The sequence below is a fragment of the Ochotona curzoniae genome, unplaced genomic scaffold (genome assembly GCF_017591425.1).
Source record: "Ochotona curzoniae isolate NIBS_2020 unplaced genomic scaffold, NIBS_Ocur_1.0 contig_1014, whole genome shotgun sequence".
NCBI classification, from domain to species: Eukaryota; Metazoa; Chordata; class Mammalia; order Lagomorpha; family Ochotonidae; genus Ochotona; species Ochotona curzoniae.
Window position 1 is genome coordinate 36,693,159 of NW_024464920.1, and position 268,012 is coordinate 36,961,170.

Sequence of the window (268,012 nt, forward strand, 5' to 3'; positions counted from 1 at the left end):
GCATGTTTATTCTGACACAATGAAAACCAGTTAAGCCCAGGCATGAGAGCTTTATAACTTGCAAAAGCAGTCCAAAGAGCAGAGAGGTGGAGTCAAGAAGGCAAATAATAACAACAATCAAAATTCTAGAAAGACTGGTCAGGTACTAATCAGAGCCCATGCAATTGAACCAGGGCTGGCCAGCCAACCAGATCATCTGTTTCCTCACTGCTCTGCTGTTATAGCAGGTCCACACTCTGGTGCCACCCCAGCCTGCCTCTGTGTGTCCCCTGAAAAGCCATGTGGGGCTGCCTGGTGGCCCTCGTGGGCCTGTTCTTCCTGGTGCGCTGGTACCGCGAGAGGCAGGTGGTGAGCCAGCTGACAGACAAGTATGTCTTCATCACGGGCTGCGACTCGGGCTTTGGGAACCTGCTGGCCAGGCAGCTGGACATGAGGGGCCTGAGGGTGCTGGCCGCATGTCTGACAGAGAAGGGGGCTGAACAGCTGAGGCGGCAGACATCGGACAGGGTGGAGACGGTAATCCTGGATGTCACACAGACGGAGAGCATCACTGCGGCTGCCCAGTGGGTGAAGGAGCACGTGGGGGACAGAGGTACCACCTGGCACCTGCTCACGCATGCCTCTTCCCTCTGTGTGCTGGAGTTTTCTCTTGTCTGCCTCTGCCAGATGCCCCAAGGGTTTTCAGGACTTGAGGTCATGTTGGCTTTCTTCCCTCTCCCATCCTGCCAGCCTGAGCCCCTTCTCTTTCCCATTCCCCCTCTCCTACCCCAGGGACCCCCTGTCCTGATGAGAATTTGCTCCCCTGAGTCCTCCTAGCTCCATGGTCTTCTTCCTAAGCACAAGTTCTCCCTTGCTCCACTCAGAGGTCCTGGCGTGCAGACAGGAAGACTTTCCAGTGGGCAAGGGGAGCGTCTCTGGGCTATGGGTTTGCAGTGATGGCTGGGGAACTGTGCTGGAACCAGACTCAACTTCTTAACCCTTGAACTTGTTCTATACCAGCAACCAACAGCCTCCACTGAGAGGTAATATCACAGTAAAGGACCAATTTAGTAGACCCAGGTTAGTAATTGGTCACCTTTTCTGCCTTTCCTTTGTCTACACTGTTTTGCCTTACTGTAAAAAGAAGAAAAGAATGTTCCTTACACATTTATAAATGCAGAACATACTGACTGTGGAGAATACTTAAAACATAAACATTAAAGCAAAGTTTTCCTTCATCTACTCCTCTGAGATAATTGCTGTAATACGTGACATCTAAGGGATTCTATTTTCTAGTTTGATTCATATCCTTTTATCTTAAGATAAGCAATTCTGGGCCCAGCGCAATAGTGTAGTGGTTAAAGTCCTCGCCTTGCACACGCTCAGATCCCATATGGTCGCCAGTTCTAATCTTGGCGGCCCTGCTTCCCATCCAGCTCCCTGCTTATGACCTGGGAAAGCAGTTGAGGAGAACCCAAAGCCTTGGGACCCTGCACCCTCGTGAGAGACCTGGAAGGGCTCCTGGCTCCTGGCTTCAGATTGGCGCAGTACCCACCGTTGCAGTCACTTGGGGAGTGAACCATCAGACAGAAGATCTTCCTCTCTGTCTCTCCTCCTCTCTGTATATCTGCCTTTCCAATAAAAATAAATTTTTAAAAAAGATAAGCAATTCTACAATAGAAGAAAAATTTCCTCAAGATGCTGTCCACAGTGCATTAGAACATCCTTAGGTCCAGCCTCACTTATGCAAAGCTGTCTGAGTTTGCAAGTGTTTCTCACATGTAATTGTCCTAAGAGACGTCTTGGTCCTCCCTAAAGCCTGCCCGTTGGGTGCTTTGCACTTTTTAGATAAATAAATAAAGAAATAAAGCTTAAAAGAAAAAAAAAACTTGAAAAGCTGAGTGACAGTGAGAGAGGGAGAGATAGAAGGAGCAAGAGATGGTCCATTTGATGGTTCACTCCCCCAGTGGCTTCCTCGGATGGGGCTCTGCCAGACCAATGCCACAAGCAAGAACACCACCTAGGGCTCCCACATGGGTGGCAGGGCTCCCACTTGGGTGACAAGGCCCCAAGGATTCTGGCAGTCTTCCGTGATTTCCCTGGTGCCTTGGCAAGGAGCTAAATCAGAAGCAAGGCGGCTGGGCCTGAAACCACAATCTGATACTAGATGCTGGTGTCCCAAGCAAAGGCATAATGAGCTTGCTTGGTGCCAGACCCTGCCGAGGGGCTTCCCAGCACTTCCTGGGGGAGTACTTTTCAGTCCAGCGTGTTTCAAAGTGAGCCCACAGGCATCCAACACATGACTCTTCCCCATCTTGCAACTTCATGTTTCTCTATCTCAACAAACCTTCCGCACCTTGCCATGTCTTATATCTGCTTGATTCCCATCTTGCTTCTCCCTGTGGCCTAGCTTTCCCCATGGTATATGGAAAGCATTTGATACCAGCTGTCTGGGAAAGCCAAACATGGAGGGGAACCATACAGTGACTGCTAGGATGACATTATGTATGATGTCAGATGTCAGTTCCATGTCTCTAGTTGGTGGGGGCTGCAGGATTCTCCGACATCACTTGCTGCTGTCATGTAACATGGTGCAGCTGCCCATTGTCCACTGTGCACCCAGCTGCACCAGGAAGAGTAGAAGGAGGAAGAAGGCTGGTTGTTGCCTGCCAGCAGCTTCCAGGACAGGCAGCCCCAACTTGAGCAAATACCGTGTGGTCGTCTGTCCTACCCCACTCCCCCAGGCAATACCTGTCACAGCATTGCCCATCTAATAGGCATGAATTGGAACCCCAGCAAGGTGGGCACTGCACAGACTCAACCTAGATCTGCTCACTGTCTATCCTTCTCTCTACTGTTCCCAGGGCTCTGGGGCCTGGTGAACAATGCTGGCATCTCTGTGCCCTCGGCCCCCAACGAGTGGCTAGTCAAACAGGACTTTGTGAACATGCTCAACGTGAACCTTCTGGGGCTGATCGAGGTGACTCTGAACCTGCTTCCCTTGGTGAGGAAGGCCCGGGGCCGCGTGGTCAACGTCTCCAGTGTCATGGGCCGCTTGTCCCTGTTTGGTGGAGCCTACAGCATCTCCAAGTATGGCGTGGAGGCCTTCTCAGATGCGCTCAGGTACTTGAGTGCTCTGTCAGGGAAGAACCCAGGTCTGGCAGGAGGGAAGCTAGACACAGTGGGCTTAGGGCAAGTCCATGGGCCCTGGGCAGGTGTTGTACTTCCTGCTGCTTGTAGTGATATTCCACAGATGGGACTAAGTTATGATAATCCACATCTAGTTGCCTGCTGGCTGCAGTGGAAGATGATTCTGAGTGTGGGGGCCAAGACTCAAAACAGAGGAAGACCCCAGAGAATAGTCCAACAATGGACCTGCCACGAGATGGCCAGGGAGCTTACTGTATTGGCCAAGGGGAAGGAGGGAATGGACAGAGGGGAGGATGAAGCCTGGTGGTCTATGGGGATGTGAGGAGAATGGGAAGGGGCAGCCTTACTCTAGGTGAGGTTTAGGGCTAGTACTTTCCAACATTGCTAGGCAATGTCATCATAATGTGAACTAGGTGTTGCTGAATGTCACACTGATTTGACTCACCTCAATCCCATGTTGCAGCTGTGTTTTATCTTGTATATATTTTGCCTTCTAAGACCATGGAAGTCCTTCCTCTACCATCTCTCATAGGAGGGAACTGTCCTACTTTGGGGTGAAGGTTGCCATCATCGAACCCGGCTACTTCAAGACCAAGGTGACCAGTAGTGAGATATTCATGCGGAGCTTTGGAGAACTATGGGACCGGGCCAGCTCAGAGGTCAAAGACTTGTATGGCAAGAAGTTTCTGGAAACCTGTGAGTGAGTTGTGGATACCAGAAAGAGAATGACTTCCTAAACTGGAAGCTTGGTCGCCATGAGTCTTTGTAGCAGGACTAGGATTTGCCTGTCTGGGCCTTGGCTTCCTCCAGAGTGGGGGGATGTATAAAGCCCCATTTCTCATGTGCTGTGTGGTCAGCCCATCACCAAAGCAAGTATGTAGGCTAATGAGAATGTAGAGCCACTGTTTCATCTGAACTCTGATGATTCCAAGGGCCTGTGTGAAGCCTGCAAGGGAAAGCATACCTGGACATGACCAGCTGGCATTAGAGACTGCTGCTCCTCACAGGCTTAGAGAGCATGTTCAATTCGTGCCATCCTGGGATTCCTCAGTAAGAGTGGCAGATGTGGCCTCCCCTGTTAAGACAGTGGCACTTCCAGGATTAGATATCAGGGATGGCTTATGGGGATGAGTGGCATGAAATCTGAAGAAAAAGTCCCTCCCTAAATTGACCCCAAAGCAGGAACCATGGAGGTGGGACGATACCTGAGTTTCTTCTTATTTTCCTACAGATATAAAATCAACTAAATCCATGGAACAAAAGTGCACAGAGGACCTATCCCTGGTGACAGACTGCATGGAGCACGCACTGACCTCACACCACCCCCGCACCCGCTACTCCCCTGGCTGGGACGCCAAACTCTTATACCTGCCGTTGAGCTACATGCCCACCTGTTTGGTGGACACTTTGGTCTACTGGCTTTATCCAAGGCCAGCGCAAGCCTTGTGAAACCATAACCAGGATACAGAGCTGGATACTGTGTAAGTGAGGGGGTCTCTCAGGGGAAGAAAGTGGACAGGGGTGCTGTCCTGCCACCAGGGCTTGCCTCATCCTCACCTTTACCCTCTTCTCTGGAGCTGTTAGGAAGAAAGTCCTGAGAACTTGGCTGTAGAACAGAGAGTTCCATCGACCTGGGCAGCAGCTGAAGTCTCACAGTCAACAGCAAAGAACCCATACATCCAGAGGCTTCAGTAGGCTCCACCCACATCTGTTCTGCATCCTACCCACCTGATCAGGGTGTACCTTGGCCCTGGCCAATCTGTACCTTCCAACAGGATAGAAATTGCATATCAGGCTGGGTTTAGGACCCAGACACCAATTTCTTATTTATCAGAATCATGCTTGCTTGTTTGTAAAAATTGTAAGACTCACATATGCCAATGATTTTAGCCTTGACCTGGGGAGACATGGGGTTGTGGGTCATCATTGTGGAAAATGTTGAAAAAAAATGTTAAAAATAAACACAAATCTAACCTGGAGACCAGTGCAGTGGCTCAAAAGACTTATCTTTTACCTGCAAGCAGCAGTATCCTATATGAGGGCTGGTTTGTGTCCCAGTTGCGTCGTACCAGTCCCCAGCTTATGGCCTGGGAAAGCATCAGAGGATAACTCAAGTCATTAGGCTCCTGTATCCACATGGGAAACTTGGAAGAAGCTCCTGGTTCCTGGCTTCAGTTTGGCTCAGCTCTGGCCATTGTAGCCATTTGGGAATGAAGTGGCAGATAGAAGACCTTTCTCCTCTCTGTAAATCTGTTTTTTCAATAAAAAATAAATAAATCTTTTAAAAATCTAGCCTTACCTTACTCTCCTGAGACACATATTATTAACATCTATGCCTATGAAAGTGTACTTTTAAAATTTTATTTGTAATATTGTCTACATAGTGGGAGAAGCAAACTGTTCCTTTCTTTGTAATTTGGAGGTAGGTGAGTGAGAGTAGAGAGAGAACTGCAGAATTAATTCCTCCCCAGGAAGTCCAGAGTCAATCCCTTCCCCAGATCCCCGGACCTCAACATCAAGTCCTGACTCCCACGACCAAGGCTTGGCTCCCTTCCCAGGGATATTCTTAGATGCTTTTGAAAAACAAACTTGACTCAGTGTTTAGGCAGTCTCTCCAACACTTTTGAAAGGCATTTCCTGAAAACTCAGTTCTCCTTCTCTCTCCCTGGTTTCTCTTTAGCCAAGGAGGCTGGCATTCTTAAACAGGCCAAGGGCTGAGGTCAAAGGCAATCCCAGCTTTCACAAAGCATCCCGCATATTCTGGGCGCCCAGGATCCTGGAAGGAGAGATGCAGAGATCAGGGCATCTCCAACCTCCATCCCTGCTCCCTGCTTAAATGCTTCTCAAGGCCTGGGTTATGACAATGGCACTTCCCCAGGCCCATGGAGAGGAGAAGGCCAGGAGGTGGAAGCATACATGTTGGATGCCTGTCCATCCCTTGCCTGTGTCCCTGGGATGCCTTGGGTTGGGGGCTTATGAGATTAGAACAAGAATGTTGTTTGGGGTCATGGGAAGAGATGGGTGTCTGCAGATGGAGTCGGGGCACCAGGATATGGCAGGAGGCCCCAGCCCTCTCTGCTTGGCGACATGGCATCCCTCCTGAGCCAGCACTGAATGCCCAGGCAGAGAGGCTGCACATGCCTTCCCTGGGTCTACAGCCAGGCCCTATGGCCTAGGCAGGCCTGTCCTCTCACATTCCCTCAGGCTCTCCTATGTATCTCTCCTGACTGTAAATAGATACTCATCACCCCCTAGCTTCGCCCCACCCCAGCTTCCCTTCCTTTCCTCCCTTAGCTTGCTCTCTCTCTCTCTCTCTCACCTCATTCCTATCCTCCATCTTTCCTCCCAGGAGACTCCTGCTGAGCTCTCACCCTGGTTTCTCAAACCATGTCCATGTGCTTCCTGAAGGTGGCTTCCAGCTGCATGCTTCTGGCAAAGAAAACAGAGGCTGACAACTGGACACGGGTTGTCTCCTGTGACCACTGCTTCTTCTTTACTTACTCCCTCCTCTTCTTCACTGTCTGTATTGTTGTGTTCTCCATCAGTGCATCCCATTGTAAAATGATTTGAACCACAGCAGGGTGGGCGCTGCACAGGTTCAATGTTGACATGCTCCCTCCTCCACTGTGCCCAGACTCTGGGGCCTGGTGAACACTGCTGGCATTATCTTGCCTTCAGCTCCCAACCAGTGGTTGACCAAACAGGACTTTGTGGATGTGCTCAATGTGAACCTGCTAGGGATGATTGAGATGACTCTGAGCCTGTTACCCTTGTAAGGAAGGCACGGGACTGTGTGGTCAACATCTCCAGTTTTCTGGGCCGCTTGTCCATAATGGGTGGCGGCTACTGCATTTCCAAGTACAGTGTGGTGGTCTTCTCAGACTCACTCAGGTATTGTGTGCTCCTGGGGAAAGGGTAAGGCCAGCCCTTGCAGGAGGGAGGTTGGACGGGAGAGTACAGGTGGGACTTGAGCACCCTGGTTCCATAGCATGCCTTTCCTTTTGCTGACAGTGGAGTTTTGTGGAATAGCTGGGTCAGGGGAGACACTCTGTGCACCCAGCATCTTGTTGCCCACTGGTCAGGAACAATGATGGCACTGAGTGCCAAGACCAAGCCAGTGGCAAAGAAGGCTCCATTGAGAATATGGCAGTGGGGCAGCAGTGAGCTGAGCAGGGAGCCAATTGGGAAGGAGAGGGTAGGAGTGGGTGGATGGAGGAGCATGGAGGAGGGGCGTGGCCAAGACCTGAAGATACAGGGGCAGGGAGGGGCCCAGAGGGTACAGGACTGAGAACCTGACTAGCAGAAGAATGATTTACCTAGAAACCTACACACGTGTGTGGGTCAGACACTGGGCCTCAGCCGTGGCAGTGCTGGGGTGTCTATGCCTGCTTTCTTGTGCTACCCTACCTGTCATGGTGCATTGTAGGGGTTTGCTGTGTGGTGTGGGGGCTGGTCCCAGTGAGTACTGAGTCCTTAACCACCCTGTCTGTGGCCTGCAGGAGGGAGCTCTCCCCCTTTGGGGTGAAAGTGGCCATCATTGAGCCTGGTTCCTCCCAGACCAATATAGCAAGCGTGGAGAGCTTTCTGAAATCCTTACAAGCCTCATGGGACCAGGCTTGTAAGAATACCTGCTGGAAAGAATATAAAATTTTTTATGTTTACTTATTTTTATTGTGAAGTCAGATTTACAGAGAGAAGGAGAGACAGAGAAGGATCTTCCGTTCACTGGTTCACTCTCTGAATAATGCAATGGCCTATCCAAAGACAGGAGCCAGGAGCTGCTTCTGGTCTCCCCCACACTGATGCATGGTCCCAAGCTGTGGGTCATCCTCGACTGCTTTCCCAGGTTACAAGCAGGGAGCTGGAAGGGAAGTGGAACAGCAGGGGTACAAACTGGCGCCCATATGGGATCCCGGCACATGCAAGGCAAGGACTTTAGCCACTAAGTTAACATGCCTGACACTCAGATTATTAATGATTTATTTGAATGACGCAGTGAGGGGTGGGGATTCCATCAGCTGGTTTATTCCCTTTACTGCTGCAATGCTGAGGGCTGTGGTCTATTGTAGCCAGCAATTCATCTGAATCTGTCATGTAGTGGGGAGGACAGGTGACTCCTGGGCCTTTGCTACTTCTTTTCCAGGAACCTTAGCAGGAAGGTAGGTTGAAAGTGGAGTAGCCAGGAACTGACCCAGCCCCATAGTGGATGCAAACATTACACATGGCTTAACCTCTGTGTGCCAATGTCAGCCCCCTCCTTATTCTTTTTGAAGAGAGTGCTAAAGCCAGAGAGGGGAGAGACCATGGTCTTCTGGGCAGCTGGGTTTAGAGAAAGTCTGCTTTCCTGTGCTTGGACTATTAGCAGAGACCTTGAGTGTGTGGTCTGGAATGTTCCTGGGTGGGAGGTGGAGGCAGCACTGGGCTAAGCCTGCATGCTCCCTGGCAGGTGTGGCTAAATTAGACGTGAGGCATATGCTCAGTGGGTCAGGGAGTCTTAGAAACTCTCTTCCTAATTAAGAGCTGTAAATGCAAGAGGAGGGATGGGCAAGTCCAGAAGGATTTTTCTCATCCTGGACAGACACCAAAATGTATGAAAATGCCTTGAAAAAATGCAAGTCAGACCTGTCGTTGGTGACTGCATGGAGCAAGCACTGACCCCAAGCCACCCCTGCACCCGCCACTCTCCAGGTTGGGACGCCAAGTTCTTCTACATCCCTCTGAGCTACATGCCCACCTGTCTGGTGGATGCCATGGTCTCCTGGATCAGCCCAAAGCCAGCACAAGTTCTGTGAAGCCACAATGAGGTATGCACAGCTGGGTTTTTGCTGGGGTACTGAGAGTGGCAATGTGTTGGGGGTGGAAAATGGGACGGTGGCGGTACAATCCCTCAAGTTCCCAGGGTCCTTTAGCTCATCCTATCCTCATCCCAGCTACAGGTTTTTCCTGGGGCAGTCGTTGCTGGAGCTCTGGGCGTTTTAGGGCAAATTAACTACCTTCTATAATCAAACTACAGAGATCCTCCTGCACGCATTGTGGCAATGCCATGAGCAGCTGTGTGAGGCTAAACAAGGTGATGTGGAGATTTATTAATTGTGAAGATCTGTCCCCTGAACCAACCACCAAATGTCCAAGGGACCCCAAATCTTCAACGTTCTTGGCAGACAGAATTTTGCAGAAGGCAGACTTTCTGCCGCAATTTCAGGTCACTTTGTTGACAAAGCTTGCCTGGGGAAGTGTGAGACGTCTTCATCATCACCTTCCTCTTCCTTTAGTGACTGTGGCATGATCGTATCTGAGTATAAAGTTCTATTAGATTCCGTTTCTAGTTAGATCTGTTTGTTTACCAGGGCTGATTCCTGTAACTCGTATTTGTTCATACAGTGACTGGGAGCCTGGTGATTATTCCCCTAATCCCTGTGACCTATCATCCTAAACTGCTTGTACGCCGTTGTTTAGTTACTTGAAACATTACCTAGCCCGCTTGTTTTGCAAAAATTTGGTATAACGTCCCCCAGAAAAATTCAATAAAGTATGCACTGGTTCATCTCATCTCTGCATCCCATGTGTCCCAAAATTCTCAGCACAGATGTCACCTCAAGTCCCAGTCCTCACTAGAGGAACCCCTGAGAAAGTGTTCATGAGGGAGAGGGATGTCAGGTCTTATTTGCTCCGCCTCCTGTCCACCAGATCAGCAGGTGCTTTGGAAGCAGCTTGTGTGTGTTGACAGTTCCTCTTCTCTCTGCATGCAGGATGAGGGTGAGGACAATTCCCAGACAGACCCAGTGTCTGAGATGGCACACCTGTTGGAGGTGTTCACAGCCACCTGCCCTGTGTGTGGTTGTCACACCCTCTTCTATACACAACAGTCAGCAAGGAGACCGGGAACTGGCTAAGGGAGGCCCAAGCTTGAAACAGGGCAGTTCTGAGTCGTTCTTCTCCAGGCTTAAAGCAAACACCTTAGTCTCCCCCATGTCCTCCAGATCTGGGGTGGCCAGCTCTTAAGTAACATCAGCTGACTTCTCCCAACAAACATGGAGCAGGTGAGGTCAGCCTTGCACCCTTCCCATCTCCACCATCTATGGGATGAGTTCAATTTGGAACCACCTGAGTCCTTGATACAGGACAGCCGATCCCCACTGGGTGTTCCTGAACCTTACTTGATCTGATTCTGTCTTTGGCTGGACCTGGTACAGTGGCACATGGAGAAGCATCCTTTGTCCCTTCACTCCAGACAACCTGGCAGCCCCATCTCTGCATCAGACCTTCCAAACAGGAAGGTGATGTGTTGGCTGGGGACCAGGTGTGGGGTGATGAGACCAGAGAGATTCACTCAGTGAACAATTTTGATTCCAGCCTCATTTTGTGCCCACATCTTTTGTAATGTTGGGCATGGCCTTGACACTGACCTCCCATCTCTTTGTACCTGTAATTCTACCTGCCTTTGACCTCCATATCTTTGAATCACTTTGATTCCCTTCTTTCCTTCCCCCTACATTACCCATGAGCCATCAAGTCCACCAACCTCTTAGCCCCTTCTTCCTCCAAGTTCCCCCTCAGGCTCTTCAGCTCATTGGATTACCTAGAACATTCCTGGTGCTGAGGATGGACTTGAGGGAATAAGGGGTGCTTTTCTGGGAAAGCTCTCAGTCTTTAGTTTCCCCTATTGGCTTGGCCACCAGGCACTGGAGGTCACCAGGACCTGCTTGGAGTGTAGTGGGGGCTCCTCCTAGATCCCAGCTATTCCTCCAAGGAGCCAGACCACAGTCCCAGGGGTCTCTCTGCTTTTTCCCCTCCCCCTCAAGAACGCCCACTGCCTCGTGTCTCATTCTGATGTCTCAGGCTGATGCAGGCACACCCAGCAGGAAGGGAAACCCTGGTTTTCATCATCCCTCACGACGGAGACAGCTAAGATTCCCGAGTAGCTGGTGCCCTGTGTGTCATGTGTCATTTCTCCTCCCGTGTGGAGGACACCAAACGAACTTCTGTGAATGAACCTGTTTACTTCTTCCCCACATCCAAGCCTAAAATTTTTTAAAAATTAAAATTAAACTGCACAACTGCACTCAAGGCCACATGATCGCGATTCTGATCCCTGGTCTGGGGATGGGGTGGAGTTGGGCTGGATAGGAGATTTCTGATGGGCAGGGAGGAGTTTCTAAGTTGTATTCCCCTTTCTGAAATACCTCCCTCACATCATCCTAGAGAGACCCCCTCCCTGGCCTTTTGTTTGGTGGGGTAGGAGGGTACTTGCCCATCCCAGGGCAGGGGCAGAGAGGGAGGAGGCCAGAGAGCTGTCAGAAGTGACAAGGCTTCAGGTTGAACTTGAATTTCTTGTATCTGGCCTAATTAGTGTGACACATCCAACTATACAAATTACAGAGTGGCTCACCCAGGGCCCGGCATCTGTGCAAGGGGTGGAAGGCAAGACACTGTCCTCCGTGGGCTCCAGGTCCAGCCTCTCCTGCTGTCCTCGGGTCTCCATCCTTCTTGCCCATCTCCTTGCCACTGCCCCATGGCGGCTTTCACCGACCTCTCCCTGTACCGCTGGCTCAAGAACTGCAATCTGGTTCGTGACCTCTCAGAGAAGTACGTCTTCATCACAGGCTGTGACTCTGGCTTCGGGAACCTGCTGGCCAGGAAGCTGGTGGACCGGGGCATGCGCGTGCTGGCTGCTTGCCTCACAGAGGAGGGGGCCCAGAAACTTCAGCGGGATGCATCCTATCAGCTGCACACTATAATCCTGGATGTCACCAAGACTGAGAGCATCCGGGCAGCGGCCCAGTGGGTGAGGGACCATGTGGGCGAGCAAGGTGGGGCAAACGGCTTTCTTTGGCTTTCTGTTTAGCCCTCCCATTCCTTTGTGTGTCCCACCGCATCTGTTAGTTCCAGGGACCCTGGTGTCCAGAGGGGGTGGGACTAGAGAAGCAAGGAGCAGTGGAGCTCTGGCTCAGTTGCAATGGGCACCAATGCATGGCTTGACCTGGCCTAAGGAAACAGTGAATTTCCAAGAAAATGCAGGGTAGAGTGGCAATGGGAGGGAGGAAAGGAAGATGAGCTCTGTTTGTCTGAACCCTAAAGCCAGAAGCGCCTTCTCCTCCATGGTCTTCAGTCTAATACCTGAGGAACACACATGTGGCTCTGGCCAGGATCTCCAATAGAAGGCTAGGTTACCCACCTGGGGAGGTAAGTAAGAAGACCATTTTTCAAAAATTTATTTTTTTTATTAAAGTCAGATTTACAGAGGAGAAGGAGAGATAGAGAAAAAGATCTTCAATTTGCCGGTTCACTCCCTAAGGGGCCACAACAGCCAGAGCTGAGCTGATATGAATTCAAGAGCCAGGAGCTTCTTTGAGTTTCCCACACAGGTTCAGGGTCCCACAGATTTGGGCCCTTCCTCCAGTGCTTTCCCAGGCCACAGGAAGGGGAGCTGGAAGAGAAGTAAGGCAGCCGGGACACAGGCCGGCACCCATATGGGATCCCAGCACAAGCAAGGCAAGAACTTTAGGCACTAGGCTACCATGCCAGGCCCAGGAGATATTTATTTGTTTGTTTGTTTGTTTGTTTGTTTGTTTAAAAGGCAGAATTACAGAATTACAGGGAGGGAGAAAGAAAATCTTCTGTGCACTGGTTCATTCCCCAAATGGTCTCAATGGCCAGGTGAGAGCCAGGCTGAAGCCAGGAGCTTCATCTAGTTCTAGCACATGAATGGCAGGGGCCCAAGTTGTCTGGCCATCCTCTACTGTTTTTTCTGGGTCATCAGCAGAGAGGGTGCTAGACAGGAAGTGCAGCAGCCGGGACTCTAATCCAACTCTAACCCAGTGCCCATATGGGATACTGGTTTATCAGGCAACAGCTTAACCCACAGTGCCACAGTGCAGGGGGACCCCCTCTCCTGACCCCAGCAGAAGATGTTTTCTCTTCTTATATCAGGGTGGCTGTTGGTTGGACTGAAGGCAGGTGTTTGCAGCAACTGCTCCTAATTGGAAAAAAAAAAAAAGGCTGGATCCCCTTGGGGATTTGTCCAGTGAACTTCTGACACACAGGTGTAGACATAGGAACAGGAGGAACATGAGTTGTGGGGAAGGGGTCGTCACTCTTGAAAGGGTTCAAGTGCAGGTGTGGGCAGCAGAGCCCTAGAACATGAGAAGAGACAGAGGCCACCCTCCCCTGGCTTTTGTCCTTAGCCTCCTTTGTCCCTGTTGCCTATAGAGCACATTTTGTTTAATTTCCTAATTTATCATCTATTTTCTCCGCTCAGGATGGGGCAGGGTTTTTGTCTCTTTCTTACTTGTTTACTATCCTTAGTAGCTACAGTGAGTCTGGCACCTGTTAAGGTGTGCAGTAAATATTTGTGAGGTGAACTACCTAATGAATAATGCTGGAGGCACATGCCTCTTTCCTCAATAGGCTGCCCAGCAGCTCCGGCAGCTCTCCCTGGAGCCATGAGTGGATGTGCCTCGTCTGGTGCCCTAGTCTGCTGTGACACCAAGTGTACCTGTTTCAGGTACCGAACTGTCAGGCACATTGTGGTTTAAAGTCACCCAGATTTGTGATCTTGAAGTTCTAGGAGACAGAAGCCCAAAATAGATCTTCCTGGGGCAACCCACAGGCTCTTGGGTATCCCTTCTGTTGCCTTTTTCGAGTCATCTACAACTCCTGGCTCCTGGCTGCATCCTCCAAGCCAACAAGGTTGAGCTAGGGCCTCCTCTCTGGTTCTTTGGCCAGGATAAGGGAAGGTGATGGTGAGCCTGGGTGAGGAGGGGGCTGCCTGGGTCTCTGGTCCTTTTTTTTCCCCTCATTTTTCCTTTTACTAGACTAGAGTTCTCCAGCTGGGAAAGTTCTAAACATGGCCAACTTGCTGGAGCCTCTGTAACTGGAAGAAGACAGGAAAGATGAAGACCTGGCTTGGGTAGGGCCCCCAGATCGTGGGAGTGGGGTAGCCCAGGATTTCTGCTTGCACCCAGACCAACCTGGGAATAGAATGGGACATATTGAGATTTGCAAAGTATCCCAGGAGCCAGGAGCTTCTTCTGGGTCTTCCACATGGGTTCAAGGTCCCAAGGACTTGGGTCATTCTCCACTGCTTTCCCAGGCCATAAGCAGGGAGTGGGGTGGGAAGTAGAGCAGCCAGGACTTGAAATAGTACCCGTATGGGATGCTACCACCTCCAGGTGTAGATTTAGCCAATTGAACCATTGCACTGACACATTTCCATTCCATCCCCCTTTGGAAAAAAAAAAAAAGATCTATTTTATTTACTTGAAAGGCAGAGTTACAAAAAAAGAGGGAGAGGCAGAAAGAGATCTTCCATCTACTGATTCACTTCCCAAATGGCCACAACAGCTGGAGCTGGGCCAATCCAAAGCCAGAAGCTTTTTCCAGGTCTCTGGCATAGGGGTCCAATGACTTGAGCCATCCTCCACTGCTTTCCCAGTGCATTAGTAAGAAGCTGGATTGGAAGTGGAGCAGCCAGAACTCAAACCAGTGATCATATGGGATGCCAGTGTAACAAACAGTATGCTACACCACCACCACCACCACCCCGACTTTTTAAAGCCTCATAAATATGATGTTTTAAAAAGTCTGAAAAATAGAAGGGATGCCTCCAGTGACTGCCAGGGCAGCATTACATGTGAACACCAAGACAGGGACCCAAGGACTTGAGTCATCCTCCACTGTTTTTCCCAGGCCCCTGGAAGATCAGAAATGAATCAAAAGTGGAGCAGCCAGGACTTGAACTGGCACCCATTCGGGATGCCAGCCCTGCAGGCAGGGCTTAACCTGCAGGGCCACGGCACCCGCACCCCACCCCACTTCCAGTTTCTTTTGCATCACCTTCCCTGCAGTAGAATTGGCTTAGAAGTTCAGTATATAAAGTAAAGGAAGGGAGAGCTGTCTCCACATTTCTCTCCAGCTGGTTAGCACAGGCCAGACACAACCATTCTCAACCAGTTTGATGAAGAACCCAAGACCCATGGAGGAGTTCAAGGCTGGAGGGAGATCTGGGACTAGGACATGAGCCTCTTGAGCCCTTGGGTCACCATAAAGTCGAACAACATTCCTGAGTTTCTCTCCTCTTTATACCAACCCAACTTAAATCTCAAAGATAATCCTTCTCAGATTTTCCCATAAGCATTGCATTTGAGTAGGTTGTATATTTATTTGCCAATAATCTTTCCCTCTGTGGTGTGTGAATCCCTTGAAGGATATTTCCTTGGTCCTGAGAGAATTGTCAAAGAGAATGAATTCATAGAAGAATGGGTGGACAACTGTGAGAACAAATGAATGAATGCAGAGACTGATTTTAGTAATGCATGAGGTGAAGTACATTTCTGGTGCTCTGGTGACTACAGAAGGAGGAAGAAGTCACAATTCAATTCACTCAGATGTTAATGATACTGCTTGTCCCAGACTCATCACTTGATCCTCTTAGCTGAATCTGGGATGGTAGCTGTGACAGAGCCCCAGCTGACCTGCAGCCCTCATGTGAACGCTCCTTCAGGAAAAACTAATAAAGGACTGACAGCGCCCCACCCCATGTCCCAAGCCAGGTTATTCTGTGTCTTTTTATTATTATTTGCTTATTTATTTGAAAAGCAGAGTTATGGAGAGGAAGAGAGAAATCTTCCACTTACTAGTTCACTCCCCAAATGGCAACAATGCCAGGGGCTAGGTCATGCCAAAGCCATGAACCTGAAACTTCATGCAAGTCTTCCGTGTGGGTGGCAGGGACCTAGGCACTTGGACCATGTTCTACTGCTTTCCCAGGTCATGAGCATGGAGCTGGACTCTAACCAGCACCCATATGGGATGCTGGCTTTGCAGGCAGTGGCTTGACCTACTATGCCACAATGCTGCTCCCTTCCTTGCGTCTTAGGCTCCTGTGTCACCTTTCTTGGAACTTGAGCTGGCAGGTAGTAGAACCTGGGGTTGCCTCAAAAGCACTGCTGACTTTCTGTGTGGCATACAGTTCTCCGTCCTTTCATCTCCTCCCCAGGCCTCTGGGCCCTGGTGAACAACGCGGGTGTGGCCCTGCCCAGCGGGCCCAATGAGTGGCTGACTAAGGAGGACTTCGTAAAGGTCATCAATGTGAACCTGGTGGGACTGATTGACGTGACCCTCCACATGCTGCCCATGATCAAGATGGCCCGAGGCCGAGTGGTGAACATGTCTAGCTCTGGCGGACGGGTGGCTGTCATCGGTGGTGGCTACTGCGTCTCCAAGTTTGGTGTCGAGGCCTTCTCCGACAGCATCAGGTGACTGAAATCCTAGCATAACCCTACTGGGGGTGGGGCTCTTGGTAGGGGTGATGGTGTAATAGTATGTGGGTAGAGAGGAAGACAAAACCTCCCTGGGCCAAGTGAAGAAGGGGTGACAAGAGTGGGTGATTTAAAGACCTGTCAGACAGGTCTTCTCCAGAACTGACCCAGAATGAGCAGAACCCTGTTTGGGCCTGCAGGCATAGCCCAGAAAGAGATCTGGAGGCAGCCATCTCACCCCATGGGCCACGTGGGAGGTATTGGGCAGGAAGCTGAGAGTGGGAGGTACTGGTTAGTGGATGTCAAGGTCATAGCCTTGATTCACTATTGATTTCTTTCTGGGCCTGCCAGGTTTTCCCAGCACTCCTTGCTCAGCCCCCAGTGGACCACCTTGGGAGGGGGCCAAACCCTATGGAATACCTGAGCCAGGAAGGGAACTGCATTCCCAGTCCCTGAGGAGGAATGGATGTCCCCCTGGGGGACTGAGTGCAGCACTTTGACTTCCCGACTTCCCACCCCACCCTCTCTCCCCCAGGCGTGAGCTCCACTACTTTGGCGTGAAGGTCAGCATCATCGAACCGGGGAACTACCGGACCTCCATCCTAGGCAAGGAGGGTGTGGAGGCGCGCATGCGCAAGCTGTGGAACAAGCTGCCTCAGCAGACCCGCGACAGCTACGGCGAGGAGTACTTCCGCATTTGTGAGCTGCGGGGAAGCGAGAGGGCCAGGGATGTCCATTGGGGGAAAAGAGGTTGCTGACAGGCAGGCATTTAAGTTGGCTGTCCTCTGGGTTCAGAGTCCAGGCCACACAGCTAGTGGCCACACTGGGGTGCCAGAATGGGGACAAGTGCTGGCACCATAGCTGCTGGGTTTTGGGGAATCCCACGGCAGGACCATCACACAGGTGAGTCCCACGCAAGTGTGTTAAGTATGGAGGGGCAACTGAAGAAGCAATGGTTACTGGAGCCAGACTTCCCAGGTTTCAGGTCTGAGCCCTGCCACTTCCCAGCTGGGAGAAGTAAGCAGAGGACATTCTGTAAAGTACTCGACTCCCAGAATTTTAAGATATCCAAAACCGGAAGATTACTTCCTTTAGGGAGTCCTCTAAAGGTCTGCGGCCACCACCCCTGCCCCACCCTATGTTTTCTCTAAACCGATGAATGAGTGAATGAATGAATGATGCCTCCAGCACCAGCTCTCTTGCTCTGTGGTTTGCATTCATTCTTGATGGCTCCTCTTCCTTACTGCAACAACAGCAGCTCTCTAACACACACACACACAAACAGGGCACACAGGTCCTTCCCTCAGGCTACCCACCCTGGAAGGTGGCAGCCCTGGCACAGCCCTTCCCAAGCATGGGGCAGTAGCATGCTTGGGTCTCAGGGTGCTTTGAGGCCGGGCTATATCCCATACCTCTTTGGTCATCTCCACCCCTCACTGCACCCACCTGCAAGTTTGTTTTTTCAACTTCAAAAACACTTCACTTTCGCAGAGACAGCCTGTGAAAACATGTCCCTGTCATCCTCCTTCCAGTTCCCCAGCACAACCCAGCTCCCAGAAGCCCTCTCCCACACCACATTTGAATGAGCATCCTTTTTGTGCTTATCCTTAATGACTAGGAGTCACATGGGTCATGGAACCTGTTTTTCCCTAAGCTCTGGTGCTGAGACTCTGTCCTAAGCCAGTGGCAGGAAGGGGTCAGCAGCTTCCGGCTGCTCTGTCTGCTCTCTCAGTACCTGGCAGGCAGGACCTCACCATTAACTCTGTTCTAGGTACAGACCCAGCCATCCTGGTTTGATGTCTCAGCTTTGAACTCTGATGAGACATGAAGTCCAGGAGGACATGTTGCTAAATTGTCCCCCTTGCCACGGATTTGGTTGAGTAATTACACTTATCTTTGTTTCTGGATGGACCTCAAGAATTCCTCACTTTGGCCTGCAGATAATTCTAATGTCCAGAGCTCTCTTTGCAAGAATTTACAGCATGTAGGGAACAGCATTTCAAGAAGAAAAGCCTCACTCCATCCAAGCCAAGATGATACCCACCACCAGTTTCCTGGGCCCCCAAACCTAAGGATGCAGCAGTCATCTGACTCATGCCTAGTAGAGTGACAGGCAGACAGGAACTTCTATCACCATCCGCTTCGTGCCCAGCAGGTGCCCAAGCACAGGAGCCCATCAGCATCTGAAAGTGCTGTGTAAGCCTGTGCCCCACCCTGCTGTCCACATGTGCAATGCCTTCTGTCACCTGTGGAATCCTCTGCACCTTTCAGGGCCCGGTGCTCCCCTCTCCCCACTAGCTGTGTCCCTGAGTGGTGCATGGAGCCCCGAATACCCAGGCAAACCCTCTCACAGAGGTCCCCCACCACTCGGCCTTGCTAGGGTAGACTCCATGCAAGCCAAGGGTGGGAAGACAGAGTGTTGGAGGACATTGACGTTTGACAAGTAGTGTGTATTGCGTGTGCTTGACTCCTTAGGGGACCTGCAGTGGACAGCCTTGAATCTTCTGCATACAAGTTTTCTTCCCCGGAAGCAGGAATGAAGATGCTATGTGGCCTGTCTCCTATTTGTGCTGGGAGCCTGGGCAGGCTGGTCCCACTCAGAAACCCTGTTGCAGTCCCATGCCTGTGTACCCAGGGTGCTCAGAATAGACCCTCCTGACTCTAACACCTTCCAAGACACCTGCCCGTACCTTAGGTCATTTGACTCCACCATGGCCAAACTGAGTTGGGAGTAGCATTTCTTCGTTTTTAATCTAATTTTATTTATTTTTTTAAAAGTTGTTTTGCTTTATGGAGTAGAGTGTGATATTGCAACACATTTGTATGGTATAAGGCACTCCAGCTTGCTATTCCCTTATCTTCTATAAATATCTGGAGCCTGGCAGTTCCTCTTTGCAGCAACATATCAAGGTACAATCCATTAATGTGAACTATGATCTGTGCCACAGAGCACTTGAACTTGTTACTTCTATCCAGCTGGGTTTTGGTGCCTATTTTCTATCCTCCAGTATTTCTATTTCTTAATCCCATTTTTCAAAATTTTATACTTAGAAATGTAGAAAAATGTAGAAATTCAGGAAAGTACAGAGAAGGAAAGCAAACAACTCTACAATATCTTCCACTCCTTTCTGATTTCTCTAGGCACACAGGGACACGTTTGCTATCCTGTCCTCTCACATTGCTTACCTTGATTCTAGTCATCCAAGTTTTCTGGACCCCCCTTCTACAGATTATGACCTTTAAAGTCAAGGTCATGTAAGTGCCACTGTTATAGGAAGAACTGGGCACGCGGTTCTCATCACTGGTCTAATGCAACAGCAAAATCTTGATGTACATTGACCACACACAGGAAGTGGTTTGATATAATCTGACAAGTTGCTTAGAAAAAAGACAAGTCCCAGGGGTGGGGGAGAGGGAGAGAAAGGATCACCTGTAACATTGACACAGGATCTGAAGGAAAGCAAGCTGAGACAGTATTCGAAAGAAGTCACCTGCCATGAAGAATAAACAGATCTTTTTAATGTCCCTCCCCCTCCCCACCTATCCTCAAACAGATACTAAGAAGTTGAAAAACTTGATGCGGTCAGCAGAGCCAAGAATCACGGACGTCACCAACAGCATGGAACATGCCATCGTCTCCCGGAACCCCCGTACCCGCTACAACCCTGGTCTGGATGTCAAATTCCTCTACATCCCCCTGGCCAAGCTGCCTACCCCCATAACAGATTTCATCCTTAGCCGATACCTCCCGAGGCCAGCAGACAGTGTCTGAGTCAGTTGGTGGAGTGTCGAGAAGGGGAGAGAGAAAGGAAGTCTCTCACCCAGATGGGTTAGGGCTCTCTCTGGACTCGGAAAAGTCAACAAATGAGAAATCAGCTCGTGCTGGATCATGACCCATTGCCACCATCGTGGAGACATCGTGGGAGAATCCAGCCATCGGAGACTCTCAGCCACCTTCCTCCTGGGTCCTGAATCATGCACTAACCTCATTCATATGACCTTTTCCTGCAGTGCCCAGCAGCGCAGCTGGGAGTGAGAGAGTGCACCAGACAATAGTTTAAAGTCTGCTTTCTCTTGCTAAAGATTTCTCTGTCTGTAGTTAATTGGGATCCACGTGAAATAGCATTCATGTTTTTGCTCACCATTGCCGAAATAATCAAATATTTATTTAGTGCCTACTACCTTGGAGGCACAGTGTAGGTGCTGGATGAGTGGATGAAGAGAGTGTAAAGTTGAATTCATGTTTTTTTTAATTGTTGATTTTGTGCTTTGTTTCAACATAAGTCTTGTGGGTAGAATAAACAGATATAGAAAAAACAGGAATCAGAAAGTAAATGTTTATAGGGATTGGGATATCATCACCCAGTAGTTTTCAGCATCATTTGATTTGGAGGGGCTCCCAGTGTCAGCACAATCGGATTCAGTAAGCCAAGAAAGAAAGAGAGAGAGAGAGAGAGAGAAAGAGAGAAAGGAAGGAAAGAAAGGAAGAGAGAAAGAGAGAACGAGAGAGAGAAAAAGAAAGAAAGGAAGAAAAGAAAAGAAAAGAAAAGGAAAGAAAAGAAAAGAAAAGAAAAGAAAAGAAAAGAAAAGAAAAGAAAAGAAAAGAAAAGAAAAGAAAAGAAAAGAAAAGAAAAGAAAAGAAAAGAAAAGAAAATGGCTGTCTCCCCGTCAGGGATGGGGGTAGGCCCAAGGCATGTCTAGATTGTGAAGGACTGGAGCTGAGCTAGGTTTCAGATGCAGCCAAGAGGAGGGTCTAGGGTGGGGTGCCAAAGGGCTGTAAAGGACTTAAGGTTTGGTAAGGGTCTGCCCTGTCCTCCCCGCCCTACCACCTCCACTCACCAGGCAGATACGTTGGGTGGCAGGCGGCAATGGCACGCCTGGTGGTGGCAGTAACACTTGCAGGGACAAGAGTTGAGCACCTGGAAAGGCAGCCAGTGGCGTACAGAGGTGTTGCTGGCTGGCCCTGACAGTGGAGCCTGCCACCGTTGTTCACTCCTGGGACCGTCGCCAGGCGTGCCATCTTCGTCCAGAAATATGTGCTTGCAGAATGCACCTAGATGATTCTGAAGACTTAAGGCACTTGGGAGCCACTGAGAATTTCACAGAAGTAACCCTCAGAGAACAAGGGGTCCACCCAAGGCCCAACAGCTCTTGGGCCAGGAGAAGGGCACAGAACTCATGAGTTCAGATCCCCAGACCTGAGATTCTTTTTTTTTTTTTAATTGTTGGAGAATCAATTTCTTAAATTAGTGACATCATCAAATAAGTACCAGAACTAAGCTTAAGGCAAAGTCTTAAACTCTTGGCTCAAGTTTTTTTTTTGAAAGGACTTTTTTGATCTTGATGAATGATCATGCCATGAAGATCACATGTGAATTATTTTAATTAAAATATCTTTCACTCGTGTGTCTTGAACATCTGGTTGAACTGGAAAGTAACAAAATGAGTCTTAATGATATCTATAGCTAAGACTTTTTCTCCATGTAAGATAATGTTCACAGGATCCAGAAACTGGCTCAAGTTGGCTTGGGTTAGTCTACTCCTGAATCACAAAGGGAGTCTGTGGCCATGAATTACTTAATGATGGGATGGAATGAGAGCATTGGAGACTCACAGTGCCTACTGCCTTGGAAAATTCCCAAGTCAGACTTGCGCACTTCTGAGAAGGTGACATAGACCAAAGATTAATTTTCTTAGTTGAAGATACAGAACCTTCACTAGGAGGATATCATTCCTGGGTCATATTTGAGATAGTGATTTTTTATATGTGTCCATTATTCTGTATTTTTCTGTTAAGTGTCCATATATCTCAGAGAAGCAGTGCCTTTCCCCCCAAAGACAAGGAGATTCATTCTGGTTGATACGGAAAAAGGGCAAGTCTTAAGGGTTGGGGAGTGAGGGTTCCCAGGGCAGCAGAGATCAGGACTCACTCTCTGGCACCTTTGGAATGTGGCAGAGCACAAGGGGATCCCAGCATGATGAAGCATCTGGGCAGAGCCCAGAGTGGTGTGGAGGGGGTCTCTCTATCCTCCCGTGCTCCGCTATGGCGGGAAGGTGGTAAAACCTGCGTAAGCATAAAAGCCATGTCATCTGGGACAGAGCTATGGAAGTGGTAGCCTGTACAGTTAGTTGGGAACATGAATTTGGAATCATCACTAAGAGTTGAGGGTTGGGGGGCAGTGCAATGGTGTAACTCTGCGATCCAGCTCCCCCTACGGCCTGGGAAAGCAGTGGAAAGGGTAGCTCAAGCCCTTGGGCCTTTGCATCCACATGGAAGACCTAGAAGAAAGCTCCTGGCTCCTGGTTCCTGATCAGCTCAGCTCCGGCCATTGAAATTATTTGGGGAGTGAACCAGCAGATGGAAGATCTTTCTGTCTCTTTCTCTCTGTATTTGCCTTCCCAATTAAATAAATTCATCTATGGAACAGCGGCATAAAATAATAATAGTAATGTGTAATAAAAAAGAAAAATGTAAAAATATATAATATAGGGCCTGGCGCGGTGGCGCAAGTGGTTAAAGGTCCTCGCCTAGCACGCCCGGGATCCCATATGGGCGCCAGTTCTAATCCCAGCAGCCCCGCTTCCCTTCCAGCTCCCTGCCTGTGGCCTGGGAAAGCAGTCAGGACGTCCTAAAGCTTTGGGAACCTGCACCCTGTGGGAGACCCGGAAGAGGCTCCTGGCTTCGGATCGGCATAGTATCGGCCCGTTGCGCTCACTTGGGGAGTGAATCATCGGACGGAAGATCTTCCTCTCTGTCTCTCCTCTCTGTGTATCCGCCTTTCCAATGAAAAAATAATAAAAATAAATCTTAAAATATATATATATATAATATATTCATATGTCTTTTTTTTAAAGTTGAGGATGGTGTAAGATTGGCTACTTTTGTTTCTAAGAATGGTCTGGTTTCACCAATCTTCTAATCTGTCTTGCTTGGCCCCATTTCTGACTCTTTCCATGCCGAGACAGTGATCACCTGCCTTCCAGGCCTCCTATTCTACTGTGGGACACACCTGCCTTCCCTCTAGGTCACAGCAAATTCACCCACTTCCAGTGAATCTACCAAAATGAGGGGAGGTGGGAGGAACTTGAAGGCAGTAGAACTACAACTGGCACAAGACATTCTTGAACAACAACAGCACACGTTGCTTCTGCATTTGCACAAACACATACCAAGAAGGTTAAAACCAAACCTGGAATGATAACAAAATGTTCCTTCCAGTTTCTGACACAGAGCCAGAAAGATAATGAAGGAAAAACATTGTGTTAGTAAAAAAAAAAAAAAAAAAAATCTTGGGCCTGGCACGGTAGCATAGTGGCTGAAGTCCTCACCTTGCATAAGCCAGGTTCTCACATGGGCACCATTTTTTATCCTGGCACCCTGCTTCCCATTTAGCTCCCTGCTTGTGGCCTGGGAAAGCAGTCAAGCATGACCCAAAGTCTTGGGACCCTGCACCCACGTGGGAGACCTGGAAGGGGCTCCTAGCTCCTGGCTTTGGATCAGCTCAGCTCTAGCCATTACAGTCAGTTGGAGTGTGAATCAGAGGATGAAGATCTTCTCTATCTCTCCTCTTCTCTGTATATCTGACTTTCCAATAAAATAAATAAATAAATCTTAAAAAAAAGAAAAAATTTCATGGTCTGGGATATGTTCCAATCAGAAGGCAAAAATGAAGTAATGCCAGCAAAAGATTTTTGAAGGCAAACTAGGAGATATCATGGAAGGGGAAAGAGAAAGACAGCAACTCATTTAAGGTCCCCAGGAAGGGGAGCTACGGGAAACCCCTGAGCTGCTTCCAGGTGGGGGCCACATCTGAGACAGGTTCATCTTCATCATGGGCTGTGGCTCAGGCTTTGAGTAGCTGCTGGCCAGATAACTGACCTTTGTGGACGGTGCTGGCTGTATGTCTGATGGAGAGAGGGACCAAGCAGCCAAGGATCCAGACACGGGACCAGGTGTACACAGTGAATTTGAATGTCACCAAGTCACAGGTCATCATGGCAGCCACCCAACGGAAGACAAAGATGTGACTTCTGTGTACCTCTCATCCTCTGCATGTCAGCTCACTCCAGGTACTAATCCCTGCAGAAGACGACACCAGCTTTCCAAATGAAGATTTTGTTCTCATCATTTTCTCTGTCTCTTCCTCTTCTCTAACTCATCTTTTAAAATTATTTATGACAGAGATAGAAGCAGAGACAAAGAGAACTTCCATCCACTGATTCACTCTCCAAATGACCACAATGACCAGGACTAGGACAGGCCAAACCAGGAGCTTTTTCCAGGTCTCCCATACTGATGCAAGGACCCAAGCACTTGAGGCATCCTCTGCTGCTTTCAGGCACCGGTTCTAATCCCAGCAGCTCCTCTTCCCTTCCAGCTACCTGTTTGTGGCCTGAGAAAGCAGTCGAGGACGGCCCAAAGCCTTGGGACCCTGTACCTGTGTGGGAGACCTGGAGGAGGTTCCTGGCTCCTGACTTTCGGCTCAGCAGTGGCTTTGTGATCACTTGGGGAGTGAATCATTGAACGAAAGGTCTTCCTCTTTGTCTCTCCTCCTCTCTGTAATCTGACTTTGTAATAAAAATAAATAAATCCTTTTTAAAAAAGATTTATTTATTTATTACTTGAAAATCAGAGCTATACAGAGAGAAGAAAAGACAGAGAGATCTTCCATCTGCTGGTTCACTTCCCAAATGGCTGCAAAGGCCAGAGTTGATTTAGTACAAAACTGGAAGTCAAGAGCTTCTGCCAGGTCTCCCACACAGGTGCAGGGGATTAGGCACTTGGGCAATTCTCTGCTGCACTCCCAGGCATATAAGCAGACAGCTGAACTGGAAGTAGAACAACTGGGACATAAACCCATGCCCATAAGAGATGCTGATGCCATAGGCAGAGGATTAGCATACTAGGCCATCACACCAGACCTTCAACTCTTCCTTATCCTTACTAATTTTCCATCTAATTATTTTATCAATACTCAGAGAGGAAGACTGACCTTCCCAACTGTAAAATTATTGATTTTTCCTTGCAACTGTGTTCATTTTGCCTTATGTATTTTGGGGGTTCTTTTGTAGAATGCACATGCATCATATTTTTATACCTTCCCAATATAGTCACACATTAATCACTATAAAATGCTCCAGTTTGTCTCCAGTAGTATTTCTTTCCTTAAAGGCAATTAAAGCCTTTGAAGCTTGCTTACAATTCCTGTGTACATATTTGCTTTTTTAATCCTTTTACTTTGGTTCCATTTATGTCTTTGGATCTAAAGTAAATCTCTTTAAAAAAAAAAAAACTTTATTATTTCTTTGAGAAGCACAGAGAGAGAGGGAAGATACAGAAAGAGAGAGTCTTCCTTCTGAATAGCTGTAATGGTTGGGTTGAGTTGAAACCAGAAGCCCTGGGTTCCACCTAAGTCTCCCACATGGATGGCAGGGGTCCAGGTACTGGGACCATGCACCTCACCCCCAACTCCCAAGTCCCACAAGAAATCATCTGGGAATATCTAGAGCCATTTTTGGTTGTGTTGGCCCAGGAATGCTTTCCCATCTCAGCTGGTTCTCTGATCAGCATTGGCTTTTGACTCTGGCTCTGCTCTCATATTGCACTGAATCATTTCCCAGGCACCTGGCTGTGCTTGGAGAGCACAGTGAAAACTTTCAGTGGCTCACTACCTACATTTCTGGCTGATCTTCAGCTTGCCCCAACCAGGCCCACAAGTTCAGCTAGCGAAGCTATGTTTCCCATTTTTTCTGTTCATTTTCTGCCACATTTGCTACTTTTGCTGGTAAGGCTCTGGTGTGCTGTTACTTCTGCCTGGAATTGAGCCTGCTCTGTGGGACAGCAAAGCTACTGGTTTCATGGCCAACTCTGCACTGGCAGCACTGCCATCTTGCCTGGCAAGTGGGAATGCAGTCAAAGAGAATGGCTTCAGATGCAGTGGCCAGCTTCCTGCTGACCTCACCTGAAGGTTTAGCAGTATTCCATGAATAACTCCTTGAACCATAAGTTCAAGTGTGCATGTAAAACACAGCAACTTTGGAACTGCCATTCTCACCCCAAAAAAGGAAAGTGGCATTGTTAATGGAGTCTGGAACATGTTTCTCTGAAAAGCAAAGAGAATACCAGGTAGGAGTTGTTTCAAGACTATTGACAGGCTGTCTTCTATGCACAGACAGCTCTCTTTGACTTTTGGTTAAGAGCATCTAGCCATGAGTCCCACACAGGGCTCTGATCCATGGGGGACAAGTCCCTTAGCACTCCCCATTTTCCTAACTTTCCCATTACATTGCTCAAACTCATGAACACACAGCTGATTGAGCAATTTGCTTTCTAAAACAATCAAATTCTGGCTCTATGAGGTAAGTGAAGACCCAGGGAAATTCCTATTGTAGATAGGTTCTTCCATATGCCCCAAGTTGGGCCATCCTTTATTTATTCATTCAGGGGACTTGGGAGCTGAGGCACCCCCAAGAGCCAATTCTATCCTGAGGGCTGGGGATGCAGTGGTGAAATGTTACTGTGCGTATCTTGGAGCAACTTGCAGTTCCAAGCAGTAGGAGGAGGAAATAAGCACTTACCATAAAGGGTGGTAAGCATCAAGGTAAGAGGTGAACGATCTGGTATAGGAACTGATGTGAGACAGGGTAATCTATCCCACTAAAAAAGGATCAAAGAAGGAAGAAGTGAGGTCTGAACTGATACGAGCTAGGCAGGAGTGGGCTGGTGAACACTCTGAGATACTCCCTAGTGTCTAAAACTGGGCAAGCTTACCTCCCCCTATCCGCCATCATCTGGGTTACCTCCTTCTCTTTGCTTCCCGGCCTCACCCTGTCCACATATTGTTACATGATCTTCCAGGAATGCCAGCTCAGGACATAGGCATTTGAACCAGCTAGATGCAGATAGATGAACTATGTAAGCCATAAAAATCATTGCTGCCTTGATGACAGATATCAAATCCTAAAACTCCCAACTGCATTGGAGCAGGATACTAACAAACCAGTTGATGGGGTTTCCTCCAAAGAGTCATGCACTGGCAGGGGCTGGACCCTAGACAACCCTGAAATTCCAGTCCTGGGTCAACCACTGGGTCACTGTGATGCAAGATGAATTTCCCAACCCCTCTGGTCTCTGTCATCACTTGCTAGAGGGCAAGGATGTCTCTAGCTCATAGATTCTAAGTTCCTGTTTGCTGTGTGAGAGAAGAATTCAAAGCAAATACTCAAATAAAATGTAAGAATGGGAGCAGGGTTTACCTGACAGAAGAGACCCTAAACTTATTGTGGTAAAACAAAGGGCCCGGACTAGCCAAAACAATCTAGAAAACGATGGATTGGAAGAGCAGTGTCAAGAGCCACAAAGCTACAGTAATCAATGCAGGAACACTACTGATATAAGGATAGACATAGCGATCAATCGAAAAGATTATGAGTTTAGAAGTCAACACTTAACACTTACCTTACAATCAACTTATTTCTTTTCTAGGTGCAAAGGCAATTTGAAGGGGGCAACGGTGACCTTTTCAACAAATTGTACTTGGACTGGACATCTCAATGCAAAAATATGTATATAGACTCCCTATCAGATAATGCATACAAAAATTACTCAAAATTGACCACAGACTTTAATGTAAGATCTAACTTTTGGAAGAAAAGACAAGGTTGAATTTTCCTGACTTTGAATCAGGCATTAGCTTCTTAGGTATATCAACAAAAATACAATGATAAGAGAAAAAAATGTCATCCTGGACTTAATAATAATTAAACATTTCATGTCTCAAATAATAGCATCAAAAATGTGAACAGAAGCCAGTGCTGTAGCAAACTAATCTCCACCTGTGGCAGTGGCATCCTGTGGGAACTAATTTGAGTTCTGGCTGCTCCACATCTAATCCAGTTCCCTGCTAATGGCCCAAGAAAGCAGAAAAGCATGGCTCAGCTCTTTGGAGCCCTTGCACCTGTGGGGTCTCCCCCACAGATTCCTCTAGTACCCCGTTGCCAGAGGGGGTGAACCTGCTGCCCGCCATCCAGCTTCCCAGTGTATGAGAGACACATAGATGTGACAGGGGTTCCACCTAAGCAGTTCCAATTTATTTGGGAAGTACAAATTCTTATATAGAGTAGCGAACAGCCTCAGGCCAGGAATTACAGGAGGGGAGAACTAGGAGCTTATTGTCATCAGCAGGACTGCAGAAGCCACCTCCCGTAGGCCAGGGGAAGGTGAATGAAATGTCTTTCTTTGAAACAACTTGACCCCCACCCTGGTTCACACCCAAGGCTCTGTCCTTGGCTGCCATGTTTCTCACCACATGTAACCCAGTGACCTTGACTGTTAGTTGCCATCTTGTTGACTTAGTGACCTCTTCGTCCCTGAGCCCAACAGCACCCTTACAAGAGACCTGGGTGAAGATCCTGGCTTTGGCCTGGCTCAGCCCTAGTAATTGTGGTAACATGAGGAGTAAACCATTGAATGGAAAACATCTCTCAGTCTCTCCCTTTCTCTCTGTAACACTGACGTTCAAATAAATAAATAAAGCATGACAGAAAGAGAGAGAGAGCGCGAAAGCATACATTCAGAGGTGAAATGCAAGCAGTCCCAGGAGAATCACTCCCCATCTTGACTCAGAGTTCTCCTTTACTGAGTAGAGGCTGAACCCTAGCTGAATAGACAAATAGGGTGGAGTTTGGGCTAGGGTGTGGGTGATCTCTGGGAAGGTTTTATGGTATCTCTGTTGGGATTTCAGCACATAGGTGTTTATCATGGAGGTGTCTTCATGGTGGAGGAGCCTCAAGTGCATCATGAGAAAAAGGGTGCTGGAAGGAGGAGTGGAGCTGGGATGCAAGGCTGTGAGGTAGAGCTGGGGTGCAAGGCTATGATGCAGAGGTGGGGTGCAGGGCTGGGAGGTAGAGCTGGGGTGCAAGGCTGTGAGGCAGGGCTGGGGTGCAAGGCTGTGATGCAGAGCTGGGATGCAGGGCTGGGAGGTAGAGCTGGGGTGCAAGGCCGGGAGGCAGGGCTGGGGTGCAAGGCCGGGATGCAGATGCCCAGCTCCTTGGTTCCTCACTAACCCTCTGCTTGGCCCACCTCATTGTAGTGGAGGTGATACTAAGAGAAGTGTGAGTTGTAGGGACTCAAATATCTCAGTCATCCATCATCTGTTCCTTGGGTTTCTCTTTGGAGAAGGACAGTAAATACTAGAGCACAGCAGGAGAAGCCTGCCCTGCCCTGATGGGCTTGTCCAGACAGCCACTGGATGAGTTCAGTTGTTGACACCTTGTTAGCATGCCCACCTCCCACACTGGAGGACTGGGTTCAGGTCCTAGTTCCATTCCCAATTCCAGCTTCCTGCTAATACACACCTTGTGGGGGATGCGACAATGGCTCAAGGGATGGGATTACTGCCATTTGCATGAAGTGCCAATTTTGAAAAAATCAATGCATGGCAGTATTTTGGTTAATAGAGTAGCAATTAACAAACACCCAATACTGGGGCCAGGGTCAAAGGCAGGAGCTGGGAACTCAATTCAGATCTCCCACTCAAGCCAACTACTTGAGATTGCTTGAGCTGCTGCCTCCCGTGGTGAGTGAAGGCAGGAAGCTGGAATCAGAAGTGGGGCGGGAACTTGAACCAAGGCACCCATATGGTATGTCTGTGTTCTAAGTAGCAATTTAACTGCTACACTAAATGCCTGCTCCTTAAGAGTTTTTCTTTCTTTTAAATCACTTCATGCCTCTGTTTGTTTATTTAGACTAAAGTTACCCACCAAGTAACTCAAAACCCAAGCCAGCAAGCCTTGCACACAAAATTAACCCAAAGAGGTGCCCAGATATACCTGTCCCAGCATGCTAAAGAAAGCATGGGTTCCTGGCCCTTGGGTCCCTTCCAGGTCCAGACACTTGTACTGAAAACAGAGCAAAGCATGCAAGACACTTGCATAATATGAAAAAAAAAAAGTCATTCTTGTTTTTCTTGGTATTGGTTTAATCACTGGGAAGATGACATTTATTCTATGTTTATTGCTATGTTTCTTTTTTTGTACAGTAAGCACTCCACTCTTGCAGAATTTTCCATGGAGTCTTTTTTCATTTTTCAATGAGTCAAGAAAGGCAGAAAGTCATCACAAAATTGCCACTTTGTTAGCCATAATGCTATTGCGAATCTATTATTTCCAACTCAGCACTTCATGGAGCTTCACTAACAAAATTTATGATTAACATTTCACGTGACAATTCACTCACTGTCCATTGGGCCTTGAGAAATCATATATTGGATGCGTACCAGGGCCAGCATGAAAGTGCAGGAGGCAAAGTAATTTTTAACCAAATATTTACGTAGCTCAATTCTGCCATTATAAAATGAAGCCCTTACTTTACATCTTTTTGTATATTGTATTTCTTTTTTTAAGAAAATCTATCTGTTTATTATTTGAAAGGCTGAGTTACAGAGAAAGAGAGACAGACAAAAAGATTTTCCATCCACTGGTTCACTCCCCAAGTGGCCGTAATTGCCAGAGCTGAGCAATCCAAAGCCAGGAGCCTGGAGCCTCCTCCAGGTCCCCCAGGCAGGTGCAGTGTCCCAAGGCCTTGGACCATCCTCTACTGCTTTCTCAAGCCATAAGCATGGAGCTGAAAGGGAAGTGGAGCAACTGCGACACAAATCAGTGGCCACATGGAATGCTGTTGCTGGCATGTGAAGTATTAGCCAAGTGATCCAACACATTGTTTGCTGTTTGTTTGTTTGTTTGAAAAGCAGAGTTAGAGAGAGATCATTAATCCACTGGGTCACTCTCCTAAATGTCCAGAACGGCTGGAGTTGGGTCAGACAGAAGCCAGGAGCCAAGAATCCTATAAGGTCTCCCTCATGGGTGGCAGGGGCCAAACATTCAGGGCATCTTCTACTGCTGGATGCAACTGGCATCTTTTAACATACCTGTGCCACCACCCCCACATTGAAGTGTATAACCCTAATTCTTGCCTCTAACTGAAACTTTCAATTCCCATCCAGGTGTCTCAACAACTGCCTGCATCCAGGAGATCTTCCCAATTGCACTCTAAGCTGAATTCTTCTCCTATCCTTTCCATGGGTAATGCCAAGACTCTTCCATTCAAATGCAATCTGTTTGGATCCAGTTAAGCCTATATCTGATTCTAGGGTCATAATTATTTTTCCTTAATATCATTCTTTTAAAGATGTAGACAGAAGTGTTGTGGGCTGAGTTGATTAGTGCTCATTAGCCTGGGTAGGAATAGGAACTGGGCTTGTGACTAAAAACACCTGGACTAATTGGACTCATCTGTAGCCAATATCCTGCTAAATTAGGATGTGGGTGGGGGGAAGAGTGTAAAGGAGAGGTGAGGGAGCAATAAAGGGAGTCTTCGCAGAGACTTCCACCATCACTGGTCTCGTCTTGGTGCTTCATCCCCAGACCCTCTCCGTGTCCACGTTACTGGCTCTGCTGGCCGGAGCACATAAGCAGCCAGAGAGCTCCTATCCATTAGACTTATTCCCCAACTGCCCCTAACAGCCAGGGCTGGGCCAGGCCAAAGCCAGAAACCAGGAATTTAATCCAAGTTTTCCAAGTGGGCAGCAGGAAGTGCTAAGTTGGTCCTTAACAGCTTGGTGCTAACATTGTCATGCCCAGTCTGCAGAGGAGGAGCCCTGTGAGTGAGAGCAGAGTTGGGGTGCAAGCTGGATGGTCAGCCCCAGAGACATGCCTTGAGTACCGGTCCATGTTATGGATTTTCCATGCAGGGGCAGGGTGCAAAGGCTTTAGGCCATCTGCTACTGCTCTCCCAGGCCACAAGCAAGAAGCTAGAAGGGGAGTGGAGCATCTAGGACATAAACCAGCACCCATATGGGATCCCAGGATTTTGCAAGGTGAGGGTTTAGCCAGTAGGCTATTACACCAGGCCCTTTATTTTAATATTTTTAAGATTTTGGTTTGTTTGAAAAACAGAGTAACACAGAGAAGGAGACAACAGGGAGAGAGATAGATCTTCCATCTGCTAGTTCACTCCCCACATCACTGCAATGGCCAGAGCTGAGTCGGTCTGAAACCAGGAGCCACTAGCTTTTTTCTAAGTATCCCCCAGGGTGTAGGGGTCCAAGGACTTACACTATCTTCCTCTGCTTTTCCTCAGTGCACTAGCAGGGAACCAGATAGGAAGGGGAGCTGGCAAGACTCAAACTAGAGCCAATATGGGATGCAGCATTGTGGGCAGCAGCTTAACTCACTGCTTATTGGGATTTTAAACCTGAAAAAATATTTTAAAAGCCGCTTGGAGTCACCAGGCAGTGATAAGGCCCCAGCCTTTGTAACTGAAGCCGCCCTAGATAACAAGGTCACTCTCAGCCAGTCAGCCAAAGTCAAGGCTGTCACAGAGAGCACACAACAAAGAACAGAATTGGGTAACTTAGCCTGCTGTGTATTCATTTCAAAAGCCTACATTGATCTTGGCACAATTTCTCCTCTTTCTGGAATTTGTGAGGCTGTAAGCATCAAGCGCAATTAAACACAACGTTAGTTTACGAGTCAGAAAGGAGGGAGAGTTCTTCAATCAAGCCACATGCTGCTTATACTTCTGCCCCGGTAAACCCAGCCCAAAGCAGAATGAAAGGAGGGCTTGCGTCTTGCCTCCAACTGGGAGGAGCTATTCTGAAATCTTCACGGCAATTGTCCTTGGACGGTGAGAGGCTATGGCTTTAATTTTCTTCCTTATGCTCCTAATAATTGCTCCCAATCACAGCTGTAGCTGTTTGCAACAGAAGCCTGCTTGCAGAAATAAAGACACCCTTCTCTCCATCTCATTCTTTAAATTGTGGGATTTTTTTTTTAATAGTGGAGGCAGACACACCCATGTAGAAATGAGGGGATGGTGTTCCCATGCACTGTTCACTGCAAGGATATCGGTAAAGGCTGGGTCAGAGCTGAGCCAAAGCCAGGAGCCAGGAGCTTTTTTGAGTCTCCCACATAGGATTCAGGGTCCCACGACTTTGGGCCGTCCTCAACTGCCCTCCCAGGCCACAGACAGGGAGCTGGATGAGAAGAGGGGCCACCGGGACACGAACCGGTACCTGTATGGGATCCTGGTGCATGCAAGGTGAGGGTTTTAGCCACAAGACTACCATGCCAGGCCCCAAAAATGTGATTTTTAAATATTATTATTAAACAGAATAATGCCAAGAAAATCGAACTCCACAAATCTTTGTGATTTTATGAAACTCGGCTCATAGGGTACATCTAATAAAGTTAACTGCACCAAGCAGTACAGCTGCTTTGTAAAACAAGAGGACAGGGCCCCAAAATATTAAGCGCAGCATTCTCACATGACTCAGCAATTCTGCTTCTGGGCATATTTTCCTGAGAACTCAGATGATCACACAAAGACTTGCACACAGATGTAGCCCTGTGTATAGTAGCCAAAAAGTAGAAATGACCCAAATGACCTTCAAGTGATGCACGGATAAGCAAAATGTGATCTGTCTTATAGTACTACACATCCGTTGAACAGAAAACGGATTAACCCTGAGCTACCGATAGGTACCACATCTGGACGGATGTTGAAAATATGCTAATGGAAAGTCACACACAAAAGTATTATTCCATGTATAGGAAATTTCCAGAATCACCAGATCCAAAGGCAGAAATAGAAGGTCCCATGACTGCCTAGGGTGGGAGGAGGAAATGAAAAGCAATTGCCGATGGGGCCAGGGTTCCTTTCTTAGTGATTGGTGGTGATTGCACAGTCTTGTAAAGAGGCTGAAAATCACCACACTGTGCACTTTCAGAGTGCGGATTCTATAGTTTTTATGTGAAGCAAATGTCACTCTCCAAAGAAAACAAAAAGCTCATTTCACTAAATAGCTGCCTGAGAAAATTTAAACACCACGGAAAAAAGGAAAACAGAAAAATAATGGTCAAAGAATTGAAACCAACACCGGCATGATAAGACAATTGCCAAAATTGTGGAGGGATGAGGAAGAAGTTTCAAGTGTGTGCTGTACTCATAAATTTACTAATCAGAGTACACATACCTAGCTGGCCAGTATTTGGCAGTTCCACAGCGAGAGAACAGCTTGTATTTCAAAGCCAAACACACACGTGCCAATTTATACATACTGAGGCAACAGTTTAGACATAAGCAGTCCAGAGGCGCTAACCTGTGTTTGCATCTTCCTGCCCAAGTTGCTAATCCCATCAACAGAATGGGAACATGGGTAAAAGGAGGACCCACCTCTGTCTTTTAGAGCAGTAAATTATGCATTGCATGATCGCTTTTGTTAACACATTATTCACCAGAATTTTATCACAAAGCCACATCCAGAGTGAACCAAAAGCTGGAAAATGACTTCTTTCCCTAAATAGTGATATGTGCAATGCTAAAAAGATCTTTGTATTCTAGAAAAAGGAGAAAGTATGGGGGTAACACTGTGGTGCAGTGAGTTGAACCATCACTTGCAGTGCCGACTCCACATATGGGAGCACTGGTTCCAGTCTTAGCCGTTCCACTTCTGATCCAAACTCCCTAATAATGTTCCTTGGAAAAGCAGCAGAAGATGCCCCAAGTCCTTGGGCTCCTGTACCATGTGGAAGACCCAGGAGAAGCTTCTGGCTTTAGCCTGGCCTAGCTCCATCTGATTGGAAGACTTAATCAAGCTCTTTCTCTCTGCCTGTCAAGTAAATAAGTTTTTGTGTAAACAGAGAAATCAATATTAACATCTGCCTGCTATACAGTAATTGGTTCAGGAACAGGCTATGACCATGCCAGACCAAAGAGAGTGAACCCTGCAGTTCTCGCTGGACAATCAGAAAACTCAAAACACTCATAGAAGGTAGACCTAACTCCTGGCCATCCCAATGTCAGATGGGAAGGACTCAACCCAGAACAGTATCCAGCACAGAGAAATTGGAACCAGGGATGTGGAGGGGCAGTGTCCTGGTGACCCAGGCTGAGATCCTGGGACTGTCTTCCCCTTAGAACTGAACACTATGTGTTGAGATGTGGAAAGTTTAAAATGGTTCTGTATTCCAATGGCACTGGCATAACCCTGGGGACAGCACTAAAAACTCCAGCTTTCATGGCCAAGCATGCACTGCAGCAAAACAGAACCTGCCCTGAGGATTCTGGCTGGGTCTTGAAGAACCTCCCCTTGGGATTTTCTGATCACTTCCCCCACTCCCCATGGGACAGCAGCATCATGCCAGGAGGTAACTCATGCCACCTCTGCAGCTTGTCACCCCCGCAGCAATGGGCAGAACTGTGCTGTCTGCCAACCTACATGTACTCTATGTCCAAATTGTTTCTACACGCTCCCTAAACTTTGCACTTCCCAGCTATATGAGCCAATACATCCCATGTGTTGCACAAGCCACTTTGAATTTCTGGCATCTGCAACAGAAAATCTCTTGATCATTACTCCAGCCAAGTCCAGATCAAGGAATGGGGGAAAGTAGATGAGACAACTGTCTCTAATCTCCTTTTTGCTTTCGGTATCTGGAGAAAGTGGAGAAAGAAGGGAAGAAGGCCACTCTCAGCAACCCAACCACATCAGTACCCAGGAATGGGGGAAGGCCACTTGATGTCATCCTAGGGTCCCCAGTGTGGAGCATGTCCCAAGAATACTGCTTAAGAGGTTTGATAGTTCTGAGAAGCAGTTGATGTCGTTGCTCAGAGGCTGAGGAGATCCTTCCTAGGTCCAATGGCTGACGTAGTCTATCTTAGAGTTTCGATTCACCCAGATACTTGCCCAGGAGAACAGTCCAATTTGTTCTGCCCTCCATGGTACTACATGTCCCTTGCAGGCCTCAATGAAATGGCCATCATGTCCCCTATGAGCATCTGTGCTTGCTGTCCACCACACAGGCCTCAACAACCATGGAGACCCAGTTCTGACACATGCACTCCATAGTCAGACTACATATCCTGGGATTTTCACCATGGTTGGAATTCTGAGTCCAGTGATCCAGCTAGGGGGTGGCATCCCCAAAGAAACCTCACCAGAGGTGATGCTGGGTGTGAATTTTACACTGGGGTCCTATACACATGAGATCTACTGAGGAGAATGAAACTGGAGCTCCCACTAACAAGGAAGCAAACGTGGGAAGGAAGGAAACTTGAATGACCCTGGGATGCTAGCTTGGGATTGAAAGCTATGAGAAATTGTGGCTTCAGACTTGGAGACATGGCTGGCTTCAAGGATGACATAGGTTGCTGTGCCAGAGAGCACAGGAGTTGTCCCAGAGAAGGCTGGGACATGACAGTTGGGCATATGAGCACAATATGAAAGGGGTTCCCCTGGCTAAAAGGGTGACAACTTTAGCTACCAAGGAACAATTGGAACTGATCTATAATAACCAATTGAATCAGACACAAAGCTTTGAATCTATTTTAAGTGCTATGAACTGAATTGTTGTATCCCCCTACAAATTCATATCTTAAAACATTAAACCCCAAGGTATTTGGAAATAGGGACTTTATGAGGAAGCCAGAATTGTGTGGCACAGCAAGCTAAGCCTCTGTCTGCAATGCTGGCATCCCATCTGGGCTTCTCTACTTTCGATTCTGGTAATGTGCCTGGGAAAGTAATGGTGGATGAGCCAAGCCCTTGGGTCCCTGCACACATCTGAGAGACTTGAATGGAGTTCCTGGCTTCAATGAGGCCCATCCCTGGCCATTGGAGCCATTTGGAAAGTGAACCAATGAATGGTTCTCTCTTTCTCCATCTGTGTGTGTGTGTGTGTGTGTGTGTGTGTGTGTGTGTGTGTGTGTATCTCTTTATATATTCTACTTTTCAAATAAATACATCATTTTAAAAGGATTTATTTTATTTTATTGGAAAGGCAAATGTACAGAGAGGAGGAGAGATAGAGAGGAAGATATTCCAGAGAATAATTTATTCCTCCCAAGTGAGCACAACGGCCAGAGCTGCGCCAATCCAAAGCTAAGAGCCAGGAACCAGGAACCAGGAACTTCCTCTGGGTATCCCACACAGGTGCAGAGTCCCAAAACTTTGGGCCGTCCTCGACTGCTTTCCCAGGCCACAAACAGGGAGCTGGATGGGAAACAGGGCTGCCAGGATTGGAACCGGCGCCCACATGGAATCCTGGCAAGTTCAAGACAAGGACTTTAGCCACTAGGCCACTGTGCCGGGCCCTCAAATAAATAAATCATTTTTTAAATTAAATGATGCCATGTGGGTGCATTCCAATCCAGTAGGATTGGTAGCTAAGAAGTGGAAGATCCTCCCCCATTCACTACATGAGAACACAATGACAACACCATCTACAAGCAAGGAAGAGCTCTCCCCAGACACCAAGTCATGTTGCCTGCACTAAGTCTGCAGCCTCCAGAACCAACAGGCTATTTTGACCACCATGTGTATGGTATCTGATTATGGCAGCCCTAGCAGAACAATACATTAATGTTAATTAGTTAACGTGTAGCAGAATATTTACACAGCTTCATAATTACTTCCCCTCAAAACACTAGTTACCAAAAGAAACACAGTAAAGTAACTTGGGGGAGGCAGCCTGGCGGATACCACTCAGACCAAGTAGTAAACAGTAATGAAACAAGTTGGACCCACACTCCCCCTAGAGGATGCAATGAGAACACAGCCTCTCTTGGGGGAACAGTCCTGCCAAGGATGCTAAATCCAAATCCCAGGAATGTTCTAATAAACTCAGAGTGAGGGAGGTTCCACAGCTCAGCTGGCCTGTGATCTCAAAACCATCTGGGTCATGAAAGGAAATACAGAAAAACTGTTTGAGACTGAAAGAGATGCTATGATTCCGACTAGTGAGCTCTGTCTGACCAAGAGCAAAGTTGCCTACTGGGTCAGTGTCACTCAGAACAGCTGGGGCCCCAACACCGCTCCATATCTGCAGTCAGCTCCCATGTGTTCATCCAAACACCGCGATCATCCACTCCCGCCACCCTGCCTTGTCTACTGAAGAAGACCTTGCTTCCCAGAGCAATCACTTGAAGCCTGGTGACTCAGGCAGGCTCCAGCTGGGACACCTCTGTCCCACTTCACCGACTCTGACTTCTTGCTAACCAGGAGATGGTTCCAGTACTTGGGTCCCTGACCCCACATTGGGAGACCTGGATTCAATTCCTGGCTCTCAGCTTAGGGCTGCCCCAGCTCCCACTGAATGTAAACCTTTGAGTGGGCAGTGAACCAGTAACAAGAGCTCTTCGTGTCTTACCAGGGCCTCAAAGGAGACTGGAAAACACGTTACTACAAGTACACACTGAGGTGATCAGCTGGGCAGGATCAATCAAGGCACATGCTGGCTATGCATTGCCCTCCCAGGAAAGCCTGGTGCCATTCCAACCAGAAATGTCATGTCCACATGGCAGGGGGAGGGCAAGAACACACTGGGAAAGCTGCTTTCCCTGGAGCCAGCCACTTGGCAGGCGCTAGAAGGCCCCATTACACAGTCTAGGTGTGGCACACATGAGGTCTGTTTTAGACACTGTTCAAATCCACACATGTGTTGCAGGTGAAAGAGGCCCAATCCTGGTCCCTTCCATGGTCCTCCTCTTCCCCCCTCATCTACCCATAACTCAGAAGCTAACTTCACAACCAAGCATATCCAGCTGCTCAGGGGACATTCTCAGTTTGTGAAAGCAAAGGCAATGATGAAAAAATGGGGCACCTACCCCAGCCAGTCTCCTCCCAACCCTTGAGCTTTAGGGTGAGCAAGACCTGCGTCAGGAGTTCATGGATGGCCTGGCACTGGCTGCAGCTCTCAGTAGCCCACACTAAGACAGGGCCAGAAGGCACAGCTTCCTGGTACCCAGCTGAAATCCGAAAGTTCCAGCTTCTAATGCAATCAGACACCCCACCTTCCAGTTTCCAATTCCAGTCCTCTGACAATGCTGGTTCAGCCTGTTGCGACTTCTCATTCACCTGTGCTTCCCTCTGCCACCCACCCCAACCTTCATTTCCTTCTTCTACAGGATGGAGTTCCGGGGGCACCACTTCAGCCTCATCCCATTGCCTCATCCCAAATGCCTCCATCTCATTCCTCATTCATTATTTCTGTCCAGAAAACTCCTCTCTGCCTCTTTCAGACATGCTCTCTAGAAAGTGGCTGAGCCATCTTGTATAAAAATCATACAACTGGGTGTCCTGGTGCCACCATGAACTCATGGTCATCATCTAATGGTCAGCTCCAACACTGCCGGGAATTCATGTATCCTTTATTTTACATATGTATGTGTATTTTATATCTTTTATATTTGATGTTCTGTATTTTGCATGTGTATATATTATGTCATATATTTGTGCATAATAAATGCATTTGTATGTAAATATACAATTTATTTTATGTAGCCTATATGAATAATATTTTTATACGTAAATATAGTATAGACATATATATGTGAATTGAGGAAGTGACTAGTTCGTGCCACACATTCCTTTAAGCATCTGGGACACATCAACAAGAGAAACAGGCAAAGCTCCTTGCCTCATATGGCTTGCATCACCAAGCCTCACACGCAATCAACTTCCTCTTCCATCACACTGAAAACTATTTGAAACCTTCACCCCTATCTTCAATCTTTCGCTCTCCTCCTCATCCAGATCACCATTTCACAGAGATACTGCTGTGCCTTAGGGTTTCATTATCTCTCTTCCTGAGGTCAGGAACCCTTGTCAATTTGCTCTCGGTGCTCTACCCAGTAACTGGTCTTCATGTGTACATGGTATATAATAATCTGGGAGAGTGTCCTCCAGGAACCATGCTTGAGGGCAGAAGCTATGTTAACCCTTTTCTATTATTAGAATGAAATTCCTGAGACAGGCTCCTTAATAAAGAGCATGGGTCTACTTATCTCATCTTCTGGGCATGGCTCTGGTATCAGCTCAACTCTAGTACAGACCTGCTTGGCCACATCATCCAGTGGATGGTGTCATAGTGTGAGTGCCTACAAAATGGAGCCAGAGAGAAGGGAGGGGCCCCACATTGGTGGCTGTAATAATCCTCCTTTGTGCAACTCATCGGGGTCCCAGGAGACCTCTTTAATGCCTTCCAAGGTGATGTCCCAACCACTTTATATTAGGTTCTGCCTCCTAAAGAACCCACCAATTCAACAAAACCTGACCAAGGACCAAGTCTCCAGCAGGTGAACTTTCCAAGCACAAATCACACCCAAGCCAGAGCAGAAGCCAGGCCCTTGGCAGCACTCCCTGAGGGATTCCTGGAGGCAGCCTCTCCTGATTTCCTATCTGAAAGTCCCACAGACTCCATGACAGGAAGCAGCCTGGCGGATGAGGTTCTATCAGAATGTTCTGGTCCCTTGTCTTTCTACCTCACTTGTCTGAAGGACTTGGAGGGCAAGGTAGTTCCTTACAGGACTCCTCAGAAAACCTACCCACAACCTGAAGTTCCAAATTGGGCTGAATGTCCCTTTATTCCTTCCTTATCACGTCTGTCTGTTCACACACACCAGCTGTGCTGAAAGCAACCAAGTGTGGGACTCTGCAATAGAACTCATTTGACTCTAAGTGACAGAAATCCAACCCAAAACAACAAAGACTGGCAGTTTCTTAAGTCACCTCCAATATCATGTCATAGGGATCACTTTAACAGATGTTACAATAACCACACTTAATAATTGGAACGTATATCATATGACACTAAATTGTAGGCACCTGAAAACTGGGCCTTGAGTACTTGGCAAATCCACCCCACTAGATAAATCTAGATTTTTCCTTCTTTCTGAGGCAGGATATCACTGTGTTGTGCTTCCACCTGGTGGCGCTCAAGGACCTCTATGACGTCCTATGCGGGTACCAGGAGAGGCAGGTGGTGAGCCACCTGCAAGACAAATCTGCCACATGCAGCGACAAGGGCTAAGGGTGCTAGCCCTATGTCTGTCAAAAGGGTCAGGCATCAGACAAGCTGATGAGAGTGACCCTGAGTTGTCACCAAGATAAAGATCATTGCTGCAGCCAAGCAGAGGCAGGGGACGTAGGAAAGAGTCTATGGGGAACCACATTTGGTTGAGGAGAAGGGCACAGGACTCAGTGGATTAGACAAACTGCTTTGCCCTTGGTATCTTGGGATAATCAGAAAATGGTCCAGATGTAACATTTAGGTGCTAAGTTGAACATACGTTGGGGATGTGTTTTCACTACTGGCAAACACAACACATACTGAAAAATACAGGCATTTTTATAAGAATCGCGAATGGAGTCAAGATTGCTCTGGAATTTTCATATCTGGGTTGGAGAGAATGGATAAGGAGGTATACACAGCAGAGAAACAGAAACAGGCAACTGAACAAGAGAGGGCAAATTCTGCAGGACCGCAGACCTGCTCCAGGGCATCAGAACGCTTAGGCATTGTGGAGCCAAATGAGACCATCCAAGCCCACTAAAATCTTGGCCATACCTTCAAGTCGATGACACAAAATTGCCCAGCCATTTCCTAACTGGTTAAGAGAGCAGAAAGAACCCACCAAGGTTTTCTGGTAACACCAAATCTTTCCCATTATTCTGCTGGGTCCTTAGGCTTGCCTGCGAGGTGGGTGCTGGGTGTCTTAGCCCCAGAGTGGGGGAGGCAGCGGCGTGGGGGAGGAGTCCAACAGGGACCAGGTCGCCTGGCCTGGGTCCTTTGGTCCACTGTGTGGTGGGTAGTCAGTCTATGAGCCTCAGGGATTGGGGGTCCAATGGGGCTCGGATTGAGCAGCCCAGGGTACCCATGATGCTGGGACAAAGCCCATTGACCACCCAGCAGTGCATTTATTGGCTGGAGGAGTGCTTGCAGGGGGTCTGGGGAATAGTACAGGTGGAGACATGTGGGGACATGGGAGCTCACATCCAGGATTGGTAGTCTGACTGTAGAGTGCATTTGTCAGAACTGGGCCTCCTCGGTGGAAAATGTAGGGCAGTGGACAGCATGGCCAGATGCACGCGGAGGATATGACAACCCATTGGGCCTGCAGAAGATATCTAGTACCATAGCAGAGGAAGGAGGGCAGAACAAATTGGTCAGCTACCCCAACCAAGTGATGACAGCAAATTTCTGAGCACATGGAGACTCTAATGTTGACTATGTCAGCCAATGGACATTGGAAGAATTTTCTTATCCTTGGATCAGCAAGATTGACAGCATTTCAGAGCTATCAAAACCACGTAAGCAGAATCCTTAGAACATGCTCCACACTGGGGACCCTGGGTTGATATAGGGTAGCCATTCCTCATCCCCAGGTACTGGGGTGGCTGGAAGGCTGGGTGTGGCTTCTCCCCTTATCTCCCCTGTTCTCTCAGATACAGGAAGAAGAGAAAGAAAATTTGGAAACAATGAAACAATGTTCACACTGTTTCCTGTAATCCTCAATCCCGAGATGGCCTTACCATAATCCTCAATCCCATAATAGTTTCACCCAGTTTCCCATAATACTCAATCCTTCTGTTGTAGGACTTTTTGACACAAGATATGGCAGCAACCTTAATTCTTGTCTCGCAGGAAAGAATTTTCTTGTGCACAAAGTTTGGTTTTAAAGCAAGATCTATTTGAACAAAGGAGGAAAGTAGCTCCTGTCCTAGTGATTGGAAGGGCTTCAGGAGGAAGGGAGAAAAACCCAGACCTCCTGCCATAGTAGCAGGAGGAAAGAAAAACCCAAGTTAATGGTGGAGATAGATGTGTTTTAAAACTTCATTTCAAAGGAATTTCTCCAAAAACAAAGGCAAATTCCTGGTTCCATTGTACCTGATTTTGGGACAAAAGGCCCAAAAAGGTGTTACTGGTTAACTTCCTCAGTCCCTTTCTAATAATAAACTGAACATTCAGACACTGCCTCCACGGCAAGCAATGGCCCGGTGGGCAGGCACTTTAGGTGGGGAACTGATACATTAATCTTGCCCTTGTCTCTTCGGGAAAACATGTTCTGGTGAATTTAAGACATGGAGGAGAAAAATGCCATTTTTATATTTGAGAAAAAATGATTCAAGGCCCCAGAAAACCCTAACTGCCCACTATACCGTCTGACTCCTCACACAAAGATATATGCCCCAGCTTCCCCAGCAATGTAAGTTAGCCTAAGAGACACGCAGCAAATAACCTGGACACACTTATAAACATTGACCTTTTCCTGACTTCTCTGTCCATATTCCATCACTGCTAGGTCTCACTTCTCCTGGAACTCTTGATTAGAAATTAGAAATACAAAGCATCTTAGCATTGTACTTTCACTGATTGTCCCAAGCAATGAACACAGGATGAGGAATACAGACACACAGGAACCATGCATGTTCTAGGGACTACCTCTGTCCTCAGAATCTGTCCACAGGAAGCCAGAGAGTGAACAGGTACCGGGGAGGCCGAGTCGGAGTGCAAGAGTGACAAAAGCATGTGACCAAGAGAGCCAGCCCTCTCTACCATGGGCCTTTATGGGGATGGTGAGGAGAGTAGTTACGCCACAATGCAATAATGCAATATCGCCCTCTCTCAGGTTCCCAGTGATGATAGGGGAGCATCACAGGTGGGCAAAAAGGACCACATGGGTGTGTTGGGGTGAGAGTGGGGATTGCTTCCAAGCTCATGACCCTGAACTAGCTGCCGAAGACCACAACAAATTCCTTTTGGTGAAGGACAGGCAAGGACACCTTAGGTTAAAGGAAACAGACCAAAGGTTGAGTCTGTTATGAGTTGCAGCCAGTGATAGCCAACACCCCTTGACAGTGGGCAAATGGAATGTGAATGTGTCCCTCACCCTCTGCCCTGAAGGTGGGGGCCTAACAGCAATGGAATGTTAATTCCATCCTTAGGAAGCCCTCAGCCACTCCCCCCACCACCTAGGTGTTTGCTCCTGCCCACCTGTGACTCTCACCTATCGCCTGAGAGGGGGCAGTATTGCATTGTTGCATAACCACTCCCCTCAAAAGCCCCTTTAAAGAATCATGATGAGGAGGGGCTCGCTATCTTCATCTGGCCCTATGCCTCCGTTTCTCTGGCCTCTGGTCTCTGGCCTCCCCAGGACAGGTAATCCCCTGAGCATGGTCCCTGTGTACTGCTTAGATGGGACAATGAAGATAGCAATGTTATTTCTGGTTTGTGTGTTGTCCAGGAGTTCCAGGAGAGGGGTGAATGTCCACAGCTTTGTGTGTCCAGGTTATTTGTTGCACATCTCTTAGGATAACTTAACATTGTTGGGTAAGCTGGGACATAGGTGTTCAGCTTAACTGGTGGACTTAAGAGTAATGGCCATTTGTTCCCCTTTGGATTATGATTGGTTGGATTGCCATATGGACTTGTGATTTGCTATTTCTAGTATGCTCTTTTATTACCAAGCTTGGTCAATAAACCTTAAACCTTAGACGTGTCTGGTGTAATCTTGGTCATACCCCATAACAAATCCTGCTTTTACATTATGGGGGTTCAGTTTCAGTGGTTCCCTGGAATAAAGGCCATCTAAATTCTATATGCGGCTGATGTGTTCGTTCCCTCATAGCTGGCAAATCTAACACCTTGTTTGAGATCGGTAATTTGGTGATACCCCAAATGAACAAACCTACTGAATCCACTAAGCACTTCAGGTGTGGCCTGCAAAATGGATCCAGTCCCTGTTTCCTTAGCAAGTCCAGGGAAGATTGACAGGAGTATTTTTTTTCTGGCAGCTGCTTCTCTGCAGCTCCCCACCTCCGTTACCTCTCAGGGCTGCTTCGTTGTCACCCATGTCATGACAACCCAGAAGCTGAAGAGGGACATTCAGCCTGTGTGGGAAATGCTTATTTTTGAGATCCTAACATTTTAATTTTCAGTCAAAAGCTTAGTGCACCACTCAATACAGAATTCACAGAAAGCAAAAAAGACCATAATGACTGGTAGATTGTTAAGCACTCAAGTTCTTGATGCTCTATGCTATTAGAAGACTCAGCAGTCATTCAAAGAGATGAGGGAGCATTGGTTGCTTTCAAAGTTACTGTGTGTCCTCTGGGAAAACCTTGGGCCAGGCAGGAATTTCCTTGGAACATTCCTGAGTTCATATCTATGTCCTCAGGGACCAGGACAGGCCTAGAGGGTGAAGGGTTCCTGAGCAGCCAGAAGCACAAGAATTTGGTTAAGCCTCTGCTTTCATTCTAAATCACTCTGCACTGATGCTGGCTTTGCTTCAGGCCACAGATTCCTCTCTTCCCAGTTTTGAAAAGCAAATGAGGAATTGATATTCTCCTGGCCTCCCAGTCACCCGTTCCCAAGGGTCTCAGTTCCAGAGGACTACAGGAAGTGAATATTTTAGCCCCAGGGCTATTTCTGTTGGAGGAATTGCAAAATAGCTTCCCTTTGCAATAGGTTGAACAAAGCCCTTTCACAGCTCTTGACAAAAACACAGTTAAACCTCCTGACAAGGGTACCATTTAATTTGTTTCTCTTAGGTTCTTGATTTACTTCACAGGAAATGGAGGCCAGAAGGGATGGGGTGGTGGGAGGAATGGGGCAAGCAGCAAACAGAGTCTGTGCTTTTCTAATTACAGCCTGACTTACTACTCACACTGATCAAATACCTGAAATGGGGCTGCTATTCGGCACAGCAGTTGAGATATCACCCAGGACACCTGTCACCCGTATCCCATGTCACAGGGTCTTGTGTCCAGTCCCGATTCCGATCCAGATTCTAACTTCCTGCTAAGGCACACCTTGAGGAGCAGTAGGTGAAGGCTTAAGTACTTGAGTTCCTGTCACACTTGGAAGTGGATTGGGTTTTTGGCATTTGGCAAGGGTAATTGTCTCTCTCTCTCTCTCTCTCTCTCTCTCTCTCCCTCCTTCTCTGCCTCTCTCCCTCTCTCCCTCTCCCTTATTCTCCCACCCCATCCCCAAATTCTTACAGGCCATCTTTGAAGGAGTTAGCACTGCACAGAGCTCTAGACATTGGGAATTCTGTCCAACTCAATTTCTTGGCTCCATGCTACTCCCTAGTGTTTACCTTGACATTCTGAATATTAACTCATTCCTGCTCTTGAGGAAGTGACCCCTAAGTGTCTGTATTCCTCACCCTCTGTTCATTGTTTGGGTGGGACAATGAAGATAGCAAAATTAAAATGCTTTGTATTTTTTTAAGATTTATTTTTATCATAAAATCAGATTTATACAGAAGGAGAGACAGAGAAGATCTTCCATCTGATGATTCACTCCCCAAGTAACGGCAACAGACCAGAGCTAAGCCAATACAAAGCCAGGAGCCAGGAGCTTCTTCCAGGTCTCCAGTTTTGGTGCAGGATCCCAAGGCTTTGGGCCATCCTCGACTGCTTTCCCAGGCCACAAGCAGAGAGCTGGATAGGATGTGGGGCTGCCAGGATTAGAACCAGCACCCATTTTGAATCCTTGCTCATTCAAGGTAAGGACTTTAGCCACTAGGCCACCATGCCAGGCCCGTTTGTATTTCTAGTTGGTATACTATCAGGAGTCTCAAGAGAGGTGAGGCCTAGCAGTAGTGAAATGTAGGCAGAGAAGCCAGGGGAAGGTGAATATCTGCAGCTTTGTAAGTGTGTCCAGGTTATTCATTGCATGTCTCAGGATAACTTACATTGTTGGGGAAGCTGGGACATACGTCTTCAGCATAATGGATGGACTTCAGGGTAATGACCATTTGTTCCTCTTGGGGTTCCAATTAGTTGGATTGCCATATGGACTTGTAATTTGCTATTTCTAGTGGGCCCTGTTATCATCAAGCTTGATTAATAAAGACTCCTTAATAAACCCTAGGGCGTGATCTTGCTTGCACCCTGCAACAATCCTAGTGGCTAAATCCTTGCTTCGCACAGATCGGAATACAAATGGGTGCTGATTTGTGTCAAGGTTGCTCCACTTTCCATCCAGCTCCCTGCTTGTAGCCTGGGAAAGCAGTCAAGGATGGCCCAAAGCCTTGGGATCCTGCACCAAAACTGGAGACCCAGATAGAAGTTCCTGGCTCCTGGCTTTGGATCAGAGCAGCACCGGCCATTGTGGCCACTTGGGGAGTGAATCATCGGATGGAAGATCTTCCTCTCTTCCTCTCCTCCTCTCTGTACATCTGCCTTTCCAATAAAATAAATACATCTTTTTTTAAAAAAAAATCAGTTTCTTGGGCCTGGCTAATAGCTAGATCCCATATGGCTACCAGTTTTGATCCCTGGTGGCCCCAATACCCATCCAGCTCCCTGCTTGTGGCCTGGGAAAGCATTGGAGGATGGCCCAAAGCCTTGGAACCCTGCACCCACACTGGAGACCCTGAAGACGCTCCTGGCTTTAGATCAGCTCAGCTCTGGCCATTGTGGCCTCTTGGGAAGTGAATCAATGGACAGAAGATCTTCCTCTCTGTCTCTCCTCCTCTCTGTATATCTGACTTGCAATAAAAATAAATAACTCTTAAAAAAAAAAACTTTGTAAAATGCTTAGAAAAAAATACAGGGAGAAAGACTCAAAGTTTGAGGTCTAGCCATAATGTTGAGCATGACACCAAAAGCATAAAGCAACCAAAGTGGACACATCAAAACTAAAATTTTGTGCATTCCTGACTCTTTGATGTTATCTTTTTGCTGCCAAAGCAAAGGGCTTGGGGTTTCCTCTGATGAATGGGTGCACGTTGGCAGTTTCTATATCCATCAAATCATGTGCTCTTCTCTGCAGAGTAATTATGCAACTGATTACACACAGGTGGTATGAACTGCTTCCTCTACATCTCGGATTTACATTTTTCATTTACTTAATAAAGCAACATTATACTTGATGCTTGAGGGATCAACTGCAGTATTGTTTTGTCCCAATCAAACCCTGCTAGAGCCACTCTCCAAATGACACAGTAGGGCATTTCCTACAAGGGAGTGCTCTAAACCCCTTGAGACAGAGGCAGTTGGAATTCCTAAGAAGCCAGAGTGACCAGCCCACTTGGGAGACCAATTTCCAGGGAGCACCTGGAAATTCCCTGCTTGTGAAGCACAAGAAGGAAAAAGAGACTTTCTACCTAGATGTGTCCTCTAAAAGGCAGTGCTGCTGTGGAGGTTTTACGAGGGTTTGATGAACTCAGTTCAAAAAGGGACCTGTTTCTTTCAGTGTTTTGAGCAACAACCTAAACACTTTCATCAGTGACTGGAAATGTTCAAAGTTCCAGCTTGAATTCAAGCTGACAGAGAAACATGTGCAGTTAGCCCTGTCAGAGAAGGGTCAAACTATTCTATTTCTCCATCAAGACAGAGAAGAAGGTGGGAAAATGAGAAATCTCAGATGTATCAGCCAAATGGCCTTTGACCAGAAGCATTAATGTCAGTAGATGAGAGGCCAACATTGTGGTGCAGTGGGTTAAACTACCACATGTAACATGAGCATCCCATATAAGTGCCTATTCAAATCCTGGTTGTTCTTCTGATCTAGTGCCCTACTAATGCACCTGGGAAAGAAAGGGATGACAGTTCAAATGATCTTACCCACACAAGAGGGCAGGAAGGAGCTCAGGCTCTTGAGCCAGCCATAGCCACTGCAGCCACTGAGGAAGTCCATCAGATAGAAACTCTGTGTGTGTCTATGTGTCTCTCTTCATTACTCTGCCTTCTAAATAAAATAATAAATAATTTTTTAAATATGGAGGTAATGGACCAAAGCTTTCATGTGGAAAATCACTGCTTTCTCTAGAGCTTATCCAATGTTCCAGATAAAACTATTTCCCAGCAGGTAATCAACTTCAAAGATGCAGTCAAAATGTTGATGATTGAAGTTGTTCCTAATGTGTCATGTTCTAATTCTACATCTCTGCCTCCTTTCAGTATCCTCTCATCCAACCAGCCTCCCCCGTTTCATGTAAACAAGAAAAAGATGGCAGCTTCGTATTTATTATCTATGTTTGGCACAACGTTCCTTGAGTTCCCATCAGGTTTTGATTTTATCTAAGAAGCCTAATCCCAGTTCTCTCAAAACCTTGTCTCAAGTTGTCACTCCTCTACCTCTGAATTTATTGACTAATCAGGAATCTCAAGGGTTAACCAGTCCCAGATTGTCCAAGGCATCCTTATTTATAGTTCATGAAAAGTCACATTGTTCTGCTTCTGCATTGGTGTAACCTGGACCCAGGCTCCACTGAAGGTCAAGGTTGGCACAACAGGCTGGCCCTGAAAGATGTAGGAGAGTAGTGGGGAAACCAGATAGCCTTTTGGAAGTAGAGTGATGCCTAACTCAGCCAGTCTTTCCTATCTGTTAGCTTGGAGCAGGCCAGTCAATAGATCAAAAGGAAATGTGTCTGTACTACAGTACAACCAACCCCTCCAAAGGAGCTCTTCTATCCCACCCCCTTTCAGTTTCCACCTCAAAGCTTCAAACAGAATTTGATGTTTAGGGGCCGAGTGTGGTGCCTTAACCTGCTAATCCTTCACCTGCAAGTGCCAACATCCCATATGGGAACTGGTTCTTGTCCAGGCTGCTCTTCTTCCCATCCAACTCTCTGTTTATGGCCTGGGAAAACAGTGGAGGACGGTCCAAAGTCTTGGGCCCCTGCACCCACATGGGAGACCTGGAGGCTCCAGGCTCCTGGCTCCAGATTGTCTCAACTCTGGCCTTTGCAGCTGTTTGAGGAATGAATCAGCAGATGGAAGATCTTGCTCTCTGTCCTTCCTTCTCCCTGTAAATCTGCCTTTCCAATAAAAATAAAATTTAAAAAAAAAAAAACGGAATTTGAGGTTTAACCAGATGAAACAACTCAACCACCACATGAATTAAGAACCAACAGAACACCTGCACTGGCGTGGCCTCACCTAAAGGTTTACCTGACCAAGAAAGCACAGCCTGAGTCTCCTGAAGACACTCCCCCGCCATCCCCTGGGCCAGGGCTGGGTTAGCGAAATTGGGGATGGACTGAACAGATGGCTTGGGGCTTCTGAGACACATCAGTCTCACATAGCGAAAACCTAAAACTCCCCACGATAACCTGCCGGCTCAGTGCACTCACACTTTAGTCTCTGTAATTCAGACTCTGCCCAGTGATATCTCTGGGTGGGACAAGAGGGAGCCAACCAGATCCAAACCACATCCAACGGCATCTGAGAAGGTTCATGAGTGGAGGGAGAGGCAGGGAAGCAAGCACAGGCCTGGAGGAGACACAGCTGAGATATGTGAGTGCCACAGGCAGCATGGACCAGAAGTGCAGAGAGGGTGAGCAAGAACTATGCCCCATCCCACCCCACATTCCCAGAGCTGTCCAGCAGCCACCACACCCCACCAGCTGGTGGGCAACACTCCCTAAACAGTTTGGCCTGCAGAGGCACAGAGTAAACTACCAGTCAATCAGCTCCACCCTAATCCCCAAGAAGCAGCTGAGGGGCCCCACCTGTGTCTCATCCTAATACCATCTGTGGAAATCAGTGGGCGTCCCACTCTGGCAGTTGGGTTCATCCTGCATACAGCCACCCAAGAACCTGCCCCATCCAAGGAGGCTTATCCCAACCAGCCACATAACTCCATGATCCCTGAAGTCCAAGCCACTGAGACACCTACATAGCACCAACACTGATTACGGTTGAAGAAGCAGTGGGGACACTACTAAGTTACCAGTGATACAGCATGTCCAAGCAACATCACAGGACACATCCTCCTGATTCCAACTTCCAGCCAGTGTGTACCTACGAAGGCAGAGGTGATGGCTCCAACAGTCTCTGCTACCCACGTGCAAGGTTTGGATGTAGTCTCCTGGCTTCCAGTTGACCCAGTCCCAGATGTTACAGGCATTTGGAAATGAATCAGCAGATGGAAACACATTTCTCTCTCTCTTTACACACACACACACACACACACACACACACACACACACACACACACATACACTTTCTCTCTCTCTTTAAGGTAAATAAAATATTTCCTAAAACAATGAAACACTTTTAGGCAAGCAAACATTTGTGTTATGACTGTTTCAGAAGAAGAAGAGGTAAGTATAGGAAATCTATTCCATGAAATAATTGATTTGAACTTTCCAGATTTGGAAAAAGATTCAGATGTCCAGGTCCAAGAGCCCAAAAGGATCTCTACTAAATTCAGAGATCCTTTACTGCCAAAAAAAACATTAAAGAGAATTCTTGAAACAGCAGTGGGCATTGTGGTATAGCTAGTTAAACCACCACATGCAATGCTGGCATCCAAAATGGGCAGAGGTTCAAGCCCTGGCCACTCCACTTCTGATCCACTTCTCTGCTCATGTGCCTGGGAAAACTGCAGAAGTGTCTGGCCCGCTGCACCCACATGAGCAACCAAAGAAAGTCCTACATCCTGCCTTTGGCCTGGCCCAACCACCTGGCCCATTTTTACAGCCTTTTGGGACATAAACTAGCAAATAGAAGGTCTCTGTCTCTCATTTTATCTCTACCTCTCCCTCCTTCCACAGAACTCTGACTTTCCAGTGCATACATCTTCAAACAATAAGTCTTTAACACCAAGAGGAAAGCATCAGTCAGCTAAAAGGGAATGCCTATTCATCAATGGCAAACTTTCCCTGAGGCCTTACAGTCAGGAGAGGATGGAGTGAAACATTCAAAATTCTGAAAGAAAAACAAAAATAATAATGCTATACCATCCAATAATGCTATACCCAGAAAGCTATCCTTCAGAGATAAAAGAGAAAAAATAATTTTTCACAGCAAGTAAAAATGGAAGGCATACATCACCAACGGACCCGCCCTACCAGAAATGCCTCAGGGAGTCCTATGTTAGAGGCTGGAGGATGGCAACCTCCATTAATAGAAACACACAAAAAGATAAACAGATACACAAAGAAACAAAAAAGGTAATGATGCATATTTTCATTCCTCTGGATTTGATTTGCCACATACTTCCTGACAATTTTTTTTTCACCTGTGTGAGTTAGAATTGTAGTTCTGTAATTCTATTCTTTTGCACTGATTAGGTTTTGATATCCAGGTTATGTTGTTCTCTTAAAATGGAAAGCATTTGGCCCATCCCCATTTTCTGAAAGAATATACTCTTAGTTTATTAGTTCTTTTTTAGATGTCTAGAGGAATTCAGCAGTGAAACTGCTTAGGCCTTCATGTTATCTTTGGAGGAAGATTTTAAAAATGAATTTAATTTCCTAAATGTACACAATGCTACCCAGATTGTTTTTCTTCCCGTGCCAGTTTTCTGATTTTGTGTTTTTGGAAGATCTATGTGTAGTTGGCATAAGCTGCCAAAATTGTTAGCATAAAATTGTTTAACATGCTTTTTAAAAAAAATAAAAATAGAGCTGCTCTTCAGTGCAACAACCCCACTTCTGGGTTCCATTAGCTAACGGAAATGAAATTAGCCAGCCAAAGAAACACCTGCATACGATGTTATTTTCTATTTTAATTTTTAATTTTATTTGAAAGGCAGAGATACACACACACACACACACACACACACACACACACACAGGGAGAAAGATCTTCCATCCACTTGTTCATTCCCCTAATGCTTACCACAACCCGTGCTGGAGAAGACCACAGCTAGAAGACTTGAAGCCCATATGGGTCGCCCATGGGAGTGACAAGGACTCGAGCCATACCTGCCTCCCAGGGTGTGCATTAGCTCATGGCTGGAGTCAGAAGTGGAGCTGAGACTCTAACCCAGGCGCTCTGATATGAATGTGGGTCTCCCGGGAGACTGTGGGGGAGGCATATCCACCACTGAACCGAGTGCCCAACTTACACCTGTCTCATTGCAGCACTATTTACAATACCCAGAACAGGTGCCATCCCAAGCAGTCATCAACAGTGAACAGATACAGCCAAGGTTTTATATATATGTATAAATCCATGGACTATCCCTCAGTCACAAAAAGGGTTTAAGTCCTATCATTTGCAACAATGTGGATAAGCCCAGAAGCCATGGTGGCAGTTGAAGTAAACCACACACAAAAAAGCAAATGCTGGACCCGGTACAGTAGCCTAGCTGCTAAAGTCCTCTCCTTGCACACCCAGGATCCCATAAGAGTGCTGGTTCTAAGCCCAGCAAATCCACTTCCCGTCCCGCTCCCTGCTTGTGGCCTGGGAAAGCAGTTAAGGATGGCCCAAAACCCTGGGATGCTGTACCTGCATGGGAGACCCGGAAGAGGCTCCTGGCTCAGCTCCAGTTATTGTGGCCACTTGGGGAGTAAATCATCAGATAGTAAATCATCATCTGTCTCTCCTCCTCTCTGTATATCTGACTTTCCAATAAAAATAAATAAATCTTTTTTTAAAAATTCTTCAGATGATAAATATGCTAATTGCTCTTACTTTAACATTATATAATGTATAAACATATCAAAATCTTACAATGGAGGCCAACTTATGGAACAAAGGGTTAAAGGCCCTAACTTGAAACACAAGCATCCCAAGTCAGAATCTCAACTGTTCTATTTCCAATTCAGCTTCCTGTTAATGTGCCCAGGAAAGCAACGAAGAAGGACGCAAGCACGGGGGCCTCTGTCATCCACATGGACTTACTGGCTGGAATAGCAGACTCTTCAGCTTTGGTCTGGCCAGTTCTGACTGTCGTGGCCATTTGGGGAGTGAAGCAGCAAATAAAAGATCTTTCTTTGGCTTGCCCTATCTTTCTCTCTGTGTATCTCTACATTAATACATACATCTTTTAAATATATATATAATATATTATCATTATATTATATAAGTTATGAAGATATATGAGAAATTTGATTTTAAACATTTATTTTTGTACAAAAACTTTTTTTGGAATCCATCCACACAAGGATCTTCAAAAAGCTCACTGAGGATTCACAAAGCAGAAAAGCTCTGTATGGATTTTTCACAAGGTTTTTGCACCAAGATAAGCATTTATTTCCTTAGAAACACGATAGGTGAAAAGGAGAGAGGCAGAGCTCTCCCATCAACTGATTCATTCTCCAAATATCCACAATAGCTGGGGCTGGATCAGAGCCAGGAGCTGGAAATGCTCGGCAGGTGACCCCACCTGGGTGGCAGGAGCCCTGTCACTGAAGCCATCCCCACTGCCTCCCTAGGCCAACATTCACAGCAAGCTGAGATCAGGAGTAAGAAGCAGGGTTCAAACCCAGGTTCTCTGATATGAAACAACAACACATATGTGCATACACACATGCATGCCCAGACACACACACACACACACACACACACACACACAGTTACTGTGGCAGAAATTTTTGCTTCACTTCCAAGGCCTTACTCACCTACTACATTCCTTAAAAAAAAAAAAAAAAAAACCTTCCTTTGCCTTCTCTGCTTCCCTCCTGCGCTCCCAGTCCGGCTCCTTCTCTGAGCCCATAGTCCCAGCCCAGCCCCAGAGGGTTGTGATTGAAACTGACTCCTGTCTCCCAGTAGTTCACTTGCATTCAATAGTTGCCATCTTGAAAATTAAAAGCCAAAGGACTTGGAGAAAGTTTGAGGGGACATCAGATTTCCATGGGGCTGGACTGAAGAGATTTCAACACTGGGGAACTTCATTACATAATGTCTCATCAGTTCTCCACGGCACCATTTTCCAGCCTGGGCCCAGCATGTGCTACTGAAAACAACGTTTTATTACCACTGCCGCCCACGCCACAAACCCAGCACACATCTCAATAAGCAAACCTTCCTAGTGCACAAATCTGAGGTGCGTGGTCGTCCAATGAATATTTATTACACAAGTCTTACAATTTCAGGGAACAGTCTCTTTTGGCAACCCCCTTGAGACCCGCTACGAAGCAAAATGAAGGCGTTACTACACGCGGACAGCCAGACACGAAGTACCTAGACGCTATGTCCCGACAGCGGACGGTGTGTTCAGCTCTTCCTGTACACCTTGTGAATTTAAATCATTTCATCCTGTCCCGGGTTTCCCTGTGCCTTTTAAACTTTTATGACTTAGGTTGTCAGCATGATGCAAGCCACGGAGACACAGCTTTTAAAATAAGGTTCTGAAGGTCTGGGGAAATTTGGTTGTTTGTGATTGTTCCTGAAGTGTACGGTACGTGAGAAACAGAATGTGTCTTCGCATCCTTAGAACTGAAGGCCCTGTCTTCCGTCAGGGCACGCATCCATTTTCCTTCCTTGCCTTGACGTAGGAGTTCAGCTTCAACCTTGATCGAGGAGTTTACAAAAGTAGGTTCTGTGTAGAGCAAAGGGCTGAGCTGAGTCGGGGAGGGGAGGCCTGGGGAAGCCACAGAGGAGCACCTGGCGTTGTGGGTGAGAACAGAGTGGGCAATTGGCAGGTGCCAAAGCGGCGCCGGCAGAGCTGAAGGCCACAGTCCAGGCTGCGGTCCGAGAAAATGCCAGTCCCCAAATGCTTGGAAAACTCCCACGACTTTACTCTTTGGTGCTGTGGCAGGAGAGGCAGCACAGACAATATCCCCCCACCCCAACCCCCAGATATAACTTGTCTGCGGGAGCAATTAGGAACGGTTCTGCCGGAATTTGAAAAGCGCTTTAGGAAGTAAGTCTGTGACACCAAGGAATTCGGAAAGGATTGTAATGTGGTTTATCTCTTAATTGCATCTGATGTGTTCCCTCTCGAGCAGTGGCTTTTACAACATATGAACTTATGAAGCAGTTTTTGAACCTCAATTAAAAATAACTACCGTTTCTTTTCTTTAGGAAAAAAAAAGGGGGGGCTGATACAGTGGCATAACAGGCTAATTCTAATTCTCTGTCTGAGGCATCAGTACCCCATATGGGTGTCAGTTCAAATTCCAGTTCCTCCTCTTCCTAATCCAGCTCCCTGCTTATGGCTTGGGAAAGCAGCAGAAGATGGCCCAAAGCCTGCGCCCCTTCACCCACAGGGGAAACCTGGAAGAATCTCCTGTTTTGCTTCAGACTGGCTCAGCTCTGACTGTTGTAATCATTTAGAGCAGTAAAGCAGCAGGTGCAAGGTTTCTCTCTCTTTCCCTCCCTCCCTCTCTCCTCTTTCTCTAGTTCTGACTTATTTTTTAAATAAATAAATCTTTTTAAAAAAAAATAGCTGTGGGGCCCGGCGCGGTGGCGCAAGTGGTTAAGTCCTCGCCTTGCACGCCCGGGATCCCATATGGGCGCCGGTTCTAATCCCGGCAGCCCTGCTTCCCTTCCAGCTCCCTGCCTGTGGCCCGGGAAGGCAGTCGAGGACGGCCCAAGGCTTTGGGACCCTGCACCCGCGTGGGAGACCCGGAAGAGGCTCCTGGCTTCGGATCGGCATAGTATCGGCCCGTTGCGCTCACTTGGGGAGTGAATCATCGGATGGAAGATCTTCCTCTCTGTCTCTCCTCTCTGTATATCCGCCTTTCCAATGAAAAATAATAAAAATAAATCTTTAAAAAAAAATAAAAAAAAATAGCTGTGGTTTTTTTTTTCACTTAATAAACTCTCTGGAAGAGAAAAATAAAGAATCTATGTTTCTATAGAAAGTAACTGGTGACTTTAACTTACCCAAAAATACTTGCTGAAACCTAGGAGCCATAGTGACACCACTGAGGCATCCCACGAAAGCTGAAGAGACAGCTGCATCTGCTCAGAAGTCAGTCGCTGGAACTGGCGTTGTAACACAGCAACTTAAGCTACTGTCTGCAATAGCAGCATCCTTTAAAATCCAAGCATGGGTGCAAATCTCAGCTGTTCCACTTCAAAACCTGCCGATGAACCAGAGAAAACAGTTAAAGACAGGCCAAGCACTTGAGTCCCTTCCACTCACACGGGAGACCTCGGAGATGCTGGCTCTGGACTTTAGCCTGGCCCAGCCCTGGAGGCTGTGACTGTTTGGGAGGTGACCCTGGGAATGACAGATCTTTCTCCCTTCTTCCTTCTGTCCTTTCTCTTTCGGTCTGCCTTCCAAATAAATATATATTTTTCTTTTTTTTTTTTAAGATGTATTTGTTTTTATTGAAAAGTCAGATTTACAGAGAGAAGTAGAGACAGAGAAAGATCTTCCGTCTGCTGCTGATTCACTTCCCAAGTGGTCACAACAGCCAGAGCTGAGCTGGTGCAAAACTAGGAGCCAGGAGCTTCTCCAGGTCTCCCATGTGGGTGCAAGGTTCCAAGGCTTTAGGCTGTCTTCTACTGCTTTTTCAGGCCACAAGCAAGGAGCTGGATGAGAAGTGGGGTGGCTGGGATACAAACCGGCACCCACATGGGATCCCAGCACATGCAAAGCGAGGACTTTAGCCACTAGGCCACCATGTCAGGTCTAAATCTTTTTTTTTTTTTTAAAGAAGTTAGTTACTATTTTAAGAACACATATGTGAAACACAGGGGGTGATGGAGATGGCCCCAGTGAGGGAGCTGGGCCACTATTCTCACTGGTGAGCAGGAGAGCTGGGAGGGGGCAAATCAGGCCGGACAAGGCCACATATGATGACCTACATGTGGGCTGGATCAGGGAAAAGCCAGGCTGGGCTGACTGTACCTTCTGGTACAGGCATAAGCCAGGATTGGTGTGGATTGGTTGGACTTTGCTGTAGCATCAGCTGGCAGATACTGGCACAGGGGCCAAATTCTATCAGGCACAGGCATGGCCTAGACAGATGGTGGCACTTGCTGACACCAGTGTGGATTGGATAGTGGGATTGGTTGGGACAAACTGGGCTTCAATAACCATCAGCATGTATGAGAGCTGAATGGGATGTGGGACAGACCAGACCAGTCTGCTGTGCACACTGACAAGCACAAGGACCAGGGCAGGGGTGGGCCTGGTCAGGGTTTTTGTGGGTCACTCCACAAAACCAGGCTGCAGCTCCCACTGGTTTATGTAAAGGCCGAGTATGGGGTGGGCAGGATTGGGCTGGACTCCAACACCCATCAGGTTTCATAAAACACGAGGCTGGAGATAGAACTGACCCAGCAACTGCAACTACCAGTGAGTGCGTAGGCTGATTTGGGTGCCAGATGGTGCCAGACCCTATATTTGCAAACACATACAATAATCAGGTCTGGAATGGCCTCAGGTTTCTTGGGCAATTCCCTACCAACTGAAGAGCTGGACTCAGAACCCTAACCATGGAAAGAATTGCAGGTTCCATGGGCTGACTGTGGGAGTGGATGTGTCAGAGTTGGGCCTCCTCAGTGGCTCAGACGGAGCAAAGGACAGCATATCATCGGAGCCTCCAGAGGACACCTGGTACCATAGCAGAGGACAGAGGATGGAACAAATTGATCAACTACCCCAGGCAATCACTGGCAGTGAAGATTTGGGCAGACAGAGACACTAAAGTGAACCAGAGCAACCAGTGGATTCAGGAGAGATTTTATCGTGATTGGAGTGTTAGGATCACCAGCAATTCAGGACTGTTGAACTATCAAAACCTCTTGAGACATTCACGGTGTTGTAAATTTCTATTTTTCTTTCTGTTGTTGATTTTGTATTGTGGCTTTTCATTTAAGAGGGATGTGTGGTGACTGTGTAATGGAAACTATCATGTCTAGATGTGGAAAAAAAATAAATTATTATTTTAAGGATATTTTACCCAAAAACAAGGACTGAACTATCTACATGTAATTCTGTGAAGAATTACTTTTCATTCTATGTAAACAGATGTTTTGCATCCGAGTTTTCTCATGCACATTGGAAAAATGGAGTCAAGGAACATACATTTAGAGCAATGGCTAAGGCACTGCTTGGGATGCCCAAACCCGTGTTGAGCAGTGTGGGTACAAACTCTGGTTCTGCTCCAGATCGCAGCTTCCTGTTGGAGCCCATTGGGAAGAAGCCAATGGCGGCTCAAGTTCATTCAGGGGGAGGCCTAAACTGAGTTTCTGAGCAGTAGGCATTTGGACAATGAGTTAATGATTGTGAGTGCTGTCTTTTGCAAATAAGAACATAAATAAATTTCTTTCTTTCTTTCTTTCTTTTTTAATTTGAAAAGCAGAGTTTCAGAGAGAGAGGGAGAGACAGAGAGATCTGGCTCACTCTCCAAATGGCCACAGCAGCTAGGGCAGGGCAAAGAGCTTCTTGTGGGTCTGCCACATGGGTGCAGGAGTCATCCTCCACTGCTTCCTCAGGCACATTAGCAGAGAGTGGCATCAAAAGTAGAGTAGCCAAGATAGGAACTGGAATTGGCATCACCAGCACCATGGGCAGAGGCCTAGCCTATTGTACCATGGCACCCGTTCCAATTTTTAAATTCAAGTATTCAAATATAAGTAAAACTTTCAGAAATTAATCCTATTAAAGGTGAAAAATGTGTGACATTATGAATGTTACTATAATTTCAGCTTTAAAAGCCCAACATTAAAAATAAAGGCATTTGGGCTGGGTACAATAGCGTAGTGGTTAAAGTCCTCGCCTTGCATGCCCAGGATCCCATATGGGCACCGATTCTAATCCCAGCAGCCCTGCTTCCCATCCAGCTCCCTGCTTGTGGCCTGGGAAAGCAGTCGAGGATGACACAAAGCTTTGGGACCCTGTACCCATATGGGAGACCCGGGAGAATTTCCTGGCTCCTGGCTCCTGCCTTCAGATTGGCTCAGCTCCAGCCGTTGAGGCCACTTGGGGAGTGAATCATCGGATGGAAGATTTTCCCCTCTCTCTCTCTCTCTCTCCTCCTCTCTATATATCTGGTTTTCCAATAAAAATAAATAAAATCGGGCCCGGTGCGGTGGTGCAGTGGTTAAGCTCCTCGCCTTGCACGCCTGGGATCCCATATGGGTGCCGGTTCTGATCCTGGCAGCCCCTCTTCCCTTCCAGCTCCCTGCCTGTGGCCCGGGAAAGCAGTCGAGGACGGCCCAAAGCCTTGGGACCCTGCACCCACGTGGGAGACCCTGAAGAGGCTCCTGGCTTCGGATTGGCATAGCATCGGCCGTTACGCTCACTTGGGGAGTGAATCATCGGATGGAAGATCTTTCTCTCTGTCTCTCCTCTCTGTATATCCACCTTTCCAATAAAAAAATAATAAAAATAAATCTTTAAAATAAATAAATAAATAAATAAAATCTTTTAAAAAAAAGAAAAAGAAAGGCATTTACTGTTGGCAGTAATAGTTACAGATACAAAGATTGATAAGCAATGTTCTCTTGAAGCTGCAAATCTATAGAAAAGCAATGTTCTCAGATTCAGGAATTAACTTTCAAGCAAGTTTGATCTTCCAACCAAATTAGAAGCTGTATCTATCAAAATGTACAAAATTTTACATTGATATTTATATGCAGAATCGCTGAACTATAAAATCACGGCAAAGCTAAAATTACAAAACAAAAGCAGGGAGACAACATGGTGACATACAGGCCCTGCCTGTAAGCACCTGCGTCCCATCTGGGCTGCTCCATTTCTGATCCAGCTCCCTGCTTATGGTTTAAGCAACAGAGAATGATCTAAGGTATTGGATCCCTGCAACCACATGGGAAGCCTGGATAAAGCTCCTGGCTTAGGCCTGACCCCAGACTCAGCTGTTGTGGCCAATTTACGGGGTGAACCAACAGGTGAAAGAGCTTTCTCTTTGTCTCTTCTTCTCTCTCTTTGTTACTCTTTCTTTGAAAGAAATACATCTTGAAAACAGATGCTGCCGCTCAGGACAACCACATCCCATATCAGATTGTCAATCTAAGTCCTTGCTACTCTGTGCTTCCAATACCACTTCCTGATAATATCGTCTAAAGCCAGGAACATCTTGTGAGTCTCCCACGCAGGTGCAGGGTTCCAAGAACTTGGGCCGTCTTCCACTGCTTTCTCAGGTCACAAAGAGCTGGGTCAGAAGTGGAACAGCTGGGACACTATCCTGCATCCATATGGCATGCCAGGGCCACAGGGTGAAGGATCAGACTGCTGTGTCCCACACTGGCCACACCATGTATCTATTTTTATTTAATTATTTTATTTTTATAATCTTCACATAATTGATTAGGGCACAAAGGGTCAAGGGCTACAGTAAAGTGGGTAAGACCATTGTTTCTACATTCTTTTTTTCTCCTCTATCTGGGGTAAGGGGTGAGATAAAGGAAGAAACCCCACCCAGTCTCCCACCCATCCCAGGGTCTCCAACATGGAGCATGCTCCGAGGGCACTGCTCAAGTGGTTTAGATAGTTCAACAGTTCTGAATTGCTGCCAATCTCACCATTCCAAGCATGATAAAATCTCTTCAGAATCTACTGGCTGACTTAGTCCACCTTAGAGTCTCCGTTTGCCAGATTTTCACTGCCAACACATGGTTGGAGTAGATGATCGATTTGTTCTGATCTCCATGCTCCAATGTACTGCCATATCCTCCGTGTGCACCTGGATACGTTGTCACTGCTCCATCTGAACTTCTGAAGAGGCTCAGCTTTGACACTCGCACAGCATACTCAGACCATGGAACCTACACTTCTCTTCATGGCTAGGGTTCTGAAATCAGTAGTTCAATTGAAGGGATCCCAAAGAAACTTTGTCTGAGGTGATTCCAGACCTGATTCTTGTGTGTACATGGCAGTACAGGGTCCGGCAAAGTCCATTATCCCAATCAGTTTATGCATATGCTGGTGGTTGCAATTGCTGGATCAGTTCTGTTTCCAGCCATCTTCTACCCAAACAAATGGGTGTTGGAGCCCATCCCAATCTGCAGAGTGAATGGTGCCTGACAGATGCTTAGTACACAAATGCATTAAGGAATCCTCAGTGAAACTACCGGAAAGGAGAAGTAAGTAATAGTGAGAGAGGGAACCAGAAAAGGGGATGGGAAGCTGGAGACCCAGTGTACCAGGGCAATGCAGTGGGTATGAGGGTGCTGAAGAAAGATGGCTGGGAAGCAGAGGACACAGGAGCACAGGAGGACAGATGGGGAACCACTTACTTGGGTTTTTTGTTGTTTTTGTTTTTCTTCTAAAGCCTGTTCTGGGAAGCAGAGGAGAGAAAGCAGCAGCCAGCCTGAGGCCAGTGCAGAGTGAAGGAGGACCAAAGGAAGCAGCTAGAAGTTGGGGGAATCGTTGGTGGAGGACATCTAATGTGCCCTTCCCTCCCGCTCCTTCTTTCTCCCTTCCCCATCCCCTTCCTCTCTCTCCCTTTTCTCTCCACTTCCTCTTTCCTCCCCCTTCTTTTCCCATCCCCTTCCTCCTCCCTCCCCCACCTCACTTCCCCTTTGGAGCACTCTCCAGGCTGACCAGTTGTGTGTGCCCTGGCCAGTGGCCTCTGTTCTGCCCACCTGGTGTTCTCTGGTGCACCGCAGCATACAGGAAGGTTTCGTCTTGCCTCTTTATCTCCCGATGCCAATCAGAGAGGACAACCCACTTCCTCCCTGGGTTTTCCTAATCAACTGGTAGCAGCCTAGCTGTGGGAAGATTACACCTGCAGAACAGGTGGGCCAGGGAGAATCCCAAAAGCCAGATCAAGCATGGATCAAACACCTGCTTCAAGCATCAACCTCACACAGCTCGCTTGTCTTCAGATCTCACTCAGCTGCCAAAGGCACACAGCCACTTAAGTTTCGGCATCTGAACCCAGACAGTTCCACACTCAGTGTGGCTCCTGTCAAAACTAATCAGGGTCACACATTCTCAATGGACTTCTTGCCATAGTAGATGAGCCTTGAACTTGTTCACAGCACACTTCAGATGCTTTCTTCTCTGCAAGTGTGCCAGCGTGGAGCCAGCTGGTTTATTTTCTTTAATCAGTTTTAAAGGTGAACTCAGAAAACATCTTCACAATCACAATGCTTATGGTCAGACTCATTCCAGTTTACTCCTGGCCTGATCCCCTCAAGGTCTTTTTGTGGCTTGAAGCTGCTGGCCCACAGAGATCTTGAAAAGGTACATGGCAGGCAGCTGGCACAAGAATGAAGTCAGCCCACGTGGGATGCCCACACTCCATGTTAGAATGCTGAGTTCATGTCTGGCATCTTTGCTTCTGGTCCAGTCTCCCTGGGACATAGCAGATGATGACTTAAGCAGATGGGTCCCCTACCACCAATATGCAAAAACAATGGCCCAATTACTAATCCCCCCTGCTCTTCAAGTGTGGTCATCCCAAATGAGTGTGGGTTCATGTCCCAGAGGCTCCACTTCCCATTCAGCTCCCTGCTTATGGCCTGGGAAGGTTGGCTCAGCTCCAACCATTGTGACCCTTTGAGGAGTGAACCAGCAAATGGAAGATCTTTCTCTGTCTTTCCTCTTTCTATAAATGTGGCTCCAATAAAAATGGGTAAATCTTGAAGAAAACCAAGAAAGGTCTGGATTGAGTTCTAGGCTCTGACTTCGGCCTAGTCAGCCCCTTTAGGGAATGAATAAGCAGACAGAAGATCTCTCTTTCTTTCTCTCTCACTCTCTCAGCCTCATGCTCTCTTTCAATAGACATAAAATTAATAAATAAGCATAAAACAAGAGAAAAAGAGAAGCTGGCCTCTCTGACCAGAGCCATATCTTACGTCTTGCCTCCACCTGACTCTTTCCAACCTCTGAATCTTCATTTTTCTCAGCTACTGGCTGTCAGTGCAATCCACTCATTGGTTCATTTACTTCCTCATTCATCCAAGATCCGTGGCTAGCTTCTTTCGGGGGTCTTCATTAGCACCCCAAAACTTTTGCCGTTCATGTGTTCTAGTTGCCAGCAGTCAAGTGGTATTAAACAAAGGCCAGAAAACAAGTGATTTATTTCTCTATAAAGTCAGTGCCTCTGGGTCTCAGCCAGACCCTAGAGGATACCAGGCAAATCTTAGGCTTGTCGATGTTTGATGCCTCCACTATGGCTTTCTGACAGCTGTTTCCAATCGTCCTCAACCTTCTCATTTCTCAGCCTTGTGCCTGTTTAGTTTGCCTCCCACAGACAAGCACGCACCTTGTTCCCCTGCCAAAGTCCAGATCAGCCCAGCCTATTCCCTCCTAACTTAAAAACCAATGGCCTGGATGCTCATTCACACTCACATTTTGCCTACAGTTTCAGGGGGATCCAGGACCCACTGGTTCCACTATTCTGAAATTTTCATGTTGTGGCCATGTGGCATAATGGGCTAAAACTGCCCCTTGCAGCACCAAGCATCCCATATTGGAATGTTGGTTTGAGATCCACACACTCCATTTTCAATCCAGCTTCCTGCTAATGATCCCGAGAAGACAAGAAAGTATGGCCCAGTCCTTGGCTCCCTGTCATCCATGTGGGAGAGACCCAGCTAAAGCTCCTGGCTATCAGAGCTCTGTCCGTGGTCTGTCCCTCAGCCCCACTTCTCACTGTGCCTCCCTGAGTCAGAACACTGAGTGGCTCTGTTGACAGTTTCCCGAAAGCACCATGCCACTTAGTGCACCCATGCTCCCCATACCAAACTTTTTTTTAAAAAGATTTTTATTTATTTATTTATTTTTAAAGATGGGGGGGTGTGGTAGCCTAGTGGCTAAAGTCCTCGCCTTGCATGTACCAGGATCTCACATGGACACCAGATCTTGTCCCGGCTACTCTACCTCCCATCCAGCTCCCTGCTTGTGGCCTGGGAAAGTAGTAGAGAATGGCCCAAATGGTTGCAAAGGCCGGAGCTGAGTTGATCTGGAGCTTTCTTTGGGTTTCCCACATGGATGCAGGCTCTAAGACTTTGGGCTATCTTCAGCTGCTTTCCCAGTTCGTAAGCAGAAAACTGGATAGAAAGTGGAACACCTGGGACACGAACCAATGTCTGTATGAAATCCCAGAACTTGCAAGGTGAGGATTTAGTCATTGGACCATCACATGAGCCCTCTTATCCAGGTCTTAAGGACTATGCTGATGCCAGTGTGCAGCTAGGCTAAGAATGCATCAACAAGGGGGCTTAACAAAGCTCATGGAAATGGAGTTAGAGAATAAACGGCTTGGTACAAACATTTTGGATATCTGTATATAGACTGCTTTCAAAGCATGCACTGTCCACAGATCTTTTGAACACCTCTTACATAACACTGTATGATTTTATTCATGTCTTTTGACCCCAAAAATTCAACTTCCTTGATGCTATTCATTAATCTTTTTCTAATTAGTGCCCAGCACATACAATATTGGTCAGGATTCCTATATATATGTAATATATTCATGTATGAATAATTTATTCTCCATATATATGGAAAGAGAACTTCATAAAAAGTTGAGAAATCCCACATAAGTACATTTTTCATGAATTACAACAGTCTCAGATGCATAGGTTTCAAAATGTTTTTGCATAATGGTTAAAGTCCTTGCCTTGAACACGCCAAGATCCCATATGGGCGCCAGTTCTAATCCCAGCAGCCCCACTTCCCATCCAGCTCCCTGCTTGTGGCCTGAGAAAGCAGTCAAGAATGGCCCAAAGCCTTGGGACCCTGCATCCACATGAGAGACCCAGAAAAAAGTTCCTGGCTCCTGGCTTCGGATCGGAGCAGCACCAGCCGTTGCACTCACTTGGGGAGTGAATCATCGGATGGAAGATCTTTCTCTCTGCCTCTCCTCCTCTCTGTACATCTGCCTTTCCAATAAAATAAATAAATCTAAAAATAAATGTTTTTGCAGCAAACTCGGTTTACCTTTTAATCCATTTTTCTACAGCTTTGTTGAAGTAGTCTCATGTGGCTATAGATTTAGATATATGAGAGGGGGACTAATTGGGGGCATGTGTCACCTGATGTCCAGGGCCTCAGCAGAGCCACGGCCAGGCTGCTTGTGCTGTGGCTCAGTCCAAGTCCAAGGGCCTCAGGACCAGGGACGCTGCAGGCCGGGCAGCCTGGAGTTCTGCCATCCAGTGTCCCCGCTGCTGAGGAAACCATCCCTTTTCCTTCACTGCATTTGTTCCATCCAGGTCCCGGTGGCTTGGAGGGGCCCAATCTGCAGTGAGGTTAAATCTTCCCCTGCTTAGTCCGTTGATTCCTGTGCCAATCTCCTGACAAACACACTCGTTTTTGCAGGATCGATTTATTTATTTAGAATGGGAGAGGTGTTGAAACAGAGAAAGGGAGACAGATTTTTCCATTTATTGATACACTCCCCAGAGGGCCTGAGCAGCCACCAACAGGCCAGGCAGGAGCTAAGAGCCACGAGCTTCTTCCAGAGCTCCCACTCAGGGAAGAGGGACCCAAATACTTGGGTCATCCTTTGTAGCTTTTTCTTAACACACCAGCAGGGAATTGAATCAAAAGTGGGCCAGCTGGGACACAAACCAGCACCCATATGGGATGGCAGGGTTGCCAGGGTCCTCACAGGCAATGGCTGAACCTGCACACCACCATGCTGGTCCCCAAACACACCCAGACATAATATCATACACCTGTTCTCTAAGTGTTCCTAGTCTAATTGATTCATAAAATGAAGCATCATACATACTATGTTCATTTACTGTTTGTGGAATAAGTGAAAGAATTAAAAATGACTGAATGAACCACCCTCACAGAATCGATGATCCTTTTAGATGCCGAAACATCCAGAATACCAATGGACGCTGAACTGGAAGGATAGGCCACAAGGTATTTTTTCTCCAGGATGAGAGATCCAAGGCTGAGATCAAGTCCATAAAAGGGCAAAGAGGGTGGGTTAGCCAGGGGGTGAGATATTGAAGCAAAGAGAGGTTTTGTTAAGGCTTGATTTGTTCTTTAAGATACATTTACTTATTTGAAAGAGTTTCAAAGAGAGAGAGAGAAAGACAGCAGAAAAGGGGTTTCTGCATCATCGCTGTGAATGAAAGCAGAAAGCGAAACTATCTGAAAAGCAACACCGCCCCCTAGTGGCACTTGGAATAAAGGTTTCTATACCCGAGTCCCGGTAGGGACTGTCCTTGGAAGCTGCGGGCTGCTGCACTGTGGTCAAGATTCCTCACTTTATATGATTTAACCTTCCCAACCACCCCTTACAGAAAGATACAGCATACAGCCGAGGGTTTCAGTAATGGACTCTGGCAGCCTGGCTACCTCATTCTCTGCTTATTGTCTCTCCCACTTCCCATCTCCGCAATTCAGACAGCTTACTGAAGCCCTCCGCACTACAGGGCCCTTGCAAAAGTTCACAGAAAATGAAAGTAGGAGTGGGCGCTGTGGCACGGCACATTGAACTGCCGTTTGCAACCTCCACGTCCCACATCGGAGTGTGAGCTCAAGTCTCAGCTCCTTGACTTGCAATCCAGCTCCCTGATAGCGATCCTGGGAAAGTGGTAAAGGATGGCCCGGTGTGAAACCCAGAGGAATCTCCTGGCTCCCGGTTTCAGACCAGCCCAGCTCTGGCCATTGCAGCCATTTGGATGGAAGATCTTTCTGCCTTTTTTTCTCTCTGTAAATCTGATTTGCCTTTCCAATAAAAATAATAACATAAATCTTTTTAAAAAAATCTCTCCCTCTAAATCTACTTTTCAAATGAATTTTTAAATAAATAAATAAATTTCTTGCTCAGCTTTAAAGATATTTTTTTAAATCTGTCCATCTGAAGCATGTCTAAAATATTCATGGAAGATGCATATTATAAAATGACTATGCATAGGGGCCCGACGTGATAGCCTAGCAGCTAAAATCCTCAACTTGCACACACCAGGACCCTATAGGGGCACCAGATCATGTCCCAGCAGCTCCCGTCCAGCTCCCTGCTTGTGGCTTGGGAAAGTAGTTGAGGATAGTTCAAAACCTTGGGACCCTGCACCTGCACAGTACAGAAGAAGCTCCTGACTCCTATCTGACTTTCTAATGAAAATCAATAAATAAATCTTTAAAAATTAAAAATAACTATGTATAGGACTAAAAAATATAAACTTCTAATCTAATTTTTCTATGAATTTTTTTGGAACATTTGTATATTCTCATCTGCAAAAGAGGGATAATACTAACACCCTAATTCCAATCCATGAGGTGGAATAATCTATAATAACCGTGTAATAACTTACCCACATGGCCAAGACTTTGCTAAGAACTCACAGCTTCCCTAATTTTGTCTCTACTTCCAACTTAGATCCAACTAGAGAAAACTCAATTTGCACCTGTCACCAATCATATACGGCACATGACAATTCTAGTCAGCTGCCCACCCACTTCAATCGCTGCACCCCTAAACCTTAACTTGTATTCCTATCATCAAGCTTCCCCCCTCCTCTGCACTCCGTAAGTCTATCAAATGCTGGTGATAGTGGCTGATTCCCACACTACAGTAAGTTCCTATTTAAAAGCCTTCGATTTTTCTCTTGTTGGTCTTCATTGACTTCCACAGCTCTGACTCAGTCGGCCGGTTCCCACAACCCAAGCCAACCCTAAGCAGGAACTACAATTCCCGGCGGCCCCAGCGTCGACGGGGCGTGCTGCGACGCGCCTGCGCAGGGTGGGCTCTCGGGCTGCTCTGTTCCCGCCAATTCCTGTGATATTCCTGCCTGGGTCTGTTTCCGAGCTCATGGAGTCGTTTGACCCAGCCGAACTCCCCGAGCTGCTTAAGCTTTATTACCGAAGGCTCTTTCCCTATTCTCAGTATTACCGCTGGCTCAACTATGGCGGAGGTGACGGAGGCGGGCGGCGGGCGGGAACCGGGTTGGAAGCGGGGCTCGGAGGAGTCTTGGAGAATGACGTGCCGTCTGCCCCGCGGGCATCTTGCTGGCGCTTTCCTACCGCTGTGCAGCCTGCTGCCCCGACCCCAGCGTGGTCAGGCTCCCTGTGGCTGCCCGTTCACCTGCCGCGGTGCCAGCGTGGGTGCCAGGTCGCCACAGGGAGACCCAGAGGCATGATCGGCCTGGGGAAAAGGGTATTATCGCTGCCGAGTTTAAGCATGCCCATGGAGGCCAGAGAAGTAACATTTCTTGTTTTAAATATTTCTGATTCTATTTCCTCATTTCCATTTTTCCCTAGCAGATGTGGGATAATAAATTTCAAATTAGGAACTAGGTGCTCGCTTCGGCAGCACATATGCTGAAATTGGAATGATACAAAAAAGATTAGCATGGCCCCTGCACAAGGATAATGCAAATTCGTGAAGCGTTCTATATTTTTTGTAATAAAATGGGGAAAATCTGTCGGGAGGTGGAAGTTTGAGGGGAATCCCAGTCTATACGAAATTGTATCATAGGGCTCAGGGCAGTGGCCTAGCAACTGAAGTCCTCGCCTTGAATGCTGGGATCCTGTATAGCCACCAGTTCTAGTTCCGGCAGCTCCACTTCCCATCCAGCTCCCTGCTTGTGGCCTGGGAAAGCAGTCGAGGATGACCCAAAGTCTTGGGACCCTGTACCTTTGTGGGAGACCTGGAGGAAGTTCCTGGCTCCCGATGGGCACTGCACCAGCCATTGCACTCACTTGAGGAGTGAATCATCAGACGGAAGATCTTCCTCTCTGTATATCTGACTTTGTAATATAAATAAATAAATCTTAAAAATAAATTGTACCATATAATTCAAAATCAAAATATCTTTATTAAAAAAAACTTGGGGACTAGGTTGTTCTCCTGCAACTCCTTTTTTTAGCAACACCGTGGGGCATCTTTTGATGGATTAATGTCCTGATACCCAAGAGCTAAATAAAACAGCGAGTTAACTAAACCTGCACCCTTCCTTTGCAGTGGTGAAGAACTACTTTCAGCACCGGGAATTCTCATTCACCTTGAAAGATGATATTTACATCCGCTACCAGTCCTTCAACAACCAGAATGAACTGGAAAAGGAGATGCAGAAAATGAACCCCTACAAGATTGACATAGGCGCAGTGTACTCCCACAGAGTAAGAGATCTTGATATGTTTTTCTTGCTTTGTTTACATAGTTGAGAGGGATGCATGCCCATGTAGGCCTCTGATTGGGGTGGGAAGGGTCAGATATGGAGCAAGGTGGGTGGAACTACATTTCAGTCTTTTTTTTTTTCCTGCTGTGTCCAGAAGGGGAGAGGGACACTTCTTACATCAGCACAGTGTTTTTGGAGGGACAGTCCTTTGATCATGTCTAGAGACCCCAATGTGGAGAAGAGTGTTCTGAGGGTGTTGAGTGGTTTCGATAAACCTGAGCTGTTGATTTTATTGCTCCAGGGTTGAGAATCTTTCCAAGGTGTGCTAGTTGACAAAGTCCACCTTAGTACATCCATAGATGCAGGAACATACTGCAAAGCAGTTGAGCCATTCTCTACTGCTTTCCCAGGCATGTTAGCAGGATGCTAGATTGGAAGAGGAGCCATCAAGATTCAAACCAGCACTGATATGGGATACTGGCATTGCAGGAGGCATATTAACTTGCTATGCCACAGCACCACCCCACAGTCCACTCCTGCTTAATGGCACCTATTGTCCTCTCAGCCTGGAGACTTTGTTTAATGCCATCTGGGTAATAATTCAGGTGTCTTCTGCCAGAGACACAGAGGAGCAGTTACCAGGCTCTGCAGGATAAACTAGGGATCTTACAGAGCCTCCTGCTTCTTCTATAGGATTTGAATCCCCACTCAGATGCTTAGAGGAGACACCTGGTATTGCCCCCACTGAGCCTTTTGGGGTTCAAAGATCTAAACTGGGTGCTTCTTTACAGTTCAACTTGTATGACTCCTACCTTTCTCTCCTGTTTTACAAAATTATCGGTTTTTAAAACATTCTGGTGGTGTTGCTTCCTGTTTGAGATATATTTATTTTTATTACAAAGTCAGATATACAGAGAGGAAGAGACAGAGAATCATCTGTCTGATGATTCACTCCTCAGGTGAGTGCAATGGCCGGTGCTGTGCTGATCCAAAGCCAGGAGCCAGGAACTTCCTCCAGGTCTCCCATGTGGGTGCAGGGTCCCAAGATTTTGGACCGTCCTTGACTGTTTTCCCAGGCCACTGTTCAAGGCAAAGACTAGCTAGTAGGCCACAGTGCTGGGCCCTAAGTACCTGTACTTTATTCACCTTCTTTATGCGGTAGACTGTAGCCTCAGTTTAAACTCATTAGGGATATCTTTGCAAATTATTGAAACATTTAAATATATACATATTTGTTACTTACAAATGAAAGTCCTTAAGACATCTTCACCTTATCCAAAACCTAAAACAGCTTTGTTGTCATCTCTGTTGATAAACTCTTAGTGGTCATCAATTTATCGACTCCTTTAAGTGGATCAGCATTAAACTCATCAAGTATGTGGGGTTCAAAATAATGAGCTTCAGGGGCAGGCATCTGGCACAATGATGAAGTCACTATGTAGGCTGCATCTGCTCCATCTTGGATTGCCCCGTTGGGGTCCTGGTTGCTTCACTTCCAGTCCAGCTTTCTGCTACTAAACATCCTGGAAGGCCACAGCTGATGTTCAAGTACCTTATACCAGGTAGGAGAGCCCAATGATGTTCCAGTGCTTTGGGCTGTTGGCAGCATTTGAGAAGCAAACCAGCAAGTACAAGATTCCTCTCTGTCTCAGGATCAGCACCATGGCATAGTGTGTTGATCTTCCTCCTGCAGCACTGACATCCATTATGAGTGCCAGTTCATGTTTTGGCTGCTCTGCTTCCAATCCAGCTCCCTGCTAGTGGCCTGGGAAAAGCAGCAAAAGATTGCCCAAGTGCCTGGTCCCCTGCCTCCCACGTGTAAAACTTGGAGGAAGACGCTCCTTGCTCCTGGCTTCAGCCTGGCCCACCCCTAGCAATCACAGCCGTTTGGGCAATGAACCAGCAGACAGAAGCTCTCCGTCTGTCTTCCCTCATAGACTTGGCATTGTTTCTTTATTTCTCTGACCATTTTTTCCAAATGGCTGAAAACTAAGCATTGAGCTACATGGCAGTTATTATGGAAACTCATCCATTTTTGTTTTATTTTGTAGCCCAATCAACACAATACAGTGAAGTTGGGAGCGTTCCAGGCTCAGGAGAAAGAGCTGGTGTTTGACATTGACATGACAGACTATGACGATGTGAGGCGATGCTGTAGGTAAGCGCTATGTGCCTGGCTGTCGGAGTCGGGGAGGTCCCTGGCAGTGGGTAATGGTGCTTCTGCTCCAGTTCTGCAGACATATGCTCCAAGTGCTGGACCCTCATGACCATGGCCATCCTCATCATCGACCGAGCACTGAAAGGCAAGTATCCACAGAGTCTGTGTGGGTTCCAGTGCAAGGCAGTGTTTGCCTCTGAGGATCTCTGATGAAGATGCAGAGGGAAGTGTGGGGCTACAGGATGGCAGGAATGCAAGCAAGGCTGGGAGGACTGGGTCAGAAAAGGTTCTGTGATAGTGGTGATAGCGGTGGTGGCAGCTACCCATATCTCCATAGAGACCTTATTTTTGTGCAGACATCAAACACTTAAAATATGTCAACTTATTAAATATTCTTAGACCAAGTCTTTAAAATTTTTTTGTTTAAAAAGATTTATTTTACTCATTTGAAAAGTAGAACTACTAGAGAGATCTTCCATTTGGTTCACTCCCCCGTATGACCACAAGGGCTGAGGCTGGGCCAGGCCAGAGCCAGGAGCTTCCCTCAGGTCTCCTACTTGAATGCAAGGGTCCAAGCACTTGGACCTTCTTGCTCTTTTCCCAGGCCATTAGCAGAGAGCTGGATCAAAAGAAACAGCTCTGAGACATGAACCAGCGCCCACATGGAATGCGGATGCTACAGGTCGCAGTTTAACTCACTATGTCCCAGTGCTGGCCCTTTTTCCTTCCTTTCTTTTCTCCTTCTTTCCTTCCATTCTCTCTCTCTTTTTCTTCTCTCTCTCCCTTCCTTCCTTCTTCCCTTCCTGATTAATATACTCATTTGAAAGAGAGGGAGAGACAGATCTTCCATCCACTGACTCACTCCCCTGAAGGCTGGGACAACCACAGGTGGAAGCTAGCAGCTTCCTCCAGGTCTCCCACAGCAACACTGCACCAGCTCTGAAACAGTAAGTTTTAAGACAAATAGACAAAATTCTTTACTACATCATTGCTAGTTTCCTGTGCCCCTAATGCTCTTAATTTCCTGTCTACAAATCTTGATCTACCATAAACTTCTTTACACCCCAGCACTTCCATTACTTCACCAATCAACATTTATCCTTAAAGACTCGATCTAGAAGCTTGCATTATGGCATAGTGGGTAGAACTTCAGCCTACAAAACCACATCCCATATGGGTTCCAATTTAAGTCCCAGCTGCTCTACTTCCCATCCATCTCCCTGTTTATGGCCAGGGCAGCAGAGGATGGCTAAAAGTCGTGAGCCCCTGCATCCATGTGGGAGACCCAAAAGAAACTCCTGGCTCCTGACTTTGGCCTGGCTCAGTCCCAGCCTTTGTGGCTATGTGGGAAGTGAATCAGCAGATGGGAGATAGCTCTCTCTGTTGCTTCTTCTCTCTAACTCTTGACTTTCAAAGAAGTAAACCTACTGTTTCTCCCCTCCCCAGAGGACTTTGGATTTAAGCATCGTCTCTGGGTGTATTCTGGAAGGAGAGGTGTTCATTGTTGGGTCTGTGATGAGTCGGTTAGGAAACTGTCCTCGGCAGTACGTTCTGGAATAGTTGAGTATTTGAGTCTTGTAAAGGTAAGATCTTCTTAATTATAACTTATGTTTTTGTTTGTTTGCTTACTAGATGTTTCCAAGGCTCGTATGTTTAGTAAGAAAATGTAACTTTTTACAACATTCACATTCAAGAGCAGAAAGCCTTACCAAACAGTTCATTTCAAGTTAAAGTGATACTTGCTGCATTGAAGTATTTCATAACTTGCTGTCAATGTTATATGGCAGAAGGAAAATTAATGTATTTTCCTAATGTAATTATGTGGTTTAAAATTAAGCCAGAAAGTTACAGGTGTTGAAATTGTATAGAAAGCAGTCAAGTTTCTATACTTTGACACAATTTACTCAATGTCTTCAGAGTTACTGCATCTTAACTGTAATAATAGAATACATTAAAGGAAATTGTGAGTTGCTTTATTTCTGTTCTATCATACATAGAAAGCCCTAATTCAGTGGTTTATTTTTCAGGGTGGTCAAGATGTGAAGAAGAAAGTTCATTTACATGAAAAAATTCACCCTTTTGTCAGGTTAGAAGAAATTTCATGCAGTTTGGTTTCTTTTTTTATTTTTGTAGGTTTTTTGTTTGTTTTACCTAAAAGTCAAAATTACAGAGAGAGGGGGAAGAAAGACAAAAAGATCTTACATTTGCTGGTTCTCTCCCCAGATGGTCATAACAGCTAGAACTGGTCTGATCCGAAACTGGGAACCAGGAGTCTCTTTGAGTCTCCCATGTGGGTGTAAGGACCCAAAGTCTTGGGCTATCCTCTGCTGCTGTTCCCAGGCCATAAGCAGGGAGCCGAATGGGAAATGGAGCAGATGGGGCTCAAACCAGCACCCATATGAGATGCTGGCACCACAGGTGAAGGATTAGCCTGTGAGCCACCATGCTGGTCCCCTACATGCAGTCTAGATTGTGTCTGCTTTACTGTGTGTACCTTTTTGCTGCTTGATGGCATTTTATAACAGCTTCAGGTTGCTGAGAACCTGTTTTCTTAAGATTTTTTTTTTTATTATGTTTTTTTTATTGGAAAGGCGGATATACAGAGAGGAGAGACAGAGAGGAAGATCTTCCGTCCGATGATTCACTCCCCAAGTGAACGCAACGGCCGATACTATGCCGATCCAAAGCCAGGAGCCTCTTCCGGGTCTCCCACGCGGGTGCAGGGTCCCAAAGCTTTGGGCCGTCCTCGACTGCTTTCCCAGGCCACAGGCAGGGAGCTGGAAGGGAAGCGGGGCTGCCGGGATTAGAACCAGCGCCCATATGGGATCCCGGGCGTGCTAGGCGAGGACTTAACCACTTGCGCCACCGCACTGGGCCCTGAGCACCTGTTTTCTATGGCAAGATATTTAGAGGATGGTCTGACCTTGAACCCGTGGGTCTGCACCATCCATATATCTGGCTTTCCCATAAAAACAAATAAAATATGTTTTTTTAAAAAAGATTTATTCACTTTTATTGAAAAGGTATATTTACAGAGAGAAAGAGAAAAAGATCCTCTATCCACTGGTTCACCCCCCAAGTAGCTGCAATGGCCAGAGCTGAGCCTCAGAAACCAGAAGCCAGGAGCTTCTTCCCGGTCTCCCACATGAGTGCAGGTTCCCAAAGCTTTGGCCCATCCTGTACTGCTTTCCCATGCCACAAGTAGGGAGCTGGATGGGAAGTGGAGCCACCAGGGCGCAAACCATCACCCATGTGGGATCCCAGCACATCCAAGGCGAGAACTTTAGCCACTGAACATTGCATGGAGCCCACTTTCCACCCTTATCACATATGCATCATGCAGTTAACCTTCCAAGGATGTAGCAGAGAAGTAAATAATCCTTTACTTCTTTACTAGAAAAGGGAAAAAAGTATTCTATTATAAACTCAGAGTTAGATATATCTTTCTGCTGGTTTACTCCCCAGATGACTGCAATGGCCTGGGCTAGGCAAGCTGAAGCCGTAAACTTGCTTTTAACAGCTGCTTCACATGAATGGCAAGGGCCCAGGCCTGTGGGCCATCTTCCTGTACTTTTCCTGGCCATTCGAAGGGAGCTAATAGGAAGTGGAGTATCCAAAACTAACCAGTGCCTGTACAAGATGCCAGTTTCACAGGGAGCAGCTTTACCCACTGCACTACAACAATAGGCCCAAATATCTGTTTTTTTCCCAAGCATTGCTCTAGGTTCCTTCTTCCTTGAAAGGATCTCCTGTAACTCTCATAACCGTACAAGTGAATATTCTGACTTTACCTAATTGTAATTTAGTAAAAATCAGCACTGTCCTCCCACCCAGAGTCAACAGTATGTATGTAGCTTACGTGACATGCAACAGTGTTGGACTGTTATTATTGTGGTTGTTGTTCCTACAGAAGATCCATGAACATAATTAAAAAGTACTTCGAGGAATATGCCTTGGTTGGTCAAGATATTCTTGAAAATAAAGAAAGCTGGGATAAGATTTTATCCCTTGTTCCTGAAAATATCCTTTCCTGAGATCATTTCTAATTTTATTTAATGTGTGATCTGTGTACTGCTTGCATATTCTCTTACACTTAAATTCTTGTAAGTTTAACCTTTATTATGCCAAGAATCTCCTGTGTTTCTAACTTTTTTTTTCTATCTCCATTCTGGAATACAATAAATTTTAAGAAAGAGGACCATTTCTCTTTATTTCTATTTGAGAGGCAGTTGCAGAAAGATCTTCATGCCACTGGTTTGCTCCCCTAAATGGCTGCAGTGGTCAGAGCTCAGCCGATTGGAAGCCAGGAGCTTCTCTGGGTTTCCTATGTGGTGCAGAAGCCCAGGCACTTAGACCAACTTCGCTGCTTTCCCAGGCACATTAACAAAGAACTGGATGGGAAGTAAAATGAGCAGGGTTGAACCAATGCCCATCAGGAATGCCAGTACTGCAGAGAGAGGCCTAACTCGCTCTGCCATGTCACCAGCTCCAAAAGAGGAGCATTTCATTTTGAAAGTTGGTGTTAGCTAGAATAAATGGCTAGAGAATGTTTAATCATTTAAACTATGTGCAGGCTGGGAAAGCGTTCCCTTTTACAAGTGCTTCAGCATTTTTTTTTTCTGTTGGATTACCACTGTATTTTTCCTGGGGAGTTTTCTGAGGATATAAAGTTTGAACTTGTGTGTCTTATAGTCTTATAGTGTCTTAATAATTTATGAATTTTAGATTTAACATGGTAATGTACACTGAAAATTCACTGATACGCCCTAAACGCAAGGTGTGTTCCTTAATGATCCATCACCAATTCATGATGAACTTCAGCAAGGCTTCGTAAAGTGTCACAATTCCCTTCAGCGTTGGGAGTATTTGAAGAAAGTTATAAACAAGCCTCAGGTATGTGCCCCTGAACTTGTGCTGAAAATAGAACTTTGCAATTTTTAGTTCAATTCTGATTTGTTCAGCCAGTTAACGATGATTGCATTTTTAACCTTCTTTTAAAAAAAAAGTCTTCTCAATGTCCTGCCAATCTTCATGCCGACCTTACCTCTGTTTTCTTAGAACAACACCAAGAGTGACAAATGCAGCCCCTGGCTGGAGTGGGAGATTATGCTTCAGTATTGTTTTCCACGGCTAGACATCAACGTTAGCAAAGGAATCAACCACTTGCTGAAAAGTCCTTTCAGCGTGCATCCGAAAACAGGTATTGTGTGAAGAAAGTAAGGAAAACTACAAGGAGATGAATCAGTTTTCTGTTTTAAGTGAGTGTATCACCAGGTGTGAATACACATATTACCTATGACATTAAATACTAGAGGGTTGCCCTGTCAGCTAAGTTCACTTTTTTGGGGGGGGTCTGAGTAACTACTGCAGGAGTTTCCACTATGGAAACATTTTTTCAGTTGAGTGTCTGAAAACTCAGAAAATAGGTGTTAGAGTTGGCAAGCTCCATCATCATCATCACAGGATAACAGGTCTCTTCATACAGGTGAGAAAATAGTGGTCGAAAAGTTGCAAGTGACTCATCCAGAGACAGATCATGTCCGTGCCAGGAACAGATTTCAGTGCTGAGAAGTCAAAGTTCTCTGCGTTTTCCACTATGCTGCCTCCTTCGGTTTTATTTTCACTAATTTCATCATTGCTCTTTTATACTTTTTTTAGATAACACTGGACGGACGAAAATTGGCTTTTAGGTAGATAAAAAAAGTAGCTTTATTATCAATTCCTCCCTCCAACCAATGAACCTATTGCAGAAGTATATAATTTCTACTTTAAAAGTGTTTCAAAGCAGAGAAAGAGAGACAGGCAAAGAGGTCTCCCCAGTGCTCACCATAGCCAGGCTGGGCCAAGCCATAGCCAAGAGCCTAGAACTCAATCCGGATCTCCCACATGAAGTAGGAGTCTAAGCACTTGAGCCATCAGCTGCTGCCACCCAGAAAGCACATTGGCCAGAAGCTGGCTCAGGAGTGAAGGAACTGGAAGTTGAACTAGGCATTCCAACGTGGAATGGGTGTTCCAAGCAGGGACTTCGCCACTGCACTGCATACACGATGCTAGTTGTCCACGTTGGAGTCCACAAGCCAATGCTGCACTTGTTACAAGATCTTAGAATGATAAGAAACTGTCTTCATCTATAATGTGGAAGTGCTAATGTCCTCCTTGGTGAGTCACTGGGACGAGCTAAAATGTCAGAAGCTTAGAAAAACGGCTGGCAGGCCCAGTGCAGTAGCCTAGCAGCTAAAATCCTCCCCTTGAACGCACCAGGATTCTAAATGGGCTCTGGTTCTAATCTTAGTGGCCCTGTGACCTGGGAAAGCAGTGGAGGATGGCCCAAAGCCTTGGGACATATGGACACTTGTTCGTACACCCATGTGGGAGACCAGGAAGAGGCTCCAGGTTTCTAGCTTCTGATCAGCACAGCTCCGGCCATTGCGGCCACTTGGGGAGTGAATCAATGAATGCAAGATCTTCCTCTCTCTCCTCCTCTCTGTATAGCTGACTTTCCAATATAAATAAATAAATAAATACATCTTTTTAAACAAACAAGCAAACAAAAAGTAAAACGACTGGCACACATCCAGTTCATCCAGACTGCCCGCTTTTCTTTAAAAATGTGTGCCGACTATAGTTTATATAGCAGCTCTTCAAACTCATCGGTTATGTGTCCTTAACTTCTCTTGCTAACAAGCTTAATATCTCTTATTTATTTTATGCTTAATTCTAAAGCTTCAATGGGTGTGGGGTTTGGTAAATAATTATGTTCACTCATAATGGGCATATTTTCAGGGCATCTGTTTGCCTTTTCTGTCAAGTAACTACAGCCCTGTTACTCTTTCTTCAAGTAACAACTCCCAATTTCCTTGAATTATTCTTAGTGGTCACCTGACATTCTTTAGATTCATTTATAGCATTTTTGAATTGTGCCTCCCAGGTCTAGATGGTGTAGAACAGGTAGGATACTGTGAACTGCAATCATGCATCATTTTAATGATGGGGCTACTTTCTGAGAAATGCTTCAGGAGGCAATTTGATGGCTGTGCGAACATTATAGAGTACACTTAACACTCACTGCAATGGCGGCAGTGTTCGCTTGGGGGCCACCATCATGTGTTGTTAGGAGCATGTGACTGCATTTCCAAAATGCTTTCTCATGACATCTGCCATGGAAGCTTGATCTCAGCACATAAGCTAAACCATTGTAAAGAACTATTTCCATCTATTTTGTTACATTTCAGGACTCAACTAGATTTGAAATTGTTCTGAAAGATGGAATATTTAGATATATGTCATTTTTTAAGATAGAACAATAAAACTTGAGATAAGAACAAATGGGAAGTAGCTAGTGGGTCCAACAAGGTAGTCTAGTGGCTAAAGTCCTCACCTTGCATGTGCCAGGATCACATATGGGTGATGGTTCGTTTCCCAGCTGTTCCGCTTCCCTTCCAGCTCCCTGACTGCGGCCTGGGAAAGAAGTAGAGATGGCCCAAAGCCTTGGGACCTTGCACCCATGTGGAAGATCCAGAAGAAGCTGCTGGCTCCTGGCTTTGGATTAGCTCAGTTCCGGCCATTGCAGGCACTTGGGAAGGGAACCAGCAGATGGAAGGATTTTTCTCTCCTTCTCTGTGTATCTCACTTTCCAATAAAAGTAAACCTTAAAAAGAAGGAGGGAAGGGCCCAGCGCGGTGGCGCAAGTGGTTAAAGGTCCTCGCCTTGCACGCCCGGGATCCCATATGGGCGCCGGTTCTAATCCCGGCAGCCCTGCTTCCCTTCCAGCTCCCTGCCTGTGGCCTGGGAAAGCAGTCGAGGACGGCCCAAAGCTTTGGGACCCTGCACCCGCGTGGGAGACCCGCAAGAGGCTCCTGGCTTTGGATCGGCATAGTATCGGCCCGTTGTGCTCACTTGGGGAGTGAATCATTGGACGGAAGATCTTCCTCCCTCTCTCTCCTCTCTGTATATCCGCCTTTCCAATGAAAAAATAATAAAAATAAATCTTTAAAAAAAAAAAGAAGGAGGGAAGAAAGGAAGTTAGTGTAGTGGGACAGTGGGTTAAACCACCACAATATAACAACATCTCATATCAGAGTGCCAGTTCAAGTCCCAACTGCTCCACTTCTGGCAAAGCAGCAGGGGAGGTTTCCTCGCTCCTGCTTCTTCCTGTGCTGGGTCTGGCTGTTGTGACCGTTTGGGGAATAAGCCAACAGATAGAAGATTATCTCTTTGTCTCCCTTTCTTTCTGTCAGTGTGCCTTTTAAATTAACTAAGTTTATAAATAAATACTATTTGGAAAAAATGAGAGAAGGAAGTCCTCAGTCAAGGTGTCCACATCCAGCTTCTGGCTCTACCTTTCCAGCAGTTCAGACTCTAGGAGGCAGCAAGACAGCTCAAGTAACTGGGCTCCTATCCTCCACATGGCAGAGCGGGGCTGAGCTCCCCATTCACTTGTCCTTGCCCTTGCAGGCATTGGGAGGTTGAACCAGCAGACAGGAGCTCTTTGTCTCACATGAGAGATACAAAAAACACAGCTCATATCAAAGTATATTTCTAACTATTATTCTCAACAGACAAATCTAGCCCTTTATCTAAGGCTTAGGTTAAAAAATTCAACTTAGAGGGCCTGGCGCAGTAGCTTAGCAGCAAAAGTCCTCACTTTGCACATTTTGGGATCCCTTATGGACGCCGGTTCTAATCCCAGTGGCCCCACTTCCCATCCAGTTCCTTGCTTGTGGCCTGACAAGGCAGTCGAGGACAGCCCAAAGCCTTGGGACCCTATATCAGCATGGGAGTCGCAGAAGTAGTTCCAGGCTCCTGGCTTTGGATTGGCTCAGCTCCAGCCATTGTGGCGGCTTGGGGAGTGAATCAATGGATGGAAGATCTTCCTCTGTGTCTCCTCCTCTCTGTATATCTGCCTTTCCAATAAAAAAAAAATTAGAAAAAAAAAAACTTGGAATAAGACCCAGCCCGTGATCATTTTTATTCTGTAGTCATCACTTTGTAACTTCTGGTTCTTCCAGGTCGCATTTCGGTGCCCATTAATTTACACAAGGTGGATCAGTTTGATCCATTTACTGTTCCAACTATCAGGTATGTTCCAGATCATCGATCAGTGCTGATGGTCAGTGTTGCTCTGCATCTGAAGTCACTTGGAGTAGATAGCTCAGAGAGTGACTGGAGGGGCATGCTGCATTTTATTATAATGACTAGTGTTACAAGGCCAGATTGATGTGCCCAAATGCAATAGTACAAGTATTTCAGCTACTATGCAGGAAAATTGTTTTAAGGTCAAATTATTTGAAGAAATGTGAAGTTAAATACACTAAAAATTTGTTTTCAAAAAAATTGTATTCTACAAGGCTTTCCTGTGTTTAGTATGATAATATACATCACAACTTCTAAGAACAGATTGTAGGTTTTAGAAGGTACCAAATTTAGTTGGGCGCATAATTTTTTTCAAAAAAAAATCTTGTGGGATTTGTGTTCTGTATTGTACATAGAGCAATGCCAACTAGGATACTGACTTAAAATTCTTTCTCTGTGACTTGTAGCTCCATTTGTCATGAATTAGATGCTGTTTCCACCAATGAGGAGGAAAAAGAAGAGCATGAAGCTGAACCCGATACTAAACGTAGAACCAGAGGTGGGTTAATACACTGAAACTTCATGTTAACACAGGTTCTTTCCATAGACTGCCAACTATCACTCCAGTCATTAATTCTCCTTGAATGTAGCCCAGAATGTTAGAACCAACTCAGTAACTACTTTTTTTTTTTTTTAAGATTTATTTTTATTATGTTTTTATTGGAAAGGTGGATATACAGAGAGGAGAGACAGAGAGGAAGATCTTCCATCCAATGATTCACTCCCCAAGTGAGCACAACGGCCGATGCTATGCCAGTCCGAAGCCAGGAGCCTCTTGCGGGTCTCCCACGCGGGTGCAGGGTCCCAAAGCCTTGGGCCGTCCTCGACTGCTTTCCTGGGCCACAGGCGGGGAGCTGGAAGGGAAGCAGGGCTGCCGGGATAGAACCGACGCCCATATGGGATCCCGGGCGTGCAAGGCGAGGACCTTAACCATTTGCGCCACCGCGCCGGGCCCAAACTCAGTAACTACATTTGTAGCAATGTTTTTGCCTTAAATAACTGCTCAAAAATATTATTGCATCCACTATAGGATTCAAAAGATATTTACTAAGCAGGTTCTAAATAGAGGAATATTAGAAGAGGGAAGTATTAGTTCCAGATAATTTCTTAAATTCAACAGCTATTTATTTTTTACCAAGTTTGTACACAATACTTGTGTTCGTTATTTTGGATAAATACAGATGGGTCTTAAGGTGACTGCATTATACATACATTCAAGAGTCTGAAGGAGCTGACAAATCTCAAATCTCATTCCTACTAGCAATCAGATCTTACACTAACACCCAAGTGAACCTCTCTAGCGGCAGAACTGAATAGCACTTTTTGCAGCAATATAAATGTTTTATGTTTCCGCTGCCCAATGGTACTCACTAACCACATGTGGCTTTTGAGCATTTGACATGTGTCTGGTGTGACTGAGAAACTGCATTTTAATTACATTTTTATTTAAATAACCGAGATGTTTAGTGGCTACTGACATGTACGTTGCTGATCTGATGGAGCTCTTTTTTTAGTCAAAAACACCTTTCCCTTAATCCCTTAATCCAACCTCCAATATTCTCTCAGCCAATCCAGTTCTAAAATAATACCAAAACCGTGGCTGGCATTGTGGCAAAGAAGGTGATCCCATTGCTTGCAACTCCAGCATCCTTCCCTCCTAATCTTTAAAAAAGAATGAAAACAGATATCTAAATAACAGGCAAATACTCATTTCTTGAAATTAGTTGTCATTCAAGAAGACGAGGTCAGAATGGAACAGCAGCTGCTGTTCTTTCCACTGTGTACTTGTTAGTACTATTTTAATCCTTTAATTTTTTTAAAGATTGATTTATTTTTATTGCAAAGACAGATATACAGAGAAGAGGAGAGATAGAGAGGAAGATCTTTTATCCGATGGTTTATTCCCCAAGTGGCCACAACGGCTGGAGCTAAGCCAATCCAAGACCAGGAGCCCAGAGCCTCCTCCAGGTCTCCCAGGCAGGTGCAGGGTCCCAAAGCCTTGGGCCGTCCTCGACTGCTTTCCTGGGCCACAAGCAGGGAGCTGGATGGGAAGCAGGGCTGCCGGGACTAGAACTGGCACCCATATGGGATCCCGGGCATGCAAGGCGAGGACCTTAACCACTGTGCCACTGCGCCGGGCCCTAATATTTTCTTTTTATTCTTGCTGCTGACATGTTAATTATATAATGCACTTTCTTCACCATTCAGATTATAAGAAGACCAGCCTGGCACCTTATGTCAAAGTTTTTGAGCAGTTTCTTGAAAATCTCGATAAATCCCGAAAAGGAGAACTTCTGAAGAAGAGCGGTAAGACTGTTTTTTCTTGCTTCCTTATTCAGGTCTTAATTTAAGTACTTCAGAGCATCCATTAAATGAGGGGTTTTTGAACTCTAGTTTTTTCTGTCCTCCAAAATGTGATTAGCTTTATGCCCTCAATATTTTATTTATTCATTTGTTAGGTCTGTCTGCTAGTTCACACCCCAAATATACGCAATAGCCAGGCCTGAGCCAAAAACAGTCCAGCTCTCCAACATGGTTGACAGGAAGCCAACTACATGAGCCATCACCACCACCTCCAAGGCTTCAGCACGTATTTGTCAAATACATTTTATCTGTCAGATACAAAAAGCAAGGATGGGTCATCCAAAAATGAATTCTGGACAATCAAAAAGGGTGACATGTGAACCCTTCCAAGCAAAGAGCAAAGGCTTCGAGGCAGGAGGCTTCAGAGCACGCTGGAGCCCATCATCCCACCGTGCAGCAGAGCTCACCTGGACCAAACTGAGTCTGGATATGAAGAAGTCTAAATCAGCAGCAGGCTGAAGGAGGGCAAGGCAGGAGGTGGCCTTGAATGATTCCTTAATTCACTGTAAAAGTCATTGTAGGTTGTCAAGGAAGTGCCATGATTTATAATCTTATGTGGAAAGAAAAGGCTAGGGAGTAGCAGGGGAAGGAAAGGAACCAGAGGCCAGTTAGGCTATGCCATGAGAACAGTGGCATTGGAGTCTGCAGAAGGTGTAACCATTGGAACCCTCTTTGATGCTTAGTCATGACTTAGAATGAAGTGGAGTGGGTAGTGCAGCAAATGAGGCTGCAGCTTGGGACACCTGCAGCCATATGGGAGTGCCTGGGTATGAGTCCAACTCTATTTCCAATCTAGCCTCTTGCTCATGTGCATCTAGGACGTACTTGGATCTCTGCTACCGATGAGAGAGACTCATGAAATTTCAGGTTCCAAGCTTTGGCCTGGTCTAGCCCTGGCTGTTGCAAATATTTGGGAAATGAACCAGTAAATGAAAGCTCTGTCTCTTTCTCTCTACCTTTCAAATAAATAAATATATTTTTAACATTTTTTAAAAGATTTATTTTTTTTTTAATTGCAAAGTCAGATATACAGAGAGAAAACCAGAGAAAGAACTTCCATCTGCTGGTTCTCTCCCCAAGTGACCATATCTGCTGGATCTGAGCTGATCTGAAGCCAGGAGCCAAGAGCTTTTTCCCATGGGGGTGCAGGGTCCCAAAGCTTTGAGTTGTCCACCCCTGCTTTTCCAGGCCACAAGCAGGGAGTTAGTTGGGAAGTGGAGCAGCCATGACACGAACTGGCGCCATATGGGATCCTGGACGTGCAAGGCGAGGACTAGTCACTAGGCTACAGTGCCAGGCCCACAAATAAACATTTTAAAGAAGTAAAGTCTGATGTTGTAATGGTAGCCAAGGCTACCCCTGTGACACTGACATCCCATATGAGACCCAGCTGGAGTCTCCATTGCTCCACTTCCAATCCAGCTCTCTTTTCCAGTGGTCTGGGAAAAAGGCAGTGAGTGGCCCAAGTGCTTGGACCCCTACCATCCACATGGGAGATGTGTTGTATCTACTGGCTCCTGGCTTTGGCCTGGCTCAATCCTGGCTGTTGTAGCCACTTGAGAAATGGACCAGTGGATGAAAGATATCTTTTTCTGTGTGTGTGTGTCCCACTCACTCTGTCTGTATCTGTGACTTTCACTTGATCTTAGCCTAAAGGCCAAAAAGCAATGGTAACTGATTTTCAAATAAACAAACATCTTTAAAAAAAAATGAGTAGAGAAATGCAAGGTGGAAGGGAAAGTGTAAGGGGAAAGGATAGTTTTAAGATGAGGAGCTGATGAAGTTGTGTAGGATAGAGTAGCTAGAAGAGATATAAAAAAGGACAGTAGTATCAAATGAAGAGCTCTTTGAATAGAAGAGACCTGAGCCAATGGGTGAGCCAAAGGCAACACAAACAGGATATTGTTTAAGAGATTGATGGATATGCTAGAAAACAGGCAATGTTATAGAAATACAAATTCCCTCCCCACTGTATTTTCTAATGAAATGTGTGCTAGTTTCAAGAGTAGTGCCTAAGATAATACTCTACTCAGACACTCAGATTTGCGCTTATTGAATGAACAATGATGACTCTGAACTTGGAAAGCCTTGTTGAGCCACCATTCCAACTGGCTGTATTAAGCCCTTTGTATTCTCCCTGTTCCACCCCAGTTCAGCCTAAACTGTCAGCTTCAGCAAATGTGAAAGCAAATCTTTATGCACGACATGAATTTAATAGAGGCATTAAACAAATCAGAATGTGAAAATAAATTGGTTTGGTTTTCTCTTGCTGTCCTTTGATGAAAATGTATTTTATTTTAGATCTACAAAAAGATTTCTGAAGACAGCAATGCTCTTCGAACCAGTGGGGATGCATCTTCTGTTTTCACCAAACAAATACGTCAAGGGCCATGTAATAAAGATGGCAAACCATGTACACAAGTTAATGCTCCAAATAAGATTTTATTTTACTGAGAAGTAATTTATGTTGACCAGAGATCCAGAGACAACCAAAAGGGAGTATTTGTCTTCCATGAAGAAGCAATAAAGGGAAGAATAAGTGGATTGCAGATGACTTGTAAATCTTAATATTATACAGAGCTCCTAAGACACCAGGTCCACACGTTCCCGTCTGCAGAAGTGAGTGGGCAGTACCATGTGCAAGACTTCATCTCTGCTCACTAGAAACAAACACTCCATATGTATGGGTCAGTGAGAACTTCGTCCTTAAGAGATTTAAGTTGATTATACCTAGGATGTATGTTCACACGCTTCCTGCTTTGCCTCCTGATGTTTTGATCTGTCAGGCCACAGCCCTGTGCACATTTCACACTGGCATCAAAGGCTGCCAAAAGATCAACTTAAAAGCTAAGTTACTGGTTGGCAATATTAGGGCCTACTTGAGTGGTTTTGTACAACTTACATATTAACTCCTCTTCAGAGGACAAAGGGGTTTACAGTTTTTAAAAATAAGGCAACTTAGAAAAAAAACAACCAACTTCATCTACGTTAAACCTGCTGTTATTAGAATGCTTGAACTATTTCCGTGTCTATATATATAACTTTTGTTTCTTCCATGTTTGACTTTGGACTGTAAAGTATCAGATTGCCTGAATTTACACTCCGACTAAAGAAAATAGTCCTAGTGCCCTTCTGCCTTCTGAGATGCAGGAGAAGCAAGCTGTCAGATTGGTGCTGGCATTTAATAAAAATTTCCTTCTTTTAATGTTGTTTCTTCCTTTCTTCTTTCCTATTTATTTATTCTGGTTTATATAAAACACTGTAAAATAGCCAACACACTAAAAATGCTTTGCATTTCTTCAAAATCTTTTCCTATTCTTTAAGAATGAATATATTTAAGTTGGGCTGGCACCATGGCAACTCAGGATAATCCTCCACCTGACATTCCAGATCCTATATGAGTGCCGGTTCAAGACTCCTCCTTTCCCCCACTGCTCCACTTCTGACCCAGGTCTCTGCCTAGGAAAGCAGCAGAGGATGGTTCAAGTTCTTGAGCCCCTGAACCCATGTAGGAAACTCCTGGCTCCCAACTTTGGGCCAGCCCAGCTCTGGCCATTGTGGCCATTTGGGGCAGTAAAACAGCAGATGGAAAATCTCCATCTCTCCTGTTTCTGTAATTCTGCCTTTCAAATAAAAACAAATAAATCTTTTTTAAAAAAAATATTAGTGTTAATACTGTGGCTATAGCAGGTAAAACTACTGCCTTAAACAGGTACCAGTTTAAGTCCCAACTGCTCTGTTTCTGATCCAGCTCCCTGCTAGTGCACCTGGCAAAAACAGTAAATGGTGCAAATTCTTGGGCCTGCCACCCCATGTAGGAGACCTGGATGAAGCCTCTCACTCCTGACTTTGGCCTGAGCCTAGATGTTGGCAATTTGTGTTGTGAACCAGCAGATGAAAGGTATCTCTCCCTCTCCTTTTCCCCTTTTTCCTCTCTTCTGTAAGTCTGCCTTTTAAGTAAATAAAACTTCCAAAGTAGTAAAGCCGTGTACAAAATCTTTGATTATGTAAACTTCTCTAGCCTTCAGAGACTCAAAACTATGGCTCAGTTAACATTGACTACAAAAATACTGAAGACTCGTTAGTCTATCGTAAGAGCTCAGTGCAAAAAGGCTGGCATTAGGCTTTCAACAAGGAACACAATTACCTTCACTGTGGCTTTGAAATTATTTTTAAAGCCCTTTGACAAAAGCTGGTGTACTAGCTCCAGATTTTGTCCTAGGGCATACTGTATTCATTAAAAAGACTATGCTAACTCCCTTTGTTCCTGATATACTGATCCGCTGATACTTAAACTGTAGAGCCAAAAAGCACAAAAGTGACTTCCATTCCCCTAAACTTACAAATTTATGAAGAAACCCAGAAAAGATACATCCTCCTCTAGTCATTCAACACAGAAAAACAGAAGGGGACACTGTCATCATAGAGTTTGGCCTTAGGAGATGGTTTTTTTTTTTTTTTTTTTAAGATTTATTTATTTTTATTGGAAAGGCAGGGAGGGTCTTCCGATGGTTCACTCCCCAGGTGGCCACAGCAAATTTGAAGTCAGGCGCCTCTTCCAGGTCTCCCACACGGGTGCAGGGACCCAAAGCTTTGGGCGTCCTCGACTGCTATCCCAGGCCACAACCAGGGAGTTGGATGGGAAGCAGAGCTGACAGGATTAGAACTGGTACCCATAAGAGATCCCAGCATGTTCAAGCCAAGGACTTTAACCACTACGCTATCGCACCGGGCCCAGAGATGGCGATTTCTAATCCTGACAGTAAATGGGCAGTAGAAACCATATGTTTACTGACTTAAATAGAACTTAATTTTATAACTTATTATAATAGTATTTGCCAAGCAATATTACCTAATTTAATCATCCTACATACCCTATGAAGTAGCCACTAACATTTTCATTTTGCTAATAAAAAAGTCATTAGTAGGGATAGGGATTCTAATGCCAATGGCTATTTGGGTAATTATAGCATCATTTTAGGCCATACAATGTTATAAACTTAAAAATTTATCTACTTGTAGGGGCTGGCATTATGGTGCAGCAGGTTGAGCTGCCACCTGCAAGGATGGCATTCTATTTGCATTACTAGTTAAAGTCCCACTGCTTCTCTGGTGATGTGCTTGGGATGGCTCAAGTACTTCTGCCTCTGCCACCCATTTGGGATACCAAGGAAGAGTTCAGGTTCCTGGCTTCAACCTGACTCAGTGCCAGCTGTTTTAGACAATTGAAGAGTTAATTGCTGAATGGAGGATTAGTTCATTCCCTCACTCTTGCTCTCTCTGTATAACTCTGATTTTTGAATAAATCTCCTTTAAACAATAACCTGCTACAGATTTATTAAATGTTGAGTCCCACTTGTAATTGCCTTGAAAAGGCTGTGCCAAGTGTTACAACATAAGTCTTCTGGTCAGTGTCTGCATGCTGGAAAGTGGGCTGGGATTCAGATAAAGGAGTCTGACTTCAGTCTGTTTTGTTTTTAAGATTTATTTATTTTTATGGGAAAGGCAGATTAGATTTATAGAGACAGAAAGATCTTCCATTCACTGGTTCACTCCCCAAATGGTCACAACAGTCAGAACCAAGTCAATCTTGAAGCCAGGAGCTTTTCCAGGTCTCCCTCGAAAGTGCAGAGTTCCAATGACTTGGGCCATCCTCTACTGCTTTTCCAGGCAGAGAGGTAGATAGGAAGTAGAGTAGCTGGGACACAAACACACCCATATGGAATCCTGGCACTTGCAAGGTGAGGATTTAGTCACTGAGCCATTATGTCAAGGCCTTCAATCTATTCTTAATCTCTTGTGGAGATACTGCCTCCTGAGAATTTGAAAAGTTCCCTTTCCTGATAAACTCCATCTCATTGAGTCCAAATTCACTAATCTTTATTTTGCTGTGGTAAAGATGTCCAAAATTTTAAAATAACTTCTTTTTCCAGTACAGGCTTTTGAAGGAGTGATTAGAACCAGGCCTGGACCACCTAGGTTCCCTATTAGAGTGCCTGCATTCAAACTCTAGCCCCAATTTTTTTTTTAATAAAAATTTTATTTCTGGGCCCAGCGCGGTGGCGCAAGTGGTTAAGGTCCTCACCTTGCACGCCCAGGATCCCATATGGACACCAGTTCTAATCCCGGCGGCCCCACTTCCCATCCAGCTTCCTGCCTGTGGCCCGGGAAGGCAGTCAAGGACGGCCCATGCCCATGGCTTTGGGAACCTGCACCCACGTGGGAGACCCGGAAGAGGCTCCTGGCTTCGGATCGGCCGTTGCGCTCACTTGGGGAGTGAATCTCCTCTCTGTATATCCGCCTTTCCAATAAAAAATTTTAAAAATAAATAAATAAATAAATCTTATTTTAAAATTTTATTTTTGATGATGTTTACACAGCTGATTAAGGTGGGAAAGGTCAAGGATTAGGGGAAAGTGGGTGTGGCCATCATTTGCAAATTGTTCCTGTTCCTGTGTCTGGAGGAAGGAGGGAGAGAAGAGAGGAAGCCATACACAGCCTCCCATCTACCTCAGTACTCGGGCATAGGCAACGTCTGCCAGATGTCATCCCAGGGTCCCCCACGTACATACAGAATGCTCCAAAGGTTCTTTCCAATGGTGTCAATGATTCTGAAACACTCAATCTTACCACTCCAAAGATGAAGTGATCCTTCCAAGGTCTATTGGCCGACATTGTCCACCTTCGGGTCTCCATGTGCCAAGATACTTACTGTCAGCTCCCGGCTGGGGTAGCTGACCAATTTGTTCTGCCCTCTTTCCTCTGCTATGGTACCAGATGTCTTCTGCAGGCCCCAGTGGGCTGCCATATCCTTCATGTGCAGCTGTGTATCCATCCACTACTCCATCTAAACCACTAACGAGACCCAGTTCTGACATACACACTCCACAATCAGACCACAGATCCTGTGGTTGTCCCCATACTGGGAGTTCTGAGTCCAGCGTTTCAGTTAGGGGGAATCCCCAAAAAGACCTTGTCTGGAATAATCCCAGACCTGACTCATGTGTGCTTGTCAGTACAGGCTCCAGCTCAGTCCATCATCCATATTAGCCTATACACACACTGTTAGTTGGCGACTGCTGGATTGGTTCTGACTCTAGCCGCATCTCTTATGTAAACCAGTGGTACTGTGGTCCAGACCAACCCTGCCCACCATACACTCTGATACACCAGCAGGAACTGCTGCCTAGTCAGTGACCCCCAATAAATCCCACCAGGCCCGCACCCACCCCCAGTTCTTGTGCATGCCAGTATGTCCAGCAGACTGGTCCAGTCTGTCCCGTATCCCATTGAGCTCTTCAGTGCCCGTCAATGGGCACTGAAGTCTAGCTCAACCCAACCTACTCCACTATCCAGGCCAGCAAGTGCCAGTGTCTATCTAACCAGGCCCACTCTCAGCCTGGTTCTCTTGCTCATTAGTGGGAGTTACAAGCCCATCAGAGGAGTACTCAGTCTCCCTACTGGACACATTCCTAGCCCCAGATCTTGCACTATCCAGGTGGTTCTGCAGTCTAGCTTGATAGGATTTACCTCCAGGCCCAGTTCTTGACAGCTGATGCTGCAGCTGAAGAACCTAGATGTTTTCTGCCTTTTGTGATTCTGCCTTAATGGCTTGGCTGGGGGCTGTGTGAACTCCAGGCCTGATAGTCTATGTGACACCTACCCAGCAGGATTCCTGGCAGGTCACATAGGTAGACCACTCCTATAGCTCATCGATTTGTACTTTTTGAAAGTTGCTTGCTTCAAACCCACCAATAGAAGCCTGCTAAGTCATGACTGTATAATTAATAGCCTGAAATGTATAAGAACTGAGGGGCTTAGGCTCTCTCTGGCTCACGCTTCTTTTTTGCCCTCCCCTCAGATCCTGCAGCAGCCTTGCTGCGGCTGCCCAACCCCCCAGCCATGCTGGGCTGGAGGAGGTGGCTGGGAGACCTATGTTAACCTGAATAAACCACCTTTATGCCTTAGCACTGACTTCAGACTTGATGATTATCTGGGGATTTCAAAATCCGGCACAACACAGCAAATCCCAACCAGTCTGTACTTACTCTGGCTCATGCATGCATCAGTGGGTACAGTCCGTTAGCCCAGCCTGGTTCTCCCTCTAAGCCTGTTCGCATGCAGGTCAACAGGTATTGTAGCCCTGCCAGCTTGGTCTGCCCCCAATCCCAGCTCTCATGCTCAACAGTGGCCCAGCAGGGGAGTCCCACAGACCCCCCTACCATACCAGACTCACAACCTTATCCCCCATGTCTCAAGTGTGCTGGTGTGTGCTTTGGTCTAGTCAAGCACAGCCCACCTCACCTTCAGCATTTGCCAGCAGATGCTGCAGCCTGGCTTGGCCCAACCTGGTCTGTCCCCAGTTCCAGCTCATCATGCTGGTGGGTGCTATAGCTTAGCCCAGCCCAGCCAACCCCATTCTGGCCTTAGTGTGAACCGATTGGTGTTTAGGCCCAACCTGGATGTCCTGTACCCTGCCCTGGTTCTCAGATCCACAATGGGGTGTTATGAACGGGCACAGCAAGGCCCACCCCCATACCTGAGAGACACATATGCTGGCAGATACCGTAACCTGGCCTGGTCTGGGTTTTCCTCCCAGTGTTGCTTTTTGCACTGACCTACAGGGACTGCATCCCGACAAAGGAGTTCCCCAAGCTCCTCTATCAGCTCTCTTCCCCATGCCAGATCTGCATACCACTGGGTCCTTTCCTAGCCCCAATTCTGATCTGAACTTCTTGCTAACTTGGAGACTAGGAGGCAGCAGGTGTGGGAGACCTGGATGGAGTGCCCAGCTCCCAGGCACAGCTGTTGTAGACATCCAAAAAGTGAACCTCTCTTTCTTATTCCCTGGCTTTTCAAATAACTAGATCCCACAATGGTCTTAAAGCTAATAGACCAGTCAAATGTCTTGGAGAATTTAGATACATATTGAGTCCTATTTTAGGGTTGAAGAGTTTGGAAGTCTGTGGAACAAAACACTAATGTTTCGCATTCTACTTTTCAAGAATCCTGCTACAATGCTTGGATTCTTGAAAGATTTGGAGGATATCCAAGAAGTGCCCCGAAAGAGCAGGCAGAAATACAGAAATAATTTGGGGCCTATGTTTTCTGAGAAGGGTGATCCTCTGTAACAATTTTAACGGCATGTGTTAGAAAAAAAGCAGGGCAGAGAAAGGGTTAACGCAGGCTACTATCTACACTCTCCGTCCTTCGCATTTCACTTCCAGCATTATTCGCGGGCGCCCCGAGGGCGGAGCCCGCTTCTCTCGCGGCTCCCAGGCAGGGAGGAGTCCGCCGGCCGTCAGAGGGACAAGGCCACTCCGCGCCGGTTCTGAATTCTTCCCTTATTTAGCCCTCGTCACCACCCCTGCTGGGAGAACAGCTGGGCGGACGGTCATCCAAAAGGAAGTGGCTGCCGGCGGCTCCTGACCCGGAATCGGATCCCGGCCCCGCCCCCGCCGCGCCAGGCTTCCTTCTGCAACAGGCGTGGGTCACGCTCTCGGTCGCTCTCTTTCTGCCGCCATCTTGGTTCCGCGTTCCCCTCACAGTAAGTGCTGTCTGCGCCGCTAACTCTATCCACAGCCATCCGCCTTCCTTGTGGGCAGGGTCGCCCTGGGGATTGAGAATTAAAGACAGTTGGAGGCGTTTTGGGCCCGCAGGCTTTCTGTATTCGTCCCTGGACCTCAGGACAAAATGGGGTTCTTGCCGGTGGTGTCTGGCAAAAGCAGGGCATCAGGGCCGCGGGGTTTGGGCCCCCGGCTTCGGTGCTTGGGGACATGGGAGGCTTTTGCCGTGTTGGAGGTGGAAGCGGAGTGCCTGTGCTTTAGGAACGGCTTCCTAAGAACCCGGAGGAGGTTAAGGGGTCACGGCCTTAGAACCCTTCACACCGTATTGATTGTCACAAGCGAATGTTAGGACTTAACTGTCCCGCCTTCCCCCTCTCCGGTTTCCCTGCTGACTCCCGAAAAAGGGGCAGACTGGGAAGCTGCCCCTCGGGTTGAGAACGCAGTGGCGATCGCTGGCCTTGTGGGGTTTGAGTGTGGATTTGAGATACGAACCCGTGCCGTGTTAGCACAAGCTCGAGGTGATGGGCTTGCGGAGGATCCGAGGGTCGCGTGGTTTTCTGCCTGTTGCCGGCTGCTTTGGGGGGCGGCTTGTCCGTGGACATTCGCGTTTGGCTTGAACTTTTTTTTTTTTTCTCTCTCGTAAACCCGCCACAGTTTTTAAGGATACTTGACCCTGGGTTAAACAGGACATTCGTGCTAGCCAATTCAGGCCCCCTTTTTTTATTCCCTTCCTGCAGAAATGCCCGGTGAAGCCACAGAAACGGTCCCTGCTACTGAGCAGGAGTTGCCACAGCCCCAGGCTGAGACAGGTAGGTGCCCCTTGCCCGTGGTCGTTAGCTGGGGAGTTGGGGGTTGACGAGGATACCCCTGTACCTTTTAGAGCTAACAACTGTCATTGAAGTGGGATTACAGCTTGACTGCATAGGAAAGAAGGCGAAGGAATGTAGAAAAAGGGAAAACCGTCTCTACAGTTTCTCGTACAATGCGTGGTCATGTAAAGTTCCCTGGCCTGTTGGTGATTTAGCCAACTGCTAGACATGGGTAAACTCACCTCACCTGGCACTGGGAGGGAAGGGGCTCAGTGATTCTTACCCATTGAGGTTGAGTGACTCAGTCTCATCGAGGAGACCCGAGCTCGTGAGAAGTTGCAGCCAGAAAGTTGCATGGAGGTTTTAGGTATCAGGGCCTGGCCCTGTTCCTCCATCACATGTCTGGTTGGCACAGTGGCCGGGGTATATGTGGCCTACTGGGCCCCAGAGCCCTCTGAAGTCAGTTCACGCATTTTCCCAGTAGGTGCTGAGATATTTAGAGGGTGCTGGAGTCATGTCTGTAGTGAAGTCAGGATTGATGGGAGTGGATCCTTCTTTGCCTTATCTTAAGCCTTGGAAATCGTGGGTGTAGAATATGGCATGAGGGCAGGTTTTGAATTCTGGTTCAAACCTGTCTGAAAATTTTGAGAGGATGTGGTGGAAAACTTTTTGAAGTGATAGTCTTGCTGAGGAAGTTGTGTGATAATGAAAGGCATCTAAAGGCTGTATCCTGATTTCCTCTGTTTTCATGATAAATTTGCTGTTTCAATTCTACCTGTGGCTTAAGGGCAATGCCTGTATCCTTTTGGAGTTAAAGTGGAGTTGTTTGTAACTAGAAGCATGATGTTTGGTCTCCACCTGCTTGGTTTCAGCAGCTGAAGGGATTACTACAGCTGCTAGAGGAGAAAGGGGAGTTGGGAGCCCGGGGAGCTATGGGAAATACCAGACCACACTGATCTGAAGGAAGAGGGGTAAATAAAGGACTATTCTAGAACCTGTCATCTTAGTGCTAGACAAGATTTTAGAGCTTGTATTGTTAACAACTCACTTTTAGAAACGTGGAGACAAGTTCAGCTAAATTTAGTCGTCTGGTTTCAAGTTTCAAAACTAATGCCATGTACTTCTGGACAGTCCCTAGGCAGTGCTGTTAAACATACATCTGAACAATCTGAGGGCCTACAGATTCATAAAAAGATGGACTGACTATAAAAATTCGGGGTTTGTGTATAGTTCAGTAGAACTAGCGGGGTAACTTACTGAGGAAAATAGATGATGGTGCCGAAGCAGGTAATTTGAACCTTATGTCTTGAAGTCCTTTTAGAAAAAAAAAATTCACTCCAAATTTAGGTTTCTAAATTCATATTTGAAAGCACTTGTACTGTAATGCTGAGATTTTGACCTACCAATTTTCTGGAGAAAACTGGCTGCAGTATCTGTGTTGTCTCAGTGGGATTCCATAGGAATTAAGAATGATTGGGTGAGTGAGCTGTGATTTTGGATACTTTTGGGATATTTGAGGGATTATTTTTCGTGCTCCCTTCAGGCCTTAAGCATTTGTTGATCCAGTTAATCCTGTATTGTTTTCTGGATGACAGACTTTTTTTTTGTCCCTGACAAAGTCTTTGCTAAGTTTTACTGTGGGTCTATTTTGAATGAATGAAAAATAGCTTGTCTAAATCGTTGAGTGAGGATCCAGTATGTTCTTGCCACTCACATTCTTCCAAAATAGAACCACACAATCTGGTTTAGCAAGTTGGGTAATGACTTTATAATACAGTCGCTAGCCTTGTGACTAAGCTGTTTATGTTTGATTGATGTAAGGAAGGTTTGTAGAGACCAGAGAGTCCGGGCCAGTCGTAGTCGTTTGGTTTTTGATGAGTAAGTAAATTGTGGCATAAGGTAGCTGATTAAGCTAGTAAAGGGCTAAATTGTGCCAGGTTTTTCCCAGTAGACGCCTGGGGTATAAGAACCTTATTTTTGGTTTTGTTTTTTCTTCAACTCTGGTTTGCCATTATTGTCACTGCTTGCTGCAGTTGTCAGTACCTGTTTCCATCAGTCGGGTCCTTGGGTGGACAGGCCGGCATGGTTGCTCTCCTGTGGTGATGCTCTGAGCCAGGTGAACTGCTTGGGAGTAGGGTCCATGTCATGGAAGGTCCCAGTTGGGAAGATGGACAGGCGTGCTCAGCTAACTCCCAGGCTATGCTTCCGTTTACAGATAAGCTGCTGTGAGATTGTTCTTCCTACCCTAAAATAGTTGGTTTATTTTAGTAGAACTTGGGTAGTATGGGGGGTGGGCAAGATTGATATTGCCTGTCACCTTCGTGGTGACTCAAACCTCAGATTTTAAAATCCAGTGTTTCCTGTAAGGCATGTTGTACCAAGTTGGGCTACATAACTCACCTTTGTTTTTGTTTCTGTTTTTGTTTTTTTCTTCCCTTCTTTATCTTTGCTTTTCCAACTGTGCTGTGTTCAGCTTTGCCTGGCACTGCTGCCTTAGGACAACCTGGACCTTCCCTTGCCCCCCAGCAATGCCCCCTGGCAACTGCTACCCAGCCTTCCCCATTCCCATCCACCACTACAGTCACCTCGACCCCCTGTGAAATTCCTTTTCCCCAGCCATCGTCTGGAACAACCCTGCCTTTGGGAACTGCCCCTGACACTCCAGTTTTCCTACCAAACTTAATAGGGCCTCCAATCTCCCCAGCCGCCTTAGCTCTGGCCTCCCCCATGATAGCTCCTAGTCTGAAAGGTGCCCACTCCCCTTCATCTCCCTTGGCTTTGGTGGCCTTGGCTCCCCACTCAAAAATTCCAAAGAGTTGTGCCTCGCCACCTCTGACCTCACCACCTACAGTTGGTAGCACTGGGTCAGGGTCAGTGACATCTGTGTCTGCCCCCAAGGCTGTTGCAGAATCAAAGGCCTCTCCTATACCCATTCTCCCACAAGTAGGTCCTAATCGGAAAGGCACCACCAGTGCTCTTCCCTCTAGCTTTGTCACACCCCCAGCAGCTGCTCAGGCCGGGGTAGCTGGCTGTCCTCAGGCACCAGCCACCAGTCCCCTTGCTTCCCCACACAGCCCTGTAAACCCCACACTAAAAGAACCCTCTAGTGCACCTGCTGCCTCACCTCATTCAGCCCAGCCCATTTCTGTCATGGCCTCTTCTCAAACGGCCGCACCTCCCAGCGTCACTCCAGGTTCTCATCTACCACCTTTACACCAGAGTTCCACTGGTTTGCCTGTCCAGCCATTAGGTCAGACATGCCCTGGTGACCTGTCCAGTCCTGCCCTGAGTACCATTTCTGTGGAGCGTTCTTTAGGGGCCTCTTACTCTTCTCAGAGATCTGCACTTTCTTCCCTTTCTCCCAGAAGTGAGCTGGTTCCTGGTTCTATGACTGCTTTTCCAGTAGGGGCTCCAGCTTCCCCTCTGGCTCCATCCATTAATAAAGGACCTATAACTTGCAGCCCTTCTGACTCCCCACACGGAACTGCTGCTTCATTATGTCCTACAGACTCTTTTGTTCTCAAGGGTTCTCCTAATGTCACTCATCATCAGCCTTTGGGGACCACGATTCTTGCTGCTTCTTCTGGAATAGGCTTTGAAGAGGCCCCAATCTCTTCCTTAGGAACCTCCCCACTTGTGGCTAACCCCTCTATCACTTCTGCAGCACCTGCTGCCTTTCAGGTAGCTTCTTGTGTGTCTTCTCCAATCTCATCAGGCCCAAACAGTAGAAGAGAGCCAGCTTCCCCTCCTGTCTTGGTTAGAGCACCTGCTGCTCCCCAGGGACCCCCTACCCCACAAGCATCAACTCCCCTGGGGGATTCAGTCTTTCCTCAGCTGGTCTCTACAGATAGGAACCTCCCAAGCCAAAAAGATCTCCAGACTGTACCAGCTTGTCCTGTAAGATCCTCTGTTTGTGTATCCCAGGCAGAACTCCCTGCCAAGAAAGACCTTGCTCTACCACCATCGGCCTTGGCAGCCCCAGAAGATTTCCCTTGTCCCCCAAATAAATTGTCTTCTCCGGAGATGCCACTTTGTCCAGAAACTACCCTGGCAAAGGAAATCCTTGTGGAGCCTCTCCCTGTAGGCAAGCCAGCCATTGCTCCTACCTCTCCTCTGTGTAGGAGTTCTCCAGCCTGCATCATCGAGAAAGATTCTTATGCAAGCCCAGACCCTGCTGGTCGTCTCCTCAAAAGTTCTTTGACCTCTCCACTGATGGTTCCATTTTCTTTGGAAAGTGGTGGCCCTACTGAGGTAGCCCCCACTGCACCTGTGGCTCCAGTGATGAGTGGATTTTCTCAGACTGTTTCTGCTTCCCTGGCTACTTCTTCCCAGCCCTCTGAAATTCCCAAGGCTTCGCCCTTTCCCTCGCTTCCTCCAGCCAGGACTTCTCCAGACACAGAGAAAGTTGGTGACATTTCTCACAGCTCATTGCCTCCTGTGGTTTCTTCTTCTGAGGGTTGCCCAGCTGGGGACACTGGTGCTCCAGCCACTGCACTTGTCAAGGGCACTCTAACTTGCCCATCTTCTTCAGAATCTCTCGCATCTCCTGAGACTAAAACACTTCCAACCAAGAAAGAGTCTCCTCAGTGTCCTCTTTCTGATGTTCCTGTAGGGAATCTCGCACCCTCTTCTCTCCCAAAGGACGCTCTATCCCTACAAGGCCTTGAAATCTCACTAGCCAAGAAGCAGTGTTCTACTTCTCCATCTTCCCTAGAGGTCCCTGCTGCCCCAGCCATGACTCCTTCTCCCAAAGAGGCTCCAAAGGGGGCTCCTGCTACTCCAGCTACCCCATCTTCTGCTTCCTCAGCTAAGAGTTCTCCCTCTCCAAAGAAGACCCCACCCTCCAAAGGGACCTCTGCTTCCCCAGCTGTGACAACTTCCTTCTGCAAAGGAACTCCAACTACCCCATCATCCAAAGAGACCCCTATTGCCCCAGCTGCAACTCTTTCCCCTAAAGAGATTCTGACAACATTAGGCCTCAAAGAGGTCCCAGATAACGCATCCACCAAAGGAAGCTCCACTCCTCCAGCAACTGCCATCTCCAAGAAGACCTCAGCCCCCAAGGGAGACCCAGCCACCCCGCGCCCCAAAAAGGCTTCCACTCCCTTAACTGTAGCACCTCCCTCCCCCAAAGAAAGCCCAGACAACCTGCCCCCCAAAGGGGCCTCCACTCCCCCAGCTGGGGTTCTTCCCACCCCAAAAAAGGGCTCAGCCCCCAAAGGAGCTCCTGCTAGCCCATCTCCCAAAGAGACCCCTATAATTCCAGCTGCAACACTTCCCTCCCCCACCGGAGAGAGTTCAGCTGCACCATCCTTCACAAAGGCTCCAGCCTCCAAGGAAAGCTCAGCTGTCCCACCCCCCAAAGAAGTCCCAGCTGCAACTCCCCCCTCTCCCAAAAAGACCCCACTCTCAAACGAGGCCTCCACTCCCCCAGCTGAGACTCCCCCTGCTCCTAAAAAGGCCTTAGCCTCAAAAGAGGCCTCCACTCCAGGTGCGACTCCCTCCCCCAAAAAGACCCCAGCCCCAAAAGGGAACTTCAGTCCCTCAGCCATGAATCCCTCCTCCCCTAAAAAGCCCTCAGAATCAAAAGAGGACTCCACTCGCCCAGATGTGACTTCCCCCTCTCCCAAAAAGACCCCAGCCTCAAAACAGGCCTCCACTCCCCCAGCTGAGACTCCTCCCTCTCCCAAAAAGCCCCCAGCCTCAAAAGAGGACTCTACTCCAGCTTCGACTCCCTCTCCCAAAAAGACCCCAGCCCCAAAAGAGGACTCTACTCCAGCTTCGACTCCCTCTCCCAAAAAGACCCCAGCCCCAAAAGAGGACTCTACTCCAGCTTCGACTCCCTCTCCCAAAAAGGCCCCAGCCCCAAAAGAGGACTCTACTCCAGCTTCGACTCCCTCCCCCAAAAAGACCCCAGCCCCAAAAGAGGACTCTACTCCAGCTTCGACTCCCTCCCCCAAAAAGACCCCAGCCCCAAAAGAGGACTCTACTCCAGCTTTGACTCCCCCCAAAAAGACCCCAGCCCCAAAAGAGGACTCTACTCCAGCTTCGACTCCCTCTCCCAAAAAGACCCCAGCCCCAAAAGAGGACTCTACTCCAGCTTCGACTCCCTCCCCCAAAAAGACCCCAGCCCCAAAAGAGGACTCTGCTCCAGCTTTGACTCCCTCCCCCAAAAAGACCCCAGCCCCAAAAGAGGACTCTGCTCCAGCTTCGACTCCCTCCCCCAAAAAGACCCCAGCCCCAAAAGAGGACTCTGCTCCAGCTTCGACTCCCTCCCCCAAAAAGACCCCAGCCCCAAAAGAGGACTCTGCTCCAGCTTCGACTCCCTCCCCCAAAAAGACCCCAGCCTCAAAAGGGAACTCCTTTCCCTCAGCTGAGATTCCCCCCTCCCCTAAAAAGCCCCCAGCCTCAAAAGAAGCCTCCACTCCCCCAGCTGCCCATCCCCCTTCTCCTAAAAAGGTCCCAGCCCCCAAAGAGGCCTCCATTCCCCCAGCTGGGACTCCTCCCTCCTCCAAAAAAGCCCCAGCCCCGAAAGGTGCCCCAGCTACTCCAATCCCCAAAGAGACCCCAGGTACCCCATCTCCTAAAGAGAACCTTATTCCAGCTGTGACACCACCCTCTCCCAAGGAGGTTCCAACTGCGTCCACAATGGAGAGTTCAGCTACTCCATCCCCCAAGGAGGTCCCCACCCCTCAAGCTGCAGTTATGCCCTCCAGAAAGACTCTAGTTACCAAGGAAAGTCCAGCTGCCCAACCCCCCAAAGAGCTCCCAGCTGCAACTCTTTCTTCCTCCAAAAAGGCCCCAGCCACCAAAGGAACCCCAGCCACAAGTACTCCCACCTCCAAAAAGGCTCCGGCTTCCAAGGGAGGCCCAGGTATCCCACCTCCCAAGGAGATCCCTGCAACTTTGGCCCCTACTCCTCCAGCTGCTGCTCTTCCCTCCCCCCAAAAGGCCCCATCCTCTAAAAAGGCCTCTGCTCTCTCAGCTGAGACCCCTCCAGCCCCTAAAGGAGCCCCTACTCCCTCTGCCTTCTCCAAAAAGGCCCCTGGCCCCAAAGAGCCTCCCTTCTACCCTACAGAGAGTTCACTTAAACCACCAGAGGCTCCTACTCCGTTTCCCAAAGGAGGACCAGAGGCCTCTGTTCAAGAAGCTTCCACAACCCCTGCCGTGAGTTCTCTCTTTCCACAAAAAGCTACAGCTCCCAAGGGGACTCCTAGTCCTCAGGCTGTGACCCCTCCTCCCAGAGGTTCCCCTGGTGCTCCAGTATCAGTCACAAGTCCCACAGAGGCCATTAGCTCCCAGGAATCAGCAGAGCTCCCCATTCCCAAGGAAGCACTTGCTCCAGCTCCAGGAAGTTCACCCGTTGTGGCAGCTGTCACACAGAGTGGTCCAGCAGCCAGGAAGAGTCCTGCTGCTTCAGCTCCTGCTTGCTCAGATCTGTCAGCTAAGAATGACACTAAAGGATCTGTTTCACCAGTGGCTACAGCCTCTCTACAGACAGTGCAGGTTCAGAAAGACTCTGCAAAGGCTGCAAAAGTAGTCCCTATCTCTCCTATGAAAAACAGGGACTCTTTTCATTCCCCAAAGGGTCCCTTGGCTCCCGCAACTGAGTCTAAGGCAGCTAGCCCTTCAGCAGTAGCTGCCTCTGAGAAGGTCCTTTCTAAAGTTGGAGCAGCCTCTGTCCCTTCAGCAGCCACCCCACCAGCCTCTCTGCCTTTTGCTCCTCCCCCAGTTCCCCCTCTGCTTCCTAAACAGCAAGTTCTGCCGTCCTCACCTGGGCTGGTCCTGGAACCACCCCCTAAACCCGCAGCCCCTGCTGATGAGGATGAGCTGCCGCCTCTGATCCCCCCGGAACCAATCTCCGGGGGAGTGCCTTTCCAGTCGGTCCTCGTCAACATGCCCACCCCTAAATCTGCTGGGATCCCTGTCCCAACCCCCTCTGCCAAGCAACCTGTTCTGAAGAACAACAAGGGTATTTTGCCTTGGTTTGCTGTGTGCATGGTGTGTTGCCCACACCCCTCTTTGGGGGCTACCCACCAATACTAACCCTAGGATGCGCCGCTTTCTACAGTATATCTGCTTGTGTTTAGATGTAGAACATAGAGTGATGGTTCTAAATGCAAAACCAATCTTGATATTCATCACCTCAGGTAGTTTGGTGTGATCCAGAATAATCCTTGGTCCGCCATCTTTTTCAACCTACCTGATGTGACATTGAAAACCAAGACCCACCAGCTCTTTGGTTTGCTCTAATTCCCTACCACATCACTAACCTTGTCCCTGGGCCTGGGATTTGCTAAAATATTGGGGAATGTGAAATATCTACTTCTTATCGCTTCTTAGTAATGACCAGTTGCCCAGGGATGTCCTTTTTAAAATGTAGAAACCTCTTTTTCATAGCCTTAGAGTGGTATCGATGTGCGCTTTGTTTTCCTCGGTAGTCTGTTGATGCTTGGCTTTTGAATGGAGAGAAAGCAATGTGTTTGGAAGAAAGTAGAGAAGGTGACTATTGGAGCTGTAATTGGCCATTGAGAATCTTCCAGCTGTAGTGATCCAGTCAAATGGCTCTGATGAATGGCTTGAAAACTAGGATGAATGTGTGTAGACACCTGCTTCTGGCCTCCTCTAACCTGGTTTAAAGGAAGCCAGGACAGCACCCTGCCTGTTCTGCCTCTGCGATGTGATTTTTACTGTTTTGCATTTACAAATGTACAGAGATACCTTCTGCCAGAACCTGTCTGGGATTGTGCTATCATGGGGTGAAATTAGAGTTAATGGATCATTGTTGTTGACTTGTGCCAAGAAATAAAAACCTTGAGGTAAAGAGAGCAGTTAACAATGCATAAACTGCTTGGCCTATGTAGCAAACCTCTCATTTCTTGGACTGGGTCTTTAATAGATGTGTATTCACTGGTTTATAACAGAGTTGGAGGCCCTCAGGCTGGTTTCCCACAAACCAAGTGGTTTGCATTTAATTTTGTCAGGTCTAGCATAAGCAGTGACTAGTAGTCCAGACAGGCCATGGTGAGGTACCTCCCTTGCAAGCTCTGCTATGAAATGCTAAGAGTGGTTTTTCATCTTAGGGTCTGGAACAGAATCGGACAGCGATGAGTCCGTGCCAGAGCTTGAGGAACAGGATTCCACACAGGCAACCACACAGCAGGCCCAGGTGGGTATTCTCTTGCTGGTATACGTCTTTGAATTAAGGGGCCAGTGAGCAGTCAGGGTTGATCAGATATGACTTTTGTACTTGGGACTTGCAAGCTTTCATAAAGTGAACCATATGGAGCATGTGGCATCTACATCTTGGTTTCATTTAACTCAAACTTGTTTTTCAGCTGGCTGCAGCAGCTGAAATCGATGAAGAACCTGTCAGTAAGGCTAAACAGAGTCGGAGTGAAAAGAAGGCACGGAAGGTAAGATTGTGGGTAACACACAAGGTTAAAGTGGATCTATAGTAGAACCCTTGGTGGTAGTAGTTGAATCCTACTTTAGTTAAATTAAAGTAGCAAAAGGCACTGTGCCAGAAAACCCAGGAATATTCAAAAATAGCTTCATAGTCTTGTATAAACCTCTTCAACTGAGAAAAGACTTTGCTGTGGATGTTGTATTACTGTGTTCTTGCATCCTGAAACTAATTCTGAGTTAAAAACCTGATGTTATTTTCTGTTCTGCAGGCCATGTCCAAGCTGGGCCTGCGGCAGGTTACAGGGGTCACCAGAGTCACTATCCGGAAATCTAAGAATATCCTCTTTGTCATCACAAAACCTGACGTCTACAAGAGCCCAGCCTCAGACACCTACATCGTTTTTGGGGAAGCCAAGGTGACTAGAGTTTTCTACAGCTTGTTCTAGACCAAGGTTTCTCAACCTCAGGTCCTTTGACATTTTGAATCAGGTAGATTTTTGTGGTGGAAGGGCCATTCGTGCATCTTTGCTTTTTAGCAGCATTATATTCAGTTACAATAGCCAAGAAAATGTCCACTGATATTGTCACCTGTTCCCTGGGGAACAATTATATATATTTAGCTTAATAAATAGGTTCAAATCAGGATTTAATAAAAAATGTATACATGATTTCTATTTGCTACACACTAATTACTTGAATTTCTGTATTTTCTGCCCTGTAGATTGAAGACTTATCTCAGCAAGCACAACTAGCAGCAGCTGAGAAATTCAAAGTTCAAGGTGAAGCTGTCTCCAACATTCAGGAAAACACACAGACTCCAACTGTACAGGAGGAGAGTGAAGAGGAAGAGGTATACCAGCAGATTTCTTACTGTGAAGGCACTTGGTTACAATGTTTGTTTTGGCAAGTGGATACTGTATTGGTTTAGGCCAGGGATGGGAATGTCTAACCCTGCCAGAGCAACTGCAGGCAACACTGGAAATTTACAAAGTCTTTAGCTGGCTAGTTTGTAAATTGAAAATTAGTGCAGCCTATGAGTCATTTTATAAATATCCAAAAGCATTAGCAATAAAGATTTTCACTCTTGCTTTTGGCACTCAATCTCCATTGAGTGGCTTTTGAAATAAATACATTAACTAGTTTCAAGAAACTGATTCTAAAGAATTGCTAAAGTTACTCATGCCTTTAATTTATTGAGGCTTTTTATCCACCCCCTCTTCTCAGGTTGATGAAACAGGTGTGGAAGTTAAGGATATAGAGTTGGTCATGTCACAAGCAAATGTGTCCAGAGCAAAGGCAGTCCGAGCCCTGAAGAACAACAGTAATGATATTGTAAATGCTATTATGGTGAGTGTCGATGCCTCACTCTGCTCCCTCTGCTCTGACCTGTTGATGACATTTTTCTCTGCTTAACAACAGCCGCTTGGGAAGCATTGTCCCAAAGCCTATTCTCAGTTGCTTTAGATTTCAGTGACCTGAGCTTGCCTACACTGTCTATAACTAATTGTGTTTTCCTCTCTCTTACAGGAATTAACAATGTAACCATCTGAAACACAAGGACCTTTTTTTTTTTTTTTTGGTGTTTCAAAGAGTAATGCAGCTTGGTTTGAAATTTGTACTGTTTCTATCATTAATAAAGTTATGGCTTCTTGTTGGATGAACTCAGTAGATGCTTGTTCTCTTCCCCAGAAAAGCCATGGAGCTTCTTATAATGTAGTGATCATAAGATCTTTTTTTTTTTTTCTCTTTTTTTAAAGATTTATTTATTTGTATTACAAAGTCAGATATATAGAGACAGGAAGATCTTCCATTCGATGATTCACTCCCCAAATGACCCCAACGGGTGCAGGATCCCAAAGCATCAGGCCACAAGCAAGGAGCTGGATGAGAAGTGGAGCTCCTGGGACTAGAACTGGCACCCATATGGGATCCTGGCGCATTCAAGGTGAGGACTTTAGTCATTAGGCCACGGCTCTGGGGCCTGCCCCCCACTTTTTTTTTTAATTCATTTATTTTTATTGGAAAGTCAGATTTACAGAGAAAGATCTTTCATCTGCTGCTTTACTTCGCAAGTAGCCACAATGGCTGGGGTTCAGCCAACCTAAAGCCAGGAATTTCTTCCAGGTCTCCCACACAGGTGCAGGTTCCCAAGGCTTTAAGTTGTCATCAAATACTTTCCCAGGCCACAAGCAGGAAGCTGGAAGGGAAATGCAACAGTAGGGATACAAACTGGCACCCATATGGGATCACAGGCATGCAAGGTGAGGACTTTAAAAACTATACTACTAAGTAAAATAAAATTTATTTGAAAAAAATACTTGACGGGCCCAGTGCAGTGGCCTAGTGGTTAAAGTCCTGGCTGTCCTAGCAATGTAATTTTGGCTGGAGCCATGCATGATCTTTGATGTTTTGAGGGTCGGATTCGTTAGAGGAGAAATGTCCACAAGCTGTTCCAGTACATATAAAGTTAAATGTTTATTAAACATAAAGCACAGAAGAATGGCGGAAAAGTAAATGTAGAGAAGCAAGAACAGATTCTCAAGCATACCATACATCACCGTAGTGAAGGGGAGAACTCGGCATATCATCCCCTTCGACACCACGGGGTCGTTTCAGTCATTCTCTGCAACCACGACAGCCTCCCGGGAGAGAGGAGAGAGAATTCTCTCATTGCGTGGCTGAGGGGGTTTTAGGCTAATTCGGACAAAAGTTGCTTAATACCCAAAGTTTACATACCTCAGCTGGCGGCGTGACTTCGCCCAGGTCCGGGGCAAGGAGGCAGGCGGGGGTGTGTGCCAGTGTCTTATCTTTTACTCAAAACATACAGACTGTGTTCTCCTAGCACTGGCCAGGTGCCCGAAGGAGAAGAGGCCTGCCAGCACATACAGGGTGAATTTGGGGTCATGTCTGAAGCCTACCCCAAGCCTTATAAGAAAAACTCCCTTTTACACTTGCTGTGTATGTACTGGGATCCTATATGGGCACCGGTTCTAATCCCAGCAGCCCCACTTCCTGCTTATGGCCTGGAAAAGCAGTAAGGATGGCCCAAAACCTTGGGACCCTGCACCCATGCAAGAGACATGGACTGGCTCCTGGCTTCTGGCTTCTGATCAGCTCAACTCCAGCCATTGGGGTCACTTGGGAAGTGAATCGTTGGACACTTCCTCTCTGTATATCTGACAGATCATCCATCTGTTGGTTCATTCCTCAAATGGCTGCAACAGCTGGGGTTGGTCCAGACCAAAGCCATGAACTAGGAACTCCATATAGGTCTCCCACGTGTCAGGAGCTGAAGCGCCTGGTTCATTTCTCCCTGCTTTCCTAGGCACTATTGGCACGAAACTGATGGGAAGCAAATAACCAGGACTCAACTATCACTCCTGGAGGCTGGCGTTGCAGTCAGTGGCTTCACACAGCTCACAACACTGGCTTCTTGATTCGAAAGAAACCAATAGAAAAGTGTCAAAGAAATGACCCTGAATATACAAACACAACTGTGAGTGTTGGATACACAATGGAATCAGCAACTACATGATCTTGATGAGAGCCAGTTAGGTTTATTGGTTGAGGTATGAGGTAAACTAAGACAGACTGGTAGACAATCCTTTTTAAGATTTATTTTTATTGCAAAGTCAGATATACAGAGAGGAGGAGAAATGGAGAGGAAGATCTCCCATCCAGTGGGTGGTGGGGCTGTAGATTGCCTGGAGAAGGGATCTGGTGAATATTGTAGAGATAGTGGCTGAGGGGATGCTTGACAGGGGAGGAATGACTTCTAGGGTCTTCCAATGGGCCAATGTACTCAGATACATGAGAGGTGAGATGAGGTGGAAACTGGAAGCCATGTGTGGGTCAGGCCAAGCTCCCAACCACATGGGAGACATGGCCTAGCCTAAATAACATCACTCTCCAACCATTGGCACTCGCAAAAGCTGGGGCTGGGGAGAAAACCTGCCTGTACTAGACTGTAGTCCTTGCAAACAAGTGACGGAGCAGTTTGGACTATGTAAGGCTGGGCCACTGCACCCACCAGAACATGAGAGAACCAGATATGGGGGTAGGGACTGCAGCACCTGCTGGCTTATGCAGAGAGTTGGGGTTGGTGATAGGCCAAGCTAGATTGGACCATGGAACTCAATGTTACGCGAACACACCGACATAGGTGTTGTGGCTAGGAGAAGGCTGGGTGAAGCTGGGCTGCAGCACTCTCCAGCAAGTGCAAGTGCTGGGACTGAGTACAGTCTGTGTCAAACAGGGCCTCGGCCCCTGCTGACACACGAGATCCTGGACTGGGAGTGGGCCTTTAGGGGAACTGTGGGCACTCCCTGGTTGGCTGTACCTATCACTGATGAGCATGAGAGGCAGAGCTGGGAGGCAGGTCAGACTGCACCAGGCAGCAGCACCTGTCAGCATATGTGAAGACTAGGTCTGCAGGAGGGGTGGGCTAAGCTAAGCTGTGGTACCCATGGGTGTGCATGAGAGGACAGCAGGAGCTAGGATGTGTAAAAACCAGGGATGGACACAAACAGTGAGGGTTATTGGGGAACATGCTGACTGTATACTCAAGGCTATGCCTGAGGATCGGGTTCTGTGGTGGCTGGGCTGGGCTGGACCACAGCACCTGTATGTTTGCATGAGATGTGGGACTGGGAAAGAATTGACCAGGCAGCTGCATCCACCAGTATATTGGTGCATTGGTTTGTGCAGGTGAAAGAGTACACCGACCCTGCACTGGATGGCACACACAGAATCAAGTATGAAGTCACCTAAGCCAGGTTTCTTGGTGGACTCCCCAGCTAGACTGCTGGGCTCAGATCCTGGCCACTGGGAAAATCACAGGATGTATGGTCTGTCCTTTGTAGTGCATGTATTGGGACTGAGCCTCCTCAGTTGTTAAAGTCCATGTAGTGGACAGCATCTCCAGATGCATATGGGGAACATGACCGCTAGCCCAGCAGAGCACATTCACTGTCTTGTCAGAGGATGGAAAGCAGAACAGGCTAGAAAAATCTGACCAAGCTTTGCAGCATGTCCTTGGGTCTGTGCATGCACTAAGGTGGACTTTGCCAACCAGTAGATCTTGGAAAGAATTTTTTCAACCCTGAAGCAAGGAAACCAGCATCTCAGAACTATCAAAACCACTCAAGTAATGCCATCTGAACCCTTTTCCTACATCAAGGTCTCTTAAGTTGTCATCAAACAACTGTTCCTCTCCCATCCCCAAGTGGTGATGTTATTTGACGGCAAGGAATAGCCCTCTCCCCATTTCTCCACTCTAAGGGCACAGGAGGAAAACAAACAAACAAAAACCTAAAACATGTCCCACCCATCTTTCTCTGTTCCTGTACCTCCCCACCCTCATCAGAGATCCACAGGGGCAATTATCCTTCTCAACTATGAAAATAAAATAAGGCTGGACTCAATGACTCAATTGTCTAATCCTCTTCTTGTAAGTACCAGGATCCCATATGGGAGCCAGTTCCTGTCCCAGCTGCTCCACTTCCCATCCAGCTCCCTGTTTGTGGTCTGGGAAAGCAGTAGAGGACGGCCAAAGCCTTGGACCCTGCACCTGTGTGGGAGACCTGGAAGAAGCTCCTGGCTTCATGTCATGCCAGTTCCAGCCATTGCAGCCATTTGGCAAGTGAATGATCAGATGGAAGACCTCTTTGTAAAATCTGCTTCTCAAATAAAAATCAATATTTTTCAAAAATATAGATACAGGAATCATTTAACAATTATTGATTTTTTCTAATCTTATATTGATAGGAGCTTTAAAAAAAAGTTACTTGTTTTTATTGGAAAGTCAGACTTACAAAGTGAAGGAAGGACAAAGATCTTCCATCTGCTTCTTTACTCCCCAGGCAGCCACAACAGCCACGTTGAGCACTGGCCAATCCGTGTGGCCTCCCCCAGCTCGCCCACATGGCCACAGGCTCCCAAGGAGCTGAGTCCTCCCAGTCCACAAGCAGGGAGCTGGAAGGAAAGCAGAGCAGCCTGGACACACTGATGCCCACAGGGGACCCCAAGGCATGCAAGGCCAGGACTTTACCCACTAGGTTATCACACTGGGTCTTTGATAGAAGCTTTTAAGTCTTTGCCTCTGTTCATCTCTTATCAGATTTTTATTCATGAGCATCAGGCAATAAATCACATTATGCTAACCTGGAGGAGGGGAGTAGGGGGCCTTTGGCGCTTTTCTGAGGATTTCAAAATCTCTGTAGCTATTTAGATCGAGCCATATTGTGGCAAGGCAGGTTAAGCCAGTCTGAGTTCTGGCTGCTCTACTTTCCTGGAAGAAATATTTGAAAGTCAATAATGCAGGGAGAATCAATAAAAGATCTTCCATTCACTGTCTCACTCCCAAAAGAGCTCCAAATGGCCAGGGCGGGCCAGGCCAAAGCTAGAAGCCAGGAGATTCATCCAGGTCTCCCACACTGGTACAAGGGCCCAAACAGTTGAGCATTCTTCCACTGCTTTTCTAGAACATTAGCAGGGAGCTAGGTCAGAATGTGGAGCAGGGGCCAACGTGGTGGTAAATCAAGTTGATGAATCTGTATTCTAGTTCTTGTCCCAGCTACTCCACATTGATGCAACTGCCTGCTAATAGGCTAGGAAAGCAGTGGGAGATGGCCAATTCTTGAACTACGGCCAGCCATGTAAGACACTAGAATGGAGTTCCTGCCTCCAGGTTTCAGCCTAGCCCAACTCTAGCAATCCTGGTCATTTAGAGTGAAGCAATAGGGCCCGGTGCAAGAGCATAGTGGTTAAAGTCTTCAACTTGTATCACTGAGATCCCATATTGATGCTGGTTCTAATCCCGGTAGCCCTGCTTCCATCCAGCTCCCTGACTGTGGCCTGGAAAAGCAGTCAAGGACGGCCTAAAGCCTTGGGATTTTGTGCCTCTGTAGGAGACCCAGAAGAAGCTCCCAGCTCCTGGGTTCAGATCAGCTCAGCTCCAGCTGGAAGATCTTCCTCTCTGTTTCTCCTCTCTGTATATCTGGTTTTCCAATAAAAATAAATAAATCTGGGCCTGGCAAGGTGGCTAGCAGCTAAAGTCCTTGCCTTGAACTTGCCAGGATCCCATATGGAGGCCGGTTCTAATCCTGGCAGTACTACTTCCCATCCAGTTCCCTGCTTGTGGCCTGGGAAAGCATTGGAGGACGGCCCAAAGCCTTGGAACCCTGCACCCACGTGGGAAACCCGGAGGAAGTTCCTGGCTCCTGGCTTTGGATCAGCGCAGCACTGGCCGGTGTGGTCACTTGGGGAGTGAGTCATTGAATGGAAGATCTTCCTCTCTGTCTCTCTTCCTCTCAGTATATCTGACTTTGCAATAAAAACAAATAAATCTTAAAAAAAAAAAAAAAAAAAAAGACCTTCTGCCCACTGTTTCACTCCCAAAGTAGCCACAATAGCTGGAGATTAGCTGATCTAAAGCCAGGAGTCCAGAGCTTCTTTTGGGTATCCCACATGGGTACAGGGTCCCAAAGATTTGGGCCATCCTCTACTGCTTTCCTGAGCCACAAGCAGGGAGCTGGAGGCAAAGTGGAGCAGCCAGGACACGAACTGGCTCCCATATGGGATTCCTGCGTGTGGGAAGTAAGGACTTTAGCTAGTAGGCTACTGTGCCGAGCCCTAAAATAAATATTTTAAATAAATAAAGCTGCAGTTGGAAGATAGTCAGGACTTGAATCCAGGTGCTGATATGAACAGCAAGTGTTCCAAGCATACCACCTCAATAACTAAACCAGTCTGACAGTGAATGCTTCTAAATGGTGAGAATGATTACAAAGACAACAAAAACTAATTTGAGTGGCTATCTATGATATGCTGGGTTATGATGTCCTCTTTGAGGTTTGTGGCTAATTTTTTATTCCCTAGACAGAAAAAGCGTTTCTTCCCTATTGCTGCTGCTTCTTTTTTCTTTTTACTTTAAAATAGAAAATTAGCCTGTTCTTATTTTGCTAGAAGATTCACTTGAAAACACTGGGCAGAAAGTTCTCACCACTGTCCAGGGCACTGGAGACTAGGGGCTGGTCTGCCCTGCCCCAACATCTCCTAGGCTCCAGTGCCCTGGGCAGCCCTCAACCGCTTGTTACATAACTGTTAAAAATTGCTTGTGAAAGTCTATAAACTTCTTTTTTGCTATTGATTATTTTGTACATTTAAGTTCAGTTAAAAAAAACACATAAATATACATTTGTCACAATTGCAATTGATAAAATGCTTGGATTCCTTTTTTTAAAATGTATTTATTTTTATTGCATAGTCTGATAGATACAGAGAGGAAGAGGAAGATAGACAAAAATATCTTCTGTCCAATGATTCACTCCCTAAGTGACGACAACGACCGGTGCTGCGCTGATCCGAAGCCAGGAGCCAGAGCTTCTTCCAGGTCTCCCATGTGGGTGCAGGGTCCCAAACCTTTGGGCCGTCCTCGACTGCTTTCCCAGGCCACGAGCAAGGAGCTGGATGGGAAGAGGGGCTGCCAGGATTAGAACTGCCACCCATGTGGGATCCTGGCACATTCAAGGCGAGCACTTTAATTGCTAGGCCACCACACTGGACCTGAAGAAATCCTTCTAAAGAGCAGTGACTGACACAGTCCACCTTAGAGTCTCCATTTGCCCAGATACTTCTCTGGGAGAGCAGTCCAATTTGTTTTGCTTTCCATGGTATTAAATGTCCCCTGCTGGTCTCAACATATTGGTTGTCATGTTCTTGAGCATCCGGGCATGCTGTCCACCACAGAAGCCTCAACAACCATGGAGACCCAGTTTTGACACAGTCAAACTACATATCCTGTGCTTTTCACCGTATTTGGAGCTCTGAGTCCAGTGACCCAGTTGGGGGCTGGGGGCAGCGGGGAGGTCACCAAAGAAAGCTCACCAGCAGTGACTGCAACCTGACTGCTGTATGTGCTACCCAGTGTGGGGTCTGGCTCAGTCATACCAACATCAGGCTACACACACACTGGTGGTTGCAGTCAGTTGGTCAGTTCTATCCTCAGGGCCATCTCATATGCATACCAATGGAAGCTGAGGCCCTGCCTAACCCTACCCACCACATGCTCTGCCCACCAGGGGTCCCAGCAGGACATAGGGCACAGTCTATTTGGAGTGACCCCAATAATTCCCACTAGGCCTGCCCCCAGCCCTGGTTCCTGCGCTTGATAGTATGTCTGATCCAGTCTGTCCCATATCCCATTCAGCTCTTGTACACATCAATACGTGTTGGATCCTAGCTCACCCCAACTGATCCCACTATCCAGCCCACACTTATGCTGGCAGGTGCCACAGCCTGTCCAGCAAGACCTACCCCCAGCCCTGGTTCTCATGCTCACTAGTGGGAGTTGCAGCCCATCAGAGAGGTGCCCAGTTTTTCTACTGGATCCACTCCCAGTCCCAGATCTTGCACTTTCCAGGTGGTTCTATGGTCTAATCTGACATGGTTTGTCCCCAATCCCAGCTCTTGCAAGCGGATACTGCAGCAAAGCCCATCTTGCCTGCACTTATTCTGGCTCATGCATGCACCAGTGGATACAATTACTTAGCCTAGCCGGGCTCTCCCCTTAAACCAGTTCACATGCAAACCAATAGCTGTTGTAGCCTCATCAGCCTGGTCTGTCCCCAGTCCCAGCTCTCACACTCACCAGTGGGAACAGGGGCCTAGCAGGGGAGCCTCCGCAGGCCCCCAATGGGCTTGTCTTCCATCCCTGGTCTTACATGTGCTGGTGCAAGCTGCAGGCAAGACTGGCATGACTTGTCTCATCTCAGCATCCACCAGCAGATGCTGCAACCTGGCTTAGCCCAGGCTGGTCTGTCCCCAGTTTCAGCTCACATCGGTGGGTGCTACAGCATAAGCCAGCCCAGCCAGCCCCAGTCCCAGTCTTAATGTGAACTGGAGTGTCCTGTACCTCATCCTAGTTCTCACACCTACCATTGAGTGCTGTGAACTAGCCCACTGTGGCATGCCTCCAGGTCTGACCCAAATATGTCAGTGTGTACTATAACCTGGCTTGGTCTGGACTGCTCCCACCCTTGCTTCTTATGCTTACCTGCAGAGACTGTGCCCAACAGATGAGTTCCTCAAGTTCCTCTATCAGGTCAGATCCCAATGGCAGATCTCATTCACATTGGTTGGTCCCTGGCCCAGCCCGACTTGGCCCACCTCCTGTCTTCGCAGGAACAGTGGCCTTGTCCAACCAGCTCACTTCCATTCTGGCTCTTACTGTTGGGTACTGTAGCCCAGAATAGCTTTTCTACCCCCAGACCAGCTCTTGTGTGGTTGAGTGGATGCAGAGACCTAGCACAGCCTGTCTTGTACCTACCCTGGCTTTTTGTGAGTACCACTTCTTCTTTTTTTAAAGATTTATTCATTTATTGGAGAGTCAGATATACAGAGAGGAAGATTTTCCATCCGATGGTTCACTCCCCAAGTGAGTGCAATGGCCGTTGCTATGCCGATCCGAAGCTAGGATCCAGGAACTTCTGACGGGTCTCCCACATGGGTGCAGGGTCCCAAGGCCTTAGGCCGTCCTCCACTGCTTTCCCAGGCCATAAGCAGGGAGCTGGATGGGAAGTGGAGCTGCCGGAACCAGAACCGGCGCCCATATGGGATCCTGGGGCATTCAAGGCGAGGACCTTAGCCACTAGGCCATGCCGCCAGACCCAAGCACCACTTCTTGTGAAACAATTTCTCAGGGCACTTGGGTAAGCTGCTCATAATTTGGAGTTGTAGTCTTTTTTATTTATATGAAAATTTTTGAAGATTTTATTTTTTTGGAAAGGCAGATATACAGAGAGGAGGAAAGACAGAGAGGAAGATCTTCTGTCTGTTGATTCACTCCCTAAGTAGCCACAACAGCTGGAGCTGCGCCGATCTGAAGCCAGGAGCCAGGAACTTCTTCTGGGTCTCCCACATGGGTACAGGGTCCCAAGGCTTTGGGCTGTCCTCGACTGCTTTCCCAGGCCACAAACAGGAATTGGAAGGGACACAAACCGGTGCCAAATGGAATTCCAGTGGGTTCAAGGTGAGGACTTTAGCCTCTAGGCTACTGTGCTGGGCCCAACTTTAACTTTTATCATTAATAGTTTCCTCACACTCTGAACAAATTAGGCCAGAGGTTGGACAAATATAGCCTGCAGGTCGTATGACCTTAGGGTTATGGTTTTTTAAATTTCTAAATAGGATAAAATAAAGTGATCCTGCAACATTTTAAAAGAAATTCCAAATCCAATTGCCTCCAATTGTTTTACTGGTACACAGTCATGCACACGAGGTTTACCTATCACCTTGGTTGTTTAAGCTGATCCAGCAAGTTGAATACTAAACTAAGAGACCTTCTGGTCTTATCGGTCTTATAGAAGCTGGCTAACCTTTGACCTAGACATCCTGGTTTCTAGCTCTTTGCTTACCATGATTTCTGCTGTTACTTTCATCAGGCTGTCAAAGAGGAATTTTAACAAATGATAAAAAAACATTCTCCCACACAGAGTAAGCCAAACACTGCTTGGCAGACCCAGTAAAACAGTAAAGCTTGTTCCAGGAACATTTTGAAGAGCAAAGCGTTGACAGGCAAACATGTGAAAATTAGAATAAACTTGTGGGTTAATCTTTCTTGTGCTACAGAGCGAATCAACCTTAACTTTGAGGTTTGCTCTTTCTACCAAAAGAAATGTATAATTTGAGTAATTTCACAACATCTAGCCAGGTCAAACACAGATATCTAGAATTAAATAACCACGGGGCAGACAGATTAAACAGTGTTCCTGTTTGGACTGAGGGCCGTTTCTCCACTTATTTCCCAGCTTCGGGAAGCTTTTCCTACAGGCCTGTCCTGATTCTTTCAGCCAAAAGGAATCCTCTATGTCTTTCAGGCTCTCATTCTGCTTTTGGCCTTTTATTACAGCTTTGAGTTCTTTCTTCCCTGACAGCTGTTAGTTTCCTCGGCTTCACAGGACTGAAGAACTGGGATTTCTCCTTCCTTTTTGCAGTGAAGCTTGAGCCTAGGGCCCAAGTTCATTTGCCCTCCTCCACCCCCCCCAACCTGTCTTGCCTTATCATTTGATACAAAATCCTTTTTCTCTCCAAGCGCCTTATGCTAACTCTCCTTTCTCGGGGTTTAGGCCTGCCACCAGGCCCCAGGTGACTGAGGGTGAGGAAGTTGGTGTCCTCAGGGAGGGCAGGAGGGCATGTTCCCACAGACCTCTTCGCTTCCCCCAAGACACTATAATTGGCTATATGGCATGTCTATCTCCCTTGACCTTGTGGTCAGGTTTCATGTGTATGCCCCTTGACTTTCTAGCCCTGTTGGAGGCCTGGGAGCTGTGCCTCAGGCCAAGGGGAAGGATGCTCTGAGCCACACCCACCATGTATCAGCTGATTGCCCACATTCCTTAAACCTCTTCCAGCCTGGCCAGATGGCTCAATTGTCTAATCCTTCCCTTGCAAGTGCATGTATTCAACACAATGGTTTGTGTTTTGAATGCTCAACTTCCCTTCCAGCTCCCTGCTGGTGACCTGGCAAAGCAGTAGAGGATGGCCCAAAGCCTTGGGACCCTGCACCCATGTGGGAAGACCCAGAAGCAGCTCCTGGCTTTGGATCAGCTCAGTACTGGCTGTTGTGGCCACCTGGGGAGTAAACCAGCAGATGGAAGATTTGTCTCTTCTCTCTGTACATCTGCCTTTATAATAAAGTTTCTGGGGTCCAGTGCAATAGCCTAGTGGCTAAAGTCCTCACCTTACAAGCACCGGGATCCCACACAGATAATTCCAGCTGCTCCACTTCCCATCCAGCTCCCTGCACGGGTCCTGGGAAAGCAGTCACCGACAGCCCTTGGGAACTTGCACACGTGTGGGAGACCCGGAAGAAGCTCCTGGCTTCCTTTGGATCAGCTCAGCTCAGGCCGATATGGCCGCTTGGGGAGTGAACCTGCAAGTCTTTTTCTCTGTACCACCTTCTCTCTGCATATCTGCCTTTCCAATGAAAATATTGAACAAAAACCTTTAAAAACTATTTCTTTAAAGACCCTTAATTCATTAAAAAACAAAACAAACAAAAACAAACCACGATTTGGGGGCCTCTTCCCTCAACTGCTATGTGCACATTTGTGTCCTGGTCTCATTTCCAGAAACCAAGGCAGTCCTTCCTGCGCTGCCCCGGGCACCAGTGTCTCAAAGCAGCGGCAAGAGCCTGTGTCCTAAGGTAACAGTGGTTTTCTGGGACACCGACCTCGCATTTCCGCGGGCCCCGGCCTGAGGCCTTGGGTTTCGTGCTCCCCCGCCCTCCCCGACTGGCCTTTCCCGGGTTTCCAAGCAGCGGCATGTTTTCCTCAGAGAGCTTGTTTACCCCCTCAAAGAGTACCCAACGTCCCCCTTCACAGGGCCCACGACCCCGCGTCCCTCCCGCCTTCCTCCCACGGCCAACGCCGCCGTTCCGCAGGGGATTCGTCCGAGGCGCGTGGCCGGGCGGTTGAGCGGCCAACGGTTTTCTTCACGCGAGCCCCGAGCGCGGCTGTATGGGCGGGAAGGAGTCGGGCCGGGGGAGGGGGCGCTAGCGAAGGGCGGGGCGGCGCGGGGAAGGATCGCGAAGGAGCTGGCAAGCCCCGCCTTTTCCGTAGAGATCTCTAGAAAGCCGCGCAGGAGCCTGAAAACAGCGAGTGCGCACGCGCGGAGGTAGGGCCCGGGCATTTTGCTGCGTCACCAGCCGCCGCCCGGCCTCACCACCCCTCGCACGCACGCACGTTCCTCCTCCGTCCTCGCGCCCCTTTTCCTACACTTTCCTCTTCTCTCCTCGACTGGAGGAGCCGCTCTCTGCGCGCGGTGCATTCTGGGCACCCAGGTCGAGCCCGCCGCCGCCGTCGCCTGAGGGGAACGAGAAGAGGCCGCGACCAGGGAGAAAACGCCGGAGTCGCCGCCGCCGGAGAGGAGTCGACTCCACGGTTGCTGCTGCCGCCGCCGCCGCCGCCAGTGAGGCCCGCCCACCGGCTCGCCCGTCCCCTTGCCCCGTTCACAATGTGAGTGCGACACCCCGCCGGGGGAAGGTCGCCCCGGGGAGGGAGGCCGGCCGAGGTCGCCCAGGGGTGGCGGCCCCTGTTTTGGAGCCCCGTTCGCCTTTCTCTCCTCCATGGGGGCACTGTTTCCCAGGCAGGGAAGGGGAGACCTGGGATGGTGGTTCCGGTTACCGTTGGCGGTGGGGGGGGGGGATGTAGGGGAGAGGACATCTTTTCCTCCAGATGTTCGCTTCCCCCACCTTTTAAACCCTCCCTTGGTCTCCCCGCGCCTGCACGCCCCACTTCGCCTCAGCTTCCTTAGGCGGTCCATGGTGCTCGGTCCCTCTCTGTAACTTAGCTCCAGGCCCCGGGCTCGGGGCGAGCGTTCGGCCATGCGGGCGCCCTGGAGGCGTGGACCCTCGTGGGCTGGCCGGAGCCGGTAGCCCAGTCGCCCGTGGGATGCCCTCCTGGGCCCAGGTACACCTGTGTGTGTGAGTTGGGAGGGGGGAGGTGCCACCAAGGCGGCCCGGGGCTGTTCCTGATGGAATTGCTGGGCACCTGGGGGGAGGCCATGCCGCCGCCACAACTTCCTCTTCTGGCTGGATCGGCGTGGGGTTCTGCGGGGTGGGTCTTTGCGGCCCTCCTCTCCCACTCCCTCCTTCCGGTCTCTGGGCACTGGAGGCAGGTTGCCCACCCTCAGCCCCTTCCCTGGCAGCCGGGAGGAGTGACCGTTGAGCACGTGTCCAGGCGACCGAGAGCTTGTGCACATTCTTCCGTGTTCCCACGTGAAACTTGGGGTGATCTTGGCTGATCAGTGCGAGGTTGGAAGAGGTGGATGAACCAGCTGCAGGTTTCTCTCTCTGTAAGGTTCCTCTTTTTTTACCTTGGTGAAGTCACACCTTGGTGACCTTCGTGAGAATGCTTGGCCAGTTCTAGGCGTTCCATTCTTCCCATAAAAAACCTTACCTGTTTGTAATGTGGCAACAGGCGGGCTTTGGGGTTTTCTGGGTGCTGATTTCCCCTGAAAGTTTCAGGCATGAAGAACAGTTCTGGGGAAACAATTTTAATTCCCCCTAGGAAATAGTGCACTTGGAAGAGTTTGGGAAAGGTAAGTGTGTAGGCTCAAATACCAGGGCCAGTGGAAGAGCTTGTCTTACTGCGGGGGCGGGTATTCCCATTTCGGAGGTTTTCCTTTGCCCATCAAAAAGGTCCAAATTACGTAAAATGGTGCCTGTTAAAGTCCTTTGAAATTTGGGTAACATGGCAAAGATGGTGTTCAAGTTACATAAAATTTAAAGGATCTGTAAGGAGGAAAGTAAATTGTCCGATAAAATATTACCAGCTTGTAAATAAGGTAGGGACAGAGGAAAAATATCTAATAGCTTGAATTGGTAACTCTCGGGAGATTTCAAAATAGAGAACTGGATGAAGTTTTGTAGACATGTGGGAACTTAAAGTTAGTAGGAATTTGGGATTAAAAGGCACAGCTGTTTTGGTGCAGAGAAATCTGGTAGTCAATGGATGGTATATGTTATTTTCTGTGCTTTGCAAACGTTTTTGTACCAAAATTCTACTTCAGCATTTTCTTGAAGTATTCTCTTAGCTTTAAAACTTTGGAAAGTATAGCAATCAATAGGCTGAAAAAAAAAAGCCAGTCTCCATGTGACCACAAGAGCACTACCTTCAAAAGGAGAGTGTTGAAGAAAGAGGTAAGTTTTAAAACCTTTGAATATGGCATGTTCCCTTTAGTAAGTTCTTCAGGGGATCTTGGCGAACTAATGGCTTTAATTGATGAGGTGAACAGTGTCAGTATGAGTTGGAGACACCCTGGTGCTTCATCCCATCCTCACAGGACTGAGCTGACAACAGCACGTGTTATTGTTGGTGATCATTATAAGGAATTTTATTTTTCCACACCTTCCTTGGAGAAGATTGGGGCTTTTGAAGGCTTCCTTCCTCTGAAAAACTTACACCAATCTAACCTTTTTTTTTTTTTTCCTTAAGATTATTTTTATTACAAAGTCAGATATACACAGAGGAGGAGAGAGAGAGAGAGGAAGATCTTCTGTTCAATGATTCACTCCCCAGGTGACCGCAATGGCCGATCAGGAGCCAGGATCTGCCTCCAGGTCTCCCACGCAGGTGCAGAGTCCCAAGACATTGGGCAGTCCTCCACTGCTTTCCCAGGCCACAAGCAGGGAGCTGGATGGGAAGTGGAGCTGCCGGAATTAGAACTGGTGCCCATGTGGGATCCTGGCACGTTCAAGGCAAGGACCTTAGCCGACCTCAATCTAGCCTTCTATGGTGCTGCCACTTTGTGGTTTTCTTTTAAATGAGTTAATGTTTTTGGACATTGTTAAGGTAAAATGCTTTATTTTGAGGTAATTGAAGTTCATTTTTAATGCTTCATGTCTTGTATTTGATTGCGTACGACTATCTTGGTAAAAATCTTATCTTGCTAGTTTGTCCTATAGGTCTGAGGGATAGAATCCTAGAAATAAAAAGAGCTGTCTTTAGCCTTTAGAGAGACTTTTCCTGGGGAGCGTGCTGTGTATGGTTAATTTCTGTTAAGTTAGAAAACTGAGTAGCTGGTGATGGCCTTTGTGCAGTGTTGATTTCCTAACTGCCGTAACCTGGCAACTGGATTTTCTTCTTTTTCTCCTTGTGCTCAGTTAGACTTTAACTAGAATACAGTAGAAACTGGGAATGACAGATGACTCTGAGTGCAAGCCACTTTCGCTAAATTAGGATTCTACTGTTTGTGTTTTCTGTTTAATACCTTTAGAAGCCATATGATTTGGGGGATCTTGATGTGGTTAGTGATGATTGTATCCGTTGATTAGAGTCACCTAATTCTTCCTGCATCTGCTGTATTATTGCTATGGAAAATGTAGTTGTATTAAACTTCTTAAATTTACTGTGTAATTGACAGTGACTTTCAAATTGAGGCTGCTACCTTCATGCACATGAACTTCTGGTTTTTTATGAAGGTGTTAGTCAATATTTACCCTGCCTTGAGCAGTATGCCCGCCTCCCACGTAGTATATTAACTAACACAGCTTAATGTGCTATTGTTACTTTTTTTTTTCCAAAAAGGCAGATTTACACGATAAAGAAGAGACAGAAAAATCTTCTGTTTGCTGGTTCACTCCCGAAGTGGCAGCAACAGCCAGGGCTGAGCCAGCCCAAAAGCAGGAGCTTCTTCTGGGTCTCCCGTGTGAATGCAGGGTCCCAAGGCTTTGTGCTGTCCTTGACTGCTTTCTCAGGCCACAAACAGGGAGCTGGATGGGAGGTAGATCAGCTGGAATTAGAACCAGCCCTCATGTAGGATACTGGCATATGCAAGGCGAGGATTTAGCCTCTGAGCCGTTGTGCCAGGCCCTGTTGGTATGTTTTCTGTGCCATAGTTAGTTGATTTTTACAGGTAGCCATACTTTATCAATAAAGAATGCTTGTGTTGCTGCCATTTCCAACAGCATATTTGGGTCTACAGGTATTTTAAGTTTTTAATATTAGGCTCCAATCTGGAGGCAAAACAGATTCTTCAGAGATTTCATCATGCTTGGAATGGTGAGATTGGCAGCAGTTCAGAACTGTTGAACTATCAAAACCATTTCAGTTGTGCCCTTAGAATATGCCCCACATTGGGGACCCTGGAATGGGTGGGAGGCTGGGTGGGGCTTCTCCCTTTTTCTTGCCCCTCCTTACCCTAGATACAGGAAAAAAAAGTGGAAATAATAGTTTTACTCACTTTACTGTAGCTCTTGACCCTTTGTACCTTAACCAACTATGTAAAGATTATCAAAATAAAATAAGAATTTTAAAAAATTTGTTTATTTGAAAGGCAAAGTCAGAAAGGCCTTCCAGAGTCTAGTTTACTCCCCAAATGGCCACAATGACTAGTGCTGAGCCAGAGGAGCCAGAAGCTTCTTTCAGGTCTCCCATGTGGGTTCAGGAGCCCAAACAGTGAGGCTGTCCTGCTTTTTCTCAGGCGCATTAGTAGAGTGAATCTGAAGTGGAGCAATTGGTGCTCACCACCAGTGGCATATGGGATGTCATATGCTTCGCATGTTGTGCCACAGAATCAATCCTTAAAATATTAATTCACAAAGCACTAATTAATACCAAAAATGAAAATCCAACATGGAATTGGAAACCTGACTTTTTTTTTTTAATGTGTTTATTTGAAAGGGAAAAAAAAAGAAATCTTATCTCCATTGGCTCATTCCCCCCACGACCGCCACAGTCAGCTATGGGCTGGGTGGAAGCCAGGAGCCAGGAACTACATCCAGGTCTCTTGGGCTGCTTGGGTGCCTTAGGCAAGAGTTGGAGTGTGGGCTTTCTAAATGTAAGCTCCAGAGACTTTGTGCCATATAAAAAGGGGAAAATAACTTTGAAGGTGGACCTTTTCCTGGGTAAACAATCATGTCTGTGGCTTGGGTTTATTATGTATACTTTACACTACTTCTGTTCCAGCCTGTGCTGTACTTTATTTCTTTGAAAGTGAGTTACCCAGAGAGAGGAAGAGCCCTTCCTTCTGCTAGTTCACTCTGCAGGAGGCTGTAATGACCACATCTGGGCCAGGCCAAAGCCAGGAGTTTCTTTGAAGTTGCCACGTGTGCTTGGACCATCTTCTGCTTCTTTACCCAGGTGCCTTAGTAGTGACCGATTCAGAATTGGAACACGTGGGACTTGAACCAGCATCTGTAGGAGATGCTTGTATTGCAGGTGGCTATTTTACCCCATTATGCGATGATGCTCATCCTTGTGCAATACTTTATATATGATCATAGATGCCTGTGGGTCTAAAATTTGTGTGTCATGGAGGCAAAGCAGATTGACAGTTGTTTTTTTTGTGAAGAAAATGTTTAACATCTATATCTTTGAAAGAGTAGCAGAGAAAGGTAGAGACAGCTTTTCCATCTACTGGTTCACCCACCAAAGTGTCACAATGATCAGGACTGAAGTCAGTAGCCTGGAATTCTATCAGGGTCTCCCACACGGGTGTCAGGGACCCATGTACTTGGACCATCTTTCTCTGCTTTCCCAGGCACGTTGTTAGCAGGAACAGAGCAGGTAGAATTGAAATCGGTGCTCTGGTGTGGGGTGTTAGTCCTACAGCATTGGCCTCTGAAAAAAAGTTTCTGTCCGCTTTGGGGGCGTAAAAAGGAAGAGTGCACAAAAGTGCTGAGGTAGGAAGGGTATTAGTTTGAATAGCTTTCACGTTTATGTCCTGTAACAGAAATTCAGAGAGATTCTTTCATGGGACTTGGTGACTTAGAAGTGTTTTAACTGTCTTCGGTAAACCACAAGGAATAATTGTCAGTTGCAGCTATTTGAGTCTAAATTATTTTCTCCTAGTTAGCTAATACATATAAATTGGAAAATAACTATGTAACCATAACTTTTGGGCTCCATACAAACTAGCTCATCTTTGAAGTCAGGTTATATGCAATTGTCTTGTTTCTGTTACCTCATGGGTTATGGTAAGGTGAGGGTATTTGAGACCGTGAAAGGTAACTGGAGAGGGTTGTTGAACTGAAACTGGGGTAATGGCTTTTTGGTGTGTTTGCTGTGAATTAGTGAATTCCCCTCATTTAAAAATAAGCAAATCCTGTAAGTTTCCTCCATCTTACTTACCTTGGTGTACGTGATTTTGGGAACCACACAACTGGTATACTTATTGAGTGGCTGTTTAGAAAGTTTTAATTTAGGATTAGAATGAACAATATTTCTCTGTTACTGATTATTTCAGATGTTTATAAGCAGCAAAATGGATCTGGTTCACTCTCCAAATGGCCATACCAGCAGTGCTGAGCCAGGTCAAAAACAGGAGCTCAGATTGAAGTCCTGGCGCTCCTGCCCCTGACTAGTTTCCTGGTAATGTGCCTTCTAGAAAGCAGAAAGAGGTGGCCATAGTGTTTGAGCCTCTGCCACCCACACAGGACATCTGTTTAGATTCCTGCCTCCTAGGCCTGGCTCAGCCAGAGGTGGCTGTTGCAGCCATTTGAGGAGTGCAGTGAATGAATGACAGAACATCTTTGCCGCCTCTGTTACTCTCACTCTCATCCAGGTAATAAATAAAAGATAGTAGTTCTGAATTTGGTATCATCCTTTATTGCTTACTGACCTTTTCTTCCTTCGCTTTAATGAATTTCATTGTCCAACATGATATATTTAAGGATACTTTTGGGGGTATATTATTAAAAACCTGCTTAGTTTATTCCTAACCCTAGGAGATAATTACTGTTATTAAGCTCCAGTAAAAAGGTAGTCTTCTGACTCCTGTTATTTTCAACATTAGGCATCATACTCTACCAAGAATAAGCTCACAAGAAAGTGCCACTACTACAGAATAAAGAATGTGAGATGGTATTTTCCATATTTATATGTCAAAGTAATGACAATAAGTTGAGCTTTTGAAGTACTAACAACTTAAAGATGCTTAGTGATAGTGATAAATAATCTGTACATCAAGAAAGGCAAATTATGACCAGTAATGTACTTCCCCGCTCTTGATTTTTTTTTAGGAGAAGCTCATATATGATGCTGGCAACATAGGTGGAGGATTAGCCTGGTCACCACAGGGCCAGTGATTATGCCCAAGGTTTTTGTTTGTTTGTTTGAGGGACAGATCTTCCATCCACTGGTTCACTCCCCAGGTGGCTGCAGTGGCTGGAGCTGAGCCATTCAGAAGCCAGGGATCTACTTCTGGGTCTCGCATGTGCGTGCAGGGTCCCAGGGCTTTGTTTGGGCCCTCCTCTGCTTTCCCAGGTGCATTAGCAGGGAGCTGGATGAGACGTGGAGCAGCCAGAACATGAACCAGGGCTTGTTTGGGATCCTGGCACATGCAAGGCAAGAATTGAGCCACTAGGCTATTGGATTGGACCCTACAATAACCATTTGAAATACAGAATGCACTTTTGGTTCATAGAATACCTTCCACTAATTGAAGTTTATTTGAAAAGCAGAGTTGGAGAGGAGGAGGGGCAGAGCCATAAGGCAGCAGTGGCCAGGGATGGGCCAGGTTAAAAGGCAGGAACCTGGAGCTGCTTTGGGTGCCCAAATGGGATGCCAGCATTACAAGCAGACGTTTAGTCTGCTGTGTCTGAAAAGATTAACAAGTTAGAAACAGATCTTCCATCTGCTGGTTCACTCCCCAGATGGCCACAACAGGTTAGAGCCAAGAGCATCATATAAGTCTTGGGAAGTAGAGCAGCCAGGACACTAACCAGTGCCAGTATGCTATGTCACAGTTGCAGGTTGTGACTTTTCCTGCTGTGCTATGCTGCTGGCTACAGTTAACTTCTGTAAATGAATGACGCAAATTGATTTTTTATTTTTGAATTTGTACATTTTATTGGAAAGATAGATTTACAGAGTAGAGAAAGATCTTCACCTGCTGGTCACATTGGCTGGAAGTCAGCCAATCCAAAGCTAGGAACCAGGAAACTCAGTTCTCCCATGTGGGTGCAGAGTCCCAGGCCACAGCAGAAAACCGGATTGGAAGTGGAACAGCCTGGGGCACATGGGATGACAGTACTGCACGGTGGATTAGTGTGCTGTGCTACCACGATGACCCCAGGCTTATCTTTTAATTCTGTTTATTGCTGATGCATCCTGGCAATGAATTATATAGGCCAATGCCATCCATGTGGGGGTCAAGATTGCCCAATCCTCAGGCCCAGCGCAATAGCTCAGTGGCTACTAAATCCTCTTCTTGCATGCATCAGGATCCCATGTGAGTGCTGGCTCATGTTCAGCTGTTCAACTTCCCATCCAGCTCACTGCTTGTGGCCTGGGAAAGCAGTAGGACAGCCTAAAGCCTTAAAACCCTGAACTCACATAGGAGATATAGAGGAAGTTCCTGGATCCTGGCTTTGGATTGGCTCACCTCTGACCATTGTGGACATTGGGGGAGTGAACCAGTGTATGGACAATCTTACTGTCTCTTTGTTGATCTGCCTTTCCAATAAAAAATAAAATTAAAATTAACATTTTTAAGAGTTTCCTAGTTCTGGTGGTTGTGGACAATTTGGGAAATTTCAGAAAATTAGTTTCTGTATATTCAAGTGCTACTACGAAATTTTCAACTAGAAGGGAAACATGCTTTGTTTTCTACCTCTTAGATGTCTTACACTGAACAGTAGCAGTGAGTCCTTCTATCCATTCCCTAGTGGCTTGAGCTGAGCTTATCGGAAGCTGGGAACTAGGAACTGTGTTTCCAATGTGAGTGAGGGGTCCCTGGGACCTGGGACCGACCAACCTCTGCTCTCCCAGGGCACAAGCAGAGCACCAGAAGTTGAACAACCAGCTCATGAACTGACACTACACCAGCCCTGAAATTTTTTTTTAAAGATTTATTTTTATTATTTTTTTATTGGAAAGGCGGATATACAGAGAGGAGAGACAGAGGAAGATCTTCCGTCCAATAAGTCACTCCCCAAGTGAGCCGCAACGGCCGATGCTATGCCGATCCAAAGCCAGGAGCCTCTTCCGGGTCTCCCACGCGGGTGCAGGGTCCCAAGGATTTGGGCCGTCCTCGACTGCTTTCCCAGGCCACAGGCAGGGAGCTGGAAAGGAAGCGGGGCCGCTGGGATCAGAACCGGCGCCCATATGGGATCCCGGGGGTGCAAGGTGGGGACCTTAACCACTGCGCCACCGCGCCGGGCCCAATAATTTTCTTGATACACTGTTGTTTTTGTTTGCTTAATTTATTTTTATTGGAAAGGCAGATTTTCAGAGAGGAGAAATAGAAAGATCTTGCATTTGCTGGTCCATTCTCCAATTGATTGCAAGGGCTGGAGCTGAGCTGGTCTGAGTTAGGTGCCAGGAGTTGCTTCTGGATCTCCCATGCAGGTGAAGGGTCCCAAGGCTTTGTGCCATCCTCGACTGCTTTCCCTGGCCACAAGCAGGGAGCTGGATGGGAAGCAGGGCAGCCAGGATACAAACCAGTACCTGTTCAGGATACCAGTGCTTACAGGTGGAGCGTTAACTAACTGGGTCATCGCACTGGCTCCTCTTGATTTATTCTATGAAGTATAGTTTTAGGAGCAGGACTGTAGAGGCAAATAATTTCAGACAAGGCTATTTAGTGGTCATTTTATAAGGTATTTGGTGTTTTCAGTCTGGTAGGAAATGGGTGTCATTCTGAAACTAATCTTTGTTATATCCATGTCTTACCCTGGATTGTAATATTAGGGTAGAGTGCGGTTTTTGTTTAAGATTAATAAACTATTTTAAAATAATCAATGCTGTTACAGGAAAATGTTTTTGGTGTGCTGACCTTTGGAGGTTATGTCACTGTTTAGTAAGGAACTCTGAATTTGGCTTCATTTAATTTTATCTTTTAGGCAGCCCGCTTCTGCAAAGTGGTATGATCGAAGGGACTACGTCTTCATTGAGTTTTGTGTTGAAGACAGTAAAGATGTTAATGTAAATTTTGAAAAATCCAAACTTACATTCAGGTAGAGTACCATTTAACATCATTGGATGAAAATGTTACTTGAGACAACGAAGTTTGGCTTATTTATTTTAGTTTTCATGGAAGTTTTACAACTTTTTTTTTTTTTTACCCCCTGCAGTTGTCTTGGAGGAAGTGATAATTTTAAGCATTTAAATGAAATTGATCTTTTCCATTGTATTGATCCAAATGTAAGTAGTTTTTATGCCTTAATCCTGGTTTTAAAATATGTATTTTTTATTTGTGTGAAAAAATGTGAGAGAGAGTGATTATATTCCAGATGTTCATTTGCTCTACAAGTGGTCAAAATGACCGTGGCTGGGCCTGTCCTGGTCTTCTGTGTGGATAGCAGAGACTCTGATATTTGGGCCATCTGATGCTGGTTTCCCAGGTCCATTAACAGCGAGCTGAAATTGACATAGAGCAGCCAGGATTTAAACCAGTCAGTGCTCCCTTGTGGGTGCAGCCAACCCAACACAATGTGCCATGATGCAAGCCTCCTTTTAATGATAATTGAATTATGAAGGGGTGAGCATGCTTCAAGTATTCTTATCCATGAACACTAACCATGTTTTTCTTAGCAGCTAGGATTCTAATTAAGATCATTTCTATTTTGCAGTGTTTTCCCTTGAATCAAAATTCAAATTTTTTTTCTATTCATTTTAGTGGTTTGTTTTTGTTTGTTTTGGTTTGTCGATATTTGGGCATAGAACACTAATGCTAAAGATTATTCTAAGAATTAATGTGTGTGTGGTGGGGAGGATGACCAGGTTAAACTTAGAAAAGAATATGTTTTTTGGACTATTGTTTGTCTTAATTTTTGAGATTGGCCAGTCAAGGGTGTGTTTAAAAGTTTAGAGAAAATGTAGGGAAGAGGAGAGGTGGCCTTGCTGACAGTAGGAGAAATGCTGTGGTCCTGTTCTTGTTCCTAGGACTCCAAGCACAAAAGGACGGACAGATCCATTTTATGTTGTTTACGGAAAGGCGAGTCTGGTCAGTCATGGCCACGGTTAACAAAAGAAAGGGCAAAGGTGGGTCTCCTTTCCTTTCTTTTCAAAGTTTAGTACTTTTACTGTTTAGGTAGTAAAAGTCTTTATTTCATAGCTAAGTAAAAAAAACCTCATGTGTTGTGTTTTCTCTAATATGTTGAGATTTTTAGTTTTAACAGTCATTCTGGTCAGAATGTCAGTCATTATTTGAGACAGAATGTTTCTGTTTCAAAAAACAGACTTTACATGGAAGCTTTTTAAATTTCTTGGGTGTCACCTGGGAACATAGCTTTGCTGCCACTGGAAGAGAATTCTCCAGTTATCTGAGAGTAGTTCAGAGAGAGCAGTATGTCTGTTGCTTAACTCTCTAATGGTTGCAGCAGCTGGAGCTGTACCAATCTGAAACCTGAAACCTCTGATTTCCATGTGGGTGCAGGCATCCAAGCACTGGGGCCATCCTCTTTCCAAGATGCACCAGGAGGGAGCTGGACTGAAAGTAACATGGCCAGGACTCAAATTGGCACCCACATAGGATGCTAACGCCACAGGCAGCAACGTCACCTGCTGTGCCACAAGGACAACCACAATATTTACTTATTTATTTGATGCAAAAGCTAGATTTATCTTCCATCCACTGATGGAGCCAGGGACTTTATCTGAGTCTCCCATGTGGGTGGTAGGGGCCCAAATATCAGGGCATCTTCCATTGCTTTTCTCAGGCCATTAACAGGGAGCTGGATTGAAAGTGGAGCAGCTGTGACATGAATTGCCACCATTCCATTAGTGGATGCTGGTGTCACAGATGGTGGGTTTATCCACTATGTATACACAGGCCCCAAATAATTGATTTTAAGTATACAGATTGACCTAATCATGACTTGGTGATGTTTTTGTTGATCCATAGCTTAATTGGCTAAGTGTGGATTTCAATAATTGGAAAGACTGGGAAGATGATTCAGATGAAGACATGTCTAATTTTGATCGTTTCTCTGAGGTAGGTTTCTTTAAATAGGTTCTTCCCACTTTACCTGCAGTGTCTGCTAATTTTAAGCATCTGATGATATTCAAAATGTGCATCATTTTGTTTTTAAAGCCATTTTCATAGCACCATATAAATTCTTAACTGACGATTTTGAAGCATAGCTTTTATGATTTAAGAAATATACTAAGTTGATGTATCAAAGCGAATGATAGCTATACAGTCCTCTTATCCAAATCATGTTTTTCTTCAGCATTGGAATAAATTAGGAGTTGCAGAGATGGTTACAGTAGTTGTTTTACATTTTGGATCCATAAAATACAAGTTAAAAAGCCTTTCAACAGTCATTAGGAGGTGTAGACCCTGAGAAGTATGTGGACATTTTTTAGTTGGCCAAAAAGAAAGGGAGATGTGTGTGTTTTCTAAGGTGGCACTCAGATGCATGCTGTATGACCAAGGGAAAAATGATATATCTTTGTAGGCAGACTAAACCTTATTTGTATTAGGATAAAAACTTTGCAGAAGAGTATTACATTGTAAGTTGAGTGTGTACTTAAGAAATCCATTTGTCATTGACAATTTGGAATTTTTAGTTAAATAGACTTTTAGCATTAAAACAAGCTGTTTGTATATAACTGTGTGTGAAACCTTCCTGTGTGCAGCTGCTTACTTACCATCTCAGTTATACCTTTAACGAACATGAAAGATCCTTCACTCTTCATCTTTAGTGTTCTTTACCTGTATTGACTATGCCACCATTTTTTTGTTTTGTTTGACCTTCAAAATATCTCTGAATACATTTTTATCTATTACCATTCAGTTCTTACCTCTGCTTTGCAGATTGTGATAATTTTTCCTACCCAAAAAAACTTAATAGAAGTTGCCCATAATTTTCAAAAATTGAGAATGTTTATAATGAGATGCACTTAATTTTGAGCATGTGATGTAGTGTCTTCAACTATGGACAGATGTCTAGAGCTTACTTGTTTTGTATATGGCTGGAACTTTATGTCTGTTGGAATAGCAACTCATAGCATCTTTATTTTATGGCAGCTGTCATTTTAATTTTTGATTGTTAGAAAAATTAATTTTGCAGCTTTGATGGAATAATTGATTGGTTTCAAAGGCAAAGCAGCAGAGAGAATTTTGATTTGCTGGCTCATTCTACAGATGGCTGGAAAGGCCAAGGCTTGGCCAGGAGCTGAAAACTGTCATCTGGATCTCCCATCTTGGTAGCAAGGATTAAATCCTTGAGTTGTCTTTTTGCTGCCTTCCCAGGCTGGAACAGAAGCAGAGTAGCAGAGATTAGAACTAGCACCATTCAATGTAGGATGTTGACAGCTCAATTAACTTGCTAAACCGCAATGCCAACCCTCTTGCGGTGTTTTTGTTGCTATGATTGGCTTCTTTTCTCTTTTGTGTTCCTTCTGTCTTTTCTTTATTCCTTTCCTTCTAATTTTTATTCATTTGTGAGACAGAGATATTCATCTGTTGGTTCACATCTTTACTGGCTGAGATGGCTGCTTCTGGGTCTACCAGTCAAATGCCTGTCCAATTATTCCATTTTATTAAATTCTAAACACTCCGTTCTATATGTGGTTAAGTATCTTTCTAAGGCCCCTTCTAATGCTAGAAGCTAGGTAGGCATATGTTTACTCCTTGTATTTACAAGGACTTTTTTTTTTAGTGGAAAATAAGTCTCTACATTTGATAATAATAGTTCAATCTTTGGTTACTTGTATGTCCTCAAACTTATTAGCTGTAATATATATATTTTTTTCTTAACTGAGCATGGGGAATTTGTCATGTAAAGTCTGTGGCTCTTCACAATGTATCCAGTTACAGATTAATACAAAAAATAACATGGGGCTTTACAAACTGCAGATAGATAGCTTTTGCTTTATTTCCCACTAAAGTAACTGCTTTTCAGAAGTTTTCCTATAAAGCATGGTCATTTTGCTGAGTGAACTATAATGATTTTACCTTTTGTAGAAAAACTCGGGTCCTCTCTACAAGTTAGCAGGATTTTGTGTAACTACTTTTTGTAGAAACAGGTTATTAAGTTACTTTATCATTTATGGAAATCTAGGACAGATATATGGTTATTCTGGAGCATGCAGCCTACTAAGTAGGGCTTGATTTTAACATCTTTAAAATTTTTACGCTTCAAATAGATGATGAACAACATGGGTGGTGATGAGGATGTAGATTTACCAGAAGTAGATGGAGCAGATGATGTAAGTCTATTTTTTTTTTTTTACTTTAATAATAAGACTGTAATGACAGGTTAATTTTAAGGTTGTCTTGCTTTTGCCACCTATTTGTGATTTTTGCTTAAAAATAAAAGTAATGAAAAGCAGTTCTTATAGTGTGCCACCCATCACTCTCTTCTTTATGAAAGGCAGAATTACAGAGTGGGCAGGGAGAGAGAGATCTTCCATCCTCTAGTTTACCCTCCCATTAGCTGCAGCAGCCAGAATTGGGTCTGGCTAAAACCCAGAGCTTTCAAGTGCTGAGGCCCAAATACTTGGGTCATCTCTGCTGCTTTTCCAGGCCAGTAGCAGAGAGCAAGATTGAAAATGAAGTCTGTGGAACTCAAACCCGCAACCACAGTACTGGCCCTGAGGTATCATAGTATATCTTACTCATGTTCAGGGACTATTTTGTCTTTTAGACTTGTTTAGTTTGAAATAGAGAGACACACAGACCTTCCATCTGCTGGCTCACTTCCCAGCCAAAGCTAGGAACCTCTTCTGGGTCTCCCATGTAGGTGACAGAGGCCCAAAGAGTTAGACTGTGTTCTGCTGCTTTTCCCAGCACATTAGCAGCAAGCTACATTGGAAATGAAGTAGCCAAGACTTGAGTCCCAAATGGGATGTCACCATTGCAGGCAATGGTTTTACATGCTATACCACAGCTCTGGCTTCAGCTAATCTAAAGATTAATCTATAAGTTAAATAGGTTTTATAGCAGAATTTGTGAGAAGTTAGAATTCTTAGGGTATAAGAGGCTTATAAGATTACTTTATCAACATTTCCAGAAAATTATTAAATGCCATTGGAGATTGATTATTTCAGAAGGAACTATGATTATAGTTCATTGTCCATTAGTGTGTAAATCAGTTGCCTTAATTCTTTGCATGTTGTAGCATGTACTTTGCCTTTTTTTTTAATTTAAAATGTTTCAGCTGTGCAAGGATTTGATAAGCTTTGTAATTTTTTTTGTTTGTATTTTAGGACTCACAAGACAGTGATGATGAAAGTAAGTATCTTTTAAGACTTTAAGACTTTAAAATTGGTGGTTATTCTGTGGTACTTAATATTATTTTTTTTTTCTTTTAGAAATGCCAGATCTGGAGTAAGATATATTGTCATCGCCTGAATTTTGACAAAGAAAATGATTTCTCTGAAAAATTTCGTATTTGAGAGAATTCCTGAGTTGATAGTCATAAAGGCAGATGCTGTATTTGCCTCCTTTAACCCATTTTTCAACCTATTTGTTTTTTTTTAAAGGCTTCACTAAGGGTTGATAAATACCATTGTATGGGGCAATTTAAGGCTAAGGCAATAACCTTATGCATGAACATTTCCCAGACTTCCATGAAGCTGTTGAGGGCCTAGATAATCGATACCACAGTTGTGATAAATGCAAACATTTCACCTAAGTCTCCTTTACTTCGTAACATAGATACTGACATGATAAGGAAGAGCTCTATTTCGGGAAGGATAAGTACATTTTAGGTTTAGAAGAGGGACTAAAAGTAGTTGATACAAATTGGCTGATACCTTAAGTTGATAATCAGCTGTTCCTCTGGTGTATCCTTCAGGAATGTTCCACTAAAGTATATTTTTTAAAAAATTTACTTTACATTATTGTATGTAAGTGATCACTTGTCAGTGTTCCAGATGTATCTTAGCTAAAATTAGTGAATGCCCTAACTTAGATGGTTTTGAAGCCTATACATTTGGTATTGTTTGGCCCTTAAGCTTTTACATCTCTTAGCACGGAGGACGAAGAACGCTGTACATTGTTGCTTGAGAGTCTGTACATTTAGACGAGATTTGTATTTGCACTGTCAGTATGGCAAATGAGTGAGAAAAATGTTAATACACTATTAGGAAATTTTTTATTTCTTTTTTTTTTTTTTTTTTTTTTTAATTCAGCTTACACCATGGCTGAAAACCTCGATTTTTGTTCATGACAGTGGGGATTTTTTTAAATGTCTACATTCTTTCTAATAAACTGTTGGAAGACTTGGCTGTCCTTTTAAGTGTCTGGCTTACTGTAATCTCATGTATTTACCATTTACTGGAATGGAATTTTTATTTTTGAGGGAGAATTTGGGACTATTCCTCTGAAAAAAGAGGCTTGCTGTAATGTCACAGGAAACCTGTTTAAAGTGGATCTGTAATAGAAGATTGTAGATGCACTTTGCAGCAGTGGAAAAAGAAAGTTGTTGTGATTTGATTGAAATAAAACTGAATGTGTTGTCCTCCACCAACTCTGAGCTTTTACATTTTGATAATTTTTGTTCCCTCATAGCTGCTCTATTTATCATGGACCAGAATTGCTTAGCATGTGCAGTCTTTAATTTTGAGAGAAAGAACCCCAAATGCTTGGAAACAGCAAAGGGAAAGCCAGGAATTGGGAACTCAGTTTGGGCTGCCTGCCAGGTGGGTGGCTAGACTGAAGTATCTGAGCCACCATCTGATGCCTTTGCCAGGGTGTGTTTTATCAAGTAGGTGGGTCGGAAGCCAAGTAGCCATGGCGGGCACATTAGCTGCTCTGCCATAGGCGTGTGGCACAGTATTTTGTATAACAGATAAATGCAGATCTAGTACCACAAGCAAAGTTTTTGTTTTGTTTTTTGTTTTGATTCTCACAGGCAGAGTTAAACTGCTAAGATGCAAAAGCTGATTCTTCCCTGCTTGCAGAACTAGCTGAGAAGTTCTGTGACCTGGGGAGGGGAGGAGATTTTGTCAGTTTAAAATACAGTTGCAGAAGATGATTGTCGATCTGTTGGCTTGTTCTGCAGTAGCTGAAGTTGAACCAGGCCGTAGCCAGGAACTTCATCATAGCTTGTGCATGGTTCAAAGGAACATAATGCTTGGACGGTTAGATCTCAGAATGAAAAACATTAGCAAGCTAGAATTGAAGAGGGAACCTAGGATTGAAGCCAGTATGAGGTGTGAACTTGCCATGGAGCAGCTTAACATGATACACCATAACCACCATTAACTCATCCTTGCAACCTTTTTTTCCCTTTTTTTTTTTTTTGCCCTATGCTGCCACAAGGAGACAGTTCATTTTCAGGGATCCTGAGGGTAAAAACTGACATTCAACTGTTGTGCTCTGGCCTGTCAAAACCATATCAAAGACAATGTAGAAATATTCTAAAACCTTGGATTCCATGAATGTGATTCGGTTTTTGCTGAAGGTTGGTTTATTGGGTCAGTGTTGTGGCATCCAGCAACCTGCTAATGGACCTGTGAAGGCAGTAGAAAATGGCCCAAGGGCTTGGGTCCATGCCACCCGCACGGGTGATAAAAACCTGAATGGAGCCTCTGGCTTTCGACCAGACCAACTCTGGTTTTGGGAGTAAGCCAAGGAAAGTTTGCTGTCCTTTTTCTACATGTTTTTTAAGTAAATGTTTTACAAAGAGTGGGTAACATTCTTATACTGGTCCAGAATTTCCAGGTATTTTGTTCAAAGAAGTCTTGTTTTTCTCAGGATGGCCAACTAGGGGGCCAGTGGTGTCCTGGTAATAGGTTAAGCCAATACCAGCATATCCCGTACTGGTACCAGCTCAAGATGGGCCTGCTGCTGTTCCTGGGATCTCACTCCTGGTAATGTGCCTCTGTGGTGAGCCGCTGTGAGCCTTGTACTTGACCTGTACTTGACCTGCCTTTGGCTCAAGTCCAGCGAGGCCTTAAGATGGCGCCTGGTGGAAGAGAGCACGTCAGCAGTGGTGACGTTAGTCACGCACCTCTGGCTGAATTGCGCAGACGCCTGCGCAAGCGCAGTAATACAGCGCATGGGCAGGCCCGTGATCGGCGCGTGGACTAAGCCCTTGCCCTATCCGCAAGTCTCTCCAGAGGCATGATCAATACATCATCAGAAGGCTGGCCTATGAACAGCCGGTAGGGCGGAGCTGCCTTCTATAATAGTGAGAGCAAAAGGTGGGTCGGGGCCTTCCTCTTCATCATCTTGGTGTGCACAATAAAGACTACCGCGGAAGACTTCACTCGCGTCTGCCTCTTATTGCGGGTCGATAGGAGCGTGGGCGTGACAACTGGTGCCGAAACCCGGGAAATTTCGGGACCTAGAGGAAGGCCCCCCGTGCCATACGGGGAGAAGTCAGAACCGCGGCCATAAATAGGTAAGGAGCTCTGAGAGGGAGGCGTTACTGGGCTTGAGGAATTTAACCCTGAGACATGGGTGCGCAGACTTCCTTGATTAAGCCTTTACAGGCAGTTTTGAAGGCGCGCAACTTAAAGATTAATGAGCGCACACTGGAAGGCTTTATCAAAGAAGTAGACCGTCATGCGCCCTGGTATGTGGTTTCCGGATCATTGACTCCGCGGTCCTGGGAGAAACTCGGTAAAGATTTACAGAGAGCTAAGGAGCGTGACCGTTTGAGTCCGGGAGTTATGCCACTATGGAGATTGATTCGTGCATGTTTAGAAGATGACCGGTGCAAAGAAGCTGTGACTCAGGGTCGAGATTGCCTTCAATTAGCCCAAGATAGCCTCTCAGAAACAGAGCGGGAGGAGAGAGTTGGTACCAAACTTAAACAAGAAAAGGGAGTCAAGAAAAATGAGAAAAACGATAAAAATGGCCATAGTCAAGAGAAAAAATCTTCCCTTTACCCGATATCGGAGTTAGAGAAGTTAAAAGTAGCTCCCTCTTCCTCAGATACAGAATCTTTAGACTCAGAGGAAGAGCGTAGACCAAGAAAAGATTATAATAGAAAAAGGAGAGGTGAGAAAGACTCCAGGGAACGCGAGGCCCAGGAGGGACGTTGTGGCCCCTCCTCCCGCAATGGGCGGAGCCAAGAGGCACCCGCAACTCCGGCGCCTTCAGCACCCCCCTGGGTTTTTAATAGCAGCCATTGGTATGCAGCTGCCCATACCTTGGAAAACAGCCGAACCGGTTTGGGTTCCCCAATGGCCGCTATCATTTGAGAAATGCCAAGCTGCTCAACAATTAGTTCAGGAACAATTACATTTGGGACATTTAGAGCCCTCTGTTTCTCCTTGGAATACTCCTATCTTTGTTATCAAAAAGAAATCAGGAAAGTGGCGCCTTTTGCATGATTTAAGAGCTGTAAATGCACAGATGCAATGTTTTGGTCCCGTTCAAAGGGGCCTCCCAGTTTTGTCATCCCTCCCTAAACACTGGCCGTTATTAGTGATTGATTTAAAGGATTGCTTTTTTTCTATACCATTAGCATTACAAGATAGGGAGAGGTTTGCTTTTACTATTCCCTCTGTTAATCATGAAGAGCCGGATAAGCGTTATCAATGGAAAGTATTGCCTCAGGGAATGGCTAATAGCCCCACCATGTGTCAGCTTTATGTTGCCCAAGTGTTACAGCCGGTACGAGACCGGTTTCCAACAGCTCGTATTGTCCATTATATGGACGATATTCTAATTTGTGCCCAAAAACAAGACCAGTTATTACAGATTTATGTTGATTTGAAGCGGGCTCTACAGAATTATGGCCTTATAGTTTCAGCTGAGAAGGTTCAAATGCAGCAGGTAAAAGCCTTTTTAGGATCTTTAATCACAGAAACATATGTTAGGCCTCAAAAGATAAGTCTTAAAATGTCTCATTTGCGAACACTGAATGATTTTCAAAAATTAGCGGGGGATATTAATTGGTTACGACCCTTCCTCAAGATCTCTTCTCAGGAGTTAAAGCCCCTGTTCGCCCTACTTGAAGGCGATTCTGATCTTGCCTCCCGACGAACACTCACACCTGAGGCACAACAGGTCTTAGTGAAAGTTCAAGAGGCCATAGAGAAGGCTCAATTAGTTCGCCTAGATCAAGATCAGCCTTTTGAATTATGTGTGTTAGCTACAGAGATTTTCCCCACTGCTGTGTTATGGCAACAAGGCCCATTGCTTTGGATTCATTCTCAGATTTCTCAGATTAAGTCTATTCAATGGTATCCATCTGCGGTCGCGTCCATAGTACTTAAGGGGTTAAAATTAGCTTTGTGTCATTTTGGGCGCTATCCAGACCGCGTAGTAGTTCCCTATACTGTTCAACAATTACAAGTGCTGAGTAGGTGTAGCAATGAGTGGTCCATCTTAATGTTTACCTATCAAGGAGTTTTTGATAATCATCTTCCAAAACACCCATTATTACAATTTTTACAGCGACATCCTGTGGTTTTTCCAGAGAAAACCAGCTCTCATCCTCTTACTGGTGCTTTGACAGTTTTCACTGACGGCTCCTCGACAGGAGCTGGAGCCCTGGTTGCTGAAGAGAGGATAATAACCAAGTCCTTTTCAACAGTCTCTCCTCAGAGAGTGGAATGTCATATGGTGCTTCTTGCCTTACAAACCTTTTCAGAGCCCTTGAATATTGTTTCTGATTCCCTATATGTGGTGAATGCGGTGAATGTTTTAGAGGCCGCTGGCTTTATTTCAGAGTCCGGCCCGGTGGCAGATCTTTTTAAACAAATTCAACAGGCCATTTGGCATAGAAACCACCCCTTTTATATAACCCATATTCGAGCCCATTCAGGCCTACCGGGACCACTAACCAGAGGAAATGCTCTTGCAGACGCCGCCACCAGGACTCAGGTTATGATGATGCTCGTGTCTCCACCTTCCTCAGAGGAGAAGGCCCGCCAATTCCACTCACAGTTTCATGTTTCAGCCCAGACCCTTAGACTTCGATTTGGGATTACTAGAAAAGAGGCACGCCAGATTGTTCTTGATTGTCCTGCCTGCTGCGAATTTAGGCCTGTTCCACATGAAGGGGTTAACCCCAGAGGATTGAGGCCTAATCAACTATGGCAGATGGACGTGACACACGTCCCCTCCTTTGGGAAAAATCAATTTGTACATGTATCTGTTGATTCCTTTTCAGGCATACTTTTTGCATCAGTACTAACCGGGGAAAAGGCTGTTCATGTAATCCAACATTGCTTAGAAGCATGGGCCGCGTGGGGTAAACCTGAATGTCTCAAAACTGATAATGGCCCTGCCTATACCTCGGTGAAATTTCATGCCTTTTGCAAACAGATGGGTGTGAAATTAATTACTGGTATCCCATATAACCCACAAGGACAAGGAATAATTGAACGTGCTCATCGCACCATTAAAGAATACATACAAAAACAGAGAACCGCCTGGGACTCATTTGGCCTCACTAGCCATAGCCCTCGGGCCATTTTGGCCCTGGCCCTTTTTACCATTAATTTTTTACAACTAGATGAGAAAGGCCTGAGCGCCGCCGATCGGCATTCCCTTCCCTCTACTAAAGAACAGTCATGGGTCAAATGGAAGGATGTATTAGAAACTAAATGGAAAGGTCCAGACCCTGTAATAAGACAAGCTCGAGGAGCTATTTGTGTGTTTCCACAGGATGCTCCAGTCCCGATTTGGGTTCCGTCACGATTGACCCGCAGCTGTCCAGGCCCGATTGAAGCAGCGCCTTCGCAAGAGGACGAAGAGGACGCCGCTGAGAATGAGAATCGTGAATCCCTTTCGGGGTAATACCCTGTTAGTGCTAGTTGGGGTGCTGCTTCTATCCAGCTTAGCCATGACTGAGCATCGTTGGGGCATTCTAACTGCCTTTCCACGGCCCCTGCCGGTCACCCATACAGCGGCTGTGTTTCCTCGCTTTTTTACCACAAATGAGACCCTTGATTTGCCATATTTGCCTATGGATCTGGAAGAGGCCAATGTTACAAGCTATAATTTGGATCTGAGTGGCTCCCTGTGTTTTCAGTTTTGGAGTGGCTCTGCCAGCGAGGATTATTCTTGTGTTACTTTTTCTCCACAGGCAGCTGCGTGGGTAGATCAGCCAGAGCTAACCTGGACACAGAAGCTAGATCAATGGCTTAGGCAAACTTTGTTGTCCACACAGTCGCCATCTACTGAGGCCGCTCCTTTTGCCAATGCCACCATAATTTTCGGGGCTATGCCACTCTGCCATCTTAATAGAAATCTGACGATTCCATCACAGCCAAAATGGATGCCCCGTTGTTCCACGCCCTATTCATCAAAACTCTTGAAACCATGGACCTCCTGTCAGTCCCCCATGGTTATGTGGGCCAGACGAGGCCATTATACCTTTTCTCCTGCTATGGGTACCTGGCGCAATAACTCCTATAGTGGCCTTAATTATACATATCAAAATCCAGTACAATCTATTTTTGTGAATCCCTGGCATCAGTGGCTTCTTTGTGGAATTAATGGATCCTGTACAGATTTGCAACCATTTTCAATGTTGAGAGGAGGCAAGATAATGCTTGCCAATGTTACCTGGAATTTTACGGAACCTTTTGAGACCTCGTTAAATGTTACCAAAGAATTTAGGACAGAGAGTTTTGTTTCCACTCCAGTTTGTGTGATTCCTCCGTTTTTGTTCCTGCTGTTTAAATCTACAGGCCAACCAGTGTCATCTTTGAATTGTTCTGAGAAATGGTGCAAATTGGCACAATGCTGGAATGCCACTGATGGCTGGGATGGAGCTGTTGTGATGCACATCCCGAGATGGCTTCCCTGGTCCGTGGACACCCCCACTGCTCTGACCCTATATCGCCAGAAGAGGGATTTTGGGATAACGGCTGCTCTGATAGCCGCTATTACCGTAGCTCTTGCAGCCTCCGCCACGGCGGCCGTGGCCCTTTCCACCACTGTACAGACGGCCACTGCCTTAAATAACATTTCTGCTGCTACAGCCCAAGCCTTACAAAATCAGGCCCACATTAATAGCCACCTAAAAGGGGGCCTGATGGTCTTGAATCAGAGAGTCGATCTGGTTCAGGACCAGGTCGACACCCTGTGGGAAGTAGCACAATTAGGCTGTCAATGGCGTCTTCCTGGCCTATGTGTGACATCGGTTCCTTTTGTTAATGGCTCACATGCTGCTAATTTGTCCAGACAACTGTCTAGTTATCTTTTAGGAAATTGGACCAAAGAGTTTGATGAACTTCAACAAGATCTGAGGATTGCGATTGTCCAGATCAATTCCACTAGAATTGACCCTTCCATAGCGGCCTCCATGACAGATTGGATCAAGACCATCGCAGCCTCTGTGAAGGAATGGGCGGGAGTGGGGGTTTTGCTCTCACTGTTGTGTGGAGGATTAGCTCTAGCCCCTTTTTGCCTTGGTGTATGAGAAAGAGGGCTGCGCGAGATCGAGTCATCATCCACCAGGCACTATTAGCCTTACAAGAGGGCGCGTCTCCTATGGCATGGTTGACCATGCTTTCGAAGGAAGACTAGCACTCAGCTTTAGCACCTCGAGCCCTTGCGGCATTGCACCGAGTTAAGTGGGTGTATTATGTCTCCTTCGAGGCCGGCCCTTGCACACTGTCGGGGTCTCTCCCATTGCACACAGTAGGGCGGCCAGCTGGTTAAACCAATGCTTTTGCCTTTATAATTGACAGCCAATGACGGGTAAGGGGACAGACAATCATCCGGCCTAAGACAGGAGGTCATTGGTGCGCAACAATGATCCTTCCGGACGGGCTTCGGAGTTGTCCTGTCACAACCTAAGACAGGCGTCTCTTATAAAGAAGAAAGGGGGAGATGTGGTGAGCCGCTGTGAGCCTTGTACTTGACCTGTACTTGACCTGCCTTTGGCTCAAGTCCAGCGAGGCCTTAAGATGGCGCCTGGTGGAAGAGAGCACGTCAGCAGTGGTGACGTTAGTCACGCACCTCTGGCTGAATTGCGCAGACGCCTGCGCAAGCGCAGTAATACAGCGCATGGGCAGGCCCGTGATCGGCGCGTGGACTAAGCCCTTGCCCTATCCGCAAGTCTCTCCAGAGGCATGATCAATACATCATCAGAAGGCTGGCCTATGAACAGCCGGTAGGGCGGAGCTGCCTTCTATAATAGTGAGAGCAAAAGGTGGGTCGGGGCCTTCCTCTTCATCATCTTGGTGTGCACAATAAAGACTACCGCGGAAGACTTCACTCGCGTCTGCCTCTTATTGCGGGTCGATAGGAGCGTGGGCGTGACATGCCTCGAAAGCAGCAAGGGCCCTGCCAACCACTATATGGACATTCCTGACTTCTTTGGGTTCGTCATGTCTTGTGATCATGTGGAAAGTGAGCAGATGGATTCCCCCCACCCTTCCAACAACCCTCCCCCCATGGTGGATTCCTCCACCTTGCTGCATAACCACAGTTCAAGTTCAGTTGAGATTCCTTCATTGCATGCACATACCTAGCATAAAGTCCAGCATCTTATTGTCCAGATAAGTTCAGTGGCTTCTTGGGGAGACCTCTGGTCTGAAGGTAGAGCTAACAGAGTAAAATTCCGGTCAGTTAAAAGCCCCAACAAAACATCAGCAACAATACAATGTTATGGAATTAATTGACATAGTATTGAGTAAACAATTTGTTAAAAATAACGCAAGTCAATTCTTTAAAACACATGAGTTGAGACGGTATCAATGACAGGTTCAAAAACAAACAAAAATTACAGGTTAAATCAAGGCAAACATGGTATCTTACCTTTTGGGATTCACTCATTAACTGGCCTGTTATGGTAGCATAAGCAGCTAAAGTTCTTACCTTGCATGGGTCAGGATCCCATATGGGCGCCAGTTGGTATCCTGGATGCTACACTTCCCATCGAGCTCCCTGCTTGTGGCCTGGGAAAGCAGTATAGGGTGGCCAAAGCCTTGGGACCCTGTACTCCTGGGGGATATAGAGAATCTCCCTGCTTTGGATTGACTCAACTCTGGCCATTGTAGCCATTTGGGAAGTGAACCAGTCAATGGAAGTGCTTTCTGTGTCCCTGCATCTCTAAATAAGATCTAAAAAAAGAAAAACTTGGTTAGAAAATAAGTTATTACCTGGCCTTATGATGGTTTACTAATCAGTCATGATCAATAAACTTAAATGTACTGAAACAGAACATTCTGCAAAACACAAACCTTGGAAAGCTTACCTTAGCTACCTAGCATGTTCCATATATTGTGTGTGTAATCATAATTAATTTCCCAAAACTGGTTCCCAGAAGAGAGTATCAGGAGCAAGCATTGCATTGTAGTGTGTGAAGCCACTGTGGGACGCATACGTGGCATGCTGGAATGCTGCTCTGAGTCCTGCCATCCAGCATTCTGGGAGCATGCACACTAGGAGGCAGGTGATGGCGCAGGTCCTTGCATCCCTGCCACCCACATGGGTGAGTAAATGTGAGCACCTTCCTTGAGCCTGTCCTAGTCCTGGCTATTTGGGGGCATGTAGGTTTTGTCTGTCCTCTCTCTCAGTGTAATAGATAATCATTAAAAAAAAAAAAAAATGAGGGGAGGACCAGTGCCATGGCTCAACACTCCACAGGCTAATGCGCCTTCACGCAACAGAATCCCGCATTGGCACTAGTTCAAGTCCTGACCTGGCTGGCTGCTTCTGTTCCAGCTCCCTGCTTGTGACCAGGGAGAACAGCAGAGAACGGTCCAAAACCTTGGGACCCTGTACCACGTGGGAGACCAGGAAGCTCTTGGCTCCTGGCTTTGGATCAGTTCAGTTCCAGAAGTTGTGCCACTTGGAAAGTGAACCAGCAAATGGTGGATCTTTCTCTGTCTGGAAATCTAACTTTCCAATGAAAATAAATTAAAATAATTTTTTTTTTTCAAAAGGAGGAGTATTAGATTTCTGAGGTAGGTAGAACATTTGGGGAAGTGTTGGAATAGTTGTGAATTGCTTAAGTGAAATGCAACTGAACAAGGAATCAGAATTAAAGGGGTTAAGGATCTTAGAGGCAGGTATGTATTAAATGAGTTATGTGAGTTTTGCTTTCCAAATATTCAGCTGGCCGGTCAACCAACTGTGGCTAAGTGACCCGCTTTCAAAGGTCACTAGGGGTTCAATGCTGCTTCCTAATGCCAAGTTTTCCTTTGCTGTCTCTTCATGTAGCACTGCTATCAATGTGCCAACAGAAGACTGACTACATAAGGATGAAGTGTTTTAAGAGAATATATTCAGGCCTGGTGCAATGGCTCAGTGGCTAAAATCCTCACCTTGCACATACCGGGATCCCGTACGGACATCAGTTTATGTCCTGGTTGCTCCAATTCCCATCCAGTTCACACTGTTTATGGCCTGGGAAAGCAGTTGAGGACAGCCCAAAGCCTTAGGACCCTCCACCTATGTGGGAGACTCGGAAGAAGCTGCGGATCAACTCGGCTCTGGCCTTTGCAGCCACTTGGGGAGTGAACCAGCAGACAGAAGATCTTTTTCTTTTTTAAAAAGATTTATTTACTTTTATTGGGGCCCAGCACGGTGGCCTAGTGGCTAACATCCTCAATTGAATGTGCCACGATCCAATATGGGTGTCGGTTCCCATCCAGCTCCCTGCTTGTGGCCTGGGGAGGCAGTCGAGGATGGCCCAGAACCTTGGGACCCTGCACCCTTGTGGGAGACCTGGAGGAGGTTCCTGGCTCCTGGCTCCAGATCAGCACAGCACCGGCCATTGCGGTCACCTGGAGAGTGAATCATCAGATGGAAGATCTTCCTCTTTGTCTCTCCTGCTCTCTGTATCTCTGACTTCGTTAAAAAAAAAAAAAAAAAAAAAAAAAAAAGATTTATTTACTTTTATTGGAAAGTCAGATATAAAGAGAGGAAGATTGTCTGTCCAATTGGAGCTGAGCTGATCTGAAGCCAGGAGCCAGGAGCTTCTTCCGGGTCTCCCATGAGGATACAGGGTCCCAAGGCTTTGGGCAGTCCTTGATTTCTTTTCCAGGCCACAAGCAGGGAGCTGGAAAGGAAGAGGAGCAATCATGATTAGAACTGGCACCCATATGGGATCCTGGTGCTTGCAAGGTGAAGAGTTTCCCACTAGGCTATTGCATCGGGCTGAAAAATCATTTTAGTAAAGGATGCCATCTCTATTTTGTTTGTCAAGATATATTTATTTATTGGAAAGTCAGAGCCAAAAGCAGAGACAGAGGTGGTCTACATGCTGGCTCATCTCTGACACAGCTATCACAACAGCCAGGTCTGGACCAGGCTAAGGGTGGGAGCCAGAAACTCAAGTCCCAGGTACCTGAATCATCAACTTCTCGCTAGGCACATCAGCAAGGAGCTGGATCAGAAGCAGAGTAGCTGGGTCCTGAATCCACCTTCTGACAGGGAATGGAGGCACCATAAGGAAAAGCTTAACCTTCCTTACCATACCTGCCTCAGTTGTACTCTCAGTGTCTTTGCACTTTATAAAGGCCTCATTAAAATATTATTTGCTAGGTACAGTTACAGAGATTAAGGGCAAGACAGAGAAAGGCGGTCTTCCATTTACTGGTTCTCTCCTTAAATGACAAAGGCCAGGCTGGCTCAGGAACATGGAATTGCATCCAGATGGATCTCCCTGGTGGGTTGGCAGGAGCCCAAGTACTTGTGTCATTTTCTGCTGATTTCTCAAATGCACTGATAGGGAGCTGGATTGGAAGTGCAGCAGCCAGGACTGGAATCTGAGCCTACGTGACAGCCAGTGTCTTAGGACGCAGCTGAACTGCTCTACCACTACACTGTCCTTCACAGCTTCCTTTTGAAATGTAGCTCTGTGCTTGTATCTCCAACAGCTGACAGTTGTCTTCTGATACACAAACTACACTTGGTCCAGTCAGGGCTGCATTTAGCATGTGGGAAGACAACCCCCCCCTCACCTGCCCACGTGCTTTTTCACTTCAGACAACCTCCTGAGAACTTGCAGTCCCCCTACAAATTTGTCCTGGCGCTTTCCCACAGGCTTCTTGGCATAAAGGTGAGCCCTGCCATCACCAGGCATTTACTGTAGGAGAGTTTAAGGTGTTCCCCCCCACCCCCCGCTGGATCTCCAGTGGCCTGAAGAGGCTAATTCTTTGGCTCTTACACCGTCCCTGTTTCAGTCCCCTGAGACCTGCCTCCTGCATGTTATGCCACACTCATGCCTTAACTGTCTCTCCCCTGATCCTGTGGTCCCATTAGTGGCTTCACACTGCTTCCTGCAAGCATGCCTAGTTAGGATCTGCTACCCTTCTGCTGGACCTTGCAAATTGCTTGCTTGCCATAGCTCTGTCAGCTCCTCCATGTGCTGTGAACAATTCCTCCTGCAGCTCCGGGGTCTCATCTCCTCCCTCTCCCTTCCCCAGGAGCCAGCATTAGTGCAGCTTCTGCTGGAACCTTCCTAGGCATGCTCTAAAGCCGACGTTTATTTAGTACACAGAGTGTGAGGGTTAGTCACAGAGAGATATTTTTTTCTCCTGCTGCTGCTACACTCCTGAAATGGCCGCCACAGATATGGCCGGGCGGAATCCCGCAGCCAGAAACCAGTCCATCCAGGTCTCCCACGTGGCAGGGACCCGAATCCTTGGGTCACCATCCACTGCCTCTCCCAGATGCACGAGCAACCAGCTGCCAGGACTCGAACCTTGCACCTTTATGAGACGCAGGGCATTCCAAAGAACAGCAGAAAAAAAAAAAAAGCAAATTTTAAAAATTAAAAACCTGAGAAGATAAAAATTGCAAATGTGCTCAACAGGAAAAAAAAAAGTCCTGTGTTTTATTTTCGTCTCCTAAGTGTCTGATATCCATGTTACGGGATTGGTTATTTTCGTATCCTTTAAGCAAGGTCGCAACAGAAAACCCGTGCTTCACCTTCCGAGAAAATGCCTCACTGCGTCACGGTCACCCCAGAGGAGAGCTTCCCGATGATACCGCTTCCCAAGCCCCCACCCCTAGCCCCTGTCATCTAGCTCAAGGTCCCAGCCAAGGAGACAGCCCAAGGACGGGCAAAGACAGCCCACGTGCCGGCAACAGGAACTCGGCCCCTATCTTCAACGTAGTTCCGTCCAGACCTTTTCCCCAAGTGACAGTCCTGCGATCCAATGAGGTTTCGAGGCTGGACGGATGGCCTTGCCAATCAAAATGGGAGTTTCAGATTAGCAGCAGATTTAACCAATCACTGGGAAACATGGGAGTCTGTTAACCTATAGGAGCAGGGTTAAGAATGATAGGCAGGAAATGTAGCCATTGAACATGCCTCTAGCAGAAGCGTCTGCGCCCCAGCTGCAGGGTTGCCGGCGGCGGGGACAGCTGCGGCTCTCAGTCTCCACCCGGACTCCGCCATGTTGAGTCTTGTGGGTCGTGTGGCCGCGGCGTCGGCCTCCGGGGCCTTGCGGGGACTCGGCCCCTCAGCGTCCCTCCCGCAAGCTCAGCTCTTACTGCGCGCCGCCCCAGCAGCGGTCCAGCCAGGTGAGTGCTTTCCCCCAGTGGATGGGTTCTTTCTGTCCTGCCCCAGTGACCTTGAGCCGAGGCCCAGGGTAGTTGGGGCCTAATCCGTGGCGCGGGAAGCTTACCAGGGGCGGGCTGTGTGCATGCGAGCCAGGGCGGTTCGTCCCTGCAAGCCTTCTCCCACACAGTCCTGTCTCGTTTTGCAGAATGGGGTCTTGTGTGACGGACAGGTGCATTGACCTTCCCGTGCAAGGGTTGGGGGTACCGAGCTCCTCCATAATTTCGTGTTGCGCGTGAACGGGAAAGGCTGTGTAGGCACGTTTTCTTTGCTTACTGCGTGGCTTTCTCTTCTGGACACTCCTTGCATACCAGCGGGAGGAGGCCGAACCTCGGCTGGCTTAGCCTTGTTTCTTGGCGGTTAAATCGGAGCTTGCCTGGACCTTTCGGTGTTTTTTTCTGCTAGCTCGCGACTATGCTGCGCAGACCTCGCCGGCGCCCAAGGGAGGCCTGGCCACCGGGCGCATCGTGGCCGTCATTGGTGCCGTGGTGGACGTCCAGTTTGATGAGGGGCTGCCACCTATCCTGAACGCCCTGGAGGTACAAGGCAGGGACACTCGTCTGGTTTTGGAGGTGGCCCAACATTTGGGTGAGTAAAGGATTTTTTTTTTTTTTTGAGGACTGTAAGTGCTTTATTCAAACCGATATAATAACCAAGCCGTCTCCTTTCTATGATGATTTTATCAAAATGACTTTCGTTCTTCTGAGTTTGCTGAAGCCATGTTTAGATACTGAGAAGGAGTCTTGGTTGAATCAGTGCACTTGATCCAGATGTCACCTTCTCAGCTTGTCCTTCCTGTGTCACTCTGCAATGTGTGTTCCCTACAGGTGAGAGCACAGTACGGACCATTGCCATGGATGGCACAGAAGGCTTGGTTCGAGGCCAGAAAGTCCTGGATTCCGGGGCCCCCATCAAAATCCCTGTTGGTCCTGAGACTTTGGGCCGCATCATGAACGTCATTGGAGAACCTATTGATGAGAGGGGCCCCATCAAGACCAAGCAGTGAGTGTCTGGCTGGAGCTGTGCACCAGGGTGACACTGTCCAGTTAACTCCCTGGACCTTTGTGTGGGGATTTCTACCCTGGTGATAGATTCAGTTAGTAGATTCACACTGTTCCCAAATCAATTTGGGGTATCAAAATTCTAATGGACTGCCCCCCCAAAAAATCTGCTACCCCAAATAGTGTATTTTAGGCTTAGGTGTATGACTGAGGTTGCAGGAGTTTGTTCTGCAGTCTCCTTTGGCATGGGAGGTGGGTGCTCGGTGCCAGCTGCTGGGGAATGGAATTGCTTCCCGAATGCCAACCCTCTTCACTCTTTGACAGGTTTGCTGCTATTCATGCGGAGGCTCCTGAGTTCATGGAGATGAGTGTGGAGCAGGAGATCCTGGTGACTGGGATCAAGGTTGTGGACCTGCTCGCTCCGTACGCCAAGGGTGGCAAAATTGGTACGTCACCGTGGTGGGTTTAGGTTTTCCACACCTAGTATGGAAAGGGATTTAAAAAAAAAAAAAAGCCCTTGTGTGTGTGTTGAGCGCTCTCCTTCATTGATGAATAGCTTCTGACTTTCGTTCTTCTGAGATTGCGAATGAAGCCAGATGCCATTCCTGAGATGGAAAAAGCACAGCTTTTGTAAAAGTTTGCCTAATCACAGAATGCAGAGCTCTTGAATAATCTTTTTAATCTTGTAGGGCTGTTTGGCGGTGCCGGAGTTGGCAAGACGGTACTGATCATGGAGCTGATCAACAACGTAGCCAAGGCCCATGGTGGTTACTCGGTGTTTGCTGGTGTTGGAGAGAGGACCCGCGAGGGCAATGACCTATACCATGAGATGATTGAGTCTGGTGTCATCAACTTGAAGGATGCCACCTCCAAGGTGAGCACCAGGCTGTCCCATTGCTCAGCAGGAATCTGGCCAGCTGATTTCCTATTTCACATTAGATTACATTTCTAAACTTTTAAGACTTTGGTAGATACAGTTCTAAATTGGGGAGGTGTTTTCTTGGGGAGCATGGCAAGGTTGAAAGGCAGCTCCTGTGTCTCAGGAGACCCTGGTTTTATACTTTTCTGAGGAGGAGGGTCCTTGAGGTGAGGGCTGTTGATTTGGTGGTGCTGGGGGTGTGGCTTCTGTGGCCCCATGCCAGGTTTTCTGACTTTGTCTGATACCTGCAGGTAGCGCTGGTGTATGGGCAGATGAATGAGCCACCAGGTGCTCGGGCCCGGGTTGCTCTGACTGGACTGACTGTGGCCGAATACTTCAGAGACCAGGAAGGTCAAGATGTATTGCTGTTTATCGATAATATCTTCCGCTTCACCCAGGCTGGCTCGGAGGTGAGAGGGAAGGCATGCAAGAACTTCGCTCATCTAACCCTGCTGTGTGATTGTGTTACTTTTCACACCTTTTTTTTTTTCCTATCCTGCTTTCAGGTGTCTGCCTTATTGGGTAGAATCCCTTCTGCTGTGGGTTATCAGCCTACTCTGGCCACTGACATGGGCACCATGCAGGAGCGTATCACCACCACCAAGAAGGGCTCCATCACCTCAGTACAGGTGAGGAAGGGCACACAGAGGAACAGGGCATTCATGACTTCCCCAGAATAGGGTGCAGTGTATCTTGTGTACATATTAAAGACCCTAAAAGACTAGGAAAAAATGGTCTAAGGCAATGGAAGGAATATGTGTGAGTGTAGATCAGAAGTCTGGAAGCGTAGAAACTAAACGTTGAATGTTTACTGCATTAATGGTTAACTAAACATGGTGACTAAATTGTAGTAACTTTCATGATTCATTAGTGCAAGGAGATTTTTGGCTATTTTTAACTCAAGGTGAACATCATTTGAGTGAAGGACAGCATAGCACAGTTCTTCCATCATGGCCTAGAGGCACCAGGTATTTTCCCAGCTACAGGTATGGGGACTATAAGAAAGCTCTTTTTGAGGTGAACTTTGGAATGATAAGAGAATGAGTAGAAAGGTCAGAAAGAGGAGTGGCGTAAGGAAAATGTCTTTGGTCCTTGCTGTTCTTGATGGGCTTTTGACTCCGTGTAGGCCATCTATGTGCCGGCTGACGACTTAACGGACCCTGCCCCTGCCACCACCTTTGCCCATCTTGACGCCACCACTGTCCTGTCCCGTGCTATTGCCGAACTGGGTATCTATCCTGCTGTGGATCCTCTGGACTCGACCTCCCGCATCATGGATCCTAACATTGTTGGCAATGAGCATTATGATGTTGCCCGTGGAGTGCAAAAGATCCTGCAGGTGAGTGTGTTGCCATGGCAGTCAGTGGCCATTAAGTCCCTTAGGGATTTGGGGGAGTGGGTGAGGACTGCATCTGTTCTCAGACCATGTGTGATTGACTGTGGAGCAGGGGAAGTTGAGACCGGTATTTGAGTCATGAACGCTGAGGAAGTCTTGGGTTTCCAGGTACTTAGGCTTTGGAATCCAATTGATTTCTGATAGTGCTAGGTTAGAAATAGGGACCTCGTGACCTGCAAGCCTGTACTTCCTCTCTGCCACTTAGGGTTTTGTCCAGGTTGACGGCATGTGACTATTCAGGCCTTGTTTTGATCTTGTGTTCTCATAGGACTACAAGTCCCTCCAGGACATCATTGCCATCTTGGGTATGGATGAACTGTCTGAGGAAGACAAGCTGACTGTGTCCCGTGCCCGCAAAATTCAGCGTTTCCTGTCTCAGCCATTCCAGGTGGCTGAGGTCTTCACAGGCCACATGGGGAAGCTGGTCCCCTTGAAGGAGACCATCAAAGGGTTCCAGCAGATCCTGGCAGGTGAGCTTGTTTTTTAGTGCATACTACATACAAAACTGAAATCTGGAACAGTCAGCATTCCTGTTCAGTAGTTGTGGAGCCCGGTTCACCTTTCTTTAATTACAAAAATAAGCTGTTTTTTCATGTTTGGTTTGAAGATGATCTACCTTTGCCAGTGTGTGTGACCCAGCCCTTTGTATGCAATGTTAGTTTCTTCCACTTCTGGAAGGGTCTGCCTGCTTCTGCTGATATGCTGAGAGCAAGAATTGAAACTTAGGTGGTACAGCTTCAAACCATGTGTCTCTGTTTTTAAATATTTTTATTTGAAAGGTATATTTTACAGAGGCGAGATAGAAGAGGTCTTCCATCTACTCCCCAAATGGCTGCAGCAGCTGGAATTGAGCCTATCTGAAGCTAGCAGCTTCTTCTGGGTCTTGCATGTGGGTGCAGGGACCTAAGGCTTTGGGCCATTCTCTGCTTTCCCAGGCTATAAGTAGGAAGCTGGATCAGAAGTGGAGCAGGATTCTGGTCCCACAGGGCAGAGGATTAGTCTGCCACTGTGCTGGCCCCACCATGTGTTATTTTAATGTATACTTAGAATCGTGTTTTGTAAATATGGTGAATGAAGGTTTCTTAGGCATGCCCTACATGTGTCCTTGAGTGGCGAGGCATTTATGTGCTATGCGGGAAACTCATGCCCTCTGCCTCTCACGAACTGGATTTCCCCTCTCCAGGTGAATACGACCATCTCCCAGAGCAGGCCTTCTACATGGTGGGACCCATTGAAGAAGCGGTGGCGAAGGCTGACAAGCTGGCTGAAGAGCACTCATGAGGGGTCTTGGTGGCAGGCTGCAAGCACTTACCCTCTGTACTGTCCCTCTCCTTGCCTCTCAAACGTTTCAGTTGTCTGTGTCAGCCATGCAAGAGCCTTGATTGGAATCATTCTGTTCTGTTTGAAGAATATTTAAGGTTTACAATAAAATGTAACCCCTCAGTATCTGTCTGATTTTCTTGATTCTGCAGCAATGCTGTGTTTGACCCAGATTTTTTATGACCACAGTCAAAAAGTAAGCCATGTTTGCAATGGGCTCACAAAAACGAGTAGCCCCTCTTGGGTTGGTGGGCAGCTGAGTGTGGTCTTAGGATTCTTTTTTACCTGAAAGATTCTACAGTGTGTTCCTATTTCATGATTAAAAAGCAAAAGGAGCGTTTAAAAGAACATATTGGGGGAAAAAAATGGGTCGGTGTTTAGAAATAACCTTCCTCAGTGAAGCAGGAATTAATCAGTCCAATCAATTTTTAGGAAATAGTTATCAATACTGACTCAAGGCTCCCTCCACCTTGGCTGGGTGGTCAGGCCATGTGTTCTTGAGGCTCTGCGTGTTTGTAACAGCATGGGCCCAGGCCTGCGTTCTGCTAAGAAAGTTCTGGAAAGAGTCTTAGCAGAAATGCCAAGTTTCAGGGTTGCTGGCTTGAGCTTGAACCAAGTGGAAGATTATTTCCTGTTCATTTTAGCCCACTGAATGGTGAGCAGCAAGGCTCAAGGCTCCAGTTGTTAACAATGCAAGGTCAGGTTTGTGCTGTTTGGAACTCAGACTGGTCCTGCTGCCCTCTCGCGGCAGCCCGGATGCAGTTTGCACGAACTCTGATCTCACCATTTTGAAATCCATGAAGGCCATTTGCCGGGATGTGGTTCTCAGCTAATGACTGTTTACAAACCAGCTGGGGCTTTTGTCCCGAGGAGGAGCTTGCTCCAGTAAGCTCCACCTCCCCGGGGCCTACAAGTTGGGTTGAAGCTGGGCGGAGAAAAGCCAAGCTCCCAATTCCGAGGCCCCCGGGGGCTGGAGGTTGGGGAGGCGACTTGGGAGAGGCGCCAGGGGTGGAGCAGGGGCGTCCGCTTCCTCCCATCTGCCGGTGACGTCCTCGGCACCAGGCTTGCCTGTGTCACGGGCTGGACGCGAGGTGGAGCCCCTGAGCTGCCGGTGCCCGGTAGCTGTCTCCCAGAGATCGGATGGGGAAATGCTGAGTTATGGGAGGGGGGAGAGGTGCCAGGGACTCTTCCTTCAGGATCCTGACCTGAGAGGGTAAGAAGATAGTGGGCAAGGTCCCTGGCTGTCAGCCCTAAGCTGTGTTTCCCCATGCCACTCAGATGAAGCCCAAGGAACTGAAAAACCCTAAAGGTCGTTTGCATCCCTCCACCCCTGCCCCAGACAACCTTGACATCCTTCAACATTTGTCCAGAACATTCTCCCTCTCCCGGATTGCGACTGTTTATTTCCTCCCCTCCCGACCGCCCTCTTCCATCTCACCACTGGAGTGTCAACACGAGCCTAACCTTCCTCCATATTCCTCCCTGTCGGCCCTGTCCTCGCCTCCTCCCTCTCTCCACCCAGAGAAAGCCCCGCCCTTCCCTCCTCCCTCCCCACCCGGGGCTGTCACACAGGGACATCACCCTACAGCAGTTCAGCTTGTGTGGCTCGCAGGAAGCCATCCTTGGCCTTTTGAATCTTGCCAGTTCGCAGCTCACCGACTGGGGAGGCTCTAGCACCTGTCTTCGCCGTCGGAAGAGGGTGAGGGGATCTAGGGACAGTGAGGAGCTAGGTGGTCCCAGCCTGGAATCCAGCCAGCTGGACATGGGTGAGTCTGGGGACCAGCTGGGGTGGGGGGAGGCCTGAGGGATGCCTAGCTCCCTCCCTGGCTGACTCAGCAGGGGTGGGGCTTAACCTTTGCTCGTTTGTGGGGGGGAAGGAGGGGAACCGGGGACTGGAAGTGGGGGGCACCCACACAGGGCTCAGCTGGCGAGGCTGCGGGTCCCGACTCCTGGCGAGCTGGGGCTCTAACACGGAACAGCTGAGACTGGATCCTAGGACTAGGCTTCCCCACCCACCCGCGTGGAGTCGGGCCCCTCGCTCCTCCCCACCTAGGCTGCTGCGAGTCCAGTCATATTTTAGAGTTCTCGCTGCCTCCCCCTTCCCCCGCAAAAAGCTAGCGCATCTTGGTAGTCCTGGAGGGTCTTGAAGGTGGCTCCCCCAGACCGGTTTCAGGCCTTTAAATTCCGGGCTCTTCTCCCCCACCCCCACTCTGACCCACCACCTGGTGGGGGCTGCACGCTGCAGCTGCTTCCTGTTGCCCCAGGGGTTGCTGCAAGGGGTAGTGATGAGGGGGGGAAGGGGAGCTAGAACAGAATGGGGGGCTGAACTGGGAGTAAACCCCCCTCCCTTCCGCGGTTGCTAGTCCTGGGAGGCACCTTTAGGATGGAGGTTAAGGTCGCCGGAGGGTTCTGCCCTCGTGGCTTCCCGATCCCACAAGCCCCCACAGCTGTAGTACCGGGGAGCCCTCGGAGCTGCTCAAACACTGTGAACCTGTTCGCCTAGAAGGGCGCCGTGCGTGACCCGCCGTGCTTGATCCTAATCCCCTCCCCCGCACGTCAGGCCACGAGTTCCCTCTCCCCGCACGCCCTGGCCTCCTTGGAGCTTCCTTGGGGGGGCTCTCGCGGCCCTTCCGGCCTCCTTTGTGAAGAGGTTTTTGCTGGTTGATTCCCGGAGCCCAGGCTCCCAAGTTCAGACCCACCGCCGTTCCTCCCCACGCTCCCCCTCCACCTTGCACCGTAGAAGTTTCTGTCTCTTTCTGGGATCTCTATCCTGTTCCTCCCTCCGGGATCCTTCCTGGTGGCGCTCCCTAGGAGACGCCGCCCGCCTCCCCCTCCCCCCACACCACCGGCGGATCCTCCGCCAGCGCCCTGCCCGAGCGCTCCGTCCTCACCCCGAGTGGCTCCTGCCCCTTTAAGCGCCACCTCCACACCCCCCTCCGCCGGCCCAGGGCTGGGGGAGGAGGCGCCGCCGCCGCCCGGCTCGGCCACCTGCGCCGCCCGCAGCCGCCGCCGCCCGCGGCCCGGCTCAGCTCCAGGTGAGGCCCGGAGCTCCCCGGGCGGCTTCCCCCGTCTCGGGATCCAGCATCGGACGCTTCCCCAGTGGGAGCTGCCCTTCCTCGCTGAAACCACCGCACTATCTCCTCGCCCGTTTTATTTATTTATTTGTTCTCCCCCGGAACCCGGACCGCTCCTCCTTACGCCCCTCCGCTATCCTCCCCGGCGACTCTTCTCAGATCCTGGGCCCGGGATTAGAGGGGCGCTGGACGGTGGGAAGGGGGTCTCCCCTTCCCGCGCCTTCCCCTCCCGCGGGCTGGGCTTCGCCTCCTCGCCTCCGGAACGAGCGCTTTCCCACGCCATCCTAACCCCGATGGGAGGGGAATAACCGCCACCCCCTCGCTTCTCCTTCTCCGTAGTAAGGGGCGGGGGAGCCGGCGAGATCACGGTCCCTCCCCGGGCCCTGCAAGTTCACACTAAGTCCCCTCTGAAGCTGCTGCTGCGAGCCCTCTCCCCCGTACCCCACGTCCCCGGGAGTTTGGGGTCCGACCTCGGCACCGCCTCCGGGGCCAGGTGGGAACGCCCCTCCCTCAAAAGCCTCGGGAACGGGGGCCGGCTTCGGGGTTTAGGGGGCTGTGGGTGGTGGAGAAGGGGTTTTGGGGAGGGGCGTGTTGGGGCTGAGGGTCTGAAGGAGGTCGAGTCGGTTGAGGAAGGCCTAGGAAGCGCCGCTTTTTCTCTATTCAAATGCAAAGGGAGCCAGCCCCGACTCCCTGAGGAAACTGGAGCTTTCTCCATGTTCTAGCAGCTTCCAAGCAGAAGTTTGGAAACCGGGCTGGCTCTGAGGCGGTCCGGGTGTGTCGGCTTGGAGGGGAGTGTGGTGGTGTGTGTGTGGGGGGGGGGATTGGCTACCTTCCCCCAAATGTAGAATGAGAAACTATTGTGTCTTGAGCTTGGGAGGGGGGAGGGGGAGGGAAGAGCGGTTAGGAACCAGTCCCCTGGCAGACCCTCCATATCTACAACCCAAGGCCGGGTAAGGAGGCCTTGAACGGTTACCCACTTCTGACTGGGGATCCCCCCACCTCCTCCGTGCAGCCGTGCCCCCAGCCCCCCAGCCCTGGTGTTTGCCTGGGTGTTTTCACTTCCTTACTCCCTCCCCTCCCTTCATACTTAGGGGACCGTCCTGCTGCAGGGAGGATGGGTGGTGGGTGGTGGTGTTTGGGGTTGGATGACCCCAGTGTCCTGGAGTGGGGAGAGGGAAGGTAGAGGGATGCGAACGGAATCCCTCTCTCCCCCTTTCCGCCCTGCCCAGCCCCAGCCATCTGGCCTTCAGAGTGGAGTCGCGCACTACGGCAGCTGACCCTGAAGTTGGGGAGGGTGGAGAAGCAGGGAGCAGGTGCTAATCTCTCTCCCTCCATTACTTCTGGCTTGAGGGAGGAGTGGTGTGCTTCTCCCCCAGATACTTTTCCCACCAGTGGCTGAGAAAATAGCTCCTTTCCTCTTTCTAGTAGTTTCTAGCTGATGGAACTGAGGGGGGACCTGTGGGGTCATTCGGCCCTGTGTAGTCAGTATGGAGGTTAGGACTGCTGCTTGGTATGTGTATGTGTGTGTGGGGGGGTGGCTTCTGGCAGAAATGTAAACACGCAGTCATCATAGGGGTGGACTGGCGAGCAGGGCAGCCCCTCCTCCGTGCTCGGGGACTGGAGGCAGGGGCAGGATGGTCCTAGTCCTGTCAAGCAGGGAGCAGGCCCCTGGTTTCTGTCTCAGGTGCTCCTCTTCTCTGCTTAGCTCAGTGCCCAACCAACCTCTTGCGGCCGGGATTGTCCTAGAGGTTGCCCTGGTGACTAGGCCTGGGGCTCGGAAGGGGCGGGGGCAGTTGGTGGGGCACAGGAGTAACCGGCTCTTCCGGAGCCCGGCTGGCCGGGGTGGGTGTGTGGGTGTGTGGTGGTGCTGCTGCTGGTGGAGGGAAGGGGCGTGGCTGCGGCTGGCTGACGGGTGTTCGCTCCTCCCTGGCCTGCCCTGGCTCCCACTGGCCAGCTCTGGGCTTGGGGGCGGGAGGTACGGAGATTCTCCCTGGTCTGCCCTGGAAATGCTTGGGAGGGTGGTAGGGGGAGGGAGTACTAGCTCTCTTTCTCTCTGCCCCAGAAGCTTCGGGATGCCAGAGGCAACTCTGTGAGCGCTCTTCTCCCTGCTTTCATTATTTTCATTTTTAGGAGAACGTGACATTCCTTAGAAGTTTTCCAGACTGCTTTCTCCAGAAGGCAGTAGTCCCCGTCCACCTTTGCAAGGGCTCTACTTAGGTCAGCAGGTGTGGCGGGGAGGTGTGCTTTTTTTTTTTTCCAAGGTGACCTATACATTGGTTTTTCGATAAGGACGAAAGGCTTTGGGTTTCTACCTGTCTCACCTTCCCTTGGTAATTTACTTAGGAACGAGAGCGGCCTCCCTTAGCCTTTTTCTCTCTCTGGCCCACATACTTTACAGCTCTGCTGAAGCAAGCTTCCTGATCTTTCCAGAGCCGTCGGTAGCCGCGGGTGGAGTCCGTCCTTTGCGCCCACCCCCCTGGACTAGGGAAATCCAGTCTAGATTAGTTTTGGCACCTGTCCCTCCCTGGCTCCACCTGCTTTTCAGCTCCTCCCCCTCCGACACCCAGGGGTGAAGGCATTAATGGACCCCACCCCAAGCTGCTCCTGACTTGGTTACCCTCTTCCTGTTTCTCTTCCAGAATATTCAGCCTGAGCTTTACACAGTTCAGGCAGTTTTTTGGTGGGACTGACTACATAGAAACCAACGGGAATTATCTTGAAAAGCCTGCATAAGCTTTGCTTGCGTTCCAGGCCTGTTTCGGTCCACGTGTGACCTTGAACCGGTCGGTGAACCTACTTCCCTGGGGCTCCAGCATCTTGGTGTGACGCACAGAGCAGGTTGAATTGGGCATGCTGCGAGCCCCGGCCTCACGGGACAGCCTTGTCCCATCCCACGGGTCTGCTGTAGACACAGTAGACTCGGGCCTCTGGCCGAGATTTCATTTTGTGGCATCTGAAATTGTTGTTCCACACAGTTAAACTGAATTGGGGGGGGGGGTGGAGGAGCAAGGGATCGGTTTCTTGCTTGTGGTCCTCGACCTCTTGCGGCCACATTTAGGCTGGACACGAGGTCTCCCTTGTCTGGTGTCCGAGTCGATCCTCCTCTCTCTGCACGCACAGGAATCTTCCCGCCTAGGACCCTGCGGATGTCTCCAGGGAAGTGGTGATCCAGGCAGGAACGGACTGCCCAGCGAGCACCAAGGTGAGTGGGCGGGCCGGCTTGCGCAGGACCGAAACCTTTCCTGTCTGCTGTGTGTGCCCTTCCTCTGGGAAAGGAGCCCGGAGCTTTTCCACATCCTGGGACTTAGGGGCTACAGGATGCCAGCAAACGCTTTTGGTCTTAGAAACGTGGCCTGGTCCCTTAGGAGACGGTGGCGCGCCTGTCACTGTGCCCCGTGCGGGGAGAGCAGATGTACAGACTGCAGTGCGATTTGGTGCAGAGGCAGCAGCAGCCGGGAGCAGAGAGGCAGACTGTCGGCGCTAGGACCCAGATCCGGGTCGGACCCAGCGTGCCGGCGCTAGGACCCGGGGCGGCCCGCGGCTGCCCCGCCCCCTCCGGCGGCTCGCTCCTCCCCCGCCGGCCATGTTGGCTCGGCCCGGGCCCGCGGGTGAGCCGCGTCCCCCTCCCCCTCCCGGCCGGGAACCCCCCTCCCCGCCCCCTCGTCCCGCTGCTGGCCTCGGGAGCGCGGCCATGTGAACCGCTCGTCTCCCCTGGGGAGAGACGAGCCCCAAGCCGGCTGGACGCTGCCTCCTCAGGTCTGTGACCGGGAGACGGGAATGTGTGGGAGAGTAGCAGGGTGAAGGGGTGAGAGCTCCGCTTGGACCCGGAGCTTCTCTTCCACAACGGGAGGCTCCGGAGGTGCCCGGAGCCTGGCCGCGGGCGGCAAGCCCACTCGAGCTTATTTCCTGCTGGAAGCGGCCGGAGGCGGGGGTGGGGGGTCTCCCTGTCCCGAGGGGTAGGGAGGAGACGGGAGCACGGCGACCCCGCCGCGGGGGAGCTCGGCCAGGGCTGTGGGGGCGGGAGGCGCCCGGGAGGCTCCCGCGGCCTGGGGGATGACTCCTGTGGGGGGGACTGGAGGTGGAAACCCCGGGAGGGACTCCGCCTCCTTGGGTGGGGGTGGGGATTGCCCGGTGTGGGGCGTCGGGGGTTCCCTGGCTAGGTGGGACGCAGTGGATGGGGCTACCGGGGCATTTGGGCCGTGGTGAGTAGAAGCCGGCCGGCCATGGAGGCTTGCAGGGGTCTGAGGGCGGCGCTCTCAGGGGGGAAAGGCTAGTTGCAGGGAGCTGGGATGGTGCAGCGCCTGGTTGGGGGGCCTTCTGGCCCCGGCGGAGTCCCCCGCTCCACACTCCAGGGATGGGGGTTGGTGGGGCGCGATGCGGGAGCTGCGGGGCTGAGGGAAGAATAAAGAGGGATTCCTTGGTGAGGAGCTTCTTCACTAAGGGGATCCCCGTTTCCGTGGCAGAAAAAGATGATCTCACATCATCCCTTTCCTTCCCTGCGGTTCCCGTTTTCAGGACACCGAGGGCAGCCGTCCTTTGTAGGGCTTGCTGGAGAGAGGGCTTTGCATCCTTTGGGGGGTGATGGGGGGAATCACTCCCACCTCCAGCTGTACACAAACAGCCCCTCCCCCAGCCTCCCGCAGGAAGTGGCCGGGGAAATGGCAGCTGTGCGTTTTTACCGCTGCGTCTCTTGTTTTGAAATGTCCATTTTAATCAGACTTGGTTTCATTTTCCAAGACCTTGTTGGGCAAGGGTGGATTCTGCCAGCCATGCGGCCTGAGCCATCTCTCATGGACTTTACGGTGTCGCGAGGGGGTTAAACCCTGTTTGTCAGCTGGAGGTAGTGACCTGCAGTTGACTTGGCTTCTCTCTGGACTCCCCCTCCACAGCGTCTCCGACTCTGCCTGGATTTTTTTTTTCCCCTTGAGCTAGAGGTCATGGAGAAGCAAACTCAGTATCCATCCACCAGCAGGCTATTCATTGTGCAAGGGATGCAAAGTGCCTTATAGAGGCAGCTGCTTGGAAGGCTGGGGAGTTTTTGTAGCCCAGGAACACGTCTTGGGGCCTTCTGTGGTCTTCAGGCATGTGTCTAGGGCACCTGAGCTGGCAAGCTTAACCGTGAGGGGTTTTGAACTGTGTGTTGCCACAGAAGCTGGTTTCCAGGGTGGGACTGAGCTCAAGCCTCGGGGCTGCTGGCAGCCCCAGGACTGCCCCCTGGCAGGTCCTGTAGGCAAGTCGGATAGGCTGGGGAAGGTTTCACCTTCTGGAGCAGCCAGCCACATAGAGAAGGGGAATTACCTTCTGGTGACCTAGTCTTCCCAGAGAGGTGTAGCTTTTCCTGTATTCCAGGCGCTGTCATGCACCCAGGTTCTTTTACACTTCTTTACCTGATGATAGTTCCTGATTTTTCCAACTGGAAGAACATGTTGGATTGTGGGCTATGTCCCTGGACATTTAAAAAAATTTTATTTTTAATGTTGTTTACATAGTTGATGGATATATGCCCATGTGGGCCTCTGATTAGGGTGGGAAGGATCAGGGTCAGACATGGAGGAAGCTGGGTGGGACACGAGGCAGAAGAAGAGGGCCACTTCTTGTTGTCAAACTACACAAGCACCTAGGGATGGAGGACAGTCCTTTGATGGTGATGATCCCCATTGTGGGAAAGAGTGTTTCGGGATATTACTTGGGTAGTTCTGAGAAGTTGTCAGTTTTGTTGTTCCAGGGTTGTTGAGAAAATCTTTCCGAGGTCACCTGGTTGACAGAGTCCACCTTAGTGCATCCAGATCCAGGAACATGTTGTAAAGCTTGGCCAGGAGAATTGTCAAACCTGTTCTGCTTTCCATTCTCAGGCAAGGCAGTTGACATCCTCTGCTGACCTAGTTAAGCTGGCCATCATGTCTCCTATGTGCATCTGGGCATGCTGTCCACTACAGAGGAATCAGCAGCTGAGGAGGCAGGGTGTGAGTCCAGCAGTCGAGTTCGAGTCCTTCAAGAAACCTCACCTAGGATGACCTCAGATTTTACACTGTTTGGTAGCCAGGCAGGCTCAGGTGCAATCTGTCACCTGCACCAGCCAAGACACTTAGTGGATGCAGGTTCGTCCTGTATCACACAAACCAAAGAGTGCTGCCTCCCAGCCCAGCCAGCCCACCAGAGACCCTGTCCTCACACAAACCCATGGCCTAGTGTAGATGCCCCCCCCCCAGAGCTCCCACCAGACCTACTCCAGCCCTGGGTTTTGTGCTTGCCAACCTCTGCTGTGTCATCCTGACCCATCCTGAATCCCAGCTGACCCTTATCCACACGTGTGGGTGCTGCGGCTTTACTCAGCCCGACCACCCTCAGACCTGACCCACACATATGCCAGCAGGTTCTGCTACCATGTCCAGCCTGGCCTGTCCCCAGCCTTGATTTTTGGCTCACCAGTGACAGGTACAGCCTGACAGAGCAGTGTCCACTGTTGCCCTGCTCTTCCTGGGCTTTTATTGCCTAGTGCATTTGGTTAGGAACGAGTTGGACTCAAAAAAGATATTAGAATCATTTGGACTAGTCTGAAACTAATTCTAAGTACGGTATGTAAATTATCCTTAACTGTTTTCCAGTCAAAAACCTTCCACCTGCATGTAGATCTCTAGATAAAGATTCAAGATAGGAACAGGTGGACACGTGACTGACAGTGGCATCATCACTGGTAAGATAGCATCATTGCAGTTTTCACTGGGATTGCTAATATTCCGGAAATAGTCAAAACAAGTCCATCTTGTGTTAACGTCCTTTTTCTTGTCCTTCTGGTCTGGTTGATTCCTTTGGGTTACTCTGTGACACGGTTGATTTGACACTGATTTTTAAATTCCTCTTTACTCTTTCTTCAGCCTAAGCTTAGCTAAATTGGGTCCTGACATAATAGTAAATTGACTTTCTCTGTTGGGGATTAAAAGTGAAAGAATAAAGAACTCTTCATTCTCTGGGCTTTCTGAAAGAAATAGAAGTAGATTTTGAGAAAATGATTTCATTTGATACATGTTTAAGAACTGAATGAAGCAAGTCTTTCATGACCTTCTTTGAAAATGGATGCATTTTTCTGCCATGGGAGTAGATTTCTTGATATTGACTGGTTATTCTTTTTATTTCCCTGAAGACACTTTTTTTTTTTTTAAGATTTATTTATTTGTATTGGAAAGACAGATACAGAGAAGAGAGACAGGAAGATCTTCCGTCCGATGAATCACTCCCCAAGTGGTTGCAATGGCCAGAGCTGAGCCAATCCAAAGCTAGGGGCCAGGAGCTCCTCTGGGTCTCCCATGCAGGTGCAGGATCCCAAAGCTTTGGGCTGTCTTTCCAGGCCACAAGCAGGAAGCTGGATAGGAAGTGGGGCCACTGGGATTAAAACCAACACCCATATGGAATCCCAGCATGTTCAAAGAGATGACTTTAGCTGCTAGGCCACCACACTGGGCCTTACCTTGAAGATTCTTCTTTTCTCTGCTTTCCCCCAGGTTTTAGGCTCAAAGAGACTTCCGGGGGCTGACATCAGTGCCAGTCAGAACCTGGACTGCACTGAGAGGCTCGGCTTCTGTGGTTCTGGGACTCCAGTGTTGCCGAGAGTGGCAGAGCCTTTTAGGGTTATGGACTGTCCTGCTGCTGATCTTTCTTAGCACCTCTCAGGGGCAAGCACCAAACTGCTGTAATTTTTTTTTTCACTTTTTTTTAAAGGTTTATTTATTTTTATTACAAAGTTAGATATACGGAGAGGAGGAGAGACAGAGAGGAAGATCTTCTGTCCGATGATTCACTCCCCAAGCGACTGCAACGGCCGGCGCTGTGCCGATCCAAAGCCAGGAGCCAGGAACCTCCTCCAGGTCTCCCACACCGGTGCAGGCTCCCAAAGCATTGGGCCGTCCAAGCAGGGAGCTGGATGGGAAATAGAGCCAGTGGGACTAGAACCAGCGCCCATATGGAATCCCGGTGCACTAAGGCAAAGACTTGAAAGAGTTTAGAGGGGGAGGGACAGATCTCTGCTGTCCATTGGATCTCTCCTGAGATGACTCCCAATGGCCACCACTAGCAGGCCAAAGCAGGGAGCCACCACATCAGAAGTGTAGGTGGGAGGATCTCAAACTCTTGGGTGGTCTGCTGCTTTCTCAGGTCCTTAGTAAGGAGCTAGACTGGAAATGGAGTTGCCAGAACACAAAATTGGCACCTTTATGAAATGCTGGTGTCAGAGGGACTGACTTAGTGTCACAACTCCTTCTACACTGAAAACTGTGTAGAAGTTAGCATTGGTTTGATGTTTGACCTCGTGTGACATGTATTTAATAAGGCAATGCCAGTTTTTATGTCTATAGATTTTTATATATATATATATATATATAAAACTTGGAAATTTCCTTAGGTAAATAATCTTCCTAATATGTTTTTTAAAATATTAATGTTCTTATGTCTCATGAGCAGCCTTGTCTAGTGATTCAGAAAAACTGCTTTTTTTTTTTTTTAATTTTTCAAGATTTATTTATTTATATTGCAAAGTCAGAAATACAGAGAGGAGGAGAGACAAAGAGAAAGATCTTCCATCTGATGATTCACTCCCCAAATGGCTGCAATGGCTGGAGCTGAGTTGATCTGAAGCCAGGAGTCAGCAGCCTCTTTCAGGTCTCCTACGTGGGTGCAAGGTCTCAGAACTTTGGGCCATCTTCAACTGCTTTCCCAGGTGACAAGCAGGCAGCTGGATGGGAAGAAGGGTTGCCGGGCTTAGAACTCGCACCCATATGGGATGAAGGTGAGAACTTTAGTCACTAGGCTACCATGCCAGGCCTTTTCTTTTTTCTTTTTTTTCTTAATATTTCTTTCTTTTTAATTGGAAAGTCAGATATACAGAAAGGAGGAGAGACGGGATCTTCCATCTGTGGATTCACTCCCAAGTGGCTGCAATGACTGGTGCTACGCTGCTCCGAATCCAGGAGCCTGGAGTTTCTCTGAGTCTTCCACGTGGGTGCAAGGTCGCAGGGCATTGGGCCATCCTTGATTGCTTTCCCAGGCCACAGTCAGGGAAGTAGAGCAGCCAGGACACAAACTAGCACCGACATGGGATTCTGACAGAGGGAGGATTAGGCAGTTGAGCCATTGTGCCAAGTCATAGGAAATTTTTTTATTTATGAAGAATGAAGCTCGAATTTTGGGATCTTTGAAAATAGAAACAAAGCCCACAAGCTTTGGATCAGTAAACTGAAGAGATAGTTTTACTGCTCTTCATTTGTTCAGTTTGTGGTGTCACCGACTATGTCCTTTGGATTCTTTATGCACTGTTAAGTCAAGTACTAGAAATACAAGGGTGGAAATTAATATCCAACTGAGGCTATAGAATCTGTATTATATAGAAGAAATAGAACCAACAGCAGTTACCTTTGCATTCTTCCAAGCAGCCTGGACCTGGCAGTTTTCCTGATGTAGCTCTGCCTCATGTAGAGTTCTGACTAGGGAGGTGGGAAGGAAAGTGTGTCTGAAAGAGAATGAGCCCCAGCAGTACAGGCTGTCCTTGGTCTGAGTCAGGGTTCCAAGGCAAGCTGCCAAAAGAGCTGTTGTGAGGTCAGTGCTGTGCTGTGGCTCAACAGGCTAATCCTCCACCCTGTGACAGCAGCATCACATTTGGGTGCCAGCTCATGTGGCTACTCCCGCTCCTGCTCCAGCTCCCTGTTTGTGGCCCTGGAAAGCAATAGAGGATTGGCCAAGACCTTGGGACCCTACACCTACATGAGAGACCTGAAGAGGCTCCTGCCTTCTAGCTTGTACTCAGTTCTTCTCTGGCTGTTGTCATTTGAGGAGTGAACTGGGGGATGCAAGATTTGTCTCTTCTCTATAAATTTGTCTTTGAAATAAAAGTAATATAACTGGCCTGTTATGGCATTATACGCGGCTAAAGTCCTCACCTTGCACCCTGCTTGTGGCCTGTTAAAGCAGTATAGGGTGGCCCCAAACAGAGCCTTGGGACCCTGCACCCATGTGGGACAGCCGGATGAAGCTCCTGACTTCAGATCAGCTCAGCTGTGGCCGTTGCAGCCACTTAGGGAATGAACCAGTGGATGGAAGATATTTCTCTCTATCATCTTCTGTAAATCTGACTTTCCAATAAAAATTAGTAAGTCTTTTATATAGATTTAAAAAGGCAGGGGGAGGGACTATCCTGCCTGGAAAAGCCAATTTTGTGGCTTGGGTTCTGGAACATGCTTTGTTAATTATGACTTAACCAGGGAGAAGGGGTTTTTGGATGGGAAAGTGAAAAGATCCTTACTTGAGTTGTCAGGAACTATAAGCAGTGAAAATTTGGAAGTTCCTCTTGGGTGTGGAGCAGATGGTTGCTGTGTGAGCAGGATTTCTCAACTTTGACCGTGTTGCTCACTGGGGCCCCAACAGTTCCTTGTTGTGGGGGCTTGGGAACATCCCCAGCTTCTGCTTGCTACCTGCTGATATCCTCCAGGGAGCAAAATTGCTGGTGATTGAAAACCTTTGTATTGAGTGGATAATCCAGGGCCCAGCATGGTAGCATAGCGGTTAAGGTCCTCGCCTTTAACGCCCGGGATCCCATATGGCGCTGGTTCTAATCTTGGTGGCCCTGCTTCCCATCCAGCTCTCTGCCTGTGGCGTGGGAAAGCAGTTGAGGACAGCCCGAAGCTTTGGGACCCTGCACCTGCGTTGGAAGGTTCCTGGCTTTGGATTGACTCAGCCCCGGCCATAGCATCCGCTTGGGGAGTGAACCATCGGACAGAAGATCTTCCCTCTGTCTCTCCTCTCTATATCCGCTTTTCCATATAAGTAAATAAATCTTAATAAAAAGAAAAACAGTAGATAGCCCCAAGTTGTACAGTGTTAAAATCCTTTACCTTTCACAGTTATAAACTGAAAGTAGTGGCAGGATTCCTTTATCACTAAGTAGAATTAGCCTTGTTACTTAAATCTGTTTCCCCTTTCTGCCATTTGCTAGAGTTTGGAGTACTACATGAGAATGAAGGAAAGAATGGCAGGGACTAGCTAGGTGTGCAGCTAGAGGTGTTAACGTGTCTTTCAGAGGCCAGAGGGTTAGCATTGATCAGGAAGAGTGCCTGTGACATGTAGTATTTGATTGTTTTGGATTTTCAGCCTTTTCTGTGTTATAGGCCCACTGAGTGGAAGCTCTGTGATTGCAGTTGAGAGAAAAACAGTCCGTTGGGCCATTTGGCAAAGCTTGAGGAGCAGTGTCCCTCGCTCTTACAAATGAGCACAGGGATGTCTGAGAGATCCATTTAGATACCACTGGGACTGGGCTGAGTTCTCTTCTGATTGTACTTCCTGGTTATGAGGGCTGTCTGCTCTTCCGGGGTTGGGCACTGGTGCTTTTTATTTGGTGACAATCCTGTTAGTTCAAAGGGAGATATTCTCCTTGACTTTGCTTTTCTTACCAGCTCTGGATTAGAGGCCAGTTTATCATCAGGTTTCTTTCCTTTCTTTTTTTTTTTTAAAGGTTTGTTTATTTTTATTGCAAAGACAGAAGTACAGAGAGGACAGACAGGAAGATTTTCCGCCCGATGATTCACTCCCCAAGTGGCTGCAATGACTAAAGATGAGCCGATCTGAAACCAGGAGCCAGAAGCTTCTTCTGGGGCTCCTATGTGGATGCCAGGTCCCAAAACTTTGGGCCGTCCTCAACTAATTTCTGAGACCATAACCAGGGAGCTGGATGGGGAAGCTGGGCCACCAGTATTGTAACCAGCACCCATATGGGATCCCAGTGCCTGCAAGGCAAGGACTTTAACCACTAGGCTACTGTGCCAGGCCCTAGCATAAGGGTTCTTTGTGAAAAGCATCTTGGGTAGAAAACTTACAATGAAATAAATCTGAGGTTCAGGTTTATTGCTGCCAAGATTCAGGTTTATTGCTGCCAAGAAGTGTTTTCATTTTTTTTTTTTTTTGTATCCCGGTGGTACTCCAATATTTATTTATTTATTTTTAAAGAATCATTTTACTTATTGTAAAAGCAAAATTAGAGCAAGTGAGTGAGAGCGCACTCTTACATCCTTCTCATGACCACAGTGGCTGGGGCTGAGTAGGCCAGCACCAGGGCCCAGAGTTGGGACATCTTCTGTTTTCCCAGGTGATTACTTGGGACCTGGAGCACAAGTGGAGCAGTGGGGACTTGAACTCTGGTCTGGTATGGCATTGCAAATAGCAACTTAACCTGCTGTGCTCCAGCATTAGCTGCTGATTGGACCTTTTGGATTTTGACCATATTTTTGAAATCGTTTTTACTTAATAACTGTATGTAATGTTTATTTATTTATTTATTTTTTAAAGATTTATTTTTATTATTTTTTCATTGGAAAGGCGGATATACAGAGAGGAGAGACAGAGAGGAAGATCTTCCGTCCGATGATTCACTCCCCAAGTGAGCACAACGGGCCGATACTATGCCAGGAGCCTCCTCCGGGTCTCCCACGCGGGTGCAGGTTCCCAAAGCTTTGGGCCGTCCTCGACTGCTTTCCCAGGCCACAGGCAGGGAGCTGGAAGGGAAGCGGGGCTGCCGGGATTAGAACCGGCGCCCATATGGGATCCCGGGCGTGCAAGGCGAGGACCTTTAACCACTTGCGCCACTGTGCCGGGCCCTGTATGTAATGTTTATTAAGTGCCTGCTGGGTGACAGACACTATATCTTACCATGATTTTTGTTTAGTCTCTCAAACCTTGTGATAGGATATTACAATTTTTACAAATGAAACAGGCACAACAAGTTTTAAGGAACTTATCCAAAGTTAAACAGCTTGGAAGTAGTAGCACCTGTTGCATTGTGTTACTCTCACTGCCTAGCCCAGAGGATTTTATGTGTCTAGGAAGCTGCTAGTAACTGGAGTGATGGCTTGGTGACTGCACAGAGGTGGGTGGGGAAACAGACCTCCAGCATCAGGGAGCACCCTGTTCCTTTCCCTGTGCCTTCCTGTGAGCCATTCGTGTGTTGTCACTTGTGTGTAATCTATGAAACAGGTGGACATTGTGCTTTCCTCTGGCAGCCGAGAGGACAAGGATGTCTCGGGTTTCCTCCTGGAATCAGATAGAAGATGGAAGAGCATGTAGTCTGTGCAGGAGGGATGGGCGTGTTATCCCTCAGCCCTGGGGAGGTCTGGGAGGTCTGGCTGTGCTGAGAACTGTGCAAGAGGAGAGGGTGAGAATCAGTTGGATTGGGTCTGCAGTTGTATTTCCAGAATTTGTCAAGTAAACGTTTAAGTCTCCATTTGCTCTGCAATATGCATCTTGGAATCTTTGTGTTTTAATTTTTGAAGGATTTTTAATCTATTCATCTTTTTTTTTTTATAAAGACTTATTTATTTATTGGAAAGTCAGATATACAGAGAGGAGGAGAGACAGAGAGGAAGATCTTCCGTCCGATGATTCACTCCCCAAGTGGCCGCATCGGCCAGAACTGAGTTGATCCAAAACCAGGGAGCCAGGAGCCTCTTCCGGGTCTCCTATGCGGGTGCAGGGTCCCAAAGCTTTGGGCCGTCCTCGACTACTTTCCCAGGCCACAGGCAGGGAGCTGGAAGGGAAGCGGGGCTGCCGGGATTAGAACCAGCGCCCATATGGGATCCTGGGCGTGCAAGGCGAGGACTTTAACCACTTGGGCCACCGCACCAGGCCCTATCTTTAAAAAAAAAAAAAAAAAAAGATTTGTTTGTTTTAGAAAGTCAGGTTTATAGAGAGAGAAGAGACAAAAAGATGTTCCATCTACTGGTTCACTCCCCAAGTGGCCATAACGGCTGGAGCTGAGTTGAGCCAATCTGAAGCCAGGAGCTTCTTCTGGATCTCCTTCATGAGTACAGGGTCCCAAGGCTTTGGGCTATCCTCTGCTGCTTTCACAGGCCACAGGCAGGGAGTTGTATGATAAGTGTAGCAGCTGGGATATGAACCTGCATCCGTATGGGATCCCAGTGCATACAATGTGAGGTCTTTATTCATTAAGCTACTGCACCAAGTGCTAATCTGTTAGTCTTAAAATTCTTACGTTTCAGACCTCCTTCCTGCTGAAGAGTGGTCCTTAACTGGAATAGAGAAGTCCTTTTGAGAATGCTGAAGTCTTTTCCCTCTAGAGAGCCAGTTTTTCATCAGTGCACATCAAGTTGAGATCTGCTACTTAGAGTGGGCATGGGGAAATCCTGTATGGGAGACTAGTCAGTCCTCAATTCCCCCCCCCCCCTTTATCAATGAAAACACAAATGGCTTTTTATTTCTTGGATTTCACTTAAAGTTGATTAGAGACAGTTGCAGTATTTAGCCAGGAAAATCAGCAGCACATGTGCAATGTACTGTATAGCATGCACTGGCTAACATGCCGTGTACTAAGTAGCATTTGAATTTCATGCTCAGAATTGTTGCATTTTAGGGAAGGTGCCATGGCTCAACAGGGTAATTATCCATTTGCAAGTGTTGGTATCCCATGTGGACACTGCTTTGTGTCCCAGCTGCTCCACTTCCCATCCAGCTCCCTGCTTATGCCCTGGGAAAGCAGTAGAGGATGACCTAAAGCTTTGGAATCCTGCACCCACATGGGAGACCTGGAAGAGGCTCCTGGCTCCACATTGGTTCAACTTTGGCCATTGAAGCCTTTTGGAGATTGACCAGCAGATTGAGGATCTTTTTCTCTTTCATTTTTCTCTGTAAATCTGCCTTCCCAGTAAAAATAGGTAATGTTACATTCTCATGTATGCCTGATGGCTTCTTACTGCAGTAAGCAGTGTATACATGAACATGCCTTTGTAAAAAAAAATTTATTTGAAAGGCAGAGTTGTAGACATACATCTTTCACCCACTGGTTAATTCCCCAAATACCAGCAGTAGTTGAGGCTGGGCCAGTCTGAGGCCAAGAACTTGTTTTGTATTTCCCGCATGTGTGCAGGCCCCCACGACTTGGGGCATCTTCTGCTTCCCCAGGCACATTTGCAGGGAGCTGCATTGGAAGTGAAATAGCTGGGAAAGGCATTGATCCTCATGCGTTGCTGGTGCTGATGATTCCCCACTGTGGCACAGTGCAGTCTCAGACACCATCCTTTTTTTTTTTTAAGATGTATTTATTGTTTTTACTGGAAAGGCAGATATACAGAGAAGGAGATACTGAGAGAAAGATCTTCCGTCTACTGGTTCACTCTCCAAGTGGCCACAATGGCCAGAGCTGATGGAATCCAATGTCAGGAGCCAGGAGCTTCTGGGTCTCCCATGTGGGTGCAGGGTCCCAACGCTTTGGGCCATTCTCAACTGCTTTCTCAGACCACAGGCAGGGAGCTGGATGGGAAAATCATGCAGTCAGGATATGAACCGGTACCCATATGGGATCCTGGCGCGTGCAAGGTGAGGCTGCTAGGCTACTGTGCTGGGCCCTCTTTCTTAAGATTTCCTTTTTTTTTTTTTAAAGACTGTTTTTTTTTTTTAAGATTTATTTTTATTATTTTTTATTGGAAAGGCGGATATACAGAGAGGAGAGACAGAGAGGAAAATCTTCCGTCCAAAGATTCACTCCCCAAGTGAGCACAACGGCCGATGCTATGCCAATCCAAAGCCAGGAGCCTCTTCCGGGTCTCCCACGTGGGTGCAGGGTCCCAAAGCTTTGGGCCGTCCTCGACTGCTTTCCCAGGCCACAGGCAGGGAGCTGGAAGGGAAGCAGGGCTGCCGGGATTAGAACCAGCGCCCATATGGGATCCCGGGCGTGCAAGGCGAGGACCTTAACCACTTGCGCCACTGTGCCGGGCCCTGTATGTAATGTTTATTTTTATTACAAAGTCAGATATATAGACAGGAGGACAGATAGAGAGGAAGATCTTCCATCTGATGATTCACTCCCCAAGTGGCTGCAATGGCTGGTGCTGTGCCAATCTGAAACTAGGAGCCAGGAACAACTTCCAGGTCTCCCACGCTGGTGCAGGCTCCCAAGGCTTTGGGCCGTTCTTGACTGCTTTCCCAGGCCACAAGCAAGGAGCTGGATGGGAAGTGGAGCTGCTGGGATTAGAACCGGTACCCAAATGGGATTCCTGCACGTGCAAGGCGAGGACTTTAAGCACTAGGCCACCGTGCCGGGCCCCTTAAGATTTCTTTATTTGTAAGAGAGAGAGAGAGAGACAGTTCTGCTGATTCACTCCCTGAAGGTCCTCAGTGGCTGGGGCATCAGGTGGGAGCTAGGAGTGTCTTCCATCTCTTGTGCTGGTATGGGGTCCAAGCACTTGGACCGTTGTCTGCTGTTTTCTCAGATCGTTAGCAGGGAGCTGAGCCGAGAAGCTGGTACCCAAAAGGCATACTGGTGCCTATGTTGTCTTGTAGGCAGTTGCTTAAAGGCTGCACCACATCAAGTCCCCTCCCCCATCTTAAGTTTGTCACTGTTGACATTTTTCTGACTTTATATTCTTGAAATTCATGGTATTTCTCATGAATAAGCAGTAGAGTATCACTGGGTAGAGTTTTGCCATTATTATTACTTGTTCCAAAATGTGTTCTTTTCGGATCCCTTTACACATGTATTAAATGTGTTGTCTTCAACCATCTATGGCTATGGATAGAACATTATAGAAACTTTGTTTAGGTCAAATATAGTAACAAAACTTAGCAGGGTGCATATCCTGTTAACACTCCTATCTCCATGGCTTCCTGTCAGAAAGATGGCTTGGGAACATTCTGTGGACCCTGAGAGTGGGACTCTGGCCTTGCTTGGAGAATTCACAGGAACAAAGAATGTTAAACATTAAAATACAGGGCGGATCTAACCTGAAGAAATAACCTGGGCTGGGAATCTACAAGGTGGAACTGGGGTGGGGAGGAAGATTTGGGCTTGCATCTTATTTCTCACTAACTCCTTTCTTGTTTCTATAAAGCTAGCAATAATATTTTTAAAATGCTTGTTTGAAAGGTGAGAGAGAAGATTCCCCCAGTTCCTCTAGCAGTTGGGACTGGGCCGGGTTGAAGCCAGGACTCAATCTGCATCTCCCACGTGGGTGGCAGGGACTCGAGCATTTGAGCCATTCCCTGCCGCCTGCAAGGGTGGCAGAAGTTGTGGGGGCGGACCTGAGACAGACCCAGGCCTGTGCCATGGCCTGTGTGTGCACCAAGTGATATCGTATATGCCTGCTCCCACAAAGCTCACTTCAAAAGACTGCTTCTGAAAGCTTATGGTCCAGGTTAGGGGTGTATTTCTTCATTTTTCTACCTTCCACTTTGCCTCAAGGTACTTAGGCAAGGAAAGGGTAAGGTGAATGGGGTGAGGATTTCCAGCTGACATGACTTTGTGCATAAATTTCTGTAACCGTCAGTATTTTCTACCCCCCTCTTCTCTCCCCTTCTACAGAAATGGAGGCAAATGACCATTTTAACTTCACTGGCCTTCCTCCTGCACCTGCTGCCTCAGGACTGAAACCCTCTCCTTCAGGAGAGGGCCTCTACACTAACGGGTCTCCCATGAACTTCCCCCAGCAAGGGAAAAGTAAGTGTGAGGGTCATGGCAAGGCCTGGGAGGGAGTGGGTCTCATTCCCTTTCAGAGCAGGTTGATGGGAGGAGACTTGGTGCCATCTTGGCCCATCTATTCCACAACAACTCTTTCCTACCAGGTGGGAGGAAGCAATTAAATCCACAGAGCTCCAGCTGTTGGAGAGAAATCGTGCTTCTAGAAAGTTTCTAGGGGCTTAGGGAATCAACACTTTTTAGTCTGAAAGTTGGAAGGAATTTTAAAAAGTACTGGTTTTTCCCCTGTTCTTCTGTCAGCCACTGAGAGTCAGGTGGCTGCTGTGGCCTAGAGAGACAGGCCCAGCCCCTGAGAAGCTGGTTCCAGCGGCTGGGGAAGAGGCTAGAACTAGCGGTGTCCTGGGATGGCAAGTGGGTGAAGGGTGACAGGTGTTTTTGGTTTGTGCAGAAAAATGGTGGTTGTTAGAAGGGTCTGTGTGGTCTGTGCTACCTTCTGTCCTTGGAGGATCAGGTGCTTACCTGGTTCCCCAGGCAGTGGTACGTCACTTCAAATAGCAGTGTTGCTGCTGGGGTCTGGCCTGTGAATTGCTCTGCCCATAGCTCCGTCAAGAACCTTTGTCACCTCTTGGGTGTTAGGGCCTTACATTGGGAAGCAGAAAGAAGCTCCCTTGCTTTCTTACTTCTGGATGGCAAGAAACTGTAGGTTGAACCTTGAGGGCTCTGAAGCAGCTTTTTTTTTCCAGTTGGGGCTCTTCCCCTGCCGGAGATTTTTGAGTCTGCTGATTTGCCTGTCAATTCAGAGGTTGCCACTGGCGTTGGGCTGAACTCACTGCCATCCCCAATTGTTACCCCTGCCGATTGCCCTCCAGGGCCTGCCTTCTGAGCTGGAACCTTGTCACTGAGGTGACTGCAGATTCTATTCTTAGCCTAGCACAAAGTGCAGGATCTGCGTGTGTCAGTGAGATGGAGGCTGTCCCTGCTGCTGCCACGGCGGGGCCAGACAGGCACTGGGAAAGGGGGGTGTGTGCATGCATGTGCACACAGAATGCACTCATGCCCCTCCGAGGAAGAAATTCCCTAGGGAATGTGAGTGGGTGGGGAAAACGCAAGTCACTATAGGAAGTCAGCAGACAGCTTCATTTAATGAGAAGGAGCTTGTAGCCGCCGCAGCAGCAGCTTGCTGCCGGGGCTCCCATGGCAGCAGGAAGGCTCCCCGGCCGCCTGCCCGGCAGCAGCTGGCTGAGCATACCTGCAGGAGCATCTGGGTTTGGGTTTCCTAGAGTTCTAAGTTAAATATAATGAAGGGACCCCTGCCCGTTCACCTTTCCTTTTTCCCTAGTTAGTGCTGTTACTTTGGTTTTTTTTTTTTAAGATTTATTTTATTTTTATTGGAAAGGCGGATATACAGAGAGGAGAGACAGAGAGATCTCCCGTCCGATGATTCACTCCCCAAGTGAGCGCAACGGCCGATGCTATGCCGATCCGAAGCCAGGAGACTCTTCCAGGTCTCCCACGCGGGTGCAGGTTCCCAAAGCTTTGGGCCGTCCTCGACTGCTTTCCCAGGCCACAGGCAGGGAGCTGGAAGGGAAGAGGGGCCACCTGGATTAGAACCAGCGCCCATATGGGATCCCGGGCGTGCAAGGCGAGGACCTTAACCACTGCGCCACCGCGCTGGGCCCTACTTTGGGTTTTTTTAAATGCGTTTTATTATTATTGTTGTTGTTGTTGTTGTTATTAGAAAGACAGATATACAGAGAGGAAGATCTTCTGTCTGATGATTCACTCCCAAACAGCCACAAGGGCTGGAGCTGAGCCAATCTGAAGCCAGGATCCAGGAGCTTTTTTTCCAGGTCTCCCAAGCAGGTGCAGGGTCCTAAAGCTCTGGGCCATTCTTGACTGCTTTCCCAGGCCACAGGCAGGGAGCTGGATGGGAAGTGGAGCTGCCGGGATATGAACTGGCGCCCTTATGGGATCCTGGCACTTTCAAGGCACTGGACCCACTTTGGGTTCTTTTGTTAGCATTTCTTACATTTGTATGTGTAACTGACCCTTCTCTTTCCTCCTTTGCCAGGTTTGAATGGGGATGTGAATGTTAATGGCTTATCTACTGTATCTCACACTACTACTTCAGGGATTTTGAACTCTGCTCCCCACTCCTCCAGCACCTCACACCTCCATCACCCCAACGTGGCCTACGACTGTCTTTGGAACTACTCACAGTACCCGTCTGCCAACACTGGCAGCAACCTCAAGGACCCACCCCTTCTCTCCCAATTCTCGGGGGGACAGTACCCACTCAACGGCATTCTCGGGAGCAGCCGACAGCCTTCGTCCCCAAGCCACAACACTAATCTTCGGGCTGGGAACCAAGAGTTCTGGGCCAACAGTACCCAGAGTCCCATGGGGCTTAACTTTGACTCACAGGAACTATATGATTCCTTTCCTGACCAGAATTTTGAGGTGATGCCCAATGGGCCCCCTAGTTTTTTCACCTCCCCCCAGACTTCTCCTATGTTGGGCTCTAGTATCCAGACATTCGCACCCTCCCAAGAGGTGGGCAGTGGCATCCATGCTGATGAGGCCACAGAAAAGGAGCTGACTGCCGTGGTGGCAGAGAATGGCACTGGCCTGGTAGGCAGCCTGGAGCTGGAGGAAGAACAGCCAGGTATAACTGGGTCCCGGGGCTGGGAGGGCGAGAGGGGAGATTGGGCTTGGGGTTACAGTGGCTTTTTGAGGTGAGGAAAACTTGTCTTTCCAGCTCTCTACAGTGGAGGCTGATTTGCATGTTGGTGTTTAGCAGAGCCAAGTGGCTGGTGTTTTTGTGGCAGCAGCACCAGCTCGCGAGTGGGAGTGCAAATTATTTCAAGCTCATGCAGAGCTGCTGGCCTGGAGAGGGCAGGTGGGCGAGCCTGAAACAGCCTTGACAGCCACCCTCATCAGGAAGGGCTGCTTCCAGAATATAAAGAGGAGCTGGGGCCTTAGCAGTGGGCTTGGAGGCCATCGTGACTGGCTATGGTGAGGTCAGATTGGTTGCTGGGGTTGGGCATGCAGAGGAGGGGTGGAGCGGGCCATTTCTGCATTGCCCGTCTGCTCAGTTTTCCTTGCTGCTGTTAGTGTTGGTGTATGTGACGACTTTGTCGTCAGTCTTTTTCTTCAAAACAAAGTTTTGCTTGCAGTTGAGTCCCTGTACAAGGTTCACCACCCTGCGAAATCACAGGGTATGTTCTGTTCTCACTCCATAGAGATGATTTCTGAGAATGTACTGGGGTTCTTGTTAGAGGCCCCTCTCTCTCTTCTCCCCTTTTACTGTCTGCCATAGCCATAGTATTGATGTTACCAGCATGGCTCTGCTGATATGTAGGGTATCTTGATGTGGGTTCCACCATAGAGTTGGCATTCTGGCAACAAAAAATGTTGAGTGAAACATGCTGCTAAGCAAAGTCTGTGTGCCTGTGGTAACTGAATAGATTGGTGAAAAGCACGGAGTCTTGACTTGTTCCCTCTGCTGAAATGCCCTAGAACTGAAGATGTGCGGCTACAATGGTTCTGTCCCTTCTGTGGAGTCATTGCACCCAGAGGTCTCGGTCTTGGTCCCTGACCCCACAGTGAGCTGTCTGGGTGACCCTTCACATCTTCCTGAGCAGCTGGAAGACACGCCCATCCTCAGTGAAGACTCTCTGGAGCCCTTTGACTCACTGGCGGCAGGTGGGCTGGTCCCCTTCCCATGTCCCTGCAGCAGGTAGCACTAGGAAATTGGGGCAAGGACTCTGGAATGGGGTGCCAGGACCTCCAGGTGATACTGTACATGGGTGACATGCGTCAGGCCGCCTGGCCAGCTGCACTCTGAGCTGCTTGGTTCGCTTCCCAGGTTTTTTCCCAGTGTTACATTTGGCCAAGAGTTCTGGGCTGTAGTAATTCACTGGAGAGGGATCTGCTACCACATCAGATGGACTCTGGGTTTAACTAACTAGAAAGAAAACATTTGCCACTTAAAAACAACCTTCTACCCCACTGCAGTAGCATAGAGTCCTGATGTAACAACAATAAATGCTGCAATTTTGCAAGTCTTGTGTAGTGTGGGTAGCCATTCAGTTCTTGCCTTTCCATTTGTGTTCTTCCCTAGAATATAAAGTTCCTACATTTCTCATTACTTTTTTTTAACTGAAAAGGCAGATTTACAGAGAGATCTTCTATTTGCTGGTTCACTCCTCAAATGACTGCAGTGGCTCCCATGAGCCGATCTGAAGCCAGAAACCAGAAGCCTACTCTGGGTCTCCCACATCGTGCAGGGTCCCAAGGCTTTGGACTGTCCTCTGCCACTTTCCCAGGCCACGAGCAGGGAGCCTGATGGGAAGTGGAGTAACTGGGACACAAACCAGCGCCCATATGGGATCCTGACACTTGCAGGGGGAGGATTAGAGAATTGAGCCACCATGCTGCATCCCATGATTTGATTTTTAAAAATATTTATTTTTCTCCTTTGTTTTACTAATTTCTAAAAAAGATTTATTTGCATTTTTATTGGGAAGTAATGTTTAGAGAGGAGAGACAGATTTTCCATTTGCTGGTTCATTCCCCAAGTGGCTGCAACAGCTAGGGTGATCCGAAGTCAGGAGCCTAGAGCTTCTTCAAGGTCTCCCATGAGGGTGCAGGTGCAGGGTCCCAAAGCTTTGAGCCATCCTGTACTGCTTCCCGGGCCACAAGCAGGGAATGTTAAGTGTAGCAGCCAGGACGTGAACCAGCACTCCATATGGGATCCCGGTGCTTTCAAGGCAAGAACTTTAGCCACTAGTCTACCACACCAGGCCTAGAAGATTTTTTTAATATACATATTTATTTGAAAAGCAGAATTGGAGAAGAGGAAGAGAGCAAGATTACATGCAGGACTCGCCAAGTTGCCACAATAGCCGGAGCTAAGCCAGTCCAAAGCCAGGAGCCAGGAGTTTCTTCCAGGTCTTCCATGTTGGTGCAGGGGTCCACTGCACCAACCACTGTAGAAGCAATTGAACCATCCTTGCTGCTTTCTCAGACAAATTAACAGTGAGGTAGCTTGGGTATGGAGCAGTTGGGAATCGGGGATGCCAGCTTTATAGGCAGTGGCTTAACCCACTGTAGCACAATACTTGTTCCTTGCAGCTATTTTTTGGGAAGCAGACTGTACATTTTCCCTAGAATTAACGCTAGAATTTAATATTTTTAAACCAATATTAAATTTCTTTTTCTGAAATTTTTCTTTGTTCCATGTTCTGATTTTCCCACCCCTCCTGAACAGAGCCAGTGAGTGGAGGGCTTTATGGTATTGATGACGCAGAGCTGATGGGTGCAGAGGACAAGCTGCCTCTGGAGGACAGTCCTGTGATCTCGGCCCTCGACTGCCCCTCCCTCAACAATGCCGCTGCCTTCAGTCTCCTGGCCGACGACAGTCAGTCATCAGCTTCCATCTTTGCAAGCCCTGCCTCTCCACCAGTCCTAGGGGAGTCTGTCCTCCAAGGTCAGTAACAGAGATAGGACAAGAAAAGGGGAGGGCTGAAGGACAGGAAATCTCCAAGCCCCACCTGGTGCCAGCAGCCCAGGGCTCAGGATGGCAGCTGAGTTTGCAGGGACTAAAGAGAAGAATCCTTGGCCAGGCAGTGCCATCCCTCAGAGGAACTGTGTGACTTGAATTTTATAAGGAAAAGAGGCTAGAGGCTCTGGACAGAAGATGATTCTTTATACAGTGACAGTCTTGGCAGCAGCTGTGTCCTTTAAGAGTTGTTGGGGAGGGAAGCCAGAAGTGTATTTTTCTTTCTAACCTTAGGGGAAAACTCCTGAAGTAACTTGGTACAGCCTTGTCCTGGCCTGACTAAGGATATTGTCTTGTTTTTGTGACACCGTTTTTCCTTTCCCCTGCTTTTCATTTGGTTTCTAGAGAACAGCTTTGACCTGAATAATGGCAGTGATGCTGAGCAAGATGAGCTGGCCTCCCAGGCCTCAGCCTTCTCACCGCCGCTGGTGGAGGCAGCCCCCGGGCCGCCGTCCACGCTCCAGCTGCACCCGCCTGCCTCCGCGGCAGCCCTCTCCTTGGCCGTGTCTCCTGCAGCCTCTCCAGCCACTGGTGCTGGCTTGCCTGCAGTCTCCTCAGAGGCCGCCTTGTCCGGCCCAGTGACATCCCCCACCGGCTCCCCTGTGCCTTCCCCAGCAGCAGCTCTTCCAGCAGTCTCGGCCACTCCGGAGGTCAGCAGCTTTCCTGAAGCCCCTGCTGTCCTGGCCAAGGGCGCTGGGGAGGGAGTCCCTGCTGCCGGGAATGGTGAGTGTCCGGCTGACTGCTCTGCCTCTTAAGCGGGGCATGGATGCTAGCTTCCCCATCCTCTCCCTGGCCTGGTGCAGGAATTGGTTCCAACTCTTAACCTGGGGATCTCCCGTTTTCTTCCCAAGGTGATGTTCTCAGAAGACGCGTTGCCACCCCAGAGGAAGTTCGTCTGCCCCTTCAGCACGGGTAAATGCTCTCGTGGGCTGCACACCTTTATAGGTGTTTCTTGGCTGAGAGGTCCTGAGTTTCCTACCTCTTGCCTGGTCTTCATCTCATGGTGACTCAGTTGTGCATCAGGCTCTCATTTCCAAGCTAGCCAGCTTGTGAGAAAGGCTGATGATGACTGGGAAGTGACTATTTTCTTGCTGGTTGTCTTTAGTGCTTTGGAGTTGGGCGGGAAGCTCCTTCATAGAGGAGCAAGACAGCTGACCCGAGGGCCTGCAGGAGCCGTGGCTTTCCTGGATTCTCCCTGTTCCTCTTGGCTACTTTTGGTCACTGAGCACTGCTTAAAGTTTTAAGAGAAAAAAAAGAGAATGATCTTGCTGTTTGGAATAACATGGAAGTGACTACTACGCCTGCCTCCCTGCCTCTGTCCTTGGCCTGTCCTCCCTCAGGTCGCAGCTCTATAGTGGAGAGCCAGTGATGGCCCTCAGCGTCAGGGCTGGCTTTTGGTGAGGAAGGTGGGTGGGTTTTCTCTGGAGCTGGGCATTGGCCTCTGTGAGTAAGCCATTGTGCTGGGCCCCTGACAGTCTCCTTGGCCTTTGCCTGCAGTCCTAGGGAGGCAGGTGCTTGGTGGGCCTGCTCTTGGGGGGCTTGGGAATGGGTAGGGGTGTGACCTGGCGGCAGGGCCCATATGCTTTTCTGGCAGGTGGCGGAGAGAGGTGCGCATCAAAAAAGGCAGCCAGCGGTGGCAGGGGGAGACCTGGTATTACGGTCCCTGCGGGAAACGGATGAAGCAGTTTCCCGAGGTGATCAAGGTAATGTGGCTTTTGTAAAAGAAGAATAATAGTTTCCTTTCTTGGCCCTGTAACGGCTGGCTGGCATTGTCTGCCACAGGGCATGTTCTGCCTATGGCATTGCTGACCACAGGCAGAAGTTGGCTGTGAGTTCATTAACGTTACTTTGCTTCCTTACAGTACCTAAGCCGCAACATGGTACCCAGTGTCCGCCGTGAGCACTTCAGCTTCAGTCCCCGCATGCCTGTTGGAGATTTCTTTGAAGAGCGAGACACACCAGAGGTGCAGATTCAAGGGTTAAAAGTTTGTTCCTGAGTGTATAAGCTGCAGTCTTGTGAGGGCGTAGGGCCCCACACCGCGTGAATTCTTCCTATGTGAACATTACCTCTTCCCCTCAGGGCCTGCAGTGGGTCCAGCTCTCAGCAGAGGAGATCCCATCCAGGATTCAAGCAATTACTGGCAAGCGGGGTCGACCTCGCAACACCGAGAAGTCTAAGAGCAAGGAGGTTCCCAAGGTGAAGCGGGGCCGAGGTCGGCCACCCAAGGTCAGAGTCCCTGAGCTGTTGACTAAAGCAGATCACCGCCTGTTGAAGGAGCCAGAGGCCCAAGGTACAGTGGAGCTCCTTCTTGCTGGATCCTGCTCCCTCAGTGAGGCTCCCGGGGTTGCTGACTGGCTGATCCCGGGCTTCTCTGGCAGAGTGCAGTATCAGGCCTGGGTTGTTCCCATGTGACTCCGTGGCCACCTTCAACCCTGTCCTTAGAATTGATTTCAGTGTGCCTTCTACCCTGAGCGTTCCCGCTTCCCGAAGAGTCTCAATTCTCATCTGAATCCTGAAGATGCTCAGCAGTATTACAATAGGAAAAGGAGAGGTGGGACGTGGCTGGATGCTTTCAGTAAATTCTACAGGTGGTGTGGAGAGTGTGAGAGCATTTTGTCAAAATTCTCAGAGTTCCCCTCTGCTGTGTTCTGACTGGAGGAACTAGGACAGGTCTTATATTTTAGTGGATACTTTAAGTGCTCCATCTGTCTGTTCTGTAGTTTGGACTCAGAGGGCTGCCATATAATAGTGTGGCAGTATTTCTCTACCAGAAACAAGAATATGTACTGTTGTGTCAGAAACTTCCATGATGCAATGCTTCATTGTTTGCAAAGTTACACTCCAGTGTTCGATTTTCCCAAAATGATGAGATGGCGTTGGTTTAGTGCGTAGAGCGAGACCAGGGAGCTGAGCGTCAGTACTTGTGTCTGCATTGGTCCGCCTCGAGGGAACTCTGGATTCTGCCGGTAGTTTGGCTTTCTGCTTCCTTTCTCAACTCCCTTTGCCACCATATGCAGTGGGTTGTTGCCCTTGTTGGGTAGCCTGGGAGAGAGACAGGCCAGAAGGCTACTCTGCCATTGTGGCTTCTTTTCCACCAGCAGGACCCCTTCCCAAGCAGTCCGATTGGAGCCAGGGGTGCTGCTTCTGGGCAAGAGATGCCATTTGAGTTCTTTGTGCCACCTCCATAGCAGGTGCCTTGTCTACATTTTTTCTCCAAACGTTTTATTATGTCTATTTTTTTTTTTAATAAAAAAACAACTCTAGATCCTCAGGGTGCTGCTTGGGAGGCCAGCTTTGTGACAGGTGTGTGCTGCCCTGGATGTCAGGGAGGCCTCTGCCTGTCTCACTCGGTCACTTGTTCTTTCTGCCTTCACAGAAACACCGAATGAGGAAGAGAAAGCGAAGATGGGTAAAAGCAAGAAGAAGGTGAGGCAGAAAGTGCAACGGGGAGAGAGTCAGCCCACCCAGGGGCAGGTGAGGCCATCAGAGTAATGATGCAGTGGTCTTTTCCCCTACAGTCTGCACTTCTTTCCCGTCTCCCACACTTGCCACCCCCATGGAGCAGCACATTTGCTTTCATTGCTCTGATGTTTCTTGGGTTTAATTCAGAGACTTGGCTTATTCAGGGTGAGAGCATGGCCACTTGCCGATCCCTCATCATTCCACCGCCCCGTCCTTCCTGGTGCCCTTGTCCGGTTTTGAATGTTGGTCCAAGCAGAGATGGCTTTCAGAGTTGGAGAAATGATTTCTTTCTTCATGGTTTACAGCCCAGAAACAAGCGGAAACAGGAGACCAAGGGCTCAAAGCAGAAGGACGTCAAGAAGAAATCCAAGGCGGTGCGTGCACGCATTTGCCAGATGTGATTTTGAAGCCACTGAACTGATTTATGTGGCTCAGTCTTGATTTATGGTGGACATTTTTGGGCTTGCATGGAGATTGGGAGGGGCTGGGATCAGGAAAGGCTGGGGCTTGGGATCTCCACTGCATCCCTACTTTCTTCTCTCATTTGAAATACAGGTTGAGAAAGAGAAAGTAAAGACAAAGCAGGAAAAACTAAAGGAAAAAGTCAAGCGGGAAAAGAAAGAGAAGGTCAAAACGAAAGAAAAAGAGGAGATGGCCAGAGGCAAGGCAGTGGGCAAGGCTGACAGGAGTGCAGCCACACGCAGGCGCCTGGAGGAGCGGCAGCGGCAGCAGGCTATCCTGGAGGAGATGAGGAAGCCCACTGAGGACATGTGTCTGCCTGACCACCAGGTGAGGGGCGGGTTATCACTTCTGAATCACAGGGGGCTGCTGGGAACCTCACACCTCTTGGCATGTGTGCCCAAATACCTCTGCTCTGTCTCTCCAGCCACTGCCTGACTTCTCCCGCATCCCTGGTCTCACGCTGCCTAGCGGTGCTTTCTCCGACTGCCTGACCGTCATTGAGTTCCTGCACAGTTTTGGCAAGGTGCTGGGCTTCGACCCTACCAAAGATGTGCCTAGCCTAGGCGTCCTGCAGGAGGGCCTTCTCTGTCAAGGTGATAGCTTGGGCGAGGTGCAGGACCTGCTGGTGCGACTGTTGAAGGCTGCGCTCTGTGACCCAGGCCTGCCCTCATACTGTCAGGTGAGTCATCGCTTGGGTGAGTGGAGGGCCACAACTTGCATCTCTGGTCATTTTACTTCCTCTGCAAGAGCACCCTAAAGGAAGAGACAGGGAGCTGCTTGGTTCTGCTTTCCTTCTCTTTCCCATTTTTTCCTAAGTTTGTGTCCCTTTATGTGAAACCTTTTCTTTTATACTTCTCAGTAGTCCTCTTTTCCTCTGATCATGGCAGCTGTGGCTCTTCCTCCTTGGGTTGTATCTTGATCCCTGAGTCTTGTGCAGTTTTTTCCTCTTCCTGGTTCAAGCACCCCAAGTTGTTCTCTTCCTCTCCTCATTCCCCATGTGCTCTCTTCCACAGTCCCTCAAGATTCTGGGGGAGAAGGTGTCGGAGATCACTCTGACGAGAGACAACGTGTCGGAGATCCTGCGCTGCTTCCTCATGGCCTACGGGGTGGAGCCAGCTCTCTGTGACAGCCTGCGCACACAGCCCTTCCAGGCCCAGCCACCTCATCAGAAAGCTGCCGTGCTGGCCTTCCTGGTGCATGAGCTCAATGGCTCTGCCCTCATCATCAAGTGAGAGGCTGGGGCTAGAGTGGAAGTAGAGGGCTTGGCCCTCTGTCCTAGGGTGGTGTGTGTGTGTATGCGAGTGCAGCCATGCCCCCAAGTTGCCAGTGGGACTTGGCCCCAAGTCTCAGTGTGCCCCCTGGGGAACCAAGACCATCCTTTACCACCTGTCCCTGTGCAGACACAACCCCTGCACCCTTGAGGGCTCTCTGTCCCTCTTCTGTGGTGCACTTCGACCTCACAGTTCCACTCCCTATTTCATAGTGAGATCGACAAGACCCTGGAAAGTATGTCCAGCTACAGGAAGAACAAGTGGATAGTTGAAGGTCGGCTGCGGAGGTATGGCTGATGCTGAGATGAGGGAGGGGGAGCCCAGCCAGGACATTTGCCAGAGCCCACTGCCTACAGCCCCCTTTCTTTGAGATTGGGACCTCCCTATGGGGCTTGGATGGCTTAAGGTCTACATGGCATTTTGTGACTTTACCGTGTTCCCTACCAGTTTCCCTTGAACTTTGTTCCTGTCTGTTTCAAGGCTGAAAACTGCTTTGGCGAAGCGAACTGGGCGGTCCGAGGTCGAGCTGGAAGGTCTGGAGGAGAGCTTGGGGCGGAGACGCAGTTCCCGGATCATGGAAGAGACAAGCGGCCTGGAGGAGGAGGAGGAGGAGGAAGCTGCGGCTGCTGTCCATGGTCGCAGGGGTCGCAGGGATGGAGAGGTACTGATCCAGGACCAAGGAAAGTGGGAGTTGGATAACAGATGGTTTCTTTGTCTTTGAATTCTTTTTCTCAGTGTCCACTGGTTTCTTTGCAGGTTGATGCCACAACATCTAGCATCCCCGAGCTTGAGCGCCAAATAGAGAGGCTCAGTAAGGTACTGTGGGCTTCTGGGAATGGAAACGTGGGCTGGACCCACACGGTGCAAATGCTACTGATGGTGGTAGCGTTTCTCCTGTGTACTGAGTGCATTGACCACTGTCACTTGGAATTGAGCTTTTACTTGTCTCCTTCCACTGCCTACCCAGCGTCAGCTCTTCTTTCGCAAAAAGCTGCTGCATTCATCCCAGATGCTCCGGGCAGTCTCCTTGGGTCAGGACCGTTATAGACGCCGCTACTGGGTATTACCGTGTCTGGCTGGCATCTTTGTGGAAGGCACTGAAGAAGAGAGCTTAGGTGGGTGTGTCTGTGGGCACCTGGACTGTGAGTCCTATCTGACAACAAAGTTTCAGTAGTTTGTGTTAGGTTTCTTTTTGGAGAGTCGCCATAGGGATTAGGAACATGAGCTATTGGCAGCTGTCTGGCCTACCTGTTGAGATGCTGGTTAGGACTTCCATGGCTCACAGCAAAGCACACCTTTGTTTGATACCCAGCTTTGGCTCCAGCTTCCTGCTGATACCCATCCTGGGAGGAGTGGTGACAGCTCAAGCATTTGGGTTCCTGCCAAGTATGTGGGAGACCTGCACTGAGTCCTGCTTCAGGCTTTAGGCTGTCCCAGCTGCAACCATTTGGCACTTGGGGGAGTTAACCAGCAGATGGGGATGTGTCTGTCCATCTCATTCCTCTCTCAGATAAGTAAAAAATTTCAAAAAGCCTTATTTTATTTATTTGAAAAGTGGAGTTAGGGAAAGATCTTCCATCTCTTGGTTCATTTCCCAGATGGCTGCAATGGCTGGAGCTGGGCTGATCCAAAGCCAGGAGTTTCTTCTGGCTCTCCCACATAGATGCACGGGCCCAAGCACTTAGCCTGTTTTCAGCTGCTTTCCAAGGCACACTGGCAGGGAGCTTCATCAGAAGTGGAATACTTGGGTCTTGAACTAGTGCCCTCTTGGGATGCTGGCATTGCAGAAGAAGAAGGGCTCTGGAGAAGGCTGGTTACCAGTTGTTTTTCGCATGTACCACCTGTGGGCTTGTTTGTTCATTTGTTAAGTAGAGGTAATGGTGGTAGAGGTTTTCTCTGAGGCTGTTAATGCTCTCAGAATGGTACTTAGCATATAGGTGGTTCTCAGTAGATGCTGGCTTATAATCTATTTCTGCTGGCCGTGGAGAAAATTATTTCTTTTCCAGATACTATGTTCATTGGTATAAGCTATTCTCAGTCCAGGAGAAAACAAAAGTATATACTGTGTTAAAGATCCTGTCAGTAAGGCAGAAAAACATAGCTGTCATCTGCTGGTTCACTTCCCAAATGCCTGCAATAGCCAGAACTGAGCCAGGCAGGATCTAGGAGCCATGAACTTGGTCTGCATCTCACACGTTGGGGGCAGACTTAGGGTGCGTGCCAGGAGGAAGCTGGAGCTGGAACTTGAAGCCTGGCACGCTAGTATGGCATGGGGGTGTCCCTTAGTCTCTACACAGATGTCTTTCCCATTACATATCTGTATGTGTGTTAATTTCTTTACTTCTCTTTATAGTTCCTGAGGATGTGATCAAACAGGAAATGGACTCCTTTGAGGTGGCAGCCTATCCAGTATCCAGTTCCACCCTTTGCTCGGTGAAGCGGGAGCCCAGCGGCTGCAGCACACCTGCCACTTCTCCTGCCCGGGCCCGCGGCCGGCCACGGAAAACTAAATCTGGGTCTCTGCAACACAGACGCTCCAAGTCCCCTTCCAGGGGTCAGGATGTAGAAGAGCCCCAGGTGCAGCCACAGGCACAGTGCTGTCCACAGCTTCAAGCTCCTGCCCAGCCCCAGCCGTGTCCTCTACTCCATAATGGATTCCTGGAGCCAGAAGGCTCCCCCGTGTCCCTGGGTCAGAGCCAGCATGACCTCAGCCAATCAGCCTTCCTGTCTTGGCTGAGCCAAACTCAAAGCCATGGCTCTCTGTTGAGTAGCTCAGTTCTCACGCCGGATAGCAGTCCAGGAAAGCTTGAGCCAGTTCCATCCCAGCCCCCTGAGGGGTCTGAGCCCGAGGAGGCTGGCTGTGAGCCTGGGACTGCAGCGCCCTGGTTCAGCTTCTCAGCCCGCCTGCCCTGCAATGCCGCTCCGACACCACCCCCTGCCGGTTCTGAGGACCAGCCCACTTGCTCCCCTCAGCTGCTTGCCTGCTCCAAGCCAGTGAGTACTCAGCATTTGTCCTGGATACTTTAACCTGACACAGGTTCCATTGCCTGACTGTGGGGCTGTTTCTTAAGGTCGGGGGCACCCACAGACATGAACACAACCTCATGCCTACGTCTCACCTGCTCATAGGGCAACAGATCCAGTGCTGCCAGTCTCTGTTCTCCAGTGACGCTCTCCTCAACCCCTTTGCCTGGGGTGGCCCCCAAGAGGCAAGCAGGAGATCCTGCAGAAATGACACAGAGTTTCACAGATTCGGGACAACCGAAACGGAGAGGGAGACCTCCCAGTAAGTTCTTCAAGCAGATGGAGCAGCGTTACCTGACCCAGCTGACAGCCCAGCCAGTGCCCTCTGGTGAGTGGACTGGAGGTGACCCCAGGGGGTTTCCAGAGCAGGCTTGCTTCCTCCTCCTTCTGTCACTGCCACGTGTTCTGCCCACAGAGATGCGCTCAGGTTGGTGGTGGATCCGGGACCCTGCCATGGTAGACGCCACACTGAAGGCACTGCACCCTCGAGGCATCCGGGAGAAGGCGCTGCACAAACACCTCCACAAGCACAGGGATTTCCTTCAGGAAGTCTGCCTGAGGCCCTCTGCTGGCAAGTAGCTCCCTGGCCACTGCCCACGCGCAAGAGCCCAGGATCAGCCACGCACAGTGGTCTCACGGGTCCCTCCCTCTGTTGTTCTCTTCCTAGACTCCATCTTTGAGCCTTGTCAGCAGCCGGCCTTGCAGGAAGAGCTTATGAACTGGTGCCCCAAAGAGAAGACCTACGAGACTGACCTAGCTGTGCTTCAGTGGGTGGAGGAGCTGGAGCAGCGAGTTATCCTGTCAGACCTGCAGATTCGGGTACACGGGGATGGGCACTGTGGGAGACCGGCCCCAGGGAGGACACTCATCCCTGCTCCCATCTGCAGAACCCTGGCTTTCTGCAGGCCAGAGAAGCCACCAGCCTGTGGTTCCTCTGGGCCTCTCTTTTGCTCTGCTCTGTAATGGGCTTTATTCCTTTCTTATCTCAAGGGCTGGACATGCCCCAGCCCAGACTCCATCCGGGAAGACCTGGCCTACTGTGAACACCTCTTGGATGCGCAAGAAGATATCACCTGGCGAGGAAGGGGCCGGGAGGGACTGGTACCACAGCGTACAGCCACTAACCCACTGGATCTGGCTGTGACACGCCTGGCCGCCCTGGAGCAAAATGTGGAACGGCGGTACCTGCGGGAGCCCCTATGGCCAGCTCATGAGGTGGTGCTGGAGAAAGCTCTGCTCAGTACCCCCAACGGTACCCCTCCGGGCACTACTACCGAGATGTGAGTGACACACATGCCCTGTCCATGCTCGGACCCTGCGCTGGTCCCTGCCCCTTATCCAAAGGTCACCTGCTCCCTCTTGCAGCTCCTATGAGATTACCCCTCGCATCCGATTGTGGCGCCAGACACTGGAGCGGTGCCGGAGTGCAGCCCAGGTGTGCCTGTGCCTAACCCAGTTGGAGCGGTCCATTGCCTGGGAGAAGTCAGTCAACAAAGTGGTGAGCGATGGGCGCAGGCAACCCCAGTGGGGTGTGGGGGCTGCACACAGAGGACGAGGGCTCATTCTGCTTCCTCACCACCTCTCTCCAGACCTGTCTGGTGTGCCGGAAGGGTGACAATGATGAATTTCTTCTGCTTTGTGACGGATGTGACCGTGGCTGCCACATTTACTGCCATCGGCCCAAGATGGAAGCTGTCCCAGAAGGAGATTGGTTCTGTGCTGTCTGTCTGGCCCAGGTGAGACAGCTTCTTTAGTTGTCTCGAGTACCTGGCTACTAGACTTTGTCATCCCATTTACTGCCATCCTGCAAGTGACCCATATCCTGCCTGTAGTCTTTTCTTGGTAGAACTGCAGCCGGGAGTCAGGAGACTCAGTTCCTAGTCCTTTTTTTAGACAAAAGGGGCAGTGTCATCACCTTCTGCGTCAATTCACATGCTTATGTGGAAGTTTTCTTTTTGAGGATTGATTTATTTGAAAGTAGAGTGACAGAGATCTTTCACCTACTAGTTCACTCCTCAGATGGCCTACAACAGCTGGGGCTGGGCCATGCTGAAGCCAGGACTTCATTTGGATCTCCCAAGTGGGTGGTAGGGACTGAAGCACTTTGAGCCATCTTACCATGCTTCTTGGGCATATGAGCAGGGAGCTGGATTGGAAGTGGAACAGCCAGGACTAGAGCCTGGCACTCTGATCAGGGCTTAACTTGCTATGCCAGGACAGCAGCCCCTGTGTGAGTATGCTGAAGCCTTGACCATGGCCAGGTAGGGAGTCCAGTGTCCTAGAGGGCATCCAGCATTCTCAGCCAGCAGCTGCTACCTTAATCTGTTCCTGTCCTCAGCAGGTGGAAGAGGAATTCCCTCAGAGGCCTGGATTCCCAAAGCGAGGCCAGAAGCGGAAAAGCAGTTATGCACTGAACTTCTTTGAGGGCGAGAGCCGCCGGCGCCGGGTGCTATCCCGGGGCCGGGACAGCCCTGCCACGCCTCGGTCCTCGGAGCAGGGACTGTCCCCATCCAAACGGCGGCGACTCTCTATGCGGAACCACCATAGTGATCTCACATTTTGCGAGTGAGTTGAGTGAACTCCAGGGCTGTGGGTGGTCAGCGTGGTTGGCCCTAAGCTGAGCATTGCCGTCCTGGGGCTAGGATCATCCTGATGGAGATGGAGTCCCATGACGCGGCCTGGCCCTTCCTGGAGCCTGTGAACCCCCGCCTGGTGAGCGGCTACCGGCGCATCATCAAGAACCCCATGGACTTCTCCACCATGCGGGAGCGGCTGCTGAGAGGAGGGTAAGCAGGTGGCAGCCATCCCCCGCCCCAGCACCACCCTGTCCCCATGGCAGCTCTCACCCACCAGCGTCTGTTCCCCGTCCCCCTCCAATCCAGGTACACCAGCTCGGAGGAGTTTGCTGCGGACGCCCTCCTGGTCTTTGACAACTGCCAGACCTTCAATGAGGATGACTCCGAGGTGGGCAAGGCTGGGCACATCATGCGCCGCTTCTTTGAAAGCCGCTGGGAGGAGTTGTATCAGGGAAAACAAGCTAGCCCATGAAGCCAGGGAGGGGGCCGCCGGGCGGCCCTCCAGATGGACATGGAGCCTGCCCTCACCTGCTGAGGCTGCTGGGCCCTACTGAGTCGGGCCCCTAGCAGTGAGCCCGTCCTGGCAGCGCCCATGCCCTCTCACCCACAGCCCCCCTCCCTCCTCTGGCTCCTAGAGTGAGAGGGGCAAGATGAGGTCCTTCTGGACTAAAAAGCCAAAAAAAAAAAGAATTTTCCTTTCTGTTTTATTTCCTAATTAAAAACGGGAGGGGGAGAGAAGTTGTCTCCCCCTCCTGGCCTCTCCTGCCCTGTGCGTGCCCCGCATCCTGGGGTTATTTAACAATAGCAATAGTTCTAGTGAATGTGTGAAACTGAGGACACTGTACTGTGTGCGGACCCGCAGTGACGGCCAGTAAAGTGGACTTAACTCCCAAGTGTGTCGAGCCGGACACCGGGCCCTGAACATGCTGCTTCCATGTTCAGTCCTACCCTGCCTGCTTCTCTCTTCTCTCCCCCTCCACTCCGCCCTCCATTTTTCAAATTTTCTCTCATCCAATAATGTAAAACTATCGTGTACGGGTTCTCCCCCCTCCTTTCTCCCAAATTTCAACCCTTCAAAGGAAGAAACAATGTTGGAGCTCCCTGTCTTTCTGTCCTCCCTCCCCCGTGGAGTGGGGTGCTCCTCAGTGCTGAGTTTCTAGCCTTTTCTGTAGCTCAGCAGCTGGGGAGTGTGGGAGGTGCCCTGGGCCTTGCAGCCTCCTCTCCACTCCTTCCTAAACCTCCCTCTTGGGAACTCCTCAGGGACAACTACTGCTGAGTTCGGGCACACCCCGATGAAGGCCAGGGAGCAGTGAACTGGCCTGGTATGTGAGAATGAGTGTGTAAGAGACAGACAGGGAGGGGCTGCTGTGATGGTGGGCCGGGATCCCTTCAGTTTCCCCCGGTTCTGTCCTTACTCCCTCGGCCATCCTTCAAACCATCACTTTCTTAGTCTATGGGAAACTGCAGGAACAGGTTCTCGGGGACCAGGCTGTGTTTCTCTCCTCCCGCTTTTCTTTTCTAGCCTCTTCAAACTGTGCAATCTGTCAGCCTGTGCTCCCTCCGTGGGAGAGCTAGAACTGGAGCTTCTCTAAGCCCAGGAGCTCTGTGGGTATCGGGGTGCTTCCCTCCTGCTGGCCTCCCCTGCTCTGCAGAGCCTTGGAGCCCAGGAGAGAGGGGAGGGGTGTCCCAGGCCTGCTGCTGCCCATGCAGCCAGCGCTGAGTCAAGTCCCTGCCAGGTGAGAGGAAAGCCACCAAGTGCCCGTGAGAGCCCTGGCCCCCCAACCCCCGCTTTCCTGCTCAGCAGAGCCCCTCCCGTCAGAGATTACGGGTACTTGCACTGGGGAGGTGGCTGCTGGCTGGCCCAGGCAGGCGGAGAGCTGGGGTGTTGGGCAAGCTCCCTGGCAGGGGACGGCGGCACTGGCAGTGCTGGGGCAGCCTCACCCCCAACGTGTCTTCTCCCCGATAGCCTATTTCTAAAGTCGCCTTTTGTCAGATAAACCTCAAAACTTTTAACTTTATTTGAGATTTTTTGTTTTTTGCTTTTAAATAAGAGGTGGATTGAAGAATATTTGAATTGACTTTATATTATGCATAAATATTTATATTTTATCTAAGTAACTTCGCTGTAACAAACTTTGTGTTGGCCAGATGTTAGGGACTGTTGGCGCGGGGCTCCCGCTGGTGTTCCTCCCCCTGCCCACCTCTTTCCCTAGGGACCAGGCGCTCTCCAGTAGGGGTGGGGGGTCCTCACCTCAAGTCTGAAGATGTGGGGGACTGCAGGGGGCGGGTAGGGCATGATCCCAGGGGCCATTTCTCACTTCTCTCTCCTCATCTTCACCGCCCCTCGAGCTAGGTGGCTTTTTTCTCCTGGACAAAGAGTATTTTGTAGGGAAGACAGATTCACAAGAGACCGACAGGCCGCCAGCCTCTGTTCCCCTCCCCTACCGGTCTGGTAGCAGGAAGAACCACACCACCAACACCTACAAGTTTCCATGTTCCTTTACAGCAAAAGGGACTGACTTTTATATAACCAAATGTGGTGTTTTAGTGACTTTTTGATAATGTACAGTTTTTTGTGAATTTAAATTTATTTCTTTCTATATTTTTAGGACCAATCTCATTTTTAATAAGGTTAAAAAAAGGAAAAAAAAAAGTCTAGAGAAAAAAACCTCCTGTTTTTGCCATGTGATGTTCCACAAGTGCAGCTGTAGAAAAGTGCTTGTCAGTTGAATAAAAACCACATTTGATAGAGACTCGAGGCCTCTGTGTGTGTTTATCTTCCCTTCGGCACAGCCTCTGGGACCTGCAGGGAACAGCGTGCCCCTGAGCTGCCCAGCATGGCTGTCCCTGACACAGGGCAGCACGAAGGAGTCTGATGGTGCCAGTGCTGCAGCCAGGAATTGGGGGCTCAGGCAATGTGTGATCCGGTGTGCCCAGTTTCCCCTTCCTAAGCCGCCACCATGTCCCTGGAGGAAAGCATAGGCCATCACTAGCCTCTTGTCTCCCAGCCATGCATGCGTAAGACACCAAAGATGTAGACTTTTTATTTAAAAAAAAAAAGATAAAACAAAGCTCTATTAAACTGTAGAACAGCAACATGGGAAGGCCAAAGGTCAGAAAAGTGAGGTACAGGCGTGGCACTGCCATGGAAGTACAAAGCTTGGAGACTGAATAAAAGGAAAAAAATGTACAAAAAGTTAATTTACTTCCTGTCCAAGGTGATAAATGTATGCAACAGAGTTCGCCACCCCTTTGACTGGGGTGAAGATGCCAATAATGGGGGGGGGGTGTCTCAGGCCAAAAAACCTCACCATGACTCCCACCCAGCCCGTACAAATCTGCATACACTTCTGGTTCCTGGTGCACTCAGCCACGGGCAGCCTCCCCACTGCCTGTCAGGGCCTGAAGACAGCCCAGAAGCAGTGTCCAAGACCTTTGCCCATGCTCATGGCCTAGAACCCAGCTTTTCTGACCCTTAAGATGAGGAAGCCGGCAAAGAGGTGGACCTGGAGTGCCATGCCCTTGTCTGACTGTGAGACTGAGGTAGACGAGTAACAAGGACAAGGAAGTTGGGATCTGCTTGGACTGTAGAGGGGCAGACCAGAGAGCCAGCTGTGGTAATGGATAACCAGAGACTGCGCTAAGACAGGGATGGCCCAAAATTCGGCAGATACTGCAGCTGTCCACAAGGGCAGGTGGATGTGGAGCACAAACCAGGAACAACAGGTTGATGTGTGGATGGAACAGCTGGTTTAAAAGTTGGGAAGAATCGGTAGAAGGCACAAGGTCTAGGGCCCCTACTCTTACTAGACTGCTTTCAGCGACACCCACCTCTGAAGCCCTCAGGTTCAGAACAGTCCCTCACTGCCGCCCGTCTGGAAGGTGCGGCCTGTGCACAAGAGAGCAACCTTGGTCAGGACCCTGCAGTGTATCAGGGAAGTGACAGCCCACCTGGGGCCTCTGCTTCCTCCTCCGCCCCCCAAACCTGCAGCCACAGGGGACGCTTGCCCTGGAGGCACCAAGGCAGGTGCAGAAGCAGGCTGGGGATGGCAGAAGCCTCAGAGGCTCAGGTGGCTGAGCCAGCACAGCCTGTGGGGCAGCAGCAGGTGGTGCCTCCCACCACCCTTACTGACAAGCAAGGACACTGCTCAGGGCCACTTGGTGTCCTAGGCTGGGCAGCTCTTCAAATTCTTTGGCTGGCGAAATAGCATGCCGCCTCTCCCTAGCCTCCCCACATCCCTCAGCAGTCCCGTCCGCCTCAGGTCCGAGTTCCACATCGGCACCTAGGCAGGAGAGCGGCCGGGCATCAGGCTTGGAGCCCAGGAAAGGGCCCTGCCACCTCGTACAATCTCTTTGAATACAGAAAGATACAAAGTTCTAAGCGGTCCTGAGGTTCCCAGCCTCTGATGAGTTGGGGCACAAGAGGAAGGAGAGAGTGGACAAGCAGGAGCTGGGCTCTGTCAGGCTGGATTCACACTGGGCACAGCGTGGACAGTGCCCAGTGGAGCCTGGGGGCTTTGGGTAAGCGGCCTCTTGTTCCCCCACTCCTTCATGAAATGCGTGGACAGCCAGAGGGAAGTTAGAGTGGAAATCAGAAGCACCACCAGGCAGCTGCCCAGGGCCACTAACCGTGGAAGGCCACCCCAGGCTCCCCCACACCCCGCTGCCTGTGCCCAAGAGACTTGGTTCACATGAGGAGCCCTCACAGCTTAAAACACAGCAAAGACTCTGAAACAGTGTTCTAAACACAGAAAGGGGCCAGGATCAGGGACTCTGGGAAGCAAAGGCTGGATGGCTGTGGCATGTGTGTTGGGCCCCTGCACTGAACCTCACAGCAAGCCTGCCAACTGCCATCAGTCACGCAGGATTCTAGATGGGATTTGTTTCTCAGAAGGCACTGGCAAGAAAGTGGCTACAGAGCATTTCCCTGCACTGAGGCTGGGGACTAACTGAGGCTCATCTGCTCAGTCAGGCCCTTCTGGCAGGCTGCTCAAGTTTGGGGCTCTTTACACTGGAACAACCCCTTCCAAGGTTGGACACAACCAGAGAAAACATGGCTATTCCCCTAGGTGTGTGTGTGTGGGGGGGGGCAATCTGGGGCAGGGCAAGCCAGGGAAGGCTGGGCCCAAGCCAAAAGACAGCATGCTCATCCTCTGTGGCTCGCCCTCCCATCCTGTAGCCGCCTCTCCCTCCGCTGGTTTGCTTTGCCTGCCCGAGGCCTAGCAGACAGGTGCCTGTGGGAGGTGAAGGGAGAATTCTCTTCAGCCTGAGAGGGTGTGACTGGGGGAGCCAGCAGCTGGAACTGATGTTCCTCAGCCTGTAGCCAAGGCTGGGCGCCATCTGCCTCCCTGTGCAGTCAGATCTTGCCAGGCTGGGAGGGGACAGCTGAAGGGAGGCACATGGGCTTTTGGAAGGACTCCTGCCCTTTCAGCAGAGAAAGGATTTATTGGCCTCTCTACCTGCTCCCTGGGGAAGGGGCCCATGCACAGCAGGGCAGGCAGGTGTCTGGGGTACTTCCAGAGCTCAGTCTTTCCGCACTTGGTGCAAGCTATGGCCACAGTGACCCAGGTCAAAGCCTAAGAAGAATGCAAAGATCCTACCAAGGCTGGGTGCATGGATGTGACAAGGCCTGAGGTGTCTTGGGCTGGGGTGGGAACTTAACCCCACCCCAGAAATTAGACCAACCCTGGAATGAGGTCTTCCCACGTGGGCATTAGTCTGGGGTCCAAGGCGCTTTGTGGCTGGGGTGGTGAGGCTGTTCTGGACGCCAGGAGCTATGTAGCCAGCTCAGCCTCCCGCAGGCACAGCATGGAAGGTGTCTCCAGATAGCGCTGCCGTCACCAGAGCCCCAGGTCCACAGGCAAAGCAGCAAGTCCTCCCGGGGAAGGAGCCTGGGTAAACTCAGCGCAGAGGCTGCCAGTACAGTGGTGAGCCATGGGGAGGCTGGCCAGCCAGGTGACCAGGGGGCACAAGGACAGATGTCTCCAGGCAGAAGGCAGGTGTCTCCAGAGGCCACAGCTGCAAAGGCACTTGCTCCACGCAGAGGAGAGAGTCTGCACATCCGAGCTCGCCGGGGAAGACCTGGTCTTCAGCCCTGCTGGGCCCTGTGATGGCTTCCAAGGGCTGTGGCTGGTCTGGTTCCCGGGCCTCTGGCCTGAAGCACAGGCTGGCCCTTCTTTCCAACAGGAAGACAGGCCAAGGGTGGAAAAGCAGCTTCCCTCACCTCATTTCGGGCCCAATTACCCCTTCCCCTGGTCCTGTTCCATATGAAATTTCACTAAAAAAACACAAAATCAAAAACTGTACAAAGGTGAAGCAGGTACGGTCAGAGGTCATGGAAAAGAAAAAATGACCGATCAGAGGGAAGAGGAGGCAGGAGCTGCACAAGGACTGGCGGGGCTGTGCAGTGGGGCCACAGGTGAGCAGCCCGCACTCCCGCACGTGCACGCACCCAGGGTCCAGATCTAGGGTTTGTGGCGGGCAGGGGTCCCTCAATGTGCCAGCGCCATCACTCCCTGGGTGTTCATAAAAGAACATTAACAAGTTATTTAGGAAGCCTTCAAAAATAATCCCCATACATCAAAACCGGGTTTCCTCCCAGGGAGATGCCGCTCAGGCTGAGCTCTTTAGGGGAGGGAAAAAAAACCGCAGCACAGCTACCAGCGGGACACAAGACTTTCTTTGCCAAAAGAAAAAAGTGTTTTGATCCCCAAGACTGCGACATCCCCAAGTGACGGCTCGCCCAGGCTCTATGGGCAGCGGACAGCAAGCAGAGGGCGGGAGGGCATCAATGCCTGTTCCAGGCCTGTGCCTGCAGGAGACAATGGCCCGGATTAGGCCTTTGCCAGGCCACAGGCGTCCTCCAGACTCAGGCCCAGGAGCACCTGCATTGCCAGAAATTCTCTTCAGTTCCAGGCAGGCGGGGAGGGCGGGAGAAGTGGCATCTCCTATCACAGCACAGCCTCCCCAGCGTGCAACAGCTTACCCAGTCACTTGCTGAACTGGAAGGAATAGACAGCAGCGTCGGAGGGGGCATCGACTGCCACTTGGCTCTGCTGGCCGCTGCTGTCCTGTGCCAGGGCCATAGAGGAGAGTCATCGGCTCACGCCTTCCTTCCCTCACCTCCCATCCCTGTTCACACACAGTGCCAGCAGCCTGTCTCCTGCCAGCCAGCATGCCAGCATGGACCCCAGGCTTTCCCTCACACATCCCTTCCGAGCCCAACAATGTCTGGGGAACACAGTGACACTGTGAGCAGATCTTGACCCAGAGAGACAACGGACACTCTTACCTCGACTGAAACACTGGAGGAAGGTCCAGGGGCGTATTGGGAGATATAAGCTCCTTGCATGGCTGCCACCGTCGGCAGGTACTGGAACAAGACACACCTATGGGCTCAGAGCAGGGGCTCTTGTTTGAAGCCCCGGTGAGGCTGGACAACACCAGTGCCTGTGCTCCAGCCCCAGAGACGCTTGTCTCGCTGGCGCAGCATGGCTTCTCAGGGCTGGCCAGGCACGCTTGCACCACCCAATTTCCTCCCTTTCTCTTTTCCCTCTCCTCCCTCTGGCTCTGCCCTGAAGCCACCGGTGCAGGCCAGGAGGCAGCAGTACACATCAGAGGCCCCGTCCACACTGCCTGCTCTTTTTATACCTCCCCTGCCCACCCAACCCCAGGATCTCCGTGTGGATGTGTAAGAAGTGAGTGAAGTCTGAAATATGGAGAGAAACGTGCACCGCTGAGCTTTGTGAGTCAGGGCTGGGCGGGCGGGGGAGTGGGGAGGGGAGCGGAGGGGCTGTGTTCTTGCTCTAGCTCCTCTCCTGTGCTGAGTGCCCCCTGTGGAGGCTGGAGTGAGGCCACCGTCACTCCTGAGCATTCAGGTGAAGAGTCTCAACACAGGACTTAATCGCCACAAACACCTGCTTTGGGCTGGCGCTGAGGCACAGCATGTTAGGTTGCTGCCTACAACACTGGCATCCCATAGAAACACCAATTGAAATTCCAGCTGTTTCACTTCTGATCCAGCTCTCCGCTAAGGTGCCTGAAGAACAGCAGCAGCTGGCCCAAGTACCTGGGTTCTTGGCACCCAGATGGGAAACTCAGTGGAGTTCCTGGATCCTGGCTTTGGCTGGGCCAAGGCCTGGCCATTGCAGCCACATGGAGAGTGAACTCACGGATCTAAAAGGCCTCTTTCTTGGTCTTTCCTGCTCTGACACTTTGCCTTCTAGATAAGTGAATATATATTTGACCAAGTTAAAAAGAAAAAAAGAAAGAGCCCGCTTTACCGTGCCTGTGCTGCCAAGGGAGAGGTGGCCCAGTTGCTGGGCTAGGGGTCCCATCATGGAGGCTGGTGGCAGTGAAATGGGGTGATCCATTCCTGGTGTCAGAACTGAGCCCTAGAGGCAAGCACAGCGTCCTGAGGTTACCCACAGCAGTGACTGACGGCTATCAGGATCACTGAAGACAGACATGCAAAGCCCTGGGACAAGACAGGGGAGCAGCACCCTGGCTCAGCGTGGACCCATCTGTCTGGAGGGGTCTTCGTCTAAGAACCACCAACACAGAATCCAAGGTCTTACAGTTGGGCCTGACCAGAACTCACAGCCTCCCTGCCATCAAAGCCCACTGTGCTTCACATCAAATTGCTTCTTTTGCTTCCAGCCCCTTCTGAACACTCACCGAAGGCTGCATGAGGTATGACTGGTGATGCACCCAGGATGGGTTAGGGACTTGCAGAGGAGAAGTCTGAGTCACTCTCTAACACATGCAAAAACAAACCAGAGCCATGTTAACGGCCTAGAAACCACTGTTCAGCTCAGTGACTTGATCATGTTCCACAAAGCCTAGCAAAAGTTGCAATGCTCCCTTCAGAAAATAAAGATTAAGAAGAAATACTTAAAAGAATGTTAGGCTAGCAGCATTGTGGGAATAACAGGTAAAGCCGTTTGTGACACCTGGATTTCATACGGGCCCCAGTTCCCATCCTGGCTGTTCCACTTCTGATCCAGCTTCCTTTAATACACCTGGGAAAGCAGCAGAAATTGGCCCAAGTCCTGAGGTCCCTGCACACATGTGGGAGACCCAGATGAAGCTCTTGACTCCTTGCTTTGGCCTGACTAAGGCCCAGCTCCCTACTCTGGATGGCCCAAAGCCTTGGGATCCTGTATCCATATGGGAGACCTGGAGGAAGCTCCTCGCTCCTGATTGGCTCAGCTGCAGCTGCTGCAGCCACTTGGGGAGCAATCCAGTAGATGGAAGATCTTTTTCTCTGTCTCCTTATCTCTGTCAATCTGCCTTCTCAATAACAGAGAGAGATTGAGAGAGAGAGAGAGAGAGAGAGAGAAAGAGAATGAATTAGTGACTCTTCCAACTCAACAAATAACCCCACTGACAAAAACCATAAAAGGGTTAGGCACTGAGCCTGGTGGGTAAAATCCTGTTTAAGGGGCTGGCATTGTGACTTGGCAGGTGCAGCCAGTGTGAGACCCAGCTGCTCTAATCTGATCCAGCTCCCTGTCACTGTTTCCCAGACATATTAGCAGGAATGTGGACTAGAAGAGGAGCAACTGGGACTCAAACCCGTGCTCATATGGGATGCCAGCCTTTACAGGCGGCCGCTTAACCTGCAGTTTCACAATGCTGATCTCAATAAATCAATCTTGAATAAGACACGGTTTAAGGGACTTCTCTACCACAATCCAAGTCCCTGGGTCTCGGTCTTGGCTGCAGCTCCCAACTGCAGCATGTCAGCCAGTGCTGCCTGTAGGCGGCTAAGTTGATGGCTGTAGTGACTGGGCTCCTGCTATCCCCATGGGAGACCAAGACTGAGCTCCCAGTTGTCAGTTCCCACCAGGTTTCAGCCCACCACTGGCTGCTGCAGACATCTGGTGACTCTGCCAGCACATGGGAGTATGGAACATCCTATATATATATTTTATCTTTGTCATGCGTGTCCGTGTGTGTGCATACACCTTAAATAAAATTTCAGACGGGCAAAATATTTGCACTTACCTAAAATGATATACAAATGTCCATTAAGCACATGAAAGATACTCAAATTATATATATACCCAACAGTGTACACAAAAACTCCTACACAAGTGTTCCCAGAAGCAACACTCACATAGCTAACGGAGGGGACGACTCCGATGGCCAACTGGTAAACCAAAGGTGGTACATTCACACAAGGGAGTATCAGCCAGCTAAGAAAATGAAGCACTGGACACGCTGAGTGAGATACATCAAACACAGAGGATCATGTGGTGGAAGGCCGACGTGCAGTGGTCAGGCCACACCCGTGACACTTGCACCACACACTGGAGCACGAGTTCTCGCCCCGTGGTGCTCCACTTCCAATTCAGCTCCCGTACATGCCTAGGACATCACTGGAAGATGGCACAAGTGCTTGGCTCCCTGCATCTGTGTGGGAGACCCAGCTGGAGTTACAGGTGCTGGCCCAGCCTTGGCCGGCCATGGAGGCCTTTACGGGAATGAACCAGCACATGATAAGATATCTTTGTCTCTCCCTCTCTGTCATACTGCATCTCAAATATATATATAACTGTAAAGACCATGCACTATGTGCTTCTATTCTTTTTTTAATAAATAATTCCTTTTTTTTATAAAGATTTATTTTTATTGGAAAGGCAGATATACAGAGAGGAGGAGAGACAGAAAAGAACATCTTCCATCTGATGGTTCACTCCCCAAGTGAGTGCAACAGCTGGAGCTGAGTCAATCCAAAGCCAGGAGCCAGGAGCTTCCTCCAGGTCTCCCACACAGGTGCAAGGTCCCAAAGCTTTGGGCTGTCCTCCACTGCTTTCCCAGGACACAAGCAGGGAACTGGATGGGAAGTGGAACCGGTGCCCACATGGGATCCCGGCAGATTCATGCAAGGACTTTAACTGCTATGCTATCATGCCAGGACCCTATTTTTTTTTAAGATTTATTTATTTTTATTGCAAAGTCAGATATATAAAGAGGAAGAGAGACAGAGGAAGAGAGACAGAGGAAGATCTTCCAAACGATGATTCACTTTCCAAGTGGCTGCAACAACTGGAGCTGAGCCAATCTATAGCCAGGAGCCTCTTCTGGGCCTCCAACATGGTACAGGTTTCAAGGCTTTGGGCTGTCTTCAAGCAGGGAACTGGATGGGAAGGGGGCAGCTGGAATTAGAACTGCACCCATATAGGATCCCAGCGTGTTCAAGGCAAGGACTTAAGCCCCTAGGCCACAGCACCGGGCCCTATATGAGTCTATTGATATAAAATGCCCATCACAGCCAAGTCAAAGACACAGAAAATGTATTACAGTCTGTCTGAGCACTTCAACTCAGTAGGAAAAGGAGAGGTTACTTAATAATTTGGCATTAGGACAACCAGATAACATGCTGCAAGAAAATCTAGTAAGCCCCCTGCCTTCTGTCTTACATAAGCAGAGCTCCTGCAGGGGCATATGTTGTGGTCAGCAGGATAAAAGCCACTGCCTGGGGCACCCTGTACCTATAAGGGAGAGCCAGTTTGGGTCTTGGCTACTTTGCTTCCCATCTGGCCCCCTGCTAAAGTACTTGGAAAACAGAAGCAATGGTTCAAGTGTTGGGTCCCGGCCACTCACACGGGAGACCTGAGTGGAATTTGAGTCTGCCCATTGTGGCCATCTGGGGACTGAATCAGCAGATGGAAGATCTTCTCTTAACCCTCCCTGTGTCACTTTGTCATTCAAATAAGTAAGAAGTCTTGGGTCCGGCGCTATGGCATAGCAGCTAAAGTCCTTGCCTCGAATGTGCTGGGATCCCATATAACCGCCGGTTGTAATACTGGCAGCTCCACTTCCCATCCAGCTCCCTGCTTGTGGCCCGGGAAAGCAGTCAAGGATGGCCCAAAGCTTTGGTACCCTGCACCTGCTGGGAGACCTGGAAGAGGTTCCTGGTTCCCGGCTTCGGATGGGTGCAGCACCGGCCGTTGCGGTCACTTGGGGAGTGAATCATTGGGCAGAAGATCTTCCTATCTGTCTCTCCTCCTCTCTGTATATCTGACTTTGTAATAAAAATAAATGGATCTTAAAAAAAACAAATAAGTAAAAAGTCTTAAGAAGAAGAAAAATAAATCCCTAATGATTATACATTTAAGTGTGAAACAATAAAATAAAATCTTAGGCACTAGATCTATAATATACAGACTGGGAAGACCTTTATAATTAAGACAGGAAATTCAAGATTGTAGATGAAAACAACATATTTAATTACATGTAAATTTTAAACTTTTACGTGGTAGAAACTTACGATTCCCACAGTCGGGTCAGTAGCCCAGCACCAGCAGTACCCCAGAACTTGCATGGGTCTGAATTCATACCCTGCACCTGGATTTACCGATCCAGAAATCCTAGGCAGGGCGCCAGCCCCTGAAGTGATTCTCATCCACAGCTTCAGCTGGACATCCACAAAGTCAATGGACAAAAAGTAGATCCGAAAAAAAACCCACCTCATCACAAAGACATTCAGAGGGCTAATATTTATAACACAGGAAGAGTCTTATATGCTGATGGGAAAGGGCAAATCACCAAATAGGAAAATGGGCAAAGCACATGTGTAGCCATTAGGGGATTGCAAATCAAAATGTGTAGCCAGTGAAATACCAAGTGAAATATAACAAGGTACTTTACATGCCTGGAAACAGGAAAAATTTAAACAGAACAAAGATGTGTGTGGCAGGAGAGACATGGGTGCTTTCTCGTGCAGCTGAAGGAAATGAAAATTGACAAGGTTTGTGGAAAGCAGTCCGACAAAATTTATAAAACTGAAAATGCACATTTTGTTCAACCTCATAATCCCACTGCTGGGACATGAGTCTCCAGAAACAAAAGAACAAAAGCACTCATCTGTAAGAACACAGGTGCAAGGACGTTTCTAGAAAGCTCTTTGTAACAGAAAACAACAACAAAACCAATCCAAAGTTTAAGCCAATACCCACCCTAGGAACAGCTGAAAAAATCTGGTATAAAACCTATGGAATGCTACCTCCAGGCAAGCAGTCCCCAGCACAGAGGACCTCCGGACCCATGCCACAGGGTCACTGGGAGAAGCCCAGGTGGCTGTGCCCCATCTTGAGTTTCTAACACAGCAGATCTGGAGAGGAGCCCAAAGAATTACGCTTCAGAAATTTCTAGGGTCTCAGACTGGGCCACAATACCTGTTGGCAATGCTGGCCCAGGTTTGGGACGGGCCTATCAAAGGAACCTCAGGGACTCCCCTGCTGGGCTGCTGCTTCCACAGGTAAGCATGAGAGCTGGGACTGGGTGTGGGCCAGTCAGATTATGCCGCAGCACCAGCTGGCAAGTGCCAGGGCTGAGTCATGTCAGACTGGACCACCGTACCCGCTGGCAGTGTAAGATCTGGGGCCGGGAATGGGCCTGGTAGGTGAGATGTGGGCCCCTTTCCGCAATGCTGACACAGCTGGACAGCAGGGCGGGCCCTCCTTGCCTTTCTCCTCTGTGGACACAGGAGAAAAAACAAAAACTGAGACCTTTTTTCCACCCACTTTCCTTCATACCTGACCCTCCCCACCCTAATTAGAGGCCCAGATGGGGTGTGCATCCCTCTCAACTATGCGAAGAATATTAAAAAGAAACACAAAAAGAAAAGAAATTCCAAGTGTATGCCAATACTCTGGTCTTTTTCAACACCACAGTTTGAGAATTACTGATTTAAAGATTTTGCTAAAAGAGATAAGTGCTAAATATTTATTTACTATGATTCAATTTCTGTAAACTGAACAATTCCCCAAACCTTATACATTTGTGTATTTGTATATTTACATGAAGAATATGGAAAATGTCATACAGTAGGGAATTAGTGTGTGTTTATTATAGGGATGGTAGAAGGAGGACAAGAGGATCCCATTAGCATTAGGACAATGTGTGTACTCTCTACAGACCAAAAATAAGAGAAACCAACTAGTTTCTATTTCTACCCGTATGTGCCTTCATCTTAAATACAGTGGCCGACAATGACTAACCCTGCTCTGGGGACTCACATACCTGATAGGAAGACACAGGAGATGGAAGGTAGGGGGGCAGTGCCGACTGAGCAAGCATCCTGTTGGGGGCGATGTTGTAAGGGGCTGGGTAGAACCTGGAGGAAGGACCATCAGTCAGCAATGAGTGACAAAGCTAGGGCCTGCACTGATAAACACAGCCACCTCCTGCTAGTTAACTGGGGATCCCTAGAGTGCCTGGACACAGGCCATGGTCATTCACAGGCAGTCCGATGATACTTAACACCCTTACCCATTCTGCAGAGCTACGGTGGGGTCATAGGTCAAGGCCATACCACCCTACAAAGAAAAGAACATAAAATTCACACTGTGAGCGCTTGCATGAGAACAGGAGCCAGACCAGAAGGCCAGGACTGGTGAAGCCTGTTTTGTTTTTGTTTTTGAAGCCTTTGGTTTAGTGGACCGAAGTTGGGGCGAGTTTCACTGAAGCTGCTGCGGAGTTTTCTGGCTGTGCAAGCTGCAGGGCCAGCGCCGCAGAGGCAAGGCTCTGGAGCTTGCTACCCGACTCACAGACCTCACGCCATGGACGTTTCCTTCCACTTCAACACCCTCGAGCACTCCTGTTCCCTCTGAGGTCCTCTTACCACGTCGCCGCTCCTTGGCCAGGCTCTTCCGTTTGGCACAAATTTTCCTTGGTTTTGTCGTTTCTTAGGCCCACCATCGGCAAATTTGCAAAGCAAAGGATCAGACGGGGCTGCCAGGAGAGAGAAAGCAGATGGGTGGCTGAGGCCCACCCCACTTGGCCCCCTTCCTCTGGCACAGCCTGCGACTCTCTCAGCTTGGCTTCCAGATGCCTCACCTGGTACTCCAGGGGGTGTCTTGATGTATTTTCCATTGAAGTGGGTGATGATGGCCTCACACTTCTCGGTGGACTCCATCCTGAGGAATACAACATGGGTCAGGCTCTAGCCACTGGAGGGCAGGGCTCTCACACACTCAGAAGAAAGCCCTGCGTCCCCAGCCGCACAAGCACTCCCGAGCCATGACTGTTGGCAGCCACATCCGAGCTAGGAATATGATACCTATTAAAGGTTCTCTCCACTGGCTCCCATTGGGGCTCACCAGAGACCAGTGGGGAGTGGAGGTCTTCAAGCCATTACCTGTTCCAAAGCAGACATTGTCACATAGGCCTACTTGTGGGTCTGGGACAAGAAATAGTAGCTGTTACTCAAATTTTTCAAATACAAAATTCAGACGGAGTAGAAATCGTTCGTTGCTCTGACACAATTTTACAAGCTGAGAATTTGTTGGTATTTACTTTTTGCTTCTGGCTACAGTTATCAATTAGTTAAGGTAGCGTCATTTAGATTTTCCCAAGTGCCAACCCTTTAGTAAGAAAGTGTTCTCGGGTCACTGGGACAGAAAGAGGGAGGCTGAGAACTACCGATTAAAAGTGCTTGTTGGGGAGAGGCCTGAGGAATCCGTCTGATCTAGGTTGCAGCTGCAGCTCCCGACCCATTGCCTGGTGATCCAGGACGCCTTGAGACAGTCCCCACGTGCTCTGCCACACAGCGCTGTACAAATCCAACACGGCCACAGAAACTGGCTGGCTCTAGAAGTCACGCGGGCCATGCAGCACGAGGTATAGCATCCTCACCTATTCCCACACTTACGTCTAGGTCTGCTCTCTCTAGCAGTTACCGCTGAACGTATGCACCTTCCCTCTACAGGAGGTGACTAACAAGAGGAGGCAAAGGAGGCACTGAACGAGAACCGCCCCTTCCGTCTTCCAGAGTAGTAGGCACCTCTGCTGGGGTCCCTTGCTCCCCTCACAGTTTTACCAGGGCCCAGAGGAGCCAGGAAGGGTGTCAGAACCTCAGCTTCCTCACACTGCTCTCCCTGGGGGAGAGCTCCAAGGGCTGACAGTGAGCCAGTCCCCCACAGCCTCACAGTCACACCTCGGTTCACTGTCCATCCTTGCGAAGACTCAACAGCAAGCACTGTCTTGCACTGAGTTACAAATCCCTTGGCAAGTCAGACGGTCTCCGCTGATTTGCTTTCATCAGAACTGGAGTACTTTAACAACACCTTCCTATTAAAAAAGAATCAACTTTGATGACAAGATTCTCTTGATTCTGAGCATATCGTTTAGGAAGATATCTACCTTGAACAAAACCCCTTCCATTTCTGGATACTCCTTTCCGCAAACAAGGCTTCTCAGCAGAGAAGCAGAAAAGCAGCAACAGGACTGGGTGTCAAATCCTCTCTTGTTACAGGAATAATCAATACACTGATGGCTACACGACCTAATTTAGCAAAATCTAAACAAAATAAAATGTATCTGTGTAATAGGAGAAGCATTTCTAATAAAATGCACTTAATGAACCAGGTGTGATAGCCTAGTGGCTTAATCCTTGCCTTGTCTAGGATCCCACATGGGCACCAGTTCATATTCTGGCTACTCCATATCCCATCTGGCTCCCTTCTTGTGGCCTGGGAAAGCAGTAGGAGATGGCCCTAAGCCTTGGGACCCGCATGGGAGACCTTAAAGAACCTCCTAGTTCCTGGCTTTGGATCAGCTCAGTTCTGGCTGTTGCAGTCATTTGGGGAATGAACCAGTGGATAGAAGATTGTTCTCTTTGTAGCTCCTTCTCTCTGTATACCTGACTTTCCAATAAATAAAATAAAATCTTGAAAAAAACCCCAAAATGTACTTCATATAAAATAAAATTTTAAAACTTTTATTATAAAGTCAGATATATAGAGGAGGAGAGACAGAGAAGAAGATCTTCCATCTGATGATTCACTCCTCAAGCAGCTGCACAGCCAGAGCTGAGCCAATCTGAAGCCAGGAGCCTGGAGCCTCTTCCGGGTCTCCCATGCAGGTACAAGGTCCCAAGGCTTTGGGCCGTCCTGGAACTGCTTTCCCAGGCCACAAGCAGGGAGCTGGATGGGAAGCAGGGCCGCCGGGATTAGAACCAGTGGTCATACAGGATCCCAGCATATGAACGGCAATATTGGGACAGGAGCCATGGCAAAGCAGCTAATCTGCCACCTGTAACACTGATATCCCATGTGAGCACCAGTCCAAATTCCAGCGGCTCCACTTCTGATCCAGCTCTCTGCTTGTGGCCTGGAAAAGTAGCTAAGGTGGCCCCAGACCTTGGGATCCTGCACCCACGTGGAAGACCTAGAAAAAGCTCCTGGCTCCTGGCTTTGGATCAGCTCAGTTCTGGCTGTTGTGGCCACTTGGGGAATGAACCAGCAGATGGAAGATCTTTCTCTCTGTCTCTCCTTCACACTGTAAATCTGACTTTCCAAAAAGAATAAATAAATCTTTTTTTTTTAAAGGTTATTCCCAGTGTCTAATGTGAGCAGCAGGGGCCCAAGGACTTGAGCCATCTTCTGCTGCTTTCCCAGTCACATTTAGCAGGGAGGTGAACTGGAAGTGGAACATTTGAGACTTGAACTAGTACCCACGTGGGATGCTGGTGTTAGAGGCAGTGGCTTAACTCACCATGCCACAACACCAGCCCCGTCACCTTTTTAATACGAGTTCTACATCTTTTTGCAAAGCTGGGTTTTCAATAGTAGCAAGGACTGTAAGATCATCAACGTGCAACAAAAAAGGAGGTATGAGTGCTCATTTTGATGCCAAGGTTTGGGAAGCTGCAACTCTTTCACAAGTGCTGTTATTTAAAGATGAAATATTTTTTCTTTCAATATTTGTGTGTGTGTGTGTTTTCCAAACAGCTACAAAGTTGTTAAACATTTGACAAATGGCTATGTAAATCCTTTGGTTACTTAATAAACTGAACAGTTTAGCATTTCTTTTGTCCCAGAGAGACAAGATATTCTCTAAGGGTACCCTGAACTGGGAAAGGTGGAGGGACTGAGCTTTGAGGGAGAGGATGGGAGCAGAGGCAGCTGGCCACAAGTCCAGAGCTCTCCTGGGGTTATTCCTGGGAATGCCAGCAGGTGGCAGCACTATGATGAAGCACTGAGGGAAGCCATCTGCAACAGGAAGGCACCAGACAAGATACCACGGGACAAGAAGCAATTTTAGCCCAGTAATTTTTGAACTAAAAGTCAAAACAGAATCTTCTTTTGAACAAAACCTTAAAATAAACAAAAGTGAAGACATTCTTAGGAGAGCTGAAGGCCGACTGTGACACCAGTGACCAGGAGGAGCCCTAGAAGACCTTGCAGCTCCAGGGAGCACAAAGGAAAAATACTTCCCTAAGTTCATCTCCATTTCTCAACAGAGATTCCTGCAAGGCTGATCTCGCAGGCACAGTCAGTGGCAGTCGGCTCTGAGCTGCAGGCCTCCCAACAGGTCTGAAAAAGTCACCCAGGCCTCCTGCACACTGCTTATCTGGGTGTCAGCAGGACTGGGGCTGTGCTGTGCCACCTGCCCAGTGAGACCCTAGGCAAACTACTGCATCCCGGGAAATCCAGCTTCCTCATCTGCAAAATGAAGAATATCTGCTTATTGGCGATATTTAGCTTTTACATCATAATCTTAGTTCAGCTAGACACGGAGGGGAGAATAGACAAAACAGAACCCGAAGAACTGCAGTGACAGTATGATCTCAGAGGGGACAGGGCAGAGGCGGGGGGCTCTCCTGAACCACAGGAAGAATGGTCTGGTGCTTAGGATAAAGCAGGAACCAGAGCACCTGAGTGGCCCATGCCTGGCAGCAGTCATCCTCCCGCCGGGCTTGCCATTCTCAGACCTGAAGTGCTCCACGGCTTCCATGGTACTGATGTCCCCTTCCGCCCTGCCAGAGCCCACATGCTTGCCATCAGCCAGCATTGACCACGCAGGTGAAAAATTGCAAAACCATTGTGTTCAGTCTAGCACTTTCCACGGATAAGATGAAGTGGAGAATACTGGTCACAGTGACGGTTGTGCAGACTAAATGATAACATACTGGGAAGATATTCAGTAAGTTACATGAAAATAAGAAATCGTTTTACCCCACTTAAGTCTTGATCAAAGAAACAAGGCTAGAGTGGCAGAAAGTAGTGGGAGCAGAGATAAAGATTTAGGGGCTAGTGGGTTTTTGAGTCTTGTGACTCACAATAAAAAATGAACTTCTGACTGTCAAGTATTTCTGATGGGTAGTTTGAGGAGGCTGAGATTTTTGGTGTTTTTTTTTTTTTTTTTTGGCAACCTCTCAACATTCTCATTAACCTTGTCATTTCCCACACGTGCCTCCCCTCACCTTGCAAAGCCGACCCCTCTGCTGGTACCGCTGGTGTCCCGTAGGATGCGGGTGGAGATGACCTGGCCAAAGGGCTTTAGCATCCCTTCCAGTTCCTGCTCGTCCATGGACAGTGGCAGGTTGGAGATGTACAGATTGGTGGGGTCCTGCTCCTGTTGCTGTAGAAATAAAAGTGGGGAAATAACGCTCTTGTCTCTTTTCCCTATCCCACCCACAAAGAGGAAGCACCTGGGTAAACCAAGAGACGCTCAACTTTGTAACACCCAGCTGTATGGCTGCAGGTTCTCAGTGTTCCCTGTACCCTACAAGGGCATCCTAAGCTATCAGTGGGGCTGGACTCTTAAGAATGCAGCAGAATATGGGCGCCGGTTCGAATCTCGGCAGCCCTGCTTCCCATCCAGTTCCCTGCTTGTGGCCTGGGAAAGCAGTCTAGGACGGCCCAAAGTCTTGGGATCCTACACCTGAATGGGAGACCCAGAAGAAGGTCTGCCTCCTGGCTTTGGATTGGCTCAGCTCCAGCAATCATGGCCGCTAGGGGAATGAAACATCAGATGGAAGATCTTCCTCTCTCTCTTCCTCTCTGTATATCTGCCTTTCCAATAAAAATAAATAAGTGGAAAAAAATAAAAGAAGAAAGAAGATGCAGCAGGATGGCCACCCTTCCCCAAGGCCTGTTCCAGAGGCTGAGTCCGGGGGGACCGCCTTGCCCCATGACCTGGCTGTTTGAGTAAACTGCCTCCCCTCTCCTGGCCACAGCAGAATCCTCTGAACAGGAATGCCTTCTCATTCCTTGAAAGGCAGAGCTGGAAAAACTTAAAATTTTACTTTTTTTTATTTGAAAGGTGGAGGTGCAGAGAACAGAAAGTGAAAATCTTCCATCTGCTGGTTTATTTCCCAAAAAGTCACAACAGCTAGGGCTAGGCTAGGTCGCAGCTAGCAGCCTGCAGCTTCTTCCATGTGGCCCATGTGGGTGTAGGGGCCCAATCACTGTGTCATCTTCCACTGCTTTCCCAGGCATATCAGCAGGGAGTAGGATTGGAGGAGCAGCAGCCAGGGCTTGGACCAGTGCCCAGATGGGATGCCAGTGTCACAGGCAGGGGCTTTGCCTGCTATGCCATACATGGCCCCAATAAATAGATTTTAAAAAAATAGAAAATAACAGTGGGTCCGCAGCAACTCTCTCCAGGGTTTCCTTCTCTCTCTCGCTTTTTTTTTTTTTTTCAAGATGGAGAGCTCTTATCTAATGGTCCACTTTTTTAAAAAGATTTTTAAATTTTTATTGGAAAGGCAGATATACGGAGAGGAGGAGAGACAGAGAGGAAGATCTTCTGCCCAATGATTCACTCCCCAAATGACAGCAATGGCCAGTGCTAAGCCAATCCAAAGCCAGGAGCCAAGAGCTCTTCCGGGTCTCCCATGTGGGTGCAGGGTCCCAAGCCACTGGGCCATCCTCGACTGCTTTCCCAGGCCACAAGCAGGGAGTTAGTTTGGAAGTAGAGCCTCAGGGATTAGAACCAGCGCCCATATGGGATCCCGGCGTGTTCAAGGTGAGGACTTTAGTCACTAAGCCACCGCACCGGGCCCAAGAGTTTCCTTCTCCTTTAATTGTGTCAGCAAGGAGGCTGGCACGTGTCTATCGGCCCTGCACAAGGTGCTCACGCTGGCCTCCGGCAGGCCAGGCAGCATTCAGTTCCACTGCAGAGAAGCAGCTGTCTGAAATCCAGTAATCTGGATGAAAAGCCAGATTGGAGCAGGGGAGGATGCCTCTCCTACTGAGCTTTTCCTCCTCCAAAGCCACCACGCCGCCTGACAGGGACCGGATCCGGAGGTGGAGAGTGTTGTTCTGTGCTTCTGAGTTGCACAACTGGCTTCTTCAGAGAATGTCGCAAGGCTGCCACACTCTGGGAGGCAGGTGGGGTCAGGGCAGGGACAGGCGGCTGCGGGAGGGAGTCTGGCAGGCCCTGGCCTTCCTGCTTGTCTCTCCACTTGACAGGAAGAACAGTCACGGGGCTGCCTGCCGCCAAGTGCTGAATACAGCCTGCCCAGCAGCCTGGCGCTCCACAGGGTCGGACACAGCCAGGAAGCACTGCAGAGAGCGCTCGCCGGTCAGGCGCTTTCAGGGCTCCTGAGCACTCTGGAAGCCACGGAGCCGGAACCTTGGTGCCCGCCACAGCCTCTCAGGGGAAGCAGACTTGAGACCACACCTTACCTTTGCCATCTGTGCCTGCACACCGCTGGCTCTCAGGGCTGTGACAGCCTTCTGGGCGGCCGAGGGGCTATCAAAATCCACGAAACCATAGCCTGGAACAGGAAGCAGCATCACCGGGAGATGGGAGGTGGGAAGGGGCTGGCGGCCTGGGCCCTCAGGAGACAGAGTTATGATCCGTGAGTCAGAAGTGAAAGGGAGAGAGGAGTTAGGAGGGTTCGGGCGGTTATCCACACATTCCTCCAAACCAGAGACTTCGCTGCTCTGTAGCTGACAATTCCAGGGGGAATGAGGTCCCTGTGGACACCGTTTTTCTTCCTCCACTTTAAGAAATCTGAGGTAACAGGAATTAGGCTCCTTAAATAACCCACAGCTCAGCCCCATACTTCAAAAAGAATCCCCTCCCCTCTTTCCTAGGCACACCCCAGAAAAGCTGGCATGCAGGGAATGTAGCCACTGCAAGGCAGATGACCAGACACTGGCTGGAGAAGTGGAGAAGCCCTTCCCACCCCCACCTACAGCCCTTTCTCCTTCATTCCTCAGGCTCCACCAAGAACTTCTTGAAATCCCAGGAAACCACTCACCTTCAGAAAATAAAAGCCAACCAAATCCTCATGTGGCGTCAGGTGCAGACTATCTCAGAGTCACAGAGGGACTGTGTGCGGTTGGCTGGCCCAGTTTCCCAAACAGCATGTCAGCCGTAGCTACTGGGTACCACCCAGTGGTCTAAACACCCACCAGCTTCTAAGCCTGAAAACCTCACACTGCTCCCTGGCACGGCCCCCAGGTCTCTGCACCCAGGGCAGAGCGGCGGCCAGCACTCCCGCTGCCCTCCTCGCTCACCTTTGCACTTGTTTGTGGTCTTGTCCAGGATGGCCTTAGTGGAGACGATCTTGCCATACCTAAGACAGAGGAAACGGCCGAGTGAAGCTCTGGGACCAAGGGCTGACAGGACAGAGGTCTGGGCAGCTGCAGGATCCCAAGACTTGGCTCAGTGCTAGGCTACGTTTCCTAATCAGATCTTAAGAAAAACCAAAAAGAAATGAATAAAAATATCATCCCCATAATAGAAACCCGTTCTTCAAGGGGTCATAAGAAATAAGGTAACTGTGGCCCCTATAACAGTGACATTTCTCTCCTTTCTTCCCTAAGATTCAGGACTCCAGCTGGAAAGAGATGAGGGTCATTTTGGGAAAGAAGTTGGGCGATGCCCACACAGCAGAGGGCAGAAGGGGACAGTGCTGACAGGAATTCCTTGCGAACAACAAGAAATTGTAGATACTACTGATCTTAAGAAAATACCTTTCCAGGCCTGGCACAGTAGCCTAGTGCCTAAAGTCCTTGCCTTGCACACACTGGGATCCCATACGCACACTGGTTCTAATCCTGGCAGCCCCACTTCCCATCCAGCTCCCTGCTTGTGGCCTGGGAAAACAGTGGGACCCTGCTTCCATGTGGGAGACCCAGAAGAAGCTCCTGGTTCCTGGTTTAGGATTGGCTCAGCTATGGCCATTGCGGCTGCTTAGGGAGTGAATTAGTGGACAGAAGATTTTCCTCTCTGTCTCTCCTCCTCTCTGTAATCCGACGTTCCAACAAAAATAACAAAAAATAAATTAATACAAAATCGTTGAAAAAAATACCTTTCCTTCCATGAGAAACTACACACGTTTATCTCCTGTGACATCCCATTCCCATCCTCCTACTGTCCCGACTGAAGGTCAACCTGAGCCCAACTGCCTGAGTTCAAATCCAGTTCTGCAAATTTCTAACTATGTATGATTAAAAAAAAAAAACCACATATTTATTTACTTTCATTGGGAAGGCAGATTGATAGAGAGAAGGAGAGACATAGAGATCTTCCACCTGCTGCTTCATTCCCAAATGGCTGCAACAGCTGGAGCTGAGCTGATCAGAAGCCAGGATCCAGGAGACCCCTCTGGGTCTCCCACACAGGTGCAGAGTCTCAAGGCTCTGCGACATACTCCAGTGCTTTCCTAGGCCACAGCAGGGATTGGATGGGAAGTGGAGCAGGAACCAGCACCCACGTGGAATGCTGGTGCTTGTAGACAGAGGATTAGCCAATTGATGTCAGCCCCATGACATTTTTTTTAGAGATGTGGTTACTGGGGCCCAGCGCTGTGGCCTGGCAGCTAAAAGTCCTCACCTTGAACGTGCTGGGATCCCATATGGGCGCTGGTTCTAATCCCTGAGGCTCTACTTCCAAACTAACTCCCTGCTTGTGGCCTGGGAAAGCAGTCGAAGATGGCCCAAAGCCTTGGGACTCTGCACCAGTGTGGGAGACCTGGAGGAGACTCCTAGCTCCTGGCTTTGGATCAGCTCAGCACTGGCCATTGTGGTCACCTGGGGAGTGAACCATTGGGCGAAAGATCTTCCTCTCTGTCTCTCCTCCTCCTCTCTGTATATCTAGGTTTCCAAAAAAAATAAATAAATCTTAAAAATAATTAAAATTTTAAAAATAAAGATGTAGGTACTTATTTGAAAGGAATAGTGACAGAGAAGGAGATATTTTATATATATGTATCATATACTTTTATGTATAAATTATATTTTGTATATTTATGTAATTATATGTGTACATGGTTATATTTATAAATACATACATATAATTATATATGGATACAACATATATATATATATACACACACACACATTTAAAATCTCCCTTCTGTAACTATTCTTTTCAAGTATGTATATTTGAGAGATTGAGATCTTCCCAAATGGTCACAACAGCTAGGGTTGGGTCAAGAACTCCATCTGGTGTCCCGGGTAGACAGCAGGGCTCCAAGCATGGGCGACTACCATCGTGGCTTTCCCAGGCACATGAACAGGGAGCCAGCTTTGTGTGATCTTGAATGAGATGTTTAAACTTTCTGTCACAGCCTCGTCATTAAAGAACTGGAGACAGGACGTTGGGATTATATATACTACTTGGTAAGCACTTATAAATTATTAACTATTGTTATATTTAAGAGTCTTCAACTTAATTGCAAAACTAGCTTCTATTTTGCTGCCTTATTCTCTTTTTTTAAGGAAGCTCCACCGATTCACTCCCCAAGTAGCCAACGGCTGGAACTGAGCTGATTCGTAGCCAGGAATCAGGAGCTTCTTCTGGGTCTTCCATGCGGGTACAGGGTCCCAAGACCTTGGGACCAGCCATTTGTCCTCGACTGCTTTCCCAGGCTACAAGCAGGGAGCTGGATAGAAGTGGGGGCAGCTGGGACACAAATCGGCACTCATATAGAATCCCAACGCATACAAGGCAAGGACTAGCCATTAGGCTACCATGTCAGGCTCTTTCTGCCCTATTCTAACACTTCTGTTTCTTACGTCAAGAATTGAGGGTGTTAGAGAGAGGAATGGAAACAAGACTGGGGTAAGCATTAAGAAAACCATCTTGGGGGCCGGTGCTATGGCTCAGTGGCTAAATCCTTGCCTTGCAAGCACTGGGATTCCTTATGGATATTGGATCATGTCTTGGCTGCTCTGTTTCCCATCCAGCTCCCTGCCTATGCCCTGGAAAAAGTCAAGGATCACACAAAGCCTTCCGACTCTGTGCTCACATGGGAGACCCAGAAGAAGCTCCTGGCTTTGGAACAGCTCAGCTCTGGTTGTTGTAACTACTTGAAAAGTGAATCAGCAGATGGAAGCTCTTTCTGTTTGTCTCTCCCTCTCTCTGTAAATATGCCTTTCTAATAAAAATAAAGAAATCCTTTTTTTTAAAAGATTTATTTTTATTTTATTTTTATTGGAAACGCAGATATTACAGAGAGGAGAGACAGAGAGGAAGATCTTCCGTCCGATGATTCACTCCCCAAGTGACCGCAACGGCCAACGCTATGCCAATCTGAAGCCAGGAGCTCCTCCAGGTCTCCCACGCGGGTACAGGGTCCCAAAGCTTTGGGCCGTCCTTGACTACCTTCCCAGGCCACAGGCAGGGAGCTGGATGGGAAGCAGGGCTGCCGGGATTAGAACCACCACCCATATGGGATCCCGGGCGTGCAAGGTGAGGACCTTAACCATGGCGCCATTGCGCCAGGCCTAAAAATAAAGAAATCTTTAAAAAAGACATCTTTGGGTGGTTGTCTGGCTTAGCAGTTAAGACACCAGTTAAAATGTGTGTGTCATAGTTCAGAAGGTCCAGGTTCTGTGCCAGTTTTGGCTCCTGACTCCAGCTTCCTGCTGGTGCACACTCTGGGAGGCAAGGGTAGTGGCTCAAATAACTAGGAGACCCGGACTGCATTCCTCACTCCCAAACCCAGCTCAGTCACGGCCCTTGAATGTTGCAGGCGTTTGGGGAATGAACCAGCATACTGGTGTGGAGAGAGCCTGTCTTGCTTTTTCTCTGCTTCTCAAGAGAAAGAGAAAAAGAAAAAGAAAATCATATAAAAACTTGATGATAAAGCAAAAGGTAGGAAAATTGCACATCTTTTCAAAATCTCACTCGAACATTTTCTAACAGGCCCATTTAAGAAGTATCTCATTATGTTGCTTTGTTGGACCACTCTTTACTGATTAGAGCCAGATTTGTGATAATACATGTGAAATTGTAGGTTTCTGTCTACAACGCAAATGCAAATGAAGGGGCCAGTGCTGTGGCTCAGAGCGTAAAGCAGCCAGCTGTGGTCACAGCATCCTGTCTCAGCACCAGTTAGAGCTCCAGTTGCTCCACTTCTAATCCACCTCGCTGCTAATGTGCCTGGGAAAACAGCAGAGGATGGCTCAGGTCTTTGGGCCCCTGCACCTATGTGGGTGACCCAGAAGAAGCTCCTGGCTTTGGCCCAGCCCAGCTGCCATTTGGGGAGTGAGCTGGAGGATGGAAGGTCTTTCCCTCTTTAATTCCTATTTTCAAATAAATAAACAAAACAATATAAATTGGGTTTTTCCAGCACAGACAATAAAACCCAGAAGTTTCCGGATTTATTATCCTACAAGACACAAACTACTAACTTCACAGTCTTAGTCCAAATTCTTCAGCATCTGTAAAACCCAAGCTTCCCAATGCCTTCTGAACACATTTTGCCATCCTACAGATTCCCTCCCTCCTTGAGCTAAAGAAATCCCTGATACGTGCTCAGTCTACATCCAGTTAACACTCATGCTTTTTTTTTAATACTCTGCATTGGCAGCTGTCATGTGGGGCTCCCCAAAACTTGACAAAGTGGAGTATCACAGATCCATAATTATACTGAAGGTGTTTCTACAAAAAACAAAAAAACAAAACAAACAAACAAACAAAAAAACCTCACATACTCCATTCTAGGACGATGAAAACATTAGAGACAGGAAAAAAAAATCACTAACAAAGTGAGCAGCACAGAGCTATCTGAAAACAGCTGGTGGGGACTGAACTTGAGACCAATACCCCCAAAACAAGCTTTTGTTTTCCATCTCTCCTCTCATCCCTGAAGAACAGGCAATGACTGAATTACTTGTTTTCACTGCTTGGTGGCCTCTCACTGACTTTTTTAGTGAAACTTCTGTGACCCAAAGGATTAGACAGAATAAGCCAAACAATGCCCTGGAGGCTGGGCAAAGAGCACATTCTAAGTGGGAGGGGGGTGGGAGAATGATGTGTCAATCTAAGCCCTTCTGGGCTGCATACTTGGATTTTTCCCAAATTTTGGGAAGGGGGCGGGCCTGGGAGGAGCCTGCCTGTGGGCTGGAGGACACACACGCTGCTCGCTCTCCCCCGTCAAGGCCCCAGGGTGGAGCTGGCTGTGGTCTAGCAGCCTGAGACTCTGAGCTCAAAGTTTCCACTGCAGCTGGCAACAGCTGGGTCACTGCTGCTTCCTCTTTGGAAAAAGGAACCCCTCTGAGAGAACCCGGAGTTCCAGTCTTGAGCTCCAAGCCTCTCCTTCCGGACCCCTCCCCTCACCCCGGAGTTCAGGACCCAGGAACCTTCACTTCTTCTGCAACCCAGGAAGACACGTCGTGGACAAAGGCAGGAAGTCCTTCTGCCCGGGAGAAACTCCCTTCCTGGAAAGGCTCACAAACTCCCGTAGCCCTGGGGGCTCCACCCACCTGCTCCCTCCAGCCTGGACCCTCCCCCAAGCTCTCCGCTCGCCCTCTGGCTTCTCCTCTCTAGGGTGCAGATCACAACGATTCTCTCTTCAGACACAGAAAGCAGTAGGGCAGAGTAAAAGCCTGCAAGCATAGTGACGCCGAGTTCCCTCTTTCTCCTGGGTATCAGAAGATGTCTGCAGCATGTATTATTTGGTCTAACAGGTACAAAAACTGGACTCATATCACACTGATAGCACACTCCACTGCCTCAAACGAACATTTCTGCCAGTTCCCACAACCCCTGAGAACGAGCGGCCCCACAGCAAGTCCCCGCTATTCCACCTGAATACCTTTCTAGTAAGACACGCTGAGAGGAAGGGCCAGTTTTATTGGTGTGACCTGATGCTAACAAAACTGCATGTATGTACGCTCTGCGTGTACCTGAAAAAACATCTCAAAGTAAGAGATTTCTATCAGACCTCTGCTACTGCACGTTTTAGGGCAAAGGGCTCTCTGGGATCTAGAACAGCTGGAATTTACCCATTATGGCACAGGAATTTGGAATGGTTTGACTCCTGCAGAACATTACTTAGTAGCATCTGCAAAGGCTGAGCAGGTTTATACCCAGATGTCTCAGGGATTTTACTTCTGAGTATACGCCCAATGTGTACACACACTACCAGTAGATGCTGGTAAGTCCACAGCAGCACCTGTTATATTCACATGTCACATCTGGAAACAACCCAGATATCCAATAGTAGAATGAATATTGGTATATTGTTATGATGGAAATGTATAAAGTAATAATAATGAGGAACTGCACAATAGCATAGCAGTTAAAGTCCTCGCCTTGAACGCGTTGGGATCCCATATGGGCACCGGTTCTAATCCTGGATGCTTCGCTTCCCATCCAGCTCCCTGCTTGTGGCTTGGGAAAGCAGTCGAAGATGGCCCAAAGCTTTGGGACCCTGCACCCGTGTGGGAGACCCAGAGGAAGCTCCTGGCTCCTGGCTTCAGATCAGCTCAGCTCTGGCCATTGCAGCTGCTTGGGGAGTGAATCATTGTATGGAAGATCTTTCTCTCTGTCTCTCCTCCTCTCTTTATACCTGCCTTTCTGATAAAAATAAATAAACCTTTTTTTTTAAGAAAAGTAATAATGATGATGCTCTGTGTGGTGGTGATGTGTTCTATTACTCTGCCTTACTTCCAGTCTTCTTCCGCTAACATATGATGTAACACACATGCTTTCCCACCAGGTGAGACTGAACTGAGCCTCTCTGCCTTCCAGCCCATTTTTCCAGACTCCTAACTGGGCTAACATCATGGTAGTTAAGGTTACCTTCTAGTTCAGCTCTGTGGTGAGGGAACTTCACAGGGAGAGGTGTAGGACAACTGATAGGATATCATTTGTATGAGAACAACTGAGTGGATTTCATTTGAATGAGAATAATGGATTGAATATATAAAAGATTTTTCAGATAAGAGTGTGGAAACAATTGATGGGTTCTGTAGATAGTCTTATGGAAACTATGCAAGCTCTTCAATGCTTCCTCCCTTATCCTGTGTAACCCTCAGCCTATAAAAGCCTGATGCCACTAATAAGCTTTGGCTATTGACCATCAAGGTAGTCCATGTGTGTTATCATCGGCTCCATAAACCAAGTCCATCGTAGCTGGACAGTGAACAGAGGCCATCTTCTTGACCCACTAATCTGAGGTCTCCTCCCCTGAGTCACTGGGAATATCTCTGGCAGCAGAAACCCTTCCATGTGTATAATAGGCCAGCCCCATTTTGTTCTGCCCACTGCCAGTTCTCACTGCCTGTTAAGCATCATCTATAGAGATGCTGAACATTCCCATTCAAGGTACAAGGTCAGCAGTCATTGCAGTAAAACTAACAGATGAGTGGAGATGCTGTAGACAAAGTTGTATAGTGGGCTTCAGAGGTGAGCCCTGCCCTGGCTTACTTTAAAAAATACAAAAAGGTTTCATTTATCAGCAGCAGGTGATTTTTTTTTTTTTTTAAAGAGAGGTGCCAAGAAACCTTGTGACTATGAGTAGAAGCAAAATAGCATTGCATTGATAGTAGTTGGCAAGCAGTCAGCTTCACCAGCTCAGCACTGTCCCTGGAAGCCCACCCAGGTGTACCACCACTCACGGCTGACACAGCTTGACAAGGTCCTGGTCAGTCGTGCCTGGCTGCAACCCTCGGATGTAGAGGTTGGTTTTGCTCAGCTGGTCATTGCCATTACTCCCGCCGCTGCTGCTGTTAGGGGTGCTGTTGCTTGGACTAGGTGGTGCCATCTGCTGAGCCAATGACACATATGGCTGCAAAGAGATACAGGGGGCAGTGGGTTAGAGGATTATACACAGTTAGATGTTGGGAGACAGGAAGGTCATGGCTGCTGGGGAAAAAGGACTCCAAATATTAACCCAATTAATTGTTTGGCAATTAACTCAACAGGAGAATGAGTGAAAGAAGAAATAAAGGAATTCCTCTGGCACAGAATAATATTCAATTGTTCTTATCTTTCAGGAATGGGAAGTTAAAATAAGACTTCCAGGTTCTGAAGAAAGGTACTTTCTCACAAAATATACTTTTTGAAAAAGACTTTTGGAGCTGGCGCCATCTTGCTTGGGCTAGGCACAAAGCAGCTGGTGCTACCTTGGCTTGGGTGGCCAGAGTGCCTATCAGCACTGGACTTGAGGGTGAGGAATGAATCCTGAGGACTCACAATGAGAGGGTTACTGTACATGTAGGCAAGTGAAGGGATTGAGACCTGGTGGTTTGGAGGGGAGAGATTAGAAGATCTGTATGGGTCAGACAGACTCACCAACCCACATGGGAGTCCTAAGCTGGGTTTGTGAGTGCAGCACATCGCTGACTGCCACATGCCAGTCTACATGAAAGTTAGGGCTGGGGGGACTATCTAGCAGAGCTAGATCCCAGCACCTGACCGAGTATCAGAACAGAGGACAGGTCACATTAGGCAGGACCATAACACTAACCAGTACGCAAAAGAATCAGGTCCAGGGGTAGATTCTGCAGGGGATATGTGGGCCCATCCCTGTGGAAATACAAGTCCCGCTGGTTAGTTTAAGAGTTGAAGTGGTGGGCCCAGTACCATGGACTAGCAGCTAAAGTACTTGCCTTGAAAGCTCTGGGATCCAATATGGGCGCTGGTTCTAATATCACCCAGCTCCCTGCTTGTGGCCTGAGAAAGCAGTCAAGGACACCCCAAAGCCTTGGGACCCTGCAACCACATGGGAGACCCAGAAGAGCTCCTGGCTCCTGGCTTCAGATTGGTTCAGCACTAGTCAGTGCGCTCACTTGGGGAGTGAATCACTGGACAGAAGATCTTCCTCTCTGTCTCTCCTCCACTTCCTATATATCTCACTTTGCAATAAAAATAAATAAATCTTTAAAAAAAGCTGAAGTGATGATTGGCTGAACTAGGTATGATCATGGAACCCACCAACACTCATGGGTACTGGGGCCAAGAACAGGTTGGGGAGGTTTAGGCTACAGCACCTGCATGAGCATCCTAAAACAGGGTGTAGGATGGGCCAAGCTACAACATTCACCAGCCCATACAAAGGCCAAGATGGAAGGGCAGGCTATGCTGGGCAAGAGCCTAGCACCTGCTGGTACATGTGCTGGGTCTGGGAGTGGGCTGAGTGGGGAACTTGGGAAACCCCACTACGGGGTCATAGCTCCCATTGATGAGCACATGATCCAGACCTGGGCATTGGGCAAGCTGGGCGAGGTAGGCCCATCAGTTGGCAAGTGTGTGGGTTGGTTCTGGAAGGGAACAAATCAGGCAGAGTTGAGCAAACCTTAGATGACTGGCAAGTGCAGAAACCAGGCTGGAACGCATGTCATGCTGGGCTAGGCTAGACTGTCACACCTGCCAGTTTGCATGAGCCAGGGATGGGAGCAGACTGGGTAGAGCCAGGTGCCAGCATTTGCCAGTGAGAGTTGAGACTGGAGGCAGGCTAGGTCAGGCTAGGTACAGCATCCAAAGGCTAAGGCCAAGACAGGTGAGGGACTATGCCAAGCTGGGTCAGAGCAACCAATGACCCTGTGCATGATCTGTGACTGGGAACAGACGTGGCTGGGGAGCTAAGGGGACACCCTGGCTGGGTTGGAGTTTCCACTGGGTGAGTGCGATGGCTTGAGTGGGGGCTGCCATTGGATCTGGACATGGCCATAGTGACTTTCAAGCACAAGTATGGACTGGGTCTGAAGTGCATCAGACTGGGCCTGACTACAGCACTCACTGGTGCTCATGAGAACCAAGGTGGGTATAGGATGGGCTGAGCTAGGTCTCTGCCCCTGCTGAGCCATGCGTAAGATGTGCCTGGGTGTGGATCAGGTTTGGCTGGACTATAACACCTAACAGTAAGAACCAGAATGGGTGAGGACCAGTCAGGAAAGGCCACTGTGGGAAAGGAGGTGGACTGAGTAGAGCTGGCCTGTGCTCCCTCCAGTGGGCATAAGATCTGACATTTGGAGAGCTTCTGATGGAGGAGCCTGGGGAACTCCTCTGTTGGGACACAGTCCCTCCAGGTGAGCTCAAGAACCATGATAGGTGGTAGCCCAGACTAGGCCAGGCAATGGTACCCACCCTCAGCATACATTTGGCTCAGTCTGGGGCCTGTTCATACCACCTGCTGGTGTACCTGAGCACCAGAATCAAGTGTGGGTTGGGCTGGGTAGAGCCACAACACAAGCCAGTTCACATAAGGGCCAGGACTGGGGGCTGGCTGGGTTGGGCTAGGCTGTACCCCCCACCAGTATGAACTGGAATTGGGGGTGGGCTGGACCCAGCCAGGCTACACCACTCACTGGCAAATGCCAAAGTGAGACGAGCCATGCTAGACTGGGCCACAGTGCCTAACCAGTGCACATGAAACCCTGGGTGGGGTTGGGGGGGTGTGAAAGGGTGAACCTGTCAGGGAGGCTGTGTGGGTCTTCCCTACTGGACCACTATTCCCACTGGAGATTGTGAGAGCTGGGATGGGAGCAGACCAGGCCAGTCAGGGCTACAACATCTGGTGGTCTACATGTGAGCTGGATCAAGGGAAAGTCAGGTTGGGTTGACTGTTCCTATTGGTGCATACACAAGACAGACTGGGTGTGGGTTGGTTGGGTTTTGCCGCAATATCAGCTGGCAGAGGCTGGCACGGGGGGCAAATTTTGTCAAGTTAAACTGCAAAACTACCTGGAGAGTGCAAGGTCTAGGAGTGGGAGTGGGCCCATTAGGGAAACAGTGGGCACCTCTCTCTTCGGTTGCCACTCTGATTGGTGAGCATGAGAACCAGGACTGGGGCAGGCAAGGATAGACAGAGAGTGATACCCGCCAGCAGGTGTGTGGGCTGGATAGTGGGGCTGGTTGGGTTGAACTGGGCTTCAGTGCCTATTGACATTTTTGAGAGCCGAACAGGATGTGGGACAGACTGGAACAGTCTGCTGTACATACTTGCAAGCAAGGGAGCCAGAGCAGGGGGCGGGCCTGGTCGGGGTTATTGTGGGTCGCTCCTCCGACTAGGCTGCAGCTCCCACTGGTTTGTGTGAGGGTCGAGTGTGTGGTGTGCAGGATAGGGTTGGGCTCCAGCATTCATTGGTTTGCATAGAAGACAGGGCTAAAGACAGAACTGACCCAGCAACTGCAGCTACCAGTGTGTGTGAGACTGTGCCAGAACCAGTATTGTCAAGTATACACAAGAATCAGGTCTGGGAACACCTCGGATTAAGTTTTTGTTGGGACCACCCCAACTGAATCACTGCACTCAGAACCCCAACCATGGAAAGAATTGCAGGTTCCATAGTCTGACTGTAGAGCGCAGATGTCAGAGCCAGGCCTCCTCAGTGATTTGGATGGAACAGTGGGCAGCATATCCAGGCACACATGGAGGATATGGCAGTACACTGGAGTCTGCAGAGGACACCTGGTACCACAACAGAGGATGGAGGACGGAACAAATTGGTCAACTACCCCAGCCAAGCGTTGGCCGTGAATCCTGGGCAAACAGAGACTCTAAGATGAACTATGTCAACTAATGGATTCTGGAAATATTTTATCATATTTAGAGTGGTGAGATCAGCAGTAATTCAGAACTGTTGAACTATCAAAATCTCTTGAGCAGGACCCTTGGAGTTCGCTCCACATCGGAACCCTGGGATGGTATCGGGTAACTGTCCTCCATCCCAGGATATGGAGGCGATTGGGAGGCTGGATGTGGCTTCTCCTCTTGTCCCCCAACCCCCCAGATAAAGGAAGGAAAAAAAAGAAAGGAGAGAAAGTGGAAATGGTGGTGTCACTAACTTTTCTGTAGCCTTTGAGCCTTCGCACCATAATCAACTATGAAAAAATCATCAAAAATAAAAATTTTAAAAAAAGAAAGATTTCTGTTTGTTTTTTTGAAAGGCAGAGTTACAGAAAAAGGTCTTCTATCCACTGGTTTACTCCCCCAAAAGCCACCATGGCTGAGGTGGAGACCTGGAGCTCCATCTGGGTCTCCCACACGGGTGCAGGGGTCCAAGCACTTGGGCCGTGTTCTGCTTCTTTCCCAGGCACATCAGCAGGGAGCTGGACTGGGAGCAGAAGAGGGCGAACTTGAAAGGGTTCTTGTATGGAATCTCAGTGCTGCAGGAGACAACTTAACCTGATACACCACAGAACCAGCCCCAATAATGGAATGTTTTTTTTTTTAATCACACAGATGTTTCATAACATGATTAATATGTATAATTTAATAAAATTGGGTAATGAGACAAGACTAATCAAATCTAGGTTCCATTAAAAACTAAGGAAAGGGTACAGCCTCTGAAACCTAGTTACTCCGCTTCCAACCCAGCTTCCTTCTAAAGCATACCCTGGGAGGCAGCCGGTGACAGCTCAGCTACCCGAGTTCCTGCCACCTGCACGAAAGACAAGGATGGAGTTCCAGCTTTGGCCTGGCCAGTAGGAGCTTACACTCTTTCTCTTCCACGCTTTTTCTCTTCCTCTTTCATTTGTAAATATAGAAAGATCTTCTCAATCTGCTGGTTCACTTCCCAAATGGCTGCTACGTCTGGGGCTGAGCCAGTCTGAAGCTAGGAGCCAGGAGCTTCTTCTGGGTCTCCCATGTGGGTATAGCAACCCAAGGCTTTGGGCTGTCCTCTACTGCTTTCCCAGGCCACAGGCAGCAGAGCCTTGTGGTGCATGAGAGTGAGTGTGTGGCACAGCAGCTGGATGCCATGATCCGCACTGGAGTCACAGGGTTTACCAGCTCGCTTGGGCTCCTGACTCCAGGTTCATGCTAATGCAGATCCTGGGAGGCAGTGATGATGACCCAAGCAATTAGCTGTCTGTCACTTGCATGGCTTGTGCTCTTGGCTCCTGGCTCCAGCCCAGCCCTGGCCTCTGCTAATATATTGGGGGTTCGGGGGTGAAACTGTATGGGAGCTTTCACTTTCTCTACTTGTCAAATAAATATATATATTTTTAAATCAGAGATGGATAGTGATGCCTGCTATTGTCATTCATTGTCTTATATTTAAATCTTAGTTTTTAAGACATTTATTTGAAAGGCATAGTTAGAGGAATAGATATCTCTTCCACTCACTGGTTCAGTTCCCAGATGGCTGCAATGACCAATGTTAGGCTATGTGGAAGCCAGAAACCAGAAACTTCATTTGGGTCTCCAAAAAAGGTAGCAGGGGCTTAGGGACTTGGCCATTTTCTGCTGCTTCCCCATGTGTGTTAGCAGATTGCTGGATTAGAAGCAGAGCAAGCAGAACTTGAATGAACTTGAATGGAATGCCAGTGTTGCAGGTGGTGGCTTAATCCACTAGGCCCCTATACTGGCCACAAAATAAATAAATCTTAAAAATAAATAGACAGACAGATAGATAGAACCTGTTTGGTATCACTTCCCCCTAAAATGCTTCCTTCATATCCAGATCCTATTTTTGTCTCTCTTTTTGGTGGTAGCAGGGAGGGACTAGAGTAGAACAGGAAGAACAGGGATAATTAATATAAAAGAAAAAAACTTCCTCCAAAACATTTGCTTAATATGATATATGCCTCTTATATTACATTTTTTCTTTTTTTTTTTTTTAAGATTTTAAAATTCCCATTACAAAGTGAGATATACAGAGAGGAGGAGAGACAGAGAGGAAGATCTTCCATACGATGATTCACTCCCTAAGTGATCACAACGGCCAGTGCTGCGCCAACCTGAAGCCAAGAGCCAGGAACCTCCTCCAGGTCTCCTAAGCGGGTTCAGGGTCCCAAAGCATTGGGCCATCCTCGACTGCTTTCCCAGGCCATAAGCAGAGAGCTGGATGGGAAGTGGAGCTGCCAGGATTAGAACCGGCGCCCATATGGGATCCCGGTGTGTTCAAGGCAAGGACTTTAGCCGCTAGGCCACGACACCAGGCCCTATGCCTCTTATGTTTCATACCCTTGATCTTACAGCAAAGCTTTTCAAAATAAAAATATTTTTGTTTTTAAAGATTTGAAAGTTATAATTACACAGAGATATCTTCCATTTACTGGTTTACTTCCAAAATGGCTACAAGCTTCTTCTGGATCTCCCATATGGGTACAGGAGCCTAAGAACTTGGACCCTAACCTGGCACAGATATGTACAGCTGAGCACACTGGCTCCCTGGTAGGGAGGGAAGCTCAACAGGCTTCTAGGACCACCCCATCCTGGAGGTTCGGTGTTTTGACCTGCTTGGGCGCCTGTAGCTGGGCCGCGTGGCTTCTCCCAGAAGGGCCCCATGTAGCCTGGGTGCCAAAGGCACTGGACAAACCTGTGGTGCACCCTTGGGCTGCCCAGTAGCACCCTCACGGTTAGAAGGTCTTGATTTACAGGGGGATGATGGGATTGCACAGGTGGTAGTGAGAGAAGACCTGTGGTTTCCTAATCCAGGTTAGGAATTGCAGCTGAGGGACTTCCATAGATAACTCCACGACATGTGTTGGCAGTGAATACCTGGGCAAATGGAGACTGTAAGGTGGACTGTGTCAGGTAATGGAGTCTGGAGAGATTTCATCATGATCGAAGTGGCAAGATCAGCAGCAATACAGAACTGTTGAACTATCACAACCACTTAAGCAGGACCCTTGGAGCATGCCCCACATCGGGGACCCCGGGATGGGTGGGAGGCTGGGTGTGGCTTCTCCTCTTATCTCTCCCCTCCCCCAGATACATGAAGGAAGAAAGAGAATATCAAAACAATGGTCTTACCCACTTTCCTCTAGCTCTTGACCCTTCATACCCTAATCGAATATGTAAAAATTCTCAAAAATAAAATTCATACAATTAAAAAAAGAACTTGGATCATATTGTGCTGATTTCCCTGGCACATTGCCAGGGAGCTGGAGAGGAAGTGGAGCAGCCAGGACTCCAACCAGTATCCATATGGGATGCTGGTGTTTCAGGCAGTGGTTTTATCTGCTATGCCCCAATGCCAGCTCCCCAAATAAAGATTTTTGCTCAGACTAAACTACATAGAGCCAGATAGTTCTCTATATTATCACCACACATACTTACTATTGTATGCCCACTTACACAGCCTACTCCTTAACACCATACTTCAGCAAAGAATAGTTTATCACCACCTTACTCATTGTTCTACTGTAGTTAACAAAACTTTCATTTTTCTTGTCCCCTCCCTTTGTCAGGAGTAGGATTTCCCACATGGGACATTGAGTATGCCAGAGGAGTATCTATCATTCTCTTGTAACAGCAATGATAAAAAAAAAAAAATTAGTGGTGATGGTCACACGATATAGGCAACCAAGACAAAGCAATGTGTGGAGCATACATGTTTCTTTAAGAAACTTTCAGACATCAAGACAAAATAAGATAACTAGACCTTAATATCATACTGCCAGTGCTAGCATGATACGGGGAGGAAAAGGAGAGACAAAGAGAAAGATCTTTTGACCGCTGGTTCAGTCCCCAAATGGCCACAATGGCCGGAGCTAAGCTGATCCCCCAAAGCCAGGATCCAGAAGCTTCTGCACACGGGTGCAGGATTCGAAGGCTTTGGGCCATCCTCGACTGTTTTCCTAGGCCACAAGCAGTGAGCTGGATGGGAAGTGGAGCTGCCGGGATTAGAACTGGCGCCCATATGGGGGGATCCCAGTGCTTTCAAGGTGAGGACTCTAGCCACTAGGCCACTGTGCCGGGCCCAAGCCCCTGCTTTCAAGTGACACTATCCCTTACTGAAGTGCCAGTGGGAGTCCCTGTTGCTCTGATTCTGCTGCAGCGTCCTGCTAAAGCACCTGGAAAGGCAGCAAAGCCCCAGGTGCTTGAGCCCTGCTGCCCATGTGGGGGTCACGACGGCAGTCCAGGATCTTAGCTTCCTGTTACTGTTGTAGCCATTTGGGGAGCATATCAGGGGATGGAAGATCTCTCTCTCTGTGTTCTCGGTCTTCATTTAAAAAAAAGAAAGCACTTTCTAATTTCCACTTAATTATTACATCCGAAATAACCATCATGTATCAGTGTGTCTATGTCCCTCCACTCTTGCTACCATCATGATCGCACTATCTGCTTGAAAATGTGGTCAAGGGGTAGAAGTCTAGCTTGGTGGTTAAGACACTAGTCCAAGAAGCCCACGTCCTACTCCAAAGTCCTGGCAGTCTGACTTTGATTTCAGTTTCCTGTAAAAGCAGAATGGGGCAGGCAGCAGCGACTGGTTGAGCAGTTGGAGTGCTAGCACCCACAGGGGAGTCCTAGCCTGCAGTCTCGTCTTCTGGTTAGGCCAGGTCCAGACTGCCACTGTCAGCATTTCATGAGTGGACTAGCAGATGAAAGCTTTCTTTCTCCTGCAGCCTTTCAAATAAGTAACTAAAGAAGTAAGTAAGCAGATAAATAATAGAGTAAGAAGATTGTGACCTGTATCCTAAACCTGGTTTCTGAGCTACAATGAGGGGGGTCACTGTGCTGATCACTCAGTAAGATTTGTGCTCTCTAATTTTTAAGAAGTTGCTACTATTGATCTTCAGTTGAGAGACCCAAGCTGCTGCTCCTGAACATGAGGTTCTAAGCCTGAGGTGTTGATGATGATGACAGTGATGAGGCCAACAGCAACAATGAAAAAAAGGGGCATGTGCTGTGGCACCATGGGCTAAGCTGAAGCTTGGGATATCTGCATTCCATATTGGAGTGTCTGAGTCCCAGCTGCTTCAGCTCCAATCCAGCTTCCTGCTTATGCACCTGTGAAATAGCATGTGATGACCTAAATATTTGGGTTCCTGCTACCCACATGGGAGAAACAGAGGGAGTTCAAGGATCCTGGGTTAGGCCTAGACAAGCCCTGGCTGTTGGAGCATTTGGAGAGTGAACCAAGAGACGCAAAGTGTGTGTGTGTGTGTGTGTGTGTGTGTGTGTGTGTGTGTGTTTCTATCACTTTCTCCACAATGACAGGAGCCATTATTGTGGTGTAGTGGCTTAAGCTGCTGCCTATGATGCCTGCATCCCATATGAACACAAGTTTGAGTTCTGGCTGCTGTATTTCTGTGATCCAGACCCATGGTAATGTGCCTGGGAAAACAACAGAAGATGGCTCAAAAACTTGGGACCTTGCCACCCATGAGGCAGAGCCAGTTGAAGTTCCAGGCTCCTGCTTTTAGTCTGGTCCACATTTGGCTACTGCAGTCACTTGAAGAATGACCCAAAAAATAGAAGCTCTCTCTTTAACTCTTTCAAATAAATAAAAAAAAATTTTTTTTCTCCTGTAGCATTTCAAATAAGTAAGTGGGAAAACAACAAAGGATGGCCCCCAAATTTTTGGGCCTGTATATATTGGGAGACCCGGCTCCTGGTTTCAGATCAGCTCAGTTCCACCCGTTGCGGTCTGTTGGAGATGGATGGAAGGTCTTTCTCTCTCTCTCTCTCTCTCTCTCTCTCTCTCTCGGTAAAGCTGCCGTTTCAAAAAATAAGCGGGATGGGGGGAGGAGAGAAGAGAGAAGGAAGGGGGAGAGGAAGGGGGAGAGGAAGAGGAGGGGAAGAGGAGGGAAAGGGGAAGGGAAGGGAAGGAAGGGGAGAGGAGGGGAGAGGAGGGGAGAGGAGGGGAGGGGAGGGAGGGGAAGGGAAGGGAAGGGGACCCTGCACCCATGGGAGAGACCCAGAAGAAGCTCCTGGCTCCTGGCTTTGGATTGGCGCAGCTCCAACCATTGTGGCCACTTGGGGAGTGAATCAATGGACAGATGATCTTTCTCTCTGTCTCCTCCTCTCTGTATATTTGACTTTCTAATTAAAATAAATCTAAAAAGAGCATCAGTGAAGTATTGCAAAACAATTTTAAATGCACTCCTATAAAGAGTCATTAACAAGTTCACAAACTGCAGCCTACAATCCAGGGAACTAACAGGGTGCCAGTGGAGATTTAAGTAAAAGGGTAAAGAGAATAAAACACAATTTCTCAGAGAAAACTTTCTCTGAGGCTTTCCTTGATCCAGCCCTAGCTATTGTGAGCATTTGGGGAGTGAATCAGTGGATGGAAGAGCTATGTCTCTCTCTGTCATTCTGGATTGCACAAATGTACATACATACCCACATACATAAATTTTAACACATATAACGAGCACTGGTGACGACGTGAAGAAATTGTAACATTCATGCACTACTGGTGGGATTGTAAATTGGGGTTGTAAATTGCCTTGAAAAACAGCTGGTTAAACAAGGTGTTATCACAGGACTCATCAATTCCTCTTCTAGCAGCTTACCAAGAAAACTGAAAACACATGTGTATATAAATTTCACAGCAGCATTATTCAAAACAACACAAAGAAGATACAAATGCCCATCAAACTGCCCATCAACTAATGAGTGGATAAATAAATGCAGTGCAATATTATTTACTCACAGAAGCGAGGAAATGGAAATCCATGCTACAGTAGAGATGGCACTTGCAAATATCCTAAGAGAAAAATGTCAATAACAAAGGATCGTAGACTAGATAATCCCACGGAAACGTCTAGACCAGACAGATCTATGGCGACAGATGAGGTCGGGGAGGGATGACCTAACGAGTGATTATCTGGGGAGGAGAGAAGTAACAAGACAGGGCTTAGGCTCAGTGAGGCAGTTTCTTTCAGAGGCTAATGAAAATGTCCTAAAATGATAAGGTAATGAATGCGAAAACCTAAAATCCACTGAATTATGTAGTTCAAATGGACAAATGGTAAAATATGTGAATGATCTCCTCAAACCTGCCATACAAAAGAAGAGGATATTCCAACCACTAAAACTGAGGGGCTTTCACAGGTTATCATGAGCAAGCACAGAACTGAGCCATCACTGGCCTTATACCTTACTTTGTTTCCAAGCAGAGAAGTTACAGGTATATTGATCAAAGTTTAAAAAAAAAAACCCTGGAGAAACATAGAGGTACTGCCTACAATTCTCCCTTCCTGAAGATAATAGCAACATAAAACAAGAGTCCTGTCTCTGGAAGGAGCAAATTCTGAGGCACAGAATATGCATCAGCCCACACAGCTGGTCCAAAGCCTACCTTGAGGTAGTCGTTGTGTTGCACTGAGTGAAGCAGCCACCTGCAGACGCCACCTGCTGACATCCCTTTGGGAGCCAGTTGGAGTCCCGGCTGCTCTGCTTCCTATCCACTTCCCCGTTAACGTGCCTGGGAAAGGAGCGGAGCAGTAGCCCAGGTCTTTGGGACCCTGCAACCACATGGGAGACTGCTTTGCCCTGACACAACCACAGTCACTGCAGTCACTTAGTAAGTGAATCAGCAGATGGAAGCTCTATCTTGCTCTCTCTGTAACTATGTTTTTCAAATAAATAAATCTAAAAAAAAAAAAAAAAAAAAAAGCTCACTCTAGCACTTTCTATTGTTTTCTTTTAGAACAAGTAAAGCTCATACCATTTCCAGTTCCTCATCTCTCTCCTGGCTCTCACTAACGTAAAGGCAATCTGTGCCCTTCATTCCTTAAGGATCCAAGTGGTACAAATAACATGCAACAACCATATGGTCTTCTGGAAGTTGCACATATTCATACCAAGGGCATTAAACTGCCTCAGATATAAAATTGATGTTTTAAGATTCTTATAAAAAAATTCAAAAGTTTATTTTTATTTAAAATGCTGAGTTACAGAGAGGAGAGAGAGATTTTCATCTGCTGGTTCACTCTCTAAAATTGCAATGGCAAGAGCTGAGCTGGTTCAAACACAGGAGCCTGGAGCTTCTTCCAGGTCTCTCATGTGGATGCAGGAGGACCCAGCTCTCAATTTTAGATCAGCTCAGTTTGGGTCATTGTGGCAATTTGGGGAGTTCTCTCCCTCCCTGTCTCTCCCTCTGTAACTCATTCAAGTGAAATGAATAAATCTTAAAAAAAAAAAACTGACTTCTTAAAACTCAGAATCAGGGGTGTATTTCCGGCACAGTGATAAGCTTGGGACACCTGCACATTCTACCAGTGTGCCTAGATTCAAGTGCAGGTTCTATTTCTGATTCCAGCTTCCTGCTAATGCGCGTACCTTAAGTACTGAGACCTTAAGTACTGAAACCTTAAGTACTGAGGTCTATGACACCTATCTGGGAAACATGAATTGAGTTCTGGGCTCTCCATTTCAGCCTGGCTCAGCCCCAGCTGTTGCAGGCATTTGGAGAGGAAACCTGTGGATAGATGATACGCCTCTGTATCACTCTCTGCCTTTCAAATAAAATCTGAATATATGAATACGAATTTATTAAAAAAAAAAAAGCTCAGAGGAGCCCAGCGCGACGGCCTAGTGGTTGAATCCTCACCTTGCAATCAACGGAATCCCATATGGGTGTTGGTTCATGTCCTGGTTGCTCCATTTCTCATCCAGCTCCCTGCTTGTGGCCTGGGAAAGCAGTCAAGAATGGCACAGGGCCTTGGGACCCTGTACCCACTTGAGAGATCCAAAGAAGCTCCTGGCTCCCAATCAGCTCAGCTCTGGCTACTGTAGCCAGTTGGGGAGTGAACCAGCAGATAGAAATTTTTTTTTTAAGATTTATTTATTTTTATTGCAAAGTCAGAGAGCAGGAGTGACAGAGAGGAAGATCTTCCGCCTGATGATTCACTCTCCAAGTGACCGCGACCAGCCGATACTGCGCTGATCCGAAGCCAGGATCCAGGAACCTCTTCTGGGTCTCCCATGCGAGTGCAGGGTCCCAAAGCATTGGGCCATCCTCAACTGCTTTCCCAGGCCACAAGCAGAGAGCTGGATGGGAAGTGGGGCTGCTGGGATCAGAACCGGCACCCATATGGGATCGTGGCACGTTCAAGGCGAGGACTTTAGCCGCTAGGCCACGCTGCCGGGCCCAGATAGAAAATTTTATGTTTCCTTCTCTCTGTATATTTGCCTTTCCAATAAAAAATAAATAAATAACATCTTTTTAAAATGATGTCATTAAAAAAAAAAAGCCCTGAGTTGGGGCAGTTGTGGCAGTGTTAGGTGAAGTTGCCACTTGTGTCAGACACCTGCATTCTGTCTGGCTTCCCTCGTGTCTTATTTGCAGTTCTAATGTATCCTGGGAGGGAGCAGGTGGTTGGGTCTCTGCTACCCATGTGATAGCCTCTATGGAGCTCCTAGCTCCTGGCTCCTGGATCTGGCCCGGCCCTCCGTTGGCTGTTGCAGGCATCTGGGGAGTGAATCAGTGAACAGAAGGTCCACCACTCTGTCTATTCAAGTAAATGAAAAACTTTTTTTTTCCAAAAAATCCTCCCTGAGCCAAAAAAATCTGCTGTCACAGCACATTTTTCAGGTAACCATTTCCAGATCACTTGTCTCCCTTGCCTCACGCCCCTAGCAAGCTGACTGTATGGACCGCATGAACAGGCTACATACAGCATAGATGAAAAATGAGATGATGAGCCTTATTTCCCCAGCAACCCCCTATCAGAATGCCATGGTTTGGCTGCACACCTTGCCTAAAGGCCAGACACACCTAGTCTGATTCATGTAGGGCTCTGTCTCCTGCCCTTTCACTTCTGCAAGTGAGGAACGTTCCGCATTACTAACGTTAAGGCACTCTGCTCTCTGGTTTCCCTAAATCCCTTTGCAAACAGTTCTTTTACTAACCTTTCACAAATTACTCCGTTTGGATATATAATCTACTTCCTTTTGGGATCCTGAATGATGAACTATTCTACCTTACAGAAGAGAACTGGTGTCGAAAGTTCTTGATTGGATAAAGAATTTCCCTGTATAAAAATTTTCAAGGCATAGCTTAAGGGACAATACTCTTTCAGATCTACTTCCACTACCACCAAGTCCTACCACAAACATAACTGCAGAGCAGAAGATGCAGGGCTGGTGCTGTGGTGCAGCCAGTTGAGCTGCCACCTCTGACAACTGCATCCCATGTGAGCACCAGCTGGAGTCCTGCTGTTCATTTCAGATTCAGCTCCGTGTTAATGTGCCTGAGAAAGCAGTCAAAGATGGCCCAAGCACCTGGACCCCTGCCACTCCTGTTGGAGCTCTAGGTTCCTGGCGTCAGCTTGGCCCAGTCCCAGCTGTTGTAGCAATTTGGGGAGTGAATCAGCAGATGGAATCTCTCTTTCTCTCCTTAACTATCTCTTTGAAATAAATAAACAAACAAACAAACAAACAAACAAACAAACAAATAATAATAATAATAAAACCAGAAATGCCAGGGGGAAAAAAACTTGGCAGCTGAGGCTCAGGCTTATCTCAACATTCCCTATTAAATCAGTCTTTTTTTTTTTTTTTTTTTTTTTTTTGTAAAGCAGAAATAAATTCCAGAAACCATATATCCTGACAGTGCCCCAAATCAGGGCAAACAGCTGCATAAACATATAAGGCAGCCATTTACAAGATCCTGCATCCTCTAGAAAAGAAGCAGTTCTGAGATCCCTGAAAGTAGGGGAAGCCTACCCAGGACACACTATTTGGAACAAAGGCATCGGAACCATGAATAAAGATGAGAAGCTGGGGACCAGCACCTGCAGGGTGAACCTCTGCCTGTGGCACCAGCATCCCATATGAGTACTGGTTTGAGTCCCAGCTGCTCTGCTTCCATGACACCTCCCTGTTAATGGTCCCAAGTCCTTGGGTCCCTGCGCCCACAAAGAAAACCCAGAAGAAGCTCCTGGCTCTCAGTTTCAGACCAGCCCAGTTCCAGCCATTATGGCCCTTTCAGGAGTTAGCCAGCAGACAGAAAATCTCTCTCTCTCTCTCATTTCTCTCCCCTATTCTTTCTTTGTAACTCTCTCAAATAAAAAAATAATAATAATAAATCTTTTCTTAAAAATGAGAAGTTAGAGGAAAATCTCTTACAAAACACTGATGCCTAAAGCAACAGCCTTTAACTGAAGGACATAGACAATTGCATGGTGGGCACAGTCCTGTAGGAACAGACACAAGCCCATGTGGAGCCAAGTCTAGAGACTACCCAACTAAACCGCCAGAGTACACATCAGCACTATCACAAATAGACCAGGACATAGAGTCATCCACCAACAAAGTTATAACTTTTTTTTTTAATCGGAAAGGCAGATCTACAGAGACAAAGAAAGACAAAGAAAGATCTTCCATCTGCTGGTTCATTCCTCAAATGGCCACAATGGCCAGAGCTGAGCCAATCCAAAGCAAGGAATCAGGAGCCTCCCCTGGGTATCCATGCAGGTGCAGGGTCCCAGGCTTTAGGCCATCCTCCACTGCTTTCACAGGCCATAAACAGGGAGCTTGAAGGAAAATGGAGCAGCTAGGACACAAACTGGCACCTTTATGGGATGCTGGCGCTTAGAGGTAGAGGATTAGCCAGTTGAACCAACACAGCAGTCCCCGAGTATAGTAACTTTGTAGGACAAACAAATGACCTTTGATTGTTGAAGGCTAAGCAACCAGAGTTGGCGTCTGGTGTGGTAGCCTAGTGGGTAAAGTCCTCGCCTTGCACGCACCAGAATCCCATATATGGCCACTTGTTTGTATCCAGCTGCTCCACTTCTAATCCAGTTCCCTGCTTTGTGGCCTTGGAAAGCAGTAGAGGACAGCCCAAAGACTTTGGACCTTGCACCCATGTGGAAGACCTGGATTCAGAAGCTCCTGATTCCTGGCTTTGATCGACTCAGCACTGGCCGCTGCAGCCACTTGGGGAGTGAGCCAGTGGATGGAAAATCTTTGTTTCTCCTCCATACTGTAAATCTGACTTTCCAATAAGAAATAAATAAATCTTTTAAAAAGAAAAAGTAGCCAGAGTTGGAACACAGCAATCAGCCAGGAAGATACAACTGCCTCCCCACTGCTAGCTACTCTGCATCACCAACATACTTCATTATTCAACCAGGGACTGTACCTACAGCCAGGAGGGTTTTTAACCCAGGAAGGACACACAGAGTAAAGCTGAGTAGTTGGCAGCTACCATTCTCAGCCCAGAAGGTAGCAAGAAGCAGCCCTTAAAACAACTAATGAAGTAGGCCAAGAAGATGGATAAGGAGGATGAGGCTTCAAGCAACAAAAAGAACCTGGAGGAGCCAAAAGCAAAGGTCATGGGAGCTGGCCATATGGGCATAGGTGAGATTAAAAAATGTGGCTGGTGCGTCCAAGGCTGTGTGTATCTGAATTTGATTGCCTCTAAAGTCTCCCAGATCCTACTGAAATGACAGGAAGATCATAAAGAAGACATAAACCGACAACAACAAACAACAGATGTCAACATTTTAGATGCCTGACATCAGAAGGAAAAATGAAACAAGACAACAAAGAAATCTAAAGCTAACTGGAAGGAAACAAAAGAAAGGTGATTCTTCTGTAAAACTGTCAAAACGAGGCAGGTATGATGGTATAGGTTAAGCCACCACTAGGGATGTCCTCCTCACACGTCAGGGTGCATCAAGTACCGGCTACTCCACTTCTGATTCAGCTCTCTGCTAGTGCATCCCAGGAGGCAGATTACGCCTCAAGAACTCTTGACCATCCATGTGGGACACCAGGAATTCCAGGCTCCAAACTGGTTCCATATCTGACTGTAGTAGGCACCTGGGCGGGGGTGGGGAGATGGGTGTGAATCAGTGGACAGAGCTCTCTATCACTTTGCTTTTCAAGTAGATGAAAAAAAGTAAACACATAAAAAATAAAATCCAGAAATTCAGAGTAGATATAGCACCTAAAAAGAAAGGATGTTAGCCATACAATGAAGCTCACTTGCCCTCTGGCCCTTCTTCAGAGGACACCAGGTCATACAGCCAGGACTCTGCATGCACAGTCACAGACACAGCTGGTAGGAATACAAACCTAACTGAAAACACAGGGCTTAAGTCAGCTTGTCAGCCTCAGCCACTTCCTCAGCCTCATCCCTCCTGGGGGAGGAAGACTGCTCTCCAGGGAAGCTGGCCCACCCAGTGGGTGACATTCAAGGCTCTCTGTAATCATGCATCAGCCTGATCACCTACAGTGAAGCCCAGGTTTGGGAAGGTCTCTGTGCCAACAGAGCATCCATCTGGTCTTTCCATGCAGTCCACACAAACAGTCAATCACAAACTACAAGACAAGAATTACAACAAATTCTCAAGTTGGAAACAAGCGGTTGTGTTGTGGCACAGTGGCCTATGCTGCCACTTGCCAAGCAAGCATCCCATTTCAGAGTGTGGGTGTGAGCATTGCTGCTCTGCTTTTAATCCAGCACCCGGCTAATATATCTGGGAAGACAGCGAAAGATGGCCCAAGTACTTGGGCATCTGCCACCCATATGGGAGACCCTGATGGAATTCCCAGTTCCTGGATTTGGTCTGGTCCAGCTCTCAGTTATTGCAGCAAGTTGGGGAGTAAAACAGCAGATAGAAGACCTTTCCCCACCCACTCCTCATTTGCTCTGCCTTTCAAATAAATGATGAATCCATGAATTTTTTCCAAAACAAGACTGGGGCTGGGGTTAAATCACCATAGGCAATGTTAGACTCCCATTTGGGCACTGGTTTGAATTCTGGCTGCTCTACCTCTGATCCATCTCCCTATTAATGTGATAGGGAAAGAAGCAGAAGATGGCCCAAGTACTTGAGCCACCCATTTGGGAGACCCAGGTTGAGTTCCAGGATCCTGACTACAACCTGATCTGCTCTGGCTTGTTACAACCATTTAAGGAGTTAATTGCCAAATAAAAGACGCTATCTCTCCTTCTCTGTTTTTCTACCTTTGAAATAAATAAATTCTTTAAAATACTCTCCTATGAAGCAAAACCAAAATTTTGTTGTTTTTGTTGTTGTTTAAAAGGCTGCAGAGAGACTGAGAGAGATGGGGCCCAGCGTGACATCTCAATGGCTAAATCCTTGCTTTGCAAGTGCCAGTATCCTATATAGGCACTGGTTCGTGTTCTGGCTGCTCCATTTCCCATCCAGCTCCCTTCCTATGGCCCAGGAAAGCAGTAAAGTATGGCCCTAAGCCTTGAGACCCTGCGTCCATTTGGGAGACCCTGAAGAAGCTCCTGGCTCCTGGCTTTGGATCAGCTCAGCTCTGGCCATTGCGGCTATTCGAGAAGTGAACCAGCAGAGAAAAGATCTTTCTGTTACTCTTTCTCTCCGTAAATCTGACTTTCCAATAGAGATAAATCTTAATATACAAAAATAATAGTAGAATTCAAAAATAGAAAAAAAAAAGGCTAGAGGAAAAATAAAAGAAAATCTCCCGGAAAGTAAAGATGAGATAAAAAGATGGAAAATAGCAAAGAAAACATGAGAAAAGAACATATCTGGGAAGTTCAATATATAAATATGGCTTCACAAGCAAAATGCAGGAAATAAATTACAACTAATAAAACTCTTACAACCAAGGATAGGCATTTCCAGTTTGAAATGTGAATCAGACTCTGAATGAACAAGACAGCCCCACACAAGGTACAAACTCATTAATTTTTTTCTTTTGGTTTCTTTTCATTTACTTATTTTCATTTTCTTTGGAAGGCAGAGACACAGAGAGCACATTCTGTGGTTCAGTCTCCATTTGTTCCTTCATGTGATGCTCAATGTTGCATCATGACACAGAATGGAGGCCTTAACCAAATACTTGCCAGCGCCATGCTCTAAGACTTTCCAGGCTCCAGAACATGAGCCAAGCAAACTCCTGTTCTTTATGAATGACCCTGGTCTCAGGTATTTGTCACAGCCACAAAAAATAGACGAAGAGGCCAATCGAACACAGTCCAATAAGAACTTCTAAGATTCAACAACAGAAACTGGCAAAGGAATTGAATAGATATTTCTCCCAAGAATACATACAAATGACCAATTAGCACATAAGAAGATGAGCAGTATCACTATTTAGAGAAACATAAAACCATGATGAGATATGCCTTTATACCCACCAACATAGTCCTACGGTTTGCATGTGCCCCTAAAGTTCTTGTGTTGAAAACTGAATCCCCGAGGCACCTATACTAGGAGGTCAGGCCTAACAGCAGGTACTAGGGCTGCAAGGGTTCTGTCTTAGGTTGATAATGTCTGACATGTGTAATAGGACTGGTTTCCCCAAAGCTCACGCAGATGTTTAAACTTGATTTTTTTTTTTTTTTTTTTTTTTTTTTTGCAGTTCATCCAAGAAGAAACAATTAACTACATTAGTGATAGACACCATACTAATTTCAAAGCAAACATCAGGTACTCTCTTGAAATGCTAAAACATGAAGTGCCTGGCTTCAGTTTGGCCCTGCTCTGGCTGTTCTGCACATTTTTGCAAGTAAACCAGCAAATGGATGATATTTATCACTCTTTCAGCTGGATATCGGGATTGCAAGTGAAGAAGCCAAGTCTCAAATAAGCACTTTAATTATAACATGTGGGTGCCGCAAGCAGCGGCTCAACCCAGTCAGCCACAATGGCTGCCCTTATTTTTAAATGGAAAAAACTGTAGGTCTGTTTCTATCCAAATAGCAATAAATAAATGGAATCACATTCTTCATGATTAACTTCAATTATAGCTTAGTTTTAATGATCACATACTGTGTGCTATAGGCATTTAGTACTGACAAATCGGAAAAGTAGATGCCAGAATTCTGCTATCAGATTGTAACTGTGGAAGAAAATTAATAATCAGGATATGGGCCTGGCACGGTAGTCTAGCGGCTAATGTCTTTGCCTCCCACATGACCAAGTCCCATGTGGGCACCAGTTTCTATTCCAGTGGCCCTGCTTCCCATCTAGCTCTCTGCCTGTGTCCTGGGAAAACAGCTAAAGATGGCCCAAAGCCTTGGGACCCTGCATCTGTGTGCATGGGAGACTGGGAAGAAGCTCCAGGCTCCTGGCTTCGGATCAGCTCAGCTCCAGGCATTGTGGCCACTTGGGGATCAGATGGAAGGATCTTTCTCTCTGTTCCTCCTCCTCTCTGTATGTCTGACTTTCCAATAAAAATAAATAAAATCTTAAAAAAAAAAAAAAGAATCAAGACAATCTAGGTTTTGGACCAGGGGATGGACAATTTCTCTGTCATCCTACCTTTCAAATGAATAAATCCTTTTTAAAAATTAAAAATAAGAGGAAACAGCAATCAACTATGTCGAAATGTGACACTAGGTTAAGTAAGGCAAGGGCTGGAGTCTACACTGTGGTGCAGTGGGCAGAGCTGCCGCCTACAGTGTTGGCATCCCATTTGAGAATTAGTTTTAGTACTGACATCTTTCTACTTCTGATTCAGCTGCATGATAATGTGCCTGGGTCCCTGTGAGCCGTGAGGGAGACCTGGATGAGGCTCCTAGCTCCTGCCTTTGGCCTGACTGAACCCTGACTGTTGTGGCTACCTGAGGAGGGAACCAGCAGAACGAAGTTCTCTGACTCTGACTTTTAAAATAACTAAATTTTAGAAAATAAATAAAAAGTAACAGAAGTAAAAAGTAAAAAAAATTTGGGCAGTGGTTCTCTATGTCTGTGGGTACAGGGATGGGTAGGAGAAGATGGGAAGACATTCCTGCAATATATGTAATTTACAGGCCATTCGTCTAGTACTTTAGTTGAAACATGGATTCACAAGTGTTCCTCTTACTATGCTTTATACCAACATGCAACCTTTTGTTTTATCAAGTAACATACTAGAAATACTAAATGAAAAAAAGAAAAGAAGGAAATAAGTTGGAAAAGTATATATGAGGTAATTCAAAAAGTTAGTGGAAAATGGATTGAAAAGGTAAGTTTAGGGGCATGCATCATGGTATTGCTGGTGAAGCCACCTTCTGGGATGCCCGCATCTCAATCCCAGGGCCTGCTCTGAGGCTTTACCACCCATGTTTCTGATCCAGCTTCCTACTGCAGCTCCTGCGAGGCAGTAACTGACAGCCCTGGCTGCTGGCTTTGGCCTGGCTCAGCCCAGGACATTGCATGCATTTGGTGGGCAAACCAGCTAACAGAAGATATTTTTCTCTGTCACTCTGCAATTCAAATAAATGAATAAATCTGTTTTTTTAAAGGCAAACTTAGCATTATTTCTTGTTATACATATTTTTAAAGATTTATTTATCTGAAAGGTGAAAGGAAAGAGAAAGAAAAAGATCTCCTATCTTCCGATTCATTTCACAAATGGAATGGCTTACAACAGCTGCAGCTGAATCTGGAAAAACCCAAAACACAGGAATTTCATCCATTTCCTATGTGAGTGGCAGGAATCCAAGAATTCAGGACACAGCCACGGCCTCCCAAGCATTTTAGCAGGAAGACAGAAGAACTAGGAGTTGATTTCAGGCACTCCAACACGAGATGCACGGGTTCCAAAAGGCAGCTTAACCACTACGCCACAACACCTGTCCCAGAAGATTTTTATTTTGGTGCACAAATTTTTTTTTCAAATCTAATTATCTCACAATGCTCTCTGCATAGCCCTCATCTGCATGTATTTCAACACTTTAATCCTTTAAAAACTTTTTTTTCTAAGATTTTTTAAAATTTGATTTTAGAAAAGCAGACTTACAAAGAGGAAAGGCAGAGAGAAAGATCTTATGTCCACTGGTTCACTCCCCAAGTGGCCACAACAGCCAGAGCTGAGCTGACCCAAAGCTAGCAGCCAGGAGCTTCTTATAGGTCTCCCACACGGGTGCAGGGTCCCAACGCCTTGAGCCAACCTCTACTACTTTCCCAGGCCACAAGCAGAGAGCTGGATAGGAGGTGGAATAGCCAGGACACAAACTGACACCCACATGGGACCCTGGAGGGTTGCAAAGTGAGGATTTAGTCACTAAGCTATGGCACCAGGCCCAATTTTAATCTTCTTTTAAGAAAAAACAAAACAAAAAAACTATTTAAAAGTCAGATTCCAGCGAGAGAAGGGGAGACAAAAAGAGACAGAGTGGTTCGCTCTCCAAATGCTCACTACGTCCAGAGCTGTGTTGGTCTGAATCCAGGGTCTCCCACAGGGATGTGGGGTCCAAGGACTCAAGCCATCCTCCACCGCTTTCCCAGGCCACATGCAGAGAGCTGGATGGGAAGTGGAGCAGCCAGGACAAGAACTGGTGCTCACAATGGGATGTCTGAGCCAATTTATCTTTTCAGAATGAATGTATTCATTTAAGGAAAGATTGAGAGAGAGATAGAGATCTTCCATACACCGGTTCATTTCCCAAATTCTTTCAACAGCTGGGAGCCTGGAACACAATACAGATTTCCTGCCTAGGTGGCAGGGGCCCAACTACTCAAGCAAGCTATCTGCTACTCCCTGCCAACCTGTGTCTCACCAGGAACTGGAATCAGAAGAGGGCTAGGGCTTGAATCCAGGCACTCAGAAATGGAATGTGGCAGTTCCTGGCATCATAACCACTGCGCCAGATCTTGGGGTGGGCAAGACTTTGAAACACAGATATCATATGTTTCTCAAAAGGCCACAGTCATATCTTAGCCCTATGTCCTGTAGGGGTGAAACTGTTCAATGAGCATGGATGAAGTGAACAAATGAATATAAGGGCCATTCCAGAAGCATCTAACAACATAAACGGATCAGACTGTCACAAGGATAGGAATCGATATATTCTGAGAATAAGTGTCACAATTTTGTTTACATTTGGCTCTTGCCTTTCAAGATAATTGTCTCAGCTCACCACTCCCACTTTTCAAGATAAAATTCATGTCCCATACAATCCACCTATTCAAAGTATAAATTCTGGGATGGGTGTTGTGGCACAGCGGAAGTTGCCACTTTTGGATGCCAGCATCCCAAGTCAAGTTCTAGCTACTCTACTTCTCATAAGGCTTCCTGCTAATGTTCCAAGGAAGAGAGCAGATGATGACCCAATTACTTGGATCCTGACACCCACGCAGGAGATCCAGATGGAACTGTGGACACATAGATTCAGCCTGGCTCAGCCCTGGTTATTGTGGACATTTGGAGAGTAAACCAACCCATGGAAGAGCTCTCTCAGGCTACCTTTCAAAAGAATATTTAATTTTTATTTTTTATTTTTAAAGCTCTATTTACTTAATTGAAAGAGCTATGGAGAGAGGGGTACACAGAGAGATCTTCTACTGCTGGTTTGCTGTACAAATTATTGCAATAGCCAGGCCAAAACTAGGCTCAAACCAGGTGCCAAAAACCTCATCCAGGTCTCCCTCATGGGTGCAGAGATCCAACACTTGGGCCATCTTCTGATGCCTTTCCCAGGCCATTAGCAAGGAAATGGATCAGAAATGGAGCAGCTGGGACTCAAACCAACACCCATATAAATTGCCAGTTTAGGCGATGGCTCTACCTACTATGTTACAATGCTGACCCACAAATCTTAAAAAGCAAATAAAAATTCAGAGCCTGGCGCAGTAGTCTAGCAGCTAAAGTCCTTGTCTTGAACATGCCAGGATCCCATTTGAGTGCCGGCTCTAATCTCAGCAGTCCCACTTCCCATTCAGCTCCCTGCATTTGGCCTGGGAAAGGCCCAAAGCCTTGGGACCCTGCACCCACATGAGAGACTCAGAAGAAGCTCCTGGCTCCTGGCTTTGGATCGGCTCAGAACTGGCCATTGCGGTCACTTGGGGAGTGAATCATTGGACAGAAGATCTTCCTCTCTGTCTCTCCTCCTCTCTGTATATCTGACTTTGTAATTAAAAAGACAAATAAATAAATCTTTTTTAAAAAGTAAATAAAAATCCAATGGTATTTAGATTGCAGAGTTGTGCAATAATAACCACAATCAATTCCAGAATATTGTCATTACCCCAAAAGCAACTGAACATGTATCGCATAATAATCCCTCATTTCCTCCCAGCCCTGTGCAATCACTAACCTACTGTTTGTTTCTATAGATGTTACTATACTAAGTACGTAAATGGAACCAGATAATAGGTGGTCTTTTACGATTGATTTATTTCAATAGCATAAAGTTGCTTTTTGAAGATTATTTCTCTTTCATTTTTTAAAAATTTTTACTGGAAAGGAAGATATACAGAGAGAAACAGAGACAGAGAGGAAGATCTTCCGCCCAATGACTCACTTCCCGAGTGCCCGCAATAGCTGGAACTGAGCCAATCTGAAGCCAGGAGCCAGGAGCTCTTCTAGGTCTCCCACATGGGTGCAGCGTCCCAAGGCTTTGGGCCCGTTCTCAACTGCTTTCCCAGGCCACAAGCAGGGAGCTGGATGGGAAGCAAGGTCACCGGGATTAGAACCGGCAACGATATGAGATCCTAGTGCTTGCAAGGTGAGGACTTTAACGACTACACTATAGTGCCGGTCCCAATTTCTTTTCTTTTTTTAAAAGATTTATTTTATTATTATTATTGAAAAGGCAAATATACAGAGAGGAGGAGAGACAGAGAGGAAGATCTTCTGTCCAATGATTCACTCCCCAAGCTGTTGCAGTGGTTGGAGCTGAGCCAATCCAAAGCCAGGAGCCAGGAGCCTCTTCCACATCTCCCACACGGGTGCAGGGTCCCAAGGCTTTGGGCCGTCCTCGACTTCTTTCCCAGGCCATAAGCAGGGAGCTGGATGGGAAGTGGGGCTGGGGACACAGATCGGTGCCCAAATGGGATCCCTGTGCATGCAAAGCGAGGACTTTAGCCACTAGGCCACCACATCAGGCCCCAGATTATTCATTTCTTGGAAAGTAAATGTTATAGGGCCAGGCATGGTAGCCTAGCGGCTAAAAGTCCTTGCCTTGAATGTGCCGAGATTCCATATGGGCTCCGCTTTCCTCTCTGTCTCTCCTCCTGTCTGTATATCTGAGGATTTGGGCCGTCCTTGACTGTTTTTCCAAGCTATAAGTAGAGAGCTAGATGAGAAGCAGGGACGCCAGGACATGAACCAGCACCCTATGGGATCCTGTTATGTGCAAAGCGAGGACTTCAGCTGCTAGGCTACTGTGCCAGGCCTTTCATTTTTTTTTTTTTTAATATTACTGAATATCTGGGCCCAGCGCAGTGGTGCAATGGTTAAGGTCCTTGCCTTGCATGCCTGGGATCCCATATGGGCGCCGGTTCTAATCCCAGCAGCCCCGCTTCCCTTCCAGCTCCCTGCCTGTGGCCCGGGAAGGCAGTCGAGGACCGCCCAAAGCTTTGGGACCCTGCACCCACGTGGGAGACCTGGAAGAGTCTCCTGGCTTCAGATCGGCATAGCGTTGGCCGTTACGCTCACTTGGGAAGTGAATCATTGGACGGAAGATCTTCCTCTCTGTCTCTCCTCTCTGTATATCCGCCTTTCCAATAAAAAAATAATAAATAAAAAAATAAATCTTTAATATTACTGAATATCTTACTAGATTAGTGTACATTGTATTTTATTTATCTATTCACAAGTTATGGATACTTGGGTTACCTGGGCTACTATGAACATTTGTATGTAGATTTTTTGTGTGGATATGTTTTCATTTTTCTTGAACAGAATTCCTGAATCAGTGTTTAATCTTTAGGAAATGTCAAACTGTTTTCCTAAATCAGCTATACCAGTTTGCATACCCAGTAGTAGTGTCTGATATCTCCCATAAATTCACACTGCCACCTTTTTGATGACAGCCATTCTAACAGCTATGATACTGAGTGTCTTTCCACAGCCATTTGTGGATCTTTTGATGAAATATTTCCTTAGATTTTTTTTTTTTTTTTTTTTGCCTAGTTACTTCGTTCTGGTCTCCCTCTTAGCCAACCCTTTCAGAAAGTTAGTCTAGCAGCTAGTGTTTTGTTGCAGCAAGTAAAGCCACTGCTTGTGATGCTGATGCTGGCATCCCATACGGGCACCTGTTTGAGCCCCAGCCGCTCCACTTCCCAACCTTCTCCCTGCTTACAGCCTGGAAAACCAGTGGAGGATGGGCCAATTCTTTGGGTCCCAGCACCGATGTGGGAGACCTGGAAGAAGCTATTGGCTCTTGGCTTTGGATCAGCTCAGATCCAACTGTTGTGGCCACTGGGGAATGAAACAGAACATGGAAGCCCTCTCTCTCCTTTGTTCTAACTATGCCTTTTAAATAAAAATACAATAAATCCTAAAAAAGAAAAAGACAGTTAATGTATACACATTATCTATATTTCTTAGTCTTCTTTCACTTATCGACTCATTCCAGTATTACCTTGGCCCCCTATGCCTCTGGTATGGCTTGTCAAAATTATCAGCCACCTGTTCACTAACAAATTCAATAGCTACTCTAGTCCTTATCGCCTAGCATATAATTTAGGGTTTGCACACTTGAATTTTCATTCTAATTGACCTCTTATTCTATTCTATCTTTACCTTGTACTATTTACTATTTCTTGTCTACATTTCTGTTTTACTGAACATTTTTTACAGTCTGAGAAGCGTAAGGCAATAATGAAAGAGGATATCCAGAGAACTGCAGTAACACTGTCAGCTTAGCTGAGGACATGCAAGACAACTAAGGAGAGGAAGGACTGAGTTGTGAAACAAGCAGAGCCTAAATAGATAGTAGGTACTAGAAAAAAGAATTAAAAATTTGTTTTTCAGTGGGTCATACATAGCTATTAAGGTTATTTATGGAATAAATCCTTAGGGACCAGTGTTGTGGCCTAGTGAATTAAGCCACGACCTGCGATGTTGGCAACCCATTCATGTCAGGCATACCCCACATGGGTCCTGGTTCATGTCTGGCAGCTTCACTTCAAATCCAGCTCCCTGTTAATGACCTGGGAAGGCAGTAGAAGATAGTCCAAGTGCTTAGGCCTCTGCCACCCACACGGGAGACCTGGAAGAAGTTCCTGGTTTGGCCTAGTCCAGTCCTAGTCATTGTGGCTATTTGAGGAGTAAATCAGCAGATGGAAGATCTATGTCTCTCCCTCTCTTTCTCTGTAACTCTGCCTTTCAAATAAATAAACATCTTAAAAATAAATAAACACTTAGCACTAGATATGAACTATTAGAAAAATGTCCTGGCAGTAAGCATAAATTTAACTGGAGGTAAAAGAGCAGGGAGTAGGAACATAATGAGAGGCAGAGAGATCACAAGGCATGTTCATCATAGTAGTAAAGACAGTGGGTAATGAGGGCATAAATTAAGCTAGCAGTGCTCAAAGTAGAAGGGAGTGATTAATGAAAAGACAGTACCACTAAAATTGAACCATCTCAGTTATTGCTGGTAACAGAGATAACAGCTGCCCCATTCAAGAGATGTGAGGCCCAGAAGTTCACAGTTGTATTAAATTTCTCTGGATGTAAACTAGATAGAAATGTAGTAAACATACACACACAGAGAAAATCCTTTCTCCCTGTCAAAATTACAAGTGGATATAATGCTGCTTTCTACTTTCTCCTCTGAGGAAATACTTGTGGCACTCTGGTAACTCAAGCTGCCCAAAAAGCAAAGATCTAGTTAGACCCACCAGTCAGTCTGACTTTCCTCACTGCCTCCAACCTCCCCCATCAATCTTCAATGTGCTAACATCAAGAACAACTTTACACAAGATACGTGAAAAAGGCAAATTATCCCAAGTTAAATGCAGCCCCCTACACCTTTTTTCCCCAAAGGAAATGGCTGTTGATGCTATGAGGAGTTAAATTATAATAACACATGCCAGGGAGATGATGTCAGAGAAGGGGTGGTTAGGCCCTTTACAAGTATGAAATTCCTTTAGTCCCAAACATTTCCTCTTTCAATCTCACCTATATTCAAATCCCTCTGCTGAGGTGACTCCTTCAGATATTGAAGAAACAGTGCTGACACCTTAACACTGATCTTTTGACTTCAGCCTTGTCTCCAATGAGTCATTGAATATCACTACATTAAGTTATCTCACAGAATCCCCTTTTTGGAATCCACATTGTCCCCTGATGTAACTGTGCTAATTCCAAAGAAACGAATGAGCATGTAACACGGCATCGTGAGAAGGGATCTGCCTTTGTTGGGCATTATACATTTGTTGACTGTGTTCCTGTGTATACCACCAGCCAAAACAAAGAGTAAGAAAACTATGATGGTCAGAAGTTTCTCAAAAACAATTCTCTTGATAAGTGAAATGTGCGAGTACATTTCAAAATAAAACAATCCTACTTTAAAAATCAATTAAAAGTAACACACTTGAAAATAAGCATATCATAGTGATGGTGAACAGTTTTTCAAATTAAGGACATTAGCTAATATTTTTTTTATCCATAAAACAGAGGTGATGACTACAGTCAAAAGTAAATCATGTTGTTATCTGCGCTCTAGACAAAGAAAGCAAGAGAAATTTATAATTCGTGTTTTTAAGAAGTTTAGGGGCCGGCATTGTGGCTCAACAGGCCAGCATTCCATATGAATGCCAGTTCATGTCCTAGCTGCTCTACTCCCCATCCAGCTACCTGCTTATGGCCTGGGAAAGCAGCAGAAGATGGTCCAAGCCCTTGTGAACATGCACCTGTGTGGGAGTCCCAGAACAAGTTCCTGGCTCCTGGCTTTAGGCTAGCCTACTTCTGGCCTTTGTGGCCATTTGGGGAGTGAACCACTGGATGGAAGATCATTCTGTCTCTCCTTCTCTCTCTAAATTTGCCTTTCCAAGAAAAAGTAATCAATCAATAAATACTTAAAAAATAAAAAGATTTAAAAAAGGCATTCTGGACAGCTCTAAGAACTTTATTACACAGATTTGTCCTACCTGAGAAGCTGATAACCTAACAGAAATGGCAAATAAGCCAATGTCAAAATTGAGATTCTGTCCTAAAAAAGTCTGGAAAGGTACATATACCAAACTGCTCCCAGAGTTTTTTTTTTTTTTCTTTTTTTGAGAGTAGGCATGACTAACAAAGGTAAGTCTATGTTATATATTTCAGGATGCCTAGTTTTTAAAAAAAAGTGAATATGTCTTAAGTTTATTACCAGAAAAATTAAAATTCTTTTAAAAATTTAACTTTGGGTATTAAAATATACAAATGCCATGAGCACATGCATGCAAAACACCCTCCCCCAGGGAAACAAAGGTACTAAACACTTCATGTCAGCAACAAAATAAACAGCATTGCAGGAACACTTCAGCTAAACACATGTCAAAGTTCCCAAGCACCTAGTCACTCACACACACAGTCTCCCAGGAAAGCACACACATTGAATCACACACACTGAATCCCAGCTACCATCACAATGACCTAAAAACCCTAACAATTCCTGACAGGTACATCAGAATCAGTTATGTTTTCTGAATCACTTCCCAAATGTCACACAGTGTCAGGAAGGGTTCTGAGATTTGAACCCAAGCTTGTAACCTATCTTCTTGTCTCCTAGACTATATCAGATTTAGGAGCTGGTTAAATGCTTCCTATATTGCAAAGACAGAAAGGGAGTCAAAAGCTGAGAGAAGAGTTTTAGAAGCATTCAAATATATAAAATCGCCATTAGAAAAAAATAATTTAGAAAACCCAATTTTATTTTAACGGGTTAAGGATAACCTCGAAAACTTGGAGGGAAAAAAAATTCAAGAAGGAAACTTTTCTAAAGTATAAAGATTTATAGACACAGCCATTAAAGTTATAGATTTATATAGACAGATGAAAACATTCCCCTTTCAGATATCTATATATGTAAATAAAGTATTATATGTGCATGTGTATATATATATACACACACACACATTTGATAGGGGCACATGAACATACATATATACACCGATAATCAAGTTTGTACAGACCCATATTTATTAAGGATATAAGCAGGACGAACAACAAACATACACTCACAAACTAAGTGCCCTGGGTCTAAACAGCCATCCACTGCCTTGACCAGCCACTGTGCTTAGATCGACCTGAAGTAAGTAGTCTCTTTAGGTTAGTAAGAGAGTTGCAGGAATCTTCCCTACTTTCCAACATTCCTTTAAATGGGCAAGAGATTCCTAAATGTTTATGGCACTTTTTTTTTTGTCTTTCAAGAACAGCTACAATGCTGAGAGAGAGGCTAACGGGGGTCCTCCTGCTGCAGCACCATGCACCCTGGGATGCCAAGGCACTGCCAAGGAAACTCCGAGGTGGACGTGGGCAAAACTGTCCATCCCTCCCAGCCTGCCCATGTGCATAGCAGCACAGCTGACTAGCAGCCATGGATTAATCATAAGACTCCAAGAGCCCCGCTGAGCCTGGCTATCTGCAGAGCCTCCAGGATCAGCTCAAGAATAAGACGGGAGAGAGCCCAAGACCTTTCTGCTGTAATCCCAAGGTATGTGTCTCGGAAGGCGGCTCCTCTACAGGCTAGATGGTGTAGGGGCTCCAGTTTTGGAGAGCGTGCCCGACTGGGTGAGCTTTTGTGATTTCACTCACCAATCTGTGATCTCAGCTATCTGATAATGCTGGTGCTGGGGGAGGGTGGAGTGGAGGGGAATGGTATACTAATAAAAAAAATTTAAACAAACAAAAAAACCTTGTGTGAGGGAGGTGTGGAATGGGGACAGGGTCAGAGATGACAAATTATTCCTCTGGAGATGAGGACATCATCAGCAGAAAAGTCCAACAACTAACTTCATCTCACAAGGAAACAAACTTGCAAACTACACTTGTTTTTCATCCTCATCTCTTCTCAGGCCTCACAAACCCAGGGTAAACTCCAGTCAGTCCAGAACCAGGTGAGAAAAGGCACCACAAGAAGTGGGGCAGGAGGGAGAGGCACTGAGACAGAGTGAGAATCCGGTTCTTTTCTTGGAGCAGAACGGTAAGACCAAGGGCACTCCCAGATCCCCAGGAAAGGAAGTAGCCAGAGTCCAAAAAAGCGCTTTTCCCTACCTTCTTGTTGTTCTTGTTATAGCCAAAAGTCGAAATCCCAGGCCTAGCAGTCACTGATAGCAGCATTTTCTCTTTAATGTTAGAGAGCTGAGACAGAGAAGAGGGAGAAGGCGAGGGAGGGGTGGGGGGGCCCCCGGGGAGAGGGAAAGAGGGAGGGAGGGAAGGAAGGAGGGAGGGAGGGGGAGGAGGAAGGGGGAGGAGAAAGGGGGAGAAAAGAGCAGGAGGGAGAGATGGGGGTGGAGGGGCACGCCTGCGGGTGGAGAATGAGCTAGGGCTGCTTCTCTACGTCACTGGGAGAAGTTAACCTAGAGTCTCAATGAGGTACTTCCACTGGGTCCTAATGCCCACGATGTTATTTTATTTTTTAATTTAATTTTTTTTTTTTTTTGCATTTCTTTTCCACAGGCTCAGTATTTAACACTATGAAGCAGCCTTCTTCCTTGGAACCCCTTTCAAATTCATTTCCTTTCCTCTATGAACAAGTTCTCACTCTCTTGAAATGACAGGGAAATCTCCTCCCCCTCAATCTCTCAGAGAAGATTTTTAGCTTGATTCTAAAGAGGCTCCTGAGACAGTGCCCTAGAGTTGCAGGAGACACTGTGTGGAGCCAGGGTGCCCGAGAGGAGCCCTGGGCCCCCCTACTCCAGGCTTACGGCAGTCTGAAAGCATCATGAAAGCACTCACAGGAACACACCCAGGAGCACAGACAAGCAAGCCAGAGTCAGCAGCGTGGGAAAGAACCAGTGTCATAGCTTCACAGCTACTTCCCTGGGGCCACACAGAGGGGTGAATGTCCCCCACTGGACGTCAGCTACCCTGGGAAGGAGTTGACACTTCACAGGGCATCACAATCTAGACGACTACCACGCTGTGAAGGTGGCACCTGCTTGTCCCTTCAACAACCGAGAACTGCCTCACTTGACTATCCCACCATTTCCCTGATGTTTAAGATCCATGAAGCTGACACAGTGCCCATAACTCACCAAACCTGGATTCTGTATCCACAGTGAAGTTCACAGAGCTGAGATATCTGCTTCAAGTTGTCTCTGAACTGCCAAAAACAAAAAAAGTATGTAACTATTTAAAAAGCAAATGCTTCACACTGAAGAAAATGATACCATTTCTTAGCAAAGTTCCCATAACACTCACCTTTAATAGCTCCAAGCAATGTCTTTGCAGGAGTTGACGTAAGGTGAAAAACCCTTCTGCTAAACCGAAAACGTTGAGAAAAGAATCCAGGGACACCCCCGTCCCCTGTACCAATCCAATCAGAACAGGCGTGCTGGGTGGCAACTTTCAGACCCCTTCACGAGGCCATCTTGCTGCCCTCGCAAGTGTTCTCCAGAGACATCAATTAATGCTGTCTGCTTTGTCACAACAAACATGCAGCCCAAACACTGCCTGAAATGAAGTCCTGGCCTCTAGTCTTCCGGTCACTTTTTGCTGTGATAATGGAACAGACAGTACTAACATGCTGCAGAGTAAATACACACACACATCCTACTCCCAATCTCTAACTTTCATTTCCAACAGGACAGGAAGTGCCTGCTCAGCTCAGGGGACACAGGAAGGGTGGGAACAGCCTGGATGTGGGAATTGCAACTGAGCCTGCAAACAGCAGCCAAGTGCACTGAATAAACCCACAGCATCTCTTGCTGACACCAGTTTCTTTCTTATTTTTTTTTTTTAAGATTTATTTATTTCACTTGAAAATCAAGTTACAGAAAGGGGGAGAGAGAGAGAGGAGAGATCTGCCAAGCTGTGCCAGGCAAAGATGGGAGCTAGTAGCTGCTTGGGGGCTTCCCACGCAGGTGCAGGTCCCAAGGCTTTGGGCCACCCTCTACTGCTTTCCCACGCTATAAGCAGGGGGCTGGATGGGAAGTGGAGCAGGCAGGACATGAACCAGCTATGGGATGCCAGCCCTGCAGGTGGAGGATCAGCCCAATAGTCACTGCTCCAGTCCTGATACAAGTCCCCCCCTTTTTTTTTTCCTTTTTACAAGTTTTACAGTTTCTACAAGTCCCTTTTCCATCTTCAAAGACTCTCATTTATTATTTGCCCATGTGAGAAACTCTCCTTGGTTATTTCTCCTTGCAGTTTAGGTCTTTGGTTGACATATTCTTCAGCCTAACAATGTGCTTCAGAAGCTTTAATTTTTGTTGTTGTTGAGACACATAGAGAAAGTCAGCTCCTTCCACTGGGTCACTCTCCAAACACTTGCCATGGCCTACACCAGGCAGGGTCAAAGCCAGGGACCAGAAGTGCAGTCCAGGTCTCCCAAACAAGTGGCAGAAACCCAACTATGTGAGCTACTACTGCTGTCTTCCAGAATCCACGTCTAGTGGAAACTAGAGTCAAGAGCTAGAGCTGGGAGTCAAAGCCAGACACTCAGACATGGATGTCAGTGTCAACAAAGCCAAATGCCTGCTCTTTTTCATGGTCATCCTGATAGGCATGAAGTGGTATCTCACTGCAGTATTTTTATTTTATTATAAACTGATAAATTTATAACTGAGTATATTTGGTGTACAAAGTGAGGCTATTATTTTTAATACAATGTAGAATAACTAAAATTAATTAACATACTCTTCACCTCAAATTTCTATCCTTTATCATGGTGAAAACATTTGAAAATTCTTAAATAAAAAGTAAATTGTATATTTCTGCATTCCTTAATATTCAATGATATTGCAGAATTTAAAACATTTTTTCCATCTTTTTTTTTTTAAAAAGATTGGTTTGAAAGGCAAAGTGACAAAAAGAGGTAAGGTTGAGGGATGGATGGGCAGAGCTCTCCCATCTGCTGGTTCATACCCCAAATTGACAACAACAGTTGTGCTGGGCCAGACTAAAGCCAGGAACCCAAAACTCCATCCAGATCTCCCATGTGGGTGGCAGGGATCCAAGCGCCTGGTTCGTCATCCGCTGCCTTTCCAGGTGCATGATCAGGAAGCTGGATGGGAAGCAACTAACACTTCAAAGTAGGATGTCAAGAATCCCCATAGGAGCCTCACCCAGTATGCAACAACTACCATCCCCAAACCAGGGCGTTTAGAGGAAGGCACATCTGATTCAAAATCCCAACACTTTGGTTACTATTTCTATGACTTTTAGAACATTTCATTTACGCATAGACAAAATGGAGATAACATCTAACTCATTAGCCTCTAGAACCAGACCCAAGTTCTGCCCCCCCCCATCCTGTCATTTACAAACCAACACTGGAATAATTGTCCCACATGTTTGAACATTAGTTTGTTCAATTGTAAAATGTAGTAATTTCCTAAAATTCTAGTTAAATAAAGCAACACAATGCATATAATGCTTGAGGGAAGATCTTGGCACTAGGTAAACACTCCATAGATGTTAGCTCCACATCACTTAATTCCTCCACTGTCTCTCAGTATAGATCCCTCTGGGAATCATATAGCCCAGATTTGAAGATCTGAAGTGAACACTTCTAACAGTCAGTGTCTTAGTTACAGCAAAAAATATTATACTAGGTCCAAACAAACTACACTGCATACCTGGAACGTATCAGATAAGAAGGTTAAGGAATGGACCCAGCATGGTAGCCTAGTGCATGAATCCTCACCTTGCATCTGCTGGGATCCTTTACGGGCGCCAGTTCATGTCCTGGCTGCTCCACTTTTAAACCAGTTTCCTGCTTGTGGTCTGGGAAGCCAGTAGAGGAGAGCCCAAAGCCTTGAGACCCTGCACCCTATTAGGAAACCCGGAAGAGGCTCCCGGCTTCTGATCAGCTCAGCTGCAGCTGTTGCAGGCACTTGGGGAATAAACCAGCAGATGGAAGTTCACTCTCTCTCTTTCCTTCTTGCTGTAAATGCCTTTCCAGTAAAATTTAAAATAAATAGTCTTTAAAAAAAAAAAAAGGTTCAGGAATTATCCAATCCAATTTCTTATCCTCCTGCTCCAAAAACAAAAACCTATTCATTCAGAAATGTTTCTTATAACTCCCAATTTCATGAAAACTGGCAAAAACATATTTTAACTTTTTTTTATTATTTTAGATGATGTTTACATAGTTAATCAGGGTGGAAAGGATCTATGGTTAGGGAGAAATGGGTCGGATCATTGGTCCCAAACTTTCTATTTCTTCTTCCCAATTCTGGGGAAAAAAAAAAAACATATCTTAAAAGAAATAGGAGGGGCCAGAGTAACAGCTCAATTGGTAATACTCTGCCTTCAAGTGCCAACATCCCATATGGGCTCCAGTTCATATATTGGCTGCCCCGCTTCCCATCCAGCTCCCTGCTTATAGCCTGGGAAAGCAATAGAGGATAGCCCAAAACCTTAGGACCCTGCACCCAAATGGGAAATCTGGAAGAAGCTCCTGGGTTTGGACAGGATCAGCTCCAGCTGTTGTGATTGCTTGTGGAATGAACCAGCAGATGGGAAATCTTTATTTGTCTCTCCTTCTCTGTAAACCTATCTTTTCAATAACAATAAGTAAAACTTTTAAAAAAGGAAACAAAACAATACAGAATCAGAGCAGTAGATAAAAGACATTCCAAGCCCTCCCTCTCTTGGGTTCCTATCACAAGAAATAGACTTGGGGGAAGGGATTAAGACTTTCATGTACCCAAAGATTTGAACCCATTTCTCTTAACAGAAAAGATAAAGAATGATCTAATTAAATAAATTCTATATGAACTAAAACTGTATTGTATATATGACCTGTTATCATAGGCAAATTATGACAAATTGCATCAACAAAGTTAGAAATGCTATCTTTACTTTCAGTGAGTATATTTTTAAGGGAGTTATAAAATTCTGTAGGAAGACTGAAGAAGGGGAAAAATTGCAAAAAGAAAGAAAGGAAGGAAGGTTGATTGAGGAAGGGAATGGAGTTCTACGGTAAGATTCAGGAGAAGGAAGAATCAGATTTCTCCTTTGTGGTCCTTTTCCTCCCCTCTGGTTTGCCCTTTAGACTGCCGACATTTTTCTAGATTTAGTCAACGTCTCAACAATTCCTTATTCTCCTGAGCTCATCACCCCAGTTGTTTTGAGAAGAAAGGTAAAATAAGAGCTATCTATATCTTCTCTTGGGATAAGAGACATGTTTACCTGATTTCGTATCAACTGGTTTGTGGTTTCTCCAGAAAAACAACACTTTTAAACAAGTGTCCCAGGTGAAGGAGATGTGGGTAGACCAACCCTGGTTTACAGGTTGAAGGGTGTTTGCATGCCACTATTGACCTCTCCACATCAGGGTGGAAAATTTAGAAGAATGTGTTATCTGCAGATGGGCTGGACCCAAGCCAGGCACTCCCCTGCAGCCCGGCTGCAGAGGCACACAGGGCAGAAACAGGCAGGTGGGCCGGCATGTTAGTGGAATTTGGAGTGACAGGTTCAGAGATGTGAACAAGGCATCCAAGAGCCAAGCATGACCCCTGCCCCACCTCCACCCCTGGACAGCACACACACAACAATTTCCCTGGGGGCTATCTTTCTTTCCACTCAGAAACTTGTGCTCCCAAAGGCTATGTAATGGAAGTAATCCAAAAATTTGAGTTTATTTCCTGGTAAAGAAATGAGGTGAATGCCTCAGGAAAGTGAAATAAAGAGATTATTTAACACATTAGTTTCCATAGGCAGGAAGCTCAAGAGGCCGATACATACAAGGAAACAAATCTTAGACGTGTATTCAGATAAAAGACAGAAACAAAACAGGGTGAGACTGGTTGCTTAACTCTTTGCTTGACTTCACTGGAAAACTGGAAAAAGACAATTGGGAAAAATTCTTTCTCTCACACTTTGGATATCTGTACTGATAGCATGTGCTCCCCTCCTAAAAGAACAGACATTTCTGGCCAATACTTCCTACAGAGGATATTTTCAAGTGGACTTTTCCTTTGCTAGATACTGAAGGAATGCAGGAACCAAACCATCCAGGATCACTGGACCAGAAAAAGCTAAGACTGGATTCTACGCATTCTCAGAACCACATCAACATAAGGCAAGACTCACCAGATTTACTAAATTTGTGTATGTGTCCTTCATACTGAGGCATTAATTTTTATTTATTTTTTTATTATTTTTTTTTAAATTGGAAAGGCGGATATACAGAGAGGAGAGAGAGAGAGGAAGATCTTCTGTCCAATGATTCATTCCCCAAGTGAGAGCAACGGGCCGATACTATGCCGATCCGAAGCCAGGAGCCTCTTCCTGGTCTCCCACGCGGGCGCAGGGTCCCAAAGCCTTGGGCCGTCCTCGACTGCCCTCCCGGGCCACAGGCAGGGAGCTGGAAGGGAAGCGGGGCCGCCGGGATTAGAACCGGCGCCCATATGGGATCCCGGGCGTGCAAGGTGAGGACCTTTAACCACTTGCGCCACCGCGCCGAGCCCAGATTTTTATTTTTTTAAAAAGATTTATTTATTTTTATTGCAAAGTCAGATTTATACAGAGAGGAGGAGAGACAGAGAGAAATATCTTCCGTCCAAAGCAGATGGGAAGCAGGGCTGCAAGGATTAGAACCAGCGCCCAGATGGGATCCTGGCGCATTCAAAGCAAGGATTTTAGCCACTAGGCCACAGCGCCGGGATCTCATATGGGCGCCGGTTCTAATCCTGGCAGCTCCACTTCCCATTCACCTCCCTGCTTGTAGCCTGGGAAAGCAGTCGAGGATGGCCCAAAGCCTTGGGACCCAGCATCCGTGTGGGAGACCTGGAAGAGGTTCCTGGCTCCTGGCTCCTGGCTTTGCAGCGGTGCAGCTCCAGCCATTGTGGTCACTAGGGGAGTGAATCATCGGATGGAAGATCTTCCTCTCTTTCTCTCCTCCTCTCTGTACATCTGACTTTCCAATAAAAAAAAACAAAATTACATCCCAGGGCCTGGCACGATAGTCTAGTGGCTAAATCCTCACCCTACATTGCCATGGGGATCCCATATGATCACTGGTTCATGTCTCAGCTGCTCCACTTCCCTTCCAGCTCCAGGTTTGTGACCTGAGAAAGCAATGGAGGATTGCCTTGGGAGAGCCTTGGGAGCCTGAACCCACATGAGAGACCTGGAGGAAGCTCCTAACTGTGAATTGGCTCAGCTGTTGCTTTGTGGCTTTTGGAGAATAAACCAGCAAACAGAATATCTTTCTCTCTGTATATCTGCCTTTCAAATAAAAAAAAAAAATCTTTTTATGTCAGGGTGCTAATTGAAGCCCAGCAGCTACACTTCAAATCCAGCTTACTGCTAATGTGTCCGGTAAAGCACTCAACGATGGACCACATACTTAGGCTTCTACCACCCATGAAAGAGCACAGGAAGGAGTTCCTGGCTTTGGCTTCTTGTTCCAGTCTGAACTACTGAAGCCATCTGGAGAATGAACACTGGCTCTCAGATCACTCTCTCTTCTTATTTCTCTCCCTGTTTTACCCCTATTCTGTCATTCAACATAGATAAATCAAGTGGATCTCTGAAAATAGAAGGAAATAGCTTATATCAATAGATATGATTTAGAAATAACTTAATAGGTTTCACCAGAGCTATCACCTTCATAAGGACATGCACTGGGACTATTTGCCTACTAACATCTCCCTAGCATCCATCAGTATCTGGTTGATTTAAAAATGTTTAATTGGAAAGTAAGATTTACAGAGGGAAGGAGAGACGGAGAAAAAACTTCTGTCTGCTGGTTCACTCCCCAAGTGGCCACAACACCCAGAGTTGAACTGATCTGATGCCAGGAGCTTCTTCCGGGTGTCCCAGGCAGGTGCAGGGTCCCAAGGCTTTGGGCCATCCTCTACTGTCTTTCCAGACTACAAGCAGGGAGCTGGATGGAAAGTGGAGCAGCTGTGATATAAAATGAACCCATATTGGATCCTGGTGCATGCAAGGTGAGGACTTTAGCCATTAGGCCATCACACAGAGCTGAAATTGTAATATTTGTTAAATAAATAAATGAACTATTTCCAAACCTGAAGTTTACCTTTAAAAAGCTGCTCATGGTTCCAGCATGATGGCTCAGTGGTTCATTCTTCACCTTACATGTGCCAGGATCTAATATGGATGCCAGTTTGTACTCCAGCTGCTCTACTTCCCATCCAGCTCTCTGCTAGTGGCCTGGGAAAGCAGAAGAGAATGGCCCAAAGCCTTAAAACCCGGCACCTATGTGGGAGACCCAGAAGAAACTCTTGGCTCCTGGTTTTGGATCAGCTCAGCTCATCCCCAGCCATTGTGGTCACTTGAGGAGAGAACCAGCAGATGAGAGATCTTTCTCTTTGTCTCTCCTTTTCTCTGTAAATCTGACTTTCCAATAAAATGCAATCTGTGAAAAAAAGTTCATAAAAATGCTTAAAGTAGTGTTATAGTGATGAATGGCAACTGGAACTTTTCCTCCTCTTCCTTACGTTAGTTTTGGATTGACCAAAGAGGACTTTGACTTTTTCTGTGTCCCCTAACAGTATAGTAAGCTCCTTATCTGCATGCTAGATGAAGTTGCACTCCCATCACCACACTGAAACTATCATCTCTGAAGGCTCACTATACATCTGTATTCCTATAACATCGCTTATAATTTTTGCTGATTTACAACCTTGCTTCATAGCTATCTATCTCTACATCTTGCTCCCAGACTAAGAACTACTCCTAGGAGGGAGGTACTAACCTTATTCATGTATTTAACTTTAACATCTATACAGAACTTCTTTTCTTTTTCTCCTCAGAATTTATTTTCAAGGATATTTTAAGTATTTCAAATGGGAAAGTGTGAATTCTCATTAAATATTAAGAGAAACACTGCCACCTCCTGGGTAAAATACGTCACACCTCCTTTAACAAATGCTGGAAACACAATATTGGATTTGCAGCAGGTAATCAGAAGTCTGAAGTACAAACCCAACTTTACTACTTGTTTTAAAAAAAAAAAATCTCAATTTTTAAAGTATCAGTTTCCTCTTATAAAATCAATAAAGTAGCAGTGCTTTTTCTCTCTCAGGAATTACTTGGACAGTAAAATCATACAATGATTTTAAAAGTGCCATGTTTATTTTTTAAAAAGCACTTTACACATGAGATATTTTTTCACCTACATAATATGTTTGTTGACATAAACAAATCCACCTCTTTTTTACTAAAAGCCTAGGTAAGGAACCTACAGCTACAGGGACAAAATCAACATTAAATTTAGAAAAAAATAAATAAAGGCAGATTTCCTTATGTGTTAATGCAAGTTCATTATCAACATTTCAAAATGTGTTGTTTGGTGGGAGGTCAGCCTTGTAGTTAGGATGTGTGCAACTCATATTTTGAGTACTCAGTTTTAATTCCTGGCACTGACTCCCTAACTTCCTGCCAATCCAGGAGACCCTGGGAGACAGAAGGTTTCAGGACTTGAGTCCCTGCTGATCTACAGGGAAATCTAGATGGAGCTCTGGGCTCCTAGCATTTGGGGAGTGGCCCAAGAGACGGAGGATCTTTCTGTTTCTTTCTCTGCCTTTCAAGTAAAATAAAAATAAATGGGTATATTTATCTTAACTGGACATTGCACAATGCACACACATATTGAAACAGCCTATGAGAGATGGAGACATACATAAATTGTTTATTTGCGAGCCAGTGAGAGCTCTTCCATTCACTGCTGCATTCTTCAAATGCCTGGAACAGCTAGCACTGCGCCCAACCTAACTCAGAGACCAGGAACTCAATCTGGGCCGCCCACATGGATGGAAGGGATCCAAAGACTTGAGCCATAACTTGATGCCACCTAGGGTGCACTTAGCATTATGCTAGAATTGGAAGTAGTGTTGGGACTTGAACCAGGCACTCTTATGTAGGATGTAAGAATTCTAAGCAGCATCCTAAGTGCTATGCCAAACATCCACCACTAAGTTATGACAGTCAAAATCTTTTTAAATTTTCCAAAAAAAAGTAACAATTACAAGGAACAAAAACACATAAAATCTATTAGGAGCCATGTTCCCCTCATGGTCATTAGCTTTTATTTGTCATAATATCTCTCTGCTTAATTTAAGACTGCAATATTTTCTCCTTAGAGTAAACCAATTTTTCATAATTACAGATAGAATATACAAATGCATCTAGTGCTTATAATTATGTATTTGAAAGGTAGAGTTACATAGAGAACAGAGAAACACACACACACACACACACACACACAGATCTGTCTGCTGTTTCACTTCCCAAATAGCCACCTTTGACTAAGGCTGGGCCAGGCCAAAGCAATGAGCCAGGAGCTTCATTCAAGTCTCCCAATTGGATGCAGGGGCCACTTAGGCCATTCTCTATTGCTTTCCCACTGCATCAGCAGGGAGCTGAGTCAGAGGTGTAGCAGCCAGGGCTTGAACTGGTGTCCATAAGCTATGCTGGCACAGCAGACAGAGGCTTAATGTGCTATATCACTATACTGAGTGCAACTATTACATATATTTTAAATGCATGTTATTACTTCTTTCAATCCTTACAGTTCCTTCATTATATATGATAAAACCCATGATTTTAAAAAAAACTCTAATTAATCAACTTTAACAGGATATTTTGGTATCAAGCTAGCATTCTGAAAACTACAGAATACATGAATACATGGCTTACCTTTTTCTGTATGGATCATGTCTCAGAATAACCAAATATGTGATGAATAAAAGTCCCCCTTTGGGGCCAGCAGAGTAGCACGGAAGGTTAATCCTCTGCCTGGGTACCAACTTATGTCCAGCCTGCCCAACTTTTGATCCAGCTCTCTGCTTGTGATCTGTCATGGCTCCTGTTTCAAATTGGCTCCAGCCGTTGTTGTCATTGCAGCCATTTGGGAAGTGAATCAGCAGAGAGAAGATCTTTCTCTCATCTCTCTGTAAATCTGCCGTCCAAATAAATAAATAAATCTTTTTAAAAGTCCCTATTTACAAAAAAAAAAAAAAAGTTGAAAATAATACAGACATGGGCTTGGCATGATAGTCTAGTGGCTACAACCTTGCCTTGTATCTTCCGGGATCCATATGCATGCCAGTTCATGTCCTGGCTGCTCCACTTCCCATCCAGCTCCCTGCCTGTGGCCTGAGAAAGCAGTTGAGGATGACCCAAAGCCTTCAGACCCTGCACCCGTGTGGGAGACCCAAAAGAAGTTCTTGGCTCCTGGCTCCAGATCAGTTAAACTCTGGCCATTGCAGCCACTTGGAAAGTAAATCAGCGGCCAGTGGACCTTTTTCTCTTTGTATCTCCTTCTCTCTGTATATTTGCCTTTCCAATTAAAATAATAATAATAATAAATTTGGGGCCAATTGCCTAATGGCCAAAGTCCTCATTGTTCCTGCACCGGGATCCCATATAGGTGCCAGTTCGTATTCTGGCTGCCCACTTCTCAGTGAACTTCCAGTTCACTGCTTGTAAACTGGGAAAGCAGTCAAAGATGGCCCTGCACCCATGTGGGAGACCTGGAAGAGGCTCCAGGTTCCTGGCTTCAGATCAGCTCAGCTCCAGTTGTCGCAACCACTTGGGGACGGAAGATCTTCCCCTCTGTCTCTCCTCCTCTCTGTATGTCTGAATTTCCAATAAAAATAAATTACATCTTTAAAAAATTAAAATAAAAAATAAATCTTAAAAAATAGTAATAATAAAAATGACATAAGAATGAAGGACTAGGACCTGGTGTGGTGGCCTAGTGGCTAAAGTGCTAGCCTTGAAAGCACCAGGATCGCACATGGTTGCCGGTTCTAATCCTGGTGGTTCTGCTTCCCATCCAGCTCCCTACTTGTAGCCAGGGAAAGCAGTCAAGGACGGCCCAAAGTCTTGGGACCCTGCACCTGTGTGGGAGACCTGGAGGAAGTTCCTGGCTCCCAGCTTTGCAGTGGCACAGCTCCAGCCATTGCAGTCACTAGGGGAGTGAATCACTGGACGGAAGATCTTCTTCTTTGTCTCTCCTCCTCTCTGTACATCTGACTTTGCAATAAAAAAAAAAAAAGAAAGAATGATGGACTAGCATCACTTTACGACCTTTAATGAAACAGCTGATCTAGGCAGCATGAACAAAGGCAAGAACAACGTCCCTCATTAACATACATGTAAAAAACCTTAACAAAATATTACCAAACTGACTTCAGAAGCATATGAATAAGAGATCATATAGCATGAATAAGCAGGATTTATTTCTAGAAAGCAAGCCTGGTTAAATGTCCAAAAATCAAACAATGTAATATGCCTTATTAATAGAAACCAGAAACCACATGATAATCTTAACAGATGCAGAATACGAATTTGGCAAAACTTGTGCCCATTCTTGATAAAATCTCTCAACTGGGGTTGGTGTTGTGGCATAGCAGCTAACGCCACGGCCTGTGTTGTGGCATATCATTTGGATGCCAGTTTGAGACCAGGCTGCTCTAATTCTCATCTGCTTCCCTGTTAACGGGCTTGAGAAAGCCCAAGTGCTTGTTTAAACATGCTAAAATTTATACAGTGAAAAATTTAAAACAGGGGCAGGCATTTATCACAAGATGCCAGACAGTGTAGGGTGGGTTGTGATGCAGTGAGTTGGGTCGCTGCTCACCACTGCTGCATTCCATTCCTGAGCACTGGCTCCAGTCCTGGCTGCTCTGTTTCTGATCTAGCTTCCTGATAATGCACCTGAGAGACAGTAGATGAGGGCCCAAATACTAGAATCCCTACTACTCATGCGACAGACTGGGAGGATCTTCCTCTCTGCGCCTTTCAAGTAAATAAGCCTCTTTTTTTTTTTTTTAAGATTTACTTTTATTGGAAAGATTCACAGAGAGAAGGAGAATCAGACAGAAAGATCCTATATCTGCTGGTTCACTCCCCAAGCGGCTACATCAACCGGAGCTGAATTGATCCGAAGCCAGGAGCCAGAAGCTTCTTCGGGGTATCCCATGCAGTTGCAGGTTCCCAAGGCTTTGAGCCATCCTTGACTGTTTTCCCAGGCTACTTCCCAAGGCTGGACAGGAAGTGGAACAGCTGGGACACGAACTGGTGCCTATATGGGATCCTGACACTTACAACGTGAGGATTTAGCCATTGAGCCATTGCTCTAGCCCCAATCTAATTTTCTTTTTAAAATTTATTTGAAAGGCAGAATGACACAGAGAAAAGACTATGCCAGGCCAAAGTCAGGAGACTAGAACTCCACTTGGTCCTCCATGTGGGTGACAGCCACCCAAGTACTTAAGCCATCTTCATTAATGTGTCTTCCTAGACACATTAACAGTGAGTTTGTTGGGAAACAAATCAGCCAGAACTAAAATCATTCCAATATGAAATGCCACGATTACAAGCAACTGCTTATTCCTGGTACCATAAAGTTAGCCCTCAATGTTAGCTTTGACAAATCAGCGTAACTACTATTGTAACATGTAAACATTATCTAATTTTGGATATTGACCTTTTATCTAGCAATCTTACTAAACATTATTTTAAAAAGAAAAAAAAATGTTATTGGGCCTGGCACAGTAGTCTAGTGGCTAAAGTTCTCACCTTGGTATGCACTGGGATCCCATAAGGGTGTCGGTTCACAACCTGGCTGCCCCACTTCCATCCAGCTCCCTGCTTTGCTTGTGGCCTTGGAAAGCAGCTGAGGAGAGTCCAAAGCCTTGGGACCCTGTACCCATGTGGGAAACCTAGAAGAAGCTCCTGATTCCTAACTTTGGATTAGCTCAGCTCCAGCTGTTGTGGCCACTTGGGCAATGAACCATTGGATGAAATATCTTTCTGTCTCTCCTTCTCTCTGTGAAACTGACTTTCCAATAAAATTATTTTTTGTAAAGGGTTATTTATTTATTTTTAAAGATTTATTTTTGGGCCTGGCACCGTGGCCCAGCGGCTGAAGTCCTTGCCTTGAACGCACCGGAATCTCATAAGGGCACCGGTTCTAATCTCAGCAGCTCCACTTCCCATCCAGCTCCCTGTGGCCTGGGAAAGCAGTCAAGGACAGCCCAATGCTTTGGGACCCTGCACTCGCGTGGGAGACCTGGAGCAGGTTCCTGGTTCCCGGCTTTGGATCGGCGCAGCACTGGCTGTTGTGGTCACTTGGGGAGTGAACCATTGGACAGAAGATCTTCCTCTCTGTCTCTCCTGCTCTCTGTATAGCTGACTTTGTAATAAAAAATAAATAAACCTTTAAAAAAATAAAATTAAGATTTATTTTTATTGTGAAGGCAGATCATATCTACGAAGGGAAGGAGAGAAAAAGATCTAACCCCAAGTGGCCACAACAGCCGGAGCTGAGCTGATCCAAAGCCAGGAGGTTTTTCCAGGTTTTCCATGCAGGTGCAGGGTCCCAAGGCTGTGGGCCATCTTCTACTGCTTTTCCAGGCCACAAACAGGGAGCCAAAAGGGAAGTGGAGCATCTGAACCACAAACCAGTTCCCATATAGGATCTTGGCTCTATCAAGGTAAGGATTTAGCCATTGGGGCATTGTGCCAGGCCCTATTTATTTTTATTCGGAAGGCAGATTTACAGAGAGAAGACAGAGAAAAAATTTCCATCTGCTTGCTCACTCCTCAAATAGTCACTAAGGCCAGAGCTGAGCTGGTCTGAAGCAAGAGCTTCTTCCAGGTATTCCACACGGGCGAAGGTGGGCCATCCTCCACTGCTTTCCCAGGCCATAAACAGGGAGCTGGATTGCAAAGGAGCAACTAGGACATGAACTAGCACTGATATGAGATACTGCACTTGAAGGTGGAAGACTAGCCACAGTTGTAGCCTCACTGAACATTCTTAATGACCTTAACAGGTTACCTACAGATATGCTTGGATTTTTCTCACACATTTTTAGGCAAACTGGGATCATTAAATATATTTTTCCTTATTTGTTGATATGGCAAATAAGACATTTTTAATATTAAGATATTCTAAAATTTTGGGGATAAACACTACTTGATTAAACAAATATATAGATTAAATCTTGCAATATTTAAGATTTTTGTATGTACATATTTATATACACTTAGTCTATAACTTTTCTTCTCCTGCCCTTGTCTGGTTTTAATTTTAAAGTTTACATTAGCTTCACTAAACAAACTATTAACTTTTCCCTTTCTTTTCCCATTGCTTAGAACAAAGTGCATAAGATAGGAATTATCTGATCTTTCAAGGTTTCCACAGCACTTTCACGTAAAACTATCAACACAGGCCTGGAGTAATAGCCCAGTGGCTAAATCCTGGCCTTGTATGCACTGGGATCCCATATGGGCACTGGTTCATGTCCTGGCTGCCCTACTTTCCATCCAGCTCCCTGCTTGTGGTCTGGGAAAGTAGTAGAGGACAGATCAAAGCCATGGGACCCTGTACCTGTGTGGGAGACCGGGAGGAGTTTTGCAGCTCCTGGCTTTGGACTGGCTCAGTTCAGACTATTACGGCCACTTGGGGAGTGAACCAGCCGATGGAGAATCTTTCTCTCTCCTTCTCTCTGCAAATCTGGCTTTCCAATAAAAAATAAATATTTGAAAAAACTATCAATAAATTTTTTTGTAAATGTCTAAACCATAATGGTAATGAGGACACCTGTGGCGCAAGTTAAGCCACTACTTGCATCACCAACTTGCCACATCAGAGTGCAGGTTTCAGTCCTAACTACTACATTTTTGATCTAAAGTCCTGATAACATGTCTAGAAAGCAAAACATGGCTCAAGTACCTGGGAGGTCCACACATTGTTCCTGGATCTTGACTCTGGCCCAGACTAGTTCCAGCTGTTCACTACAGCCATTTGAGGAGTGAGCTTGCAAATGGAAGATTTCTGTCTCCTCCTTTCATTCTACCTTTCAAATAAATAAATTTTTAAAAAAGTTTAGAGCTTGGTGTGATGGCTCAATTGCTAAATCCTCACTTTGCAAGCGGCAGCATCCCATATGGCCACCAGTTTGTGTCCCAGCTGCTTCACTTACCATTCACTTATGGCCTGGGAAATCAGTAGAGGATGGCCCAAAATCTTGGGATCCTACACTCACGTGGGAGACCCAGAAGTAGCTCCTGGCTTCTGGCTCTGAATTGGCTCAACTCTGGCCATTGCAGTCATTTGGGGAGTAAACCAGCGGATGGAAGATTTGTCTGTCTCTTTTCTCCATAAATCTGATCTGCCCTTCCAATAAAAAAAAATATATTAAAAAAAAAAAAAAAGGATTTACAGGGGTCTGGCACGGTGGCCTAGTGGCTAAATCCTCATCTTGCATGTGCCAGGATCTCGTGTGGGTGCTGGTTTGCATCCTGGTTGCTCCACTTCTTGTCCAGCTCCCTGCTTGTGGCACTTGGGCATGATCTCCTTCTGTTGGCCTCTCCTCAAAGTCCATGAGGCCAGGACCAGGTTAGGCCAAGGCTGAGAGTCTGAACTCAAACCAGGTCTCCCACATGGGTAGAAGGAAGCCAATTACTTGAGCCATCACTCCTGCTTCCTGTGGCTTGTATGGGGGTACCTGGATGTGGGATGTAGGTGTCTCAACCACTAGGCTGAACACCTGCTCCCTCTCTGTTTCCTATATGGCTGATGTTTATGGGCCAAAACTTGGTTTTGGAATTGTGAAATCAAACAGGATTTAGAAAAGCACACTGGAATACACAAGATACATTTAATCTCACATGAAATTTTATTTACTCCATGAACACCTAGTATCAGGTTAACCAACAGCTCCACATACACTTTACTGGTATGCAAATTCTCCCACGTAGTCTCCACTGCACTCAGACACAGGGTCCCTTAAGTCTTATTCTCACAGTCTGTACCCACAGAGCCCTCTTTCTCAAACACCTCTCATCCTTAAAGAGCTGTTTGCTGGTTGCTGAGGGTCTGAGTCCCAGCTTTGCTCCTGATTCTAGCATCCTGCTAATGTCCACCTGGAAGGCGGTGGTGATAGTTTGAGCAGCTGGATGCTTGGCAACCACAGAGAAGACCTGTAGTGAGTTCTGGGACCCTGGCTTTGGCCTGTTGAGAATCAAATAAATTAGAATTGGCTTTTGTCACCCAACATTTCTTGAGGCCTCCTACCTGTCTTATTTCGGCTGCCCTCATCCTGGCCTGGTTAGCTGTTTCTTCTTTATGCTTTCTTCAACACATTCCTACATTACAGCATCTTTTGTAAACAATTCATTGGCTTTCTCTCTTCTCCCAACAATTAGAAAAAGGTTTGTTAATGTATTTACGTAGTCTTCAAATTTCTGGATTCCTCAGCACTGGGCTTGTTACACTGTAAGAAAACAAAAAGTATGTATTAAATGAATGGAAGCTGATTTATGCTAGAGCTCAAAAATACATGTATGTTTATATTTTACAAAAATGTAAAACTAAGGCAGGAAGGAGTCTGTACCAATAGCCCATTAGCAAAGGTTAATGAGAACAACATGAGCCTTTTGACTAATTATCATTCCAGTTCTTTATAGAACAGATGACCTCTAAATCACGAGAAACATTCTCTGAACACAAACTTCAAGTTTCCAGTTTTGCCCCCACACAGGATTTAACTTTTCTCACTCAAGGATTCAAAATCATTAAAGCCACGCTTTCCCACCCCCTTCCCCCTGAACTCTGGCACAGCCAGGGACTGATCTGAAAACCAATAACAGACATGTGGAAGGTTTTCTCTGACGGATGAAAACCCTCACTTTCAGCAATCCACGTCACAGTTGGCTAATGCTGTAACACAGATTCAACTAGATGAGTCCTTTTCAAAACAACAACAAAAAGGACCTGATGCTAAGCTTAAGTCACTGGGATGATGAATTTGTTCTTAAATTTCTGACACTTTACACAGTGCTATCAGTCTTGCAAGCCATCCTCATGAAAAAGCAGCAATATTGTTGTGGAGGCTGAATCAGTCCAAGGGTCAGAGTGCAGCTGGGCCTTGTTCTCTATACAAAAAAGAACCTTCTGTCTTTTGTAGGATATGTTTTCCTCACTGCCCAACCAGCTCCCGTGAGCAGGAGCATGCAGAGTAAAAAAGAGTGAGGAAATTAGTGTGGATTGTTAACTAAAGTGAATCTAAAGAAGGATAGGAAATTTAAAAGCAAATAACTTCTGAGGAATACTTCAAAACTCCTTAACATACGGAATTTTTCTCTCAAAAAGACTCAAAAAGCTTCAGAGAAATGACAATATTCCTATGAAAAGCAAAGATTAAAGCAGCCTATTAGAATCAGGAGCAATCCCAACAACCTCTTAACAGGAGGTCATGTGCACAGAGCAGGGGGAGACCCCAGAGTGGAGCAGGCAGACAGGAGGAGGTTTGTATCCCAACCCTGAAGACTCCTAGATCCTCACCAAGGACTATCAGTACGAGCTCCGAGGACTACATCCCAACCGCCAAGGAGACCACGGGGAATTGGAGTGCCTTCGGAGGCAGAGAACTCTGAGGTCACCCACCTCCATTTGGATCTCCCACATGGGATGGAAGAGGCCCATAGCCTGCCTGGCAGGATCCAAGGTCAGCGGAACAACAACCAGGAGCACTGAGCGGTCCACAGAAACAAAACAGTAAACTTCCTTCGGGTCTAGGGGGAGGAGCTTTCTCTGGTTCTTGCCTGGTGCCGACTTTGGGTCCCCACCCTCTCTCATAATGACCATCAGGATCACTCCAGAAAACCCCCTAAAACAAACTAACAAATAAACAACAACAAAAAAAAAACCCTAGAATAGATAGAGAACAGCAAAGAAAGCTTAGAAACAGGAAACGACAGTGGGGATGCACTTATAACTCACTGGGTGGGACACAAAGATTAGTTACTCCTCACTAGGGTATTGAAGATTTCTCTACACACCCCTCCTAAAACTGTTCACCTAAACTGTTGACATATGTCTTGTTAGAGTTATAGAGTTAGACTACCCAAAAAACAGCCAGGTTCTGCAAAATCATGCTTCAATGCTATAAACTGCTAAATACTACAGTTAAAATAGACATGAGACAGCTGAATAGTAATCTATAGCCATTTTAAGGTGTATAGAACCCAGTTGTATATAGACTAATAATTGTAATGTCAATGTGGAAGTCATAGGATGTGGTTCAGAACTTGCACTCTTTTCTCTCTCTCTCTCTCTCTCTCTAACATGCTGGTTACACAATACCATGTCAACTAATTCCATTACATTGTAAATTGTTACTGATGTAATGTCGGAGCTTTTAATCGATTGGGATGATACTCTGTCAGCTCTACCTCCAGACCAGAGACGGTCTCCCGTCTCTGGTCTCTGGGAGGGGAGGGAGGAATCCCAGTGCCTATAAAGCTGTGTCACATAAAGCAATGTAATCAATAATAGTTAAAAAAAAAAAAAAGCAGCCCACTAAACATAGAGGACTGAATTCATGCAAAGACCCAACTTCTGCCTTTGGGACAAAGTCACCCATGAGGCAGCCAGCTTGATCCCTGAATTAGAGAGCGGCCCACGAATGGAACACATAGGGAACAACTGGGAAGGGAAAAACAAACAGAGACAAAGAAAGGTCATGCTAGCAGGTTTCAAACCAAATAAACCCTCCGCCCCTAACCAGCATACAGCTGTCTCGCCACAGAACACACACCAGAGGATGGCTTTGACACTTAATTTTCCCACGGTTATCCTTGTGGTTTAAAAAAAAAAAAAGAAAAGAAAGTAAATTGGGTATTTTTGTGACCCAACCAGAGCTGCCTCAAAAGCCAGTTACGGCTTCTAAGTAAAAATACTTCAGGGAAGGACTCATTCCTCCCAGGGTAGTTGAATTTTCTGGAATGGAGAATCTCACAGTCAGTCTCGGGCACTGGGTTCTCTCATGCCATTAGTTCTGATTTCTGTGTCTGGGTTGCCTCATCTTTAAGATGTCACTAC

General features: G+C 47.4%; 8 protein-coding genes, 3 non-coding genes and 1 pseudogene across 23 annotated transcripts; 11 read left to right on the forward strand and 1 right to left on the reverse strand.

The window, feature by feature from the left end:
• The first annotated feature begins 263 nt into the window (after positions 1-263).
• LOC121163081 (retinol dehydrogenase 16-like) lies at positions 264-5,055 on the forward strand. The gene is made up of 4 exons (XM_040990330.1): positions 264-592; positions 2,844-3,102; positions 3,662-3,825; positions 4,361-5,055. Exons 1-4 carry the CDS (start codon positions 280-282, stop codon positions 4,576-4,578), a joined length of 954 nt encoding a protein of 317 aa, XP_040846264.1. The 5' UTR covers positions 264-279; the 3' UTR covers positions 4,579-5,055.
• Positions 5,056-5,992: 937 nt separating this feature from the next.
• Positions 5,993-8,921, forward strand: LOC121155159 (annotated as a pseudogene).
• A 2,720-nt stretch (positions 8,922-11,641) lies between these two features.
• Positions 11,642-20,607, forward strand: SDR9C7 (short chain dehydrogenase/reductase family 9C member 7). The gene is made up of 4 exons (XM_040990341.1): positions 11,642-11,939; positions 16,127-16,385; positions 16,924-17,087; positions 19,943-20,607. Exons 1-4 carry the CDS (start codon positions 11,642-11,644, stop codon positions 20,158-20,160), a joined length of 939 nt encoding a protein of 312 aa, XP_040846275.1. The 3' UTR covers positions 20,161-20,607.
• Positions 20,608-68,511: 47,904 nt separating this feature from the next.
• On the forward strand, positions 68,512-86,063 carry PRIM1 (DNA primase subunit 1). 3 transcript variants are annotated; one of them, XM_040983367.1, is made up of 13 exons: positions 68,512-68,659; positions 69,709-69,866; positions 71,917-72,023; positions 72,095-72,168; positions 73,470-73,606; positions 74,051-74,109; positions 75,934-76,043; positions 76,825-76,916; positions 77,082-77,223; positions 81,032-81,101; positions 81,563-81,654; positions 83,364-83,462; positions 85,821-86,063. In XM_040983367.1, the coding sequence occupies exons 1-13, from the start codon at positions 68,557-68,559 to the stop codon at positions 85,838-85,840; spliced, it is 1,263 nt and encodes a 420-aa protein (XP_040839301.1). In that variant the 5' UTR covers positions 68,512-68,556; the 3' UTR covers positions 85,841-86,063. The 3 variants fall into 3 exon arrangements, 2 of the variants coding, with proteins under 2 accessions (XP_040839301.1, XP_040839316.1); XR_005884200.1 differs by lacking the exon at positions 85,821-86,063 and having other exon boundaries at positions 81,583-81,654; positions 83,364-83,398; XM_040983382.1 differs by lacking the exons at positions 81,032-81,101; positions 81,563-81,654; positions 83,364-83,462; positions 85,821-86,063 and adding an exon at positions 77,682-78,190.
• Positions 69,042-69,146, forward strand: LOC121164257. The gene has a single exon (XR_005885059.1). It is a non-coding gene; the product is annotated as a U6 spliceosomal RNA (small nuclear RNA).
• A 6,901-nt stretch (positions 86,064-92,964) lies between the features above and the next one.
• NACA (nascent polypeptide associated complex subunit alpha) lies at positions 92,965-104,963 on the forward strand. Of its 2 annotated transcripts, none has more exons than XM_040983396.1 (8): positions 92,965-93,066; positions 93,823-93,894; positions 102,978-103,063; positions 103,233-103,310; positions 103,572-103,718; positions 104,024-104,152; positions 104,527-104,649; positions 104,830-104,963. In XM_040983396.1, the coding sequence occupies exons 2-8, from the start codon at positions 93,825-93,827 to the stop codon at positions 104,842-104,844; spliced, it is 648 nt and encodes a 215-aa protein (XP_040839330.1). In that variant the 5' UTR covers positions 92,965-93,066; positions 93,823-93,824; the 3' UTR covers positions 104,845-104,963. The 2 variants fall into 2 exon arrangements, with proteins under 2 accessions (XP_040839330.1, XP_040839340.1); XM_040983406.1 differs by having other exon boundaries at positions 93,029-93,066; positions 93,795-93,894.
• Positions 104,964-116,963: 12,000 nt separating this feature from the next.
• On the forward strand, positions 116,964-133,221 carry PTGES3 (prostaglandin E synthase 3). Of its 5 annotated transcripts, XM_040983419.1 has the most exons (8): positions 116,964-117,317; positions 126,647-126,760; positions 126,878-126,947; positions 127,689-127,787; positions 128,650-128,739; positions 130,899-130,961; positions 131,961-131,985; positions 132,066-133,221. In XM_040983419.1, coding segments are annotated over exons 1-8 (483 nt in total). In that variant the 5' UTR covers positions 116,964-117,315; the 3' UTR covers positions 132,086-133,221. The 5 variants fall into 5 exon arrangements, with proteins under 5 accessions (XP_040839353.1, XP_040839387.1, XP_040839370.1 ...); XM_040983436.1 differs by lacking the exon at positions 128,650-128,739 and having other exon boundaries at positions 117,003-117,317; XM_040983428.1 differs by lacking the exon at positions 130,899-130,961 and having other exon boundaries at positions 117,008-117,317.
• A 12,733-nt stretch (positions 133,222-145,954) lies between these two features.
• On the forward strand, positions 145,955-150,944 carry ATP5F1B (ATP synthase F1 subunit beta). Its single transcript, XM_040983468.1, has 10 exons — positions 145,955-146,148; positions 146,591-146,773; positions 147,013-147,187; positions 147,511-147,632; positions 147,876-148,060; positions 148,357-148,515; positions 148,612-148,734; positions 149,232-149,444; positions 149,770-149,971; positions 150,685-150,944. Exons 1-10 carry the CDS (start codon positions 146,022-146,024, stop codon positions 150,780-150,782), a joined length of 1,587 nt encoding a protein of 528 aa, XP_040839402.1. The 5' UTR covers positions 145,955-146,021; the 3' UTR covers positions 150,783-150,944.
• LOC121164096 lies at positions 146,850-146,924 on the forward strand. The gene has a single exon (XR_005885013.1). It is a non-coding gene; the product is annotated as a small nucleolar RNA SNORD59 (small nucleolar RNA).
• On the forward strand, positions 147,726-147,800 carry LOC121164101. Its single transcript, XR_005885014.1, has one exon. It is a non-coding gene; the product is annotated as a small nucleolar RNA SNORD59 (small nucleolar RNA).
• Positions 150,945-152,414: 1,470 nt separating the features above from the next.
• BAZ2A (bromodomain adjacent to zinc finger domain 2A) lies at positions 152,415-190,465 on the forward strand. 5 transcript variants are annotated; one of them, XM_040983502.1, is made up of 30 exons: positions 152,415-152,587; positions 157,016-157,097; positions 171,240-171,374; positions 173,425-174,018; positions 174,873-175,058; positions 176,626-176,844; positions 177,262-177,639; positions 177,768-177,828; positions 178,511-178,619; positions 178,779-178,880; positions 178,997-179,207; positions 180,294-180,391; positions 180,685-180,753; positions 180,935-181,168; positions 181,266-181,520; positions 181,855-182,069; positions 182,325-182,399; positions 182,593-182,773; positions 182,869-182,928; positions 183,080-183,227; positions 184,466-185,106; positions 185,242-185,464; positions 185,552-185,707; positions 185,804-185,955; positions 186,127-186,416; positions 186,502-186,634; positions 186,726-186,872; positions 187,475-187,701; positions 187,779-187,922; positions 188,019-190,465. In XM_040983502.1, the coding sequence occupies exons 3-30, from the start codon at positions 171,242-171,244 to the stop codon at positions 188,182-188,184; spliced, it is 5,607 nt and encodes a 1,868-aa protein (XP_040839436.1). In that variant the 5' UTR covers positions 152,415-152,587; positions 157,016-157,097; positions 171,240-171,241; the 3' UTR covers positions 188,185-190,465. The 5 variants fall into 5 exon arrangements, with proteins under 5 accessions (XP_040839436.1, XP_040839444.1, XP_040839429.1 ...); XM_040983510.1 differs by lacking the exon at positions 152,415-152,587 and adding an exon at positions 153,835-153,856; XM_040983495.1 differs by lacking the exons at positions 152,415-152,587; positions 157,016-157,097 and adding an exon at positions 157,128-157,651 and having other exon boundaries at positions 173,425-173,813; positions 173,886-174,018; positions 180,685-180,750.
• Positions 190,466-192,398: 1,933 nt separating this feature from the next.
• On the reverse strand, positions 192,399-248,325 carry RBMS2 (RNA binding motif single stranded interacting protein 2). Of its 2 annotated transcripts, XM_040983521.1 has the most exons (13): positions 248,248-248,325; positions 217,316-217,485; positions 209,978-210,036; positions 209,138-209,229; positions 206,929-207,086; positions 202,560-202,639; positions 202,345-202,454; positions 201,993-202,039; positions 201,744-201,837; positions 196,389-196,466; positions 195,995-196,105; positions 195,004-195,084; positions 192,399-194,782 (listed from the first exon to the last, which is right to left on the reverse strand). In XM_040983521.1, the coding sequence occupies exons 1-13, from the start codon at positions 248,311-248,313 to the stop codon at positions 194,702-194,704; spliced, it is 1,227 nt and encodes a 408-aa protein (XP_040839455.1). In that variant the 5' UTR covers positions 248,314-248,325; the 3' UTR covers positions 192,399-194,701. The 2 variants fall into 2 exon arrangements, with proteins under 2 accessions (XP_040839455.1, XP_040839458.1); XM_040983524.1 differs by lacking the exon at positions 196,389-196,466.
• Positions 248,326-268,012: the final 19,687 nt, after the last annotated feature.

What these genes read in the sequence shown, in the direction of transcription:
- PRIM1 (XM_040983367.1), top strand. Translation starts at nt 68,557, where the DNA reads ATGGAGTCGTTTGACCCAGCCGAACTCCCCGAGCTGCTTAAGCTTTAT. An exon ending in GATGTGAGGCGATGCTGTAG is followed by an intron (nt 72,024 to 72,094) that starts GTAAGCGCTATG and finishes CTTCTGCTCCAG; the next exon opens with TTCTGCAGACATATGCTCCA. An exon ending in AAAATTCACCCTTTTGTCAG is followed by an intron (nt 74,110 to 75,933) that starts GTTAGAAGAAAT and finishes TTGTTCCTACAG; the next exon opens with AAGATCCATGAACATAATTA.
- SDR9C7 (XM_040990341.1), top strand. Translation starts at nt 11,642, where the DNA reads ATGGCGGCTTTCACCGACCTCTCCCTGTACCGCTGGCTCAAGAACTGC. An exon ending in GGACCATGTGGGCGAGCAAG is followed by an intron (nt 11,940 to 16,126) that starts GTGGGGCAAACG and finishes TCTCCTCCCCAG; the next exon opens with GCCTCTGGGCCCTGGTGAAC. An exon ending in GCCTTCTCCGACAGCATCAG is followed by an intron (nt 16,386 to 16,923) that starts GTGACTGAAATC and finishes TCTCTCCCCCAG; the next exon opens with GCGTGAGCTCCACTACTTTG.
- PTGES3 (XM_040983419.1), top strand. An exon ending in AAATCCAAACTTACATTCAG is followed by an intron (nt 126,761 to 126,877) that starts GTAGAGTACCAT and finishes TACCCCCTGCAG; the next exon opens with TTGTCTTGGAGGAAGTGATA. An exon ending in TAACAAAAGAAAGGGCAAAG is followed by an intron (nt 127,788 to 128,649) that starts GTGGGTCTCCTT and finishes GTTGATCCATAG; the next exon opens with CTTAATTGGCTAAGTGTGGA.
- BAZ2A (XM_040983482.1), top strand. Translation starts at nt 157,306, where the DNA reads ATGTACAGACTGCAGTGCGATTTGGTGCAGAGGCAGCAGCAGCCGGGA. An exon ending in TGCTTGCCTGCTCCAAGCCA is followed by an intron (nt 185,107 to 185,241) that starts GTGAGTACTCAG and finishes ACCTGCTCATAG; the next exon opens with GGCAACAGATCCAGTGCTGC. An exon ending in AGAAGTCAGTCAACAAAGTG is followed by an intron (nt 186,635 to 186,725) that starts GTGAGCGATGGG and finishes ACCTCTCTCCAG; the next exon opens with ACCTGTCTGGTGTGCCGGAA.
- LOC121163081 (XM_040990330.1), top strand. Translation starts at nt 280, where the DNA reads ATGTGGGGCTGCCTGGTGGCCCTCGTGGGCCTGTTCTTCCTGGTGCGC. An exon ending in GCCTTCTCAGATGCGCTCAG is followed by an intron (nt 3,103 to 3,661) that starts GTACTTGAGTGC and finishes CATCTCTCATAG; the next exon opens with GAGGGAACTGTCCTACTTTG. An exon ending in CAAGAAGTTTCTGGAAACCT is followed by an intron (nt 3,826 to 4,360) that starts GTGAGTGAGTTG and finishes ATTTTCCTACAG; the next exon opens with ATATAAAATCAACTAAATCC.
- RBMS2 (XM_040983521.1), bottom strand. Translation starts at nt 248,313, where the DNA reads ATGCTGCTATCAGTGACTGCTAGGCCTGGGATTTCGACTTTTGGCTAT. An exon ending in ATAACAAGAACAACAAGAAG is followed by an intron (nt 217,486 to 248,247) that starts GTAGGGAAAAGC and finishes ATCTCTTTGCAG; the next exon opens with CCATATGTGTCATTGGCTCA. An exon ending in CATACCTCATGCAGCCTTCG is followed by an intron (nt 196,106 to 196,388) that starts GTGAGTGTTCAG and finishes GCTTGCCTCTAG; the next exon opens with GGCTCAGTTCTGACACCAGG.
- ATP5F1B (XM_040983468.1), top strand. Translation starts at nt 146,022, where the DNA reads ATGTTGAGTCTTGTGGGTCGTGTGGCCGCGGCGTCGGCCTCCGGGGCC. An exon ending in CGCCAAGGGTGGCAAAATTG is followed by an intron (nt 147,633 to 147,875) that starts GTACGTCACCGT and finishes TTAATCTTGTAG; the next exon opens with GGCTGTTTGGCGGTGCCGGA. An exon ending in GCTCCATCACCTCAGTACAG is followed by an intron (nt 148,735 to 149,231) that starts GTGAGGAAGGGC and finishes GACTCCGTGTAG; the next exon opens with GCCATCTATGTGCCGGCTGA.
- NACA (XM_040983396.1), top strand. Translation starts at nt 93,825, where the DNA reads ATGCCCGGTGAAGCCACAGAAACGGTCCCTGCTACTGAGCAGGAGTTG. An exon ending in CAACCACACAGCAGGCCCAG is followed by an intron (nt 103,064 to 103,232) that starts GTGGGTATTCTC and finishes CTTGTTTTTCAG; the next exon opens with CTGGCTGCAGCAGCTGAAAT. An exon ending in TCGTTTTTGGGGAAGCCAAG is followed by an intron (nt 103,719 to 104,023) that starts GTGACTAGAGTT and finishes TCTGCCCTGTAG; the next exon opens with ATTGAAGACTTATCTCAGCA.